Source organism: Rhea pennata, chromosome 2, assembly GCF_028389875.1.
Source record: "Rhea pennata isolate bPtePen1 chromosome 2, bPtePen1.pri, whole genome shotgun sequence".
Classification (NCBI taxonomy): Eukaryota; Metazoa; Chordata; class Aves; order Rheiformes; family Rheidae; genus Rhea; species Rhea pennata.
Window position 1 is genome coordinate 57,111,468 of NC_084664.1, and position 288,358 is coordinate 57,399,825.

At 40.2% G+C, this 288,358-nt stretch overlaps 1 protein-coding gene across 2 annotated transcripts; it reads right to left on the bottom strand.

Moving 5' to 3' along the window:
• Nucleotides 1–13,833: 13,833 nt before the first annotated feature.
• On the bottom strand, nucleotides 13,834–225,714 carry GLI3 (GLI family zinc finger 3). Of its 2 annotated transcripts, none has more exons than XM_062569587.1 (16): nucleotides 225,557–225,714; nucleotides 223,796–223,883; nucleotides 210,990–211,152; nucleotides 156,339–156,581; nucleotides 107,738–107,843; nucleotides 84,173–84,378; nucleotides 79,246–79,392; nucleotides 71,083–71,284; nucleotides 54,902–55,118; nucleotides 53,377–53,490; nucleotides 51,975–52,115; nucleotides 25,830–25,979; nucleotides 25,074–25,238; nucleotides 21,203–21,493; nucleotides 17,627–17,954; nucleotides 13,834–16,462 (listed from the first exon to the last, which is right to left on the bottom strand). In XM_062569587.1, exons 3-16 carry the CDS (start codon nucleotides 211,111–211,113, stop codon nucleotides 14,172–14,174), a joined length of 4,725 nt encoding a protein of 1,574 aa, XP_062425571.1. In that variant the 5' UTR covers nucleotides 211,114–211,152; nucleotides 223,796–223,883; nucleotides 225,557–225,714; the 3' UTR covers nucleotides 13,834–14,171. The 2 variants fall into 2 exon arrangements, with proteins under 2 accessions (XP_062425571.1, XP_062425570.1); XM_062569586.1 differs by having other exon boundaries at nucleotides 53,377–53,493.
• Nucleotides 225,715–288,358: the final 62,644 nt, after the last annotated feature.

The window sequence follows — 288,358 nt, forward strand, 5'->3', positions numbered from 1 at the left end:
CATCCCTGCCCTCTTCACTGGGGCTCGTGGAGCAGCTCTTTTAATTTTGGTGCACTGCCAATGTTTCTGCCTCAGCTGGGAGAAGCAGTGGATGGGGGTTGCAGTGAAGGTTGGGCAGAAGGTTTCCTCCAGCTCTGCTCACATTCAGCTCTTAACTGCAAACAGGACTTTTATGATAAGTGTCCAACAGCAATCAGGCTGAGACTGCTAACTCATTTTGTGCGGGTGACTCATATGCCAGCTAATAATAGCAACTGCTGCCCATGCCAGCACAATAACTGACCACGGAAAACTTCACACTTCTTCAGCCTGGAGGCCCATCAGTTTTAACAAGCTGAGTTGTCTGTGGCTGGTGGCTTTACTTCAAGGGGAGCGCTGCGAGGCTCTGAGTGGCTGCAGCGTTTTGGGGAGCAGTACTCCTCCTCTGACCACGAGCCCCCTGTGCCAGTGGCATGCCACTGCTGTGCTGGGCATGGGCGGGACGCTGATGGCTCCTTACACTGCTTTGCATAAGGCAGTTCCTATTAATCACTTCACATGCTAGCCCCTTCCAGGTCAGGTGATTACACACAGCCTAACACCTCCAGTAGGCTGAAGAAGAGCATCTACAAACCACTTCATAACTGCCAAAGTCCTCTTGGTGGTAACTCAACGCTTCTCCTACATCCACGAGGTAGCAGGAGGCTTGCTGGTGGTGCTTCATTCATTTGTTTGGGTGCTCCTTGTACAAGGAGTGAAGGTAATGCAAAATATGTCTCATGCCCCATTGCCAGCCTCCTGCACTGGCCAGACCTGTGCCCTGTGGCCTCCCTGGTTTACTCAATACAGCTTTTGAACAGACCTAAAGAAAGGCAGGGAGGTGGTGGTAGAGACTGGAGAGGGCTCACACGGCCAAGGCACTAGTGTGGGCTGCCCGCATCTCACCTGGGTGCAGACTGGGAGCGGTCGCTAGTCTTCATTATAACCCCAGTCAGCTGCTAAGGATCTCACATCTGGACTGCCAGGGAGTGTGGGGACAGTGCTCCACAGCAGCGCCTGCCCAGTGGGGCTGTGGCTTCTGGAGCTCAGAAGAGCTGCTCGCCTCCAGGACCTGACTGTACAGTAAACCCGTCCTCCCACGGAGTGGCAGCACTGAACCGCTCATAGCGTCAGGACACCAGTCTCCAAACATGGCTCTTTCTCCGCTGCTTTGAATTCATGAGTTTTACCTGGCCTTGGGCTGAACAAGCCTTTAGGAGCAAAGGAAGCTGCAAGCAGGGCGAGGAGCTGAGGCACACCAAAATAAATGTGTGTTCAACTCACCAGCAAGTTACCTCCTGTCTGACCGGGAATTACTGCTGAAGAGACCTGCTGTGGCTGATGCAGGTGGCTCGCGGCAGCTGTCTCTGCCAGCTGAGAGCATGAGCTGAGCTGAGACGGGGGGTGCAGTAGAGACCCCTCTCTGGGAGGTAGGATGGTGCTACGGGTGCAATGAGTTTTGAGGGGCTGCAGTGCTGCTTGCACAGGCACCCAGGGAGGGGGCAACAGAAGGACATGTCTGAGGAGATGGTGTGGACTTGGAGGTCAAACACGTATCTAGGGGGAAGTGGGGCCATTCCTGATCCTTTGAAGGTGAGCACGAAATACTGGAACAGGATTAATTCAAGCTGTAAAGGCAACATACAGTGAAGCCGAGGAGTTACGTGTATAAAGCAGTGAAATTTGGCAGCACAGCTAGCGTTACTCCATTGCACCAACCAGCCCCTGTGCCTGTTCCACTTGAGCCTCTGCTCTCAGTGGGGTGACGGGAAGGACCAGGCAAGGCCTCGCTCCAGGTGCAGAGGCAAAGCAGCTCCCACCCCTCGCCTGCCCCAAACCTACAGCCGCCATCGGGGCTGTGCATCGAGCCGTGACTGCCCCAGAGGAACCTTCTCCAGACCAGCCCTTCGCAGCCGTAAATGGAATTACTCCCCGAAAAGCTTCCACTGTCATTCATGGGCACGAAAGGGAGACCACTCAGGAAGTGTTTTCCTGGATGGGCCCTCTGCCCCCTTCACTGGTTTCCCTACTCCCCCCCTGCCCAAGTCCAGCCCCACCTTCCCAGCAGTCAGGACCACTGGACATGCTGTACCAGCACCCACGCAGCCCCCAGGGGAGTTTCTGGGACTGCCTGGAAGGCACCTGGGGCCACTTGCTCATCCTTTCAGTTTTGCTTTTTGTTTTCCATTCAGCAAGGTTTCCCTTTCATTCCTGTTCTGAAGGAAACTGGAGCCTGGTCTTTGGAGAAACCTGGGAGAAGAGTGGTCCTGGAGAACTTACTGCCCAGCAAGACCTGAAAAGCCTGAGTCCAAGTCCAACTATATGGGACGGGCAAGACACTCACCTCCTGCATGTGCAATATCACAAACTGGTTTTCTTGGAGTGCTCTGACAATGCAAAATTACTAAGTAGTCACTGGGCCAAGAGGAAGCAGCTGGCTCTAGGCACTAGCTGCCCTGATTTGAAACTGGGTTGCTGAATGTGACCCATTTATTGCTGAATACACTCTGATGGCTCTAGGATGACTAAATGCTGTCTTTCTGTTTGGTTGGTTTTTTCCCCCTCTTCTAAACCTGACATGTTGATGGTGGTAGAACAGCATTTACCAGTAAAAAGGCTTTAAACAAATATTCATGCCTAGCAAACATACCACAGTGGCATCAGTGAATTCCCCAAAATGTTAATTCTAGGGTATATTGCAAACAGCCTTTGGATTTTTGAAGCTCTCTGTTTTTAAGTGTAGGACAAGGCCATCCTCAGTCTTTGCTGACTTTCACCCTCTTGTTTGTGTCTGTTTTAAAAGGAAAAGAGTTGCATCCAAAACTGAGGGGAAACCCTGAAGTTTTCAGGAATGAGTGTTGACATAAAACTTATCACCTGGCGTAGGACCAGAGGGAAAGAGAACAGATGATAACTTGTCACTCTGCAGCCTTGCCTCTTTAAGGAAAATACTTCGTTGATAACACTCACAGAAAAAAGAGGAACAAGTTCATCAGTACACATATTGAAGTGGATAAATCAAAACTGTTACTGGTTGTCTTGGGACAATAGATATCATTTGTGACTGGTAGCTCCTACACAATGAAAAGTTCAAGGAGAAGTTCAAGTAATTTCCAGGGCTTTCTGGAAAATGTGGTCCTTTGCATCAGTGCTTCCAATTTAAAAGTCCAACAGAGACAGCTTGCACACAAACAGTCTAAATTAAGAGACATGGTAATGGCAGATGTGATTCTGGAGCAGGAGACACTCAGACTTGACTGGTGTTGCAAATGAGAGATTCAAAGATCTCAGTTGAAAATCCCAGTAAAAATGGACACCTTGAACCTTAAAAGAAGAAGCCCTGGCTTGGACATCAGCAGAGACATTCCCAGGCAGAGGAAGTTTCCTTACAGCATTTTGCTGGCTGATGCTCCAGCCTTGTCCTTCTCTGCCAATGCTCAAGCTGAGCAGGAGCCAGGCCTTCTCTTGCTCTCCAGGCCAAGCAAAGCTCAGACGAAGAGCTGCTTCAAAACCCAGCTCTTTATGCACATGAAGGTAAACAACTGCTGTACTGGTTCAAGATTACATGCCACTGGCTGAAAAGATGTTGCTGTTTCCCTAATTGGGTGTTTAGTCTTTCCACAGCTTCAAGCATTTTAGCTGCTTCTGTAATTTGGAGCAAACAGCAGCAATCTCCAAGGGACCAGCTGAAGAGAGAAAAACAACATGCAATATTTTTTTCCCTGTGTCCCAGCCCAGCCTTGAGAACAGGAGGAAAGGGTAGCAAAAGCAACCAGAGGCAGGAAAAGGAGTAAATGCGGACAAGGTGTAGGAGCTATGCCACCAAGTTTACTCTTAGTATGCCAGGTGGTCTGCAGCCAGCAGCAAGGCTGAAAGATGTGCACAGGATGGAGAAATTGCACTGTAAAATTCAAAATGACATGAATGGCTGGAATTCAGAAATAAAACAAAAACACATTTACCAGTACTGGTGCCCAAAGGAGAGACCTTCTCAGCTGGATCAGTAACAGGAGTCTGCCTGCTCCAAGGGCGATGCTAACAGCAGAGAGCAGCCCTGGCAATCTGGCCATGCTGCTTCTCCTGGGGTAGCTGTAAAGGAGACTATGGCATCTCCTGCTGCTGAGGGGAAATCAGCCCCAATCCCCACACGTGCTGCAACACACACTGCCATGTACTGTGACCATGACAACCTGCATCTTCTGCTACTCCATCCCATAGCCTCACCACAGGCTCCTGCACAGACAAGCAGCACTGCTGTCCTCCCTTCCTGCTGGTGCTGTGCCACTGTGGGGGGATGAGTGTAAGCGCCGCAGTGCCGGTGAGGAGGCCAAAATTCGTAGTCTGATGAAAAAGCATCTTGGGGTCAGAACAAGAAACCAGGATGTACTCCTTTTTTTGATCCGATTTTCTCTGGTCTTTGTACCTTGCCTGCATTGCCATTTTTCTCATGTCTTCATCAATACAGCTTGGCAAGTGTGCTGTGTGGGTTTGAACCTTCTCGCCTTGGCTGCTTTCTCTGTGGGTGGGTCCTGGCAGCATTGCATCTTTGCTTAAAGGAAGGTCACACAAACTCTGCCACATTTGTTGCCAAAGTGCAAGACGTGTGTAAAACAGCATGGCACGGCTCACCGTACCACCATGGCATGACCCACCATACCGCTACAGGTACGCTGCTTCCAGCCAGTGCAAGCGAAATCCTGATGGCAGCCACATCTTTTTGGAGCTGCAGAGGTGCCTATTCACAGCTGAGCTCCACAACTCTGAATATGCCCCCAGGATTCAGTGCCTAATCATGGCTTTCATAAAAAAAATGACCCTCTCTTTTAGCCCCGTGATGAGAGCTCAGCCTCATCTCCTGCAGAGGGATTATTGGAGGTGAGGATGCTTTTTTTTTTTTTTTTTTTTTTTTTTTCCTGTGAAGCTCCATCCAAAAGCCATGTACTGGCAATGCGTTGGGTCCCAGCTAGGAGGAGTAGACTGAAAGCAGCGCCCACCAGGCCAGCTAGGAGGTGAAGTGAGCAGCAATGCCAAGAATGTGACATATCTGCTCTTTCCCGGCAGCAGGCTGTTAAGCAGCTAAAGCATCAGACCAGCAAAAACGTTGCCGTGGCCCTTCGGCGCTGCGAGATGTGCTGTAGGCCTTCAGAGCAAAACTGCCTTAAGGTAATGTAGACAAATTGACATTTTCTTGTCCCTGGGGGCCTAGATCTAGACTAGGTCCTCATGACATGGAAATGGGAAGTCTTCCAGCAGAAAAGCTGCAGTGAGACTGGCGGATGGGAGGGAGGAGGCACGCGTTTCCCACGGTCCTCCCTCGGGTGTGACAGCCGGGCTGCCAGGCAGAAGAAGCTGCGCTAAGCAACAGCCCTCTGCCTGGGCCTGCAGGTGCCCCTGCATTAGGGCATTTAATCTAAGGGTCGCTGTAAATGTTAAAGTATTTCTGTGCCTCCAGGTCTGAGCAAGTCTCTGCTCTAGTTTCCCACCACTCGCAGAGGGCTCGTGGGCCTGGTTGCACTGGGGCTATGAGGATAGCGGAGGATGCTCAGGTACAGCAGGAATGGGGCCAGTTAGCTCTGCTAATTAACACTACTATTTCTATCCCTGGCCTTTTCTCAGCTCATATCCATCTGGGCCTCTTTTTGATCATTACAGAGCTTTCCACCCTCTTATTTTTTCACTTCCCTGCTCTGTCTTCCAGATTTTGCCACTGTTTTATGTTGCTGTCCAAGTTATTTGTCTCTTCTGCCTTGCTCCGGTCGTGGGAACATTAGTAATGTTTTTCTGTAGCGCAGGGTGGCTCAGAGACAGCCTCACAGACCTGACAGCGATCCTAGTGCTGCTGGCAAAGGCTGGAGCAACTCAGCCAGCCCTGGGAAACTATCCTGTTTATGGTTTATTGCCATCTGATCTACCCACTGCTTCTCCCTCCCGCCTGGGCCCAACTGCGCCATAGCTGTACTTGGCCTTGTAAAGCAAGGCGGAGAAATAGAGTCCAGCCCTCTTTTTCTCCGCTTTCCTGTCCCAGCTGCCCCATGCGTGCATGCGAAAGGAAGCGTGACTCACACATGCCTCCCACCCATGAGTAACAGTTTTGGTCTATCACGTCTCAGTGAACCACGGCAATTTGGAGGGAAGGCAGCTGCATCCCCCGTGAGGCGTGAGAGGTCACTCCTTCCCTGGGACACGGGTGAAACGGGGGACCATCCCTCACGAGGCACAGCAGCTGCACAGTGCCCCTTCACCTGGCCCTTTAGACATAGGGATTTTACCCCAAGCAGCATGCAATGGGGGCAAGAGACGTAACTGCGTGGAAGGACATTTGGAGGCTGAATGGTGTAGTATGTGTGCCAGCCGGCACTGGGTGCACAGGTCCTGGGCAGCACATGTACCCATTAAATGCTCCCATTGGTTCTTCCTTCTGCCCTGCCCCAACCTGCTCCTTTTTGCCTGGGAAAACCACTGGAATAGTTTAGGTTGGAGAGGAAAAATGAGAAGAGACAGTGGGAGCAACAGTAGTCAAAGCACAAACTGATTATGTGCTTCTCTTGGTGGAAAGAGGCCCAGGTTATTAAATAGCAGGCAATTTTAGCATGAGTTACTATTATTATTTGTTTGTACTGGGAAGTGGTGCCTAGAGGCTCCCATTGCACTAATCATGTAACAAAGCCCTGTCCCTGACACAAATAGCTTGTGTTTCAGCATGCAGAGAACAAGCAGTCTCCTTCCCAATAGCCCCCATTTAAAACCTGTACGAAGAATGCGAAGTCAAGTCCACCGAAACTGAGAATGGAAAAAACCTGCATTGGCCTGCTCTACAATGACGTTGCTTGCACATAGACATCCTGATAACCTCATTACCACCTTATCCCATGCTATTTCCTTCCAGTGTGACTGACCTATTTCATTCATTGCCTTGCCTGATCTGGTCTCAGTTATTTGTATTAGCACTATAACAATTTTGACCTTGTGTCTGGTATTTGGATGTGTTAATTTCATATAATCTTTTGAGGAAAGTGTTTTTTCCCTGCTGCGTTATTCTGCAATATACATAACTGTTGTATTTTTCAGGCTTTGCAAGCAGCAGTTATCTTAGGTACAGGCTCTTCTGAAGTAAGAAATGAATTTAATTGATTAAATCAATTAATTTACAGTTTTGGCAGTGAGGCACAGACTAAGTGAAAACCAATAGCATCTACTAATTTTGGACTTGAGCTTTATCGCATCAGATCACAGCTCTATCTGCCTCTGGCTGCAGCTTGGTGCACACAGGTCTCTTGTCAGCCAGAGCCCAAGTCAGACTGCATGCCCAGAAAAATGTTGTCCACCTCCTAAACCTTTCAGAGGTGAGGTAGCTCTCACCTTGGAAAAGTCTTGTGGTCAGGGTCCCTGACCTTGCATCATCTGACTGAGAAAGGGCTGCAGTCAATGTCTTCATCTGTACCTTCAACACAGCCAATTACTGGGGAAACAAGCAGGTCAGAAGCCCCACAGGCATCTGCTGCTCTCTTGATACTTATCCTGATGTAGATTGAGCTTGTGGAGGAAATTAAGCTAGAAAAAGAGCATGTGAGGGGGTGATTAAAGGCACTGGCATGCTTCAGCTGTGCAAGGAGCCTGGAGAGGAACTGGCAGTCAAGGTGCATGGTGCATTTGAGCAGGTTTGCAATGCCACTAACATTTGCTTAGCATGATGCTCTGTGCATGCACATTTGCCTTTGTGTGTCTTTACTATCTTAGAGTTTAAGAGGTGAGAGTCCCCCATCAGCCACTGAGTCAGCCCAAATTCATGAACACAGATGCTGTCTGCAAGGTTGGACCACTTTAGCCTACTGCACGAGCTTTGATTTGAGCAGCCGGAGTAACTGATAGTTGTAGTCAGGTGCTCTTCTATTCGTGGGCCAGCATGAGAAAGGGATGAATGATGCTTCACAAATAGCTGCTGACAGCAGGGCAGGGTAAGGCTCAGAAACACTGTGTTCACCACTAGGTCCCTGACAGATGTGCTTTGTAGTCAGCACAGATTCTGCTACTGATACCTCTTATTCCCACAGACCTGCTCATTTCTGCTCTGCTCCATTGTGTCCTGTCTGAGACTTGTCTCATCTCCATCACTGTCTTCCTGTCCCAGTTCTACCCATTCCCTGATGCAGCTCTGTGCTGCCAACAAGTCTTCCTCACCGCCATGTCCTTGGCCCACATGCAGCCCCGAGGTCTGCTGCTTCCTCACCATTGAGAAAGTGTCCTGGGCATGTTACGTCTCTCCTCTCTGTCCTTTTTGCATTCCCAATCTTTAAGCTCTGCACTAAACTACAAAAGCTTTATAATGGCTGAAGTGTGAACAAAACCCAATGTTAACATGAGCAAAAAAATGTAAGGTCACCTCCCTGGGCCTTTGAAATGGTTCTTTTTTGCCAGTGGCAGAGGTAAGGCCGATTCTGAGCTCTGAAAAGCTCAAAAGAGTGGCCCAGCTGTTACGGCATTACAAGCATTAAAAAAAGGTGTGGGGGGGACTTTGAGAACAGCTGGATCAGGTTAAAACTACCCCATTTGCCATGACTAACTTGACATCACTTGCTCTGAATGCACACAATGTACAAGCCCATGTGACTGCTCTACTCAACAGGACCGCTCAAGTTAGTCCAAAATTCCAGTTTTGAAGAAGCCTATGTCTAATTCTTCTGAAGACCAACCAGCCTGCCACCAGAATGAGCATACGGAGACTAACGTAGGTGGAGAAGTTTCTAATTCCAGTGTTTCTTCACGGGTGGCTGATTCTTTGCAAGAGACACCCAGCAAACAAGGTGCGAGAACGTAGTCCAAGGTCACAGAACAGAGTTTAACACAAGCTGGCCTTGACCTCTGAAATGACTTTTGCGGCAAGAGTTAAACACCATGGTCCCTCACCTCTTACACAATGCCAGCATTCCCTTTTATAAACTTTACCTGTGTAACATTTCAGTTTCATCTCTGACTCCATTCTGCACCCTCCAGCCCCATTTTTGCTTTAAAAGGAAGGCAGATGCCCTGTTTTGATTCTCCTTGTGTTTTTAAAATGTGAACAAAACGAAGCAATAGGCGAGGTAGGACAAACAGAAAAGCAAACATTAACAGAACCAATACATGCCTTGATTGCTACCAGGCATTCAGTAATATTAAAAAAAAAAACTGCCTCCCCCAAGGAGGTATTTTAAAAGCTCAAAGCTAAGAACATAAGTACAAAGGCTTTTGTGTTTTTATTGACATTGTAAGAAACATTTTTTCTTTGTTACAAAAGAGTTAAGTGGTTCTGAAAGCAGAAGTACAGTTTATATGTACACAGTGCCACAGACCCTTCAGATCAACCTAAGGCTCAAGAAACATCAGATCATAACTGCAGGTTTATCAAATGAAGACCACTAAGGCCGAACACTATTCCTACTGTACGTAAATGTATATACACATTAAAAAAAAAAAAGGATTACAAGCTTTATAAAAAACTAAAAAAAAGTGAAAAAATGAACACAGTTTTATCTTACACATCTGCAGGACTGACAACAGTAACTTTTCAATAGAAGACATTCTATTAATTCAAGGACAATAACACGTGAATACCAGAGGTTTACAAGACATCTGAGACACTATTAACAGTGGTATGTGCTATTAGCTGAAATGGTGAGTAGAACCTCATTGAGAAAAATCTGGCAATATATCTTGGTCCCTCTCTTTTACAGGATCAACACAAAATAAGGCACATACATTGCGAGAATATAAACACTGTTGTTCAGAAGGATAAGCCATTGTGTAACATGTGTGGACGAGCCAACTGCCTATTGCATCAACAGAAAGGGAGGGACAGAGTGGGAAGCGATGACTGGAAGCAAGGGAGCAAGCCAACGTTTTAACGCACGTACCACTTGGGACCATTCTCCAAGGAGAGAAAAACATCACCTGCCATTTGGATGTGCTAGGCCACAGTACTTAGCAGCAAACCCACTCTGGAAGTCTCTTATCTGCAAAAATACCTTTCACCCACGCAATTGTACCTTATAGATGAACCCTCACTGACAATTCCGACTTTGTGGGAAGAAAAAATGTCTGGAAAAATACGCATGTTTTATGCACATTGACCAAGGCACATGCACCCAAGGCCAACAGTAAAAGAACTGGAAGACTCCCTCCACCCTCCCTCCCCTCCACAAAGAGCCACTAAAAAAAAAGGTAGTTTAGACTGAGGCTGTGTCCACCTCAATGTTTTAAAAAATAGGAAAACCAATTCAGCATTTTCTGCTAGTCTAGGGTAAGTGGTGGGCTTCCAACTGCTCTTGCAATGCCAACTGATGTGCCAGATAAAGCAAAGCAAGCTTCAGCTGTGTAACTGGAAAAGCAGGAGTAGAGTAGTGCTAGTGCATCTGTGTGTAATGTTGGTGGGGCTTTCATGTTTTGAGAAGGAGGTTGAGAAGTTAAAGCTTTTGTGTCCAGCCTAACTGTGCCATGCCCAGAGAGTCCAGTCTACCTCCTTAGAAAAAAATATGGTTGGACTACTGTGTAGTGATACCTCCACAAGTACCAAAACAGATAGCTTCAACTTAAAAGCATGGGAAGATAATAAAAGCCAAAATGTGACATGTTTACATGCAGAAAATAGGCACGTGTTTAATGGTGAAAATGATTAACTATTTGCACAAACTCTCTGGGGACTTGATGGAGTCTTTGTTTCTTTGGCATCTCCAGATCAAAACTGGATGCCTTTTGGGAATATGCGGTTTAGGCCAAGACACATTGTTGGCCCAAGACAGAAGTAAATGAGTGACAAAGGTCTGTCAAGTCCAGGAAGGCAAATTTGCTCTTCCAACAGTCTCTTTTAGCCTTCAGCGATATGAATGCCTCCTTTCAAGCTCTGATGGGTCACATCTGTTAATAGCTTCCCAGCTTCAAACAGACCAGTAAATACAATCATGAACTAGAAAATTAAGTTTAAAAGGTCTTTTTTTTAAAATGTATTGGCTCTATAACAATAAAAGGCTTCTTTCCCAAAGCCACCTACTACCAAAGTACTTGTAAGTCTCCCTTTTGAAATTGTTTATAAACATGTAATTGATGGCTTAATACACACCCAGCTATTGGTTACTGAGAACTACTTGAAATACTTCCAGCTGATGAGTGTGCAGCCTTTCCTAACACATACACTGGTGTTTCTCAGCAGGGGTGTGAGCTGTCTCACAGTGCAGCAAAGTAAAGCATGACCATCTAAACACCTCCTCTAGCCCCTACCTGCAGGGCCTAAGGAGTTCCTCCTTTGCTGGGCAGCAAAGGAGAGACAGTGGCTGAGTAAAGGCAATGGGGCTTCACAGAGCTACTGCAGTTTTAAAAATTACCCGTAAGCCTGTTACAACCCTGAAGCGGCGGGGCTTTTTTATCTCCCCACTTTGCATTTGAGTTCCCCCAAGGGTTTTCTTTTGAACCCATGGAGCTGCTAATGCATGAATTGCATCTGCTCTAACTTCTTGTGAGAGGCGCACAGGGAGCCGGGCAGGCAGCAGTAAGGTGCTGCAACTGCTCCACGAGTGGGACATGAAAGTGGGAAGAGGTGTGCAGCCTCGATCAGCTTACAGCTAAATTGCCTGGGGAATGGGGCCACACAGCTGAGAGTGAGGGATGGTCTCCAGGCAATGACTGCATGGCTGGAAGAGGCAAGTCTTAGCCATGTTGTAATGGAAAAAACCAGCCATCTGCCACTGTATGTTGTGCCCAGTTCCCCATACCAGCTAGCAACCATCGTAGAAGTGTTGTCACATTTGGGTCACAAACAGGGAGGCTGAGAGGGGACCCATCAAAGAGCAGAGGTCGCAGAAGAGAGGGAATACCAGTGTGTAACACGAATCATGGAAGAAATGCTTACTAAGGACATGGTGAAAGACAGGAGCGGGACAATGATAAAAGCTGCAGGATATTGAGAAAAGCTTTTTCTCTGTTTGCATTTTCTTGATTTCTGACATTCCAGCTCACAGTGTAGCTAGTGAAAAATACCTAGCACATGCTGTAATAAGCCTGGTTATGGCCCCAGCATTGGATTTCTGTGATGCTTTTACATCTGTTTACATCTTCTTTCTCTGACTTTAACAGCTGTTGATAGAGCAATGTTATCAGACAGCTTCACTTAGGCTATATGCCTACATATTTCTCAATCCCCAAATCATCTGGTATTTTACCTCTTTTTACAGTTAAAAAAAAAACAAACAAACGAAAAAAAAAAACCCTACAGTCATCTAGGCTGTAGAATCACCTTCTGGTATTATTCATAATTCTGACTGGGCTAAAATGTATCGGTATGCCAAAATGGACCAAACTCCCCCTCCTCACCATATGTCCATGCCTACATTAGTTCCTTACAGATACCAAATCCGTAAGTCTAAGTGCCTGCACTATGTACATCCTGTCATAGCCCTTTAATATTAGGCCTTGGCTGAGAAGTCTGAGGCCTGGACTTGCATGCACCTTCCAAGAATGGGTGAATTTAGCCCTTGGTCTTGGAAATGTTCTCCAGCCCAGCCTGCATCGCCAGGAGCTCTGTGTGTTCAGGGGAGCAGACGCAGAGCCAAACAAAGGGGAGGGGAAACAGTGCCGTAATAGCTAGATGCTACAGAGCAAGTTCTGTTCATCTATACCAAGCATAACTTCACAAACACAACGGGATTAGTTACAACACCTGCTAATGTAACTAGGCCTAGACATTGGCCCACTTTGGGACACTGGCCCGTTGAATTTGCTTTGAAATGAAATGCAAACTAGTGTCAGCAAGTTTGGGGAGGTCCTTTTGTCCTTATTTTTTAAGAAATATTTGCCGTTCAGCTTGTTTCTTTGCCATTTTTAATGGCAATTTAATTAATTTTGTAGAGCTTGGATACCCTGATGATTATCAGATTACTTGCAATCACTTTGATTTGTTTGGCCGCTCTGAGAATGAAGCCATTCCTTTATTTTTTACTGGTTTTACATACCAACTCCATGATGCTTTTGAAGCTGTAAATGTGTTATGCTAATGGGCATTTATAGTCTTTAAAACATATAATCCATCTGTGAAGCTGTATTTGCTAGAAGGGGTCTACAAGCCAGTTCTGGCAAATAAATTATTACTGTGAATGAGAACTAATGGCTCAGCAACTTATACATCTCAATAATTTGCATTTAAACAAACAAACGAAAAAATCATTCCACACTATGGAATACTGGAATTTCATTGTGTGAAATACTCCACAATGAGACTCTGATCCTACCTCCAAGAATGTGTCATGCAGTGAAGGAATTACAGACTACCCAAATCACCAAACACGCGTATAATTGTGCTCTCCAGTCATTTAAAAAAGAGGGCTGAAGAAATGGAGTATCAAATTAAATGTGAATGTATGGTACTAAGAATATCTTTCTGGTCTCCCTTTCCCCTGAAATGGGTTAAACACACATATGACACAATTTTCGCATCATTATGCAAGGCAGTGATATCTGTGTATGTGTGCTTACAAAAACCTTAAACATTTGCTTGGGATCAAACAGCTGGTTGTTTTACATTCCTTATTTGATTGAACTTCATATTTCTTGTGTCCCACCACTCTGAAACTACTGCCTAGGGGTACTACAGCAGTGCATTCTAAATCAGTTGTCCACCACAATGCAATGTATCCAATGTATGAAGAAAGGATTTCTTCCATGTCCACTTCATTTTGTGCCTGGTTATTCTGTGCCTATGGATTTACGGGGGAAAACTGCAACAATTGTACAAGGTTGAGTTTCTTTTGAGTAACAGAAAATTGCAAAGTCATTTCATCAGACCTTTCTTTAAAAAAAAACAAAAAACAAAACAAAAACATGCACTTCACACGTTTACATTGGTTTACAATAAAAAACAGAAAAAGGAAGCATACAGACATTCAAAAAGGGAGCAAGAGAGAAGAGGGAGGGAGGGGGAATGGGTGTAGCAATACTGATTCAAAACTGAAATGGAAGACAGTTTCTCCCTAGAACACTTTAGGGTTTTCAGAGTCCTTATTCCATAAAAGGAATATACTTGAAACACATCCCATTTAGGTGAGATGAGATTGCTAAAATACATACACAACTAAAAAATATGAGTCTTTTTTTTCATCTGTTATCTCCTAAGCTTTTTTTTTTAATCATGTCTATTGCATAACAGCAAGAAACTTGCTTTCTTCTGCAAGTGAGGTCAACAAAGAACTCATGTCCCCAATAGCCATGTTGGTTGTGCTTACAGGCATAGCTGGGAATGTAAGAGACGCTCGGGGAGTGGTGAGGCGTGAGGAATTGCGTGAGAGATTCTGAATGATACTCGGACTCAGGGCTCCTGAAATTAAGCTGACATGGTCCCCATCATCTATGATAGCATCAAAATCAATCTGCACACCTTCTAGGCTGTTACTGTCAATGCTGTCAACTGTGCTCGTCACTTGGTTAGCCCCTGGGGAAAGAAGCTCGGATGAGTTTGCAGTACCAGTCCCCTGCAGCAGGCAGTTACCTTCCGAAACAAAGAAAGAACCTGTTTTCATAGCTTGATGGCTGAAGCCTGTGGTTTGGTCATATAACTGACCAGAGTAATTCTGCGCATTAGAGCAGAACTGCTGTGATTGACCTTGCATCTCCATCTTAATGGTGTTTACCCTGTACATCTGGTTGCCATCACTTATGTGTCCTTGCTGTTGTGCCAGGTTGTTTCTCAATGCATTTTGCCGCCTGTTGCCACTGTAATTAGCACACGGTTGGTAACCTTTGGCCACCAACAAACCTGACGGCTGGCTACCAATGTTGTGAGACACTAGTGGACAGCTCTGTGGCCCTTGGTACAGACTGCTTTGTGAGGTAGGACTAACCTGCCCTAATATCATATGACTGGATTGATTGACTCCCTGGTAATGAATGCCATCCCCAACTGGTTGATTTTGCAAATATTCCTGTTCTATCATATTTCCATTCTGCATTCCATTTGCCATGCTGGTGGCTTGATTGCTGGATGCCATGGGATGACCAAAATTTTGCTGGTCTCCATTCACTGGCATGTTGCTGTTTCTCAGCTTCTGCCCTTGAACTGCCATGGTACAGGAATTGTCCATTGCCCCAGAAATCATTGGTTGCCTGCTGATGCTTTCACCATAAGGTTTACTGGGCTGTATGTCGAAAGAATTACCAGTGCTGCTGCCAAGAACTGCATTTTGCTGTAAACTGTAGGAACTGTTGTTTTCCATCAGGTTCTGATAGCCATTTTGCTGGGCGGCATTGCTTCTCTCCAGGTTCTGCTGCTGAACCATCATATTGTTATACAGCCCAAAAGCTCGAGTCTGCTGCGCTGCTGAGCGCTGACCACATTTCAGTTTTGAAGGAGATAAGTCAGAACTTCCTGAGCTTACTTCATTCCACTGAATTGGCAAGTCGCTCTTGTTTGCCTCAGAGCCTGCCTGTTGATTGCTTGGCGGAGGGACTTGGTTGAAGTTGCTGGGGTTGTTGTTTCCTAACACTGAGCTGTGATGCATTTTGTTGTTGTCTAGGACATTGTTCAACAAATGGTCGTACATGCCCTGGTTCTGGGAATTCAAATACTGAACCACATCATCTGGCAGAAGATCCTCATCATTCAAACTGCCACCTGCTTCCATCGTAGCAGCCTCCAGAGCGACGTTCTCACTGATACTCGGAGGACAAGGGGAGCTGAAGCCACGGAAGACACTACCCTCAGAACGGGTGTAGTTCTGAAGAACAAAGTTGCGCTTTTCCAAGGATGGAGGCAAAGCAGGAGGATTAAAGCTATTAAGACTGTTGAAACGCTGGACTCTAGGGACAGAGAGGTTGTCGGAGACCATTCTTACCGGATCACTGGCTCTCCTTGTCCCGTTTCCTAGAGCATCGTGAGATAGAAAATGCCTCCTGCTGTAACCATTTGTCCCACCATCACTGCATCTTCGAGGGGCATTCACTGGAGGTAGCGGAGATACTCCAGACTCCCTGCAGTCACCCAAGAGTGCCATCCTTGTTTTGAGGCTCATCCTCTCCATGTTAGGCAGTGGAGTTGGTGGGGGTCCACCAGTAGCTGCTGCATATTTAGCTTTCAGCCTGTATTGCTGGGCTGGAGTGAGGCTGAGAAGACTTGGGAGGTCATCACACTGGCTTGCTTCACTGGAACGCCGGGAGGCATCTGTCGAGATGGGGTCATAGGAGTCTGCAACACTCACGTTTTGAGGTCTTCCCTCCACCTGGGAAGCATCGCTGGACCTCCGGCTGGAAAAGCAAGGTGAGATTCCAGAGGATCTGCGACTGCTCAAGTAGGCTGAACTGATTGTGCTAGTATTGCTGTCCCTCCTGTTCAGCATGTTTAACACGGTGATGTCCATACTTGAAAGTTCATTCCTGTTTGGTAGAATAGTCATGGATCCTCCTACACTGCAGCTGCTGTTTGACTGGGTACCTGGAGGTAAAAATCACAGATAAACAAACAGACATTGTCCAGAAACTGCTATAGAAAACACTCAGTAAGGAAGTAAGGGGCATATAAGGAAATGCCTGTATGATCACAGGAAATCATAACAGCACCATTTATTGAAAGAAGTAGGGATAAAAACTGTGTTCTTTGGTTAAAAGTTAATCTGGAAACTCAAAGGTTACATTTCAGCATGAACCCTACCACAGAATTTACAGGCCATAGCCACAAACTGTCATCAGCCGGTGTAGTACCCTGGCCCTCAGTGCAGCTGTGCTGACTGATGTGCCAGAAGAACACATTATAGGCAAAATACAATTGAACAGGCATTTGCATGGAATAGCTAACCAGACAATTTGGAGACTATTCAAGGTCGTTGCTAAGACTTCTTGAAATATTTTTGAAATAATCCCTAACAACTGCAAAACACCCTTGCTGGTTTCCTTGTTTTATTTTATAAGTAAATAAGCATTTCTTAATTTTACATAGCTTCTTTTGCTTAAATGTGTTTCAGAAAACATAAACAGCCACTGCTGGGTGGACAGCAGAAATCTACAGGTATACTGTAGATGATGAAGAGGCAGAGGGGATATATATTCGGCAATGAGCACCATCTTGTACAAAAATAGCTATGGATCCTCAGCACTGACTCTGTCTTGCTGCCATTCATAGATAATTGTATTCTGTAGCAGTAGTATCTGTACATACAGTTACTTGAATGTTTGGAAACATAGATCATCATGAAGTTTATTTAAAAAGGCAGCCTAACATATCTATGCAAAGGGTGACTTGTTAAGGCCTCACCTGAAAGACTCCCATACAATACAGTGCTAGGTATTCAACTCATCTGCCTAAAAAGTAGACAAGATTCTGTTGATCTTGGGTCCAAACATAGGGAGTATTTCAATTATGAAATACTTGGATGCCCTGCTGGCTCCATCGCTATAAGATAGGGATTATCAGACCTCTCTTGGGGTGGGTAGCAGGATTTGTAATGAGCAGATGAACAAATAGTGCTCACTTTAAGGACCATTCTTGCAGCTGCTGAATTTCGTAAGTTATGCTGCTCTTTTGTAAGGTTTGCAAGACTGAACTAGCAAGCAATGAGTTCAAGGACAAAAAGTGTTATCACTCCCATTATGCGTATCTCACCATTTCCTATGAGAGGTGGCAAGGTCGGGGCTTTAGAAGGTGGAACGGGGTTCAGTCTTGGAAGCATTCCATTAACTTGTTTCAACCTTTCTAATTTGACTTGCTCCATCCATTTGGTCCCTGTCATATTCCTCCTGGCCTGTAAGCCAAGTGCTGTGGTGGCTGTGGAAATGGTAGAGTCCATGATTGGGGTTTCATCGATGACACTGAGGTCTCCTACACTACCGCCACCGGTCAGAGTAAGCTCGATCCCATTGTTGGAATAGTTGCTGATGGGGGACTGTTCGCTGCTGCATGTAGACTGACCACCAGGGCTTGGCTGAGATGTCTATTGGAATGAAGTGAGAAACAAAGGACCGTTACAATTAAGCAAAAGAAAATGCTAACAAAGTACTTGCAACAAATGTGGATCTAAACAGAGTGAAAGGAAAACAATATAAAGAAAAGTTTAGCTTTACATGATGACAGTGATCACTCATTAAGAGGCTTTCTAGAATCTTGATTTTAATTACAATGAAAGCCACTGCAAACCTTAAAATGCACTTTAGTATCTTGCTGAGAGAATAAATTACAACTGTATCAATCATTTATTTCAGCTACCCTCAAAATTGCTTGTATCACTTCATACAGTTTGTGAGCATGTATGGATGGATATCCATATTTTGGGTATGTGCTGTTGCCAAGTAAAACTGCAGGTTGATAAACAAAATCAGAATGCAGCCACGTCAAAAGGCCTTATTTACAGTGCTAGGCTTGTAGCAAACAAACAAACAAGATTACGACAATACTGGAATTTGGTTTTTTTTTAATTAAACTTGTGTCTAAAGTAAGTATTTTCCAGGCTTTAGGCTCACTGTTACAAACAGCTGTTGGCCTGAAATGTTGGCATGAAGCAGAATAAGGACAAAGCATCAATGCAAAAATATTGTAACATATTATCAGTCTCCTGAAAGACCCTAGCAGTACAGTCTAACTTACCATCTCTGCACTGACTCAGGAAGATGATGATCTACTGGCTCAAATCCTTTGTTTCATTAGAATTTAAGAAATCTTCTAAGTATACAGCACAGCCTGCTAATCTATGGAGATATAAACCTGCCACAATATCATCTCCTTTCTTAACAGACAGTGTTCCCAGGTGTCTATTTTTTGTAGCAGAATTCTTGATGGGGGGAAATACAGGCTTAATTTATTTTATTACTCATAAGGCTCTCATAAAACAATGTGGAAATTCCTTTGACAAACTAAAACTCAGATAGACTGACAGACAAACAGATAGCAAGACAGACAGAAGTCTCTACAAGTAAAATCTTATTGTACATTTTATCAGTGTGATTAAAAATCTGTGGTCATCTGTGGGGCATGCAGTAGCATTCTGCTCTCAAGAACAGTTTCATATAAGTATTTTGCTTTTTGCGTTCTTTTTGCATTCTTTTCTGCCAGCCTGTGATTTTTATGCAAGTTCTTACTGATAAATGCTAACTGAAATTTCTGAGGCAGCAGTGGTGGCTCTCACTTTAAACATCAGTGAATGAAGATCCAGATTCATGGCAGTACTGTGGCTTTGTATGTCGCTGAGGAGTACCTTAAAGTTCAGTAACTTTTATTATTTCTAATCTGAATGATAATACTCAGAGTTTATGAGGCCTGACTAAGTTGATTTCCCAATCCCAGCCATGGCAGATTTGATGACAAGAATATAAGGAACCGTTATCGCAGGGACAAGAACTAGTGCTCGTGGACAATAGCTCCGTGCCAGATGGGAGAAGAGTGCTAATGGTCAGAAGCCTGTTCTTGTAGCCACATGGCAAGATCACACTAAGGTACGTTATAGAAGTATGGGAACATGTATCTCCAGGTGCGCAACACAAAAATAAATGGTATCTCATCTAGAGGGGAAGGTGCAGACATAACGGAAGACATTTCACGAAGGCAAACCAGATTTTGCACATGTCAAGCATTACAAAATACTCACAGCACACTACATTTGGGAATGAGTTTGATGGATTGCACGTTACTAAATAAAAGAATGATTGGATAACAGGCAGAAGGCTAAAATAAAGACAGAAATAATGTTGCAATAAGAAAAACAGCAGAGAAGTAAAAATTCCCTCACCTTATTACCCACTGTCCTTAGGAAGTTAAAACATGACATTTAAGAGCATCAGACAGAAGAGACATTGGATTAGTTGAAAAATAGTAGGTATATCTTAATTCACACAAGCAATGAAAAACAAGAAATACAGAAAATTAACTATTTTTAAAAAGATCTTCAGTGAGAAATATTATATATATGTAAGCAACCAAATTAACCAAATTAACGCTCCTCTCCTGCAAACTTTATTCATATTAAAACCAATTGTACTCAACAGCTCAACACAGCTCACTAACACTAAGGATTTACCTACCTAAGCAAGAGGGAGTAGGTGTTGTTCCTTTGTAATTTAAGGTAATTATTACCATAGACAGCAGAGGATCTACTTTAAACTTCAACAAAAGTTAACTTTAAGCCCTTGGAAGTTTATGAACTGAGGATTATTATTCTACAATTTGGAATAGGCACAATACGGCAATATGGCAGTTACTCATATTTCAATCAGCAGTCAGTTTGAAATTGCAGCATGAAGATTAACCTCATGAGCAGAATTTGGAGGGTTTATATTTGTAGTTCCCAAAAGCTGAGTTCAGATGAATTGTATTGCCTAGTTGTGGAAGAGGATGTTAAAACCTTGCTAGTTTTATCCCTTGAGGAGAGGATGATGAGATACAGGCATATGAAAGAAAAAACTTCTTTATTTAATATAGTAGGTCAAAAAATGGAATAAATATTACTAGGAAGTTCCAAGAGGAATAGGGAGCTTTCAGCATTAGAGGTTGTACTGATTTAATGCAATACATTGAGCTAAACCAGTGAAAAGGCCTTCAAAGACTTTTAATTAAGGTTAAATGGGAATGAACTTAACCAGGTTAAGCTGAATTAAGTATTTAATTAACCTAAAAAATCACTTCGCAATAGAGATCCAATGACTTAAGAGATATCCTCCTGCTACTGAAGTCAGGCACTTTATCATGCTTCAGTTTAATCTACTCTTTAAGTACAGATCTGCCAATCTCAAACTCCTGAAAACCAACAGTTTCCCCAAGTTTTCCTAAAATTATCACCAGAAATACCATCAACATACTATTTTGGACTCAGTTTTATTTGTATTCTGGTTTTGAGCCTGCAAGATTCAGTTTCTCTAACTTTTTACTGCAAAGAGGAGAGTGGAAAATTTTGCCTTTTTAAAAAATGAGATATCTTCTCATAATATGTCGATTCCAAAAAACGGAGTTTTAACAGAAACAATTATTGTGAGAATTGCCAACACTGCACTTACTGCATATTACACAGACTAGATATGTTTATTTGTAATTTCATATAGCTTTAAAAACATTTTATAATGTAAATGAAAAAGAAAACCTCACAAGACACAAACTTCTGAGCTAGAGTTTATGGGCTCGAGCATTTTATAAAGGGATTATTAACTGATGAGAATAAGAAAAAAGAAGAAGGGAATGGCACGGTATGTTGCATACCATTGGTTTTTCTGACTTGACCGCTTTCACTTGGAGGCATTCTTCACGCTTTGAGGTAGTGTTGCTGAGGTCCTTCTGCTCACCAACTGCACCCTGAGTCTGCTGGCCTGGTGATCGGGTCTGAGAATGGCTGCCTGGGTCTCTTGGTGGTGGAGGCCTCGGGTGGATATCTCCCCGCTGCTTCTTGGTGACATGTGCCTCTGGGCCATGCACAGTCTTCACATGTTTCCGAAGAGAACTGGGGTCTGTGTAGCGCTTAGTGCAGCCTGGTATCTTGCAAACATATGGTTTCTGTCAAGTCAGGATAAACACTTAAATCAGATTTAATTCCAGGCGGGACTTCTGAAGAACTCCTCAGAGTACAGCCACTAATACAGTTACATATTTTCACAATGAATTTGTTGTCTAATTTATACCTCTAGAATTAATGCTGCATAGGTAACAGAGGGTAGAGCCCCTCATGATGTGAACAGGCATAGCTTTGATTTATCATTGCAGTGGAGTCAACAGAGCTGTGGCAGTTTATGAAGACTGCACTGATTTTCTATGCTGCCCATCCCTGTCAGTAGTTTTACATCCTGTTTCTGATATACACTGTACCTGCTCCTTGAAGTTCCCCTTCAAAATATGCTGGGACATTCAACGGGAATATCCAAGGGAGACATCTTCTTCTGGCCTCTTCAGACCACTAGTTTAAATGCCAAAGCATAGGATTCAATTCTATAATCATTCTTTCCTTGCAGCAATATACAAACTAGTACTTTGCTACTGAACTATATGAACTAGTACAGTGCTATATACGTACTAGTATTATGCTACTACCACTAGCTTAACTACTCATTCGTTTTCTTTAAATCCAGCAGCCTTTGTCTATGAATCTCTCTACTTCACTGAGCAGCACAGAATGAAGTATTTATGCTACTGAGCCAAATTTACTACTTTATAATCTCATTAAGAGCTTGTTCTTATACTATGCTGGGATAGACAGGAACAGTTGAACAGTTCTTAAACACTAACTGTTCAGGAAATAAAGTATCATTCACTTCTACAACTAAACTGTTTCCAAAAAACAACCGTTTTTTTTTGTCTTATTTGGATCAAATGCACCCTCAGCAAGTTTGCAGACTATTCAAAACTGGGAGAAGTGGCTGATGTATCAGATGCTTATGTTGCCATTCAGAGGGACCTCAACAGGCTGGCGAGATGGGCAGAGAGGAACCGAGGAGATGAAGTTCAACAAAGGCAAATACAGAGTCCTGCACCTGCGGAGGAATAACTCCATGCACCTGTACAAGCTGGAGACTGATCTACTGGAAAGCAGCTCTGCAGAGAAGAACCTAGCTGTCCTGGTAGACAACAAGGTGACCATGCACCAGCAGTGTGCCCTCATCCATAGATGACCAATGGTATTGTGGGTTGCATTAGACAGAGCATTACCAGCAGATTGAAGGAAGGTGATCCTTCCCCTCTACTCAGCCCTGGTGAGGCCACATCGGGAGTGATGGGTCCAGTTCTGGGCTCCTCAGTACAAGAGAGACATGGATTTACTGGAGTGAGTACAGCAAAGGGCCACAAAGATGATTAAGGGATGGCAGCATCTGTCATACGAGAAGAAGCCGAGAGAGCTGGGATTGTTCAGTCTGGAAATGAGAAGGCTCTAGGGGGATCTTATAAATGTGTGTAAGTATCTAATGGGAGGGTATAAAGAAGACGGGGCCACTGGCACTCTTCCCAGTGGTGCTAGTGACAGGATGAGAGACAGTGGTACAAATTAAAATACAGGAAACTCCATCTGAACACAAGAACACAGTGCTTTACTATGAGGGTGGTTTGAACATTGGAACAGTTGCCCAGAGAGGTTGTGTAGTCTCCATCCTTGCAGATATTCAAAACTCAGCTGGATATGATCCTGGGTGACCTGCTCCAGCCAACTCTGCCTGAGCAGGGTGGACCTGAGCAAAGGTGTCTTCCAGCCCCAAATATTTTGTGATTTATACTAACCCTCAAGAAAAAAGAGCTCCTTTAGCACACTTCCTTAAAGTGGTTCTCTGTCTGTTTATATATGGCACTACAGAGCCTTTACAAATGTAGCTTGTTAATCTCTAAGGCCTAAGCCTGCTTCCAATGTCAATGGGTGAAAAAGAAAAAAAAACATTGACTTGAATGGGAGCAAAAATTACAATATTATTGCTGAGCTATTGAGGCAGGTTTTCTAAAGAAGCTATGGAAGTATATATCATGAGGTTTTTTTCTACATACATGTAGGACAGATCTGTATCATGCTATCTGATCTGTCTGCAAGTCTGTCTACTGGTTACCTGCTTGCAATCACAATGGCACCACAGGGAAGTGCTGATGGGGTTATGATGTTGTCCACAGCACTACATTAGTCTATGTTGGCTAAGAATATTAGTCCATTTCTTTGTGAAACAATAGTAAGGGGATTTTTTTCATTTGTCTTTGCCACTGCACCTACCAGAAATGATGTGTAGTAGATAACCTCTCTTGGACATGAAATCTGGATCTTAAACAACAAGGAGCACAGGTCTGCAGGTTCACGTGGATCTTATTTATCAGCTAGGTAACAACAAATTGGTTCAGAGAGTAAACAAAATAGAAGCTCAGTCAGCTATTGGCAAGTATTTAGTGAACCTCCTTCTACCTACTTTTGCTGACAATTCACAAAATTGCTCTTGGGCTTTAGTGTAGTGGTCAGTGTACTGAGAGCACACACTCCAGTGACTGAGTAAACTCAAGAGATGTGAAGCACTGTCTGCATCCCCTGTGGCTCAGAAATGCTGCATGGACCATGAGATGTGAAGAAGATAATGCCTCTAGGAGATTTTGTCAGCCCAAGCAAATGCTTGTGATGGACCTGACAGACAACTAGAGAAAGAGACAAGTCTTGTGGAAATGGGTATAGCTAGTGTGCTTCCAGTCCATGAAGTCAGCACGCACGCTGGTGTGTTCTGTTCTTCCAGTACTTTCTGGTTCAGGCTAGAGGAGACGGAATATAAACACAGGGCACAGGAGACAGCATGGGCTCCTCCAAGATATGCGATTATTAAAATGACCTAATGACCTATGCAACCTGAAATGGGGCAACAGAAAGAGGGACAGAGGATGAATAGGATGTGACTCCTGAAAGAGGGGAAGGCAGTAACATAAAATAGCAACAAAGAAACATTACACCGAGAGTTTCGGAGACAGCTGTGACTGCCACAGTTGGTTTATTCAAGAAAGATCAAATTCTCTCTACTGCAGCCTTACCTGGTGAGGTCTGTTCAGAATGGAAAGAAAGAATGAAACAGTACAGAGAAGACGGGAAAGGGAGACTTCAGATCTTCAAGGTGAACCCAAATTTTCCAATCTCTTGCTCTCAGAGTGCCTGGGCAGTCTTCACTCCTACTCTCTCAGATAGCAGGAGGTGTACAGCAGGGTGCACTCTCCTGCACTGAAGATGCAACTGTAACTCCACTCCTCCCTGAGTGAAAGCTGCTGCTTAGCAGCCAGCAGATGTCAGTACAGAACAACACAAGATTACTGTACTCCTCCAGGCTGAACAGGCCCCTCCATCTCTGAGTGAAAAAATTATCCCTGCATTTCAACTCAAATCTTTTCCCAGTTAACACACGTTTCCATTAGATCACTCCTTCAACTCTCCCTTTCTCTTGTGCTTAATAAAATGACCAAGAGCCTCTTTAGCCTCCACATGGCTCTAAAAAGACTGATTTTGCTGCTGAGAGATATTTAGAACTTATTCTTTCAGGTTGTTGAGGACTTCTCTGTCTATATTCCGTAATAAACTGTTAATGATTACATTGTAGCTCTGTGTGACTCTTTTTTTGGGGGGGAATCTGTGATTACTTACCTCGTTGGAATGAGTCCTGTTTTGGTGCTTGGCCCTGTCAGATGCATTGGAGAAAGCCTTGTTGCAGCCTTCATGTTCACACACATACGGTTTCTCTCCAGTGTGAGATCTCAAGTGCGTTTTCAAGTTTTCTAGTCTGGAGTAGGCCTTTGTACAACCTTCAAACTGCAGACAAGAATTAAATCTGGATTAATTTTTAATATTTGCACTTGCTAGAAGTGGTAAAGGTTGACTTGTGGAAGTTTAGAAAATTTCCAAGGTCTAGGTTCTAAGACCTTGCCTAATTTAATTTTGGTTTTATTTGCCGAATTTTTCATTTTACCCATCACAGTTCAAGTTAAAATGCTTCCAGCATTAGGCAAACCTCTTACAAGAAAGAACAGTATTTGTGTACTTCATCTAAGACAGAAATCCACTGCAAAGTCATAAGGATGCTGTGGCCAGCAATAATATCCAGATGCAACTCTGTAAGAGAGTGTTCTTAAATAATTAAACAAATTAAGCCCTATTTTATAATGCCTTTTGGGAAATCTTTGCACTTTAAACTTGAGGAAGAGGGCCAAATTATCCAGTGGCTCCCCTCTCCTAAAGTTCTTATCCTCTGGGCCAGCTGGATAAGAAAACAGTAAGGGTAGTCTTTTCCACAACAAATGTCTGATGGGCAAGAAATCAGGGAACACAGCATCTGTGCTGCTCTTTTCTCTGAGTAACCCCAGCTCCCCTGCCAAAGCCTGGAGTTCAGCCGCATTTACTCACAGTGCATTTGTGTGGCTTTTCCCCCGTATGTCTCCTCATGTGGACCACCAGCATATACTGGGCTTTGAATGGTTTCTGCTCGCGGGAACAATCCAGCCATCGGCACACAAACTCTTTCTTCTCGCCATGTATATGGTCATTATTTATATGCTGGTGAGGTAGAGAACAGATTACAGCTTAACACAAACTTAACGTCGTCATTAGCCTTACTGTTAATTTGCGCTGAAGCGCAGTACCAGAAGTTCAGCTGTGAACTAGAAACTTTTGGTACAAACAGAACAAGAAGACTGTCTGTGCTCCAAAGAGATTGCAGGTTTCAAACTGCAGATCTCTCAGAAATTCCACTAAGGCACGTGAGTTTGTTTCTACTGATACTGATAGGCTTTGGATCAGGCTTCAGGGATACAGAATGTTAAATGGATCCTGGACAAGCTCGTGCATGGTGCCACTTACACGATTCACACTGAGTAATGCTTTCTTGGACCAGAGAAGTCTCACTTATGCGCTACTCAATGTGAATAAGGTATACAAAACCAGGCCTTTAAAACACATCCTCCAACCTCAAAAATCAAAAATCGCTAAACACATCTTTTAACTCACTCCCCACTACCCATATTTTATTTCAGTAAATGTGTTAGGTTAGCACACACATTGTGTGGAACAAAACCTTACATACTCCAGTAACTAAAAACTCTGGGCACAGAAGCATCCATCAAGCCAGCTTTCGCCACTATGAAGCATGGCTTTCCTTGAGTTTTACTAAAAAGTCTCTAGGAACAACACCAGCCTAAGCCTGCTGACAGTCATGTCTGCGTGCACGCGCTACGGTACATACGCAATATGGTATCTGTGTGAGTGTATCCAGAGCCAGGCTAAGGCTGTGTCTTTTACTCTTCCAAAAGAGTAGCTTGCTCTGATCCCTTCAGCAAGATCCAGAGCAGCAGAGCATTTAAGCATGGATTTAAAACTCACTGACTGTGTTTCTGAGCAGAAATGGACAGTTGAATTAGGGCCAGCCTCAAGTTACATATTTTTTTTAAGGTTTAACTGTTTATATATTTTTGCACAGTTTCATAAAGAACCAAAAGCATCCTAAACTGGACTCTCAACGGTGCACGAAGGAGGGAATTTCAACAGGAACTGGTTGGTGAATTCTCTTGGACACTCTTCAAGAAATCCCAGCCTCAGTGACTTAACCATTACTCTACTTTCTATAGTAGTTTTTATTTCTGCCACTAGAGGGCCTCCTCTCTCAGAAAATGCAATTATTTCAATTAAGGTAATAAAACTCTTCCACAGTTTATACTTGATTGTAGCACAGAGACAAAAATCAGTATCTACTCCATAAGTAGCTCACAGAAAAGGTCAGGCATACAGAAAGTCAGTAGTTCATACCAGAACACAAGAAAAGATAATCCCAATCTTTTCAAAAGTCCTGAAAACAATCAGAAAACCAAAGAAAATCATTTATGTTCACAATTATACAGCATCCCCATGGCAAACAGATGTGGACTGCCTATAAAAGATGACTGCTCTTTTTCTGTTTTTGAAACTTTATTGTTTCTTAAAAGTTCTGATGGAGTATAGAGCATATGAACAGAACAGATGTGCTGGACAATACATAACATGTAATCTGTAGGAGTTTATGTTTCAAGTGCCTATCTCTGTAGTCCATTCGTATTACGTATGCTTGTACAGAAAGTGTACAGATGCCCAGTGTTTTGAAATCAGATCAGAACAAGACAATGAGGTTAACGTGCATTTTTATTTGCTGAAAGAAAAAGAAGTAACAGGACAAATGTCAATGCATTTAAGTAATTTTTGGCCCAGTCTTTCTAGAAATAATACAGACTGTGAACTGTTTGATTCAACTTATATGGCCCAGCAGGAAACAAAATAAAACTGGCTAGCCATTCTATTTGATTCTAGAATTTCAGGACTGGTTGGATCACTTCTTTGTTATGAAACAAAACTGCACCTCCTTTTACTCTTGCTGTCCTGCATGGACACTCAGGCATTGTGACATTCTTACAGAAGAATCCTCAGTAAGACCTTTTCCCTCTTTGTCCCTGCAGATGAGCTTTCTCCTTCTGCCTTCAGGATCTTGAGGATCTGTGTAAGCATCCTCTAACTAGCGCTTCTCACAGGCATAGCACTGCCTTCTCCACCTGCCTCCCCCATCCATGCTAATGGCAGCTGGGAAAAAAGCTTGCCCAGGATGGTGACTAGCTTATCCACCTCTGTAAGTCACTCCACTGGCTCATCTGTCAAGTATCTTGTGATCACCTTCAAGTCACTGCTTAACTCTCTCTCTTCTTACTCATCTGCCCTGCTCTCTTATTTTGTCACTCCTTTCCTATTCCCTCTGCTCTTCCTACAACCAAACTCCTCTTTGTACTGTTTCCCCACACTGCTCTGTTGTACCATGCAGCATCTGGGAGCCCACCTGTGAAGCCATCTTGTTCTCATTTAACTTGAGGATCCCTATCTTCACACAAAGCCCAGGAGAAATGATCTCATTACATCATCTAGTAATCTGGATAATTTACTTAGTTCTCAGATGAGCTACTCGCTTGCTGTGGGCAGAGGGATGATATTTTAGCAGATCTATAAACTTGCCTGAATACTCAAAGACTGATCTGGAAGACACTGCTACACATCAAATCAGCACAAGCAAGAGGACAATGACAGAATTCAGCAGTGCTCTTAGCTAATGAGGTTCACAGCTTTCCTCACCCCAGTCATGTAGTGTTAGATTCAGATACCCTCCCTCCCTTAAGTTGTGATCCAAAAATGGACCAGCCATCTGCCATGGACACCTAGACAGAACACCACAAATGAAGCACATACTAAACCTGTACTGGGATTCTTTGGCAGAAAACAATGTGCAATCATTTACAAAATGTTTCAAGGAAGAGAGTTTTTGCAATGCAAACAACGGCAATTAGATATGGCAGAAGTTTGCGAACTCTGGCATTAAGGTTCTTTGACTCAGATAATTACCTTTGGATTTTGCATGGTGTTTTTGACTCCTTGCTCTCTATTATAAGGGAGAATGAATAGTTTTGAGCTTGTAAAACAAAGAACAGTCTGGAATAAGAGTATTATGCAAAGCAGAAGCTTTGGTACAGTACAATAAGGATTTATAGGGTTTGAATTTATAATCTGTTTGTAACCTTATTACACCCATGAAATGTCACATTCCAGGGACTAGATCAGAGGGATTTTTTTTCCCAGTGAAATTGAATTTTGATGCAGTTTCAGGGTGTGAAAAGGCTTTTCTTTTAATTTTGTAGGCCCAAACCTGCAAGTTTTACTCATGTTGGTAATCCTTATTACAGTAAATAGACACATGAAGGCCAATGATACTACTCCCTGGTGTCAGGTTTGCTAACATAAGGCTCTGAAGCACTAGCTCTGTAGTATTAACAATTTCTGACCTGAAGAAAGGGAACCCTTAATAGCTGGAATTCTACTAGCTATCTCCCACTGCACACAGTTCTAAGAATCTGCTAAGCAAGGGTCATTTACAGAACACCAATGACTTTCATGCCATTTCAACGCTAACTACCAAACCTTCAATCTGTCCTGGCTCTTTTGGTTTTCTTTAGAGGTTTGCTACTAATGTTTGGCTCCAAAATACCCTAATATGAACTAAGGGAGCTGACCTAAATACTGGTTTTGGTGTCAAAATACTATGGCTTTGGAGAGAGGGAGCTCTAAGATAGCTTTCAATTCCAAAGCAAAAAAAGTCAGTCAGTCAACTGAAATCAAGGCTGAACTTGGCCTATCAAGTCTACCAGGAAAGCCCCAAAAATACAGGCAATCGGAAAATCCACAGTGTTCTGGACACATAAATGTTTATATGATATTAAATAGTATTTAGAAAGGTAACATCTTAAAAGGTACATGTTCTTATATAATCATTGCACACTGGGTGTGCAACTCCGTATTGTAATAGATGATTCAAGGTGACATTGGAGGTAGGTCCTGCCACAATCTTCATGTCTGATTTCCTCTTCAGCATGTTTTTCAGAAAAAAAAGAATGCACAAACAACTCAAACTGATTGCTTGGTGCCTATTAGTTATTGAATACATAAACAGAGCCCAAATGTGTTCTTGCAGTAGTCAAACAGTACCAGGAAAACCGACCTTCACAGCAGTGGAGTGAGGTGGAACAGAAAAAGAATGACTGTCAGCTATATTTGAGATTGGATCTGAAAGCAAAGTGTTATTGGGGAAGAAAGCAGAAAACATTGGGCAAAGTCACTAATTTTGCTTTTTACCCTAAACACACTATCCTAACATGCTAGGGGAAAACGGAGAAGAGACTGCACTGTATTGGTACAGTGCGGAAGTTAGTGACACCGTGGAAAGCATAATATCAGTACCACCGAAGAGTACTTTAATTTCAACTATACAATTTTAGACTTTTTTTTAGTTTCTCACAATTATTTGCCTGTATTTTAAGAGTTTAAAAAGTGGATGTTAAGCAACTCCTTGTGAAACCTCACTACTGACTTCAAACAGAACAAACACTGAAATCATCGCCTCCTAGCGCAAATCTCTCCCTTAACTGTATTGCTTCATAAATGCCCTCAAACCAGCATAGCTGCTGCAATTGCCATGTATGAGATGAAGAGCAAGCTGCGAAGAGGCACTGCAGAGGAATGGCTGCTAAACACAGCTTATCCTGCAGCTGCACGAGGGAGTTGGAGAGCCCACAAGCTGCACAGAGGAAACGTTCAGAGATTGTGTCCGGCAGTAACACACTGGATAGCTCTGAAGCTGGTTTGGAAGGCGATTAGTTGTCCCTGACCTGAAAGTCCAGCAGGGAGCACCCTTTTATTTAGGTGTTTTGCACAGGGGATATAGATTTGTCCCTAAGCCCATATGGAGTTAGATATTGGAAGGGAATTCCTGGTCAAGTCCATCCCTCGCTATGGTAAGCCTCACTACACGTAATCTCATGTTCATGAACAGAGTAAGCTTCATCTTCTAAGTACTTTGGTGTTCTGCTTTCTCTGTTCCCAGGGGAAGGCTATTCCAGGAACTCACTCCTCTGCTGGTTAACAACTGTTTAATTTCTAGCATCTATTTATTCACAGCCAATTTATACTCATTTGTTCTTGTGCCAACACTATCCTTCAGCTTAAATAGCTCTGTTTCCCTCCATAGCGTTTATTTCTCTTTTCCTCTTCCCTCTCACTGCCTAACTAATTTACAGCAACACTGTCCTCTCTGCCTTCTTTTGCTGGATTAAACAACCTAGTTCTTTCTAGTCTTCTGGAGGAAGACCAATTCCTCACATCCTTCTCTTAGTCCACTTTGGCTTGACGTGTGGAAGTTCCTACATCTGGGTCATGCCTATGATTTTGGCCCTAAGTTCCGCATAGCCACTCACAGGCCAATCTGCCTCAGTGGTCCTCTCAGCCCTTCTCTTCACCTGTTCTAATGTCACCTTCCTGACCACAATAATATGAAGTATCCAAGAGCTCACTAAATTTTGAGTAACAGAATTTGAACTTACCTAACCTTGCTAGGGTGTAATTACAGATCTCTTTCGCTTTTGATAGTTACTTGAGACCATTAGCAAAGCATCTGAGCATTTTATAGCTTGCTACTGTATCTCTCCTAACAACAAACCTTGGGAAATACCTTGGGAAATAATATCTACTACTATGGCCACATTAGAGATAGAGACTGAAAGTCCGGGAAAGCTAAGACTCATATTCACGGAAGTATTTAGGTCACTGATTCCCACTGAAATTTATCACCCATTCATGAGTAGTGTGCATACTTCTGAGGTCTTGACCCACATAGCTTCCTGAGACACCTAAGTGATTGACTGTATAAAGAATACCAGCATTCAGAAAAGTGACAGGGCAACACTTTAGCTAGTATCCATGCTTGTTTACTCCCCAGGGATGCAATCCATGGTTCATCACTGCTCCTCGCTACCATTTTAGGTAGTCAGGCAACTAAGAGATGACATCAGCCAGTCCTCCCTACCATCTCATTAACATCTTGATAAAGATTAACTCCAAGATCCATGGCTACATGGACAGACAAAAGCTCTGTAGATGAGCCAGGATATAAAGGATGGCCTGGTGAGGCAGGAAATACCCTCCAACAATAGAAATCCCACTGTGGCGAGGCAAAAACCCTGCATCTCTGTAGAGTGAAAACCCCAGCAGACTTTTCAGACACATTCCAATCACTGCAATTGAGTCTTTCTCTAACCTTTGCGACTCTCTGTTAGAACAACGCATGCATTTTAATTTACTCTCATCTGCTGGAAAGTAAGTATGGATCCCTTCTGTCCTTGCACTGCTAAAGACCATTTGCAGTTACAAACAGGTTAGACAACAAAATACTAACATCTCCTTCTTCTTGCATTAAGAAGAGCATGCATTTGACCTCGTGTCCTTAGGGTGGTATAAGTACTTTAAGCCATTTTCAGTTCCTAAGATGGAAGAAGCATTTAAGCTGCTTTAAACTCTTATGGTGGCATAAATGCTTAAGCTGCTTTCAGCTCCTAAAGCCAAACAGAAGCTATAGCTATACATTAAGAAGCTTGTATTTCTGTATAGTCACATGCCTGAGGAGAAACTGAGATAACTATCTCTGTTCCTGTTTCCTTTCCTTTGGATATAGTTATTGTTATTCTGTTACAGTTCTTGTTGCTGTCTTGCATACTTTATAGAAGATTTAAGAAATACTGTTGTGACAGATCTCTACTAATGCCGATTAGCAATATGACATTTTGTGCAATCCACAGATCTGGCCCAAAGCAGGTCAATGTCTCCACAGTTTTGACAGCTTTGCTGAAATTGAATATCCCCAGTTAAAATCAACTGGTCTTTAAAAGGACTGTATGGCAATTTCCTGTGTGTATAACAAATACAATAAATACTGTGTCTGTATACTGCACCCCTCACCCTATAGTTTTTGATCTTTATCATTCAATCTCAATACTTAGTTTTCAAAGTTTTCCACTATCGAAAGATTAAGCCCCCTTCAGCCCCCCAAATTTGGTCATGACTGTAAACCTAAATGAGGACTAGTGATACACGACATTTCAGTAATCAGATATTTTGGGGTTATATGTAAGAGAGAGGATTTTCACTTTTATAAGAGCATAAAAAATATACCACAAATGTCTGTAACTCCAATATGACTGGAAAGATTTTACTCATTCCATTACCAAAAAATAAAATCATTAAGTAAAGAAAGTTTCATTCAAAGTAATGGTTATTTCAGGAAGCAGTATGTGAAAAATAGGAAATTTAACTTAAACCATTTTAAAAACTTAACACATGAATTTTGTGTACCTAACTGTTAATGTTCAATTCTAAGACAAAAAAAAAAAAAAAAAAAAAAAAAAAAACACTTCCGCATGCTAGATGACTTCACACCTGAAGCTCATTAATTACTATACTGTTCTAGATTCCCATCTCTATTACTTAAGAAATTGGCAATAGCCATCAATGAAAAAAAAGAGAAAGGTCAAAATTAGAAGCCCAAGCCAACTGAAAAAAAAAAGATGATTTGTAACTTGAGAAAGCCCACAGGAGATGGAATGGAATGAAAGGCATGGACAACAGGGAAAGGCATGGAAACCAACAGCTGGAAGAAAAGGATAGAAACAATAAGAAAGGAGGAAGCCGGGACAGCCCATCAGGAACCTTGCCACTCTGACTGAGAAGCTTTTCCCCTGCCTTTCACCCACCACCGCCTTTTTGCACCATTTTGGAGAACAGTGCTTAGTTCACTCTGTTTCCTGAGTAGGAACACCGTTTGCAACACATGTATTCTGCCCCAGGAAATGATGTTGATCCTAAATGCTCTTGGCAGGAGGAAGCACAAAGTCCTCTGCCAAAAGAACTTCTCTATCCTCATTATTCCTCTGAAAGTCATTGCTTCTGCTCTCAGGTAAGGGGCGCACAGCAGATTCTGGATGCACTGAGGAACTAAAGAATTCTGCCCTGTAACAGCTCATCACCTTTTATTCGAGAGAAGCTGCTGCCCTTCCAGCATTACTGGCTCAAGAGTTTGTAAACGGCTCCCTCACTTGCCTCAGTGAGAATGGCTTGGACTAACCCAGCACCTTTTGACTGCAACATCCAAATGAGCTCTCTCCTGAGAGGTGCAGACTGAGCGGGACTGTAGTCTCGAGCAGATGTGATGAACAGCTACGGTCAACAGCTATCTTTGGCCAGCACAGCTGCCACTGGGAGAAGACCTGGGTCTACAGCCGTATTTAAAATCTGCATTAAATATCTGGAGTCAATACAACACACAGGAAGAGAAGTTCCTGTCTCATGAGACCAATAACTTTGGAAGCATGGAATGCAAAAAGGAGAGCAGTTGAACTAATAATAATTAATAAACATTTGCATTTTGTAGGTTTTTTGACCCACATACTGTTTAACCAAGCTACGGTGAATCAAAGGATTTCTTAAGGAAGGGTTTGGAGAAGTTTTGTTCTTGAAATGTGGAGCTGTATTACTGATAAAGAGGCATATGCTAATTCAAAGGCCACAACCCAGCAGGACTGTTTTCTTCTCACCTCCCCACTTCAGCTGAAAATATAGGTCTGGCTTTTTTTTGTTGTCTCTCAGTATCAACAACTAAAGTCTCAATCTGAAACTTTTTTTGAAAAAAAAGATGTTTTCTTTCTGCTTCTCCTTTTGTTCTCTCACAATAAATTCCGTAGTTGTCTTTGTTGCCTATCAATAAGTTAAACATATCCAACTTGTATGTTTAAATGCTAAAGACAGAGAAGTCCCCAAGGATATGTCAATCTCTGGCTTTTGTACAAAGAAAATACTATATTTTGCTCAGAAGAGCTCTCTATGGCAATTTAAACACAGTGAGACAGACACAATATCCTGGAGAGAGGAAAACCTGCCTTATTACATTCCTGACCCAAGAGAAAGGATCTGCCCTTAGGACATAAAGAGAATCAGTGGGGGGTGGGGGGAAAGAGAAAAGTTATCTAATCCTAAAAATAAAGACAGCTTTTCATAATACAGCATGACCTTTCTTTTAATCTCTGATACAGTAGTTATACAGTATGGGTATGATAAAATACCAAAGGAGCAAACACAGCTTGCTCTTCAGGCTGAGAACTGATTCCCTGTCAGGGATACTGCATCTATGTTTGCAGGTTTTGGACGGCTTTTTGTGAGGCTTTCGGATATTCTGTGAAGGGAATGGAAGTCACGGGATATTGCAAGGATTCTTTCTCAGTAAGATCACATCTTGTTCTTGTTTTATTTAATATATTTATAATCACACATACAGTATAGCTAAATCTGTTAGCAGCGAAATGTAGCTCCATCAGGACAATATTTTACAGCTCTCGCTTGATTTCCTGTGTAAAACCATACCTATAAAGCAATGGGCAGAAATTGCATCTTTACTTCCTTAAACTGAAAATTTAGTAAATGAGATTCTGCCAGAACATCAGCACAAAGTTGTGGGCATTAATCGTTCCACTTTTACATGGTATAAAATACACTTTGATGGTTCTCAGCTTTTCTTTTCTCTCTCATGCTCCCTCTATAACACAGTCTAAAATCAAGTGCCATCTCTTCCTTGAAAGATGAATTCTTACATTATTAGCTGGGAGGTTAATAGCCAAAACTAGCATGCTATAAGAGTTCAGGCTTTCTTTACTCTTTTTTGTTTGTTTGTTCAAACATATGGAAATAATTTTTCAATAGATGCTGCTGTGGTAACTAAACCCTGTCATGTCTTCCAAACGCTACTCCACCTCTCTCTCTTCAGTCACTTGAACCTGTGACTTGCCCAACAACAGAACTAACTGCATCTATGTGAGGGGACTGCAGTAGTGAAGTGATGAGAAGTGGAAACCACAAGGCAGACACTTAGCTGTTCTCAAAAAGTTTTTTTTTTTTTTGGCTTATGCCTCTGTCTTTCAAGGATATGCTCTGTACTCCTGAGAACTGCTGCTGAAGGGGAAAAGAAGTGACGGGGGGACCATGAGGATGACTGACTTATCGGGGTGCTGGGATGCAGAAGCCCATAGGGGAAGTGCCCCCCTCTCTGCTCCTACCTGGGGAGAAGGGCCTGCTGCAAGCTCACCACTCCTGGTGCTCTCCCCTCCAGTTTCTCCTACCCATCATCCCCATTATTTTTCTGCTTTAGCTGCACTCCCAGCTGCCTCTTGCTGCAGGGGACTCCAGTGCACAATTTCCTGCATTTGTATCACGTGCTTTACCCCTCCGTGAAGGTGCTGGTGACTTGTCCTCCACCTTCCACTTGCTTTGCATTTTTCTTGGTGATTCTTGCATCCTTTCTGGATGCATATTTGGCCCCACAGTTTGAGAGCTGCACTGAGCATATAGCTGCTAAGCTAACAATACCTAGGGGAAAAAAGGCCTTTTGCTGTAGGGTAATATTTTCCAACAGCCTAAGTTCCTCAGCAGTTGTAAGCCCTTTTGGAAAAAGAAACCTGACATATGTAACCCCATTATAACTGTCACCTTCACCAGAACTTCAGCTGTGTGCACAAATCACTTTCTTATATACTCATGTTTGGCGTAGTCTTACTTTGTATTTCCTACGCTCTTCACATTTAGGTCCCCAAATCATAGCCACATTTTCCAGTAATCTATCTTGTGTGTCAAGTTCACATTAAAAAAAAATATGGTAATTTGGCACCTGCAGCATGAAATGAAAGACCCAAGACAGACTAGAGAGGAAAAAAGGTGAGGGTGAAAGAAGCCAGGCAAAGTGTGTGCCAGTGAAGAAGAATTCCAAACTTGGCCTCAAGAGGACAGAGCTGGAGGAAAGACTGAAGAAAGGCCACTTGTTGAAGTTTTTAAGACCCACTGCTGACTAAGTGGTGAAACTGCGATGCTGGCCTTTCCATTGGAATAAAGACTGAAGGTGGTCTTTTCTCATGTCCTATACCCTTGCTCTGCACAGATGATCTAGACTTCAGCCTGTTCCACCTGGTTTCTTTCCTTCTTTCTCCATCTTGTACCTCCCATCACATACACACGTAGGCATTCACACTCTCCACACTGGCCTTCTGGGAGCTGGCTACAGATGGGAGTACCAGAGTGAGATGCAGGAACTATTCCTGCCGAAACGTAACAGCTCTGTGGTGTGACTGCGAGGAGGCACAAAGCCTTCTCCTGCTGTAAGCTTATGAGAGAAAAACTTCTCGTTACAAGGACTTCCACGCTCCCAGCAGATCTCAGTTCTTCTGTTACACATTTCTCTCTTTATCTAGTAAAAACAGTAGTGTAAAAAAGGGGTAGAGATTCCCCTACAGTTGGATAAGGAAGAGGATAAAGAATAGTCTGAAAACGAATGAGAGCCCTTCAGTAGCGCTGTCATCACCACTGAATGTTGCCCAGAAAAATGCACTGTCTGAGTCTTTCTAGGAGTGATTGAATATGGAAGAACAGAAAGCCATCTGAGGCTCAACTTCAGAATTTTCTGCCTCATGATCTTGGCATTTAGGGATAAAAATTGATTTTGTGTGCAAGTGCTAAAGAATTTCCAGGAAAACCAAGTTAAAACCCATTAAAACTCCCTAACAGGCAGTATCCAATGTGAACAATGGCTGACTTCCTTCTTTGCATTTATGAACTCTATACAGCTGTGTACAATCTTTAACAAAAACATATGGGAAAAACATGCCTTACACACACACCCACACACACACACACACACACACACAAAAGGTCCAAGCCCTGATCATCTAGGCTCTCAGCATTGCTGCAGATGTTAGTGTAACACACTTTAAAGTACATATTCTATTTTTTTCTACCTGGCATGGAAGTACCACAGAGAACTCCTGCCAGAGTATTTGAGAAGGAAGGCATCACAAATAGGCATTACAATAACGTACACATTTCGTTTTATTTGCAAATACTGTGAACAATGAAAATATCATCCTGGTTTTGTAAGAAACATACTAGCACACACTAGGTAGAAGAACCAAATACTTTGGATGTTTTCCCACACTGCTGCACAAGACAAAAATCTATAGGCCTCCTTCCTGCCACCATAACTCATTTGACTTCAATGGAAATCAGACCTGCTGTATATATTAAACTAGAAATTAACTATTCTCCCCCTACATTGTTTGGTTTTGATAAATCCCAGCTCTTGCTCCTAGCTGCAATGCACAGATCTTGACTCTGTGAGCTGTTCTGCATTCATGGGCTCTTATGGCAGCGCAGAGCCCATTAAACTCTATTGGGTCCAAACGCACTGAGCTCTCTGCAGGACTGAATCTTTAGCAGCTCTCACTGCTAGTTATTGTGCCTTGGGTTCAAACCAAACTAAAAGTAATAATATTTCCCTTTAAAATAGCTCATGTTCACAAGAAAATAAAATGGGAGGAGACTTCTAATTTTCACAACACAGACCAGGCAGAAATAAACTTACTTAGTAAAGATACATAAAGAGGGGGAAAAAAGGAAGTAAAAAGTACTCAGCAAAATATCCCAACTAGTATGGTGCGTGAAATGAATATATTAAGCCCGAATTATTTCATACAAACTATATGGCCTTAATGAAAAAAAATCTACTGAAATTTACATGCCTTTCAGTGCAAGGGTTTGGAAATAGCCTAAAAGCAGGTTAGTACCAACAGGCTCTCTGAGTTAAAATGTAACCATTTATCACAGCAGCTTTATATCATTTTATATTAGCAAAGACAAAACTGCTTAATCCTATGAGCTAGCTTATAAATCTAAGAAATGCTGTAGTAAGATAAGGAAACACTAAAAAGTAGCATTTTTAGTATGATTTTGAAGACTTCCAAACTCCCAGAAAAGTACAACGGGTCATTTATCTACACAGAGGATTAGCAAAATACTCAATTCCTTACTGTCTTATTTTACCAAAAATCCTATGCACCTAATAAGGGAAACTACTAAGGTAAATGTCAGATAATTGAACGGATCTGCTGTTCAAGGTATGTTAAACATATGGCTAGAAACACTAAGCATGCAGGCAGGACTTGCTGAGCAGTGTGCCTTTCCCTTAGTTCAACCTTCGACCAGATTCCGTAGAGGCATGCATTTTCCTCTGCTTTTAGTACTTTCTTAACGATTATGGCACAGCTAACACTGATCTTCTTAAAATGAAAGAAAAGCTACTCTTCAGATGGATTCTCCTGTGTTAAGTCAATCTGTAAGTCTTTTTATATTTTTTAAAGAGTGTGATGCTTACTATGTGAACACATTCAAATTGCCCATACACTAAAAATACCAATGCTTTGTCTGCAAAGGGAGACTGTTAAACAGCAGAATTTTTTTCAACAAGTGCACTTACTGTCTCTTTACAGATAATCTATGAGAGCTGCAGGTAAATTAAAGATAATACCTGATCCACTTTTTGCAATAAAATGCACAAAGAATATAAGAGAGCCATGAGGGTAGTGACTTGAAAACATGCAACACTTCTCATAGAATCTACAAAGACATAGGTAGTGATAAAACATTACAGAAATCTTTAGTAGATGATGTATGTTTTAATGTTTGTTTCATCACAGAGGAGATCCTAGCGGAATTAATATAATATCAAAGGGTGATTGAAAGAGCACTGTGTTACAGTCACGACATGACAACTGAACTGAAGAAGATATTTCAGGCCTTTCCTCTTTAACATTTCTGTGAAGCGTTTCTACAAACTTCAGCATGTGCAGCAATTTATTGCTGCTCTGAGACGCCTCTCTGGACTTTTTCTACTGGACATCCACTGGACAACTTCTCTCTTCAAATCCTTGCTAGGCTTGGTCACCCCAGCCACATCCCAGCAGAAGTCAGGATTAGTTAAGGTCTCTATCACGTTACAAGTTAGTTGCCCTTGATACTCCAGGAAGTGGCAGCAGAGACACCTTCTTTCATGTCTATCTTGCCATGGGATAATGTTTTTTTTTTTCACTCTTATATACCATAGACTTTCTTGCCTTGTAACCAGACTCCGGTAGTGTGTTTGGGCTACTGGAACGAAAGCAGTGTAGGATACAGGGAGAGTACCACTTAACACACTCAGGAAGAGCCAACACCAATTTTCTTTCTGCCCTGCACTCCATGCACCGATTTTCATTTACTCTCAGTGAAGTTAAAGGCTTCTGGTAACTAAACAATAATCCTAAATGATCTGGTTTATCTTCAAGAGTCATCTCTCCCCACCTTATTGCACCGTGGCACTACCTGAACTGGACAGGCTTGTGCTGTCAATCCCAGAAGCCTGCAGCAGGAAACCAAAGTGCCGTCTCAGTGACAAGCCTGCATCTTTGTAACTCTCCCTCATCCAGAAACTATTGGAGCTGGAGCCTGGCGCCTTCAGAATGTGATATAAAACACACTTCTTTGTTCAGGCTTTTTTACTAACGGTAAGTGTTGGAATCCCCTTGGCAATTAATTTCCTGGCTGGTAATCCCCTGGCTCTGATCCATGCAGAGAAAGCTGCTGCGCTGGAGGGAGGTGTGAAAGGCACACGCTCCTTTTTCACGAAATGATTTAAATGACAGTGGCCAAGTCTCAAAACTTTAAACTTGCCCTGCATAATGAAGTGAGCTCATTGTAAACTAATATAAGTAAACTCATTAAGCTGAGTGTAATGTGGCAAGTAGTGCAAATACTGCAGGTAGGATTTTCCCAATTATCTGTGGTAATATTTAAAGTGTTTTAAGTATAAGTATGCAAAGAGTATCCCATCTTATGGAGAAACAGAAATATACGTAGTATGTTAATTAGCAGTGATAATAAAGGATAAACCCTTATTCTATTGACTTCAAGAAAAATTAAGCTAACAACAACAACAAAAAATCACCATGTACCCATAATGTATCAGGCTGCTATGTTCCAAGCTCTTGCATAGGAGTACAAAACCATTCCAGAAATCCCACCTCATGCTGATAATTGGCAGAAAAATCAAGAGCTATTGCACTGCCTCTCCCTAACAGCCAGACCAGGTGGATTTGATCAGCTTTGACATACATTTTTTTTTTAGATTTTCTGAGACGAGAGGACAGAGAAGATGTGTGGGCTATAAACAACCAAACTCTGGAAGAAATCTGGACTGTTTCCTTTACTTTTAGACAAAATCTCCCACAAGAGGAAAAATGCTGGTACCATGCTCACATGTGCTGTGAAGATTGAGATAGCCTCTTTTTAATTATCCTAAACCAAGGCAGTCTTAACTATAGCACTCCAATTTTGGATTCATCAAATCAGGAAGCATCAGACCTAAAACAATATGGGAAATCCACCTGTCCATCACCCACCAGAATTTTTTTAAAAAAGAGAAGATCTCCCTGGTTGCATCTTCTTTCCACATGTTCCTGACATGGAGGGCCTACCAAAGGATCGTAAGTGATTCTGGTACCAAGGGAATAACAGAATAATCATAATAGTAATAAAAAAGAGCATTTAAGGGATGAATACCTGTGGAGCAAGATCTTGCTTTCACTGAAAACACCCTGAAAAATCTCCCTTAATTCGGGGGTACTGGATCAAGCCCGTGGCTGGCAAAAGTAACTGCTGGGGTAAGGTGCTAACTACAAAGAAAGGATGGACTTAGCTGTGCTGTGCTTCTCTGAAAATTTAGTGAGTCCCTACCTGCCGCTGTGCTGCTGCTGTTCTTTCTTTTAGTGCTTTCTTGACACATGCAGGAGAGGATAAAAGCCTAATGGGTGCGAGTGTCAGCACAATATAAATTACTGCAAGGGAAAACTTGATGCATGGCTTGGGATCTGAAAGAGGAATGTCCACCATTGTTTGTGATTATGGATCACATCACAATCTAATAGCAATTTTTATTTAATCAATAATTTCCATGCTGAACAGACAGCCCTGTTACAGAGAATCGACAAGCAGGTACTGATAGCGACAAGGCTTGTTATTAATCTTTACCCTGCCAACATATCAACCAAACTACTGTAAAAAAGCACCACCAAGATGGATTTAGAAGTAGAGCTTTTTTCTTCTTTCTTTCTTCCTGTCTTTTTCTTTCCTTCTCTCTTCTTTTTTCTTTCTCCTTCCCTCTCTTTGTATTTTTCTTTCTCTCACTTGCTCACTTTCTTTCTTTCTCTCTCTTCCTCTCTTCCCTTCCCTTTCTTTCTTTCCTTTTTCAGCTACCTAGCCCCAACCCTTTCCTCCCTTTCCAGGTATCTAATGTTTCATATACTTTATATCCTAAGTTTATTTGAAAAACCTGTGGTTTGAATTGCACAAAAAGGCAATTCATATTAAGCAATTTCACAAATCAGTGGGACCTAGCCCAGTGCTCAGTGTTAGCCATTATAGGCTAATAAATCATACTTTCTCTTTGAGATGTCAATCGCCAAAGTGCTTTGTAAAAATGTTGGCATCTGTAATTCAGCGAAGCCTTTTCATCTTGAAATAAGATGCTCCAGACTGATAACAAGAATAATCCTCTCCTGATCAAAAAAAAAATCTGCATTTTACCAATTAAAGCTGCTGCCAGAAGCCAAACGGAGCAGCACTGAGACTCCACTGTAGTTTATCTCTGCTAAACACAAGGAGGAATACAGTTAGAGCTTTGTTTCATTTTCAGCTTGACTACTTTATCTCACGAAGAACTGCAGCATCTCAGCCCCGCAATACACTTAAGAATGGTACACGGAGACCTCATACCTACAGTACAAGCCACCAAAGCTACCTACTCCCGACAAAAACACCACCCATTCATTTTATAGATTAGGCACCAGACATCTTGAAGACAAGTCACACTCAACAAAGTTTGAGCACTGGAACACTAAATTTAACCATATAAAAGACTCAGCTACTTTCTTCTATTAAGAGGTTACACAAACAAAGGAGGCAGAAAAAATGAATCCCCACAGCCCAGACCTCGAAAAAAAAAAACCTGCAGAAACTGAATCCCCGCTTAATACTTTGCAGAAGCAGTTTACCCACCCCTGCTTTCATTCATGCATGCAGAACTGCCATTTCTGTGAAAAAGCACTTGCACATGCAATAGCTGGGCCCACATTCACAGACTTATACTCTCCCAGGCACCAGGCTTCTATGGGCAAACTCTTCAGGCACAATTTGGGTGGCCAGCTGGGAAAAGATGGCACTTGTGACAAAGATACTGTAGATAAGATACTGAAGACTGGCTGCACCGTGGATAAAACCCTATTCACCTTGAGGAGACAAAAGCAGTGCAGAGACACAGCACACAACACAGGGGACTCCAGAAAGTTGGAGGTACAGCCTTCCACTGCTTCACTGCAATAAGCCAGGCTGTGTGACAGCAAACGACTGGGTCAGCCGCAGTACAGCAGAAAAACCCGCATGGAAATGCCAGCTTCGTCCAGCTGCATACGCTCTGTCCTGGCCCTTTGGACAGGACTGAATGTCCTTGCAGCCCTGAGGCAGAAAAGGGAGTAGGTCGAGCCTTCCATTTTCTCTGTTCTCCTAGAGATGCCAACAAGAGTCAGGAGCAGGAGAGCCAACTCCCACCGCAGCACTACTGCTGCCTCTGCCTTCAGTGTTCGGGCAGCAGTCTCCCTCGCAATTTGGCTGGCACCTTCTTATTTTACACTTTCTCCAAAAACTGGAAGCTATCTGTGAAACACAGCTAAAACCTGGAGGAGCTCACTAGGAACTGCAGAGCTAAATAAACACTTAAAAGAAATACGTATTTCCACAAATCAGCTGAATAGCGCTGTGTGATTAAAAGCACAGACAGACGCCAAACTCTGCTCACTGTCATGCACGGCCCTTTCAATTCAAATCCCCACTTGTTCCGATTTAAATCTAAAAGGTTGGAGTAACTTCTTAGGGTGTAGGAGGGGCACTGTTCAGTCCCTACCCGCAACAGTGAAAAGGAGGTGCTATTTAAACTACATTTGGTAGTTTAGCAATCTCTTTCAGGGCCACCAAGTCAGAGACAATGACTTTGGCAACTCATATGAACAGCAGCCATAGCAGCAGCGGCAGACTAACAACTTCTCCTGATGCTGCGAAAGAAATGCTAATTAGATGAATTAAAATAAAAAATGATTACATTTCGCTCTCCAAATCCCCTCTTAATACTTCACAGATTAGGATGGATTTATTTTTTTGTAAATGTTTTGCTATCAAAAAAAAAAAAATCCCACTTTACTTTTTTCCCTTCCGCTTCTGTGATTCACCGAAAGCCAGACTGCAGGTAGGGGAACTGCTGATGCATTTGTGGAGTGGAGTGCTTAAAAGGACCTGAGCCAAAGCACAGCTGGCCTTCAGGTCAGGCCCAGAGTGAATGTGATCTCTTCATGAGGCAGCAAGGCTGGTGCTAGATACTGCAGGAATGTGGAAAGCATCCTGGTGGCAGAGGCAGAGCAAAGAGATGTTAGGAAAGCAAACAGGGGCTGGGCCAGATCCCAAACGCTGCTGATGTCCCATGAAGCACACATAGAACAGCAGAGAGACTAGTCTGCGGTTACTTGACCTTAAAACCCAACAGCACTTACGTGGTTACCTTTGATAGGGGTTGAAGACTTTTTGCATGAAAACACATCTGTGTTAGGTACCCATATGGAAAGACAGGGAGAACAAACACGCTCTCTGGGGCATGAATCTGCATATTAGCTTTCACATGGCATACAGTGAATTGCCAGCCCATAAATGAGGCTACCATTCTGGCATATTTTAAAAATAGAGGTTTAATACTCTGTTCCATATAATTCAAAACAGTAAGGTGTTGTCTTAATTACAACTCAGCCTTTAAACAGGCAACAAGAAAGAGATCTCAAAATCTAAAAACTAAATATTCACCCAAAAGCTCTGGCCAGATGTTTTTCATGATTATTTGCTTTCTCTCTATAATCTCTCTTCCCTCTCTCTCCTCCCCCCTCTTCCCTCACAGCTACCAAGATCAGATATACTGAGTGGATGCATGAACTGAGAAACCCTGTCCATTGCTCTTGCCTCTAAAAGCGTCCCTCTGCCTTTCCCATGCTTTCCCCACCTTTAGCCCAAGCCCTGGGTTTGTATCACTTGAAGAACAATTTCTTTTGTACACAGCATTTCTTCTCCAAATTTGGATCAGGCTCCAGATTCGAGTAAAAAATAAAGTAAAATAAATAAAATAAATAGGTAAAACCACCAACAAAAACCCTTTGCTGTTGTACATAAACCACTTTCCTTTTGGCAGGAAAAGAAATGATTACTATAATGGATTGCATGTTCTTATCTATTCCTTACTCTTTTCAATTTAAAGGAAACATTTCTGAACATTTCAGGGCACTGGCTGTCATTGCCATGCACAATGAGCCTCCAAATGGGCTGAAGCCGCTCTCTGCTACTGCACTAGAATCAAATAAAATCATAAAGAAAATGCACTGAAAACAGCTTTTGCAAGTAAGAATAAAAATAAATAAATCCCTGCATGTATTACACACACATACAATCTAGGATGTGTAATTACACCCCTTCCGGACTGTGAAGGGCCTTGCTTCATGTAGCTGGGACTTTATCTGTGTCACAAACAGTTGCAAGCACACCTCCAGCTCCGAGAGAAAGGAAACCGCTAATGCACAGAGGATAAGCTGCCCTTTCGGACGGCTGTTTGTAATTGCCTGCTTACTCAGGCACAGATCCTTAGCCACACTGACATGACTAGCACCCTACCACCTTTGTCAGCCCCCGTTTGGTCATTGGACAGTTTTTCTTCTGGCAGACCAACTCGTGCACACCTGACTCACATAACCGTTTACAGCTTTGCCACTGCAACTATTACTCATGGGAATGGCTCTGATCTAAAAGACTGGCTTATCCCCTATTGCAGCTAGATGCCTTCTAAAGTAGAGAGATGAAGCTCTCTCCACTTCTTACCTATCACATCCTATTGGAGAAGAGCTGAGGTAGAAACCACGGACCAAACACAGTGTGGCAGCAGAGGGAGTAAAAGACTTTCAAAAGTCTACTGATTTGGGGTGCCTCTATTTCTGGGTGTCCAAAATTATCCACTCTGAAGGGGTCTAGTCCTTCAGGGAGAGGACGGGCTCTTCACCTGTAAATCAGATATGTTCTTAAGTGTTTCAAGCTCCACAGCATTGATTAAGGCACCCCAAATCACTACTGACACAGCAAAACTTGATCTGAAGTAGCCTCCAGACAACCTGGATTTTCTGTGGGTCTTCATGGATAACTGGACAACTTCTGCTATTCAGGGTGAAGCAGTGGAGGGTGAAAACCTTCAAAACTCAACTAAGGGAACTTTATGTACTGGTTCCTCTGAATATTGTTAGTACCTTATGATTATTAGTACCTTATGGTTATTAACAGCCAAACAATGGCTGGTACTTATGTATATAAGGGTACCAGAGAAACACAACGAACTTTCCTTTTGGCTTGCATGCAGTAACAGAGCCTGGTGTTATGCCCCTGGATACTGTTGGGGAAACTCTTCAGTCAAGGTGGCTTCTTAAAATAGACAGGAGGACTTCAGCAAACAAAATTCTGAATGTAAGACATCACTATTAGCTTAGGGCTTTTTGATCCCATCTAACCAAATGTTACAACGAGAGAATTTTTATTACTGTACAATTAAGGAGAACACACTAACAAAAAATAGTTCTGCAGTTCTTCAAGCACGTTTTTAAACAAAAATAATTATCATCACAGCTACACCGCAGGGGGATGAGAAACAGGCAGCACTGCATTTTTATGATTGCCATTGTATTAATATTTAACAACGTCAGTCATTTCCTTGAAGGATAATTTTCTTAAATAAACTTTTATCTTTATTGTCTAGCCCTTTTGCAGTATTTTATTCTTAAACTGATTTCTGCAAGAAAAAAAGACAAACAGCAACAAAAAGCAGATCTTTAAAGTATACAGTATCTTATTAGCTTCTGGGTGCTCAAATGCATTTATCACATATTTAAAACAAACTTGAGCTCAGCTAAGCCCAATTATAATATCTCGCTGGGCAGAGAAATTAATTAAACAGCTGAATGATAAAGACCCCAGCAGCAAACCGAGGCTCTAAAATAAATATGATTTTTTTTTCTTTTTTTAAATAAGAAGAGAAAGAAAGAAATCTATAACACACATGTTCAAACAGTAATGTAAGTAATCTTTTCAGGAGTGCAATGTGGTGTAAATAAGACTACCTGGCAGACGAACACAGCAGCGGCTCTAATGCTCTCTCCAACTTTGTGATTTGCTAATGTGAAACACACGCATCCCTTTTGCACCAAGTTCAAATAACCCTGGAATTCCAGCAGTGCAGCTCAGTGACTGAACCAGAACAAGGGCAGAACTTGTCAGGATTTAAGAGCTTTCAGCAAAACCCTTCAATTGCAGCCGGTACCCTATTCCATAGAAGGATATCAATTATAGATAGTGACTTGCTTTAGCAGGGCAGTCGGTACTGTCAGACACTAGATAGACAACCATGAAGAATCATGAATCTTTCTATTAACTGTAGGAGAGGGGAAAAAAGGATGGATAGGTGCTATAAATAAGGCAGAGCATCTGAATGGTTTAACACACTTCCTCTTGGTGTATGCGTCATGAAAATTTAACCATGCTGAAATGCTGAATTCTAAGTGGCACATAGCTCTTGAAAATAAGAGCTTCCGCACCAAAATCACTGCTGTGTCAAATCCTTCTGGGTGGGTCAATGACAATTTTTTTATGTAGCTTTTTAGTTATTTATTCATAACAGCCCAGGTTCTGATCATAAATTCAGAAAGAAAACATTGTCTCTTGGAACCTAAAAACACTTCCATTTGCACCCACATTTTGCACTAGCAATAACAGGACTTAGCTATGGAAAGTCAAGCAGAAAAATACCATCAAATACTAAGTATTGTGCCAAAGACTTCGATTTCTGCTGTAGAACAGTACCATACATACAGACACAGACACATTTAAATTTACCCTTTCACATATAAACATATATAGCTACATCACACACAGCTATTTAATTCAAATAGTCCTAGAATCTGACTTGTTTACTGTTGATTTCAGAGTAAATTAAGTCCCATCATGCGCTGAAAGGCAATAAAGCTATCTTCATGTGAGAGAGGGACCGGAAAGCATAATAATAAGCAAATATAAGCAAATAATAAGCAAAATAAGCAAATTTACATCTACCTCTATCCAAACACATACATCTGTGTTTGTGGACAAACATCCATACATGATGAAAGTAATGATATCCAACATGTGAACTGCATACATTGTGGAAAAATTCTCCTGAACTCCACTCTGCCTTGCTAGACTGGAATTTGCACTTACGCACCTCGCCTAGAGCTTACCGCAAAACTAGCAGCTAGAAAGACACTTCCATCTTTTCCCTAAATACTGCAGTTTCTCTAAAATTCCAGCAGTTTGTGATACAAGACTTGGACAATAGTCTGTTCTTGGCCAATAGATATTTTGGGTCTAATATGATACCTTACTAACATGCATGGCTATAAAAAATAGCTTTGTTTTCCTGAAGAAGGGGGAAAATACATCATTTTAAGTCTTACTGCTTGCTTGCATAGATCCTGGAAGATTCAGCCTTAGTAGGATGTACAGGAATCCTTTTCAGGTCTTCTTTTGAAATTCTGCATTTTACAGATTTTTCTCTTCCCAGATGAACTTGCAGAGCCCAGGGAACTGGTTTGGAAAGCTACAGTTGTACAGGTGCAGGGATATTCCAATTATTTCTAAGTCAAGCACACAAATGCATTTTCCTTTCTATTGCATATACGCTACATATCACATACTCAACGAAGTGAGCGATAGGAGTTTCTTGCAACTCTTTGTGAAGATCTACATAGTTGATTCTTAGTTTACTATGTAGTTCACTTCCTACTCCTAGTGTGGGCCAGTAGATATGTGTATACATTGTGATGTACTGCCTTATAAAGATATCTGCCCTACTTCTGAACACGTGACTGCAGCTCTCTGCTCATGCTAATTAGCCCTGCTAAGTGTAAGGGAATATAGGGACCCTGTGAGACATTACCTGAATGAGCCTAGGCAGTGCAATTTAAGCCTTTAGTGCCTGTATCTACGCCAGTTGCCCCTTCCTTGGAGATTACTATTCTGGAGTAGGGGTCAACAAAACAGGATGGTTATCTATATTTCTGCTCTTCTGGGTCACAGTCCAGCATCTTATTTCAACCATCCCCTTCAAGTTTGGCTGGAATGACTGAGGCCTCCAATCCATTCTGCTGGTGCTGGCAGAGGGTTGGGAATCACCTGCAGGGCTGCAGCGCTCAGCACAAGACGCAACACAGCAGAGCTCTGCAGCAAGATCTGAAGGTTGGTATCTACTACCCTACAGAGCCTTGAGCCTGTTGGGAAGCACAGCACCATCCCAGCGACAGTACTTCTTGCGTGCAAGCTAGCTCAGGTACTCCAGACAGCAGTGAGTGACTTGATGCAGACACATGCTGCTGCATGCAGCATCCAGCAGCATGGGATTCTGGGCTGACTGGGCCTCCAGCTGCAACTGCAGTGCAAATATTACACTGTAATGGATCTACTTACAACACTGAGACACATATTCTCTCTCTGCATAATTTGCGTGCACATATGCATACACCAAGTCAGAAACTCACCCAATGCAAAGTCACTGAGGTAAGTGTAGTACCTACTTGTACCTACTAAGATTTACCCACCAGTATTTGGGTATGAGTCATACATTAGCCGCATCAGTGAGGAATTTTTCAAAGGCCAAATTGCTATGTACAGACTTAAAACCTTCTTTCATAATCACACAACCAAACTAAACCGGGACAACTCTGCTGTGAAACCCTACTGAGATTCAGACTTCACTTTCCCAGTTGCTGCAGGTGGACATCAGAGGCCTGTGACAATCAAGGGCAGACAAAATACGAGAAGTAAACAGCGGCGAAGGGCCAGACTTTCAACAAAGGTCAATGTCTAAAGCTCTTCGCAATTCTGGACAGAAATAACTTGCTCAACTCCACACAGCAGGCCTCTGTCAGAGCAGCAGAAGAAATCACAAACTAGAACCCCATCGCTGAGTCACACTGACTCTTGCAGTTTGATTTGTGCTACTTAAATGTGATGGTTGCAATGATGATGATGGTGATGATGATGATCTTATTGTCTTCAGGATCTCAAGTCACGACTTGCTCCTCATAATCTTAAATGCTGTCAAAACACATCTGAATCTTGACCCTTGCCAAAAAGAACTCCTTGTATCACAGATTCCTTTCTCATCTGCCTGTTTTTATTGCTATAGAAATCCATTTGAGATGCTGCCATCATACAAAAGTATATGAAGTATGTTTTTTTCAGAGGAGTCTTGCTGCTGACTCTTACATTACAGCCAGATCCTCTAAAAAAATCATACCAGAAACAACAAATGTTCTTAAAAAAAAACAGAGAAAAAAGAACTATCACACCATCAATCTAATTCACCTAAAACTATAAAACATTAGCTAATAGGCACAGTGGAATTTAATTAGATTTTGTATCTGAAAGTTCAAAAAAATTCTCTTCCTTTTTTTTCAATACCAATGGCATCTTTATTCTGAATTTTTCTTTTATTTCTTATATTTTGGTGTAAATTACTTATCATCATCATTGGGATCATTTTTGAGTACTGAGAAAGGTTTTCCAGGCATTGTAAAGCTTCAATTTTACAATTATTAGCAGATATAAAGACTGCCTCTGCAGATTCCTAGATGATGTCAATCGGCCTGTTTGCATGGAATCAACTGCAAGACTGACACTTGATCTTTTAAATGCCTCCAATCCTTTGCAGCAGCCAGTCATATGGCTTTTCTTCCCCAAAAGATATTATGTCATTAAAAGACTCTCTCCTTACATTTCATTTTGGCCTATTAAAATGTTACATTGCATTTGGTGCAAAAATTGTCCACAGATGCTGCATAGAAAGTTGCATTAGAATTTTCAGTGTATCACAAAATTTCAATTTGTGATATTCTTTCATTTATTATTACTGTTACTACTGCTATTTAATTATAATAAGAATAATAACAAGGAATTAAAATACACCCTGAAGAACAATTGCCAGCACCACCAGACTCTCACACTCCAGCAAGTGCAAGCTGGCATTGCTTTACTGAAGTTAATTTTGTAGCATCATCTTGCCATAGTTGAGAATTTTGTGCATGGGGTTTGGAAATACATGTTTTTAATAATTTATAAATAATTTTATAAATAAATTTTTATATAAAATTATATAAAAATATATAAATATAAATTTAGATAAGTTTTATAAATAACTAGGGGGAAATACATTTTTCAACAAGCTATTTCAGTAAGACTGGCAAGATTACACAACGTATTTTACAGGATCCTCAGGAAGGTATTAAGTATTTTCTAGAAGAACACAATTCTGATGCACAAATCACTTCCTGAAGATGATCTTTTCTAATCTGGATACAAGGAATTCCTTTTTGTTTCAGAGTATTTAGATTAGTCCTATGCGACCCTGCCAGCTAAGGAGCTTGGAAATACAGGGAGATTGTACTTGCTAGGACACATTCCTGATTTTGATGATTCCTTTTCTATCTTATCATTATACCAAATAGCAAAAATAATTTATTTTGGGGAGGTGACAAATAAGAAGACAAAACAAGACAGATAAAACTAATGCTTGGTGTAGTGTAAATAATACTATATGGTTTGCTTTTGCTAAGTAACTCTGTCTCCATGAATCTTGCCAAATAATCCACTTCAGTTTGCACACAACAGTAAATTGATACATAAAAAACCCTGCAAATCCTTAGGGAAGAAGAAGAATCCCTCTCCTCTCCCATTTCTACAGTAACAGTCTCTTTTGGGGAAAAAAATCAAACTTGGGTAAAGGTTAATAATAATTCATGTCCAGCTTACTATTACTCAATAACTATCAAAGTCTCTAACTCAAAATAGCGTTTGCTGGCTTACAGGATCAGAGCCATTACAATCTCTATTGAAGACTTTATTGAATTTTACACTAAGCTTTAGCTGACTGAACAGGTCAAGCACTGTGGCTCAGAGTTTTCTTTATTCTCAGAAACTCATAAACCCCTCTCCAGTTTGCAACGCTGTTGGCTAAGAAACTTGACTCAGCACAGGGTCAGAGACCCTGACCCCCATGAAAAAGGTCACGTAGTTTTAAAACCCAGTTCCTGAATACTATTAACTTACATGCACTAGCTGTTCCTGTGTGTCAAACTCCCGGGAACAGCCTTCCCAATGGCAGTTTGTCTCGTAGACCACTTCAGGCTCCTGTTTGCTTTCATCTTTGTCCCCTTCCTCTTTTACAAGGGTCATTCCTTCTGGCTGTTCCTGGAGAGAGGAAAAAACAGGGTTAGGAGAGAGGAAATTCTGAAACAGAAGAGAAAGAAAAGTGAATTACTTCAGTATTAAAAGAAGGATGCGGGGGGAGAGAATATGTTATTCTCAGTTCTGTCTATTGCTCCGTTTTATAAAATACAAAAGCTCAAAACAGGCCTCGTAAGCCAAAAAGCACAAGCAGACTACATGTAAAATATATTTCTCCTCCCCAGAATTATTCAGGACAGAGAATTTCTGAAAGAATCCCTTCACACATCAGTTATAACCAGATCATAAAGGCTCAGCTTCCCTCTCTTCATATTTAAGCAGCTCATTATTTACACACTTGTCCCTTATCATACAGGGACATTACTCATGAATAAGGCACTAATCAATATAGTTAATTTAATCAGAATTTGATGTTAGTACTACAGACAAATATAAACTGGATCACCAATAATCCAATGAGTGTTTTCATTGTTGATCCAGTGACAGTTTTGTACACAAAAATCTTTCCAAAAATAGATTGATAATTTTCTGGCTAACTGTTAATCTATTCTCGTGTATAATGTCTGCAGAAGGAAAGGGAGTATTTAATTTTGGGTTTTGATTTTCCAGCTTCCGTTCCTCAAAGTACTTAATTCTTCCCAGTTTGCCGCTCAGGTTAAGAGTCATGTTAGAGTAAACATTCATTTCAGATTATGCACTCATGCTTTCTTTCCATTTCAGGATGGATCTAGACAGACTTTTTGTTTTCATGGATTCACTTGCAAGAGCAAGGCTCTAATTCTGATCTCCCCTAAGCTGTCACAAATCAGGACTAACTCTAGCAAAATTAGTTGTGTTAACTGGTATAGAAAATAGAGTAAACAAGATCAGAGTTCAATACCGAGGCTTCAATTCAGTTCAGTGCTAAATTCTGTTAAAAGTCAATGTGACCATTAATATTTTTGCTGAACAGAAATTTTTTCCTGAATAAAGACCTGAATGTCTTTCATTCACTTTTCCTTGGAGAACGGAGGGCTGGGCAGGTTCTGAACAGAGGCAACTCTCCTCTCATCCTGCAACAGACCCATGTAACAGAGCAAATCCTCACTCTTTATACCTAATTCTACAATCAGTCCCTTGCTATTATGAGTTGATGCCGCCTCTGTGTGTACTAGATGAAGGGCCATTAGAGGGCAGGAAGCCTTAACACATGTGCTATAGGTAAGGTGTATCTTCCCTCCAGCAGTGAGATGAAAGGCCTACTAACGTAACCTAAACGCCATACCTGCACGCTTCCTGCACTTGGGCTGGGGAGGTCCTCATCAGGTTTTATCTTGGAGCGCTTGTTGTGCATTGGATCTCCAGTGCTGCTCACTGCAGATTCGCTTGTGGGTTTATTCTGCTGCAGGCAGTTTTTTTCCCCAAAAAAGACAAAATTAGACTGTGATAAATATGTAGCTCCAAACAGAAATATGCAGCATCTGCTCAGTAACTTTATTTGGAGATGCTACACTGTTAATTATATTGGATATGCAATTACATTGTGCTTCAATTACATAGCATTAACTTGTGGAATAGCTGCATCACTCAACCTTGTATTGGAGTTGGGAGGGAACAGGAAGGAGCACATTTGATGTAATTCTTTATTACAGACCAATGCTGTTTTTGTCAAGACAGGGAGGGGTAGGAAGAACTTGATTTTCCACATAATGATGACTTCAGAGAGGCAATTTTGAAAAAGTGAAATCACTCTGCATTAGTTTGAATAAACACAAGATACGTTTTTAGATACCTGGAGGAGAGGTTTTCCTTTATATCTGCCTACCAAATTTTCAGCTGTTTCCTGAGTTTCCAGTTATAATAGTGGCTAGGAAGAAAAACTGAACTGAGCATGAAAATCTCAGCCAGAAAATCTAGATGAAATCCTGTACTTTCTAAAGTCAATAGCAGAACTACTGCTGACATAAACAGGCCAGGATCTTGTTTTATCTCATGCTGTGCTAGACTGAATACTGTTATCTATACCTGCAGATGGATCTTGCAGGAATCCAGAGATCTTTCAGAGATATCTGAACTTGAACGGACCCCACAAAAAATTAGCAGTTCCTACAGCAACATATGCTGTTTCTACATTTGTAAGAGCTAGACAGGAGATAACAGCTCTCAGACTGACAAATAACCTATCATAGGTCATTTGGAAACAAACAACATTAGTTAATAAGAAGTGTAATGCAAACTGCAATAAACTCCACATTATGGACCTGATTTACTGCTACACAGCTCTAGCTTTTGAGATCGTTATTGAAAAAATTAATGCAAACTCACTAAATCCAATTTTGCATAAATCAGAGAAGAAAGCCTCCCGACTTCTGCACAGTCTTGAGAGCTACTCTGTACTCACATATGTTCAGTAGGGCAAAATACGACTCTGTGTCTAGAGGTGCATTATAGTTACCCTAATTTGGAGGCGGAAGTTACTAACCTCTAACAGGTATTGTTTTAATGCATTTTTTGCCTTTCCTTGTTTCCCACCTATATTAAGTTGTCTAATCCAGGAGAGATGGTTTTGAATGAGAAGCTGCCAAAGCACACTGAAATATTTATGAGGGCTAAAAAGTATACTTCGAATCAGAAGTGCGCATACACTCTTGTGATTTATAATAGAGACTGCCAACGTTACAGCTGCAAGAAAATTGTTACTGAAGGTTCTCAGTGGCAGTTGTGATTAACTGCCAACAAGACAACATGATTTGTTTCATTTTCCATTTTTAAATTAACAAGGTGCAAAGATTCCTTTTGCTTTCTCTCACCTGTGTGGACTCAGAAGGCCCAGAGCTGACCTGGACAGGGTTCAGGACACTGGGGATGCCTGGGATGGGTCTCTGGGTAGGAAAAGTTGGAGCAGGATGAATGAGTGGAGGGCTGTGTCCAAAGGCTGAACCTAAGGTCTGCTGACGACTTATAATTTGCTGATGCATTTGTTGAAGGGATACTGGTGTAGGAGGGTATGTGAAACTCAGAGCAGGGCTGAATTCAGGAGAAAAAGGAGAGAAGAGGGAAGAAAAAGATAATGGTCATTACAATATGGAACTGTGCAGATCAAACCTTTAAAATATTTTTGATATATTGGCACTAATTGAAGTTAGATTCCTCCCCTTCCCCTCTTTCTTCATGCCCCAAAAGATGATAAACATTGCTTTTAAATCCAGAGTTGGCTTGGATTTACTATCAAGTGCAAAAATAACACCATAACAAAATGTAACATATTTTCCTAACATTTACCACAAAAACACAGAAAGCTGAGTGAAATAAAATTCAGAAAAACTGAAATAAAAGGCAAGCAGTTCAATAACAGCTGTTTATTGCAATAACAAACTTTATATAAAGAAAAAGAATGGGTGCCTACACGCTTTGTAGTACTTTTATTGATAATGCAGTTCCCCTATGTTCGTGTGTATGAAGCAATTCCTTTAATCTTGGCTCGTGCTACGCTCTTTCATATGTCTCTAGATCTTATTACAAGAGGAGAGAAAATCAATTGGTTAAATGTGTTCTGAACACCATGCTTGTCATATCACTCATTTGTTTGTAAAGATGGAAAGCTCAGTTCATCCAGAATGTCACCTAAAGAATTTCCATCAGTGCCGTTTGGTTACAGAAACTGATGGATTAACCTTTCCCCTCTGAAACTGGTGATCAATGTGTTCAATGTAGAAATATTCCAATGGGAAAGCATTTCTCCTTCTTCCAGTTAAACAACATTAAATGTCTATTAAAACCCATTATGCATGTTAGTATCTGTCATCACTTCATTACTTCACCGTATTTCTCAGACCACAGTGACTTTGGAGGAAATTACACTGCCATCTAAAGACCTATTTTGCAGGTAGTGCCAAAGCATTCTTTGTGTCATACTTGAGAAATAAATGGTACAGAACTACATCTCACACAAGAATATGAGATTCTCCTGCAAACATTTGCCAATAACTTACAATCATAACAAAAAAGGAAGAAAAATGGTATTCATTAATTTTTTATCTTCTAAAAAATCAGTTCAAAAAAGTCATGTAAATTTAAAATATTGAGGCTTAAAAACAAGGGTGTAAGCATAACACCTTCTAAGAATCAGGACTTCTTCTAGTATCAGAAAGGTGGACTTAATCCAAATTTAAAGTTTGGAGTCTTAATTGTTGTTACTGTTAAGTGCATTAACTGAAAATATTGTGATACAAAAAGAGCTAAAATCATTTCAACCATTTTAAGTAATAATTCTACAGAAATTCTGAGTTCATTAATCTGACTATACATTTTGTCTGTTTGACTAAAATCCATAAAGAGACAGCTTCAATGTGATTACATTACTATTATTCCTGGTGAGAACTCTGCATTACAATAGTTTGCCCATTTAGGACAGAATATCATTAAGAATACCCTGGGAGAATTTTACTGGCCTTTGAGGAACTCTCTTTTCATTTTGCATTGTATTCTTTTTAATAAAGGGAGGCAGAAATGTAGTGAAAACAGTAATTGTTCACAGCAAGAGTTAGGGAGAAATCAGTAATAATATTCAGTTATTGCAGCTCTATAGTCCCTGCTAGTGTTCCTGTAAGCAACCATGAATGATTACAGCACGACTTAGCTAAGGTAGCCACTATGGATGATTGATAGGACATTAATCAAAAGATGCATATCAGGCTCAGAATTTGTTCACAAGCTTTCTTCTAATAGCTGATTTCATGTTCACTGAGCTCTATGCCAGTTTGTTCAATTTATTCTTCAGTGTACAAGCCATTCATCAAAGAACACAATGATTTAACACCCCTTTTCCTTTTTAGTGAACAAACATTACTAAGTGTAACTACTCTGGTCTGTTCATTAAAAACCCATACAATTACAATGTCTTATATGAGACTGAAACAATGTATCCTTACTATACTCCTGCCTCCATGTTTCCATACATACTGTGAGCTAATCCCATGTCTTCAAACACAAAAAGGTACCTTCCCAGAGATGCTGTTCAATTCTCTGGGATCAACAAATACAACACAGAAACAAGTTGGATGAAGCATTTTATTTCTTTGTGTATAGTTAATAGCTAGGTCATTTTTATCCTTCCACTAAGGCAGTTTAAAAGAAAAATTAAGCGGACTGATTTCAGCAGGAGGTCCAAGTACATAGCACCCTTGGAAACACAGTCTTCCCCCCCCCCCCTTCTTTCTAGCTATTTAAGCATGCATGACAACACCTACCTTTGTTAAACCTAGGTTCAAAACTTTGGCAACATTCTTCAAAATCCACATGGCACAACACAAACTTATGATTCATCCACAAGACATGACTGATTTACGGAGAGTGCATATACCACCCATCTCTGCCCTGTGACTGCAGTTACTGGCTCACTTGCCTCTAACACTGTTTTTTTTAACCCATCCACCGCAAGCACTGGAAATGACTCCTAAACAATTCAGGAGGGTCAAAAAGGCAATGTTGTGCTCCAGATTTGCATCTGACTAGGAGGCTGTTAAGGTGCCAGTGACTAGAGACTCAGTAAGTTGGATGGTGAAGAGGAACCTTTTACCTGAAAGGTAAAAGGAAGACTAGCAAAAGCCCCAAGACATATACATAAAACTTGCACTTAGTGTAGCTCACTTACATTTACTTGAGTTCAGCAATAATTCTCCACTCAATCCCTCCAAAGATAGGAAAAGACTGCTGTGCCAATAGGATATTTCTAGTTGACTATCCTTGCTTCATACTCTCTACCTCATGTATTAGGGAGCAACAGAAAAAGATCTTGTCTTCACTGGTAGAATGCTTTTTTAACTAAAGGAAGAAAGCAGTTCTCCTTCATCAAATACGCAAGGTAGTTTCACTGGCCTATTCACTTGCAGTGGTATGCTTTATGCTAGTATGATGCAAGTGCTTACCAGTTAAGTAAGTAACACCATACAGAACCTCCAAAAGGAAGACGCACACCCACCTCTGGGCAGTTATAAATTATCCAGCATAAATATTACAAATGATTTACAAATGATTTATTCTGTCTTTTAAGGCTCTCAGTGTCTGTGCATTCTTCAAATACAAAGTATGGTCTGTTGATATTGCTCTTCCATAGCAATATATTTAAGTCAGGCATTGCTTGCTTTTTTCCAACTTGCAAGCAAGCAAACAAAGCAAAACAGCACAGGAGATGTACTCTTTCCCAGTGATTTAACTAGCGGCTTATACTGGAAAACGTTCTCCAGCAGCTGGGAAAAGGGCTGAAAAAAGGAGTAAGCCTCCTTTCTTTATTGCCTTTCTTTACCCAGGACCTAGTAGCAAGGTTTAGACTAAGACACTACGATTCTCCTGTGAAGACTGGCAACCTGCACTCCTCTCCCTCAGTCTCCAAAATCTGAACATCCTAAACCGAAACAAAATGGAGATCACAGGAGAACAGAGGAATAGGGTATCAGCTAGCCAGCACATCTAAGGGGGAGTACTAAAAAATGGCAACAACGGTTCAGCCACCAGGGTGATGTCTTAAATAGCTCAGATCGTTGCTTTCAAATAATGCTCCCCAACTGCTTCTGGAGAGCTCTTCATAGGGCAAGATGACCTGGCTGGGTTTAACATAACCTTCGCACAGGATGCTGTCATAGGGCAGCTTGTTTGATTTTTCTCATCTGAAAAGATCAGAAGGATCTTAAGAGAACAGAAGGTGGCAGGTCTTTCATAGCCTTTGAGAAAGCATTCAGGCTGCTCAACAATAAAGTTAATGTTGTAGGCCAAAAAGAAGAAAAAGAAATCAAAGCTCACAATATTGCTGGCACTGAGAGCTCTGTTGGGAAGGGGAGACCTGGATTCCTGCTCTCCTTTCCAAAGTTTTTAATGTGTAAAGAATCTCTATTGCCTAGAGTCTCCTCAGACCCCATGGTGATCCCTTTTACTTGACCAGCAGTTATACTTCCGTAAAGTCAAGTATAGTCAAGTTTACTTGACCAGCCCTCTTACTGTCCTCCACCTAGTTCACTTGCCTTTCTACTCGGTAGCCCAGATTCAGCAGGACGCAGGGACAGTGGCACTGTTCTAGCTTCACCCAGCTCTTCTGGCCAGGCTGGCTTGGAAAGGTGCACCTGTGTTTTCACTTAATAATTGTCTAAAATTCATACCCAGAGGTAGTTAAACACGACCTAAGAGTAATTATTTTGAGAGCCTGAAGTCCAGGATTAGTAAAAGCAACTAGAGTTTTCAAAAGCGATGTGCAGTTTCAGAGGCCTCAATTTGCATCACGCTTCTTTTAAAATAGCTCAAAGGGACTGCATTTCACACAAGAGGTGCTCAACGTTGCTTCAAAATCTAGATCCCAGAAGAACTCTAGCTCCCCAAGTCATTCACATGTTCCAAAATACTAGTCACTTCCAAAATATCTTGTGACTCACAAAAAATGTAAGTCAGTTGTGCATCTTTTTCTTCCATCTACTTACTCAAAAAAGGAAATCTATATCACTGGAAGGAATCTGATTTCTACTTTTGTTACAGACTGCATATTTTTGTTTTGTTTTTTCTTATTTTAAATCTGTGAAATTAGGAGAGGGAAAAAAAAAGGCAAAGAAAAATGCTTATAAAACCACTAATGAACTGCATGCAAATTATCTTTTTAGTTGTTGAATTTGGGGGGGTGTGTCAGGATTAGAAAAAATGTGTAGTAGTCCTACTTTAATATTCAATGATTCATATTTAATGACAGAAAAGCCCGTCAGTGACATCATTTATTTTTCCATACTGTGGGCTTTTGTGTGTGTCTGTCAGTCAGTCTGTCTCTTTCTTTCTCTACTCTGTAAAGTCTCAAACTCCCTTCACCAGAGGTAAAGCAGGGCAGTGAACTACATTGCAATTACACAAGCATATCAAATTTTAAGGAACTGACTTCAAGAAGAAGAAAAACAGACGTTATAATCAAAACCAAACTTTGTGGCTACTTTGTGGCTGTCCTCCTAACAAGGTCATCCAGTTTCTGGTCACAGCTGCAAAATTTACCACAAAACAGCTGTGAATTCAAAGTCAGGAAAAATTCCTTCTTCCTATACATTGCATAGGTGGACCTATGAGGACAGGCTGACACAAAAAAGCACAGGAGATCCCATTTTTGTGAAAACTGTGAGGACAGACCAAAATCTTCCTTGTATCACCAAATACACATAATTCTGTAAGATACGGTGCATATAATTGTTGCTAAAGTAACTGAGTGCTTTCCCCTTTGTGGTTGTGTTTTGCAGTATTTTAGGAAAAGAACTTTTTAAATGTATAAACTAGGGTGCACTCTATGAAACTTATATAAGTTTTTTTTAAAAAAAACATGAGACTTTTTCAAATAGACAAAAGAAAGCATTTCTTTATACAGTGGATGGTAGACTTCTGGAACTTACTGCCACAGGAGGCTGTTAAGGCAGACAGAAGCAGAAGGTTCAAACAGGACTAGAAAAATTCAAGGACAGTAGGTTCATAAAGAAATACTAAAAGGAACAGGCACGCATATACACTTTAACATCTCTAATCCAATGATTGTGGATGTTGGGGGAGCACAAAGGGAATGGATGACAAAAAATGGGCAGGTTTATGTGCTTCTTAAATAGCTTCTCCTGTCTCCATTGTCAGAGACAGACTATGTGGCTAGACAGCATTAACACCTCTAGTATGACCCAGTGAAACATTTCTCATGCTTCAGATTTTTTTTTTTTTTTTTTTAACATTCTGAAAACGATAGATTTGTTTATCTGGGATACTCGTTCACACAGAATCACAAAAAAAGTTATATTTGGTCTAGCTTCTTTTTCAAAGCCTCTAGTGCTGTGGGCTCCAGAGCTCCCAAAGACAATCCATTCTAGGGCACCATTATTTTTACCATATGAAATCATTCCTATCCTGTATCTTGAAGTTTTCTTGCTGCAATTAAAGGCCAGTACTTTGTTATTTTACACAACAGAAGCATCATTCTCCTTCCCCTTTGTATTTTCTTCCTCCTTTTCTCTTTCTTTCGTGTATTTGAAATTGCTATTGTACTCTCTTCCTGCTCAGTCTTCCTATCTCTACCTGGACAATCTTGGTCAAGTCTGCTTTTCCTCATAGGTCTAATTTTTCAGACCTCTAATCATTCTCCCTGCTTCTCCTTGTACTCCCTCCAACTGGCTAACATCTTCCATGAAATTAAATACACAAAATTGGTTGCAGTACCAGGAACATAAGCCATAAAGACTTAGTGGCTGCATCTACCCTACCACGCAGGAGAAGTCTTCAGGCTCATTCCTTTGATGTCCTGCTGGTGCACTTGACACACAAGCCACTCCTTCCATGAGGGAAGGCAAAACCTGCACTGCAGAGAGCAGTCAAGGGGGCATACACACCCTTCCTGATACGTGGACAAGCTGGCACTGTCTGAGTGCTCTGGTAGCCTCCATCTTTCCCATTTGTTTTAGCCATCAGCTAACTGACACTAGCATACCATATAATCAGGTCACTCAAAAAAAAAATCTCAGAAGGAAGAGGCAATTTGTAGGTGGACTGGGTTCACATTGAATAAAACTGATCATCAGGTGTTTGGGTAACACCATGGCTTCTTCTAACTTATGCTCAACTAGCTACAGATGTGGCTATTTTGTCCTACTCTTCCTCATGAGCTGCATGAAGCCTGTGGTCTAGCGAAATTTAGATAAGCAGGGTGCAGAAACCTACTGAAAAGATTGAATGAATGCTACGTCTCACTGAAGTCAAAGGCATTTTTATCCTTTCCTTCCAATAGGCCAGGATTTCACCCTTAGTCTCTGATTTGGATTTGTAGAGTCCTTTTTCCATTGTTTAGGAATGCTGCTAAGGGGCAAAAAAGCACCACTCCTGTATTAGGCATGCACCCAACTACCTCTTCAGTAAAGCACGTCTAACTGTGACAACATTTAAGGACTTTTCAAGAGTCTGACCTCAGCAAGTCCTTAAGTGCCATCCTAAACCTGGGCCACATAAACATTACAATCCTTGCTGAATTAAATAATAATATTAGGTCATAATTAGGTTACTCACCATTAAGTATTTGTTTTCACACGCTCAGATGCTGTTTTATATAAGGAGTGACATAAGAAACAGCTTTATTTATCCCACAGTAAATCAACAGGTAAGAGACACTACCCAAAACACAGGATATAAGTAAGGAGCTGAGCCATGGCAGCTGAGGGGATTTGGATGAGGGCTCAATTCAAACACAGAAGGCTACATAAATGATTTGACGGAACTACGCACATATGTGATATGCAGCCAGGAACATCACATGGTCAGAGATAGGCAGCTGAGGACAGCCGGCAAGACAGACTTGTACTCTAACCCCAAGAGAGATCCAGAACAGAGAAAGCCAACAAGTTTTCCTTGGAGAGAGAGCAATTAGAAGAAGAAGCCAGGAATATTATGTAACAAAATTGTCTCCTGTTGTTTCAGCCTCACTGAGTTCACAGAAACAGGAACTCATGTACATTCCTTGTAAACAAAAGAGCAAATAAAAAGAAGTTTCCAACTCTGTCATCAGTTTCTCCTTCTGATGGAAACAAGCTGCATGACCAACGATTGACAAATTGCTCAGGTCACTGGAGTGACAATGTACTCGGGGACCTTGTAGCCCTGAGAAGACCTGCAAAATTGTTACTGCTTGAACTAACTTAGATGCAAAATGAAAACCAAATGATGCTACAAGAAAGGGGACTTAAAAATTGCACTTCTATTTGGAACATTTTAACTACAATACACATACTTACTTTAGTATTAAACACAAGAAAGTAGAGTTTTGCTTCAAGATTTTTTTTCCCTTTTCTTTCTAACTGACACCATTGAGCATATAAAACTGTGACTGTTAAACTAGTCCTGTGGCATGAACTTAAAGGCAGGTATGAGATTTGAAATCCTATGAAAGTATTTTTCAAAACTGGCAAGGTTTCACGTTGAAAATAACTCTCTGCATCTGTAATATTGACACCTTTATTAAAAATTACTAATTTAGAGACAGGTCTTCTAACTTTCTTTGTATTAGAAGAGGCATCCTGCCTCTAATATTGTGTAGCATATATTCTGCTATTTTTTCCTATTTTAATGAGAAAATAGTGATCGTTTTATGATAGTATTTAACTCACATGCATCATGGCCTTTTTCTTACTTTTCCATTACCAGCTTAAAATTAACAGAGTCTGCGGTTTGTACTTCTCTTCTGCTGACTCTATTATCTATTCTGTTTTATCTGCTAGGCTAGGTGAAATTTTTCTTCATGAATATATTGCCATATATACAAAAAAGGGGCTCAGCTGAAGCAAAATGGAATAGATTCACTGAGAGCAACCGAACCACACTGATTAGCCTTATGTGTTAATAGAGCACTGACAGCTTCATCTTTCTCACTGTGATACTCCTGTTCAGGAATTCTTACCATCATAACTGGACTTTGTATTAATGGTAACATGCGTAATTCATCTGTGTTCCCTCCATGCAACTTCATGACATTTCTGGAAAACATTATTTTAAATTAAATTCACATTTTTTTGTTTCTAAAACAGGCATCATTAATTACATGGAAAGTGCTTGTTTTTAGGCTCTGAAGTGAGCTTTGTGTTCATCTTCAGTTCACTTCTCTTAACTCTAGAACTTTCCTGGAATTAATATTGCACTAGGCTCCAATTCTTCATTTAAAGAATTTTAATTCTCCCAGTAACACTGAACCCACCTAGAACAACTTGTTTTAAAGTGACTTCAATTGTAAGATCTATAACATATGCATCTATAGGCATACATAATCACGCTGGCACATATGTCTCTCTATACATGAAAACGTAAATGCAACATGCACCTGCATATTCTACACTTTTGTATGTTGCTGGACTTCTTATATTATAAACTTTTTGGAGATAGAGGTCTTGCCATTTAGTGTTTATGTGTATATGGTTTAGAAAAGGCCTGCCACTTTCCAATGCAAGATGAAGCTGATTTCCTAAACAGTCTCTCTGAATGTTACTTCCCCACAATCTATATAACCTTTCTATAGGAGGCTAGCTGCAGAAAGTCATTCCAACAGGGCTCAATTTAGATTAAACTTTCCACAATACTGAAGAATTTTATTTTATTCGCATCATTCTCTGTCATTCACACTTGTAGAAAGAGGATATAAAATGAAGCTATTCTGGCCTGAGAGCACTTTATACTCCCTTCCTTAAATACACTATATATGGTACAAGACCATGGAGAATAAAGCCCTGCACTGTACGTGTGTCACACGCGTCTACTTACAACAGAGTTTGTTTCAGTGTAATTACACCTGGTCTGAATCTGACTCAATCTGAACTGCAACTAAGTCTTCACTTACGATGTACTACATGCTATTAACTGGAGACCTTTCAGTGAGAGGAAAGGTTTCACTCTAAGTCAGTTTTAGGTCTCACTTAGACAGTGAGACAATAAAGAGTGATAATCAAACAGCAAAACATCTTTAATGCTCATAGAATTAATATACTTTTACATCCTATCATAGGAAACTTCTTGCAAAATATTACTGAATATATTCTGTTCTACTGGTTCTACTCCGAGCATGTCCTTTTTAAGATCCATTTCATTAAGAATAATTTGAATGTGTCCTTTCACACAGATTTAATTATATAAATATTCAAATTTAAAACTTTTAGTAGAAAACAGAATTCAAAAGGTGGAGTTAAGCAGCCATTTTTTTAGTAAAAGTTGAATATAAATTCTCAGATGGGATCTGTGTTTTTTCAGTGTAATAGTGAGCATTCTGGGAATGGAAATGAACAGTTAAGAAACAAAATCTGCATGTAACTAATTTTTTAGAGTAATACATTGATACGGAAGAAGAAAGCCTGAGCTACTTATACACTGGTTCTAAATTAATGGAGCCAACTTGTGAGAAGCACCTATTTGTCACAGTGCAGATTTCAATAGAGGAATGAAAATCCGGGCAAAATGAAGCTATGGTAAAAATATTTTAAGGCACACTGAATAGGATACAAAATACAGAAAACAATTGCCATGGTGCATCTAAATCACTGGTCCTCTTCTCGAATATTACTATATGTAATAGAGGGAGACTTTTTCAAAGAAGATCAACAGGAATGACAATGCAACAGCTCTCAAAAGGAGAGATCAAAACAAACCGTTTGCCTTAGAAATGAGATGAATAAGAGGAGGCAAAATAAGTATATATAAAATGCTGAATAAAGAAAGGAGACTGAGAACATGTGGCTTCCTGTCTTATAAGACATTTGGTTAAATTCAAAAATTGGTAATTTAAACCTGATAAAAAGGATTTTATACAGTGCATAATTAGAATGTCAGGCTTTCTGCTGGAGTTACTTTACCAAAGATTTTCACTTTCCTCTGAGAGGTCCTTATACTCTAATTTGTGTATCTTACTTGGTTTTTATTTCTCTCTTTGGCTTTCTGTTCTTGCAGAGGGAAACTGGTCTCAAGGTCTTTCATTGAGAGGTGGCCCATGGAGAAATTAATGCATGGTCACTTGTCTCTACATGTAAAGTACTTCAGAGAGCAGGGTACTGACTAATTACAGATACTGCTCTACACATTAGATAGTGCTCTACAAATGCTCTACTCAGGGAGTTTATATGAGATGAAAAAATCATTGGAAATCAATCAAATTCCTACTTGCAGAAGCACAGACCCAAGTCTCCCAGCTCATCCTAAGTTCCCCCTACAAACCTGGCTTCTCTTTTCAGGGCTCTTTGTGAATGTTCCCTCACTACCATTCCCATAATGTTTAGCTTGGGTTCAGCCCAGAGCAAAGCGGTACTAGCCAGATGGGCCATGAGCTGGCTATAGTTAACCAGAGTGTGTTGGGGGTTAGGTTTAGCTCAATTGGTTAGAGTGTGGTGCTAAAAATGCCAAGGTCACGGGTTCAAACCCCATATGGGCCACTCGTTTGAGGGTTGGACTAGATGATCTCCAGAGGTCCCTTCCAACCTTACCAATTCTATGATTCTATGAATTCACTTCCCTGTTCTAATGACATCAGGGAAGCAAGTAAGGGGGCGGGGGGAAGGTGCTGCTATGCTTTCCTAGTTTCTTTCAAACCTTGGAGTACATCTCAAAGGGCTCTCAAGCTCACATGAAACTCAATTTTAACATGTCCAACATGTCAATTTTAACATGACCAAGATGGGCAAGGTGTATGCTCAGTTATGCCTGCCTAGATCCAAAGAAAATTTCTTGTAGTAGGTTGAACTTCTGATTTAACACTTAGCAGCTAACAATAAAATCTGGCTTAAATTCTGAAAATTTATTTTGTAGTTTTGTATTGTAGGGCTGTTAAGGTACTGGAAAAATACAGAGGTTCTGGTTTTCATATCACATAACATGAATTCCCAACCTCTTCTCTTTACTAAGGACCAGCTAATCTTTTGTAAAAGATTTAAATTGGTACCTTTAATATCATGGGAAGTGATTACCCCCTCTATACTCACTCTAGGCCATTTGCCTCTCAAGAAGAAGTGCTAGTGAAGTGCAAAGTCTAATAATTGTCACAGGTAGAAGATATAACATATAAGTACATCCTGACAAAAGATTAATAGCAGGGGTGCTGCACTGCAGGACTGAGGCAGGTAACCAAATGAGTAAATGTCAAATGAAGGATTATCCTCATTTGATGCTATTTCATATGCCTCCTTTCTGCATAATCTTTCCCAGCTGAGACCTCAACCAGGTGTTTTTAAATGCACAAAGTAGAAGCTCTACCTGGTGTGCTAAAGGAGATCCACTATTAGCTGTCAGCAGGAGCAACATCTTCTTTTCAAGTACTCAGCCAGTAGTCAGGATACAGTATTACGCTGCCAGCTGACAATGACAAAGCACCCGCCAAGCCAAGCCCTATCTGGATTGTGCTAAAGTATTATTATTTATTATTCAAACCACAGTCGTGCCCGTGTTGAGGACCAGAACCCCTTTGTGCTTGGCTCTGTTCAAAGACAGAGCTACATGTGGCTCCTTTCATTTGACTTCATCCTCAACATCCCACAGTTCTCATACAGAGGGTCCTACGCTGAAAAGCTTTATGAAACAGGGAATGTAATATTTTAGCTAAAGCATTTATTTTTAGCCAAGAAAATCAAGTCCTAGAGACTCTTTCTTAATACAAGCAACACTCCTAAAAAATAGGTTAAAAGAGCATTGAGACTTGAAAATCAAGCATGCCAGAAATGTAGAATTTATACCTCATTCAGTGCACAGGATGGACAATACTGTTTAGTGAGAGAGTCTGATATTTTTCTTCTCTTTGTCCAGAGAATTGCCCACGGGCTTTCCTTCCACTGTATTTAAATCTTCTCTGAATATGTAATTACTGATACCCTCCTGAGTTTCTCCAGTCTGCTCATCACTGTAGATTCTAAGTGCTCTGCAAAACATTAATGCTCTCAGCCTCCCTCTGAGGTGAAGGAGGAGAACTTTCTTCTTTTGCATAGGCATGTGAACCAAAGACTAAAGGGAAAAATTCCATTCATGGCAGTTGCCTGATTTCGGAGATAGAGGCCTGATCTCCTGGGCTAATTAACAAGGCATAGCACATGAAATGTGAAAACAACTGTCAGCAGCTTGAAGTCATAGCCGTAAGCACTCAACTCCTCTGCAAACTGGACCTCTGCATGCACCTACTGGACACTTCTGACTAGTTCAGCTTGCCCAGCATTACACTGGGATCCTGTGGCAAGAACAGGGTCTGTTCTCAGACCCTGTCAAGCAGATAGGAGGCTTTCTCCTCTTTTCACAGTTGCCTGGGTCAGGTGAGACAGGGTCCTCAAGCTATGACTGATCCTGAGAGGATGTTCAGCCTGTGCATTGAAGCAGGTAAGGATCCAGTGAAAACATACCATGCAACCCTAAAATTAAAGATGGTATCAAAGCACAATCACAAGAGGGCAGTACCTTCATTCTTGTTAATGCCTGATATCTGAATACTTCAGTTTGTAGCTTTGAATCTCTTCTAGTGCAGCCTTATTTTGTGTTATATAAAACCGTATTTTGCCACTTGCTTAATCATGATGGCCCCTGGTATGGCTCCTCCCTCTTCTGAAGGCTGCTTTTTTTCTTCACATTCATGGAAGGCTGTTACGGCTGGACAGTTAGCTTTGCCTCCACAAGCTTCCCAGGAAGGCACCAGATTAGCTACAGCAACTGCTGCAGAGCAAGGTCCTCCTAACTGTCTGTGGGTCTTCGATTAGAACATGCTCAGTATGGATAAAATCTCCAGACCTGCTGAATCCTTAGGAATTCTATTCAGTACATGCTAACAGAAACCTCCTAAGGGCATATCACTTGGCTGAATGGTGTAGTTTCTCAAGAACCCCAAAGATCACATCTATGGCACCCAGGTAACATCCCTGGCAAATTTTAGCTTCTGAATGAAATGGTAGCAAGTGTTCTTCCACTTTGTATGGAAAAGTCTGTTTTTCCCTAACTTTATTCTGAGAAATGAGTAACTTTGCTGATGCTTTTCAGAAATATTCAGCCTTAAACAGGTATCTGCCATGAAAAAATGTTGCCGAGTGTAAACTACTGGGGCTAAGTTATTGGAAACAAGATCTTAAAAAGAAAGACTGTATAATATTAAGCATGGATAATGCTACTGGCTGCCTAAAACACAAACTCCTTTCTATCTGGGAACTCTATGTACTGGCCTGCCAAACTCTAACTCTTTCTTACGGCAACTCCTATGAGATTTAAGTGCAAGTTTCCAGAAGCTGGGAGTTTACATTAGGAAAAGTTTTTTCTTCATTTTGATCACTGCTGCAGACAGGATATTAAACAGGATGAATCAACGGTTTGATCCAGCACAGCAGCGCTTGTGCTAAATACGTTACTTACAAGACAGTGAATTGCAATAAATTAATTTCACTGATAGTCCTGTTGCTATTTAGTCTTGGAATTTATTAGAGTAATGAAATGTAGCTTGGGTCGAATATCTTATGTCACTATTTATTTTGGTGTAATTCTTTTATAAACAGGTTCACATGGGAGAAGTTAAAGGGCAGAGGTGAGTTGCAAAGTTTGAAAAAAGATCTAGAAATGTGCTCTTTAACGTATTATAGGATTTCAAGAGCTCTCTTCCTTCCTCTCCTTTCCATTGAAAAGAATGAAATTATATCGTTCCTACTTCTGATGTTGAAAATGCACACTCTTATTGAAAAGAAAAAGTGATTAATTCAAAATGGTGTAAAATTTTGGATTATACATGCCTGGAAAGTATCAACAGGAAGTGCTGAAAGCTTCAGCCAACCATAGACACACTCTCACAAATTTTTCTCTTCGGTGTCACCAGTTCACAAGACTCACGGTACCAATCATTAGGACTCTCACTTAATCTCTGTGGATAACTCATTCCAGTTCACAGTTGTACTCAACAAAACTATTAATCTGACAGTGATTTTGCAGGGGTGGCCTTATTTCCAGTTTTGGGGGGGAGAGCACAAAGGAAGGAAGACTTACTTCAGTGTAGAGCCTAAATATGCCAACTTTCACGCCCTATTTGCTTCAACAAAGTTATAAGCAATGGAAAAGGAGGTTAGTAATTGAAGTGCCATCCCATCTTAATGATAGTGGGGACAGTACACCTCTATAGTACATATATTTAACAGATGTGGTCCAAAACGGCTGCCAGCTCTTGATATAAATCATATTCTGAAGTTACGGTGCTTGGTAATTGGAACTGCAGTTACGTGGACTGTAGAGTTGTATTGCAGAGCTATGATATCATACCTGTGAAATACTATACATCTATTCAAGTGCATCAGAGCTATGAAATACAACTATTTAAAAAGAAGAGCTTAAAAAACCCAATAGCACTTGTGCTAATACCAAATATTTACAGTGCTGTCACTTTCAAAGCTTGGCAGGCTCGTGGTTTCTAACACACCACTTGCAGGCCCCATTTTCTCCAAAAGTGCAAATCCCTACAGCCAGTTTTTGAAGTTTTAAGTATGTCATTTTTGCTGGAAAGGCATGTTTGAGCCTTGCCAAAGAAATGGGTCTTTTAGATCTCAAGAAATTGCTGTGGGGACTTGCTCCTTTCCCTCACTGAAAATTGAAGGTAGAGGCTGCTTTTAAGCCAGGGACCAGCAACATTCTTTGTTTGAGTGCCATAAATGAAAAATCAGTATTTTCTAAGACTTTGGAGCAATGGACTTCTTCGAATACCAAAAGAACCTTACCCAGTTAACATACAGTCATGACACACAAACGTGTTTTTCAGCGGTTGCGTCTCCATTTTTTCTTCCATTCCCTTTGTACAGTACTCTTGCTTTTATTCCCTCTTCCTATGCTCTGTTTGCTTCCTTTTCTTGTGCAAGTTCTCCTTACCTCTTCCTTCATTACTCCGCTCTCCTACCATTTTTGACTATTTTGCTGCATGTATAAGTGAAGTGGCCAAATGAAATTCCCAGCATTTCTGATGATACTGGGAAATACCAGTACTTCTTTGGTAGAAAGAAAGATAATTTAGCCATAGAAAGTCTCATCTTTCAACACAAAAACTAGAATATTAAAAAATAGTCTAAGATGGGTATCAAGAGGTTCTAGATCAAGTATTTTAATTGAACAACACCAAGTAGCTGTGCTTTACTCTCTGATCACTGCAACGTAGGAATATTTCACAGTCTGTTGTCTCTATGGACCAAATGTACAGACATACACACAGTGCTATTGGTGGTTATATGGGGTATTGTCTCCAGTAGATAACACTATGCCAAAAATCCCCATTTGGTTATTTTCTGAGCAATAAAAAAATTGTTTTGTACTTTAAATTAAGCTCCAGTGAAAACATATATTAAAGAAATTGCAAACTACACATATAAACAAAACAGTTACTTAAACATGTAGGTATGCATGCATATTTCTGCATGTGTGTGCACATCCACTGAGATGTGTATCACATAAATGAAGATACAATAAAGGTAGCAAATGCTATTCTTACCTTATTGCACTTGCAGATAAATGGCCATAAGAACCACTGGCTGATGAACTGCTACGAGAATTATTGAGAATTGTGACCAAGGAATTTGGAGATGTCCGTATCATGGTCTGAAGGTCAAAGCTGTGATCAGACAGGGGCGATATGGACAACGTACGCTTTCTGCTTGGTCTAGCTGACAATCTTGGACTCGGAAACCTGGCGCCTGTTATGTAAACACAAATAATTATCCACCAGGGTACTTAATCGCATTTACTTTTTATCAGTGATGGGTAGAAGGAGTCGCAAGACATCAACATGCTTCGATAAGCCCACTCTCTCCACTTGGCTAAGACTGAGGAAAATTAGTATGAAAAATCTATCTTCCTGCGGCTTACCTCAGGGGAGCTCTGTTTATTAATGTGCAAGCAAAATGATAAATTGCTAAACAAAAGGAAAAGACTTTTATGAGTTATCCTTCTCATTTCTCATAACTTATGAATCTGATGTGTTCTTAGACATTCACATCATTAATTCAACCACAAGAAATGAGACAGTGGTTCAGCTATGGGCTACCACCAAACTCAAATCTGTATCACTTTAATGCACAGAGCCAACTAAACTTCTAAAACATAGCGTATTATAGTGAAGACCCAGCTTTTCCTTTGTGGATCATAATTCTGCCTGAGCAATATTTGATGCAAAACTAAAAAATGTGATAAAGGCCAGTTTTATCACCAGAAGTCATTAATTTGACACCACTGGACTAAGAAACAGCAGGCTTTATTTGACTTTATCAAGTATCCCATGATATTCTTGTGTCACGGTGTACTCAGGCCTATTATTGTCAAATTTCTTTAAAACCAGAGATTAATCTTTTCAAAGCAACAAAGAGGAGGCAACCATACAGCTACCATTTAAATAAATGCATAAAACATAGCTAAATCCTTTATGCTGTTTTGAAAATCTCTACCTGTTCTGGTTTATTTTACTGTGTCATCCCAACTGTTTGCAGTCCTAATGGAAGATACATCACCTGAGACTGAAAAAGAGTGAATTAGCTTCCCCACCATGTACTGAACTACCTCCTTTAAGAACAGTGCTGCTTCTACCTTCTTAATCCCTTTAACCTGCAGTAAAGGACTGAATTTTAGCAATCCTGACAGCCAGTGCCATGCAGGTCTTCGGTTTAATGCCTACTTTATAGCTACATTTTTCACATTCCTTGACATTCTCTGGAGCTTGCTAATAATTAACAACAGAGGGCCTCCATTTATGAGGCCTCCTTTACTCTTGCTTGTCTCTCGGTGCCCAAGACCGTTTTTCAGTAAGATATTTAAGCTTATGTGTATAATTTAACCAAGGGAGTGGGCCAACTGTCTCCAATTAGACTACTCTTAAAGATGCAGCTGGATTAGAGTCTTCCATTGTATTTTCCTTTCGCATCTGAGTAGGTTGCCCTTCTTTCCATGTATGTTATCCTGATTTTTATCTAGTATTAAAAGCTTATTAAAAGCCACTTTATTGCTGCTATGACTGTGTGATCAGATCTCTGTTTATAGTCCTTTTCCCAATTTGTGCTTAGTTTTGCCTCAAATGCCAACATGGATGTCAATTCTCTTTGGTATCTGGATAACATACTTTTTCCCTTTGTGCTCTGTCTCCGCAACAGGTCTTAGTTCACGCTGCTTCAGTCTTTCAGTAAGTATTCACAAACTTGATTCATCATTTAAAACTTAAGCATAGCCATTTATTCCCTCCTTAAGCTACTACACATTATTTTATGTAATATTTTTAACCTCCTTTTTTATGAGCTTGCTATTGTACTATGCCTTCCTGATATTTTATTAGCGCTGACCTTTGTAACTTTCAATGGCTGAGAAGTTTTATTTATGCTAAAATAAAAACCAATATTGATCAGCAGCTACAAAAAGCTGCAATGTGTTTAGTAGAGAAATACAAGATCCATGTCATGGTAAAACAAACAAAAGTAATGCTTTGCATTTACATCTTTCATCCACAACTCTCATCTACTGTATGCTCAGCCAATGTAAATTAGAACAACTCCACTGAAGTAAGCAGTAATGTAATTTGCCTCAGCTGAGGATATGACTTAAGCACTTACTTACGAGTGAATAAACTCTAATACCGCTGTTTTACAAGGGGCTAGCTGAAGTACAGGTGTTCCTGGTTAAGCAGCAAGCGAGCGGGACAAAGACAACCTCCTAGACATTGGCTGACCAGCAAAATGAGATGTTATTTAAGCACTGTTACCATAGTATGATTTGTTATTACTAATCATCCTTCTGGTGTGCTAGATATGACAGGTGAACATGTGAACATAACTATGAATCTTCTATTTTCCTCAGACTGATAGGAACAGACCTCATCACATTAGCAAAAAGGCAGCAGGTATGCTCAGAATGGGACAAGCACAGTTCCCTTCCTTTTGATAAGCATAGCCTAATTAAATCTCTGAATTTACAGCTGAGAGTCATTGTGCATTACTGACGGTAGTGGCTGAACAGCTTCGGGTATGATTTGCAGGATAAATACTGGTGAAAAATTACTTCTTACTGAATTCTGAATTCCTGCAAAGGATTTGCCACTTATTTGGTTTTAAGTAGTATCTCCTGCTAAACACAGACTAATGGCTACTGATGTGAATTAGAGAGTGGTGCAGGGATTTGATCCAAAATTGGAGCAGTTAATAAGAACACTAACATCTGAACGTCACTGGAACACACCTCTCACTTGAAGCTAGACTGCGCAATAAAATCAGGAGGCAACACTTGCGTTTTGCTTCTTCTGTGATCAGACACCATTTATTTTCAGCGCCAGAACTACCTAACTGGACATGTCAGTTCTTTAGCCTGTTTCTCAGAGAAGACCGAGCAAGTATTACTGACAACTGTATGAAGCTCTTAGGATCTTGAAGAGATCACCTTCAACAAATCACACAGAGCACAATTTATACTCACTGTGGTGCGCTGCAGATTCCCAGAAATGGCAACAACTCCCCTCTTTCTCCCTCCCCTTTCTGAACCGAGCCTGTCTCCTTTATTCCTTGCCTAAGTCACGCTACGGCTCTTGTAAGAGGCCTCTCTCCACCAAATGCTCATTAAACCTCCCCTTTCCCTCGCAACTGCTGTCAGCAGTCAGCCTGCTCTTCAGCACAGAGCCACTCCGGGCCCTGTGCCAGGGCATCCCTGTCGCCTACTCTGCTGGAGACGCATGAGATTTGTGGCCAGCAATGAAGAGAGAGATTCTTTCCAGCTGCGAAAGGAAGAGCAGAGTGAATTTACTGCACAGAATCTAGGCTTTTGCCACACCATTCAGCAGTCCCAGGCTCTCTGTTCTCCTTGAGGCAGTACACATTTCTGGCCCCACCTAGGTCTGGGAATTAGTCAGTCCCCTCCATCTACCGGGGACGGGGCCAATTTCCCAAGGGCTAACCGTTCCCTGTGTAAATGGAACATTTCTGGTTCACAGCGGGAGCTGACAGCTAAGGCCAAGCTAGAGCTCTACAGAATTTGACAATGGAAGAGGGGGATTCGCTTCAAGGGAGGCCGAGACTTTCAAAATTGAAAATACAATTAAATGGAATTACTGTTTTTTCAGACCTTCATGGTTTAATTAGGTTTTACATTCTTAAAAAGTCTTGAACATGAGATGACCATTCATTATGTTGCAGACTGTTTTCTAAACTATTCATTTAGTATAACACCCTTCTTAGTTAGTCTATTACTATAAAAAGAAATAGATCACAACTTGTAAGCATCACTGATTGCTAAAATAAACTTGTCATTTATTTTAAACACAAACACTTCAATATTTATTTAGCAATTTGACATGTTTATCTGCTCATACTATTCTCCCATACAAGCACTGCATTCCACACAAATATTTGAAAACAAAAAAATGCAGAATCAGTGATTCATTAAAAAAATCGTTTACCTTTGTGTAAGTGCTGAAAAAAATACCAGCTTTGGCAAAGCATGCAAATGGAAGCTGGCATTGAAAACTTGTTTAGGGATGTAATCTTTTTAGAGCAGATATTACAGTAAAAAATATCAAGGGTGACAGTAAAGACCTAAGTGTTCAGGCAAAAATTCCAGGAAGTGTCAGAAGCAAAGATCTTATTCCTGGGCTGAAGCTCAATTCTAAAATAACAGATATCTATCTTCATCATAAATTTCAAAAATGGAATATGCCATAAAGCAAATTTGCCCATGAATTTGATTTCTGAGTTGAAGTTTTTAGCATTGCTTAATCATTTATAAGGCAATTTTCAGACATGTATCATTTATTCCATTCCTTTAAATCAAACTTTTTCAAACCTGTCTAAGGCATTAGTTTTTGTTGAAGGCTGTGAACATGTAAGTTTGATTCTTTTCTTAATTAAAGCTTTCTGAAACCTTCTGGTTTCAGCTTACCATTCTCAGTGTAGAGAATTTTGCTTTCACTCCCTGAAAGTTTGTCCTAATTATCTTAATTTCCAAAACGGTAGGTCTCTCATCAATATGAAAGGAGAAGGAACAGCTCCACCATTCCACACTCACTCTTCACTTGTACTTGAAAATCAGAATCAAAAGCACAAACCCCAAATCCAGTAAGCCTTACAGAGCAAGATCTTTCAAAACTTCTTATACTAGCTCAACTCTTCAGGCAGCCCAGCAGCTTTGTGTCAACAGAGCTGCTTCCAGCATCCCCAACAGAAAAAAGAGCTAGGGCAGCACAGAATGGCTTTTGAAAAAAGAAAGAAATTCCCATTCGGAGTGAGCATAGGCAAAAGTTAATCAGACTGAGGCTATTAATACCTTTAGGGTGAAACAGTCTTGAAATCTTAAGGATCGTGTCTGCCTTGTACTAGTAGGTACTGTTTAAAAACAAAGTAAAGCATATTCCCTGAGTGAAAAATGCAGAACTCAAACCTAAAGGCTAGACAGTTTTGGCATACAGTTATCTTTCCAGTCATAACAATGAATCTCATTTGTTGCTGCTGTGGTACTGCCAATACTTTCCCCACTTATTCTCCTAGTCATTTTGATGCTAAAAGTAGCATATTTGACTGTTCAAGATGAAGCAAGAAAATGAGAAGACTTGGTCAGGGATTTTGGCCACCAAACCCACAGAAATAGCGGCAAAGAAAATTCTGGTTCACTTTTTATACCATACAGGTGAGGATGAGTAAGCAAGACATCAAGAATGCATAATCTTGGCCTTATTTTTTCATGACATATCAGAAAGTTCACAGAAAGTGAAGTTCAGAGTTTCAAGAAGTTTAACATCCTGATTAACTCTCCTCCTATCCACAGGCCACAGACTGTATATAATACATACTTTTGTACCCTACGCATGCTGTTGTTGGAATTATTATTTGTACTATGAGAGCCAAACTACTGTGCTAGATGCTGTATAAACATACAATTAGGAGACAGACTTGTTTCACAAAAAAGGAACAATGTCTTGACTGTACCTATTTGGCTGTTGTGTGGAATAAATGAGCTGCAGCCTTTGAGTGAGTTGAGTCAACCTGCTCAGAATGTGATAGTAAATAATGAGGGAAACTACCAATCTCTATTCTGTTTCCGTTGATGAGACTGGGTAAAGGTGAAAGAGTACTTTTAAGATCACTATACAGACCCTTAAGAAGAGAGCTCCAAACAAATGACATTGCTTTGCACTGATCACTCTACATAGCTATTAAATGCAAGCACGGGCATTCTTACTGTTAAAAAATACCCTTAATATTGTCTTCCTGCTAATTGTTTTGTTCTCTTCTCTAATCTAAAATTCTGACAAAGAAGAAAGGGGTTTTCTTTAGCATGATGAATGATAGGACATTCAGATTCCTACTTAATGACAATTAATTTACTGTATACCCATGCAAGTTAAGATAGTTTTAATTAGTTTTTACAAAGTAAAAGGGTAACTTCATACTCTATTTAGATAAAAGCAGCTATTGCCTGACTAAACACATTCTCATCAAATATAGAAGGTGAGCTGAATGACCTTACCAGGATTCACTCTTATTTTAATTCACTATTTACTGTTTAAAAATAACCAATTTGCATAATACTGCTACACATTTTTTCTCTTTAATTCTGAAATAATCTCTAATTGAAAAGTTGCTGCTATAATGAATCTCAAATGTGTGATCTTAATTTTAAAAAACAAACACAAAACAAACAAAAGAGTCAAAAGAGTACCTTTCAAAAATCTGGCAGCTAAAGCAGCTGACAAATATCCTTATTAGAGATAATATTTAGGTACATTTTGTGAATGGGCTGAAGTTATAGGCAAAGGTCAACACGCTTCCCTTTAAATAAGAAGTGATAATGTGCTTTGGATACCAAAGCTGTAATTCTTTATGGATTGTAGCATACACAGTTCTTTACTCACACATGGAGTTCCTTTATGCAGATATTGTTATTTGTATGAGTACTGTCAGGTTTTCTGTTTTTCTTAGGTCTTCTAGAATACATCTGGATATTTGTCTTCTTACAGGCTGAATAGGCCCATTCAGTCAAGTCTGCATCTAAGCATGTGTTTTGGAACTGCTACCTATAAGCATTCTGATACTCTCTCTCAAGAGAAACTTCCCAAGTATAAAATATCGCATTACTTCAATGGAGTCACGACCATTTACACAAGCTGAGGATTTGTCCTTGCAGCTGGAACACAGCATTAGACTTACATTAGCTGAACTAACCGTAACAGAGTTTCCATTCTGTAAGATATTATTAATATGCACCAAATGCATTAACATCAGTGTACCTCCTGTCTTCCTATTCGTCTCAAAATCCAAATGAGTATCATACTGTTAAGCTTACAAGCACTGAAGCCTGCACAGTAATTGTTGCTTTAAGTTCATACTATCTGTTTGGATTCACTATGTTCTTTCAAGTGGGCTCAAAGTATCTTGCCTTATTATAAAATCCCTCTATACACTACCAGAGCAATAGGTGACTGTTGACAGAAACTAAGTTAAAAAAAATCCTTTAGAACAAGCAAACTGAATGAAAATAGTTTGCCTGCCCAGTTCCAAAACTATCTGTCTTGCCTGATTCTTGTAGAGATTGTTGGTCAGTCAGCTATTTCACACTCACAAACACGCAGTCTCCAGGAGTAGCTATCTACACTCCCATGTGCTCTGGAGGTGAACCTTCCACCTCCTACACTTTATGTCAGCTCCCTGGGATCAGCAGCTATGGCACACTGCCAATGGTGGGATGCAGCCTAGAAGATACTGCACGCTAACAAGGATTTTAAAAAGCTGTGGAACAAAAAGGTGGTCTAATGCTGTTGCATTGCTCTGTATTACCAAGCAGAAGTCAAGAGTGCTTGATTTCTTGCCACCACATTTCATTTCCCTTGTTAGAGAAAACCAAGAGCATCCCAAAGAGCATGTTAGCATCTTCTGACTAGAAGGGAGTGCTTTGCATAACGCCTTTTGGCTGATTAAAAGAAGCAGCAGTGAGCAGTTTGGAACACAGTGCCCTCTATTCCTCCTTAACTAGAGGAAGGGAGACAAAGATGGCAGGTCTGAAAGATCTGTAAAGAAAGAAAATGTGGGCAAGGGAAGCTCTTAGTATTAGGGAAATCTGAGTCAGGATCCTTGGGAATTTGGCACCCTGCTTCACCTTAGTCAGAAGCAATCTCAAAGTCTATCCAAGTCTATGACACACAGTTTGTAAACATATCCAGCACTCTCTGAAAATGCCAATGGAAGAACAATTATTTGTACTACTACTATTAAAGAGGGGGGGGGAGGGGAACATACTCTCCTATTGGAAAAATGGATGTAAACCTTTTATTAACAGAGAACTCATCATAACGAATAGTCATCGTAATGATGAAAGGGAGTTACTGATTGTGACTAGAAAAAGACATTTTCGAAAGCATTCAAGCCCTGCTAGAAATAAAATTTATAACCTGTTTTCAGGAACAGTCATGTCCTCTCCCTACTTTCTTTCGAAGTTCACTTTCAGACTCTATGTAATCCTTATACTTCTAGCAAACAGTGCTTAGGCCCTCCAACCTCCAAAGCAGACTTATGTTTACTCCCACGTCCTCATCTGCATGGAGCCATACTAATGTCAACAGGCCTTTTGGTCAAGACCATGAATAACCCATGTGGTTCCCTTCGCAGGACTGTCTTTACTTCTAGAAAACATCACTTACTGTCCATGGCATGAAGATATTCCATATGAAGGGCACCGGCTCCAGCAGTGGCAGCTGAAGGAATGATGTCTGCATAAGGGCTGCGCTGGCCTGCCAAAAGAGCCATCTGATGATAATATTCAGCTGGACTGACGCCAGCATGTGGAGCTAAAAACACAACATAAAAAGCACTGTTAATGACGTAAGATAAACAAAAAGGGAAGTTTTATCACATCGTTGCTTCCTTTGGTTATTAAAACAGCTTGTTTATTTTTAATGTAATTCAACATCTGCCGTATGCTACTGCCAGTCAATGTATTTTGACCAATGACATTGCAAAGACACCATTCAAAAAACAGCAAAGTATAAAATATTAATTAACTCAATGATTTCATTTTTTTATATTTATTATTAAATGACTCAAAAAGTGACAGGCTGACGGCAATGGAAACTAGTATGATTTACTTAGTCATATAAAAAGCAGCAAAACCTTCCTAGAGCTTTCTTCCAATTCACCTCATCCCTGATGCAAAGGAGTCAGTCTCTTAAGAAAACAAAGTTAAAGTTTGATAATCATTCAAGTTTCTGGAATCTCTGCTCAGAGGACCAGGAGATTTTCACCTCACTATGGCAGTTTGTGTGTAAGTTTAGGACTAAAAAAGGGCAAAGCACATGTTCAGGACAAACGGCCATTGCACATGAACAACATGTGGGAGGTTTTTTGGAGGATGGACTGAAGCCAATGAATATGGCCATTCCATCCCACAGAATTCAAATACAAGTATATTCATGAGATGTGCTCTCATTAACTCAAGAACTCTATATATGTTAGCCCTTCTTTCCCTGTAAAAAGAATGTGTGATCTTTCTGTTCCCCTACAGTTTTGAAGTGTGCCGTTAACTCGTGGGCAACACTAGACAAACAGGAAAACTTAATATTTAATATAGCAGGCTTCACATGCTAGAGAAGGTAGAGGGTCATTGCACAGGCTTGTGTGAAAGCTACTTATCAAATAAGTTGGGCTCCACTCTTGATTCTGACCCAGTCTTACCATGTGACCTGAAGTTGAGTAGTCCTCCTCTCTGCTTTCTACTTGTTCCACAAGTTTATTGAGCAACAGCATTTCTAAAGCACAGTCTTTATTTTTACTCCCAAAAATGGAAGAAAGTGCTTTTAATGTTGTAATGTTAAATATAACAATGCAAAATATGTTTTATTATTTAAAAAACAAACTTTCAGAAAGGTTCAAAAATATAAAGGGACATTGAACAGGAATGGCATTAAGACCGAGCTCAGATAAATTAGAAGTTGTTGAGGTTTTTTTCCAGATTACAAACTGACCTCTAAATTAAATATAATCCATTTCAGCCACTGTCACTTTCTGTGAAGCATCAAGAAAAATATACAATCCAAATTTAAAAAAGAGTAACTCATCATACCGTATCCCCGATTTTAAAGTTCTTCAGTAATAGGCTACCACCGTATCTTTCCAGACACACTTAAAATACTTCCTAAGCTTTCTGACATAAGTGTCTGGGTTAACTAACAATAACATTGGCTGAAAACTTGAAAATGAACTGCTGCAGAAAACACACAGTGAGCACATAACTACATTACTAAATGTTCCATATGTGAGAAATGCTCTGGTGTTCTTTAAAGACCATTCCTTATTACCTTCTTCAAACATAAAAAATCAGCCAACTAAATGATGTATTGCATGAAGAGTAAATGAAGGGTAAACAGGGTATAGCTGTGATAATCACTGAATTTTATAGATACATACAGGGAGAGAAACACACATATAAAAACATACACGTGTCCACATGAATGGATGGAGGGCCGTCCAAATATATCAGGAAAAAAAAAAAGGTATTTAATAAAGGTAGTCATACACTTCAATTTACCAGTGGATATCTTAGGGACTGTATCAGGAAGAAGAGAACCACTTCCCTTTGCACTGAAACAAGTACTTTAGAGGAAGGCTGGCAATCTTGAATTTTCCCATTTATTTTGGGGTAGGTTCAGCTTTGCTCCTGTTTTTGCACAAGAGGAGAACTTCCTTATGCGCCTCTGCATTTGCAGGCACTGGTGAGCTTCATGTGAGCACTCTGCTCTACATATACCAAAAACAATGAGTTCAATCCTTCATCTTACCGCTGAGGCTGTGTGTTATTCAGAGGAATCCTTGGCCATAGGCAGGCCACTCATTCGGTTGGTAAAGTCGAGTGGTAAGATACAACACATTCCACCACTACTGCTGCTGTGGCAGTCATTAATTATAGCTGGCAAGACTTTTAGTGAACATGAAACTTTTCTTAGTTATGTTACAGATTGTTTTGGCTCCTGGCCATCCCCAGATCTGTGAGCCTACAGACTGAGCCCAATAGTACATTGACCTAATTATCTAACTGGCCTAAAGCAATTAGGGTAACCAGAGAAATCTCACTAGGACTTTCAGAAGAACAGTAACAACCTACAATTCTTCAAATTTCAAATGGTAACTTAATGTGTCTATTATGCCACTAGCACACTACATGCATGTCCTGCTTTAAATCACACTTTCTTATTATTTGCATTCTAATAACACCCAAAGCATGGTTTAGACTGTCATCACATGTGAGACATTGTGGTCTGATCCTAGGAACCTACATCTGAAGAAAAGTCATTTTATTGTATGCCTGACTGACAAACAAAACAAACTACTACTAAATTTGTTCAGAGAACAAATTTAACAGCTTTTCAATAAGCAAGTTGTTTTACTGAAACATCTCCATGGCTTTGGACACACAGCTAAGTTACTGTATACTCATCAATTGCTGCACAACACCTGGGCTGCAGTAACTGATCACAGATGAGCTGTGAGCCTAGAGAAAACATGAGGTAACACATATTTGTTTAAAACTCACTGAAGGAAGTTAAAGCTACTAAGTTTAGCTTGCATTTATGAAAGGCTAAGGCTGTGTATTTAGTCAGCCACCAAGGCTCTGGGGATGAGCAATTACTCATTAAGACAGAGCGTGCTCAGCTGTGTTGTCCACACGTAAGTGTCTAGCACCATCTGAGGGCCCTGAGCATCCAAGATATCTACATGAGGCTAGCAGATATGAGACAGGCCTTATAGAAGAAAACTGCCTTTCTGAGGCGGCAGCTGGAGTCAAGACATTTCATAGGCCTGAATTAACACCAAACTGTTAATATGTAGCAGATGAATCTTAACAGCACTGTAAGTATGACTGAGCTCCAGATTCAGATGGCAAAACATGGGTGCCCTACATTAGGGCAAACTGAATTATTCTCTAAGGCTCCACTGACTGCAATGACTAGATCTCTCCTGCCTATATGAGCAAAACAACATACGAAGGTCACAGGTAGATGTCTATACTGTAGACACCTAAATTTAAGTGTCTGAATCTGGAACTGAAAGTGAGAAATACCAGAGTTTCTGAGTTATTACTACTGGCTTGCCAAATATGGCAAAGAACCTCTCGGAGACCCATGTCTTCCTGGAGTGTTAGATGGATGCCAGGTCTGATACCACAGGGTATCTCAAACGGCCCTATATGCCTACTCTTATGAAAGTGAATTGAGCCTTGGGTAAATGAGACCAGGAACTTATACATGTTAATGTAAAAAGCCTATATTTATACTTCAAGAATTTTCGCAATATATGTAATAATACTATATCATGCTTATTTCATATCAAAACATTCCCTGAGTCAAAAGGTGCATTTCTGACCAGATTGTTCCTTAAAGATATTTATCATACTTTTTAAAAAACATTTTGACTAAAATAAAAAGGTGGAATTAGCTAGGATTCATACAACATCCAGAGTGCTGCTAGCAAAGTCCTATGTGCATGCCATATACCTTGACTGACAATAGGTTATTAAAATTTATTCTCATAAGAGTATGTGCCCATAACTAATGGATTAACTGTAAAGGTATATGTTCTTATAAGTGAGGATTAATTAGTTATCCATTTGGATAGGGTGCACTGCTCATTTTTCAAATTCAGCTAAAGACAGTTTGCCTCTGTTTTGTAAGTTCCTGCATACATTAGAAAGATCTTTCTTGCAGTTAAAACAATAGTTTAATATCTTCCCTACATACTTATTTGCTAATCTGCTATGTTTTGCCTTTTCAACAAATACTACAATTTTGAAATGTCAGACCACCGTGTCATTGAAAAACCTACCCATTTGCAACTCTATTCATTGCTCACTTAGGGAAAATTCCCACAGAAATGAATAGGAAATGTGCCAGAGTAACAGTAAGAGTTATTGCAGAGGTTAACTTGTTTTCAAATAACCTGGAAAGTAATAGTCATGGTCACATCAAGACCTGAAGTATCAGCTTCAAGTACTGCCTGTCATTTTAACTAAAAGGGCTAATCCCGATCACCAGCCACTTCTTTTACATTACTGTCATTTCATTTGGCCATATGATTGCATGGGATAAACTGAAATAGATCTATAAAACTTAAACGGAACTACTGACCAAATTTACAGAGTTAGTAGAAGCTTGCAGTACTTCAAAAATAGTATTTTAATTAAAAAGTCTTTCCCACATGAGGAACTCCATGGTATGACTGATTTACTCTCATGAGGAATCTGGTTTGAGTCAGTGCAGATACTGCTCATTTCCTAAAAGATCAGAATCACACCCAAAGATAGCTTCACAAACAAAAGATGTAGCACAAGACATATTCTACCCTTCCCGCTTAAATTCTGAATGAGCCAAGGCTTTTTTTCTCCCCCTAAGTTTCAACATTTGTGAAAGGTACAAATGAGCCATGATAAGCCGATGAAGTATTGAAACATTTATGACATAATGAATATGTCTGACAAACCTGCTGAAGCTGCTTTGAATGAGGGGGAAAAATGTTGACAAGATTAATATAACTTAAGTTGCTACAATGACAGAAAACAGGAAGCCTGTCTTAACCCACCGTCTGTTGGGCTGAGTCCGCGGGCTGCTGAGATCATGGACAGAGATGGGCTGCTGTGCAGTGACCGGATATAGTCCATGTACGGGTTAATGTAAGGATGAGGAGGGCTGAAGGGAGATTCTGATGTTGCAGCAGGGTTTCTGTGTGGGGAAATTCTAATGAACGGAAGATCTGAGTATGTCGGGCTACTAGATAAGGCAGAAGGCCTGGAAGAAAGAGAAAGAAAGAAAAACAAAAACAGAGAGGTTATTGATATGATTGAGATCACAACCACAGAAGGAAAAATAGTTTAAAGGTAACATACATTCATTTCTCAAAAAATAACAACTGGGTTGCACATGTAATAACTTCCACCAGCTTCAACTGCCTGGAGAGAAAATGAATAGGAAATGAATTCTTTCCTATACCCATTATAAGCAACATTTCTCTGACCAGTTTTAACATGAGCTTATTTTTGGTTTAAACTTTACATTCCTCAATACCCTTTCCCCATGGAGTTCAGCAGAAAATGACTTTAGTTAGTGTGAAATATGCACCTCGTACACCACATATTAATTATTGCTGCTGCTTTGGAATGCATACTGAAATGCTGAATGACTTATGACTTCAAAACCACATGACTACTGGAAAAAAAAAGCTGTGAGAGTTACGCTGTGCCTACTCCCCTGGTTGGCCAACTTACCCTTCCTGGAAGTGCAAGATTACATATTTATATGGAAATAATTTCAAAAAACCCGAAGTTTGTAAGCCATTTAGACAGCTAGGCCTTTTGAAGTTTTTTTTTGTTGATGTCTCTTCCCATGAAAGATACCAAAATCTTGGTGCAAAGGAACAAAGATTGCCCCATATGTTTGTTCATGGAGTGATTCCAGAGACCGATGCCTTCTGCAAGATCACAGTAATTACCTACAGCACTCTTAGAAAAGGAGAGCGCTCTGTTGCCTTCTCACACTACATATATGAAGCTGTGATGAACCAAGCCAGAAGCCTGAGTTCACTCACAGCTGATAAAGGACAAATAATCTGTTGCAACACCTCATCATCCCACCTGGATGATATGACAACGCCTGGGCCCCTGTGTGGAAAACCTTCTATCACAGTAGTCAGGCTCCAAAGGCATTGGAGAGTCCAAATTTCATCAGAAGGGGTTGGAGTGCCTGCCCTTGCCAACCTGCTCTTTGGCAAAAGACAATGATTAAGCCTGTCATGCATTTGCTGTAGTCCAACTGGTTGACCCAAACTAAATGCCTTTTTGTCCCTGTTTTTCCAAATAATTTAGCATATATGCAGCACAGACACAGGCAGCAGCTGTGAGAGCAGTGAGGGCAGCCTGTTCCTTTGATGCTGCTGGCTTACAAAGAATAATAAAACAAGAAATGTTTTTTTTTTCTTTTAACATACACATACCACAATCAATGGGGATAGTTGTCATCACCTAAAAGGCTAACAGAACATAATCTGATGTAAGAGCTAATTCTGCCCTGCTATCGGCTCGGAAACACTAATGTATGAGTAGGACAAAGATCAAAGTTATGCATTCCTAACAGGACACCAGCTTCCCTGGAACAAAATCCATGAGGCCTCATAAAATCTGGGGAATAAAGATTTTTCCAGCTATGCTTTTCTCCCTCTATTCCCCTCCCTTCCTTATTTGGCTTTAGTGTCTTTCTTGCCCTCATAAGGCTTTCTGCAAGGTAAGCCTGTTTAGCCTTACACATATGAAAATACCTCCTACTTTCAGAGTTTGTTACACAGCTGCATTCTGTGTGTGTTAACAACAGATGCTGGCAACAAAATCACCTCTTTGACACTCGAGCAAATTATCCACAAGAAACCTAGCCAGTTACCAATAAGCATTCAGTGTGTTTAAAATGCACTTAGAACCAGAAATCAGAAGTGGTTTTACATCACTGTGCAAAACAGGCATCTGCTTTCCTCAAAGCACCTTTACTCTTAGTGTTTTTGAAGCATCTTTGTTTTACAGCTGAAACAAAGTTTTATTCCTGTTGGCACTGTAAAACCTGAACAGCCACGAGGAATTAACTAGCCTTGCGGTTCCCTGTCAGACGAAGTGTGGAATGCAGAATCCTGAAAGCTTGTGGTGATGTAAGAAGCAAAAATACCACAGCTGGATATCACATTACAGGATAAATTTCCTATCCCCACAGTAAGAAAAATATACTAGTTTGATTGGTTAGATTGAGAAAATTTAATACATCAGTAATGAAGAAACTAAGTTTGGAAGCTCACAACATCATTTTACGAACTATTTTTTTCTAATGTAATCCCAGCTCAAAAACAGTTAGAAACCCAAACAGAATGGGGGCAAGAGCCCTGATATTATCCGGTGCATATCGAACAAAAAAATTAACAGATTTTGCAAGAAAGCTGAAAGTCTACATTATTCTCAATGATTCACTCTCCACCTGGCCAACAGCCAAATGCAGCAGCAGGAACAAGATTAAGAGCTAGGCTGTCAGCTTCTCCCTCCAGATCCAATGGGAGCCATTCAAGGACACTGGGACTCAACTGTTTCTCTTCCTCCCCAGTTTTGCTTCTTGCTCTCTCTCCACTCCTCTGAGGTCCTCACAGTTTTCTGAGGACAGTAAAGAAAGGACGCCAATCTGGGTAACATCAATCAACAGCAGGTATATAAGCAGTGTTATCTGAGGCAGAAATAAGAAGTCATCAGATTCCATATAAAATTCCCAGCTCTGCACTCTGATGTCTGCTAATCTCTCCAGTGCCTGATTTTAACAGGCTGCTAACTTCTCACTCACTTCCAGCCTGTACTTGCCTCATTACCCTGTTTCTGGACCCCCCTTTCACAGCAGTCCCATCTTCCCTCCTTCCTTCATCTGCTTTCAGTACCCACTGTCTGAGCTCTCCTGACTTATTCCAATAAATGTTGCATATTCTTCCCTTCTTTCCCTCCCATGAAAAATTTCACAAATGCATCTTTAGAATGTATTGTTTTGTATTCATATTTGTTTAACTCCCTTCTTTAGACAAAAAGTGACCTTTAGAAATGGCACAACCAAACACACTTACTATTAGCTGTTGTTTTCCAGCACTGTGTGCTTTGTGTAATAATAAAGGATGACTTTTGTCCTTTGTAAATAACAGATAAATAATAAAAAACAGGATCAGTTCTGCAGACACTTACTTAGTGATAATCAGACTACCAGAAAAGGGTGGCAATCCCCACCGGAATTTTGACCTCACACATACTTCATCGCTAGCCTTGGCACATGCTGCTCTGTATTGGGTCTGAGGCTACTTCATGGGACACAATGAGACTTCAGCAGAAGAAAAGGCAGGTATACTTTCAATGATATTGCTTGAAACTTTATGCTTCATTTGTAAACTCAGGACCAGTTACAGTTATTTTCAGCTTTGCCTTTCTTTGTCATTTGAGTGTGGAACTTGTTCTGCACCATCTCCTGTACACATACCAAAAACAGTGAGTTCAGTACTTTTCCTTGGGAAAAAAGTGCCCAGCTCATCATCTACTGAATCTGTTTCCCTGTAGCAAATCATTACTGCTGCATTTGGGCCATGACCCAGTGAAGTTCTGTAAGCGCTTAGTATCTCACACATGTGGCAATTCTATTCCCGTTCAACAATGTATTTAAAGTGCTATGGTTTACTTCAAAGAGGGAAGTGAGGAGATGCAAGTTCTTTTCTGAATCAAGACCTCTGTGTCTACCTCCAGAGATCCTGGCAACTCAAATTTAATACATAGCCTATTATACTTTCCGTAGTTCTTTGAAGTTGGACATGATCATAAGGCTGTGTTTTATCACTGCAACTTCTATAATGGCCCTGTAAGCTGATTTTATTATTCTCTTCAGTAACCTTGATTACATCTACACCTCTGATACAACAGAAACGCTGCAGACAACAGGCCTGTGAAGGTGCCTTCTCTCTCCTCTGGAAACCACCTGTAGACCGGTCTTGGGGAAAAAGAAGTTCTCTAATTAACTGCTAAAGATATAAAGAATCATTACTATAGCAGTGTTGTGCTTCCACTACGGAAGCACACTGTCCACCACATGCCCTCCTTTCTGTCCAGACCCCCTTCCTTGTTATCATTAAGGTGACAAAATACTGTAAATGAAAGGACTTACTACTACCTACCTCATCGCCAGTCTGCCAACCTCTCCCCCTCCAGACTCTCCACTCTGGAGCGTCTAAAGTATTCAGCAGAAGAATGGCACACATGTGCCAAGGCAGTGAGATCAGTATAAGGGCAAAAAACAAGTGCATTTTTGCCTATTAGTCATGACATTTTGCTTGATGAATGTTACAGAGGTGCCCAAACGCAGTACTCAAAATTCATGTAGTCTTATCAGTTCAGCAGCTGCAAATTCAACCATGGCAAATCAAAATACAGAAAGTTGCTGTTAAAGACTTTTTTTTTTTTTTTTTTTTTTTGCTACTACCGAACTACAGACGAGCTATGTGTAAGATTTCACTCACTACTGCTCTAAATGGTGTGCCACTTACTTAGTTGTATTGCTTACAATATTTAGTTGTATTGCTTACTGTTGCAATGGATAAACTCTTCATAAAGACAAGAATATCCAAAACAAGGCAAAGTAATGAACTATGTCCAAGGGCTCCAGTCAGGAGCAAAAGGTAACGTGGCCAGAGACAGGACTGGAGACAACACTACAACATGGGTCCAAAGTCCATCCAGGAGACAGCACCAAAGACAGGACCGCAACATCGATCTGATGAGCCCATCCAGGGGAGCAGCTATCAACTGCATAGGTCCACCCCAGGACCCATCTAGGGCCTATCTTATCAAGAGGCAGGGCTAGAGACAGATACACCTACAACACAGCTCAGACCAGGACTGAGCTTAAGTGAGTGTCCGGGGCAGAGGATGTGGGTGGAGGTCCCAGGTGAGGCTGGCCAGGGCAATTAAGGCTTGTTTCTGTCTCTCATGCAACTGAGAAAAGTATAGTGGGTCCAGAGACATAATGCTACCTCCACCCTTGTCAGAGAGCTCCTACAACAGCAGTGTTCTCTAAATTTAAAGCCAATTTAAAGCCACTCAGGACAGCTGCAAAGAGCTGTATCGTAGGAAAATCTGGATCAAAATTCTGAGGTTGATTTAGTGTCGGAGAAGTGATCTGTCATAAATGGCTTCCAAATCGCTGTAAGCTGTGCTTAGCCAAAAATCTCTTTTAAGCACAACCTATCTTTAAAAGAAAATCATGGTGATTTAAGCATTTCCTGATTTTAGCGGAAACTATAACTCCAGGACTAGAAATTTTAATGCCAAGTTTTGTCGTGATAAATTTTTAAATGGCTTTTTAATGAATCTGTTGAAAAATACATTTATATTGAAAACAGCAAGTGATCCTTAACTATAACATTGTAAATATGACACTGAGCTGAGGTTACAGATGGAACAATAATCTATCTCACAGAACAAAGCTTGTCAACGAAGTGGGATGAAAAATTGTAACGTAACCTAATTTATTATTGCCTTTTCATCCATCTTGGTATATTATGAAAGTGTCAAAGTTCAAACCTCGATATTTAATCATTTAACAGTACGTTATTCAATGCTGGAGCAAGCATTGATGGCATAACTCTCATACCAACGATATCCATGCTGTTTCTCTGATCTCTGTTCAATTCAGTGCTGCTTGGAGAATGTTAAGCTCATTAAACTGCTTTTCTTTTTTTCCTGGAATAATCTTCCGAAGGTTACCCTAAAAACATTAATGCTTTTATTTCTAGTATTCTATTTTATCTCTAGTAGATCCTGGAGGATGAACTAACAATAAGTACTTTCTTATTACTTAGACAGTCCTACTCCAAAGCATACAGCTGAATTCCTTTTGTAGTACCTCCCACGTTAAATGACTGTTTGCTTAATACTACAGTGGTGTGTATAGATTGACCCTTTGGCACAAGCAGTCAATAACTGGCTAATAAATGTTTTCTTATTAAGAGAACTCAATTCCAAGAAAGTAGAGTTTGATCATGAAAATACAAGTGAGAACAATTCTGATAGTTGTGATTAGCTGAAATGATCAAATTATTCCTCAGAGTTACAAGCAAATACATGGTTGCAGGTGTTTAAAACAGGATTAGGCAGCAATTTATACACCTGAACAATACAAGAAAATAACAAGTCAAATAATCATCCAGCTTCTCAAAATCTTTAGTAGCTATTTTAGGGCTCAGCCCTATATAACCTGGAATCAATGGCAAATTTTCCACCAATTTAACTGATAAAAGTCTTTAAGTGATCTTCATAAACATAAAATGCTGAGCTAATTCTAGTCTGTTGAGAGCCACCTGTAAAATTTCCATTCATTTTAATACAACGAGGGTTAGGCCAGCACCGACTGTTTTTAAAATGGTGTCCCACAGCTCTCACCTCCTTTTCTCTTTGCACATCTAGTTGAATTTGTAAACAATGAGAAACATAAATATATGAGAAATCTGTAATAGTAATACCTTTCCACATTTAAACTTTTTAAGAAATCATGTCCCAAAAGAAGCAGTCCATTCTCTTAATTAAAATTTTTCATTAAAAAAAATCACTCACTGCTTCAAAACTGTTCTGTTGCATTTCTGGAATCAGAAAAACTAAACAAATGATTTATAATGCTTTAAGAATTGCAATTAATTGAATACATGGAAATGTTAGAGCACTTCTCATGAGAAAGAGCTCCAAATGCTACAAAAGGTAAGCATTGTTATCTGTATTTCCTTAATGGGGTAAATGAAGAAGAGGGAAAACACGGTAAGTCATGTAAGTCCTAATATGAGAAAGAACCTTGATTTCCTATAGCCCTTTCCATGCTCTTAACAATTCATCGGTATTTTGCTTGCTTTTTCTCCAAAATTCATCCTAGAACTGTAGTCAATATAGGGAAGCAATTCAATAGCTTCAATCCAAGACAAAGTCGTAGAATCATATTTTGTAACTACCTTCCATTCAGTAGGTATATGTAGATAAATGAATGGGTCAGAGAATATGTAATTTACATATAAAAGGACCTAGATCAGGATTTAAGATACACAAGCTCTAACTCAGTTCCATCACTTATCTGCTGTGCAACCTTGGCCAAGTCTGTTGACTTCTTCTGCTGTATTCCCATCTGTAAAACTGTAGTAAAGCATTTTGGAAAAGTCAAACTAAGAGATATTATTCTAATAATATTTTCTTGTTGAGACAGCAATTATACCTTACAAAATGTGTGCACTTCTGGAATGCAAATTCATAAAATATACAAATAAGCTCACTTAAGAGTTAGAGTAAGGTGATTCTCCTTCATAAAGTTAAAACGTACCATTGAAGAGAAAAGGATACAAGTAACTGTATAAGGAATGTTCATGCTGCTGGAAATTATGCAAGATGATTAGCTGATTACCCACAGCAAAAGAATATTACTCTGGTTCACCTTTCCTTCTTTGGGAAGTGTTAACATCATGCAGTTACAGTTAAAAATTGGTTACATTAATCAGTGCACCAAATTCTTAGTCAGTGACTGTATTCCTATTTTTCAACTGATGAACTGCCTGAAAGCAGATCCAACTTCTTACATACTTTCTCTGCTGCTCCATAAAAATAGCCCAACCACAAATTTGTTGATTCATTTAAGAAGAGGTTACACTGTAATAAACAGTGAATATTTATTCATTATTTAATATTTTGGGCACACCAGGTCAGGTGTAACATGGTGAATTTCATCCCAAAGTAACACCTCTGCTCTGTATTGACTACAGTAGGCAACTGCTGCTTCAGATGCCACTGAGTCAAAATATAGTCATTTCTTAATTATACAAGTCTTGACTCAAAGTCTTGCCATGTGTTCCTTAAATAACATATGAAGATTTTTTTTTTTCTGGCACAACACATAGAAAACGATGTACTGTCTCTCAATATTTCTCCAAATCAAGATCAGGATTCTTACTTTCACCCTCTCATAATGGTGACACATAGTAACCATAATAACCTGCTTCTACTTTTTTTGTTCCTTACATTCTGCCAACAGCTTGTCACCTGCCTCCCAACACATCTCTGAAACACCTTCTAGTGGGCTTTCGCTTATAGGATGTCCCAGCTTGACAGGCCCTTCAGATCACTGCCTCTTCTTCTTTCAAATCCTTCTCAGCAATGCTGAAAAGAAACTAGCAACTAGGGGAAGGACTATATGGATTTACCTGACAATTTGTAACTGGTTGTAACTACTCCCTTCAATTGCCACTTGCCTTCTAGGCATCTAACAGACATCTTCTTGCAAATTTTGCAGGGGCTGTGAAGCTGATGCCCCTCTCAACAATTACTGTCCCCCTATAGCATAGGCAGCAGGTCTCTGCCTCTAACCATTTCAGGGCAAATTCTGACAGCCCAATTTGGACGAGCTGCAGCAGAGTTACCAAACTGTAAATAGGGCAAAGGAACACATTCTGACCCTGCTGAGGGACAACAGATAATCTTCAGAGAATGGCTGAGGAAAACAGTGGGAGCTGGTAACACCTAAAATCATCACAGCGAGATTCATCAGTGTTCATTTGCCAAAACAGTTTGATGTAAGCTTTTCCTGGAAGAGCTCCTTATATTTGCAAAGCACTCAACAGAGCTCTGATCCTAAACAGAGCTGTTAGACATTACAGTAAACAGTAAATAAAACTAATGCTATAAAAGAATATGTTGTGATTTCCATGGGTTGTTTCTGGTAGAGCCTTACTTCACTCAGTTCACAACGACTTCTATGAACTGCAGATAGATCCTATACCTACACAGCATATCCCAATATAAGTGCTGGTAAATTTTTCTTCCCCTCTCTTCAACTGGTTCCAAGACAATTGACTTGTTGTCATCAGTATATCAAGGATAATGCATCAATATTATATTTGATACACAACTCTTAATCATTAGTATAAATTATACTCATGCTAGAAGAAAATGTTGAATAAGCTCAGGAAAAGTGCTGCTACCCTTCAGCAGACAGAATGACATGGAGTCCCATATACCATTCCATCTTTAAACTATATTGTAGGACAAAATGCCACAGAAAAATCTAAAAGGTCTACAGCATACTAATTATCTGTTGTTATTAATAACAGTTTGGACAGTGAAATTACCATTCACATTCCTATAGCAAACTTCTGTGCTCTACAATCCTCTTTCAATGCTGTGGAGGTATTCCCTTTTGCTATTCAAATTTCAGCCTTCTCTTGGTTACAGGCAGGGTCTGCCATCTCTTGAAGTGTTTAACCACAGAGACACCATCATATGAATATGTGGACATACATAAATCCTGTCTGCATTCTGTTTCCCCTTTCTTCCTTCCCTTTCCCTTTCCTCTCCTCCTCCAAAAGAGCATGTCAAAGGAGTGTCACCAGCTTTCTCACACTTAATGCTGTTAAGTCAGCTAATTGAATAAACATTTGTTTAACATTTGCTCCTATTTCACTAATGCACTGTGAGAATGAGAAGAATTTTATTCCCCTTCTCCCCCATCCTCCCCCTTCCTCAGGAGTGCCACTAGCTGTTATCGCAGTGACTAATGTGCTGTATGTGGCCATTATAGTCTTCAACTCTGAAATTACACCCAGGATGAACGATAGGCTCTGCCTGTATGCTGATTGGAGTTGGATGATGATTGATTAGAAGAAAGTCAGACTACGTAGCCATGCAAAAAGAACTGCACTAAGCCACAAGCTTAAACACTAAAGAGCATTTCACCAGTGGCTTCAGAGCTATTAGATGTTTTCATATTAACAACATTTCTCACATCCAGGTTTGTGCATTTTATCTTTATTCTTTCAAATCCTGAAATTGCTTGGATAAGAGGGTTTTATACACACACACACACACACACACACACACATTTCTAAGAGTAGCCTGAACTTTTAGGGGAAATTGAAGAGGCTTTGTGTCAAGTACAGCTAAATCCAGCCTTTCTATATCAAACCCCTGCTAGAAAATTACTGTGCAGATGATAAGGCTGAAAGATATAATAAAAAGTGACTCTACTCAATTTACACTGCAATATTGGTATGACTGAATATTTTTCATTCAGGTGACTGATAAAATCACTAAACTGTATTGCAGATAAATAAAGGAGGCTTCTGTCAAGAATAAACACCATTAATCATGAAGTCTCATCCTCTGAGTGGCTCTGCTATGCAACTGCACAAATGCACCATCACAAGTGGCATGTGACCCAATGCCTGCTTTTTTTACCCTATCCTCTGGTGACACTATCTCCTTAGGAAACTTTTATTTTTCTAGTGTATTTACAAGGAAGTCCTGTAATATCTTTTGCATTCAAATTTACAGGCAATTGCATCTGAAATTTAAATTTCAGTGATTAGATGTTCAACTAAAAATCGATCCCACAGAACAAACTGAACCAATGCAGACCATGGTTACATTGGTGTAAATCCAGAGTTACAGCAGAAGTCTGTTTTTAAACTAGTAAGATGGGATCTTTGTGCCTATAAAGCTCAAACAACTAAGAATTTTATCTGTTCCCCAAACCCTCTGTTCTCTTTTCCCTCAAAATCACATTTTATGATAGGTTTATTTACCTGAGTCACTATTTCAAAACAGATGCTGGCAATCTTTTTGAACATACAAATACGAAATTGCTCAGTACTGAATATCTACCTTAAATAGAATTGATGGATTTTCTTTCAAACAGTGATTTTTATGCTAAAACTGGACATGTGCTTGAACACACTGACTGTTATCTGCCAAAAGCACAGTCATATGAAAAGAAAACCAGACAACTTAGGTAACCTTTCTGTAACCTGTTTTAGAGCAAGTGATGATTCAATAGTGGCCAGGTTATTAAGCTGGAATGAAGCAGTGCCCTACACACTAATGAGGTTAAAAAATGTAGTTAGGTCTTCATGTTAAAGGCACTTAGCAAGCAGTTTGCTTGGCAAAGACCAACTGTGTGTTGGAGCAGAGGACTAATCACACAGGCAGGAATCAAATCGACTGGAAGAATTAGGAGACTTGCGGCCCCGAGGAATGTAATTCATGCAGAAAAGCAGTTGTCAGAGTGAGGCCAGGGAACTGTGTGGGAAGAAAGCAAAATAAACAGCTCAACAAAGAAAACAAAGACGCTCAAATAGTGGCTTTTCTAATGGCTGAGTACACTGAAACTTCAGTGGGTGCATATGACAAACACCTCATCAGAGAAGACCTCTGCACAAGCAAACACACTGGTGAATGGTGCACTGGTTCAAAAACACTCAGAAAATGCCTGAAGGTATTTAAAAAATAACCTTGAAGTTGTTACGCACAGAAGAGAAAGTGCACATATATATACACATGTATTCATGAGTGGAAGAAGAAGAAAAACATCTAAATGGTACAAAGTTAAGAAGAAAGTTAAAATACTTTCTGCAATGACTTCTGGTTTATCTATTATTCTCAGATCAGAATAGGATGCAGCCTGCATGCAAAGAGCCACTTCTACTGATGTGCACCAGTATTCACTGCGGAAAAACTGGAATTTGCTTACTGGGATCAACTCCTGCAATGTGAGGACCAGATTACCATATCCACCATGGAGATCACTTGACCAGAAAGAGGAGGTTGACTCTGGTCCTAAATCTCAACCAATCTCATGTTATATTAATGCCAAGTTTTTCCCATGACAGGTATGATGGGTAGCAGCAAAATCAAACTTTGAAATCAACTGCTTGATATCTAAGTTTCCACAAATATTCTGTTTTCTTAAAAAACAAAATTTTCAATTAATGGACTACTACTAACCCTAATTTAATGTTTTGAAATTTTCAGAGAATTGTTTTTTTCTAGTACTTAAACAAGTATCTATCTCCTTATTTAGTTGTTTTGATCATTTTTATAAGCCCTCTCTATCCAGTACTTGAGAATGTTACGCTTACTATTGTTTCAACAAATTTGAGCTTCTCCTCTTCCCTTAACTCCTTCTGCTAAGGTAATAGTAAAGAAGGCATTCTTTATCCTAGCAAAGTACCTGAAAAGCCTCTCATGTTACCTGAAATGAACACTCTCTTCAATGTCTGTTCTGTGATGCCAAGAAACATTCTTTTTCCAAATTCAAAAATGAAACAAAACAAATCACTCACGTTTCATTTCAAACATCTACTTTAAGTCATATCTACAATATTATGGAACAGAGATTTGGGGAGAAAAAGGGGGAAAGAGAGAAAGCTTTGTTTCAATTCTGATTTTATATGCTAAAAAAAGATCTTGAGCTGTTTAAAATAAAAACAAGCTGGCAATAACAAGACAAATTCAGTAACTGAACACCTCTCATATTGCACTTGCTACTTAAATTTGGTTGTGAAGGGAATATTTGACTAAAATCTAACTTTAAAGGACTACAATCCTGACAGAAATGGCAACATGAAGGTTTAGTATTAATCATGTCTGCTGAAGTATGACTGGATTTGCTTCTCATCTCTATACTAACATTAGCAGATAGCCCAGAATTGATATTCACAAGAACTAGTGACTACCACTGAACAGGGAGAGTCTGAGCTAGAATTTCTCACCTAGAAGTATTACCTGCAGTAAAAAAATGTATACAGATGTACAGAAATTTATGTTTGTATAAAATACACAGGCTAGTTGCTGAACCTCCCACACCTGACACCACCACCTGGATCAATCCATGCACGTTAACTTTGGGAAGAAAAGCCAGTTTGAGAGTGGTTCTTATTAATACAACTCAGTGACTGTACCATGTGTATGTGTACTGTACCTAGCATTGCCATTCAAGAAGTGACCCTATGAAAACATAAATGTTTCCAGGCTTTCCAGAAGCACAGCTTATTGGAAAACTGGAGGATAACATTCTCTCATCCCCAAGCACCACTGCAAATAGCAGGCAAGGAAAAAAATTGTCATCAACAATTTTCCTGAGTGGCAGGATTCTCACCTGTATTGAGCACAACTTATATCAAAGGTGAACGCTGTTAAATGCAAATTAGGAGGGGGAAAGTAGATATTTCCACTGATAGTCACTTCCTCTATTTTCTCCAACAGTATCAAAGGTCCAGTTGGGGAGACTGGCCGACTGGAGTGCAACCAAATCAGAGTGGGAAAACACTGAGTTCTTATGTTAGGCTAAGAACTTTTCTCTCACACAGGCCAGTCTCCTTATTTGATCGTGCAGGCATTGAAAACCATTGTGATGCCACATAATCTGCAAGTCAGTTCTCACTACTGTTGAATATATAATGCCTGGAACACCATAGCCTTTGGGAGAGACAAGAGACAAAGGCTTCACACTACAGTTCTTGCAGTTCTTGCTTTATTTGTGCACAAAACTGGAGTTAAATAAGCCTTTGCTGGGCAAAGTTGTGCCTTTCTACAAGTACACCCCCAGAACCAGAAAGGGGTTGGGAACACTACTTCTAAAGTGGTTACAGGGGAAAGTATGTGAAAAACAAGCATTAAGTGCAATGTAAATGAATGTTCTGCCTACATATTTTTAGAGAAGCATGAAAAAAATTTTGAAGTCTTTGAATTAAAAGCATTGTTTAAATACTGGAATTATTATTAGTTCTCTAAAAAGAACACGTAACTATGGGTCCAGATAAAAACCTCAGAGGGAACAGACTGGTCAGCAAGGGACACAACTGTGAACAGCAGGATGGCCTACATATTTGCTCACCATCTTTGCTATTCATTTTTATCTAATGGCATGAGTATAAACGTAACTCCTAGAAGAGAGTCAAAATGGAAGTCTGATGTCCACAGTCCAGGTACAGCTAAACAGGACAGAGGTCAGCCACGAAAACTTGCCTGGTATTGCATTGATGATGTACATTGACAGTGATCTTTCACAGTGAACTAGAGAACATCTGATTACCCCTGGTCATTCGGTTCCTGCCCTCTCCGCCAAAACTGTCTAAAATGCAGTTAAATGGGGCTATTTGTGTTACTAGCCTCTATAAACTGGACTAGACTATCAATCTTCTCTTACACAGGCCAGTGAAAAAGCCACGATAAATCTAGGCTGAACTTCAACAGGAGATACAGGAGTGAAAGATGTGTATCTTTAAAGATATAGCCACTTAAATCTGATATGTTTATAAATTCTCCCTCATGTGAAATACTCCCTACTTTTCTGTTGATCCTTAACACCAACAGTCACAGCACCTCATAAATAATGCTTTCAAGAAGAAGATAGGTCAGTTCCTTCAGAAGCTTTGTATACCTCACTTATGGGCTTCAGGATGTTCTGCCTGTGTGTCTAACCCATGTGGGATCCCCTGAAGCTTAACAACACCTGTGAAAAACCTTACGAAAGTTATTATAAATGTAGTAATAATGAATCTGTAGGCTCAGACCTTCAGATTCAATGCTGGAAGGGACTAAACAACATATTCTTGCCTGGTTGTTAAGAGGAACCTCATAGGGCATAGCTTCAACAAAAAGTACATTCTAAAATAAGGTCTCAAATCCTTTTTTGGCCATATAAAGCATCCTGACAGCAAAAATCAAACAGTATAACATTTTCCTTTAAATCATTTCCTCCATGAATCAATATCATCTGTTACAAATGTAGGCCCAGTCTACCCTAAGGCACACGAATAAAATGCCCACTGTGCATTTTCCTTAGGGTGGAATTAGGACTTTTTTTTTTTCTCTAGTATGATATGATAAAGAACATGCAAGGAACAGCTAGTTAGTCTCTCGCATCTCAGAAGGACAGCTGACAGTAGCGCCAGAGCCTGTTCTCCACTACAGATATACGAATACATATATATACACACACATATATATGTATTCTACACACACACACACACACACACAAACGAATACTTGGTTGTGTGAGGGGAAATAAAAAGAGCAACAAGATACTACATACACTTTTGCTTTGTCTTCCTTGGGAAAAAATCAGAACTAAATTCAGTCTATACTCCAAGATTATAGGACATGATTCGTTTGTTAGGGGAGGAGAGGGTTTAAGTAGGGGAAAGATTGTGTGAGAATATGATGAAGATGCTCCCTGTTCCTACACTACAGATGCACACATTGCCTGTATCTCTCCCAGTTTATACCTACTCTCACTTGAGGGAGAACTTCCAATTCACAACACAGAAATCTCACCAATACACTTAAAAGGAAGAAAGAAAGAAAGAGAAAGAAAGAATGCTAAGACTGTAACATTTCAGATCTCTTTGAAGCAAGATTTAACATGAGTGGAAGAATTGTACTGAAAAAAAAAGGAGTCTGTCACAGTCCAGTACCTCACAGGCCACTGCAACAAGTTTGACAGCAGCCTCTATAGAGTTGGCTTGCTTCTGGTTCACTGCACGTGAATACCACAGTCAATATCTGCTCACTCGACTAATACTGCTGACTACAGCACAAAGAACACAGGAATTTTGTCCAAGAAACCACAGGCTAAGAGTCTCTGAATGTGCACTATATTTAGAGCTTGCATTCTTTGCAGTTGATAACAGAATGAGATAATAGATTACTCAAAGAGAAAACTACAACATTGTACTTATTCTATGTATTTTTGATTGTATGTTACATTAATATAATGATACATCAATGAAAATATGCTCAATGTTTTCATGTATGAATTATTTTTTTCTACTTGTTTTGTTCATATTTTCTAATTTTCAAACTTTTACAGACACTGGATAGATTCTTCCATCCGTCATAACTGTACATATCTAGAATAAATCAGTCCAAGTCCATGATAAATGCAGGCAAAGACATCCATCCTATTATACAAAGAGGATGCACGCAGTGCATGTATTATACAAAGGGGATGCAGACGAATATGCACACTCACACATAAACATCCGCACACACAGAGCACGCCAAACACTCGAAGTTATTCCTTGTTATTGTTCAAGTTTGCAGAAAAATGTTATGCGCGAGAAAGCATCCTGAGGCAGGACTTTGGTTGACATTTATTTTGATTCCATCATCTCTTAATTCACATTGGTCTGAAAGTCTGCCTTAGGGTATCACTTCTCGCTGGCAGCCTGAGTATTCATCTAAGTACTTTTAACTGCCCAGATGGGGTAAAGCAGCTAAGTGGCAGTGTTGCCCAATGGTAATACCTTAATACTGCTAAACCTAAAAGCTATTTCTCATCAACAACACAATCCATACAAACCACTTAAAGAATTAATTTCTTTGGATTTAAGCTCCACCAGAAGAATCAGTGCCAAACTGCCTCTCAGGTCTAGCTCAGACACTGAATTTCCTTTAGCACTAGCAGAGGAGCACTCCCAATGACTGCAGAAGGGTCTCCCCTCTCTTGCCTTCCTTTACGTCATCCCAGGAAGCTGTGCTGCAAGTTGTTGCTTTTACCAAGTGACTATGTCAGGAGTGGTGGCCAGTGAGTAGCCTGCTGATGGAAGCATACCTCTCTCGTCGAGGCTGAGGACTGCTGCTTCTTGAGTATTTTCAGTTCATTGTGTGACAGGAAGAAAGACAAAATGAACCCCACTTGCGCGTATGGCTTAGCAGGGCTTCCATGAGGCCACAAGACAGCCTCCAGGAACTTGTTATGACTCCAGGAAAAAGCATGGAGGAAGAAAAAAAAATGAGGCCTGTGTTTTCTTTTTCTAGACATCAAAATTTCATAGAAAATCTAGGGGAATATTTCTATAAAATATTTCCAACACAAATAAATCATTGCATTTTATAAGTTTTGTTTTCCCCATATACATTTAAAACCTCACCCCAGTTCTCCTCTTATTTCTACTGATGTAACTTCTCCAACCTTTCTGAAATCAATCGAGCTGTATGAGAAGAACAAAGGCCCTCTGCTAATGCAACACTTACCGGCTGCTATTGTTTCTCCTTTACAAATCTGTAGTTCCCTGGCATTACAATTAGCTACTCAAGAGAAAATGATTATGTCACAAAGTATTATCCGCAAGAGAAACAGATGAATGATGTGAACCAAATTTAATCTGGCGCAGTTAGAGGCAGTTCTGTTGACTTTCATGTAAATGCGCCTGCTTAAAGCAGGGTTGATTTTTAGCAGTGAATTCTTATTTGATCTAGAATTTATTTCCCAGCATAAACTAACTTTTAAGTAAGACACTCTTTTTCTCAATATTGACCGTTTCTCCTGAGTAGAAAGAGAGCAAATCTGTGAGAAATATGGGTTGAACTGAGTCTGTAGAAACGCTGAACTACAGTTAAAACTAAACGAATCAATCTAATGAACCTATATAAAAGAGCTATATTCAAAAATACTTACCTATTTCAGTTCAGAGGACATATTTTTTTCTTGCAATTGTCTCTCAGAATAAAAAATGCAAGAGAAGAACCCACACTTTTTTTTTCTGCAAATCAAGATATGCCACCAAACAGAATAATTTGCTTTTCTGAACTTTCCACTGAGTTTCAAAACTCCACTGAATTGAAAGAACATGGTCTCTTTCTGAACCTGCTTTGCAAGTGTTCTTGCAAAGGAGAATTTATGACCAGTAAGTCTTAAGGTAAATATTACTAAACAAGTAGCTACAGCTAAACAAAACACTGATTCACTATTCTTTATGATGCAACACTATACACTGAGTGAGAGATCACAGTCCTAGTCTAGACTCAAGCTTCCTCTTGCCCTGGTTTGTAAAAAGCCTTGCACCGAAGAAAAACTATGGAAAAACTTCTGCTGAAGTCTATGTGCAGGTTTCCAGCCTTGCTGCTTTACAGCTGTGAATTATCATCTGAGCACTGCTCTGTCACCAACAGAGAGAGGCAAACATGTTACCGACAGTGCATACAACACACATACCCATTGTAGCAAACATTGAACAACTTTTAACAAGTCACCACTTCATACCTCCTACCTTCTCAGATACTTGCTATAAAAATTTCGTAGACTATCAGCATCCGCTCATTACTGATGCTACACCTTCCCCACTTCCAGGGAAACGTTTCTTCAGCTGCAGCCTATTTAATATAAGATTTCGCTCTGCTTACAGAAAAGACTTTCATAAATGATTTTGGAAAGCTGTAACTACAGCCATCTTTTAATGTCCCAAGAGCTTCTCAGCCTTTCTTCTTCAATGGCTCCCGGCTAAACCATAAAACTTGTTCCAAGTCCTAAAGTAATGAAAGCCAATCTAACCAGTGTTGTTTTTCACACTGGGTGGGGCTCTCATTCCCACTGTGAAAGGATCAATGAATCCTCTAACAAGCTGAGGAACTCCTTGCCAAGTCTTTGGCTTAGAGGTACACCGAGGTAAAGCTGCTGGTAAACATTTAGAGGTTAAAAACATTGAGATTTTTAAAGGAAATAGGAGCTTAAGAATGAAAGAATTAAGGAAAAATCAGAATAGCGATGATGAGACTGAGAAAACCTAAATGTCCTATCAACAGTATGACAAGCGCTTCTTAATAATTAAGGATATTTTGTGGGGCCAATGCTTTAATCTTCTTGCATTTGGACATCCCCCATCATACTGAGTGGTCCAAAATCAGAGGCTGCTGAAAGCTGGAGTGTCTGGCCTGCCCTCTTTTCTTTCTCACCCTTGTGTAACAGATGTCTGTATAAATTAGGTATGAAGTAACATATCCAAGAATCTGACTCTCTTTTTATGAACTTGAACCTGACTCTGCAAACAGACACATGCTTTAGTGCTGGTTCATTCACACAGAATTCAAAATATCTGTTCATGGGGTCAATGTTGGGCATACGCAAAAGCATTTGCAGGTTCAGAGCTAAGACTGCCAAGCTCAGATCCCACCAGCCTCAAGGAGCAGTGGGAGGAAAGGGGCCTGGAGTCTTGCTCATTCTAAGAAGCTACAAGACAGTAAGTGTAGTTTGCAGCTTCCCCCTCGTAAGCGCCTTCTTCCCTGGCCATAAGCATATGGGTAACATCATGCTCTCTTACTCAGAGTCCTGGGCCAAATAAAATGAGATGGCAAGAGAACGGGAGATGATGACTAAATGGATACATGTTTTGGAACATACATGGTACATCTTGTTCAATGTTCAGCTCTGAAACTTCAACTTTCTACCAGCCTCCTATGAAATGTCCATTAACAGCCCTGAAGAAATACACTGGCCACCAATCTGTAGCCATTGCAGATGCTGCTGCTTTGCAGCTCCTCCCTGGCCTGCATCTGCTGGACTGTACTTCTGCCACAGCCAACGAACAACTCTCAGAACGCTTTTCAAAGGTCACCTTCAAAGGCCATCCATCCCAACCAGGTAATGAAGCAGATTGAGAGCTTTCACGCTACCTGTTAATGCAACTCATTAAAGGTACAGGAGTGAATGACCAAGTGCAGTAACTTCTTAAACCACTCAGTTGTATCTGTGAGTAGAAATTTGCTGCTACCTTGAGAGTCTTTTTTAATTAATATATAAAAACTTTTATGCTACCTAAGTCAGATTTTTAAAGTTATGGGACTATAAAGTTACAGGACTATAAAGTTACTCTCATTTATACCTGCTTTACCATAATCAGGATTTCACTATTCTTCCATTGCTCAGTCCTAACAATAACTCTCATTCCAACAAAAGCAATGTCAGCAAAGACATCAGACACTGTAAGAGCTAGCTGACAGTAAATTTTAAGTTGGTTCTTGCGGAGTATAAGAATCAGCATGTTCACAATAGTAATTTATGTTTAAATAAATACCCTCATTAGAAGCAAAATTTTGAATCACTGTACACTGACTGGAGAGGTGTTACTCTCTATTGGATGGCCTTGCAAACGTTAAGGACCAAAACAGTTTAGCTTTGGTTTCTGCTCTAGTACACTGCTTTAGAAATCAATTTTGAAAATTAACAAAGAGTCAAACCAAAGCAATAACAAAAAAACAAACAGGAGGACTATTAAAGCCATGTTTCTTTTGATATGTTTCAATCACATGACGTTTAACAAGTAATATAACTTGCTGTTTCAATGCAAAGCAGTAAAACTGAATTACAGTTTAGTAGAAATATTTTGAAAACTAAGATTCATGCCTTGAATTTGAAAAAAGGGAAAACATGCATTCCAGCTCCAATTATACTGTTCATATGTTGTCATTAAAGAACAACTTGAGTTTCATACATTTCCCCTGAAGTGTTAACTGAAGATGCACTGTAGAAATTCCAGGATAACTAACCAGTCCTAACAAACAGGTTTTGATAACACAAAGTGACACATTTCAGTACATATTCATAAGGGTTGGGGGTTATTATTGGGCTGTAATTGCAGTTGTTCTAACACCTAATAAGCCATGGTTGGAAAAACAAAGGCAGGTTAATTTGTGATTTCCTCTACTCATTCAGAGGCAAATTAAGTGTCAAACAGCTAATACAGAACATATTTCATTTTATGAGATTTTAATTTAATTCTGCACCATATCGTTGATGCCTTAATGTAGGGTGGTTTATCTAAGAAGAAGAGCAATTTATAAACCTCTTTCAATTGAAATCTTTAATGATAGGATACGATAGCATAATTACAGCAGTGCCTGCTAGTCCTACTACACATAAGCATCTGTCAGCAATTCCATCATAAACATAAACCCCTATTTTAGGGTTTATAACTCAGTTATAAAATTTGGCTCCAGGGTGAAATTTGGGATACAATAGTTCTGCCCATTAGCAATTAAACTACAAAAATCATATATATATAAAAAAATCTTTAGAGCTAGAACTACATACGAGGCTTGTAACACCTTAAGAATTCCCTGTAACACCTTAAAAATTCCTCATCTTTTTTATTCTACTTGGTCGTTATACAAAATTATGTGCATATGTTGTAGGTATCATGTGAACGAGTTCATTTCCACATTTTTTCTACAGTTGTATTATTACTAACTAATTCCACTAAGGCTTGACAGGTTCTGGAACATATTTCTATGAGCTTGGATATTTGGGAACATGCCAATTTTTGCCCTTTTTTTTAACATTTGAGGGTACTATGAAGCTGAAGGAGAAAATCACTCACACAATGAAGTCATTGATGAAGCTGAGGGTAAACATTTGTATCCCAACTGGTGTTCTACTCATTTTCTCTCAGAATTCTTGAATAACTTTGAATAGCAGATTCTCTCCTTTTTTTTCCTCTTTTTCATATTATTAGGACAGCAATACAAGTAATGGCTCCAAAAGATCCAAAACCTGACATTCCTAAGTAATATTTACATAAGGGTCTGTAAATCTTATAAGAAAACCATCGGTGTCTATCACGTATGTCCATTAAAGGGTATTCCTAAAAACTGCAAAAGCATGACAAACCTTAACACCTACAAAGAAGCTGTTAGAGTCTGACAGGCTTTTTTTTAGTCTCTAATTGCATATTTACATTTAATTACATAGATCATAATGGCTCTAAGGGTCTATTACAGTTCATCATTTCAGTAGTGACATAAAGTAAATGAGTGGAAGAATCTACACAGTTTATGGAAAAATAAACAGACAATATCAAGGAAATCTTCATTTTAGAGCTTGGATTCATATCAGAGAGTGTTTCTAAAGCAACTGCCTGCAGTCATATCACATCATGCTAAGATCTTCTTGTCTCTTACAAGCCTATGCAGGGCCTGGTTGACTCACTACTTCAGCGTAAGGCTGGAAGCAGGCGTGTTGCGACTCAGGAAGTGGCATCTTTCTTTAGAATGGACATTGATTTCAGTAACCGAGTGTGGTGTCAGAGGGGATTATTGCTAAATTCCAAATAAGATGTTAATCTGCCTTTCTCAACATCTTCTTTAGGTCTTAAAAAAATCCTGGCAGTTCTGTCAGTATAGGGTACTAGTCCCAATTTCCTATCTAAACTAGAGAATCGCATTCAGCCCACCTGCAAAACTTTGCTCTCAGTTGCACAGTGTAATCTTATAGCCTGGGGCCCATGGGGCTCAGGCTCCGGAGAGATCCCCGGGCAGTGCATATAGCAAGCCTGGGCCCCACACAGCATAGGAGAGAGAAGTCTCAGCGAATGCTTACAGATGGTGCCCAGAGCTTGAAGATGGTGCTCTGCTGATCCGAGTTAAAATATTTCAGTGATCCACTTCAGATCTAATTCACCACTTAATCAGTCTCAGTCCTGTCACCCTTGTTCTGGCAATTTGTGGAACTGGTACACTAGTTTATAGTATGCTTGGAAACCCCGGGAATTATTTGCTGGTGCTTCCTATCCCAGTCTTGCTCTCATGAAGGACAAATTTCCCATCAGCTTTGGAAGGAGCAGGATCATTTTCCAGAACTTCCAGTTGGAAGTTGTTTTCTTTTACTTTACAAAATAAGAGAAAAAGTCAAAAATTATCTAGTCAGAATATTCATATGCACTGCAAAATCTAGAATAAATGTGCTCAGTCTGTATGAGCCTGTCACCCTCAGCTTACATTTTTTTAGTAGCAAATTTAAATAAAAAATTGTTTGGTGTATTTGAATATATTTTATTATGTGGCTGACTGTGGTGTAAATACTGATGCATCAGAGGAACTCTGAGTAATAAATCACAAGTTTCTGTACTCTCTCTTTCTATAAATACTCACTTTTCCTCTAATGCCCAAGGAAGACTGAAACAGATTTATTACTTACCTCCAGGCAAATTTGCTCTGAAATTACAATTCAGTAAAAGAAGACTGATCCAAAAAACTGTTAGTAAAATATTGTGTGTGTACTTGGGCATGTAGTTAGGATTGTTAATATCAATTAATTCTGCTCACAGAGGAGGACTTGTTTTAAAACAACTTCATTTTTCTTCTGCATATATGTAATTACACAGCTGTAACTAATAGCCATAGCAAAGCAATCTGCCATCTAAACAACTAGCATTATTCTTCAAAATATGGCTTGTGCTTTTCTTCTTTTATTTTCTCAGTATGAGAGGTGATTAGCAGATATGATTAAATGTATATATCAAGCCTTTTAGAGAAGTACTAAGCCTTGCTTTGGGGCTTCATTTTTAATGGTATATAGCAGTTTTCTGGACACAACAACTGTTTTATTCTGTGAAGCTGGTATCTGTCTCCCCATATAGAATAAGATAATATTTATTTCTACAGGATCTCACCACTAGCACCTTTCTCTAATGCACGTTATCACTGGTATTCATTTCTTTTATCTTTGTGTAAACCATGTGCTCTATCACATTTGCCATTTTGTTTGGGTGACATTCCCATCAATCAACTGATTGCCTGTGTGTGCACACAACAGGGACTATAAAAATTTACCAAAAATTTCATTATGCGTCATAGCAATCACTAGAAAAAAAGCTTTGGCATGAGAGGAAATTTTAGCTGTGAAGAATCCCAAGCCTAATCCAAACAAAATACATGTTTTGCCTGGCAGTATTTCACAGAGATCAGTACTTTTTAATTTAGTATTTACAGAATGGCAGCAAACAGAATAGATGTCGGTAAAACACATAGGTAACACTTGCCAGCTACCTATCGTAAGAGGAATTCCTTAGGTACCAGCCTGGTTTTGCTTCACAGATAAACTTGATGCCTTCCAAAAGTAAATCTTGATCTTTGATTAGACTGGCAAAGTGCTCCAAATGCAGTTTCAAGTACATAAAGATTCAAATACTTGCCCATTCTAGGCACCACAGCCAGCCGAAGCGGGGAGAATACTTAATACTCACACATGCAGAGGAGGAATGGGAGATGGTTCATAATGGTAACGCCCCTCATGATGTCTTGCATCAATTGGTACAGGAGGGTGGAATGCTGGAAAAAGGTGAGGCGGATCTGAAAAAACAAGCAAGGTTCCCAAATCTGAGTATCTCAAATGTCTCTTTAACATTAAACAATGATGGAATAGGTATTGCAAAGTGTGTCAACAGCAATATGAATTAGGGGTCAAATTCTCCTTTCCTGTTGCAGTCAGTCAAGTTCTGCCTCAGAGGAGAGTTTGGCCCAGAGTATTTGCATGAATATGTATTTACTAATTTTAATATTCTCTTTTTATAGCTTAAATAGAAAGGGACGTAAAGAAGTCTTTAATAAATAATTACAGTGCCCATATGTGAAGTGTCAGATCAAAAGGACCATCAAGCCTTTCATAAGCATTCCTGATTTATTTATTTTTTATTAAAACAAGAAAATACATCCTGCAAAAAAAGGCTTTTGCAAAGAATACAATAAAATGAAGAAGTTTATCAGCAGAGATATACACGCAGCCAGACAACGGAAAGCAAAACTGAAGCAGCATGCTGAGAAATGACTATCTGGAGTAAATCAGACAATGAACTTAAAAGGGAAAGGCAATTGGGAAAGGCTGTACTGGAGATGCTTAACTGCATCGCACCAATGGAGGCTTCAGGAGGAATGTGCCTCAGGACAAGAGGATTAATTTCATACCGCCCTTAAAAAGGAATGGCGCTTTCTTTGCCACTGCAGCTGGAGGCCCACAGACCCACAGCTTCGATATACTCCCTGCCCCATCCGCTCCAAGGTGCTAGCGGGAAGGGTAGCTTGGCAGCAGCCACGACTCCTGTTTCCTGCTGCTTCCAGACAGACAGGGGAATGCGCCTCAGCTTCCCCTGCTCACCCCACATCCCATGGGCACTCTGCATGGAAGGGCCCAGCACAAGCCTGCTCCACATTTTCCGACCATTTTTGTAACAAAATCGCCTCCCGGTTTCGGATGACAGAATTTAAATAGACTACAAGTCTCCAAACAATACAGGGTGCACCTTTGCAATTTGTTTGCGTAAAGAATGTTTCTGTCTACACTCTGTTCACCGCTGCATCCCAAACGTGCAGAATTCAAATAGTTCCACAAATGAGAAATACTAAGTGTCTCCAATGGCACAAAACAAACAGATCCTTCCCAGTTATTACCTGATTGCCACTTTGTATGAAGTCATGTGTTTATCCGACACTAAAGACTGACAAGAACAGACATGAGGTCATGTTACGGATTTACTGAAATGCTCCTAGAAAATCCTTAATTACGCGCTCTCAGTAAAACCAAGGCTCTTTCAGTTTTGCTTGCTGACTCTTAAGGTATCTTCTCTTTGTATTTCCTGCCTTTCCTATTCAGAAAAACATAATCCTCTTCTTAGAATATGTTATCTATGAAAACAGTTGCCTCAACCAAATAGTGAGGGTAAGAAAATGGATTTTTTTCCCCCTTGGTATTTGTCAGAAGTTGAGTTGGTCTGTTACTATGTTTTGAAGCAGGAGTAAGGAACAGAGTAATAAAAAATCATGGCCCTCAGGAAATAAGTGGAGGAGACAAAGGGGAAATCATGTAAATTCTGCAGAAATATTTCCAGTAGTTCAGGAAAACATGGAAACACTTGAAACTGCCTGCCCAGTTTCACTGCTTCTTTTTGTGAAACATCAGCTAGTGTGTGATCAGCCACATTATATTTCTGCCATTTACTGACTCAGGGCTTAGCACCATAAGCGAAAAATAAATGTGGCTTACTAATGTGAGCCAGGAAACCAACCTCATGATAGCTTTAATTCAAATTCTGTTGTACAAACTGCACCTAAATACGCAATGCATAACAATGTGCTGGAGACAGGAAGCTTCTATGCCTGTGCTGAGCACTCCTTGATTTCAGTGGGATTAAAGGCATGTCAAAGATAACCAGATATCCCTGTGTGTTCATGGTTATTGTCTGAACGGAAGATATTTGTCTCTACCTCATGAAATGCATTCTTCGCCAACTACCAACATGGAGAAGGGGAAGAGAGACACAGGAGATATATTTTAGTGTATCTCCCTGTTCTGCGCTCTGTTCCCTCCCTCTCTGCTATCAACTGTAACAGTGTAAGCTGAAGCAAGCAGGTTTTAAAGCAGAAGTCTAGGCTTTTGAAATAGAAATTCTGCCATCATTTTTTTCCATGAATAAAGTACTCGCTCCCTTCCTTGGAGCTGTGTGGGCAAGTCCTCCTCTGCCCTACACTCCTCTGACGGGCAGGCCTGCGGAGCAAAGGTGAGACCACAAGGATTCTGCTACCCTTACTCATGCTTACCAGGACAGGCTGAACCGAGCCCTGGCAAGCAAGTTCGTTCAGGCCGCAGAGCCAACCTGCTGCCCCATGCTCATCCAGCCTGGGCATCGATGCGTGGAAGGCAATGCCAGCATGTACACAGAGAAGCATAGTTTAATTCTCCAGAGGACCAGCGCTGAAGTTGAATGTGATCATCTATCATTCCCTATCGGGGGAATGGAAAATGCATATTAAATGGCTTAAAAACGGGATTCCCCCCTGCGAGGCCTATGCAGTGCAGAGCACCAGCAAGTTCTATTTAACACACGGGATATAAATCTCCAAGAACACCTTTTTGAGTCCTCTCACATTAAGCTCCTTTGTGCATCTTGGTTGCATCTTGTTTGCCATTTCCATCTGGGAAGCAGACATACTCCATCACTGCACAGGGAGCTGTCTCAGTCAGCCCTGAACTGACTACAACAGAGCTGCATATCAAAACCCAACATAATTATGCATCTCACACTTTATTATTTACACATGAGCAATACAGCTGGTGAACATCATAACTCAAGTGTACATGTAATAAGTTACTACACTGTAGCCATCTCCTGTTGCAATCCTTAAAATATACCACATGATGACTTTTCCAAAGTCAGGCTAAAACTGCTGAAGCAGAATAAAGTGCCACTAAACCTGGCTACCTCCTATTTATCATATAATTTCCTGACTGATGGTTCCACAAACCAGCTGCTAAGTGCTGTGTACTCTACTGTCAGCAAACTAACATGCTAAATGGGAGACAGGGAGAATAATGTGCAGAACCAGTGGAATCAATTTTACGAAGGGAATTCAAATTCTGTCTTTTTTGGTAAGTCCTCAGCACAGAGGTAAGCAGTAAATTCTACATGCTTGGGGGTCCAAAACCACTTCTCATTGAAGAGTGTCGAATATTTAAATAAAAATACTCTTATATCAAGCAGAAACCTGCAAAACCACCCATCATCCAGGACTTCACTTGGAATACACTTGAAACAACATAAAATGTAATTGGATGACACGTATTTAAATGGAAATACATAGTAAGAAGTTTGCAAAGCAGTAATTTAGGCTTGTGCCAGTTTCCCACTGCTTTTTCTTATCCCACCAGTACCCATGTCATTAGAGGCACCACTAGAGTATTAGAGGCACATTCTGCTATTATTATTTATGCTATAGCTTAGTGAAGAACAAGGGAGATTAGTCACAGGGAATGACTGATTCTCATCTGATTCTGTTTGTGAGCAGTGCTCTACTTAGCCAGAAAAGTGAGGGGCAACTCAAGTCTAAAAGATAGGACACTTGCTCTAACTATAGTGGCATTTACATATTTCCTATTTGAAATGTGAGGAACAAAACTCTTATCCTTCGCAAGTAGGAACACCTCTCACCAAAATGTATCAACAAAATCTAACTTCAGCCTTCCTATTCCATTAGGGAAACAGTTTATTACCATTTGCAATTTGTTAAAAAATTCCAATTGAGATGAAAACTAGCACAGCCTATGCCAGGCAGTTTTCTTACATATATCCAAAGCCAACCATGAGTTCATGGGCAAATCCTTCAACAAACCCTTACATCCTTGCAGAGAATCTCTGAAGTGAGTGCACAGTATAGGAATTAATACAGATAGATGCTGACTGTGTATCTAGGGCTCTTGGCTCCAATTCAATGGAAGTACTGTGCTTAAATCTCACTATTTTCAAGAACTGTTAAGGGCATGCAAAGATATCGAAAATACATTTAAGGATACTCATCATGCATTGCTGAATTTAGTATGTGTTGCCTTCTCCTGACTCTCTGCTGGCTGTTCTTGTAAACAACCTGCAAGCTTCTGCTCTTCTGTCTCCTATGTAGTTAACAGAGTCTCTTCAAACAAAATGGGAGATATAACTGTCTGAAATGCTACAAACTCATTGATTTCAGCACTGTGAGATTTTCTAGAAGAGGTCAATTTTTGCTGACTTTTTGTTGTGTAGAATGTGCTTTTCATTTCTTCTTAAAGAATCCTTCTTATCCTCTCTAAGAAAGTGAAGAGGATCATCCCTCTCAAATTACAATCACTCCCATGCAGGAAAAAAGAAAAGACTACACTTGTTCTCTGGAAGTCAGTAACCTATGGCTCCTTTGCAGCATTAAGGGAAAGAAACTGGGAGAAATAACAGGTACGTTCCTTGCTGTCGAACAGAAAATCTGAACTGAAGTTTAATGAGGTGTAACAGCCAGCAGTGATTTACTGAAGGATTCGGCAGAAAGGTAGCTGATTCTAGCCGGCTCGGAGGTGCTGTGCAATGCCTTGAGACAACAGGAAAGAAGTTAGGAAGAAGAACAGAACTGTGAGGCTGCTCCAGTGTTCCCTGAAATTGAGGAGAACTTTTCTGTAGAGTCTGTGGTCTCTCTGAGCCGCCTTATTCAGTTCAGGGGATCATTAAATCTGGCAAGTTCAGCTTTGGTGGTAAGGCCAACAAAATAGACTCTGCCCTCAGCTAACTGATTTGCTCAAGCACCTTGTGATTCTTGCCAAACCCTTGAGCAAGGAGGCTGCTGAAATGACAAGCTCCATTTTTCAGCATGCTGAGAAAACATATGCTACTGTACAAAATGTCTGAATCAGCTTGAAAGCATTCAGTGAAGCCCCAATATCTACACCTGTGTTGCGAGACCATGGCACCAGCAAATACGGGATTCAAGCGCAACACAGGCAGCACTTGTATTTTAGCAGATTGTCATCAGAATGATCAGCTCACCAAATTCAATATAATAACTATGCCAGGTGCAGGACTCTATGAGCTATAACCTCATTTGAGGTGAAATCTTGTCCTCACTAAAATTAAATAGGGTTTTGATGCTGAACTCAGTGATACCAAGATTTCATGCCAGATGTTACAGAAACAATATTAGACAAAATATAGCCTCTCCGCTAATGTCTTTTCAATGCACAGAATAGTTCTGAAGAGTTTGCCAGCAAATTTCTACACTTCCTTCGGTTCATAAGCTGATCACCAGATGGGAATTTTCTAATATTCAGGTTTGCAGAGACCCTAAGGGCACCACGGTTTCTCCATGTACATTTGCTTCAACTGATCTGAACTTAACAGTATTGCTTACTTTTATGGTAAGAAAAGACCTTTTTTTTTTTTTTTTTAATTACAGTTTGCATTAGTGCTCAGTAAGAGCATGTCTTGTCTTCTGTGAAGAGGGGGACAGTTCTCTTTAAAAATAGGGCGAGTTATGTTCTCTGCTTTATATGGAGGCCTTTAAACAGGAAGAAAAAAAGACTGAGCCACAGCCAAACGTTAATGCACACACTTAAGTTCATGCACTTTGAAGAGTCTCCCTACAGCGACTGGGGTTGCTGCTTCAGTGTTGCTGGTGGCCATCTGACGCGCTGCTCATTTGCAGACTGATCCACAGATGTGCTACAACCAGTTATCTCCGGCGGCTCTTCTGTGTCCGTGTGTGCCTGTATGTGCGTGCATGCACGTGCATGCTTCCCAGGGGGCAACTGTAGTGTTGACATGAATGGGATTACTCACTCTCTGACTTTACAGAGAAGGAGTTTTTCAGCAGACAGTAAAAAAGCCCCACAGCGCCATGGCAGAAACAAAAAGCATATCAATGGATAAAGCATGGAAATGGACAGAGAGAGCTTTTTTAATTTATTAAGTTCTCTCCATTTCAGTAACACTAGATCTTAATTGTGATGAAATGCAGTAGGTATAACAGTTTCAGAGAAAAATGCAGTTTTCAGTCAGATCATGTTCCATCTATGCATCTGTGTTTATTAATGATGATCAGGTTTCCCTCCCTATCTTCTGCTTGTGTTTCCAGAGGCCATACATTGATATTTAAAATAGGCCACAGGAGTTCCAACCCAAACCTCAGGAAGGAGAACATAGCTCCAGCTCTGTGCCTCTTGTTATTGTTGAAAAATAATTTCTACCTTTGCAAAGCAGAAAATTAAGGCTGCAGGGCATCTGAGAGAGATCTCTACCATCCATTTTACCACTTTTTAGTTTGTAAACTTAAACACCTCGTAGGAACATGTTTTATTGTTTTTACTAATTCCACAACAAGCATCATGCCAAATTGTTGAAGGAAGAGCAGTTATCTGTATGCTGGAAGAAAAGTGGTTGGGAATTATTTCATTAGCTGGCACTGGTAAGTCTTTAACATGCCAAATTTGCTGCAGGTATTGGCTAAGTAACTGCTGGATTGATTTCAATTTGAATGCTTTATTATTCCTCCTAGTCACTGCAACTCTGCTGTCTGAGGAGTAGGACTGTCCTCTGGAACACTAACTAAACTTCGCCGAGTCCATTCAACTAACTTTGGCCTTCCCTGCAGTTTGCCCATTCCAAAAAAAAGAGAAAAGTAGTACGAGGCAGACACACAGGGTCATAAATACACTATATATATAAAATATATTGAATTCAAGAGCTTCAATGTCTTTAAGAATTCTTTAAGAACGTAATCTGTATTTCATCACAAGCCAGGGATTTACTCATAAACGACTACATCTACTGGGATGGACTCACCAGTAATCCAGGATTCCTTGTGCTGCCCTGCTCAGGCAGTGCAGCCAGAATTCACCCCCCGTGAATGGGGGTGTGTGCACTGCCAAACAAAATTGCAGCCCCAAACTCTCCCTATTACACACATTTCTGGAGTAGGAAAGCGAAGGCACCATGACAGTACAACTTCCTCAAGAACGATGATAGTACGATTTCCTAGCAAATTGGAGGAAATAAACCAGGAACATCCCACCTCAGTAGCTCCTTCCACCCAGTTAACGACACTGGCTGCTTTAGCATACAAGCAACCTTAGAAAACCCTTGTGAACACTAGAAACGGCTGCATATAGCCAACATCTGTACATTGGCCTATGCTTTCAGGAAGAGAATCTGACCAGACCTCTTGGCCTCATCACCATTTTTGGAGGGAAAATCGTTTCATCTAATGCAGCTGGCTTTTGGTACAGCACAGCTCATCTTTTTCATAACCTCTGGATCCCGTGCAGCATTTCTTAACAAACTTAATCATGTGGTCTCCATGAGAAAATGACAAATTGTCCTCTGCCAGGGAACTGACAAAAGAAATCCCTCCCTCCATTACCTCGAATGGACTTGCTGCAGTGAAAAAATAATTTATCTTCTGCCTTGCAACATGCTTTCTGTTTTGCTGTTGTTCCCCCTAACTTCTTGTGCCACTGGACATCAATGCATCCTCTGCAGCTAAAAATCACCACCCAAGGAATTACAGAAAAACAAAACAAGCAACCATGTTTAACTCTCAGCAACCCCAGACAAGTGGTTAATCCAGATGCTCTGGAATGCTTCCCACCTTTGATTACATGTGCCTAAGAACTGTAATATCCTCAGTTTTCTCTCCCCTAAGAGCAGCAAATAGTGAGATGCATAACCACACACACAAATATTTTTATACTTATGTATATGTATACATACATTTCTATAACACATATAAAATTCTAGCTGTTGAAGGTGATCCACAAAGCTGGAATTAAGCAAATGAAAATATTATAAAAAAAAAAAAACTCATCTTCACTGGAGAGAATTAGAGACAACTTAGAGCAAGACTCTGCAATGCATAACTCAAAACTACTCCTAAGCAGATGTTTAACACGGGCTTCCTAACCAGTGGGAATAGGAGCTGCCATACAACAGTTTGGTTATGTACAATTCAACACAGGCCAAGCAAAGTGTGCGAGCACCCTGCTATCACCAGTCACATGCCTTAACATTACAAATAAATACATGTAAGATGCAAACATTAATGTTGCCAAGAAGAGGCAACAGAAAGCTAAAACCTAGAAAAAATCTAGAAATATCCTTGTATGCTGATGATTTGGTATGGGAACAAATAAAAGAGACCTTAGGTAACTAAACAAACTTCAGTGACATTTTAAAAAGAAATAGCTGTGTATCAGTCTGAAAATGTTACTTGTTGACGACTCCTTGGTGATTTGCGTGCTCTTCTTTTGTGTAACAGAATCAAGTTTGAAAGCCATTTCAAAGACCGAATCTGAACTGCGGGATATCAGCACAGTATGCTGAAAATCACTGTAGCTGAACAGATTTCCAGCAGCTGAGGTTCTGGACCACAGGGTGAAAGATTTGGAAGTAAGTTATACTTGGCAGCTTTGATGAGTAATTTATGGCATGACAGGAATTAGAGAAGGAAAAGTATAATTAGATCAATTATGTCTATTTTTAGACATTAAAAACAGCTCAGATTCTATGGGATGCACAATCAGATGACCTCTCAGAGAGATTTCTTTTTCCCTGCTGTTCAACTTGATTTTTTAAATTTTCATTCAAATATTCATAATTATTTAGCTTCATTTTGTACCATCCTAAGCAATTACTCTCCTGTGGTATTTACACTCTTGAAGCTCTTACAGATGAGCAGATAGTTATTGCATGCACTTTCAGGCCACTCAATAATATGCATTTACTGCACTCTTTAATCTCGATGTCCATATTGTAAACTAATCACAATCACCTGCTGGTGCTCCCTGGATTCCCTGCAGCTTGGGAGAGATACATAGTTATCACCTCTGTGCTCCTGGGTATCAGGTCTTCATATGGGCTGATATGATGCCTTTCAGGAGGAAACAGCCTTGGAAATTCGTAATGTAAATAACCTACTTCTGAACATTTCTCTTTCCTTCTGAGGTATGTGTTTCTACATATATCCCAAGTACCATTAGCTTTCATTTTTGCACTGTAAGACAACGCTTTCATGGTGACCTACTCTAAGATTTCGACAGGACTGCTGCTGAAACTGGCATTGTTCTAGCCACCTCAACGCAGCAGGAATTAGCTTGTGGTTATTACTTCTTGACATCTCTAAATACCTGTTTCAGTTGTTTTCTTTCTTCTTACTTCCTAGTGTCCCCCTCCAGCTTCTCAGCCAGTGTCTCCCATAAATTTCCTTCTTATGCTGTGTACTTTTTGTTTCAGATCATTACTGAAGAGGGGAAGTTCCTTAGTTTGCTATATTGACAGTTAACCTAAGCGCTCATTTAGTCTGTTTTGGGGAATGTCATATTGTCAATATTCAAACCAATCTGAATTATTTTTTTCAAGACAGGTTTCACAATGTAAATATTTTAATGAAAAGGACCTTAGTCAAATTACTTCAACCTCTCTGTTTCTCTGTCTGGTCACTGTTAACATGGAGATATCCTTTATGAAACACCGAACTGTTCAATGAAAAGTCCTGATTAAGAGCTAGAATAACAGGATTTTATTTACTGTATTTTGTTCACCCTCTATTTCTCTAATTTCTTAAAAAAGTGATTCAGTTACCTAAAACCACTCATTCTTTATGAATCCCCTTTGGGTTTTGCTTGATCTTATTTTAGATTTGTTTTTCTTTACAGACAACTTCTTCTAATCACTTCCTATTACTCAAATAGAGTACGTAAGTTATTACCATACAGCTTTGGTAAAAAAAAAAAAAGCATACTCTGCTTTTTGTTGTTTTTTTAAGACAACTGTTAGAAGCCCTCTCATTTCCTCTTCCCCAGCATAAGGGTTTCTCTCTCTAAAATGTATGGAAGGTTCCTCATTAAGTCATACCACCAGCTTCACTCTCCTCCATTCTCCTGTTCTGTCTGCTGATGTGATGGCAGGATTTGGCCTATGATCCTGTTGCTTTTTGAACTAAGTGTCTCTTAGCAAAAGCAGGCCAAGCCTTTACTTAAGTGTCATTCGCTTACATGCAGCACCATTGCTGAGAAATAGGACTAAGTGTACTTACGTCTGAGACTCAGTGTGCTACTTCAAAAAATAAGAACAAAAAAGTTGCTTCAGTGAGGAGAAAAGCAAAGAACTGACAATCTTAACACAGCTTACTTAATGCTTGGAGTCCTTAGCCACTGTGAGGACAGCCCCGACTTAACAGTACAGTATGTCAAAACAGGATGCTGAACCTGGCTGCACCAGATCTACTCTGTATGGACACTCAACTATGGAGATCTTCTGGTTCCAGAATTAGCTCAGGGATCTTCTGAGCTCTCCCACATGCACTGTGCCTTACTCACACACAGGTCACTGCTGGGACTCAAGTGTCACATAATGCATGGTTAGGTCCAGTCTCACCAGAAGGGAAAGTCTGTCCCATTCGACAGAGAAAAGGAAAAATAGAAGAACCAGATATGAACAATCAGAGGCATACAAATATTGTAGCAGGAAAAGCAGCCCTCAACAATAGCAAAGAATTTTCTGCGTACAGACAGCACAAAAAAAAGTGCAAACTTTTCAGAGCAGAATCGACTTTACATCATGTGTGTACAGTACTTACCACAACAGGCCCCAGTCTCTGACTGAACTTTCTGGCACTAATATAGATGGGAGATCACAAGATGGTAAGGCTGGAAGGGACCTCTGGAGGTCATCTAGTCCAACCTTCAGCATAACCCTATGGGGACTGAACCCACGACCTTGGCATTAGCAGCACCATGCTCTAACCAACTGAGCTAAACCTGATGATTACAACAGCATTACCCTCTCCAACCTCCAGTCCAGGCTGACCAAAGACAAAGTTTCATTACTTGCCTGTGGGCAGTAGTGTTCTTCAACTTAGTTTTAAGGGACAAGATAGGAGAAACAGTAGAAGTAGGTGGAGAAGAATCCCACAAATACGAGAATAGCAAAGGACTGTTCTGCCCCCTTGACTAAAGAGAAGGACATTGCTCTTCATTCCTTTCTTTACATCTTAGAAGATAGGCAAATGATGCTACTAAAAGATAGTACGAACCAGCGGAGCAGGAAAGGTGGCTGAATGAGGTTGAGGCACATACCCCATTATTCCCTACCACACTGCCAATTGACACAGGGTGCTGTGGATAGCCTTGAGGGGAAAGTAGTCAAAGTCACAGAAGAGAAACGCAGTGAGGATCCAAATATGCAGACACCATTTATCACACAGGAAATTCTCGGACTGTATGACTGGATTTTGAGGGAATACTTCAGGGTAACAGGAGAAAAGATTTATGCCTGCCCTGTTCTTACTGTGTCTCCTGGGCATCCACTTTTAGTGGCTGTTAGGAAAGGATACAAGGGTACCTGGACCTTTGCTCTAAGCTAATACAGTCTGTCACATTTTGTGCACTCCTGTCATGTTCCAGGAGCACCAAGCTAAAAGGACTGCAAAATCCTTCCCTTTATATTCACCAGATGCATCACTAAACAGCAGTACCTGAGCTGTGGGATTCTGGCAAGCTACGTAACTGGTTCCTGAAGGCTGCAGGGGGACTGCAGGCTGTGAGCTGAACATCTCCATCCCTGAGGGCCTGTATAGCTCTAAGAGGCATGAGTAGGAAGACTTCTCAATCTTGTAAAAGTGTATCTTTTCATTCTGTGCTTGTGCAGCACGCTTCACAAAAGAGGGTCTTGGCCTATGGCTAAAGTCAAGCACATGGTGGTAATAAAAATAACTACTGAGAGGTCTGCCCTTTGCTCACCAAGAAACATTCTTCCTTTCTGCACTTTTGTGCAGAGTTCAGACACAATCTGGCTGCAGGAAAACATGCAGCTGCACATGGGATTTCATTTACTCTCCAACAGAAGAAGATGAGATAGTTCTAGTCTGTCACGCCCCTTGGCAATCCTGGAGTTTTTCCAAAACATTAAGCATCAATTTCCCACCAATGAAGTGTCTGATACTCTACTAAATGCAGTGGCATTTGGAGAGGTATAGTAACACTCCATATGGAAAAGCTGTCTGACACAAAGGTTGGAGGTCAAGAGTTTAAATGTTCGTGACAGAGAGGACAGCAGTCCTTTCCTGGTCAATAACATCAAAGGACTGCCAGTTCTTAATGCTACTATTGTTGCTTGTTTGAATCCTATTGTAACTCTAGCATATTTATGGCACTCTGGGAGTATAAGGACTTTTTGTTTGTTTTAATCTCTATGCTGAACTGAAGGCATCTAAAGCCTGGTGACTGTCCTTATTCCTGAGGAGAATGCATAGAGAAACAATGCCAGAGGATGCAACATTGTAGTCCCCACCAACTTTGAGCAGTCTTTTCCATCAAAAAGAAAAATACATATATATTTATATATATAAATGATGAATGGAAACATGTGGTCTCTACTGGATAGTGCTAAAAATCTCTGCTCCTGAGCTCCCCCCATTACTGGTTTTAATTGCTCTGTGCTGTGGCAGGGGGTGGGACGCCCTCCCTCCGGCGGCGATCTCGGTTCTGCCAGTCACTGTTGAGCAGCGCGCCGTACTAACAGCCTGGCAATCCTGTCAGACAGAACTGCGGCCGCCCGCCACAGCAGTGAGGTCCCGCGGGACGAACCGTAGTGCCCGAACCGCAGCAGTATCGCTTCTCGTAGCCCCTCTCTGCTCTCACAACTTCTGCTTGTGGTTAGGCAGAAACTTCATTACAAGATTTCTGTAGTGCATGTTCCAAGCACTGCCTCAGCCATTGATACCTAGCTGCTTGCCAGAAGTGCGATCCAAGTTCATTTGTTACTACCTTCCTCAGATTCCCACTCCCCTCTCCACAGTAAGGATTAGCAGTTCAAGCCGTGGTCCTAACCTCCATCTGGCGAGGCAGAAACAGATGTCTGCGTACTTGGGCACGATCTTATTTCAAAGCGGGGACTCTGGGTTACCAGGGACGTCATAAAGGCAATAGCATGTGCTGGCTCTCCACAGCCCATTGTCTAATTGGGATGGTTTTAATCAAACAGAAACGTACCCAAGTTTTCACAGCTAATGAATAAATCCCCCTTTTATATAATGACAGTAATTTAGAATTCCCCATCACGGCAACATCCTGAAGAATGCCTGCATGAGCAGCAGTTATCACAAAAGGCCTGTAAGAGCTTTCAGCAACATCCGCTTCAGCCCAGTTTATTATTTAAACAGTTCCTAACTACTCTTCCCAGAGGTAAGCTGCAGCCAAATTGTTTTCCTTCACTCCACAAACCAGATATGCATGGCTTATTTGAACAGCCCGAAAGTTTACTTTAGTCTCTGTTTAAATACCTTCTACCACATATTTCAAACAAACAGTTCACTTCATTAGAAAGGCAAACAGTTTCAAACAGTTTAGCCATAGAATACTAGCACTTGAGAAGAACCACACTGGGCAGAGATTTTCTCTGCCCCTGTGTAAACACTGCCTTGTCTTCAGCTCTAAGCAGCATCCATGTGGAACTTCACTTCAAAAGCCTTTTCACAAATACTTCACACGTCTGTTTGTAAGTAATTGATAACCCTGAAGAGATTATCTGCAGGGCTGAAAGCACTGATGATTATCACTGCTGCTGTATAGGCAAAGAAAGAAAACCCAAAATGTTCACTGCCAGACATCAGTGAGTTATGAAACAATAAAGTCAGTGGCAATCCAATAATATAAGCTAAACCTGTTAAACTGGAAAAGCAGTATTGCATTAGTAGTGTACTTTGGCGTATCTGGCTTCACAAAGGCAAGTAAATTTTACCCTTAGCAATGGAAAGAGCACCGCATCTCCATCATTATTTAACCGAGTTGTTAAACTGACACATAGCAGAGTTGTACAAAAGAGAGAGAAAGCTGCATAACTACAAAGCACTTCACTAGATAAACTAGTGAGCTAGTGCATGTGCAACACATGCAGGTAAGAATTCCTAAAAAGAAAAAAAGCAACACTGATCTCATGACACAGTCTCAAATCCAAGGAAGAAGTATGAAAGGACAAAGAAGTAAAAGACAACCAAAAGTGGACAAAAAAAGAGATCACAAAAGGTAGCCAAATGCTAGGAAGCCAAGCCTCCTCTCAACATGCCCACGTAACTTCTGCAGACATTTAGAGGACTCACACTCACCTTTTGAGAAGAGAAAACACCCTGAAGAGAGCAAAGAATTTCAGAAACAGAGTTTGCCATAACTACTAGCTGTTATTACTGTTTTCTGTCAGCTGCAAAGTTTTAATCAAAGTACTGGTACTTGCATGGTTGAGCAAAATGACACAAGATAGCTCATTGCAAGTAACTGCATTCTCACCCCATCAGTTACTAGTATCATCTTTGAACAATCACTGCAAGTTTAGAAGACAGAATTTCTTGGCCTCAGTCATGAAGCACAAGCCAATGGATATGCCCATAACTTTAACATAACATAGAAGAACAAAGCATCAACTACATATATTCTCTTAAATCCATTCTCAGACAAAAAGAAACAACTAAAAATCTAAAAATGTATCAGAAAGTTTGTAAGCAGCGACTGACTGCATATAGCTGTTAGTTAAGAGTGCACAAACTATAGAGATGTTAACGTTACTCAAAGGAACCATCATATAAAGAGGAGATGAACAGATAAATTTATTAAGTGAAATCAAGTATTTGAAAGTATGGAGAAGGTTAAGACACCTAAGCAAATGTAACTGTAACACTGCAGAAACATCAAATACAGTTTTTCAGTTACTTTCATATCTAGGGTGAAATCCAGCTCCCACTAAGTTAGTAGAAGTTTTACCATTAATTGCAGTGGAGTCAGTGTTGTCAGTTCGTGTGATTTTACCATGAATCATGATACTGTTTTTCTTTACACTGCTTTTTTAAAAGCCCCAGCTTTTACAGTCATGTCACTAAGTAAGAATCTCAGCTTTCTTTCTTTTCCTTTTTTTTTTTTAAGTTAAGTTTCCAGCTGTCATGGCTGCAAAGAAAAGCTGGAAAAAGGGAAAACTCCAGGTTTCAAACCCAGTAAGAAGATCTGATAAAAACAAACATAACCATGTATATGTGTACAAGATCTGTAAATAGGTATGTATGTGTTTATGAATGTTCTCATGCACCTAGTTATTACTTTGAACATGTAGATAATGTCAGTATGGCAGAACAGTATTTTACAAACGGTATTTGTTGGTACTAAAATCTGTGAGTTTTCACTGTGACCATTTTAAAGATTGTTTGAACAACTTCTGGCAGAGTATCAGAATTGCACATCACAAATCAATGATTTTTTACCTAATTACATACATGTTTCCTGTACAAAGAAATTATCTGTCCTCTGCCTTAACAGCTAGGCATTCCTCACTCCACGTTGTGCTTTAAGACTACAATCTGGGCTTAGAAGGACTGTTTATTACGAGGCGTGAGGTAGAAAAATGCTTTCTGAGGGTTTTAGTGGAAGGGTTGAATTTAGGTTTAAAGTGGAAATAAAAAGTTTTAGCATGAACTACAGAAAATAACAGTCTTATCCAGCTCTTTGAGGGGCTATGATAATACAAGCAATAAATTTACTATTATTATTACAACTGATAACACAAGCTGAGCTAATGGAACTAAAATATCTCCTAAACCAGTTCTTGGAGAGCTGATAATATTAACCTTTAGGTGCAGGAGCTGGGGATTTCCCAGCATACCAAGTTGTTTGACTTACTGATGCTAAAAATAGGATTCCAAACCCTGCTGCTCTTGTGGGTTACGTACAAACAATACAATTTTTTCAAGCAACTCTGATCCATTCAGAAGAGTTAAAAAAAAAAAAAAAAAAACTATTCCTTTCAAGATGTTTATGGCCTGAGGCTTTTTTAATACGAAAAGGGAGAAACAATTTATTTTTTATTATGCCACTCCCCAATCTTCAACTTGAAACAGACCACTTCTGTAGAACTTTTTTACAACATTTCATCTATTCATCTGTTGCAGTTTTTCATTTCCTAGCACATTCAGCTACTAGCTGAAATTTGCCTATCCATTATCTTTAAAGTATCCTTGATGCGAACAACCGTAAGGAACACAAGACGCAACAGATGACAGTAACATTGTCAATTCCCTTTCTCATGTACTTATTTCCCATACCATTAATAACAGCAAAATAAGCATACCTTCCATGTAACAAGCCTCACTTGTAATTTCTGTTAAAACAGCTGAAACAAGGAAGAAAATACATTGGTTTAACCGTGTATTTAGCTAACTCCTCCTGAATTTTATTTCTTAGGGTTTCTTTGCTCAGCTTCCACAAGAAGTTGTGCATACCCAAATAACACATGGTTTTGTTGGGCTGGTACACGAGGCTAGAGTTAAGCTAAGATGCATCTCAGGCAGGAGCCAAGAGCCTACAGCTTTGCTCCAAATTCAGTACATCCTCTTGATGCAAAAAGATAAGCTCCACGGAAGAGTCAGCTCAGAGATAGGGAAATCCCTCATCCTCTGAATCACAAATATGAAGAAAAGAGTGCTCAGAACATAAGAGAAGTGTTGTCCCATCTTTCTTTACAAGTGCCACCTCCACTACTTTCCTTACTTCAACAGTTTGCAGTCAGTTTATTTCATCTACCCACACTGCAACAACAAAAACTTCAAATGCGGTAAAGAGATAAACTGGTGTAGACTTCTTAGGAATGCAATTTCTAGAGTGAAATACATGAAAAGCATTCACTGAACAAATCCAGGTCTCTATTTTAGCTCCACAAGAGATCACTATGGCTTGTCTTTCCCAAGTGTTTAACTTGGGGTGACATCTCTTTGGAAAAAATGACCTCTCACTTGATGCCCAAGCCCAGGGTCATCCTCAAGAGGCTCTCAATCACGCTTGAGTTCAGCAGCCTTCTTGATAGTGGAATGTGAACAAGCAGCATCAACAATAGCCTGTGCTCTTAGATTTCTCTTGGTGACACATTCCCATTAGTCAAAATGAGATGGCAACACTTTGCTGATGTTTACAATAATGGTAGCACAAGCTGCCTTTCAGTGCAGACGAAAAGCAAATAAGAGGGGTTTGCCCCTTTCTCATGTACAAACACCATTAAGGCCATAAAGCTGCAACAAGTATATTTAGCATTTTCTTCAGTTCATTACAATGGAAGTCCAGAACTTGTTCAACAGCCCAGAATTGTTAAAGTAGGTGAAAACTGGAAATCTGTTTTTAGTAGGCATACAGATTTGTTAGCACATTATGGTTAGGACTTGGAAGGAATCAACTATAGAGAAAATCAACAACAACAGACGTTAAATTGCAAAGCAGTGAACAATCCTATAATGAGTTACAGTGGCAGTGGAGACCCAGATGATGTTTCAAGAAGAGGGGCAACTACCAGGTTCTCTTTCACATGCAAGGTTGGCTTGTTCCAGTGGAAATCTAAGAATCTACTTTTTGCAGTACTCAGGCTCAGACATGGCATGTAAATCCTTAGGACAAGATGTACATGGCTTTTCCTCCCTCTTGCCTGAAAGATTTGGGAAGGTCAAAGCGAGGTAGCTATACACACTGAAGTTCAGAGAAAATACCTGAACACCAGGTAGGCCCTCTTCTACGACGCAGGGAGAGGGCTGAACCATTGTGCCAAGTGCATGTACCTTTTGGCCAGGTGGGAAATCAGTTTTCAACATGAAAAGCTGTCTCTGGCAGCTTTATGCTTTTGGCTTTCATTCCTATTTCTATCTGATTACAAATTTGGCATAGAATTTGCTGTTTGAAAAAAAAAAATATGAGGAAAAGTCTCTTTTTCAGACACAGGCTTAGAAAGAAAGCAAGTCTTGAATGCCCTTCTCTCCCCCTTCCCAAAAAGCACAAAATGTGCACGTGGAAGGGGAAGGGAGATGCAAGCAAAACCTCTGTAAACAATCTGCAAATAGGTTCTTTCTTAACTGAAATACTTGGCTTAGAGTGTTTTTCCTGAGCACCTGAGTACAGCAAAGAGAAACCTCCTCTGGCTCAAAGCTCTGCGTCTTGAGTGCAGGGAAACTCCTTGCTGTGTGGTAGTGAACTCGCAGGTGAGGAGCAGGAAGACAAGGCTGTAAGAAGTGGTACATTAAATGGACATACATAACTCATAAGTTGTACCAATCGCCAGCTGTATGTACTGCTGTGTGTATTGTAAGACTTCAATGAACCTGATTCAGAACCCAATTTACTCCTCTCATACAAACTCAGGAGAGCACACAATAGATTCTAGATGCAATTTGCTTTCCGGGGGCCTGATAGAGGCAGTGAAAGAGCAAGAACCTTGACAAGGCTGCTTTGGTTAGTTAATCACTACTTTGTATATTTAGTTCTTTGAGTTAAGCAGTTCTACCAGGACCAGATCTCTTCAGTACAGAGAGGGAGCAGCTCCACTCAGGCTTTGTCTTCGTGACTCCAGAAGGTGTGACCAGTATGTACAGATGCCAAAGGACAATGAATACCCCATGAGAACCAGAAGCTGAGTCTCACATCAGGAGGACCTGGTATGCTCTCATTGCTCAAAAATGGCAAGGACAGTAAAGCAGTCTCAGGGACTACCCACTGCAGCCACAGGGAGAGGCCACAGCCTCCTTCCTCTGGCCCTCTCAGACCAATTTAACCCTCCTCTCCCGTTCCCTAGTCATTGCAGCAGCCTTCATATTCCTAGCACATTGCAGGAACGTAGGAGAGGGATGAGAAGCATGGAGCCTATCCCTCATGAGTAAAGCCATTCTTGGACCATATCTGTCCAGTCTGGCTAACGAGGCACCTGTAACGACAGCACCACGCTAACACAAACTTCAGCATCAGAACAACAACGCTGGCCTTTTCACAGAGGCAGTGAGCCCAGAGCCTGTGCAGCCTGCGCGCTGACCTCTGCATCAGCCCAGCACTGGAGCTAGGCAAAAATGAGCCACAAGCACCTGCACCTGCACCTGAGCACACCTCTGACTGCAAGGGAGGCCCAGGCTCTTCTCTGTGCTTACCCTTGGCCTAAGGATATGGGAAAACAAGTTTTGGCAGTAGTCTAAACTAATGCTCTAATTACAACTCTTAAACGTGTCCAGGGCTGTCATGAGTAGAACCAGCACCCAGACCAGAACACTGTTGCGCTAGGCATTCTTCGACATATACGGACACATTCAACCTCCTATAGAGGCTCATACCTTACCATCACTTAACAGTCTGAAGACTAAAGCAGAAGAAGGGCCAGGGAGTTTCCAGCCAATCAAATAAAATATAGAGGTGTCTGCTGGGAAGAGCTTTTCCAGCCAATGTTCTCTATTTAATATCCTTGTGCCTCTTAATACAGTGTTAACCCCCAATATGGAAAAAAATAAAAAAGGACTTTGGACATGATCCAAAATCCACATTCCCAAAGCAGCTGAGAATCACTATGGGGACAATTCAGTACACACTGTTTTTCATTTGACAGCTTCAGACTCAAACCCACAGGCACTGGCACAGATGTATGTTGAACTATGTGTTTAAATCCTGCCACACTTCTCTAGCTACAGCATCTGGAGTGGCTGCTGCAGCCACTGCCGCCATAACAGGTATTACTTTTGCTGCCAAACCAGCTGGGGAAGAGGTATTGGCAAAGATCTAGCCTACGGATGTGTGCGAGGGCTTTTGAACCTTTTTTTTTTTTTTTTTTCTTTTTTCACTTGTTGGCAGCAGGCAATGCCAATGCAGACACTTTGAAATGACAGAGAAGAACACGGAGAAAGTTGAAGGAGAATCAGGAAATAAAGTAACAGCTAAAAAATCCCAAATAACCCAGATGCATTCATAAATACAGATTTTTGGAAGTACAGGAAAGCAGAAGCCGTATGGATAATGAGCAATACTAGAGACCTTTCTGAGAGGGCTTGATAGAGCTCATTTGTTGCTGCACTAGGTACAAATCTGGCAGGCAGCAACAGCAAGGAGGAGTAAGAAAGGAGAATGGGAAAAGAGATCGGAGTTTGGCTCACAGATGAGGAGAGAGAGGGAAGCTGGCTTCCTGCCAGTTTTTTTGTGAATGGGTGGGTGTACTATCCATTTCCTCAGAGTTCCAGGGGGGAAAAAACAACAAGAGGGTAGGGAAATGCTTAGAGTGATATGTTACTTGGTCATGCTTCAAAAATGTGCAACTACTGTCACATAATTTGATATTTTCCTACTATTATGGGTATTTTCTAGCAGCCTGATTTCTTCATTCGTAACAACGGTATTTTCCATTGGGTGCTGAATGTTTTCCACATATATACTAAGTGTCTGTTCATAAAGAATGCAAGCCCTTTAAGTGAAAAATTCTGAATTTATAAGTAGAAAAGACTTCACTGTACCTTAACTGTCTTAAATTCTCATGTTGCTTTCTGCAAAACTGGCATTTTAATCCGGCATAACAGGGTAACAAGGGATGTTACTTCACAGGTACTGCAAAAATCACAGTTTCTCCAAAATACATTTGAATACTGCATTGCTGGCAAGATGAGTTAGGAAGAGGAAGAAGCTATGACGAAAAGAATGAACTCAACAGATGAAAAGAATCAGAGCTCTAATATGGTGAGGTTTGGATTGTTTCTGGCTTTGCCCTAGATGTATGATCAAGCCCAATCCTTGTCTTTCATTGTTTTGATCTAGTTTTTCATTACAAATGTTTAATTATAAAGCACGTGAATTGTGTGGTAAAGATATTCTAAGTTGAAATAATAATATAACATAAAACAGATTACTGCAATTTAAAAGTTAGCTGCAAAACAAAGCAAGTAAAACTCTTCAAAGTACTTCGCCAAAATTCAATGAGTGACCAAATTCAAGACAAAGCATTATACAATAGTCATAGCTACGACAGAAAGAAAAGTGCCTAAAATTAGGTTCCTCTGCAGGGATTCAAGTAGGGATTTAATCATAGATTCCTGAAGTCAACATTTGTAGATGTGCATAGGAGAGGGGGGAGGCTGTCTCTGACTTCAAGAGGTGTAAATTTGTACCTCTAATTTTCAAATGTATTTATGACTCAGACACTATCTAACCCAAACATCACCTTTATTGACAGCTTATTTTGCTTACTTCGTAACACAAGCTTTCAGAAACTGTGCTGTTTTCAGTGCTAAAATTCTAAAATAGGAAATTGGAATAAGAGAATGGCATTTACTCAGGGCAAACATCAAATATGAAATATAACTTAGTCCTGGCCCCTGGAATGAAAGAGCTTTAAGTTTCCTCCAACCTGCAGAAAAGCTGCAGGGTTGCCCTGTGGGGACCCCAAGAGCTGCTCATTTAGTTCTTACGTTGACAGCTTCATAAAGGAGTTTGTGAATGAGTGGCCCTCAGTAATCACAGATAACAGTGGCCTTCTGCTTGCCAACCAATAACCCCCAGAGCAAACCAACCTACTCGAGACTGTTTCTGCGATGCAAAGAAAGAGCAGAGATCAGGCAGAGCAGAAACTCCATTTGTAACTCTTCTCCAGTTCAGCTCTCTGGCAGGATTTAAGTAAGACAGAGGGCTTTGAGGCTTGCCTATAACAGAGAGTGGCCTCCAGCTTTGCATGCCTGAAAAGTGTTTTGAAGATGTAAAGAGGAGTCTGTCACTAAATATAGTATGAGTATTAAACAACGATAACCATTTAACATTTCAGCAGAGCCTTTTGAGTCAACAACTTATCACCTTAGGCTTGGCTGACAGAACCCTACAACTGCCACGCAAAGCAAACCTTAAATTCTCCTTGTATCTCTGCAATTTCTCTTTCAGGGTTTGATTTTTTTTAGAAATTATATTTTTCTTCAAATATCCTGCCTTCAGAATAGATTATATATTTTGTTGCTGCCCTGCTACTTCCTGTGAAACAATTTTTTATTTAAGTGAGAGTAAAGACATAGGAAAGATAAAACAAAAAATTCCTTACAGAAAGCTTACTTAAAAAGAAATATATGTTCAGGTCCTGATGGCTACTGAATGGTAAGGCAATTTTTTTTTTATTTTTAATCATTACTACCATTATTACAGATTAACATGGTAATGCTCTGTATACATAACTAGGGTATAGTGTACATGCTGTCCATCATTCAGCAATAAAAGGATTCTAACTAACTTTCAGTTCAGCATACATTTTTTTCATCTCAACCAGCAGGATTTGATTTTCCATACCAAATGGATATATCATAATATATTCTAAATGGTGTTGTCAGCTAGTCTGGGAAAACTCCATGCCTCTGAAATTAAACTGGTATTTTATTGAGAAAACTGTCTATAAGGAGGCTAGGCCTACAGATACCGCTATTACTTCAAGGATGTTCATAAAAACTGGTTTCTTAGTGCATCCACCAAACCTTTCCTTACTGAAACCTCTGCTCTCATCACCAAGTTTAATGGTGGTTTCTTTTGACAACTTTTCTTTTTTAAACAGTTCCTTATTGTTCCTGTATCTTTCCCACACAATTTACTGACCAAGTGGGACTGGTATGCAATATGGCTTTTACCAAATTCCTATTGCATCCTGTTAATCTTCCTCCCTCTCTGTCTGTGTTAATATTTTCAGTCAGAGATGTTGCCATTCTGTGGCAGTCTTCACTATGGAAGAATTCTCAGTGTTCATGTGTGACGCTGATGTACCACTTTCTTCCAGTCTTAGAACAGGAGGGGCAGGTGCTGAGTCTTCTGCTTGGTCCTCTTTCTCTTTGGTGTCCAAATGTGTCACAGACTTCTACAAAGCTAATTTGCTCTTTGTCTGCTTACTATCATGAACCTATAACTTATTCATATGAATTCTGCTGGGATAGTGTTTAGGTTATGCCATGCTCGTTCCCATGGTGCTTTGTTACTTTTTTGTCTGATGCATGTAGACTAATGCCTAGTGGCATGAAGAAGTCCTTGGGTTCCTTGAAGTCTTCTTCACATTCTCTCACCCACTTCTGTGTGCTGTCCATCATTCCCCTGGCATTCCCTGCAGCACTCCTCACTGCAAATACAGACCAGATTCTCCAAATTTTCATTCACTGTTCAGGGATTCTCTCTTGTTATCTAGAGGCTTTTGAGAGAGTGTCACTTCTGCTTATTCTGCCTTTGCTACCAGTTTTGTGGGAGGTTTTAAACATCTTTCCTGACAATTCCTGTTGTTTCAAAGGTATCCAGGAGAAATGCATTGTGTTCAAATTCCTAGCTGGAAATGAATTATCTGAACTCTGCTTTATAGCACCACGGCTTTTTTTTTTTTTTTTTTTTTGAGAACAGACTATCAGGTGTGCTACAGGCACCAAAATGGACCTTCAATTTCCTGACTAGGTTAACTATTGTTGGGTCAGAAGAACTGGGTTTGTTTCACAGCTGAAGGTTGAGTGCGCAAGTACACAACTGTACTACAGAAATGTAAAGACTACTGAAACTAAAGAAACTTCTGAAAGTTATCACTTGCTATAAAAAAATCCTAAAGTAAAAAGCTTTAAATTAATTTCTTACTGTTTTGAGACAGATGAGTTAACATCTGCATCGTTTGTGCAGTTTTGTGGGGCCTACAGAATATATCATTTGAGATCAGATTCCAGTAGGGCTCAAAAGCTCCAGAAACATCCTACGATTCATACTTACAAAAAAACAGTGACAATTTGCCATTTTGTCTGTAGACTAGACCAGACCAGACTAGAATTCAAGTTCTAGAGAGAAAATAAAGCAATCATAAATATAGCAAGGGTAGCAAGCCTCAGATGTGTTGAGACTAGCAAAAGCAATCCTCCAAGAAGGAGTTCGCAAAATGCCTAAAGCATGACCCTGCATCAGGAATCATGGTTGTAAGCACGGTGGAAGCAGAGACATAGCAATGTCCTGCCTGCAGACAAAAATTAGATGATTTTTAAGAAATTTTGCTAAAAGCTGCAGAAAAGGATGAAAAAAAGGAGATGTCCAGAACAATGCAGAAGAGTTCGTTTGTGCAAAGACTTTAAAAGATAGCTACATCCATCTACTGAGTAATAAAATCCTGAACACTGGTGGAAACCCTCATTACCTACAGGCAAATTGGAAATAGATATCTGAAATGTTCCACAAGAAAACTTAAGTCATGTAAGGTGTGGACCACAAATTAGGAGCACAGCTTATATATGCTGGGCAACTGAGAGTCAGGTGGCCCAATTTCCACCTAAAGCTCTGACATGCTTTCACCCCTAGGGTGAGTATTCTGCTTCTTGAATGCTATTTAACATCTGCTTTACAGATTATATTCTTGGATGAGTGAGAAAACTAACACATATATTTACATGTCCGGAAGTTTGGTATTTAGTCTAAGGTGTTTTTTCCTATGTTGCCAGAAAAGTCAAAGATCCAAGTACCTGCAGCAACAGATTCGCTTCATTTTAATAGAAGTGTCTAAGTACTATGGGCTGCTCTCCGGACATTTCTAACTCTAACCGATGGAAAACCCCTACACCAGTCACACAGCTTTATTGCTTCTGATTTTGTCCATCTTAATTCTTAGCACTGATCTTTCATTTATACCTTGCTCAAGAAGGACAGATCACAAAGAAAAAGGAACAAATAAGGGACACATACTGAAAGCTTTGCGACCCAGGACATATCTGTACAGGTATAGAGCAACAAAACAAAAACAGAGGAGGTATCCCCACTGAAGAAGTTGGTTCTGACTAACCACAGGTAGAGCCACAAAAAACTCACAGGATATCTTCAGCTTCTTCCACAAAAAGATGGGGGAGCAACATATGGATTCTGGAGCATGGAGAGCACAGAAATATCAAGAAGTCACATGTAGTAAAACCTATGGGGTACTGTGGAGACCAAATCTGAAAGCAACTGCTTGATCACCAGAGCAAGATACATGAGTTCTTTGACCTAAAGTTTGTTGGTTTACCCACCGTTAAACTAAAGACTCATTGTAGCCAGGTGTTCTGGCTCAGGATTCCCATTAATCAGCATCAAGGTATGCTGCAGAGACATCGTATAAAAAGAGAAGGAAAAAAGTCTGACAGAAATAAATCACAATGTGGGCAAAAGCCAAAAAAAAAAAAAAAAAAAAAAAAAAAAACAGATAGGAATAGAAGCAATCCAAGTGTGTAACAGTTGGAAACTGGAACTGACTTTGACGTTCCTCGTTCTTCCACAATCAGCAAGACATTTTCATTTCTTTTCAGAGGGCCTGTGTATCTTCCCCTGCTTCCAGCTATTCCATAACACAATTCAATTAGGCAGTGTGGCCTAACTTGTGGGAAGCCCAAATATGCTGTAAATCCAAGGCAGCCTCAATGTGGTTCCATTAATGCATTTTCTGTTTTTCCTTATTTACTTAAACATTTATACACACATAGAGAGAGGTACTTAAAAATAAGGGACTATTAAGTCAAATTCACTCCTCTGACTTCTCAGGCACTTGATCTTAAAATATTTGATGATATGGAACCGGACAGCTCATCAGAATAGAGACTTTTCCACAGAGATATTCTGAAAGCCACCATCAGCTGACCTACTGATGTTTTGCTGACCAACACTGACTTCTATGGAAGGCTTCAGTGGGTCATTAGCCCCTTTTCAGAGTTAGGCCATAATCATTAGGGGGATGACATTTATGACAGAACAGGCTTTATCTCCCTTACTACTCCCTTACTTTCTATTTCAGTTTTCCAATACTTACTGCTTTCTTCAACATTAGGAAAATAATGGAACTTATGAAGGTTCTATGCTCACATATACTACTAGATTTAAAAATAAATATATACATCTTTATCTACAAAAAATGACGGATAAGGATATAATAAAGACTTCCGGGGCATTTTCAGCTGAAATAACAGGTTAATTCCGCGCAACAAAACTAGTGAATGACTTAAATCATTACTCTATGAAGGCGAAGGCAGAACAGATCTGCACTGAACACATTACATGTTTTTTCTATAGAACTATGATTGCCTACATAATATTTTGTTCATCTTGCAGCTGAATGACATATTTTGATTTTATCAGGAGAATTTAAGAAAAAAATTTCCTTTAAAACAGTTCAGAGCTTTTAAACATCTCCTATTTATTAGTGCCATCTATACAATTAAGAAGAGCCATTAGTCAAAGGAAAACTAAACGCATATTCTTAAATATCCTCTTAAATGGAAACTTTAAATCTATATAAAACATTAAGTGAACCAAGATGCACTGAGGCATGCCACACTCTTCAGCTTGCCCCACTCTATCCTGAGTCCAAGGCAGAGGTGGGAGCTGAAACAGACAATTCTGAACTAAAGCCTATGCACTGCAAAGGAATCATGACACTCTGTTTCCAAAAGAAAAGGGGGGTTATTCTTCATTTAAACAGAATGACAAACGAACAGTACTCACAGCAGAAATCATAGCTCATACTTCAGACACACTGCACGGAAATTTTACTATCATTTCCTCCCAAAACACACACCTTTTCTAGGCTACACAAATGGGTCTTTCTTCCAGTAACTTTTTTTTCATTGCTGTATGTTAGGATGGTTAAAACTGGGTTATGCTGGCTGTTTCCCCTTACAAATAACAATCATAAAAATTTCTATGATGAGGTACACAGTATGGGAAGCTTCATACAAAAAGACGACCAATAATCACCTCATTTCCCTTTGACAATACATAGTCGTAACCAAATCCTTCACCAGCCCTGCCTCAGTGATGCTTCTGTGATAAACAGCATGCGCTTTTACATGAGCTCAACAAAAATGGTTATACAAAAAAAAAAATCTTTATATTTCTGAATTTACCCTAGCACCAGGTTTTCATTCCAGTATTATGTGAGTTTCAATTGGCATGCAAAGGAGTATGACAGAATCATCCACACGACAGGCCATTTTACATGTAACAGCAACTGTGAACATCAAGCAGCTAATGTACCAGTTTTGAGAATAAAGCTTCCTTACTGACAACTAGTCACTCACGCTAATTGAAGTCCTACACTTGGTTACTGTAAATGACAAACATCTCAGGATCTTACGAGAGAAAGCTTTCCTTTGATACATCTGCAAGCTTGTCATGCTTTTTTGACTTACTGTAAAATAGGCATGGGGCAGGAGGCTTTTGAGACTCCAAAAACATAAAAAAAATAATGGAACTCATTACTGAAAACAGTTTTGACTTGTTTGAGGTCTGCTTTTGCTAGTGAATGGAACAAATGATGTTACTGGGTAGAAAGCTGCCAAGTTTCATTAGAGTACTTCTGTGAAAGTGTATGATCTCAGAGGCTATACATGTTAATTTACAGTAGAGTTTAGATTAAAGTGATGAATGTGTATCTAGTGTACATTTAAATGCAATTTTAAAAGAAAACCAAGCTGGGGCCTTCCTGTTCAACATGCCACTGCAGATTCTCTAGCGTAAAAACAGAACACCTCAAGCATTATTACAGTCTCTATTGGCAGGACGACACTGTATTTAATTAAATGTCCACTGTAAGTGTAAAGTTCATTTCCTAACACTGGGTTCAGCTATCAGAATATAAATAGTTTGAACAGTGTTTCATATCTGCTTGATGGGCAAAAGCTGTCAGAAGGTCCTGTCAAACATGAAGCAGGGTAAAAGATAAGATGAATTTCCCAGGAAATTCAGTTGCGTCCTTTTTTCCTTTAGCGCAAGATGCCAGTTACCATTTTGCTGTTTTCCTTCACAGTGAATAGTGCTAACAAGGCAAGCCTAGCACTCTCCCATCCTGAAACCATTTTAGTATTTTTCTATTCTTTTTATTCACAAGATTAGACACTGATCCAGGTGCAAGATGAGAACGTATTTCATCCCCGCTTTTACAAAATGCACTCAGAAGACAGCTAAACTTACAAAATTAGGAACTGCAGTATTGCTCGAATTTTGTCCTTATTTTAAGTGAGTATAAGAACTGATCTTAGGCTTCCTCGTCATGTCTGATGTATTTCCTTTGAATGGGATATGCAGTGTCAGGCCAATGGGGCCTGTCTGAGGCTCTGTATGTTACCCTTGAAGAGTAAAATACTATACCCAAAGAGTCTCCAAGTCAAAAATCTTACCTGTTCATACCTTACTGTCAATACAGAGCAGTGCACAGAACTTCCCAGGAGATAAGGCTTTGGGTGTGAATACCAAGCATCCCACAACCCCAGCCAGAAATTCACAGGAGCAGTCTTTGTGCTGCATTGACACCTTTGGTTTCTTACAGCTGGTCTGGGCAGCAGGTTGTGTGCTACTCAAATGGCACTGCTTTAGCAACCAGCACACCTCATGGCAAGTAGCTGCACGCATTTTGAGAAAATTTCACTTTTTTCTTTTTTTTTTTTTAATCAGGTCTCATTAAACTGAAATTCAACATTGTGCTTGTAGAAACAGGACCTACCAGCTTCTGCTGATAGCTATGCTGATACAAGCACAGCTTTGCTTTAGTGTGTGACATAGGAAACGGGAACAAATTCTTTTCATTACATGACTGCAGTTCTGCTGATTTCAACTCTTGTATCTGTGATTTACACAAATATAGCAGAAAGAGAACCAGACCCAGAGACGCAGACAAACATCAGTCTAAAAGAGCTGTAATTTTGTTTCACGGAAAGTGGAGTCTGGAATTCTCTGCTGATCTCCATAAGCTAAGTAATATCCTTGTGCATTTAGGTGAGTGCAGTATATAGAAAGCACATATGCATTTTTAAATATCCAGGGAGATTTCAGAGGATAAGAGAATGGGTCGGAGCTAAGTAGTAAGGCATCAGAACGACACTTGCTTTTACTATATAAACCCTCAAGTTAAAAACAAAAGCCAGTAAAATATGAAGTTCTGTTTACTGGGTCCCTAGACTTGCCATGTTATACAGCTATTCATCAACATACGGCATGCTTTTCGCATGACATGCGTGTCTTGTTCAATCAATGGAAAGCTGCAAAAAATCTCCTAAATATCCTATTCTAAACAACACTTTGTGGCTACAACCAGAGTCTGATTTTGATTTATTGAATAATTTGACCAGAGAACACCTTAAGTCACAACAACATTAAGCGCAATAACTTTTCATTCCTTTGCTGAACACCATACGAAATTTACCAAAATAAAAATTGACAGCACAAAGTTATCCTGAATCCATTCCAGATGGATTAAGTTAACTGTATGTATTAAATGGAGATTTTAGCTTGGGTTTGACATCACATTTCACTGACTCCCAAAAACAAATCAAAAATAACCCAGGATGTGTTACCAATTCCATTTTAAATCTAAATATTTCTGATACTAATTAGGGAGCAAAGGGAAAGACATTTTGACTTTAACAGCCCTGCCACTCTGATTAAAAAATATCAGCTTTACATCTGCAAGAAATTTATAAAGTGGACTCTTTACAAATTGTTATGGAGCAATTTGTGCACAGTTAGTTCTTTGTTTAATCAAGAAATCTGCCCAAACCCTGATTGTGTGCTTATTTCCCTAAGGCTGGGAGTGAAGGTTATTTCATTATGCCTTTTGGGAGCAGCAATCTATCTAATATGTTCCTGAATTATTCCAGACTGAGCTGAAGCTGAACATGAGAACAAAGCCCTGCTTCCACAGCAAAAAGACTAGCCTAACTCCCAGCTGGGAAGATTTAGGCAGAGATTTATAAGTACAAACACTGAAGAAATTTGCAAGTAATTGCATGTATTTACTCTCTGTTGTGGTATGCAGTAAACTAGTATTTATTAAAACATATCAGCAAAGTACTGCTCATTATACCCATCTCAGATTCTTCTTACAGGGTTGCAATGAAGGTTTATTCTGTTTTTCCCTTTATTCTGTCAGAGCAAGAGGGCTAACAAAAGACAGCAAGAAAATTTGGATCACTGCTTGATGCTTGATGTTTATGGAGGCTGTAATATACACAAACTCTAACACTGTAATTAAGTATAATACTGTAATCGCTGCCAATGAGCAGACAGGAAATACAGTACTCCTACCTGCTCTAATTATCAAGAATAAAAATCTCCTGGAGTGCCTGCATTTTCACTAACCATAACCTTTGGAAAGTAACCATGAGATACTCAACCCTAGCATGACCTACTTTTTGTCTTTCTTGCTACATACATAAATACCCATTTATTTCATTAGTGCCTACACACTCCAGAGGCAAAAGTTTTGCAACAACATTCAGTTTATGTACCGCTGCAGTTTTAAATGCACTTTATTCAATGTGTGGGAATATGGCACTAAAGTTAATGGTGTTACTTGTAACAGGAGAACCTTCATTTAATTACAACACAGGTGGGTTTTTTGGAAGGGAGGCATCTTCTTTCAGGGAATTTGCTTCTTCAACAGTTTTACCAAAGCTCAAATTTGAGCTAAACTTAAATCACCTTGGAAGACATTTGTTCCCAAAAGATTTCCTAATGAAGAGAACCCCTGGAAAAGGCAGCAATATCTGATTTTGGAGAATGCCAGAAAGATTTATTCTACCAGATGCTGGTCCAGACTGTCTATTCCAAATACGATTTGGTTCAAAAGTTTGTTTACTGTTGCTAAGTGACAGGAACATACCTAATACATCACTTCCAAAACTTTAGCAGTTTAAAAGCAAAGAAATGAGTGGCTATTGACATCATAAATCCAATTCTGCCCATGTAATGAATATAAACATTATCCTCGTCACATATAAAGGAAGATACCTTCTCCATAGACTGAAACATTAACATTGAGACCTCAACTGATGAGATTTTATGATTGTGTTATATCATATGTTATCAAACTGTCTTAAGAGGACATACTATCCACTTCATAAGTTTATTTTAAAAGAAATATTTTTGTTCAGCACTTAAGATGTTCAAAAAAGACTTTCCACCAATGCCATATAGAGAGTTCAAAAGGAAATGTTTGTAATATAGACTTCTGGTAAAAATTTAATGTATAATTATTGACTTGTACTTGGAAGTTTTAAATAATGCATCATTAATAAGTACTTAGCATAACACACTAGGTATATTACTCTTTCAGGAAAAGATTTTTGTGTAGTTTTTAGTATTTTGACATTACAGCTGAGAGAAGAGAGCCTGGGATTTTCAAATCAATACTTAAAATTTACCTTGTCTTCTTTTATACTAAAATGAAAATTTCAACGAGTAATTACTTGGAGTTTGAATTAATGCAGTTTAAAGTTAGTAAGAATAATGTGCTTATTTACTATGTGAGAAGTATAAGATTTATGACAGCCTTAACTATTAATTTTCATGTTTATAAATGCTTGGATTGTGAAACCATGAGACAGGTAACTTCACTGCTTTCACTTAGCAACCGTAACTGGCTGTTAAAATGAGTGTTTTTCTTTTGGGAATTTCCCACGAGGTCCTTGCATTCCTCAACAGCCCTTCCACACAAGTTTCTTCTGACTTTTGTGGGATACCCAAAGTTTTGGCCTTCTCAGGGACAACAACTAAGCAGATGCTTAACTTCAGGTACCTATTTATAACAATCTGCAATTTGTGGAATATAATGACATGAGTAAATGCTGTCCCAATGGCAACAAGTTTACAAGAGGATTTTTTTAAAAACATTTTTCAATAAATGGGAATGGGTCATCGTGTTAAAATACAGGCATGAGTAGAGTTAGCCAGGCTGATAATTGCTCCTCTGAGACCTGCCACATTCACTGCACACCTGACAACACCTGCACTTTGATTATGTAGCAAAATTAACCACAGCCTATTTTCACCTTGAATATTGGCAAAATACACACAAAGAAGATATTCTAAATCAGGACTAGAAATTGGGGCCAAGATTTTCAGAAATCAGAACACAAAGTCATGCTCAGAGAGTGGGGTCTTCAAAAATATTCACCTTACTCGGAATTCAAAACCTGATTAAGTTAGAAAAGGCACTCTTCATTTTCAAATTATCAAGCATTCAACAGCTTCCAAAAGAACTGCCCAGTTCTCAGCACTTATAAAAATCCAGTCATTTATTTAGGTAGCTGCATCAAATTGTAGTTTGACTCCTCATGATTCCTAAAGCAATGCTTACAGCTTAAACACTAAGTAACAATCAAGTCAACAACCGAATCTCAACTCTTAATCTGCGTCATTTGAAAAAAATGTGGCCAATAAAAATGCTTTGAAAGAGTCTCTATAAAATGAAGAGTTAAAAAAAAGATACCCAAATTGAAAACTAGGCTGGGAACAGAGATTTGAATCCACTTTCGTGAAAGTCTTTCTAGTTAACTGGTCAGGCATGGGTTCAGCACATTAGACAAAGATTTTTATTTGTGGCTCTGCCACAAAGTTCCTTGGAGACCTCCAATGATTCTCAACCTCTGTGCTTGTCATTGCTACAAACGGGAAACGGGTACATGCCTCTTTAGGAGAAAAATAGCACTGAATACAGAATATATGGCATGGAGCCTCTTTAATCAACTCCTGGAGTTTTGTTTCATTTTTTTGAAAAACAGTGTGGGTCAATGATGAAAATATTCTCCATCAATAGCTGCTCTATATTGCCTTTATTTATGAAGACTCATGTCTAACAAGTCCTTTAATATCTTACTGTGATTGTTTCTGAAAACTGCTTTCTAGAGCAAATGACTATATTTACTTTCTTTCTTTTTCCCCAAATTACACCATGTAAAAGCAAGGTGTACAGCAAGAAGCCTTAAAACAGACAGTAGACCAATATATCAAAAAGGAATCATTTTTAATCTAATTATTTTGAAAGCACGTTGCCCACGTTCTTATTTTTAGAACACTATGAGATTTAATCCTGAAAGTATTTACAAGGCTTCAGCTGTTTGCAGTGGGAGGGAGAAGAGGGTTCATCACTAACAAGTCTAAAAGCAGTCTGTATGTTTTACAGGAGGAGACCCTCAGCTTTTCCAGATAAGCTACATCAGCCTGTGTAGCCGAGGCCACAACCATGACCCCAGTTTCATCACGGAAAACCTCTGCTAACCACCTTACATCAAAGATCTGTGTATCTGTTCAAGCTCCAGTCCCGTGCTCAGATACAAACTATAGAACTGTGGTCCTTGCTATGTCTTTAGATGTATGTTTATACCACCTTTCCCAATCTGGTAAATTTTGCAACATGTCTAAGCTCTCAACAGAATCTAATAGGTCTGAGTGAATAGAAGTAACCTACATTTTGAAGCTTTTCTTCTACTAAGGCAACCAGCAACCATGAATGTAAGTAAAAGAAGTAAACCTCACGCGGCTGTAACTTTGAAAGACGAGAGGCCAGGAAGACAGTACAGAGAGAGGTTAAGAAAAGGGATGGCCCTGTGGAAATTCAAGCATGGATAAAACCAAACCTGAAAGGAAAGAGAGTGTAGATAAGATCTCATAGAAAATAAGAAGAAAAGTTTGGAAGATCTTGATGGAAAGAGAAGACCAAAGAAAGAGGAGTTGTCTTTCTATGAGAAGACTCTAGAAAGTTCTGAAGTTGTCTTTTTTTTTCCTAATCAAACTCTTGGTTAATATAATTTGGAGCTATACCAAGTGTTTAACACAGAGTTAGCAAATAGATTTCACTGTAGCAATTTAACTGGGATGAATTCTTATAGTTTTCACACATCTCATTATATTTAATAGACATACTGAGTATAAATTCCTTGCAGGATTGGCATCTACAATTCTATGGCCAGTTTTAAAAGAAATCATATCTGTAACAACAACATTGCACAGCTGTATGGCATATATGCATTTAAATACATTGTAATTCCACACACATACATATAAAACTTATTTTCTTTTGTTTGCCTTTTCAGAGTGCTAAGTATTTTCTAAAATCAAACAAAGATAATCTGTGTGTAAATATCAGATTTACTTCCAACAACTCTCAGGCAGTTTCACACTGGTTAATCCAAGATCTGTTCTGATTACATTTTCGTTCCTTCCTAACAAAAAATAATAAGCTATTACTGCACATACAAAATGCAGAATTTATTGCCACTGAAAACTTTTAGACTAATCAGAAGTGCTCACATATATATATGTGTGTGTGTGTGTATACATATATACATATATATAAACACACACACATGCTACAGCAGATACTACCAAACAGAAATACACACACATGCATATATGGTACATGTATTTGGTAGTACCTACTGCAGCAGATTTATACCAGGATTTACAAGACCCTGTTTTTAGCTGATTATAACTTTCTGGAAACTTCAATTTTGGGAGTGACATTTTCCACGCTTGTTCTCCTTTTGAACAAAATCTATTACCATATTTTTGGTTTATATAACAGTGAAAAAATACAAGTTTTCATTTTGATATATTGTTTTGCTCTCACAATGAAAGAATGGCTGAACTTTATAGTTTGAACTTCCAGGATGGCTGATCCTCACTGATTACTACGTACTTTTGTTATTTGGAAAATACTGTTAGTAATATTTGTACATATACCATGGTAACATTTACTAATAGTGCAAGAGCTGGCCATTTTACTTCCTTTTCTCCAAGAGAAAGTGTTTTCTGTGGCCTGGGAAAAGACTGGCGAAGAAATTAGCTCTATGGCCCAGAAGGCAGCGCTTCTGCCTCTTGCCTTGCCACAGACTACACAGACAGATTTCTGCACAGGAGTACCATAATCCTGCCAAGCTGTCTGAAAAGCAGTGTCTGCCCCTGCCCCATCCAGCCCACCTTCATATAGAATGGGTCACAATTTCACTCTGCGTAGCTGAGCACATTTTTCCACATGCAATATACCTAACAACCTGTGTGCTGTATTATAAGTCCCTGTTAAACTGCAGTGTTGACTTTAGATTTTAAAAGAGACTCCATAATGGCACCTTAAAGTAAAATTACACAATAGTTATTAAATTCAATTAAACACTTACCCCTGGCAATCCACGTGCATTTGTCAACACATGGAAGAAAAAAAGCACTCTCACATTCCCTGTATTTTATCAAGTTAGAGTTACACCAGCAACTTCCAAAATATTACTGTAAAAGTCTAAACTGCTGACAACTAGCTCTGATGTGAAATTAAAGAAAGGAACATAAATTTAACATCATGCTATTCAAACTATTTGTATCTTAGAGACAGTAAATATAGATTATTCTATTTAAATACATATTCAATATATGCATTAAGGCTATGAATACAGCACTTGAGTGCATGTGTATATATAAATCAGACAGGTGTGTCTCTGTGTATAAAGTTAGGCTGCCAAGAATTTCCCTGTGTTTCTTCAGAAGACAGGTCTTCTTGAAGGGATCTACAGCACCTCACATCATGACATATTTTATTATCTTTATTTTAATCTTTTTTTTTTCCTTTACTCAGTTTCTGTTTCTCCCATCCTCCCACCATTTCAGAATTAGCTAGCAGGGAAACAGTTTGTATGGGCAGATTTTAATGACTTCCAAAAATACAGTAAAAATTAAATACATGCATTACTCTTAAATTATGTGCAGTTTGGAAATGTAAGAGCGTATGAATGTCACAGCCATATGTATAATAATAATGGCACCATAGAATTTTATATTGCCAGAATTACCTATAGGTTTTCTATAATACTTTTATATATAAAGAAAACCAGTATGCTATACATGCATTACGTGCACATTTCAACATACCACATAACTTCCAAATAGAACATTTAGAAAACAAACTAGAATGCTTGTGAAACTTTAAGTAAAATCACCACATAACTATTTACCACATACTTCCTAGGCAACAACAACGCACACCTCTTTATTTTACCTCAAAAGCATTCAACTGGTAGCTATTGCTGAGATTTCAGAGTAGAAATCTTTTTCTTTTTTTTAATAAAACACAAAACCACATCTCATAATAATTTGACCTGAGACCAGCAAGATATTTAATAGGGGTTCAGAAGGCCTAAACTTAAGGACTTTTGCTGTGAGACAAATAGCTCAAGCTATTCATTGCCCTCAGAGCAGTAAGTTTAGTTCTACTTCTCTATCAAGGCCACTGATACTATTTTCACTTACCCAACATCAATGTTCATCTTATTTTTATCCCAATCACCATCTTAAAGTTGTAACATCAGAATGACTCTGCAATATTTTGTTTCGTTAGGCAAACAAACAATACTGAAGAGAAAATGAAGTTCAGAATAATATGTTATTTTGAAATCAAGTCTGCATGCCTTTTTTCCATCTTCAAGATGTAGATACATAATAAAGAGTCACAAAGAAACTGAACCAACAGCAAAACATATCATGGTGCTTGAAATACATGCTTCCTATTGGATCAAAAACTACAGGACAGGATTCCACATTTGTTATTGCTGCATTCTGCCTGCTGCTATTTCACTGGAAGCAGGTTTTGTCCCTTAAAGAAAATGGTACATGTTTTTCATAAACAAACCCTTATAAGTGCAGATGAGTCTATCTTCATAAATTAAGACATTCCTGTATCCTGAGCTCTTCTCCCAGAGCAGAACAGCATTAATGTAAAATCCATAACTGTGGGCACACAAATAAAACAGCAACGGGATGATTCTGAAACCTAACATCATCACTTCCCTCCTTTAGAGAGGGAAAAGGGGGGGGGGGGGGCAAAGAAGAAGAGAAAAAGAAAAACTGCCAAGCCCAGCAGGCTAAGTAGAGTAACCGGAAGCTGACAATTTACTACTAACGGTTCAATGTCTGCAAAGGACTGCTCAAGCTGTGCTCAACAAAAACTCAGTAATAGCCAAAGAGAGAAGCAAAAAAGGCAAGATGTTTGGTTTTAGCTTTCTGTCAAATACTGTTAAATATGAGCCACTTAAAAAAATAGAATGAAAGAATGCAATTACGCTTTGTACAGGTGGTACCAGGGTCCCTGGCTGGGCGTTCAGACAAAACCATTCCCATGTAAACCTTAAAGAGGATTAATCCTCAAGGACCACTGTAATGAGACCTTAAAAGGCTGAACAACAGCAGCCTATCACTGAGGGAAGCAGTAGCCTGCTCCCAGAAGTCTTCTCTAGCAGAGTTACATCAAAGCAAACTGGGACCAGATAGCAGGATTCGGCAAGAATCTCTTATCTCAGCGCTGGCGGATGCTTCTCCTCTGATTGTCTTGAACTGCCACCTGTCCCAGGCATCTTTGAAGGCAACGCTAAGCCTGTGATGGATCTGACCTCCTTGAGCTGAGATTCTTTTATGTCTTTCTTCATTTTCTGCTCTGTTACATTCTTTCCCTGCAACGCACACTACATGAAACAAAGGGAGTTCTCACTCCTTGACTTACTGTCCCCAGCTATTTGAAAGCAAAAAAACAATGTGAAGGATTATACTCCACCCGCAATATGGAACTGTCCTCAGGAGACAAGCCTCTTATTTTTGAGAGTTATAACTAGATGGCTTTTACACGAAGGGACTTTACAATGGGGTTCAGCATTGCTGGGAGCCAAGATATGAAAGCTGCATATCAGAGATAGCTTAAAAAACAAAAAGCTTCATAATACAGAACTATATGAAAAAACACATTACAAAAATAAGCAGGAAAATAACCAGGAATCAACAAGCCTAAGAGAAAACATTCAATTATTGTAGTGTATGCATGCATCCTGCATGGAAGGCAAACATCCTGTGATACCACTGTCCAGCATTCTGTAACAACACTGAGTTATCCTAGATGGAAAGGAAAAAAAGAGTTGGCCATTTCCACTGATGTAGCAGCCCTGCTACCTTAGGTATTTGCATACACAGGCATAAAGTAGAGACCTAACCTAGCATATGCGCACACACGCACACAGATATATGGCTTTACCATTAAAGTCATGTATCGGGGTTTCAGTTTGCAGTGATATATGCTGGTAAACATGCTCCTCCTGCTTGGTAGTATGTACTTCCAATAGGCATCAACCAGAGTTACAGAGCCTGGAAGATGGGTGCAGGGGGTTGTTAACAGATTTTATTCTGATGGCTACACACCGTAATATACAAATCACCAGGGTACGTAAAAAGCCAGAGAGAGGAGGAATTCTGCTACAGTTCCCACCCCTGCTCTGTCATTCTTACACTCAGTTCAGTACTACATCAGTTTTTAAGTCCTTCTCAACTACATGCATGCTACTGTCAGAGGGAGAGGAAGGAAGGTATCAATTGGGCTGAACGGGACGTTGCCCTCAGCACTACTCAGTTCTCTGCACTGACAAAATGAAAGGGTGTCACTAGTCGGAGTCAGAAGGGGCTCATGGAAGTATTATAAAGAGAGATGGAAGCTAGAAAGAAAAAGTACTTTTTGTACTTACAGCTTCCTGGAAAATCACACCTGGAAGAATTTACAATCATGTAAACAGAGAAATTCTGCAGCATGCTGAGCTGGATATCGTATTTCTCATTATTATGGACAGATAAGCAAAGACTGCAGCAAACAACAAGCACAGGGCATGAATGTTAATTAAGAAAGGTATTACATGGAAAACACTGAGTGGACCCACAACATTTTCTAAAACCAAGACTTACTGCTTAGGTTCCCAAATTAGCTTGGTCTAGAGGCACACTGCAATGCACTTTTAGAAGGGACGTAGAGTTGAAGAAAATCTTCCTGTCACTGTGACAATTCCCACAATAAGGAATCGTGCTTCGGGACCACAAAACAATGGGAGGCAGCCTCCCTAAGAAAATACAATAGTCACTTTTCTCCTCAACAGCTAGCGTTTCATGTGATGGTTTCACGGTTTCTTGTGACTACGTCTTTGGGGCCTTATGGAATCATTCTTCCTTGCAGAACTGTGCCAGCAGCCTGAGTAGCCTTGAAAAGCCTTTTCCATAGCTACATCATCTCTCAAAGGCAGCCGTGAGGCCACCTCCTCAAGGTAAGGCATGGTAATTTTCCGTTTTGCCAGCTTTCAAGTATGGCCTCAGCAGCAACTAGACTTCACCTCTCTGAGCCAGCAGGACCCTGCGTTCCCAGCCAAGCCCTGTGCGTTAGCACAACGCTGGCAGCACACAAACAGGTTGTCTCGGAGCAAATCCCAGGGACAGGGGCTGGCCAAGATGCAGACACAGAGTGTACTCACCCTCCCTGCACAGGCCACTCTGAAAGCATCACATGCACAACTACGTCTCTAGGAGGTACCACTAAGGCAGCATATGTCCTCAACCTGCCTCTCTGGTTTAAAATCCATAAGGATAAAGGCACACTACTAAACGTAGGATTTGTGTTACAATCTGTGAGGCAGATGGAAAACAGCTATCTTTGTTTGAAGAGATGTGCAGTTTCTCCACATGAACCGAGAAACACTTTCACAGGCCAATACTTTGGGTTTGGTCCAATCTTAGTAATTTTTTCCCTGGGCACAAAGGCAGATCAGGCCTTTGGTCTTTTTTCACAAAGGACTTCTTTATTTGCATATTAACTTGTTGAGATTATCTGCACTTAAATTGGAAAACACAGAAGAAAATTAGATCTGTACAAGTGAAAACAACCATAGACCATGGTCACTGTCAGTGTCAGGTAAAGTAGAGGCATACATGACCAGGCCATACATCAGACATTTCCCAAGTCAAACAGCCTGAATACCTGGCAGCTCAGCGATTAGCCTGTAAGACATGACTGCTACTCCTTTTCTCTATTCTAGCAAAAAGAAAAAAAAAATCCACTCCTATCACTGCAGCAACAGACCTTTTCAATGTCTGGCAGCACCTTTACTGTTAAAAGTGCCGTAGCTCATTATTATTGATGCTAACCCAAATATCAGCTGGTATGAAACACAGCAACGATGCCAATAGCTTTCTGTCACTATACCATGCTGCTGTGTCACAGCAAAGTGAGCAACGCATGTTTATACATAACACATGCCTTGATCCAACAAACCTCATTCATGTAAATAGTCTGATTTCTTTTCAACAATGACTTCTCTTCTTAAGTCAAGGCCAAAGCTGCAGGCTTTCAAGAGTGGTATCTGTAGTCAAGTTGGTAAAAAAAAACATATAAATCAAATGAACCACCTTTTTATACTACTGAGTGTGACATGCTGGAATGAAATTTATTTCACCACTTTCTACCTCCTCAGTTGTTTGTTTCAACACCTGGTATGGTGTTACACTCAGCTGTTACCGTAATCAGACATTTATTCCAAAGTATGTCATATGCCAGTACTTTTGGCTTGTTATCATAAGCTACTTCAACAGGGGACTGTAGATACAGGAAGAACAATGTTCAGCTCTTCATTTGTGAAATGGTAACATGGATCCTTGGGAATTATGATTTTAAATTACAACCAGTATGTGGCGCAGGTAAGATGAAAGACTAGAATATAAGGCAACTGGGGATTACTGCAGAGTTCACTGAAGCCAGCAGCTGTTGATTCACTGGATTCACTGGGTTCTGGATCAGCTCCATTTGGTTGTTTTGAAAAAGAGATGGCTCAGGACAGCACAGAAATGTGGACGGAAGAACAGAATGAAAAACGGGGGACCCTCTCCTTTACCTTATTTAGTGTGAAACAGGAGACATGAGTAATTGAGATTATAATGCAGCTCTGTTAACTGGGGAGTATTGTGCTGAACTCCAAATCCTCAGTAAGATAAATTCTGAACAACAATATAAAACATCTTTTTATTATTTTTTAAAGTGATATTTCTAAAGTGAAGTAAGAAGATGGTGTACAAACCTGAGCATACCCAAATATCCCCGTGCATGAACTATCTTTTCTCTTGCTGCGGATAGCACCACCACAACACATGCTGATAATCACAAGGCATTACAGCAGCTATACTCTGAAATACAGCCACAAATACATCAGTGCTTTATACAGTATTGGTTTCCTACACAGGTGATTGCTGTACTAAATTGTAAATTAACTGTAAATTATGCGATCAAAAATGAAAAAAGGTAGCCAGTGCAACTGTAGTTAAAAGTGGGAATGTTCCTCAAGTATCTCCAAATTAAGACGTGATCCACTGAACAAACTCAGGAGTCCCACTCCTAAGTAATTTGAGCACTGTTTTAATAAGGAGTTAAAAGTTAGTGTGTAAAACGTCCAACAGCCAAGTCAAGAGGAAGCTAATTGGGTTGCTAGGTGTGAATAAAAGGAAGCAGAGGATATGACTAAGAGGCTCTCCTCCTAAGTACTGAACTCAATCAATAGGAATAAAGCTGAATCCACTAGCAATCATGAAAATGGTTCAAAAACCAAAGCATTTAAACTGTTCTAATAGTAAGGGTCTGTTCAATCTTAGACTCCAACAGGAGATCATACCTGGTGCTGAGAGAATTCCATAGGACAACTTTTAAACTATACTGTTCCAACAGGAACCACACCACCTTTCAGAAACTCCCAAGCTGAGTTTATGCCCTGGGGAGAGTAGCTGCATGGTGCCCCCACGCTCCTGGCACCCCCACTGCCCAGCTGGAGGGATCCTCTGAAATTCAACACGCTCCTTCCATGTCACCACATTTCCGCTTGCCCCATGAGTGCAGCAGCAAGGAAGGTAGTAGTGCACATCCAGATCTCACCTTGACAGGAACCAAGGAGATAACAAAATTAACAGTAGGGAACCACAAAAGAAGACAGATGCGTTCTACAGGGCACCTCCACAATGTAATTACTGCCACAGATTTCTTCACAAGAGCTGGAAGATGGCAGCAGAGATGGCAAAAAAAGGGGGGGGGGGGGGGAAGGAACTGAACATCAAAGTATATTTTCTGCCTTTGACTATTGTGATTTAAATGCTCAATTACAACACCAGTGAGCAGTCTTTTAGCCACAGTCATAAGGGTTGGGATTCAGCTGTCTAAATAGAGACACATTTTAGATCCTTAAGTTATCTGACACATTCATACATTCTACAGATATGACACGGGATGTACTGGACTTAGCACCTTTCCAGAGTGGCAGACACAAACCACTAGGATCCTCCCAGACATTAAAAGGGCACTTGAAACCTCTGCCTAGCCAATTAAATTCTTCTCTTTTACTGACCAGACATAGGAAGACCAATACAACAGAACCATCTCCTTGGTGATGTAAAGCACTGCACAGCAACTAAGCTCATACTCAGGTCAAGAAAATCTGTTGCAGTACTTCATGAAAATTGTGATCACTCAACCAGCCAGGAATTCTAATCATGAACCATCACCTCACTACACTGGGTGCTACACAAATGCAAAATAAAGAGGCAGTAAAGAGTGGAGGTGCTCATGCTTTGCCACAAAGACTTGAGTTGTTGCAGCTGCAAAGCTCCTCACAGATACGGTAACATATCTGGCATTTCAGAAGTAACCAAAAGCCCCATGGGACTATTTCCTGGATAATCCTTTTGAAAGCTCCAAACAGCCACACCAAGTAGGCAGCTTTTCAAATCCTGTGTCTTTTGCCAGAAAATGCTTGCAAGACAAAACGTGACTGAGACAGACAACAACCTCAGGTATTATGTGAGGTTTCACATTTTGCAATAAATGATGTTTTATTTGCCACTAGTTCTGTACATACCTGTCATACTTGGCTAACCCCTTGCACGATGCATCTTCAACAACAGCACAGCGAAGATGACTACGATAACTAGTAGCGAAGACAAAATTAATGATCTCGCCTGTTGCTATGACTGTAATGAATGAGCACAATGGTGACATGTTAGGCCTTGGTTTTGTTTCCAAAGAACACAGCAATGGGAAGTACCATAGCTCCAGCATGCTGACAAATCTCTCTGAGGTAAGAAGAAATTTTAACAAAAGAAAATTTTCAACTCAGAATTTCAGGGAACCTAAATGTTTTTTTTCCAACTTTCAGCTGCTGATGCTGCAGCAGTTACCACATAGAGCCCCAAGATGATTCTGAAATAGCTATAGGTGTTGCGACAAGACTCTTAAAGACAGAAATGCCAATATATCGGGGAGATGGCAACTTTTAAGAAGCCTTCTCTCCTCATTTAGTGATAGCTGATCTACCTTGAGGCTGAAGAGATGGATTAGATTATTTCTTGGTTTTTTTTTAGTGTTCTTGACTATGAATCTATGGCTCTGAGCAATGCATTCTGTCTCCTTCTATGAAGAAGTTATACAGCAAATACATACTGTAATACATCTAAAAACACTATGACGAAACAAATAAAATCTGTGAAAGAGATCAGTATTCTTGCATTTGTTCTCTGACTTACCTCCCCCGTCCCCATGTTGCTACTTATATGAACTTAAAAGGAGATTAAAAGAACCTGTTTGCTTTCCAGAAGGCTCCATACCCAGTAGTTCCCAGTAGATAAATTCTCTTAAGTGCCACAGAGGGACAAAAATTCTTTTGAAAATTTGATTCTCAGGACATTTTAAAAAGTTTGAAGTCCAACAGAATTATAGGGCCGTTAGAGATCTCAAAAATGTCCTGCTGTAGTCTCCTGCACAAATAGGATCTATCCTCTCCATATCATTGCCCAGTTTCCAGCGGAAATTAACTCTATTGTAACGACAAAAAAAAAAACGAAGATCAGGATTCAAAGACCTACACTTAAAATCAAAACAAAGGAAAAAAAATCACCAAGAAGAAAGATCACCTTTCCTCTTCTCAACTACACTACATTACAAGGCCTCTCAGGCTTTAACAGTTCTACAGTTTGTCTCATGCTGAGGAGAAAGAAAATCAAGTAGAAGAAAGGACGTCTTTATGTGCCATTTCTAGCTGTAAATCTGTCGGTACAACTGTTACTTCCAAATGAGAAGTCCAAGCAGGGGCAGCAATTCTAGTGCTCTAAAGAGATCCTGCTTATTCCACAGGACATCAGAGAAATGGGTAAGAATACCTGTAGTGGGTAAAACATCCCAAATACCACCACGGATGTTTGGGGGGCATCTTAGAGAATTGTTTTCCATTTATAAGCAGCTGTTAAATTAAAGAAGCTTGCTGTTCCTTCAAAAATTTCAAACCAAAGTTGCCTCTAACTCTAAGCTTGACTTTGAGAGTAGTAATCTTTTTCTGTTGGAGGCCATTGAAGGAGACTTTATTTTTTTTTCATAAAAAATTTTTGTAAACATAGAATTTAAGGAGTAGCACCTAGATTTTTATAGGTATTTAAGAGACCAAACTCACTTTGAAATTGAAGAGACCCCAAACAGCTTTAAAGACTCTGCCCCTAAATCTCTACAGGATTCCTCACCGGCACTCTGCTACTGCCCTCCAACTGCGCAGGGGTAAAATCCTCTGTAAGGAGGCATCCCTGCCTCACCCCCATCCTGTGACACTGGGAATCCAAGGCAGCTAGAGGATGGCAAACCAAAGTGTCTACTTTGGGACTGTCTGCAAGGGCCCCTGTTATCCCTCTTGGCAGCCCCATGCTGTGCCAACAATGTGCCAGGGAAAGGACAAAGGAGGCCACTGGCTGCCACCGGGGAGCCCCTCCGTAAGCTCGTCTGCTGGCACTGCCCTGGACTGCTCTTATTGTCCAACATACCGCATAAGGCTGACCATCACCGTTCAAGCAACATCGCCAAGAAAAGACATTGCTTTTTCACTATTGTATTTTAAGGCAGAGCCTCCAGTTATCAGTTTGCATTTGCAGAAGCAGAATCTAATTTTCTCTTTTTATTTCTTTTCTCTTCTATGGAGAGGTGAAGGAAAGGGAATTCTTGTCAATAGAAATTAAAACCTAGTAAATGAACAAGTGCAGCTAGTGAACTACCACTGCTTTTTCCTTGCTGTGTGCTTTTGTTTGCCTTGTAAATTGATTTTGAGATGACGCTGTAACACTGGGAAAGCTAATTGGGGCACTTACAAGGGGCGCAATCCTTAGAAAGCACAAGTCCACACACAGTCAGTGGGAACTGAGGGCGATCAATACCTCAGAGGGTTAATTCTATGAAATGTGCAATAAGCAGTTCCCCCTTCCCCAAACAGTCACCGAAGCTCCAACCCCATGCAAAACAGATCTGTTTTGGAAAAAAAAAAAAGAAGAAGAAAGAAAAAAGCAGGGTGAATTCCTGCTCTCAGTTACACGCAGTGCAACCTCTTTGAGCTGTAGCAGAAGGAATTCTGCCTGGGTCATTCCTGTATATAGGAATTCTCAGATCAGAGCCAACCGTGCTGTCACTGCTTCTTACTTAAGATAACTCTTTGGGCTTTACTAATTAGGAGCTAACAATTCTTTCAGATGAGCTGCGAAACTCAAGGAAAAATACCAGCAGTATGTTTTAAATCAAAGTGTTTACATCAGGAATGATTCATTTTTTCCATGAGGAATGACTTGTGAGACAGGCAGACTTAGCACTGCCATAAATCTGCATGGGAATTAAAATTGGGGAGAGAGTAACAAAAGGAAGTTCCTATCCCCACCTCTCTGCCTCAGCCCCTTCTCTAGAGATAGAATCTATGTTAACAAGGGGCTCAAACTACCTCCGCAATCAGTGCTTGAGAAACTGTGTTTCTTAAATCCTTTCAGAAACACCACAAAAATCTGTGGTTAAACTCAAAAACTCTGCTCTTCTCAATAAAGAAAAGGTGTAGTCCACGAAGGGAAACTCTAGCAATTTTGTCAACTGCCCCAAAGCTTTCTAAAAAGAAAAGAAAAGGAAAAAAAAAAGAACTTTGTGACCAGTACTTAAGAAGTCTGTAACAACAACAAAAAGACAAAAGAAAAAAATTTCTCTGTTTTAAGCCTGGAAGTATTTCCGTTTTTTCTTGTGCAGGACAGAGAATCTGAGGCCGAGCATGAGGCCATTCTCTCATTCTCAATCATTAAATAGTCTTCGGCAGTAGAGAAGGGCTGTCAGCTCCAGAGCGTGTTTCATCCCAGCTGCTTGGTCCGCTTGAAACACAACCATAGTCCCCACCCACTCTCCACAGGAGAGCGAACTCCCCCTCAATGAGGTATTTATTCCACGTATATGGTAACTATTATTTCCAACATCAATCTTTTTAATTAGGAAAAAAATTATAACAACAAAAAGCCCTGCAACGCATACACAGGCACACGCATATTCGCATGTAGAAATGCAAAGCATTCAAGTTGTTTCTAATAACTGCAGCTCCTGGAGCGGACACGCGTTCCACACACAATTGACTTAAATGCTCTTTTTCTTTTCTTGCCATAAAAATATACAGATGTCCTTCTTCAAAAAAATTATTTTCCCTTTTCCTGTGTTACAGGAAGCCTGCCCACATTTTTAAATACAAAGTGGGTATATATAGAAGCACAAATTAGGCATCTTGAAGTCTATATTTTACAACCGCAGGGAAACTAAGGAATTACTCTGAGTGTTTACATACCCAACTATGTTGAATTAAAACAGTATTTTCTATCCATATGCCTAAGCAAAACTGGCAAGAAAGTAAGGAAAAACTGACAGTCCAGCTAGTTCTTCACCTGTTGCTCCGCTGGGACTGGGATATGATTACATTACTCAGCCTTCCTCCTATGGACTGCTATAAGTGTCAACCTGAATACAGTCATCACTTTGATGAAAGCATGTCTTACATATATAAATGATAAAACTCCTATGAAAATTTTACTCTGCCTGTCTGATTTCCTATAAATTTAACTAGATATTTCTCTCTTTAGTTGTCCTTCTGTATCACATCTATTACAGGTAAATAAAAGCACAGTGGCTTTTTATATATTAATAACTTAAGTGATTTTATAAACCAACAAGTAGAACTGTACAATTCACTATAGCAGCAATGAAGTAGGTCTGTGCGTGTGATGTCTTCTGGCTTAGACTTCTGCTTTAAGATCTTGTTGTTCGTTTAAAATGAACTGATCTCTTGCTTCCCTGTTGCTCTATGCAGGACACCGTATGCTTTTCTCTCAACTTCTGGCATCAATGCTTTTCCGATAGCCCACACAGCCTAGCTAGCTAGTGCTATTGATCAAAATGTACACATATTAGCTACATTAAACATTCACAACTCTACTCAAAAGAGAAATTCAGTAGAAGAAAACAAAATAGAAGATCAGTCTGACTGGATGGCCCTTATTCTTCAGTCTGTATCTTTAGTGGTACCAACAGCACTTTGATCCAGATTTAAAGGGTGAGTTAGCAGCTGGTCTGGTGTTCAAAATGGCAGTCGTCACCACTAAATTCAGCACACGGTTTTGTGTTTGTTTGTTTGTTTGTTTTTTGGTTTGGTTTCTTCACATCTTCCCTCTCCCCAGCTGTACTGCCTACCCACAGAAGCTTGCCCAATAGGATTTTTTTTTTCCATCAGATTTTGGGTTTGCATTAATACACAAAACTGTAAGCTGCAAATGATACCATCAACCCACAAGCTAGTATTTTTGTGGGTCAGTGCTTGTGATAAGTAGTTTTCTCTGTACATTCACCTGCAGACAAGTCTGTCACTAATATAGTGCATATTCCTCTCAGTAAAAAGATGAATAACTTCCTTAAAGGGTTCAAACAGGATTTTGTGCAGAAAGAGAATTTGAGAATTTGCAGAAACAGAAACTGAGTGAGAGAAGGAGGGTGTACAGAAATCAATTATGTATGTTGGAAGAGACCTGAAAAGCTTCACTGCCAACTTTTCCCCTACAAACCAATCTAAACTATAAAGACAACAAGTGTTCATTTTCTTATACTGCCTTCATCTTTATTAACAATCAGGCTCTTTTTTTTAAAAGAGGTGGTTGCTGAGAGTTAAGGTTGTGTGAGACATACTTTGATCTGCACCCTGATGAGCGAACATTCCCCTTTGCTGCTAGCCCAACTAATGAAGGGATAAAATTAGCTTTTATCCCTGGCACTTTCTTTAGCAAAAAAATATGCACTAATCAGCTGTCCTCACTAATCAGTCGTCTGGCTAATGACCTTTTGCCTTAAAACACTAAAATTTCTGAATGATGTGGAAAAAAAAACCGAACACAGACTGGCCCCTCTTTGTGGGTCTTAAGCCTATCATCTGGAACTGGGGACTGGAAGGTTAAATGGCAAATCTGTATCCTGACTAGGTGATAAATCTATAATCAAAAAGCACAAGCCTTGACACCTCAAGATGTACTTCATTACTGCAAAACTAAATGATTTTTTTCTTTTTCTTCTTTTTTTTTTTTTTTTTTTTTTGAACTAGAAGCAGATGAAAAAAAAAGTTGCTTAACTCCCTCATATTTTGCCTTTGGAGAAATCGATTCCACATCTGTGCTTAAGTGTTAGTTAATTTCTTTTTTATTAATGCCTGAGCAGGAATTCAGAAGTTGAAACCATTTGCTTCCCACCCCCCCCCCAACAACTCCAGGGAACTGTAGCTGGGGAAGAAAATGACAAACAACCCCATCACCTCACACACAAGTGAATCCCCGAAAGAAAGAAAGGCCATAGCAATAAACCTTCCAATCCTTCCACAGATGCTCATTGTACAAGGTATAGTCCTCCTTCCTCCTAATACTATACTTTGACATTGTTTTAAAAGAGGGATTTTTAGGCCCGTTTCATTTTCCTTCTCTGCTTTCTATAATGAGGCTTTTTTCTTCATGCATGGAGATGGAATAAATATAACACTGGATGGTTGAGGAGGATTAGCAACAGATGATATACTCTGTGGAAGCTTGCTTTGCAGAGGCCTGTGATATTTCAAGCTGCAATGCAACTGCTCCCTACATTTTTCCTTCAAAGACAGAAAAAATCATATTTAACCCACACACAGGCAAAGTGACTTTTGCCAGGGACAATGCAAAGTGACTAATAAAATTACATTAAATGTGACAGCCTCAATAACCTTCCAACTTCCACAAATGAATGCACAATAAATACTACTCACGGTAATGAGGATCCATGTAACCATTTCTGGGGTCCATAGTAAACAATGTCCCACGATAAGGTACAGAAGGTTCAGGAAGGTGCGATATAGATCCATGGATCTCCTTCTTTATTAATGAGGCCCTTTCCTCGCTAGATGTTGAAGGCTCTTCACTGATCTTACTGAGGCCTTGCCCACCTTGTGGCTGCATGGTGACTGCGTTCCTTCTCTCTCTGTGATAGGTCTGTCCAGGACTTTCATCCTCTAGAAAAAAAATAAGAAAGAAAAAGAGAGAGAGGGAGGTAAAGAGAGAGGGAGAGGGGGAGCGGGGGAGAGAGAGAGAGAGAGAGAGAGAGAGACTTTTAGCCCTTTTACAGCAAATACAATAAAGAAGTTGCTCCCCCGCCTCCTTTTCACCATTTTCAAAGCCACAGTGTAAGTTTGTGACAGTAGGTGCATGTGTGGTTATGAGACATGTTCTCAGATACACGTTGAAAAAACCAGACCATTCAGATCAAGTGGCAGTTGAGCGGTAGATCATCACCACCCATTCACTGATGCATTTACCAGTGGGGCTATTAATCGTACAAGAATGGACACAGACTTGCTGTTTTCTTGCCTCTGGGACAAGCAGACTGGAAGTTTTGGCTGCCTGACTGGGAGGAAAAAACAATTTGTCACTAACAGCAGAAGATGAACCCTGCTAGCTGAGGCTAAATCAAGCCTAGCCACCCACTGCTGCTGTTCTGTGCTGCTCCAATCCTTAAAAGATTTGCTTTTGTGAGAGGCTGGAGCCTTAAAGAAAGGTCCTTAGTGATTAAAAGTAAGGTTGGCAACAGTAAAATGTGTAAAATTGTTCAAGATACAGCACCAGTAGCATAAGGCATGAGCGAGGCCACCTGCTCTAACAGTGTGACCACATGGACATGTAAGGAGAGCAGTGGAGTGCATACACCCACCCTTCCCTTTTTCTCTCAGACTCACACATAGACCCCCAAAATTCTGAATGATCCAGAGGGTTGGGGAAGTAAAAAATGATTAAAGTCAAATGGCTTAGGCTTATTTTATCTCTTGTGACCACTTCTGTGTGCAAAAAGCTGCAATAGTTCTTTAGGCCTCCTGCCATTCTGCCCATACACAGGGCCAGTTGGTCTGCGGCTCTTCAGCTGCTCATCCTCAAGTCACACTCTCAAATCTCTATTCCTGCTATGAAAGGGTCTGTGGGATTTCTGATGATTGCGCCACTGACATCCCTTGCACTTTCCCGCAACAGTAGATTTCACAAACCTTCTACTCCTGCACACATTTTAACGCCTGTGGACCATATGCATCCTTTGAAAAACCAGACGAGTGGTTCTGTTCTTCAAAAGTCAGATGCATATTCTCAGGTACATTTCACACGGGTCATGTGGCTGAAGAGTTTTGTTAGCTATACAAATATCTCCTGTAAATGCCCTCCTAAAGTTATATTACCGCTTTTATAAAATATAGAGAGACTTTTTGCTAAGTAATTCCATAATTCCTGGCTGGAATTCTAGCCAATATCTACATTCCAAATAAAGCCCTGAATTCCTGTTTTAATAAACCATATTGCAAATGCAGGCATACACAAATATGTCCTCAAGTATTAATAAATATGCTTAATTTCAAAAGTTGTTTAGCAGTTCTAAAAGTACATGAAGAGTTTCAGAAGAAAAAACATTGGACGTAAAGCCGGTAACTAGGAGGTAAATGAAAATACACTTAGAAAATAAAAAATGCTAAGGTACACTTATTCTACAATCCATATGCCAATAAGAATGGTTTAGAACAGTGCTAAGATTTGACTTCAGTTTTCAGAGGCCAGAATATTCAAGGTAAGGGCTAAATTTTTACTTTTAACTTGCCCTGGTGTGCTCATTCAAACAGCAAAAGCATCCGCAAGCAATGAGACTACTTGAACGAAGTTTGACACTAGCATAACTTAACCTATTTGCCTTCATTTAAGTTAGATTAGAAACAGGCTTCATACATTTAGATACCTGGGGTTGAATTCTGCCGTTTTCTGCATAAAGTGGCTACAAGAGAGCTTTTAATGTATTGCTGTCTCTGCGCTTCCCTCCCCCTCTTCTCCAAAGCAGCAACAACAACCATACGCATCAGTGTAGGCTACTGAGCACTTAATTATTTTTGTATTTCCAAGTATAACTGCAACTAGGGTCTGCCAACTTATTGGCACCTTCCAGGGACAGCTTCTTTTTACAGTCAGCAGTAATTCTAAATGCTGGGCAATTCCAAGATCGGGTCTGGGGAGGAAGAGTTAACAGAAACGGACAACAACATCATACAACTTAAACCCGTTGCCCTTTTCTACTTTTTATTAATATGCACAGGCACTAGTCCCTGCTCTGGATTAGCACAGTTTAAGGTTTCAATTTTTTACACTGAAGCTGTTTTTAGTTAGAGAATTGCAAAGGGGAGTCTAAAACTTTAAAACTTATATTGGGTTTTTAGAAAATTGCCTGTATAATCAAAAAAAAAAAAAAATTAAACAGCCAAAGTAATATTTTCCATCACGTTTCTCCTTGGCTGGAGTCTATTACGCTAAATTTCAACCCAGAGTGAACTTTCACTGATGAGATGTAAACTCTTGTAAAAATAGGGGATTACACTCCGTTTGAAATCCTGACAGACCCTTAAGCGGAACAAGCTAACCTGTGTTACCACGCTATGGAAAGAAGCAAGCTGAAGTGATTTGTGTGGCTGTATAATCAATCTGAGGAGCAGACAGGATTTCAGTTCTTTTACTCTTCCATATAAAGATAATATTTGTTAAAACTGCCATCCTGGAATACAACAAGAAGCTAATGCCTGTCTGCAGGCTTCCGTTTTATTCTTTCCTTCTCAAAACATGTGTGTGTCATGAATCAAGGTACCAGTGATTGGTATGGAGTGAGTTGATTCCTTCAACTGCAAAATGAAATTCAAAACCTACTTTCAGTAACTTTGAAACTTAAGGAAAATAAGGGTTTTTTTAATCGTCTTTCCTCTCCCTTTTTTTTTTTTTTTTTTTTTTTGGCGGGGGGGGGGATCCTCAGGAAACAAAAAGGAAAGAAAACAAAAGAAAAGCAGTAACTTCCCTCAGCATCAACCATTTCTGTCTCCCCATTATGAAAATAAAGCCACATACTGTTAAAAGTCATTCAAACATTTTTGTACACTGTTTGCTGTACAGAAATTCAGCCAGAAATATTTTTTCCCAGTAAATATGATAGCATTTTTGCAATAATAAGGAATTTCAAAGGACAAACATTTTGTTAAGTGTTTACTTCATGCTCTGTACCACAGAGCTGCTTTTGATAGGGGGCAGATGAAAAACTTGACAGTACACGCACTCCGGAATACAAATAGCTGAGTGCTTTGAAAGAACTCTCTATACACTGAAAGGGAAACTTTTTTTGCAATAATTCTGCCTAGTCTTACAATGGCAGTAAAACCACTTCAGTGAGCCAAAAGGCGAAAGCTGTCTAATCTTGTTCTGTTTCAGCTGAATTGTTCAATAAAGTTTAAGAGTAAGTGCAGACAAGCTGCGCCAGGCCAAATTATTGACAGAAACATACTGTCCACCATGGCAACAAGTGGGACTCTATAGCAAAAATGTAAGCAAACAACCCACTTCTCCGGCAGCATCTGCCAAAGGATTCTTACAGCCAAATACACGACAACCGTTACTGTTCTTCTTACGTTTTAGAAGTAGCCCGCTCTAGGGGCCAAAGAAACATCCGATTTACCAAAAGTGGCTGAAATGAGTAACAATGTCCAAGGGTTGGATTCTCCCCTCAATTCCACCTGCTTTTCACTGGTAAAACTCCACAGACTTCAGCACAGTTTATCCTGTCTTTTGCAGGTATAAGAGATGGAGGGGGGGGAGAGGAATCAGGATCTGCAACAAGCTTCTCTTTATTCATGTGTGCCCCGCTCTGACTAAACAAGTTGGTAGCCAAAGACACGTGTTACAAGCACCCAGTCTGGAAGGATCAAATTAATCCAAGATTCTCCTATCCACTGCAAAATACTCGATTTAGTGTTATTCTTTAAGCATTTTTTATCAAACATGTTTAGCACCAAGGAACACCTCACTTAATCAACAAGCATTTTCAAAAAAGCTCACACTGAACAGTATGATTGAACAAATGCACATTTAATTATCTGGCTAATTTACCCAGTAAATTAAAAATGAGGTCAAAGCAAAATCAAATACAAAAATCCATTAAACTTTCTTTCTCTGAACTTTTCTTGCTCATTTTCTTCAGACCTCAAGCCACAAAGTAGGAGCTTTTCATTTTAAAGTCAGCGATCGAAAAAATTAAAGTTGAAATCTATTGCTCTGCCACACTAAAAATCGCTCCCAATGCCATTTAGAGATACCCCTGTCTAAACGAGAAGACAGCGGTCTAGTTAAATCTGTTTATGCATTAAGTTTTATAATCATATTTCCACATGCAACTTGCAGCTAGTATTAACTGTCTCACAAGCTATCCGACGACACACTTCAACGGCATAAGAGAAGAGACTACGTACTTACAACTCAGTCCAAAAGACCCTGGCTTACACTCTGTCCAAGCTCTTCTCTTGACCAAAATTCTCTAGCTACCGGTGCGTGGACATTCCTCTCTCTCTTTTTCTCTCTCTTTCCCTCCCTCCCTGTCTCCCTCCCTCTCTCTCAGAGGCAGTGCTTCTCCCATTAGAGGAATTAAAAGTGGTTGGTGCCATGCTAAATTTAACAAGCTCATTAGTATTCTTCCTGTGTGCTTCCTAGTGAACTCTCCCTATTCAAGCAGCTCTCTCTAGCTGAGGGGTCAGGCGGCTAATCATTAAATCAAACTAATGTCACCCTATCACAATCGGCCTAAGAGAAGGAGGGTTTATTATTTCAGTTTATGCTAAATAAACGGTTTCACAAATGGTCTCCAAGCAAGGTCAACAGCAGCTTCAATTACAAGACAAACTTAACAAGAGTTGCTATAAACCAAGTGCTCCATATTGACCTAAGCACAAACCCGGCTCCGCATATTGCCATTAGCAGGATTGTACAGGAATGCATATTGTAAAATAAAGGAAAGGGTAATCTTTTCTTTGCCAGAATTTGTGACTGCACAGAGACTGCTCATTCACCTCTCCCCAACCAGCTTGCTGCTCAGCTCAATTCACCCCACACAAAGGCTGAAGACCAGACCTCAATGGACCGAGTGAAACATGTTCAAAACTAGGCTCTCTATTGTGACTGAATTTCTTAACATCTTTTCAAAAAGCGGAGAATGCCTTGAGGCTAAAGGAAGAAACAGGCTAATGGTGAATTGGGAATACTGAGCAAATTTCAGAGCCCTTTCCTCCTAGCTTTTGAGGTTGAAAGCAAGCTCTTTCCTTTCAAGTTTCAAAGTCCTTTTTCCTCCCGCAGTGTCACAGAAGGATTTGAAAAGAAGGTAATTGTGCTCACAGTCCCCCTGATCAGAGCTTACGTCCTATTTCTGGTATTTCGGAATACTTCTTGCAATAATGGTGCATATAGCTCAATCCCTTAACCGTCCTGCACTCTGCAATTGCTCATTAAATGAACAATTGCTGGTATAAAATGCCTTTTATGTTCAAGGTCTGGATATAAGATAAGCATTCTAGTACTCTAAATTTGGTTTACTAAGGAAATTCTCCATCATTAAATTACAAAACTGAAGTCAGAATATCAGTCTTTCCCAGAAAAGTAGCATTTTAGGGTGCTGTGAACCAGAATGAGGGGGGAAAATGTAAAAAAGATTGACTACTTAGATTCTTAATAGAATAGATATCTAGTAAGAAAGCAATTTCCCTCACGTTTAAGAAGGTCTTCATTTTTGAGACCTGCTATTTTCTTCCTTGGAATGACAGACCAGAGCAATTGCCAAGCTCATTAGGACATACGTATCAGTGGTTTCTTGCGTATGTACATTGATCACAACTCTCTGGCCACCTTAAGAGCAAACTGGGAGGAAATACGTCTGTAGAATGTGCCCACCTTTAAAAACAGTGTGTGTGGTAACCAAAGCTTTGTTTAGGGTGGGTACAATAGTTTAAATTGGGCACTCTTGTTCCCAAGTTTGTTATTTTCCTGCATCTGGAGCAACTGCACATGAAATAAGTACTTTGGAAACACTAGCACAGATATGAAGCACAATGCTCATAATCATTTTTAAAAATAGAGACCAACCATATGAGTGGCTACAAAATCTGTTAGATAACAAGTACAGTACTTACTCTATTTGCATCGCCTAAACATACTTTATACAAGACTTTTGTGCTTATAAATAGCATACATTATCTGAGCTCACCACTGAAAATGTATAGATTTATATTCCTGCTTGTAATGGCTTTTCATCTTAGTTATTCTCCCATTAACATATGCATAGTATTTTCCAGGAACTGATCTGTGACTTTCGGAACACAAATATACAGTTCTTTTCTCCGTTTTTGTTTGTTTTGAGTAACCTGTTATATCCTTCTGTCTGTCTTCTTTAACTTTTACTGAAAGTAAAAGAATTTACTAGCAAGACAGAAAGAGAAACTGCCCGTGGACCCAGTCCTCAGAATACTTACATAATATTCAATCCCCTCCTCATTATTTTCTACCAATAATACACATGTTCATTTTAGCTACACATGCTGCACAACTCAATTCAATCCTTTGTTTTGAAAGCACAGAAGAAGCTAGAACACGGTGCAGCAGTACCATTTCTGGGTTTTCCACCACCAAGTTAGCGATGCATTTCTGTCAGCAGAACATGGCTCACAGCCTTTTCCAGCTGTGCACATAACTCTCCCCATGATTGCTGGGGAACCTGTGAATGGTAAGCAGCAGCTTAGAATTCATGTAAATGCTCTCAAACATCCAGATCAGAGAGAAGCTTGTTAGTGGTGACATCTTCAGCTCAACTCCACAATTACTGGGATGAATTTGCACTGCTTCTTGCCTCCCCAACTGCTCTCAAATAAAATCAGGTGGCTAAAGTTAAATAGACAAATATGAAATTATGTAAAATATCACCATCTTTGGAGGTTTATGCAAACAAACACCTATTGGATTTAACTGGGAACCTGCTTTTACAAACTCTAGTTTCACACCTATAGCAAGACGTTAAATCTCATTTAAGCTGAAAAATCTTACTTAGGGAACACAAAAAGTAGCTGCTGGCTACACTACGGAAAGGCACAGGGTACTGTGGAAACCTCCTTTTCTTGCCCTCGAAAGGCAGGCAAGGGCAGGAAGCAGGGCTAGACTGGGCTACCTTGCACCTGATCCCGTATCGCAACAATCAAGGCAAGAGTATTTTGCAGGACGTGGGGAAAAAAGGAGCAACATTTGGGTATGTCTGAAGTCACTGACCTGACACTTGAGCCATTCCACTGACTTCAATGACTTTGGATCAAGCTGCTGAAGTTCTTTGCTGTGAATCAGACTCCCGTGGTATCCTGTTATTCAAGTTTGCCTGAAGTTGTTCAGGTGACTAGACAACCAGTTGATACGTAGAGTTCAAGCCTATGAAATGCCAAATGCCAGTCGGCTAGGCTGCAACTCCCTGTGAAGCTAATGAAGGCACCAGCTCTCAGTAGCTTCCAGTATCAGACTCCAAAGAAATGGAAACCTCATTTTTGAGAGAGCTGTCTCCCAGTCTATTTCCACACAAACTTTAAAATAACAAACAATTTAAATCAAAACAGCTGAAAACCATTTTCTCCCTTCCCAAGGTCAGGGCTACGTGTTTCTCCCATTATAGACAGTGGATTATTGCAGTGATACTTAACACCATTCAGTGAGCGCAGCCCCCATGCTCTGGTTTAGGTGTTAGTGACGACATTGGCTGCTGTGCAAGTAATACTAAACCCTGCATCCAGGTATCGAGCCGGTGGTGAGCTTTTAAGTTCACCTTTCGGGGGCCTACAAGGCCCAAATCCTGCTTGCTTTACTCACACAGTAATCCAAAGATTCAGTGAAACTACTCAATCAAGTACAGAAAGAGGGATTCACATGCAGCATCACAAAAGCTTGGGCTATTAGGTGAAAATTGTCGATGAATGCTAAAATACACTGGAGGTATTTGTTAATATGTGGAAATGCTGTATCATTAGCTTGATGAGAAAGAGACTCTTAATAGTAGACATGCTTTGTAGTTCCAATGGACTAGAGAAAAGAAAATCTTAATGCAGAAGTGGAAGGCATTTGAAGGTAGAGTTAATTGGCAAAATAACATATAGTTGTATGATTTCTCCTTTTAAATTTACAGGACCAGAAGGCAGGCAAAAGCATTTTCCTTTCTTAGTATAGTAAATTTAATGTTTTGATTTTACTACTTGAGAATTGAGAAACTCACCAGAAAAAAAAATTACAAAAACAATCTTACTTTTTCATTTCCTCTTTTAAAAAGTGTTCCATCTCACAAAACTCTGCAAGAACAGCAAGTTACTGTGTGATAGCCTCAGTAAACTGTTTGCTCTAAGTCTGCTGATCGAGGCTAAAATCAAACTTAGCACTTCCAGAATATCTCCAGGATTATTGCTCTCCTCCAACATTTAACCTCTTCAAAGAGCCAGGATTCTCAAATATAACTTCGAGAAAAATGACCACAGACATCATGATCTGACTGTTGGCAACCATTTCTCAGAAGAGAAGCTCCTAAGCTTCTTGCAAGATATTCAAAGAATACTGATTTGAAAACATTATGAAGTTCCTTCCATTAGCCAGTTATTAGACTGTTAGCCACTGCTTACTTTGAGTGGGCTAATTAGTTACATCAAAGGCACTACAGTAAATTCCCAGGAGGGCTTTAGGGGGAAAAAATGTATTTCTCAACCATCTAATAGCGCATTTATGCCTATCTGAGGGTAACTACCTCATTTCACGCATAGACACTGGGGGACATATTCTGTGGTGCTGTCACTTTCTACCAAGCCAGCAGCAACACTGGTCCTTAAAGCTGTTTTACAAAGCTGTTTGTAGCCTGACATAAATTACATTAGCCATGCTTAAAGCCACCAAACAGCCAAAGAGTAAAAGAGGAGTTGTAACTCCTTTGGTGCACCATCTCTATTTGTGATATACACTGCCCATACATCTTGGTCTTGACAGAATGAAAAAGTTACTGTAATTAGTGTTTTATATACAAAGTTAGTATTTCTTTCCTTTTTTTCTCCAGTGGAGAAACAGCTATATATGTAATCATCAGCCAATCACTAAGCAGTTTAAAACAACTGAGAAACACAGCAATCCTTCAATATGGATGGCAGATTACACCTATTTCATTGCAAAACACATCTATTGCTGCATCCTTTTGCAGTTTTTTTTTTTTTTTTTTTTTTACAGTTGCCGTAAGAGCCAGCGTTTCCATTATAACTCTGTATTTCAGGCCTCTGAGGTATACCAGCTGTTTAAAAATATGTTACGGGTTATTCTGCCCTGATTTACAGTAGTTGCAATCTTAGCTGAAAACAATGATTTCACAAGGTCTCAGGGCAATATCTGAATGCTGTAAAAATTGGGTATTAACATGTGTGTGTGATATAGGTATACATGTACACACACATTATATACATATATACACAGACACACACACACACACAAGTTCTGCCCCATTCTACATTCCACAAAATCTAACAGATCTCAGATGAGGTCTGCATGATTATGTACACACACATGTTGGAATACCTGAACACAGAAACGAGTCTTGTCACATTCATCACCAAAAGCCTAAAGATTCAGGAGGAGAAGTATACTGCCAAATGAATGTAAGAATTACAGCTAAGGGTACTTTAAAACAAAGAAAGAACTTCCCAGGAAACTCTCAAATAGATTCTGATTTGATGCTGGTCCATTAGATAAAAGCTGCAGAGCAACTAATCCATACAAATTGTAAAATAGTCTTTTTATCAAGCCTTTTTCTCCCCCAAGAACTTAATATTCACAGAGAAGTCCACACCTGAAGGCATTGCTTTATCTATCAAATAGATGCAGTAGGTTTGAAAGTTCAGAGACTGTCTTCCCTGCCTACTCTATGAAGATGGCATATGCCTTATGCCTCCTTGCGCCTTAGAAAGTGCTTGACCTTCCCAGAGACCAACCTCTTCTTTCTCCTCTGTCATATCTCTTATCAGTTTTCTCCACTAAGGAAGAGGCACATGTGCCTGGCACAAACGCAAACTGCTGTACTACCTCACATAGTTGCACTTGTTCAACTCCAGTCAGCCAAAATACTATCAGCAGCAAGCAAATGCCACACTGGTTCCCAGGGACTGGAGCATGTGAGTGAGCCAAGGGAGAAGGAAAGTGGAGAGTCTGGAAGGAAGGTAAGAAGCAAACTTGACCTCACTTTGCACCGCCACAAGTTCAGAGTCCAGAAAGGAGAATGACACAGATTCACCACGTTACTCCCCAGTCAGAGATGCGGCCTGCTGAAATCCAACAGTCCCCACTCCCTTCACCTGGGCAAGAAATGCTCTCAAAAGCTTTGGACAGAAGGTTTATGACACCTCAAGCCGGAGAATTAAGATGCTTTCACACAGCTCAGAAGGCCCTGGGGGTCTCCTTCCCAGAAAGGTGCCAGTGCACCTCTCCTCCCTGGGACGCTTCTGCCGGGGCCAGCCAGCCTCCCCTACTGCATTTCAGAAGAGAGAAAAACAAGCCTGAAGTACACCAGCATTTTCTGGCTTCTCAGTGCTGCCACATAACAGGAGGGACCGCATGCCAACCAGATCAGCTTTACTGGTTAAAAAACAAGTTAATTGTACATGTCTTCTCTTGAGTGCTACGGATGAACAAAATTGTTTTGAGTCTTCACTGTTTTGTCTATGTTTGTCTTTCTAACCTTAATGTGCTATAACAAATTTTAAAGGACATCGGAACATTGCCACAAGCTTGTAACAACAACATTAGGCTAAATATATGGTAATTTAAGTAGTTGTAAATATCTTAAGCAATATTGTATATTTCCATTTATTATTACACAATGGACATGTGAGATCAGAAAGATAGCTAAGTTAGAATAATATTCATATTTCCAAAAGAATATTTCTGAACAATTTCATTAAAACACCACTCTCTCTTCCTACTATACTAGCTGAGACAAGTTAAAAAAAGAATTTTAAACTCTTTAATCATGTTTTGGTGGCTACATCCATTCACAATCTGGCAAAAGGAGATTTCAGTGTTTCCTTATTATTTTTGTCTAGCTAGATTTACAGGCAACATTTGCTTCATGCAAAAATTAACAAACTACTTTTATCCCCCAAAAAGTGAAATAAACCTGATTTTTATGTGAAGGGGACTGGAGGAGAAGGGATCCAGTTGAAGACTAATTTATTTAGACTATTTGCAAACAAATTGGAAAAAAAAATAAAAAAAACCTCACTGCATGCTGCCCAGGACTATAATCCACTTCTGTGTACTGAAAAAGAATGCAGAACTCCAGCCAATAAAGAAAAATTCATTCTAAACAGGAAAGTATTCCAACAACAAAAGAGCATTATCAATTTTTACTGAATGTAAGGAGCCTATTTATAAAAAACAAAGGTAGGGCTGCCTCTTAAATTCACCACTAAGAATCATAACTATTTCTAAATATGCCATGGACTTTCCCGTTATGGCAGTATCAAAACTAACATGCATTTAGTTTCTGTTAATAATAAGTTGTGTGTAGTAAAAAGAATGCAGCACTGAACAAAAAGAAGCAAGGTAAAAAGAAACAAAGCTAATATTACAAAGGGTGCCTTCTTCTAAAAAATAAAAAGAAAGACCTAGAACATTTTTTAAAGGAAAATGCAATCTCTGCAAGCATTTTACATGCAACTGTCAGAAGGGACTGAACCTGCAGGTTCTTGCACAAGTAAAATTCTTATGGAAGAATTCATACTGGACTCTGTGGAGTTGAAGATTTCTTTCTGCTGCCCAAATCTCTCCCTGGTCTTCCTTAAATCACTTTATTTTTCACAACTTTGTTTTCTTCACTCACCAAATGGATAACATATTGATGACTGATTTTGTAAAAGAACAAGTATTTTTATGTAGCAAATAATGATAATAAAGATGGAAAGGTATCAAGTCTATTTGATTTTAAATACAGAAATAGCCAGTCAGATCTGAAGGCACATATGTTGAACAGTCAACCCAAAGCTGCCCTACAAATCACCCTGTATATAAATGTTCCAAATCTGCAAAATGTAGCATGTTTCTCATTTCTGTTATGTAAAATGGTTGTCCACAACCTGTCCACAAATATATAACCACTGACTAATAAGTATTAACCATGTCCCTTTGCAGAGAGAGAAAAAACTATGAAAAAAGCATAAAATCAGAAGAAAACAAAGAAATCAACCTTTGAAGTGTTCTTGCCCTGAATTCATGATGCCTAATACTATCCAACTCTCCTGCCTACATCATTAGCAGAGAAATCTCATTCAAAACACACTTTTTCCCCTCTTCACATCTGAACTACCTCAAGTTCTACATGTTGGCTTTTAATAAGCTTCCTGAAAAACTGAATAACAGCAGAAGGCTTGACCTACAGTGTCCTCCACAGACTGTTAAATATCTTAAGCATTTTTTTTTCCAAATGGTGGACATGTTTTTGTATGTAGAATCTTCCTCAATGTCGGACTTAAAAGTCCATCTTGCTGGCATCAACGAGAAATCATTTTTTGTCCAACCCTAGTCTTTTGGAACTGTAATACAGATATATTTCACATCAAACTGCCAAATCTTTCAGATTAAGAATAGTATTTGTATTTTTATTTTAATCTCATTGTTTGGACCATTTCTACTAGAAGTCTTGTAAATTGTGAAAAACAGCGAAAGATAACCTATAACCTGAACATCTTGTGCTACTTCTACCGTTACTCATGATAGTTTTGTCAATTGTGACACAACTGAATGTTGTATAAAGACAGATAAACTTGCAGAGAAGATGAGATTTAACACATTTGTCCCATAAAATGCAATTAGGGTTTTTAGATGTATCAGAATCGTATCATCAAAACCTGCTAGATGTAAAGAAGAAATTTCCATTAGAAAATGCTGTTTTTTCATGGCAGAAAGATTGATAGTCTTCTCACAGCAAAATACATATTGGGCTTGCTTGTTGCAACTCCTTTCTTAAGATTTTTTTTAAAAAAAGTCTTTTCCAGAGCAGTAAGGTTACTACTGTCAGCTTCACTGAACTACATACTTCCTTTTCTTTTGGGTCTTATCTTCAAAAATCATGGAAACAAAGATGTAAACTTGGACATTAAAGAATGTTAACATCAAAGTACATGCACTACTTTTGATATTAGCCAAAGCCTTGAACCAGCAATCTAACTGGCACAAATCAGTGGTGTCTATATAATTTCAGAAACAGTTGAACTGAGCTCTCCGCTGTGGCTTGCATGTGCTCACTGACTTTTCAAAGCACAGGATCAGTGTATGTTTTTATAACTAAATGCTGATAAAGCAAGCAGTAGGAATTTGAATTCACTTCTTGCTGTCTACACAATACATCCTTCCAAATTTCTAAACACCTAGAACCTTTTCTTTTCTGTGATTTTTTAAATCTTTTAACTCCACAAGCAGGGTAATTGCCTTGCACTACAGCAGACAACTGGTTCTATTATGTCACTACACTTTGGTTGACATAGAAATCAGTGTATGCCACCTCAAATATTTTATTCAGAGATCTTAGACCTTTATTCAGGACTGTTCCACCACAAACCCCCCATGATGCATTCTGTAACTCACTAGTGTAATTACAGAACCCACTGGGTCCAATAAAAATTAGAGCTCTGTGAAAAAGCATTCAGCATGAAACCAGAAACCCTGAGAAGCTTTCAGGCTTTGTTTCCATCCTGAGACTCAACTCACGATCAGCGAGAGGCTTGCAGAGGTTAGTGAAACTTATGAGCCAACAGGGCCCACTTTCAAGTGAGCCTGAGATAATTTATGATTGTATGTCAAAACAAGGTGAAACTTGCCATTTTACTAGGAAGTTAAGAGAAATCAAGTTGTGAAAGATTTTCTCCGAGACAAAGCTTGCTAAAGCCTCAAATTAAGTGGAAAAAAGAATATACAAGTACATAAAGAACTAAGCCAATAGTATTATATTTCATCCTTAGGTTTCTGACAGTAGAGATGCAAATGCATATCACAACAGTACTTCAAATACTCTCCTTGGAGAAGTCATCCACTTTAATCATAAACTGAAGATGACAAGTTCAGGAAGATAAAGTATTTATTCTCTCTTAATTTTCACCATTTCTCGTGAAGATCTGGAATTTTTTGCAGCATTCAACTCCCTTACTCTCCCTGAGAGTTCCAATATCATCTTCATAATTTTAATTCAGATTTGTCTAGACTTGAATTTAAAGGTATGACCTCACAACACACTAGCTAACAAGCTCAAGCTAACGTAACTCTTACAGAAAAGGCAGCACAGAAAACACACTTGGATGCCTGGACAACCCTTTGATTTTTCTTTCCCCTATGCTTTAATTTGCCAGCTCAGTTCATATTAAAGTCTACACTTGTCTGCAAAGTCTATGCATAGACTCATAAAATGCCATGTAACTTTAGTCAAGATAACACATTAGGGCTTCAACCAGTGTAGTTTAAGCACCTCTGGTTAGAAGTATAACCTCAAGGGTAAATGGAAGGAATAAAATGGAGCACAGAGAGGGACTTGAATCTGGATTCCTATAATCTTTGGAACCACATTAACTCTATGTATTAATAGGGTAAAACTCAGGAAGCAGTGAAACACTGAGGAACCCACTCTAGTCCACAGCTGTACTCGGAGAGATCATTCTCCTCTCATACCACACCCTTTTCTAGCCTAATTTCCTGAGGAAACAAGGCTACATAACAACACTGTCATGGGAAAGCAGGAGAGCATTCACTATCTACTTTCCATAGCTTTCAAACCCACTGATTGAATTCAACCTATTTTGTCTATGAGGTGGGAGTTTCCATACTAGAGCCCCACAAGAAAAAGGCAGACAGGTGGAAGAGGTGCTCTGATACTAGCTCCCACCCCTGCCCAAAGCCAAGGCTGCAGGGTGATTTCTCTTTACTAGGCATGAAAGTATCCAAGGAGCGAGCTACAATTAAGGCCCCACTAGAAAAAGTCTTTGCTCAGAACTAGACAACAGACAGTGTATTAGACAACACAGAATCAAACAAGATAGAAAGCCTAGAGGAAAATTTCCTAGACAAAAATGACAGTAATGCCCATTCCTATTGCAAGCAGCCTTGTTTCTACAGGAGAAATTTACACTCAGTGATTGAGTAGAGATTTGACAGAGAACAAACTTCTGGTACAAATCTTAAAACTTGCAGTTCCAGAATGCAACAGATTCCTAGGCTCTTTTTAGGTACTACAGCACTATTTGAACGATTAAGAAACACATACTATTTGCAAGTAATAAAGTATTCTTCTAAGGACCAGACAGTTATCTTCCACAGTCCCCTTTAGCCACTGAGAAAGCGAATACACGGGAGTGCTTTCACATACCTGAACTGACTCGTCAACTACTTGCGAAACTATTTGCAGACAGGAAGATTGGAGACTGACTATATGGTTTGTTTTTCCAGGCTGACCATAAAATCTACCAAAAACTGGAAATAAGGAAAATTATACATGCAAGGTTTTAATAAAGGCTAGCAATTAAAAATGTGACCCAGGAGTGACCACAGTCATCTTTGTAGAAACCTACATCTTTAATATGGGGAGCATGATTGTAGAAATGGTAGATTTTTACACCATGAAATTGGGTTTACTGGCAAAAGGGCCTTCTTGTAGACTCCTCTGCAAGACAAACCCACTAATTTACCTTGATGGAAATTACAACCAGGAAACAATGGCCGGAGTATGTCCAAAGGAACTTGGGAACAAATTGCACCTTTAATCAATAAAATGCCTATGCCCAGCAAGTTGTCTCATTACTGAGAAGGAATCAGTGATTCAGATTTTAACTGAATGAGAGCAGGACTTTAAATCATTAGGCAACATACATAGACTGTCAACAATATGACTGAACAGCGGGATACTACTGCTCTGGGGGACAGACAAAATCTACTGGCTCTGCTTAATCATCTAGAACTTAGTCCTGCAAGCACTTATCTGTGGAGTACTATTCAGGAAACTCAGTCAAACAAATGCAACTACCTACCCTTGTAGCAGTGGGCCCTCAACTTATCCCCTCTCTTCGCAAATTGTAATGCTTTTCTTGTAAGAGTACATACACATTTTCACCACAAGTGTGTGTAAAACTAAACTATTATAGTGTTTATCAAGCATAATACACATACACACACACGACTATTTAAACACGAATAATGCAGTAAGAAAGAGCATAAATTGGAACATAGCATCAAGCCCACAGAGGTAAGGTATGGCAGAATTAAGGTTGCCTATGCACCATCAGTTACGACCTCATGGATGTAATTAACATCTATCCCAAGACGCGTACAAAGTTGCATGTCATTTTCTTCTGCAGGACCCCTGCCTCGTTCAGTGCACAGAACGGACAGCACTTGTTTAATGAGCAGCTTGTTGCTATCCGCTTCTCTTCTCAGAGTTCAACGTGTGGCCCCTCTCCTTCATTTACTGCACTTCACTGAAACGCAGCTCTGAAGACAGAATTATTAATTTCCTCCTGGGCTTTCTCTGGCACTCATCACAATAGTATCCGAGCACTTCATGAATATTAACAAATGTATTTTACAGCAGTTGTGTGAGGTGAAGAGATGGTACTATCCTCAACCTGCACAGATACCCATTTAGTGTCCCTAACTGCAGGTGCCTAATTTAAGAGCCCGAAAACTTTAGTCTTCAGAGTATTTAGCTTTAGATCTATTTTATATACTTTATGTTTCCGGGACTTTTCTCTGACTGAATTTCTCAACATGTATGAATGCTCACCCTTTTTGGAAACCAAGTGCAAGTCAGATACTAAGAAAGCAAGAAACACACCATCTGTTGGTAGTGTTGGCTTGCCCTACATTATCAAGAAACTCAAGAACGCTGTCACTAAGTTTTCTGCAGGAGAGCACCTGAACTCTGGTAGCCTCCTGCCTGTTTCTGCAAGCTTCTGCCTCATTCACTGCAAAACTTCTAGCTTTCCAATGTGATTTAACAACAAGAATTTCACTTTCGTACAACCCAGATTCTTCTTTGCAATGCTTGAACACCGAACAAAACAGAAACGTACAGAAACACGGGATCTGTTGGAGAGGTGAACAATGACCACAGAATTTCCTGTAGATTTGCACTCTTGTGTTAGTATGTTTTAAAAGGTGGGAACTGCAACTGAAGATTTTCTCATTTCTGGGGCATTTATAAGGTGTTTCGCTCCTGAGCAGGTATTTTAGTATCTAAAAGAAGGTGAATTAAATCTGCAACTTCTTCTATGACAGCACAGATACATAGCCAAGTAGAAGACCGTGTATTTTAATTAAATATACAGGAATTTATATACTATTGAGACCTCCACCTCTCTGTCACGTAGCAGAAATCAGCAGAAGGGACAAGCATATATGATCATGTAATTAAAGACTGCATTGTAATGCACAGGCACAGAAATCTCCATGCTGGCATTCATGATTTTGTGATATAAGCAATATTCCTTGAATATAATGTTTTGTATGTAACTTCAAACTTCATTAAAAAGCAACAATGAAAAAAGCAGAATAGAAGCCAGAATACCATACCAACCATAAGAAATGGATGGTTTTGATTCAATTCACTGAACCCTTTGAAACTTAAGCTAACAAAATACCTTGTAATAGTGTTAAGTTATCATCCCATAAGAGATCCAGGACAGAAAAAGATAGACATGTTGTCAAGGATTCATGGACATTTGCTGGTAACAGCAAATTATGCATGTTGAATTCCACTCCAGGCTTTGAAGAGAAAGATGGTTCTAATGAGAATAGATTTCCTGCTTTTTCCACTGAAATATACCTCTGCTGCTTCATCTTTTACCCTATTCTTGTTAAAATGCTATGATCTTTCCCACAAATGTCTCCTCAGTCCTATTTGTTATATAGACTCTGCATTCCACAAACTTCTTACCTAAGACCCATTCTTTCTGGCCAAGAAATGTTAGCCTCAAAATCTCAACTCTTCATCTTATTCCTTTTGGTAAGAGTCTCCATTCACAGTCATGTCTACCTTCTCTCTTAGTTTGTCTCTCTTGGTCTTCAGTCACACAGGCACCAACAGTGTGTCCCATTCCTGATGATTTCTGATCCCTGCCTCCAGGTTTCGCATCTCAGTGTACTTCGCCTGAGATGAGATCTTTTATCTCTCGCCACTTTCTACCTTCTGACAGCACTCCCACTCTAAATCCTATCTTCAATTAATCACAGAGTTTTCTTCATCATTCTCAGCACCAGACTCTGAACTAGCATAGAAATACAGAGGGAAAGGATCTTCATATGCTTCCTGCTTTTTTCATATGATATTTAGAACACTGGGATCCTGGCTAACTGCTTTCAGTAGGTTCTTCTGTTTGCTCTCACATCTTCTTTACATTGTTAACATTCTCTTTTCTATACTATAACTGCTCCTGGCTTATACCAATGACCTAAGATCCCTTACATTCTTTAGAGCGAGAGAGGAAGAAAATACCTCAGGAGTAATTGCCTCCACAAATTTAATAGATATGTTAAGTCAAGTCTATGGAAGTAGGGGAATAATAGTTCATACGATCAGAACAATAAAACAGGATCCATCTCACCTAACTCTTTCTTCTAATACAATCTAATTGTCTAGGCTCCTTCTGTCACTAGTAGAGAGGAAATGGTGATTCAAGCTGTCCATCTTGGAATGGAAGGAATCATCCTTTGAAGGTACTCCACTGACTACAGATCACTCAGATGATTAATATAGGTTAGACATCTACCTTTCAGAAAGACAAAGATGGGTGAGATGAATCCTTTACAACTTTTAGGAACACAGGGGTTGTTAAGTTTTTCTTCAAAGTTTTCTGTAGAAGATACGAGATGTTTTACCATCTAGTAATAACAGCAACACTAGAACAGCACCCAAACAGTATCATTCCTAGAAGAGAGTATGTCTACTCATCTTGATTGCTTATTTTAATCAAGTATGTTATCACCCTGTTTGCAATAAAACACTATTAGTTATGATGGCAAAAGTCAAAATAACACAACCAAGTCAATACAGTCATGATATTTTTCTAACATCTAAGAAGAACACCTAACACTTCCAACTTCATAACCAGTAAGACTATTGCATAAGATCAACAGATGGCCTCATTCTCAGAAGTGTCCTCTGGCTTGGATGCTTCACTTCAGAGGAACCTTACTTTAGACATTCTGGGTACCTGAGGTGCAAAGGATCACAAGATCCATTTACATTAGTGAAGCATTCAGAAACCTTCCGAACATCCAAACCATCCGAACCTTCGGACATCCAAAAGTCAAGGCCTGAAAAAACATGGATAGTAGCATCACTAAGTGATGGTTTTCATGATTTACTCATCTATACTGTCTTCAGCAACTATATCTCAAACCCAGTTTGCCCTAGTGCATAACTAAAATCAGTCTCTGTGGTTGAGCAGAAAGTACTGGAGAAGCAAAAGACTAAGTAGTTCACAAGTGTTGTGGAGCCAGTTACTTCTCTCTTTCTTTACCTGTATTTGTTTTGACTATTTGGACTAAAAACTCTCCCAGGCAGGAACTATCTATTTCTAAATAATCAGCAGTCAGCAACATTAGGCCCTGTCACAACAGGTCTTTCAAATGCAGAACAGAAACATTTTTCAGATTGTTCAATTTCAGTTCCTCAAAAGTCAAACTCAGTGCCTAAATTTAAACATTAGGTAACTGATATACATACAGCTCCCTTCGCAAAAAAGTGGTGCCCAGTAAGTGTAAATGCAGTGAGGTCTCAGTCATGGCAGAATCTCACAAAAGAAGCTCAAGAATTTTTCCTTTTGTTGTCATGTTTAACTGGCATCATCAATTTTTTACCAAATTAATCTCTTGGAAGCCACATTCAAAATATTCATCCTTTCCATCTGTGTTTTACATTTGTTGAAACTGTGCCTTCCCTCACTGCTGCAAAGGTAATTTTCCTGGACATGAAAAGGTTGTAACCTGTTAAGAATTTCCCTCTACTTCCATCATTGTCACCTCCAATAATGATCAGGAAACATCACCAGAGTCGGGAGCTGTCTGGAACTACTGGTCCTCTGATCATCTGGAGAAGGGAAAGCACATACACACTATCTTGCCAAGACAACCTTTATTTTTTTTAATTCAAGATCAGTAAAAGATTGATGAACTGTACAGTACAATTAATTGCCAGTGTTCCCAGATGAGTTATTAAAGCTGCGGAATAATTAAATCACATCGCGTCTTTCTTCTAGCACAGTCAGGACAATCTCCATGGTAGAGAAACACAGGTAGAAATGAGAAGCAGGAGAAAAACTCTGTACTCTTTCATTTGCAGACCTTGACTTAGGACACCTTTGAAACAGCTCATTGCTGGCAGACAAAAATTGTGGAAGAACAATTGTGAATTGTTCTTGTGAATATTGTGAATGAGTACATGTGAGTGTAAATAAGACAAAGTGTAGCCTTAGTAATTCATGAAAAATGCCTAGGTATTTACATGTAGCTGGTATATGTTTAGACTTCATCTTTTTATTTTAGTTTGCATTGCCAAAATGTTTCATTACAAACTTGGTGGAGGCTATTTACCATTGTGGGATAGTAAGTTTTAAAGATCTGTTACCATCTCTTAACAGCTAACAAATCTGGAGAGAAAATCAAGCACAAAGCAAAATCGGGATAAGGGAGTTGTTAACAAAAAAAATACTTCTCCCTTCAGCTCTACAAAGAGATCACAGAACAGCTCTTTACTCAAACCAGATTTTAGATGCTTCCTTCCGTGCACAGTACATATGGCTTGAATCTATTTTTTCTTTAAAACAAAGCTACATTTCTTCATGTTAGTAAACATATCAAGTATTCTATGAGACCTAACAACAACAAAACAAAACTTCTCCTGCTTTTAATGTAGATTGAATATATGTATTTTAAATAGGAAATCATTTCTCTAACCGTATGTGTAAGTAGAATGGCTTCATAAGAACTAAATAACAGGTAAAAACAGCTTAACATAAACTTGTGAAACTTCATTCATTTTTATGTGCAACGAACATTTGAGGAACTCCGTGTCTAGCACACAAAAGTACTTTGACAAAGACTGTAACTTTAAGTTGAGAATACCTGCATTACCATTTCCTTCCAAGCTTCTTCCTGCTTCTTCCTTCAAGCTGCTTCTCTCCTTATTCCACTTTCTCTTTTATACATCATCCCTTTCTTAACTGCCATTCTTTCCTTTTCAAAAAGTAACTACTGAGTAAAATACAAAAAGCTAGGATGACAGCACATAATTAATTCCCACTGCCCTACAACTCCTTCCTCTTGCATCTTGAAGGCAATAGAGCAGTTCAGAAAATACAAGTTGGTAACAATTTTAAGCAATGCTAACAAACGAAGTAATATAGTTCTTCATGAGTCAAGCTTCCAAAGTAGCACAGCATTACCCAGCTACTCTGACAACTAGCTCTAAAGGATTTTATTTCCCTCCCAACTTTCCCAGCTTAATTGCAAGTACAATACCAAATTTAACTGTAAATTTAAGTGGCTATGCAAAAGTCCAGATCGTAGAATCACAGAATTGGTAAGGTTGGAAGGGACTTCTGGAGATCATCTAGTCCAACTCTCAAACAAGTGGCCCATATGGGGACTGAACCCACAACCCTGGCATTATTAGCACTACGCTCTAACCAACTGAGCTAAACTTAACCCAAAGAAATGATGTTTGGGCCCAATTTCATGCCTTAAATCAAGGTAATCATAGAATCATAGAATTGGTGAGGTTGGAAGGGACCTCTGGAGATCATCTAGTCCAACCCTCAAACAAGTGGCCCATACAGGAATTGAACCTGCAACCTTGGCATTATTAGCACCACACTCTAACCAACTGAGCTAAGTGTGTCCATTTAGATACTAGTAATACTACATATCCATTTTGCACACAGGTTAAAAAAAAAAGAAATCTGTGTAGCAAAATGTACAGAAACTGATTCAGCAATTGCACTGTGTGAACATTAAGTATAAATATGATTGACATAAATCCAATAGCGAACAAAAGCATACCTGAGATGCACAGAGATGAAAGTATTTGGGGACAGCTTATCCAATATAGGCCAAGAAAGGCTATAAACTGTAAGAAAACAAGATGGGAGTACGTGGGCATAGAGTGAAAAAGAGATCCTGGTTGATTACATGGACTACCAAGTTTTGTATGTGGAACTGGTCTTTATTGGCAGTATAAGTCAGAAATAAAACATAAAAAGAGTGCTGGAGAAGACAAATCTATAAAAGAGCTGGTGTTAAAATGCGCTACAAATAAACTCCAAAAACTATGCACACAAGAGAAAAATGTGCCACAGTGATGAAGTGATGGCATTCAGCATTATCTTGATGACAACTACATACATACAGAGCAATGAGCTTGGTGAAGGACAAAACAACTACAAGCCAATAGTTTTAGTACATAGGTCTAATGTATCCACTCAACTCTGACTGACCAGTTATCCGATACTAATTGGGCTCTGCTAACAGCATGGCAAGAAGAGGCTCTACTGTGGGACTACGGACAGCAGTGATTTATCTGATCTTAACATAGACTCTTGTTATCATAGCTTAGCACCAATATTGCACTGTTTGAAAGCCTCCCACTCTGGTATTTCTACAGTTGCTATTACAGTAATCATAATGACTTTCTCTGAAGCTTTCAATTTTCCCAGCAAAAGCCATGTTCTTAAGCAAGGACAAGCTTAAAGTTGTCTCATTAACATCTCCCCTTTTCATCTATCTATCCAGTAGAGATAAGAGCATGTAGCATGTTTTTCCAATCTTTGGCGTATCTCCTCTTCCCATGGCCAAGCTGCCCATACACCACTGCACACAGAAGCACACAGTACCCTTGTTTTCATGGGTACCATACATGTTTTGGCAGAGTATAGACCATAATTATGTTTCTTCCTTCTCAGAAGAGATGCAAATAAACAAGATCACTGTTTTACCAGGCTTGCACACAACTATACACCACCAGTATTACCATCATTGACATTTTACTTTCAGCCTTGTACAATAAGTAAACTTCTGTCAAAACAGATAACCACAAGTATCTGTGGTGGTAACAGAAGCAACTGAGCTATGTCTACAGAGTAAACCATCTGAAAGTGGCCAGACTGCTTGTGCTTTTCTAAAACTGAAGTCTGGAAGTATCTGGGTAGCTATCTCAGGGCTCCTTAGTACAAGACAAGTGAAAGCAGACCTCTATGATAACACATCCTGATATATCTCACTGCAGGAACTGGCTGAGAGAACTGGCCAAACCAGACAGAGGGATGGTTATGGGAGTCCATCATAATAAAAGCACTGCTATCAAGTACCAAGAACATAGATCAATGCAGTTCTTAAGCTGCTGCCAGAGGAAAGACTTGATTAGCTCCCAGGATCTAAACCACATCACTGCTTATAAACTCTTGCTAGAAGTTGTAACTTAGATGTCAAAAGAGAAAGGAGGCAGGGTTCGATGGAGGGCCTCGTTAAAGCCCATGACAGCTCTCCCTCATTAGCAGAGATGAACATTTCTCAGAATCAAAAAGATCAAATTTGAGGATAAAGGGAGAGCAAGTTTAGTGTCACTGTATCCACAAGGACATCACTTTGAAGTGTTGTTTCTTTGAAGTATGAGCAGTAACCGCAAAAAATGTGAAATTCTTGTGAATGAAATTGAAAAACAAAGAAAGAAAAATCCCAGAACACTCTTACCATTCCTGAAGGATGTCAATAAGCAAGATGCCATGACTAGGCTAGAGTAACTGTGCTCTCATGTTGGATACTGCAGCACTCAAACCAAAATGTGAACAGCACTTAGAAAGGGTTTAATTTTTACTACTCTGTAAATTCCCTTTTTACTTCTTCTTCCTCCTTTATCTTCTTTCACTTCCCAGCATGCAAAGAGGGAAAGCAAAACAGCAATCTAGAGGTTGTGATTTGCTGTAGGGATTTTGTCAGCAGCAGGCTAAGTTTCCAAAAGAGTAAGTCACATAGTTTTGAATATAAAAAGTTCAAAAAATATTAAAGCTCATCATAATGGTAAGGGATAAAAATTCACACTTTCTACAGCAAAAGCACAGCACTGAGGATCCATCACCAGTGGCACTATATTTTGCAAGACCTGTAAACCTCTAGATCTTCCCAGATGGTGGTGGTGACCAACCCCAGGGGTGCCTTTGAGGGACATCTGCAACATTAGTCAGTCCTCAGAACTCAGATTTCAGAGTAGTGCTTACTGACACATAGAGGTTACACTGCTGGTGGCAGAGTCTGAATCATACCACAGCACTTGCAGTTTGCCAGAACCTCTCTCAAGCCACTGAACATCTTCTTCAAAGAAGAATCTATGCAGTCAACAAATCTTCCACTTCATTGTGGTAGTAGAAGTAATACCAAGCTAGTCCCACGCTCTTTGGCAAGCTAAATAGCAAAAACATCTTGGTCCAAAAGCAATGCTTTAAGATCACTGTTCACTCTCTGTGACCTTTGTTTGATTCTCTGACACACACTAGCTTGGTATATTGGGTCAATATTAGTTTAGAACAGTCTAGGTTTTATGTCAGCTGTTCTTGTCTCATTTTTTATCAAGTCTGGAGCTGACTATCCAAAATCCAAATGTTTTGTTTTATACCTTTTCTGTACAAATTGTTAAGGGCTTTGTACTGTTAAGCATCTGGCAAAAGTTGATTACACACCATTTAATCTCTTCTTGCACAGAAGCATAAGTGGGTTCAGGGCAGCTATTAACATATGCCAAGGTAAAACAGCATCATCCAATGAGATCTCCATTTGAAAGAACATCTTAAACATTTAAAAACAAAACAAAACACATATCTTTATCTGCTCAGTATTATACCTCTTCATTTAACATCTTCATTTAACATCTGTGCTGTTATTCTTTCACTTATGGAACTTTCCTGCCTTCTTGAGTGAAAACGGTGAAGACAAATCTGGGACCTGATCCTTAGAAACAGGAAGCTTTCACCAAGTTTTGTACTTGATACAGTAAGCACCCTTTACGCCTCAGCTAAGAAACATACACTGCATTTATACAAGGCAAAGAGTTGCCGCTGAGTATTAAAAAACATAAATGTATTCACATCCCCAGAAATTACTTGTTTCAAAGAAAAACACAGCAGATTTCTTTTGGGGTTGGTCAGAGCTTAATCAACAGATTGGCTTAGAATCAAACATTCTTAATTCTTATATAAAATACTACGATAACAACTACAAAAAATAACTTGTCCAGAAAAGAACAATTACAGGTATCTTTTAGCTGTTTTTAATGCATCTTAGCAGCTTGAAGAAAATAGAAACTGCTATTATATGACCACTCAATAAAGCAGCAGTAAGCACACAGCTGGGCAGCTGTGGTGCACCAACTTCTCACTGAGACAATCTGGTACAGACTAGCAAAATATTTATGGACCTGCCGATTTAAATGCAGCTGACCAGGCACACTCAAGCTGCCACTTACTTACTACTTTCTCCATACTACCAGAGTTTCCTAGAGGACAACACGTAATTCCACATCTGCTGTAGGCTTCATCGCGGAGTATCTGTGTTAGGAGTACAGTGAGGCAACGCAAGATGCAAACTATAAATATGATTCAATCTATACAAGTTTATGAAATATTTTGAAATATTAAGCTACAGGATTTCCAGGGATTCCACTGAACTCATTTCTTTAGTTTCTCTGCCTCCTAAAAGCAGTCTAACAAGTACAAGTAGCCACACATATCAAAGTCACACTAGGAGAGCATATTGTGTTACACATGCATCATTCCTTCATTTTTTACCCTGAGATCCAAGTGTTGAGTGTCTTCCCCACACTCAACCCACCCAGGCCGCAAGGGGTAACTGTGGGAAGAACTTAAAATTCCAAGAACACTGGTTTCTTCTTTGTTTTGTGAATTCATGATCTTATCAAGCTGAAACAGGAATAACTGTCTCTGTCTCTGAAAGTACTCCAAACACCTACAGTAGAGCACAAGCTCTCCATAAATATTACAATTTCAACTGGAAGAAACTGTCTCCATGTTTTATTTTTAGGTCATAGTAAGGACCAGCCTTCTTCTCTGGGTTTGTTCTCCATCTTTTCTAGAAATACGAGAACACAAATCTTGTAGTTTTTTACTACAGAAAAAAAAACACATTTAGACTCACATACTTTTTAGTCAATTGCATTGCATTCATCATCATGTTCAAGGAAACTGATAATAACAGCTGATAAATCTCAGCATATTTGTTCTGTATCATTTCTGTTTATAAATCATACAGACCCTGTCATTATTACTGATTCTACACAGAAGGCACTCAACAACTACAGCCCTGTACAGTAACATAAAATCCTACATGCATTAGTCATTTTGGCTTTCACATAGCTCTTTTATGTGCCCCTCATCATTGCTGTACCTGTAGACAACTCTTACTGTAGTGACACGTCAGTAAGATGAACTGCTCTCTATGTCATACTTCTATCTCAGACAATTTTCTTAGAGTTAACAGCTTCCTTGTTGACTTAGCCTGTACCGGTCTTCAGAATGACAGCAGGAGAGAGAAAAGCTGTTCCACACCTGGGTGTGGACTTAGAGGAAATATTCACGTTATTTTGGGGGCATTTCTGTTAACTTTTCCCAACTCTTAATAGGCAGGACACTTTTGGGAAAGGAATTAAAAACCTTCCTGTCAGCTACATCTGAAAAATAGCAACTAATTAGCACATTGAAGTAAATGACAATGAGGATAGAACAGCAGGCAGAGTATAGGTGAGGGAAATGACAATTACAAGATAATCTTTCATTGTGCCTTTAAATATATTTTGTACATTTGCCCAACTTTGTAGCATCTTTACCACATGTCAGAGTGTAGCCATTTCAAAATTACCTCAGAAGATGTCAGAATCACTGACCAGTATTTACAGGACTAATCAAATTCTAGTAAACCTTGACAGAAGACTTGGATTTTAAATGGATTTAAGAAATCCACTAATCTTAATAACAATAATTGACACTGAAGTAAGTGTACATAAAGAGAAATCATTTTATTTGGGCACATACACTACCAATAAATGAGTTCAAGGTATCGATATATATAGTGTGCTTACTGCAAACCTAGCAGCAATACAACCTATAATAGCACATTCATTTCTAAACTGCATCTGAAGCTATACCATGCCCGCAGCTTGTAAACATCAAGTACCTATGAAGAATTACAGTGCCAATATCTATAACCATTTCTGCAACCTGATTCACATATTTTGTGTATGTGTTTGTGTACGTTGGCATATCTTGAGGGCATGCTCAGTCTAGTACGCTGCATGTTCTTCATTAAATAGAAAGACTATTTAAAAAAATAAATACAGCTTTTCATCAGAGCCCTGAGGCATCCATTCATCAACAATTATTTAACACAGACATATAATAAAGGAGTTCTCATTTTGCCAATTGCATAAAGAATTTGGGGGTGGAGAATGAACAGAAGGAAAGTCTGATGTACGTACTTCCATCTTTTTTTATTAATACACGGCAATGTTCCTCATTTGATTCTCTCCGTCTCACACAGTAACTGCAGTCACTTCGTGAATTCAGCCTTCAATATTCTCACTGGAAACTGAAGTATCATTACCTAGCTAACCATTACAAAGCAAAAAGGGGAATCTTTGATACATCCTTAACCAACATGAGGAAAACTGGAATTAGCACTTAAACAAATATGACAGAGCTGGAGTACTCTAGAAATACGATTGTTTCTTCTCACTTCCTACAAAAAATAGTAAATGCTGCTTCAATTAGATCGAGTATATAGTATCAACCAAAGACAGGTACTGCTGAAAACCTAATAAAGTTAAGCTGTCAAAGCAACAACCTAAGACGAGCAGCCAGGCTGAGGGATACAGGGAAAATCTTACAGGACAAACCAAAAAGACAACACTGGTTTAGGAGGGAGTAAAGACAGGGAAGACAACAAAACATATACTCATTTCAGAACTGCAGGGTGGAGTTTTAAGCAGGGTAAACTGGAAAAGTAAAAATGAAGAGAAATGAGAGGAAGTGGAAAAATAGCAACAAAACAGATGAGAAAGAAAAAAATTAAGACAAAGAGAGTAAACAAGAAAGAAGTGGAAACAACAGGAAGCTGACAAAGAGAATACAAAGCTAGGAGATCAGAAGATGAAGGACAAAAGGCTAATATGAGAAAAATGCTAAGAAAACAAAACTGAAGAACAGGTAAAGGCAGGAGAAGAAATTGGGAAGGCCAGACATGCCACAGCCTACCTTATCATTCACAAGCAGAAACAGTTAGTGGGAAGAACCAGAAGTACCACACCTAAACCAGAAAAAGTACCACATCTGAACTGCTGTGTGAAAAGAAATCTAAAGAACTATATTCAACTCAAAGAAAAAAAGAGTGGCAACACGAACACATCATTTTTAACATTCAGTCAATGCGCTCTCCTAGAAATTAGGGTTCCAAATTCCAGCAAATTCAGTATCTCTTCCTTTTGTTTTTCCCTTTCCTCCGATTTACACAGCCTTATCTCCTCTCCCTGCAGCATGACATAGTTTGGTACTAGTTACATCTTCTATGGTTTTCTGCCGGGCAATTCCACTGGGAACTCTGCCACCAAAAAACCAATGTCAGTTGATTTATGCTATTTGTGTAAATGTTGCTGTACTTCCATGTTTACCACTACACACTACACCAATCATCACTTGTAGACTTACGATAATGAGAACCCTAGTGACTCTCAAAATACTTGCAAAATGAGGTTTCCTGTCATTAAAGTCATTGGTTGGGGCCTGCCCGAAGATCCTCATAAAAAAATTTGGGACAGAGGTTATTTTTGTTTCAGGTTTGTTTGGCTTCCTTAAGAAAACTGCAGGCCACTTGTCATGCATGAAATTGCTCCAGCAGAATGTCTGCATTTCAACTCAAGCTGTGATCTCATCACCTCTTACAACACTCATACAGAATATTTTTGTAACTCTCCTCATCCTAACCAAAACATGTGACATCACTTTTTCTATAGGTGTAAAAATGCTGTCTTGCTTTTCCACACACTGTATTAAATTACTTCATTAATCAGACAGAAACAAACTCAGTGAGTTTGAGAAGCAGGAACAGTAAGAGTAGAAGTCGAGGTTTAATATTTTACATAGTATGCTGGTTTGTTTGTGTTTAAGTTCTGCCTGTTTTTTTCTCTTATTCCTTTTTGTTCACACATAGGTCTCTCTTTCTAATGTTACTACTTAGGCGACAATTTTCTGTTTATTTCCCTCTAACATTAGTTCAGTTATTCTATTCTTTTGCATTCTGCCCATGATTCACCACGGATGTTCTCTTTCTCAAGGAACTGCTGACATGCTCACCCTTCTTTGTTTTCCTTGTGAGCTTAGATCCATCTCCCCCAAACAGTTTGCTCTTTTTCCTTGAAATTTCCTCCCCAACTGATTTCTAGCTTGTATTCACCTGTTTTACCTTTTGTACAGGACTAGTTTCAAAACATTTCCCCTTCACTTTTTTCTGATTCAGCCTTCATTTCCCTTATCCTATACTCCAGAGTTCCAAGTTTCTTCACCACTCTTTTTTATCACTCTAGAAACTCCTGCAACCCCGTACTCCAGTTTGGGACACAGTCATGCCTCTAGCAGAAACTCTAAAGGGCAGTCAGAGGAACAGGAACCAAACTAGGTAGTGAGTAACATTTCCACCAATATTCCCCACCTCAGAACTGGGTTAGTGCCCTGTACTGCCCCTGACTCCTGAGCTCCCAGGTAGCCAGCTGGCTCACTGGAATCCATTCTGAAATATGGGAGCACCTGCCTGGATGTTGAAGGATGCTGAACTTGGGAGTCAAAGCAGTGGGGCACCCTTGCCCTTGCTACCTTTGCTATCTTAGGACAGCATAGGATCTACCTCTTTCTTCCTCTGCCACTCTTAATACATAATAGGTGCCTTACTGTTTCTTCTCTCTTGTTGGCTGAAGGAACATCCACAACAGCAGGTCAGTCCTGTTCTCAGAGTAAGGTTCATTTGATCTATGCTGCCTTCTTTGCCAAGACTTCCATCTACACTACCTGCCGCCTCTTACCACAGAGACAACAAACAGTGGAAGCCAAAACGCCTGCGAGGTGAGAGAGTAACAGGAGTTCAAATTGGCTTTTCACGGGGACACATTCTGACACTCTGTGCCTGCTGCTCCTGCCCTTCCAGACAGAGTGACTGAGGTCCTAAAAAGCATCTCCTTCTTGTACAGGATTAGGGAAAACTGCTTCAAATTCTTTTGTTGTCCTGATTCCTCTCTCCTTCTTTTTGGAAGGCTGGATAAGGAAAGAAAAATCTCAGATTTTTTTAGCAAAGTGAAGCAGTCTGATAAATGGCTTCCAAGTAAAAGCAAAGTCCTTTAGGAAGTAGGACAGCATATCAACAGAACACATATAGGTCAAGGAACCATCTTAAACATGCATATGAAACAATCCTGTGACATTCTTCCTAAACATAAGACTATCAAGAGGTGTGGAGGCTGTTGGATATATAAGTCCTCCCTTTACAGATGAAAATAACAAGACTAGAAAAAAAAATGTCTAAATACATACCTAGTTGATTGGATTCACATTTCAAGTGTTTCAGTCCCCAATTTTTGCTACCTAGGAAACAAAGCTGCCTCATTTAAACCATAAAAAAAACATAATATTTAAAAGTGATTTTTAAAAAAGAGTTAGCTAGTGTAAGAGTTTCTTTTAGTGCTCAGAACTACCTAAGAAGCAGCATTTACAGGCTCTATAAAGCTGTGCTCAGTGTCTGAGAGGCTGGGAGGAGCTGATTACAGCCAGAGCAAATCGCATTTGCTTTTAAAGAGTTTAAGCATCCCAAATCATGCTCAAATAATCCCATGGAAGTTCCCAAAAGGCATTTCCAAACGGTCCACCAAGCAAAAAACTATGACCTAAACATTGAAAACTTGTTTCCAATCTCACTTAAAACCAACATAGATCAGGAGTCATCATTCAATGAAGTAACAGTGAGACAAAACTGATCCAAGAAAGGAGCCAGAATCTTAAGAATCAGAATTCTGGGGCAGGAGTTTCCTCCTCTCTTTGGCTGGGTTAAGATCAATGAATGCCCTTAAGCTCTTGACTTCTGACTTTAGTGATTCTTCTCATGAAGTTTCGTGAACAAAAATTACTTTCTCTATAATAAAGTTTTTCCAGGACATGCATTCACATATTATTTAGATGCTAACCTAATCTTAACTAGTCAGCTAATGCCAGAAATTCAGTATTAGCATCCAATCTGACCTTTATTGTACATACACAGTGGCTCTTACCATACCTTTAAATAACAGCACTTCCTACTTATTTTCACCTCTCACAGGTTACTGCTTGCTTTTTTGTTTTCAGGTCTCAAGACCAATTACTTGTTATGAAACTAAGAAAACATCATTAAAAATATCATTAAAAATATTTTGTCACTGACAAATGGAGCTGTAGCTGCACTGTAATAAACTAAATGGAAGAAGTTCACCCCATACTTTCAGTGAAATTCTCAATGAAATGGAGCAAGCCACCACCAAACTGCATGTCGTTTGACTAGAACACGTATTCTCCCAAAATCTCAGAAAGCATTGCGATAAAATAAAATCTGAAAGCCACTGTGATGAGCTGTTCATTTTGTACAGCCTGTTTGTTCATTTTTATTAAAGAGGTCTTTTCTGGATAAAGTAGGCCAACATACCATGGACTCATTTCTCCTGATACTCTGGTGATTCCTGCAGAAATGAAAATGGGACTAGCTTTCTGCAAAATACAAAATTGGAATGCTTGACATTATATTCATTTTAATTTGCCTGTATAATACCATGTGATACTATGAGATTGACATGCTATGATTTTCTAAAATGGAACACTGTAATCCCACCATTCCCAAAGGAGTCAAGTTTGAACCCTGAATGCTTTGAGGTGTGTTCCACAATAAATTATAATGATGCAGTCTGCCTTTTAAACTTAAACATTCATCTTGGTTTTCATTTGCACAATAGCATCCACCTACTGCAGAACAGACTGGGGCAGCTGGAAAGAAGAGAGCATTACGTTCAGGAAAGCAGCACAATAAACAGATAAAGTTTGGGAAGGTATCAAAACTATTCATTATCAAGTCCTCTTGATAATCTTTTGTCTTGTTTTGTTAGAAAGAAGGAAAAAATAGTATGTTGTAAGTACTTCCAGCGCAGTGGTCACTCCAGACTTTGAAGAGAAGGATCGTCAGGCCATACGCACTGACCTAGTTCGGTTCATGCTGAAGAAAACTTTGCTTGATTTCTACGGAAGCTCAGTTTAGGCAGCACAAAGCGGAATCCCATACAAAATGCCTGCCGGTGCAAGAATGCTGAACAACTTCCTTGCTTCTCTCATTCTCAGCCCAAAACTCTGCTCTGGACTTCACTGGAAGTGGGCTCTATGCCCTTAATCTCTCATTGCCATTCCAGGATAGATTGAATCCTGACCTCTTTCATTATCTTAAAAAAATAAAATTGATATACCAGAAATACAACTGAAGTAAAGCCTTAAAGCTCATTCCTGGATTGTGAAGTCTAACATTTTGTGGAAATCTCACTTTAACCACTGTAATATTACAAGGTTCCTATCATTATGGCTTTTATCAAGCCACAGAAAATGAAAGTAATCAAGAAAATAATCCAGAAAGAAAAATCTATCAAAAAAAATCATTCTTTAAACTAAATATGATTGCTGTGAAATAATTAATAACCTTGGACCTAATTCTGTTCCATTACACTAGAGGAAATCAGCTTAGGCTTATTATGATAGGATGTGAGTAAGAACAAAATTTAATTGCTACGCTTCTTTATTCAAAAAGTTAGCAACATTTTAGAAAATGATTTATTAAGTAACAAAATTACTTGATTATTTAAGTCCTGATCCTATGAACACCGAATGCATATACTCAGATTTACACACTTAATACTCCAGTTCCTATCAGTAAGTCTGTGTGCTTCAAGACATGCTTAACCTTAAATGTTACAGTATTTTGGTTCTCACACTACAAATCAAACCCCAAAGAATCCGTTTAACTGTGAACCGTGCAGCTGTCCCTAGTGGTTGAGAATTACTATGATCAATGGTAACAGAGGCCCAGGCCTCCACAAATGTCACAAACTTGCTCCGCAAAGAAACTTACCTAGTACAGATTGTTAAAATTGTTGTTTTCTTTTCAGAAAAGCAGGACAAATGGAGAAAAGGGAATAATAAGGGAAATAAGATTAAGGGGAATAAGGGAATAAAGTTTACTATTCAGTCTGTCAAATACAATATACTACATTTCTCTATCAGCAGTCCGCTAGAAACATAACAAAGGTAGATTATCAATGATGGAAAGCACAGATCAGCTCCTCAAATATTAACTAAAATAATTCCTTACCACTCTTCTGGGAAAAAAAAAAAAGCAAGAGAAATGGGAGGGAGAGAAAGAGAGAGAGAAAGTGTGTGTGTGAGTAAGGAATGTGGGCTCAATATACAACAGCACTAAATATTTTATCTTCCAACCAAGGTGCTACAAAAGAGTCCTGATTAACACTTCATTGCAAAAGATGCACCACTATAGTAAAGGCCTTTAAAAAATCTACATTTAAATGGAATACAGAAGAAAGTGTTATACAAAAGCATCCTCTAGGCATTCCCTTTTAAAAGCAGTAGGTTAAAGGTTTGATTTATATAGACTTTAAAGAGGTTATACATTGCCTTTGTCACAGCACAGTTTAACAGTGTAGTTTCACCTCAGCTTCACATTTATGAACTGGATGAAGACAATACAATTTCTGAAGTGCAAATCCAGAATTTGGAGTTTTTTTGTCTGTTAAAAATTTTCTTTGGTACAAATAAATGCTAACATCTAGCCTTTGAGGTGTTTTTTACTCTTCTTGGTTTTTTATCCATTTCCCTGAAAAACTAATATATACTACAGGTTTTAATTTCATTTTATAGTAAACAGCACATGAAAGTGGCTGCAGGAATATTTATTAGATTCATCTGTTATCCTTTTGTTACATGATCTACAGAGCAGAAAAAATATACTCAAATACAGTTAGGCAGAAAACCATGGTTGGTGTACCATAACTGCAATACGGACTGGTTGATCTTTGCTGGACCTTCAGTTTACTACAAATGAAAAATCATTGGCTTTTCCATGTTCAATGTATTAAGTGTTCACACACGCCATGTTGTTTGCATTATCTGAAGTCTCTGCTGTGCATCATCTGTAGACTAGTAATTCTCCCTCCATGCAAAACCAACCAAGCTAAATGCAAGCACTAAAGATAAAATTTAACACTTTCTAATCAGCGGTTTCATAGCTAAAAAGGCACAGAAGGGGCTCACAAGGCAGCCAGTTTCTGTGGAATGCCAAAGTATTCCAACTGGAGGCCCATCTTCTCTTTCTAATCCCCAGTGTTTACACAACGAATTGGTGAGACACACTAAGCAAAGACACTAAGCCACAGGAGAGCAGCAACATTTAATAAATGCAAAACACATCACAACCTAAATACGTTAGCCTAAATGTTGAATTACTCCTAATTATTTGTTTTTAACAGTCATTAAAAGTCACGTGTTTTCCCACTGATTCCCTCAGTGGAGAAGAGGCAAGCGTGAAAAATGGGTTAGCATCCATTCTATGGGCCAACTGCTCCTATTCTCCTAGGGGCTGAATCAAAGCCCATGAAAAAAACACACAAGACCTCAATACACTGTGAATCAAGCCCTAAGTCCAACAGAAGTCCTCCAGCTTCCAAAGAGTTTATGTTCCACCTGGTTTTACAGGCAGAAGGAGAAGACATGGCAGCTTCACACTACAGCTTTTTCTCCCAGAAGACTTTTAAGCTTCCCACTAAATGCAGTCAGAAGTTAAACAGTGTATAATCACTAGCTTCCCTCCCACAGTCTTGTGAAGTGATGGCCACATTTTGTGCAAAACAAGTTAAGGGCAGAGTCATGCACTTCTGCATGAACCCAAACTAGTGACAGGTGTCCCCAGCACTAACGCTACTGTAGTAGTCATTTGCACCCAAAAATGCTGCACAGTTGTGTCCCCCAAGAAGGTAACAATGATCTGATGTAAAGAGGGCATTTCTAAAACATTCTCCAGCACTCAGACAAAACTGTACTGCAATCTTATGTCTTATGCATTCTATCTCATATCATACCTATGTTATGTTCAGAAAGCCCTCTACTCTTCTCCCAGAAGGGAGACCTATGCAGACAAAATACAGGCTATATAAAAGCTACCAACTAAAATAGCTCCAGACATTTTCAGCTGAACTCCCTCCCCCATCCTCCTCCCTTAACCAAAGAAAAAGTCTAAACAAAAATTTGGTGATGCCAATTGGCATATGCCTTCTTTGATGGTGCTGAAGATACTAAAGGAAAAACATTTTGCAAGCTGTTTGTGAGACATTAGAGAGCCAAATGCTTAAGGTTTTATAAATAGATGATCTGGAAAGACATAGAGCTGCCCCAAAACATCTTCTGTGATTGCAGCTACTTCCCACAAGCTCATACTCACAATACTTCTAGAAGCCTGTGAATTTGTACTGTAGGATGCTTGATGACGTAGCAAATAATTCTTCCACAGATGTAGCAGCAGCAGCTCTCAAAAACAACTCTGGCATTTATTCCCTAAGAAGTAAATATTGACTTAATACCAATTCCCAGGGCACATGCAGAAACCCATATGACAGAACACTTCTGCCAGTGCAGACTCACACATTTAAAATGACACCTGCTACTTCATTCTAATTTACTGAACATTGTAAGTCAAGAGAGAGAGAACTACCTTTTCAATCTGCAATGAAAAGAATCAAAAAGATCCTCCTCCTAAGTTTCCCCTACTCGTAACTCTGTTCTTACACAGGCATTTCATATGCAGCAATCCAGTCCTGCCAACATATATCCGCATAAACTATTCGAGGATAGAAGCCTGTACAAGCAATACCACACACCTATCCACGAGTGTCCAAAGAGAACTTTACATTATGCGGATTCGGGATTTTTAGGTCAGGGCACTATCTTCAAGCAATCACTGTTTCAAGTTAATTTTACAGTGAAAGGCTGGATTAGTGACAGTTCAAAACATCCAACACAACAAAATGTTCTCCACGCAATTAAACAGGTCTCAGACAAAGAACAAAAGGGCCTGTTACGGAGACAGCAAGGAATTAAGATACCATAGTGACTGCTATATAGCCCTGTGAGCTCAGCTGTGCCCTCTCAGCTCACTGACCACTGTCATTATCCAGCCTGCTTCTCAACCTCCTCCTTCCTGCTGCCCTCAACATATCTATTCCATAGTAGATCTCTGTAACTCTGCCAGGATAATATCCTTCTTTGCTCTGCATGAAAGGACCTTCATGGTAAACGCCTCTAAGGATCATAAATACTTTCCTATAGCAGGTAATTTTTACAGGTAATTTATGCAGCATAAAATGTATTGTCCTTGTTGCTCAAAGCCTCACAGGAGCCTGCAAGGCATTCCAGCTCTCAATAAACACTGTAAAATGCAAGTAGCTGGCACCAGCAGACTTATTACCAGTTGCAAGGGTTTACTGCCAAGCTGACAGAAATTCTTAACATAAAATTAGACCAGCAGATAATGAAGATAGATTGCTACCTACTGGTACAGGCTTATGAGAGCATGACTTCATGGTTCTTCCTTAAGTAACCCCCCAAAAAAGATGTGGTGGTAAACTGGAGGACATGCAGGTGTATCCAACGTGCAGCCATTTACAGGTTCCACTGAATGTATGCACATTTGTACAAGAAAGGGTCTGCCTCCACAGGTAGTCATGTCCCAGTGCTCATGCCAGGACAAAGACAGACCCTTGAAAGCCCAGTCTGCAATGTCATCTCATATGCCCAATGGCAAATTTATAATACTGCTATCAGAAGACTGAAAATCTCAGACATTTTCTTCTGACATGAATATATCCAAGAGGGGTAAGGACAAGACCTCAAATCCCATCTTAACTGCAGCACAGCTGAGGTTTCAACACACATCTGCAGAGATAAAATAACCAGCATATAGACAAGTTGTGATTCTGTGAAACTCAGTAAAAAGGTGGTACAAGGAAGTCACTTGCACATCCTTAATTATACTGGCTTTGCAAGAATTTGCTTTAATTATCACTTAGGCAATCCCAAAAACATGGCAGTTGCAAAATAATTTATAACTCAGCCATAAATGCCTATCTTGACTAATGTATATTATACGTTATTTTCAGATGATAACAACGCAGAGAATGGTTGCACCCTGATTTTGGCAAAGGTCCCTAATGACTGTCTTTCCCCTGGAAAGGAGAAACACAGCCATCACCACCACCACTCATCAACTTCTGGCATTCCAGAGCTAAAGGGAACATAGGGATACTCATCTTGATATAACATGTTACAAAATAGTATTCCCCAGAGGATATGGGCAAGCTTATATAGGCAGCAGTGAAACTGGGCAACATTCCAGTGTATTTATCCAAGTGCCTGCAGTCTCCCATTTCAAGGTAGCTGAAATAGAGAACACTGAATAAGGTCATTTGATCCATATCCCTTGCATTTTTGTAAAGAATTGAAAGGAACAGACATTTATTCGTGTTTTCTAATTTTTATTTCCTGGAACACTGAAATGTAAAACATCCTTCTCCTCTGTCCTGCCCACAAAGTCCCCTTTTTGTTTTAAATCACTAGCAGCACTGAAACAAAAACAAATAAATGTTTATGAACAGGAGTTCTCTGAGAATATATTTAAAAAACAAAAATGTTGTACTTTCTACCATTTAAGAAAAAGCAAAGGGTAATTAAAAAAAAAAAAAGGTTTTAAGGGAGCATTGTAAGCTCTGCCGTGAGGTAGTAGCCACGTGAGGCAATCGCTCATTCTTCACTAACCTCTAACAGGAATTTTAGACTGTTTGGACCTACCTAGGAAAAGGTAACATACGAAGGAATAATGTTACCATGTTGCCTACAGCATCTACACATTTTTATTTTAGGGCTTACTTTTCACATTGGAAACTGGTTCTCTCTGACCTCAAGTACCAGTGAAAGGAAAGTGTACAACTTAGAAGTACAGAAAGCCGGGCAGCAGAGATGCTCAATGATATCTTTTCATACCTCTTTATGGCTCGTATTTACGTTAGTTAATATCTGCCTAACTCCAGGAACTACTTAATTTGAAGAAGAATTAACTGTTGCTAAATTCTGAATGTTCTCCATTTCAATTACAGTTTGATAGCTTGAGGTATTTACACTGCTACCTTCCACAGTTTCTCCAGCAAAAACAAAGAAAATCAAATTCACTATTCATCATATTGCTAAGACAAAAAAAAAACCCAACCAAATAAAGACTAATACTTCACCCTCCCTAAATTTCTCATTGTTTAAGTACATTCCATATTAAAAGATGTCTAATCCTGGAAGATGGGGGCTCTTAAAATCAAAGTTTTCCTGAAAACACAGAAGCATCTGTCTTAGAGGCAGTAGTAAGTAGTAAAGGGCAATACCGCATCCAGCCAAACCACATGCATATGAGGGATGCCCATCACATCTCTCATGAGTATATGCTCATGCTGACCCCTGTCTCACTTACACAGAGGTCTGGCCAGTGAGCCTGATTTATCTGTAGCTGCAAAAAACCACCAGTCAACACTGTGCCCAAGTCCTTGAAATTTTCTCTGTTATTGCACTAAGTCAAGATTGCACCTTCACTTCCCAAAAGTCTACACATCTTAGAAGGTAAGCAATAACACAGTATGCTTGGCCAAATGCAAACATGGAAGCAGCAACCTGAGTTCAGACACTTAGGTAAAAGGCTACTTGTCCTCTCTCTTCATGTCTAACATTTACATATTACTGCAGTTATATAAGTCCCAGGTGACCCTTTTCCCCATAATTAAGTTGTCTGAAATCCAAATGTTCTCTGAGATTCATCTACTAGGAAAATTCACATCGAGTTATCCTGCATCAACTAGTCTATGATAACTGCCTACATACAAGCTCTTACACCTCAGCAATTAAAGTATCAGTCCCACGAATAACAATGACTTCTGTCTAACAATGCTGAACTACTGGTTTTTTTGAAAGGTTCTCCGTTTAACCAGGGTAACTAAAAAAATCTGTTCAAATGAGAGTACCAGAGAGGAGCAAAGAGCTCTTTCTTTCTTTTGTTCTTTTTCTCTTCTTTCTTATTTTTTCCGCCCCTTGGAAAACACCTGGCTGCCAGAATTTTTGAGATCTTTGCTCAAGGGTCTTTTACACACACACACACGGAGGGTTTAAACAAGAAGGCTTCATTTTAGCATCTGTTTTGAGACTTGAAAATAAATACAGCAATAAAACACAAGTGCCTTAAAATATTTTTATTATCTGAGATGTGTTTATCCTTCATACTGAGGTTGAGGTTACTGAGGTTGTTTCTTCGAGAAAAAAAAAAGAATTGTTTTTGCAGTGCAAAGATAATTGCGTACAGCTTTAGTTTTGATTTAAGTTGGATAGCTAGAGAAAAAGGCCTTTGAAAATTTAAAAAGCAAAACTAACTTTCCTCTCCCTATCATCTGATCAAACAAAAAAGTATTCAAAACTAAGAACCAAACTTTTAAATTGCTCCGACTCTTATACATGCAATACGAACCTCTATCGTGCCATCAAATGAAGCAGTGTCTTAGAACACATATTCTAAGCTCAGGGAAACCATCAGAAGAAAATGCTGATCCACACCAAATTGAAAATATTAAATAAAACCTATTATAAGTATTTTTCCTAGACCAATATTTAAAAAACACAGCACTGATTTAGATTTGAATAAATGTTGGGAATAGAATTGGGGAAAAGACTCTTGAGGGATTCCAGTTTCATAAATAAAATTATATGAGCAGTTGTTTTGGCAGAGGTACTGTGATCCTGTACCCTTCACTATATTTGAAAGATACCAGCATCCATTCATTCTAACTCTTCAACTACAAATCCCTGAAAGGAAGAAATAATTCAGCATATGCACATTCAGAAAAAAAGATAATAATAATTTTCAGGTAGCAGCTCAGAATTCTGGTATTTTGCTAAGTAAAATGATAGTCCTTTCCATTCTGCCTTCTAGTGGGAGACATGATCCATCAGGAAGGTACTGAAGATGCCTGTGAAAAAGAGATGAGTTTTACAGCATTTTGTGATTGAATATTAAAGTATTAATTAAAAGAAAAAAAAATCTTCTAGAGTTTACTTCTGCCATCAGTCAGGTTTCTGCTGCTCACCTGGAAGTCAACAGTAGTTGTGTTGCTGACTTCAGAATAAAAGCAAAGCTTTCATCCTACCAAATCCTTGAAATCTAGAGTAGTTCAAATTGCAATGAATCATTCTTCAGTATTACAATAGAATGGTAATGAATTCATAAATTTAATTTTTGTTGGTTTTGTCATCATACAGAAAAGATTTCAAATGGGAGGTCTGCAAAAAAAGTATTTGCAGGATTAGGTCCTACGTAAGAGATTAAAGCTATATTCGGTGATGAGGAGTGTCAGGAACCCAAAACTTTCACTGAGGGCAACTGCATAAAAGACAATGGCTTGGGTAAAATTAAGTATCTGAAGCCTAAACCAGTAAAAGTTCCTGAAAGTCCTTACATTTTTTCTGCAACTTTTAGATTGGGGTCTGAAATTAAACAAAATTTAGTCTTAAAACTAAAGAATGTATTAAATTATGACTATAAATGCTCTACAACACCTAGCTATGATTTCTACAGGATTCATTTCTCTCATCCCTATGTCATTTGGGATTCTGCAATTCGTATTTCCTGTTTTGAACTGGAACTTCAAAAACGGCTGTACCTTAATCTCTGAAAGTGAGAAGGACTGCTTCCTCAGGACAGCCCCACAAATACCAAACTCTAAGAAAAACTGCTTTGGTCATTTTGCTGCTTCATGCCTCCGGACAGTCCGGCAAAGTAAAACTTACTGAATTTACATCATCAAATTTCAGTTTCTTTCCATATGGATAATTTTCTACAGAAAGAGTTTGGAAAAAAAAAAAAAAAAAAAAAAAAAAAGGTGTTGAACAGAAAAAAGGTTAGCACAAGGAACTGAAAGAGATGCATCAAAGATAACCGGAAAGATGCACAAGGCAAAATCCTGTAAGATTTCAGAACCATAGAAAAGGAGCAAGCACACGTACTCCTGAAACAAGGAAACCACAACTAACACATAAACAAAACAGCCTAGAAGACAGAAAAACAAAACAAAATAACTTAGGTGGGAAAAGGAGATAAAGCTGCTAAGAAACAAGCCTTCCCTCTAACTTCCACTAGCCAAGATTGCATCAGAAGGTCTCCTTTTGGATGCTCTTCCCTTGAACACTGACCAGAATACTCAATTTCCCAGCTACCTGTGAATTTGTTTCCTCCCACTAGGTCTTCTTATTAGGAGCACACTCTCACTTTTCCACAGTGGTTCAGAGAGGAAGAAATGCTACATTACGAACTTTAAAACCTTGATAAATTCCCCTCCTGAGAATGGAGGAAGATTAGAGAGAAGAGCTAAAGCGGGACACGCAGAGACTCGTGGCCTCTCTCTTCTCTGCCCGTGACTGGGATGAGAGCAGTGGGCCCAATCTTGCAGAGTCGGGGCCACCTTCCCACTCCGCCCTGCCTGCCCCTCTAGATCACCTCGAGCCCAGGGGATCCTGGATGCAGAATGGGACTCACATCAGTTTCCCTGCCTTTCCTGTGCTCTGAGACCCTTCAATCGGGCCTCAACAGACCACAACTTAACATTGCTGTGACAAGTGGCAACTTCCCAAGCACTTAAAAGTTAGAAAATTCATAGAATTCAGAGGGAAATGGGCCACACAGTGCAACTGCTTTCTAAACCTGCTCTGCACTGCTACACCTTACAGTCAGCAGTGAAGAGAGCCTGGGATTAAGGGTTTAATCATTAAAGGTGCTGAGCACCTCCTGGGGGACTCAGAACAACTCAAGAGTAAAGCCTTAACTTTCCTCTTCTCTAACAGAGAGATATTTTAATAGAAATTTGAAAATAAAAGCAGGAAGACAGTTTATAAAGAACATTTCATTTGAATTAAGTTTGGAGTGGGCTGTGAACTCCTCTGGGACATCTAGTTTTACATAGTTTGGATGAAACTGTAAATTGAACATTAAACCAACATTTTATCAAATCATATTTCTTCCAGGGAAGGCTGAGGACTGACTGTTTATTTTTTTTAATCTGATCCACTATGTTTACAAGTAGTAGGAAAGCTGATTATATCAAACGCTCCATCTTTCTAGTTCTATTCGAGTGACTTTGATTTTGTTTTTCTAACACTGTTAAGAAAACTAGAATGCAAAAAAACCCTATAATCTGTGAAAGACTCTCTGAAATCCATCAACCAAGTTTTATCCATAATTGCTTCACTGGCTTATCAAAAAAAGGCTCATTTGCATTATCTGTTATCTTTAGATACCCATCCTGGTCTATAAACAGAGTTATCAATCCCGTTCAGAGGCCAGTCCACAAATTGAAGTTTTCTATAGAGGGAATTAGCTATAAACAAGCCCGAGGCAATTTTCTTTGACAGCCAATGGTAAACCATAGGAAGTAACTTTAATAGTGATTTACAGTTCTTCTCTGGTTTCCATCCAACTTTTCCTTCTTGTGCTTCTGTTCCATCCAAAAAGGAATTTTTCAGATGTTCTAATTTCCTATTCAAGATGCAATCAATCCCAACTCTAGGTGTGTCTAATCCAATTTTTACGGTATGTTCATGGGCCAGCACCAGAAAAAAAAGAACTCTCTTTTTATTTTCTTTCAATTGCCTCTGCTGCAATCACAAGACTTGTCATCTCCTGGTGTGAAATGCACAACAGTAGAAAAGAGAGCGAAGGAGAATTTACAGAGAGAGAGAGAGAAATGAACCAACTTATTGAAAAGAAAGGGCAAAAGAGATATATAAAAGTAACATTAACATTTTTGAATTATCCTACACAAAGAAAGCTTGAATTTACCAGAATAATTAACTCAAGATTTTTTACGGACTGTGCAGAGTTTTTGATTTCACCATTTAAATAACAATATGCTGTTTAAAGTAGGATTTTTAAGGACAGACTCCAGCTTTACACCATCCCTTTTCCTCATTTATACTACAGTGAAGTCGGATTCAAGTCCTTGCATCAGTTGCTCATATGCACAACCCTTACTTACATGAGTAAAATGTATTTTCTGACCTTTCACACTACTGAGAGTCCGAGGACCATCCTTCCCTTATGAATGAAAGAGCTTTTCTTTTAAATAGCTTAACAGGCATTCTGTCTAATTCTGAACTTCCAAGAGATGTACATTTAAAAAACTTATTTTTTTAATCCCCACTTAAAAACATCTCTAAGCAACTGACACACATGCATTGCAGGCACAGCAGGGAAAAATAAAGTAAGTATATGCATCAACTCTGGATAAACCATAAAAAATGAAGGTAAAGCAGCTGAAAACTCACTCATGACACAGACCTACTTAGATTTAAATCTGTGAGAGCAGGTGCAGAAGAGCAAAGGAGAATTAGGCCCAAGAGTTTAGCAGTTAGTAAATATCCCCTGTATCAACACAAAAGATTAAAAACTGTTTCCTTTTACATAAAAGAAAAAATATATTTAAAACTTGGAGGAAACGTGAACACCATCAGATGTACCGTTCTTTTTCTCCATATGTATATCATATATGGAGGCGAGCGGGGTCGCATCTATATATATTTATATACATATATATATATACACATACGAATGTTTTTCTTCCCTGATTGAGAGCTACCCTAATGGGTAGGCACTAATGGATTTGAAGTGATAAGGAAAAGGCGGACACGCAAACTGCTCCAGAACTTCTGTTCCTAATCAATCACCAGAGATCAGTGACATCATTAAAGCCTTTGATCAGAGCTCCTCTTTCAAGCTTAAAAAGGGGGAGAGATTGACCCACACTAGCAGAGAGACTGAAGAAACACCTAGGATACAATTCACAGCGAAATATGAGAAGTCACTGGCATCCCTCTTCAGAAAAACTATCCCTTCCCACCTTCCTCAAGGAATACAGCACGCATTCCAGAGCGACCAAGCACAAACAACAGATTTATCTCTTTCCCTAATAATTAGAAAACAACTGGGGAAACAACACATCACAAAATCCTTTCAGGTTTTATTCTCCATGCGTGTGCACTCATTTTATCCCAAGCATGCAATCTATCACGTTCAGGTGCATTTAAAAATCTTTTTAAATCTATTAGTAAAAAAAAAGGGGGGGGGAGAGAACTTATTTTTTCAAAATGCCTGAGCAGTTTTATCAACTAAATGATGGCATTCATATTTAAAGAACAAATAATTTTCCGGAGGACCAGCCTCACGGCTAGCGCTCGCTATACGAAGCACCGTTCTTTGTATGTGTCAGTGCATTCAGAGAGTTCAGATCGCTAATCCCACTTCAGGGAAAATTGAGCTCCATTGTTTCGGAGTTCATCTGAGTTTCCATGGCATTTATTATGACACAGTGCTATTTACTTAGTGCAATTTGTTAAAGACAAAAACCAATAACTAAGTCTTTGCATTATTATCAGTCTTTTTTTTTCCTTCTTACTTTGAATAAACTCAAGATCCACTCACTATTTTACAATGTAAGAAACATCTAAAAATCTTCAGCAAAAACAAATTTGTAAGTAGACCTTAAAATTTTCATTTCATTTTTTTGTTTTGGTTTTCCACCTTCTGTATTTTTAAAGAATCTAATTAAGCTTCCTGAACAGCAGCAAAATGTAGTTTATTATCTCCCTCATCAGGTGATCAATGATTTCATTAATAAGACAGATAACAAAACTGTCATATCATCGACACAGTTATGAAAGATGATCTTAGCTTCTTGCTCCATTTTCCAAGGTCTGGGATTCTCTGTGGCAGCTCCAAGTCCATTCAATATTTTCCACAGACAGAGAAAAGTGAAAATCCATTTTGAAACCAATTTCAATTAGGATCCAGAAGCTGTTATCACAGGTGTCGCAGAATGGGCCCGTAAGTGGAAATGTCGCCTATCCATTCTGAAATGAAACCTTATCAGGGTCTACGAAGATGGCTGAGGACAGCCTATCTGTAAATTACTTTTCGTCCTGTGTTAACTCAACCCTAGTTCTGTCATATGGAATTCTTTCCATCCTCTCGTAATAATCTAATGACTAACTAGACACTGCACCAAAACGGCTTTTATTCTGCTCGGGCTTCCCCTGCCGAACGTGGTTACAAATGCTAATAACCACAGGCTGCCAGACAAGCCAGCTTATTTAGTAATATCATTTAAAGCTCTCATAGTTTATTATGGGGACGTAACAGGCTTGCATTCTGAAGTCTGTCTCCACCCATTACATTCCTGGTGATTTTTCAATTGCAAACTCTAAGGCCCAGTTATTTCATTAATTCAGCACCCAAGTAGCGAGGCTTTTCTCTCACATCTTTCAGTCTCCTTTTAGCAAATTATCCCATGACGGAGGATTTATTCAGTCAAAGACCTCGGACTTTGAGAGGCAACAAAAGAATCAAGAGACTTTCTGGTCCACCTGCCTGGCGAATGATGAGGCAGGGTAAAGCCTCCCCTAGAGAAACCAATCAAACCATTGTGTGGCACAGTCAGACCTTTTCAACTGTCAAGCCAGGAGAGCAGGAAAAGAGATGAAAGAACTCAGGATGAAGCTACCATTTACAGAACCATGTGGGAATGGTCTCCAAAGATTTAATAATTGGGATGGAACTCAACTTTCTAAAACTAAAAGAAAAAAGAAAAAAGAGAAGAGAAGAGAAAGGAGAGAAAGAAGGAAAGAGAAAGAGAGAGCCTGAGAGGAGGGAAAAACAGTACTAGTCAGGCCCAGAAGGAACTTTTCTACAAAATCCCCCGTTGTTATGTATGAACCCCTGTGCTGGAAAAGAAGAGAAAAGCAAGCAGACAACAGAGAGAGAAAGAGCACACCGTTCATAATACTAGCTAAGTTTTAGCAATTTATCATCTTATATCACAAAAGACTCCATGGATATAAACCTGCTCTATTAAGTAAAATGAAAAAATACATTTAGTTGGACATATCTAAACATAGTTTCAAAGTACTGCACTGCATGGGACTCAAGTTTTTGCATATACACAGCTGAAAGTGTGATTTTTTTCTGAATACACAAAAAGCCATATTAAATGAATGGAAACTAGTATATTTTAAGTAGTTGGCATGTGCAAAGAATATGCATCCACAGTTTCTGGGTAGCAAGACTTCAGCTGACTGCAGGCATAAGATTACAAACTACTTTTTGAAAATCTGCCCGTGAAGTCAAATCTGTTCCTTACAGGTCATATCTTAAAATCATCCAAACAAAACCCAGTATTGCCTGCGTACTTCTCTTCTCAAAGTGCCTGTATGCACACTGAAATGTGCAGTTTTCCACTCATCGGTAGGTCCACACTACATATACAGAGTCTACAAGTAAATCAACATTTTTCTGAATTGCCACTCTTACAAAGAAAGAACAGAATCTGTAAATTAAATTGTGATCACTTGCAGTACACATCAAAGCTAAAGACTTCTAATGGATAATAAGAAAAAAACAAAGCAATAAAAAACATCTCATTCCCTCGTAGCTGGGATGGCAAAAGAATGCATTTCCCTCCCTCTTCTTCCCCCCGTCCAAAACAGTGATATATGACTCAGAAAGAATATAGAGAATGTAATTTTAATACAGTACCTTCTTTTCATAGTCACACATCATACCCTAAGCACACTTCTGTATGCTGCACATACATATTTAATAACAATCGCGCAGAAGTTGAGAAGTTGAGTGAGAAAAAAGTAAATAGAAACAAACAGAGCAGGAATATATTCAAATACAACACTGATGCTTCATTAATTCCTTTTAACTGGAGACAGATATGAAACAGAAATCATCCAGAAGAGAAAAGATGAATGCCACTTAAAAATCTGTTAAGTAATTTAATTACTTCAACTGCCTTAATTTACACAGCTTCAAATTGTAAAGCCAAATGCTGTGCCTGGCAGAGGGTTTGCATAGTTTAAAGCCAATTAGAAGGATTTTTTTTAATTCTCTTTATTTACTTTATATATATATATATAAATCTGTTCCACATAGCTCCTTTACTTGCAGATGTCCAACTTTGACCTCTTTCAGAACTCAGGAAAACTCTTGAACGGCAAAAGAGTATTGACTGCCCTGCCAATCCTCCCCAACCACCCAGCACCCACGTGGCTGTCGACACTTGTTTCCAGCGGCCAGGAGAGAACTGCCACCGTCCTCCGCAGCAGTGCAGCTACAGAGCCTTGCCATGCTGCCATACAGCCTTCCTACTTTGGTTGCATATGCTGGCTCAGTGGCACAAGGTCATTAGGAAGCCCTTTCTCTCTTAGGTTATCTTCCCCAGAGACACGGCAGCAAGCCCTTTTCTGGAATGTTAACAGTATCATTGAAGCTTCAGCTGCCAACATCCTTTTCCCTGCTAGAAATCAAACCTCACAGTTGTTTCTCCCCTTCCCAGTACTACAGGCTGTAATGCCTGATTTTTTTGAAGTTTGGTTTATGACATTGGACTCTTGCAAAGCACTAGCTACGGAGTATATAGCATTTACCATACTGCAGACACTCATTTTAAATCTTTTTATTATTTTTTTTATTCTATTTCACTACCTAGATGCAACTGTGACAGAACTGTTTGGGGGATCTGAGAGCTTTCTCTGTATACAATTCATTAAATTTAACCTCCACCTTGTTCAGGTGGCAAGATACTGATGCTAACTAATGTTTTCTCTTGATTCCACCTTGTGTTATCTAGCAGGATGTTAAGTCATTACTTACTGATTACAGTGATTGCAGGGTTAAGCCACTCAATCATCTCTTTCTGGAACTTGCAAAGGGATACAGCAGGATTGACATTTAATATCCCTTATGCTATTAACCACCATAGAGAGGGGAGAGAAGGGAAAAAAAAAAAAGAGGGAAATCTCTGCAGAATTAATGAAGCAATCCTGTACTGTACTTGCTGATCATTTGGTTTAGAGCAGGGTAAGGGTCGGCTTGGCTCACTGAGGAACAACACTAGAAAATAGTATCAGGCAAAGTGAGTTACACTCTACCATAAACCCTAACTTGATGACTGAAATTTTATTAGTAAACACAAAGTACTATGGATGCATTATTCCAAATGAATACGCATTTATCAGCTACTCACATCATATTACAATATACCACAAGCCATAATGTCCATACTCTATTACAATCTCCCCTAGTTTTGGTTCCAATACTTTTAAGAATCAGTACAGCTAGTCTTCCTAGCCTCCCCAAGCCTAGGTACTTTCTTTTAGTTTTTCTTGTAGGACCAGGCCAGAATTTTTGGAAGCTAAGGCTTCACAAAATCTTGAAAGATCAGGTCGTTATGCATATTCTTCCATAGTACCATATGTGACCATTATATTCATCTTGCTTAAAAAAAGAAAAAATATATATAATGACCTATACATGGAAGGTTGTCACTTCCAATATCTAAACTACAGGATGTTGCTTCCTCCTTGACCTGAAATGAAAACTGAGTAGTGCTCTCCATTCCCTTTGACTTCAGTAGAGGAGGAGGCGATCTCCTGATCACTCTGCAGAATCAGGTCTCATATAATCAATTATGGACTCAATTTGCAGGCCGCTAAAATAGTGCAGGCAATGTTTCTTGATAGCTAACAACCTCTTTTGAACCCTGACCTCTCAACAGGACCCTGAACACATCAGTCCAACCAGGGGGCCAGGAATGAGTATTATGATTAACACCTATTTTATGGCGAGCTTGAAAGCAAGCAGCAGGACTAGTAACCAACTGACAGTTTAAACAGGAAATATGATTCTTATGGAGTTGCAGACTGCTAAATACTTTCCTCATTCAATCCCGAAATAACTGCTAGGGAAAAAAAAAAAAAGAGACCTAGATGAAGCTGGCTCTTCTTCTGAAAGCATCAAAGTGTACGAATGAACTTCCTCTCATTCATCTATCAAGCTTGGTCTCAAGTTACATCATCATTAAGATAATAATTCCTGCTTTCTATCACTTTAGAGTATGTTCTCAACAACTATCTGATTCTGATAAAGGTAGTCAAGTTCACAACCTACATACGTTTATAATTAGCTTTTTTTAAGGCCGAGTAATAGGTTAATAAGAAATATCAGATTACACTGGAACGAGCTCGTGGGTCAAAAACTAGACAAAACACATCAAACTGAAAATAAGTGCTTGCCTGTTAGACACTGAAGGAGTCGCTATACAATAACTGCATTGTTTTAACGCAACATTAAAAAAGAAGTTTAGAGCCAAAATGTGCAAAAGAGGAAAATATTTTAGTCACCAACAAAGCTCACAAGCCAAATAGTAAATACATCAAGGCTGAACACAGTATTATAATCTCCTAATGTAGGCCAAGCAACATTGCAGACTGAAATACTTTTGAAAGTATTAATTCAGCCTAGACACAAATTTCCTGTACTTTTTGAAGTTACAACTTGAATACATTCATGCTATAGATTTCGTGGAAAAAAAGAAGTGAATTGTGTATAGCTAAGGGCTGGGCTGGCTTTGTGTGGGGTTTTTTGGTCAATACTTCTTAGGAAGTATTCTAACAATAAATCTGATTTACCTACAAAGCAGAATACGTTGTCAAAGCGCCCAGCCTGGCAAAGTGCTAAGGCAATTGCCTAATTGTAAGCATGCGCTAGAGCCAATGGAGCTATTCATGTCCCTAAAGAGAAGCACTTGGTTGAGTTCTTGCTAGAGCTCCACACTTCACCGCAACGCTCCCCGGAAGGGTTCTGCCTTGGGAGTGACAGTGATTCCTGCCAGAGGGATGCACAAGGGCACTGTCCCAGCTGCCCGCCCCAGCCCTCAGGCAGAACAGAAGCGGAGTCGGGCGAGGGAGTCTTGCGTTTCTGCTGCAGCGCTCAGCCGGACACGTGCACGTAGCATGCTGCTGATTTCAGAGCTAGCTAACGCACCAGGCTGGGAGATGAGGCGGCAGAGGAGCGGCTTGCTCTGCCAGCCCCACTAGGACTGGCACTCACAGCAAAGCAACGGTACAGACGGTACAGACTGCAGGGGGAATCATCTCTCACGCTAAAGCGCTCACCAGAGACAGCCCACTGCAAGAGCAGGTCTCTGGCTCTACTATCAATTTCTCCCATCCACACTCTCACCAACTCCACACATATGAAGGGTTTCATAAACATGCAGCATGAAACATGCAGCCAAGAGTAAACCTGCATGTCTGCATTCATCACATTTTAGCAAGGCCGGTTATCATACAGATTCCTGCAATATTTAAAGCATTTACCTGAGGATTTCCTTTTAATCCTTGGATTATTTAGAATTATAGGAGGTACCATATTATCTAACAAAGCAAGACTGACTTCATGACCTGAAATAATTAGGTGAAGACTCTCCAAGAGCAGCAAAGAACTACTTTTAACTAGTTTATTAATAGATTCCTCACTTCAGAAAGCCATTCCATGCACAACTTGATTGAAACCTGTGTTTTATGCATGGTGTAACAATCCAGATGATGGCATAATCCATGCACAGACTTAGCAGGGAATGGGGTCTTGCTGCTGTTTCCAGTTCTACAAGACTGTAACTGCAACATGGCAGGCATGTGCCTATGAGGAGAGAAGGCCTGGCAATGCAGCACCAAAGTACCAAGGTGGGCTGAGACATAGGCTCCTTTACTCCAACGTAATACCAGTGACATGGTCATGACATGAAAATTGTATTTATTCATTGTTGCTAATACTTTGCCATAGCAGATCAAGTTGAGGCTATCAAATCACAAAACACATAATAGTAAGCATATTTTATACCCTGGTATTATGGCAAAAAAATTATTTATGCAGCTTTCTGTGAATGAGCATCTCCATGAGCAGTGCTCTTCAGCAATTTTAATCCTAACATTAATCTAGCAGTAAATATAACAGTAAACAAAGAAAGAGCAAGAGGAACAATCTGCAAGGAAATGTACCATAGCAAACTACATGCAGTTTGATCGAGATACACAAATCAAACACAAAGGAGAAAAGATCAAAAGCCTGCAAAAATGAATTCAAAAGAAGTTGAGAGGTTCCAAATTACAAAGTCCTACTGAGCATCAAAGTTCACTGAAGTTTTTTGTTAGTTATTACAATTTATGATTTTTTTAAATTTTTTTGAACACATGTATTTTAAAGAAGTTTTAATTTGCTCCAGTACTAAGACTTTCCCCACATGTTTCAGCCTGGAGCACATTTTAATGGCTGAGTTATAAATCCCTGAAATTAGGGGTTTATAATGGAAACGCTGGCAGGCCCTTATCAAACACTGTGCAAGCATCTTAGCAATATATTAAGAGTTTGTGGTTAGGTGAGTGCAGCAGGAATCTTTTTGTATTAAGTAATCACAGTAACTCAGCAGAAGTGGCTAACATCTGAACTACAGCCCACAATGCTTATTGTTTGAGTCTATGCTTTCAAGAGGCAGACACAAGTTTGGGCCCTGCAACTTCCATTGCGTAGCCTGACTTAAGACATGAGCTGTCCTTCCACTTCATCTTCTCTAATTTCTCTGTCCTGCACACAGGTCTGCACCAGGCTCTTTAAAAAATATTTTGCACATCATAAGTTTTAAAAGAATTCCACACTCGATGTTCACTTTAACATAGCTTCTGCTGTTGAGTGCATTATTCTCTTTTGGGGAACTGCTGAAATAATGGTGGGATTTTTTGTTTCTTCATTATTGTAAGCTTTGCATAAAACTCCTAACAGCTTTCAATCCATTTATGACCCACGTTCTAGCAACCTCACAGAAGACAGCAAAGCTACTAAGGAAATGCTGGTTTCCATAGCACCCCTCAGACAGCTGTCACTCAACTATATGTTACTCTGCAAACTTTGCTAATTAATGTGTTGTTCATAAAGGAGTACACTGATATCAGACATGTTTACGAGGTGACATTGGTATGACAGGCAGATGTTGATATGCACTGATAGCAGAGTTCACTGACGAACACAACAAGGATCATTCCGCCTTTTCGTTAATTTTAAAGGTATCTTACCTTGTTTAACAAAGGATTCAAATGCAAATCACAACCATTTAACACTACTATGGCCCTCTGCAAAAAGAGGCAATGAACAAACAAAAACTGCCTATTTTGTAGGAGTGGTGTCTTATATCAACTGGTGATGTTCATGTATTAATACTCAGTTCAGCATTAAAGAACAAAAGATGCAAATACAATGTAAGCCTGAGCTTTCATGCAAATGGTCCTTTGTAACCAAAATTCATTAACATGGCAGTCACATCTGCAAGAAGCAAACTCTAAAATCTTACAACAGATTTCACTATGATTAAATTCCTGAAGTTTGGGTATTGGTATTTGTTTCTGTACATGCTCCCTGGAGTACACAGAATAGCAAAAATTTTCATATCCAGGATGAAATGCAGTTTTTATCCCTTTGAGCCATCTCTGGAAAGTTGTTTGCATAGTTATATATAAAGGTAGATTAGAAATCTAAATCCTGGAAATCCTAGTGACCCTAGCAAGGCCAAACCTTATCCATTGAAAATAAAGGTAACTCACATTACCTCAAACAAATGCAGCCTCAGTCCCCAGGATATGTACTACATTAGCATCTCATTCCATTAATGCGAGAAAAATACACTAACAAAAATTTCTGGTCACTCTTTAGACTTAGAAATCATTTCAACTCTTCGGAGTTTCATGCCCCTGACATGCAGTAATACACCACCTAGATGCAGCAAGTAGTTAAGTACCAAAACTCCTATTAAACTGACAGCAGCTTAGAAAAGACAAAGGAAGTGATTTAACTCAAGGGTTTTAGTAAATCAGTGTCAGAATTAGGGATAGACATGTTGAAGGCTTTATTCTCAGCAATCTAATCTAAATATTTGATAATACTGTTAAAGCCAGCCCAAAACAGTCAGAGATATGCGCCAATATTGGGTTTGAGACAAACCCCTGATATATCAAAGAATATACCTATGTGTATGCATCTGTTTGAAAAGCTGGGCCAATGTGGAAAATCCTATTATTGGAAACAAAAATACAATGGGGGAGCACTTCAGCTAACGTACAGCACTGTAATTCTAACGACAGCAATGGATCTGTGCTGACTTATACTAGCTGAGGATCTAGTATTACATACTTCAGAAAACTGCTGCAACTTTTTCCAGAGCTGCCAAAGGGTTTCTATGTTCTCAGGGAGAACAACTCCAACTACCAGGTCAGCAGATGCTGATTTTGTTTTGAATCTAAATCTAGTCACAGAGAAGGATGCTGGGATATGTCATCTAATTTTTACTGACTCAAAGATATCCCCCTCAAGTATGGCTGCAGGATTCACATATTTTCTGCCTGGAAATAAATGTTTATTTGAGGAAGCACAAACTTTTGTTCAAGTTATTGAAGTCAGAAACTGACCTGGATCAAAAGACTAGATGAGCATGACAGAAGCAAAAAGGATGGACAGAAAGGTTTTCGCCAGGGGCAGACCAGGATTCCAGAACATGCAGAAAAAGATAGCAGTTTTCCCTTTGTAAAGCTTACTACAACGATTTGTGCTTTATCATTCTAAGACCGGTGCTTAATCTTCTAACCAAAATCCACAGTGCCAAACTCTGCCCACACCTTTTCAAACAATTTTTTTCCCTAGGCTGTAAAGGGAGCTTTGCCTTAGCAGGGACCAATACACTCAGCCCTCTTCAGCTGAACAATGAGAGGGCGAAGGTTGAGATTACACACTCTCTGGAGAGGCAGAGAATATGTAAAATTGTCAAGTGAGGTAATCTCAGGGGAGAATTAAACTACTCCATTTTTGCAAATCTACAAGCTATGCATTCACAACTTGGAGATGTGAGGATACACTTGATGTTTTGAGGCCAGTCATTAAAGAACTTAAAGGAGGTGGGGGGGTAGCCCTTTTGCAAGGACAAGGTTATTTATAAAAGAAGAAAAAAAATACTTTGCCACTAATTCTGACAGAGCTAATTCTGTCGCATTTGTAATAACCAATTATCTCACTAGTGTAAGAGATATCAATGGCAAAATGCAAAGCATTTGCAAGCCCTGCCAAGCTAATCAAGACAATTTCCCAAACTTCAAAACAGGAACTTCCTATACTAAGTAACTTTGCACATTTACATCTCAAATTAGAACATCTGGAAGAAAAAGACTTACTATATCCCACCATTTTCAACCACCACCCCCTCTTTGTTTGTTTTCTTTAGGCTTTCCTTAGAACAAACACTGATCCAGGTGCAAATGCTCAATTCACAAGGAATGCAGTGAACATAAAATTACTGTAGGTTTGGCTGCTAGTAAATCCCTGCTGTTACTCACCATTGGAAGTTGTGCTGGAGGCAACAGCTTTCTCACTGACATCTGTTCGACTGGAGCATTTCACTATGGAATTCTCCACTTTTTTCTTCTCAGTCGTAGTAGAGCTATGGGACTGCGCCTCCATGATCACTTCTCATTACTTCAGCTCTTCTTGTACTAATACCTGAATGAAACAATAATAGTCATAAACTTTAAATACTATTAAAAAGCTTAGTCCAAAATTTGTCACATCTCTCACCTAAGAAGAGACCGCAGCATAACTGTATTAGCACTCCACAGGCCATTTGTGGAACCCACCAAATCAGGTTTGCATGCACGAACTCCCGAGGAATTTAAGGAAATGCTAATACTAAAGACAAGCATGTTTGCCTTTAAAGAGAATCAGCATCACAAACTATTACGCAATTTGACGAGTAGGTCCCTTTTTCAAGTCTGGAAGGTTTTAATAGACCCCAGGGGAAAAAAAGCCAGTATTTTTTTCCTATGTCTAGAGCAGTTTGGAACAATGCAAAAGAAATCACTGACCTTTATGTTGACTACAGAAGCCAAATATTTAAATTTCAACATTCACACTATCCGAACACACTGCAACAGAATTACGCTGTCTATGTCTACATCTTGTCCAACTCATGTAAACATCTCTCATTTTGTTTGTTCAGAAATCTAACTCAAACAAAAGAACACTGGAGCAACACCCTGAAAACCACAGGGAAAGGCAAATATTATTGCTAGGGACAGATAATGAGTTCATTTTCTTTTGCATGAGAACTCTGAAAATGGAAAACTCTACAGAGGTATCTGTCTTGTTATTTTGTCTTTCTTTACTATTTTTAGCATCATCTACAGATTTTATAACCCTCGGATGACTGCACCTTATCCTCAGAGCTTTCACATTTCTGACATAAATCTAAGAATCCCACAAAACTTCCAAAGAGGTGAAATTCTTAGTGCTGTACTCACTTCAAGGTACTGAGATCACCGCAATCTTTGGCTGTAAAGAAAACTGGTTTTTCAAAGTTGCACTCTGCAGCTTGACACGTGCCAGTCTGTCCAAGTAAGCTTTATACAAATAATAAATACTCAGTATATATCATGCTTAGAACCAAAGTACCTGAGTACTTTGGTGCTCTGAATGTGAATCTGTGCAACAACAACAAAATAGTAATAAATGAAGAGAATGCTTTCAACTCTGAGTGTCACTGCAGTCATTAGCTAAACGGCCTGAAAAGGAAGCACACCGCACTACTGTTCTAGAACATTTAAATGAATTTGAGAAACAAAGGCTTCAAAACAAGCCACAAAGTAAATTATAATGAAATTAATTACATTAGCAACCGGTTTCCTCAATTTTGACAGTCAAAAAAAATCTACAAAGCCAATTCACCACAAACACAGCTGTCTAGCAAACTTTCTCTTTCCCACCTCCCTAGTAGGAGTTCTCTTTAATAGCACAATAAACCACTCCAAAGCCTCACTGTTATACGGTAGGAATCAAAGAAAAGCCAAATCATGAAATGAATCATTATTTATGTAGGTAGCATAGCCAGGGAATCGGACTACATATCAGAGACTCTCTGCCACTGATATACTGATGTAACCTCAGGCAAGGTATCTTTCCTCCCTCAAGTTTCTCTGCTGCTAAAAACAGGAAAAATAAAGTTTTGCCTGCCATGACAGAAGATGTAAGATTTTAAGCTCTACCTGGGAAAGTGCTACAAATACTGTTGTGATCTGTGAAATGACTTCCTACCAGAAGCTGAAAGGAAGTTAGGTGTCTTCAAATACAAAGCAGTCGAGATCTCCCACTACTCTACATCCCTCACTTGTACCGACCAATACACAAATCTTGAGGAGAGCTCTCATGCAAGCTTTGTAAACAGAACCTTTCATAGCTTTTCATGTGGTATCTTCCTCTTTCCTCTCGCAGCTTTCGGTAGGAGCACCCATGGCTTTGGTTAATTACCATACACATCAGCCTTTTCAGTCCAATCTGTGGGCAGCAACCGGAAAGGAAGTGGGCACTGTTCCCCAAACTGTTCACCCACACTGACCAGAGCATGCTCATTTTGTCTGTACAGCTCTAGTCAAACAAGTGGCTAGTCAAAACACAAGTAAAGCAGTGCTTCTGTCCATCCCCCAGCCACTGCATGAGCTAGTCCATCGTGTACTCTCCTGTGCTCTGATTATCCTCATTTGAGTTATTTAATGGTCTCAAAGAAGATTAATTTTCATGCCATTTCTGAAGGAGTGAACAAAGCTATACATTTTCAGTTGTGGTTATTTTTCCTGTCTTTCGCTTTCTAAGAGCCAAGTCTTCTGTTCAGGCAGCGATTTCATTTGCATCAAAGAGCTTGTGTCAGAGCTTGGAGGAGGAGGGTAGAATTTGTCCCCTGTTTTCTTCCGTCCTCATTTCACAAGTCTGTTTCTTTTGGCTGTAAGTCATGAAAGGAAACAATTATACTCTCTAGCCAGCTAGAAAGGAAGAAGCCATATACTTCATCCCCTCTTCACAAGTCCAGCAGAGTGGCATGGAACATTTGGGCAAAGGTCATGAAAACGATGACAGGTATCTACAGCAGTTCCACCAACTCCCGCCACACAGATCTCTCTGCAGATTCGAGCAAGGAGCCCTCACTCCCCTCCACCTCCTCCATCCCCTCTCTACCTTGGTAGGCCAGTACCTTCATTACAATCTGATCCTAGCCCTGCCCAGAAAAGCAGGGAGACAAAGGTACTCTTAAGGAGTTAATTCCATTTTAATCTTCTAAAAAGGCTTCTTTGGATGATCTGCAATTCAAGAGCAACACGTGGCTGCTCAGACTGGTGTCCATCCATTCTCTTTTCTCTCCCTGATCTTTTCTGGGATGTTTTGGGTTTTCTTTAATGGAGAGAAGATTAGGGGACATAATCCCACATTTCTTATCACTGCTTTTTCTATCACTTTGCTGCTTTATGCTACTGGCTGTGGACAATGGTACAGAACAGAGGCCTAAAGTAGCATCTTAAAAGTGAATTTCTGGTCAGAAAATCGTAGAATTGGCAATGAGCTAATATAAACATCTAATCTTGGTACCTGTTCTGGTTCATGTCTATTTAGTTTACATATAGAAGCCTGTTTTTATTACTGTCAGTACTGAGGAGGCCACATTGCAAAAGTAAACCTTCTTATTCAGTTCAGTGTGCTGCATCGTTATCTGACCACCCCAGCTCTGCAGCCTTTACCTCCTGTGCCTTCCTTCCTCCTCTCCCAACAAACACACGTTCCCAGGAAGCCTGTAAGAATTCTGCAGCTCCAGGACTTCACTTTGCAATTCAACTCCAGTGGGGTATTAACTATGTTGTGAAACATGTGGCAGAAGAAGTTAGAGAGACTGAAAGACTAACAACTAAAGGTACATATTTTGGTACGTTGTTGTCAACTATGTCTGATATGGAGGCAGTCAACTGGTAGTCAAAATGGTGCCCCCAAAATCTTGTTTTTACAAGCACAAACTTTTAACAAACCCACTTAAGCCTGAGCTGAGAGACTAAACTCAGTTTGTCTAGAATCATTCTACTTAATTTTGGCTGCAACTTTTATTTTCTCTCAGAAATTGTATTGAAATGAGAATTGCAAACTATCAAAAAAAAATAAATCCAGGATAACACGAAGATTTATTTCTACTGGGTGCTAATCCCCATCAAAAAGCATTCTGAAAATCAGCCAGTCTGATACGATTTTCACATTAAAATACGATGTGGTTTATTTTATAGTGTACATGGCTCTCCCAGGCATGTGGGTCAGTTGCTTCCCTGTTCCTGCCCCCAGGCCTGCAACAATACGTATCTATTCTACAGGAACAAGCTCTGCCTACAAAAAATCAGAAAGTGAATTTGTCGGCTGTCCAGTTTCTCTATGTGCATATGAATGGCAAGAAAACGCTGTAAGAGTATATAGGCAAAAGCCTGAACTTTCATAGGTAAATAGAGGGATAAACATTCCTTCCTGAAAGCAAACATTCATGGCTTTTTCCCATTCAGCCATGCTTGAACCTTTTGTAATTTTCCCTGAAGCCTGAACCCAGCACAATTAATTCCAGATCCCCTTTTTAAATCTAATCCCTCTCAAAACAGCAACCTGCCTGCAGGTGTGTCTCTTCTTTTTAAAGCATAAACAAACTTTCACCAATTGCATAATAAATTGGAGAATTTTTAGGAACAAGCTGCTGGAATAAGCTAGTTAAATGAGGAAAACTGTTCCTTTTAATTGGAATGTCAATAAATGGCAAGAAAGTATTTCTAAAATACAAAAAAACTTTTTTTAAGCCATTTGAAATTATATAATCCCTTCTAGTTCCTGTGTATGCTGATTATAAAAAATGTGCTTCACAACAGTGGAAAGTAATCATACTTATATACACGCATGTGGGTGTGGGTTTGTGTGTGTGTGTGGGGGGGGAACGACTGGAATCTCTGTTCATTTTCTCACACCACCACCACCAAACTGAAATTAGCAGGGCAGCCCTCTCCCTAGAACAGCAGGAAATTTGACCCTTTCTGAACATATACTTTTAATTTTCCACAAAATCTTCAGCTTTATGTTCCTTTCCTCTTCTTTTTAAACTAAGATTTATTAATTAGATTTTTAATTAAGATTTTTAAATTATTGTATTTATATTGAATCAGGTAGTTTTAAAAGCCAGATCATGCAAATCTTTACTCATGCCAATAGTCTCACTGACTTCAACAGGACTACTTGCTTCGGTATAAGCTGGTAGAAATCAGTAACTCAAATTTTCGTTCTGCACGTTAGCCTGTTTTATGTTTCTTGCAAACTTAAATCTTCTTCTGCCTTCATTTCTTCTGTTTTTGAGGAGATATCTTTTAATGTGTTAGCTTTTTTAAAAAAAAATTGCCTGTTTTACTTGATGCTGCTGTAGTTGCATTCGATTCATTAACAAGTGGTTTGCATCCACTGAGAAGAGCTGTCTGAAATAGCAGTGTCACAGCATTCATCATCATTACATCAGCAGTAGGGAAGTTCATACTGATTGCTATCAGCAACCAGAGTGCCCCAATCAGACTGCAAGCAAACATAGCATGTTTAATTTTTCAGAAATGACTCTGGGTATTTGGGGTGTTCGTAGGCACCACTTTGATCCACACCACTGGATGTAGTCTTTGGGGATATAATACATCTTAAACAGCCCAACTGTATGAAAGTGAAAAACACAAGGGGAGGCATGAAGAACAATCAGGAAATTACAGTCTCTCTCAAGCATAAAGAACCCTTTATCAGTTTTATCAAAACTGGTTACACTGTTCTTTAGGATTATTTAAGGATAAAAAAAATCCATGTTGTTCAGATACATTCAAATGCAAAATTTGCATGAAACTATTTTATGCTATTATATGAGAGCTATTTCACATTGATTTATATAAGCTTGATACAGATAGTTTACTTCAAAAACCCACGTAGATTTCAGCATTGCTTTTCATCAAACATGCTGGCAAAGGTGCATTCAAAAAGTTACCCATGATAGTTCCTGCTGAAATACACCCAAGAGCTCAGGTATTTCAATAAATAACTTCCAGCGGCAACATTAACCCGCTGGTATACCTCACCATTCTTGTAACAGCTATAGGAATTAGTTTAAATATCTTTTTTTCATTGGTTTTATCTTTTTTTCAGTTCTTTGTGAGCTAAGCCAGAATTCCGAAACCTCCATTAACTGCTGCCAGGCAAATTTTGGTCAGATTCTTCGCTGTTGACCCAACTGGTCATAGCGAATACATCTGATATAAACTGAGTAAAAAATTGTATTAGACCCACTACATACAACAGAATACAATAAAATCCAACTTGTAAGTTGCTAGAAAAAAAAGAAAGAAAATCTTAATACTTCACAATACTTATCTTTGTTTAATGTACATCCATGATCTATAAAGGTGCTAGCTGCAACCAATATATTTCTTACAAATCTGTTTTGAAATGCAAAGTAAATTTTTTTTAAAAAAGAGCTAGAATCAGATAGGAAGATTTGTGGCCTGAAATTAAAAAAAATACCCCAAGTTATAGGGCACAAATGTATTAATGCAGTCTTTCCAAATTCATCACTATCTGCTGTCTTTTCCTGTATGTTACTTTCCTTTGATTTATTCCTCCTATAAAGATGGAAAAACAACTAAACCTAAAGCCTGGTTAATGATGATCTGATCTGCTCCTGATAGGTTAAATAGCTTGTGGCAACAATAATGCAGGATCACAAACATAAAGGCAATCAGCTAGGCAAAGCAGTACTAATATCATCCCCATGATTAAGATCCTAAGTGAGAAATGATTCTATGGAATACACTGAACTACTGCTCAAGTGTAATAAATGCTAGACTCCAGAGGAATCATATTTGTTTTACATCTTTCTGATAAACTAAAAGTTCTATAAATATTTTAAAACATGCACATATCATAGGATCAATAAAGATCAGAGTAACACTTTCTACTAAAGCAGTACCTCAGTTCCTTTCAATACACGTCACCCATATATCCTTACAAGTAGATTATCTCTACTTCTGCTACAGGATTTAGAAAGCTGTTAAGTAAAACTCCAATTAAATGTTTTTACTATTACTTCAACAGATTAAACCCTATATCTAAATAAAACAGCTTTCTACAGGGAAATAAGTGATTCTTAGTTTCTTATCCAGCAAACAGAATTTAATGAATAAAATTTAATGGATTCAGGTCAAACTGTCTTATTTCCTTAAAGCCTTGTTCTCTATCCTTAACAGAACTAACTATTTGGGAACAAGTATTACAAAGCTGAGGGTCACAGGGCCAGAACTTACAACATATTTTAGAAGCTTTAAATTTCAGATATTATGCATTTTCTGAGGTAAAAACTTATAGTCCATTCAGCATTTTCAATCATATGGTCTTGTACTCCTTCTGTCTTAACTTTGACCTATCTAAATCTAAATATAGACAATGCAAAGAATTTTTTTTTAAGGTATGAGCCCATAACTGTTTTTTCTTTTTTAATAAAAAGATTACATATTTTTAAGTCTCTACATTGCAAATATATTGGAGGGGGGTTAAAAATAGTAATGCACTTACCCTTTATAAATCAGAACTCCTGTCCAATTAAACTGTCTAATATTGCCAGAAAATTCAGAATATGCTGTGTTAGTGCTTGTTTTGTAGTCCTACAAGTACGTAATGCTTCAAACCATAGAGCAGGAAAAACTCTTAATTATTTTGTCAAAGTAAGATTAGCTGAAAATGAATTACCATGGGGGAGGGGAGGTAACTTCTGTGGACTTTACTGTTTATAGCAGTAAGTTAAAATAAATGGAGAAACTTTAAACTTCCCTACCAAATCTGCATTCACTTTTTGCCTATACCTGTCTTCATGAATTCAGTAGTACTAAATCCAGAACAAAATTAAACAACAAGCATAGTAACTTCCTCCTATAAAACACTTGTTTTATGAAACCTGATTTTGAGTATTCATGATGTGGATTTGAAAGAATGGGAATACACCACAAAAAAAGACAATCAGTAAGTCTTGCTGTGTTGATAACAAACCCTATGACTTCCTCTGCTGATACTGTTATTAGCACTAATAACACTTTGGTGAGGATATAGCATGTTTGTTTGTTTTTTTTTTTTTTTTCCCTTTCCCTTTTCCTTCTTGCCAGTTTTTTCCACAAACAGCTTGGTAGAACAAATTGCAAGTACCTCTGATGGGTGTGTTTTATATTATGACTTACTTATCAAATAACAAATCACAACAACTGTCATAGAAAAATGCAGAAATACTCTAATTTAGAGCATTAACACTAAATGCGACTTCAAATGGTATGATCATTTTCTTCAGACTTTTGCTTTATCTCATTAATCCCAACAGATGAAAGTCTCCTTAGAATCAAAACTAGATCTATGTATCAATACAGGCACTAAGCTCAAGCAAGACTATATTGAATGCACATCTATTGCAAAAATGCATCTTCTGATTCCAAAACCTTTCTGTTTTATGATATGCAAATTAAAGAAAAGACCGACTTCCACATTTGACAATTAGCATTAAAAAAAAAAGATTAAAGGAATCAAATAGAGTGTTTCTGGAAGTGCCATTTTTTGATCACAGTTCCTATTCCCGGAACCCTATTTACCTACTCAGCATACTTTAAGGTTAAGGGATGCCTTGATCCAGAATTTCACGTTCTAACCCAACACAGATGTTTTAACAACTGAAAAAGCTAGGAAAGCTCTATGTATCCAAGAAGAACTTCAAGTGTGAAAGGTACTTTATAAAACTTTATCTTCAGCCTTTAAAGTTTATTTTAGGTTTTACACCTGTCTCATAGTAGCAGTAAAACAGCACCAAGATTCCGTCAAGTTACAGAAACTTGACAAAATAAAACAGGACAATGCTGAACTGCTGCACTATAAATTACCTCACAGCCCAGTGTCCCTGTTCAAACAGTATCATCAAAGAATTACACAGCTGTCTTATTTTCCAAGAAAAAAACAGACATACTGAATTGAAATGCCAAGACAAACCACACCAAACCACATGTCCTGTTATTTAAGAATCTGTAGTGCTAGGATTTCATTTTAATATACATAGTTCAGAGTAGCAGACATTGTATTGAAGTGACACTAGCTTGATCTTTGTTTCTGACTATTCGATTTAAGGTATTCATACGTCTTATTTAATGAAGGCTTCATTCTCTCGGCAGCTGGATGAAATACTCCACATGCAGTTGAGTTTCTTGACATTAACAGATTTGTATACAAAGAAAACAGAAATCTATACAAAATAGCAAACACAGCTGGGGGAACGTTCAGCTCCAACCCATCAAAAGGTTAGTTAAGACTTTTAGCCCCAATCTAAAAAGCAGATATTCTATCATAAAAATACAGCAGTATTTTGAACATCATTAAAAAAATATTCCTCCTGGTAATCACCGCAAAGAGAACTGACAGTACAGTGGAATCTTCAGCTATCAAAATCATTCAAACAGATCTCTTGATACTGGATTCTGATCATATCAATTCCAGCAACTATTTAGAGAAAAATGTATTCTGTCTCAATTAGTCAGTCCCTTGTTGTAATCTAAATAAAATGCCAGTATCTGTAAAGATCAATGTATTATCGTGTTTCTTGTTTTGTTCTTAAAAAGAAAGACAAACCAGCTCTTCTGATCAGCAGCCAATTTAATACACTTTCAATGTAATGCAGGTACAATTTATATGTATAGCGTATACCACAACAAACCCACAGTATGATGCCAGTGCAACCTTTAAGAAAGTTTTCCCCTAAATCTCTGCAGAAAGCAGCCTTAAAAGAAACTAGGGATTAGCGTGAGCTGGAAGGTAGGGAGGAGACTTACCTCAAAACTAGCCAAGCAGAAATCAGAGCAGTAATTCTACAAGTCTGCGGAGTACACTTTTAGAGCTATAATGGTGTGAAGAAGTGCTGGGCAGCATTGCCTGAAGGCAGCACTAATACACTGATGACTAATGACTGGGCCACGCAGACAATGAATTTGGGGGTTGAAAACTAACAGAAACCGTGCAATACCTTGACAAATGGGCTTTCAAAATTTCATTCATTGAATAACCTTTAAGCACAAAATTGGCTCAAGTTCTCTTGGGAATAACATAACACGTTGTTGGACAGTAAGTATTTTCCTTTTAATTAAAACTATTACACCAAATACATAAACATGATTACAGTGAATAAAATATAAGAATTAACTATTTAACAGATAGAACAGAACTTAAGACCCAGAATTTGAGGTGTAACACCACTCATTCATAAGGGTCAACAAATCCCAGGGTTAACTGCCCGATTCACTTTTGAAATTCACCCTTAGCAGAATACATTTTCCCTCCTCTGCCACTTAAAGGAGAATGAGAACTTCAAACGTATGTTTAATGAGCTGCTACAAATACAATTGGTTAAAGAGGCTCAGAAATTATGCACTAAAAGCTATATTGTGCTTAGAATTACAGCTGAGAAAGTTTCATTTTAAAGAGCCTAGTCAAAGTCAAGCTCCCATAAAACAAATCAAGCCCCATATAAACTTCGTAACCTTGTGTACTGACAAACACATTAAAACAACAGAATCACTCTTTAAGGGGCCTTTTTTCAGTGTAAGCCGACTTCCAATTTGAAAATAGCAAATTTGGCTACTTTTACAGACAGAATGAAATATCTAAAGTGTCTCTAAATTAACAAGTACCACTTGCCCTAGACAGCATCGCCTTTAGCAGCTCCTAAAAACTTCAGAAAAGGATCTTAAAACAGGAAGCTTAGTGAGCTCATAAAACTGTTGTTGGAGCCAGGAACACATAGCATATTTAATCTGCAAACTGTGAGAGTCTACAATGATTTCAGCAAGATCTGAGGCATGCCCTCAAGGTTTGCTGGGATCTGGGATTAGGGAGTTGATAAGAACCCTCTACTGCCCATGGACATGTTTTTCTTCTGCAGTTAAACACAAATGCATAGAGACGTTTGACTGCTGCTTGGCGTTACTGCTCAAGTTATATAAAAGCTTTGCAGCTCCTTTTGCTGTCAATATATCAAAGTTAAAAAAAATCATCAAAGTGTGAAATTTCATTTAAAGTCTTTGCCAGTCTACAGCTCTATTTCACAGACCTATCAAATAAAAGTAAAGATGAAAAATATACTGAAAGAACTTGAAAAGTTTGCAGCAGCACCCATGCCCTATTTTTGTTTATTCTGTCTCATTTTATTTGATTTTAAAGTATAACAAATCAATTCCCTTATAAAAATGACAAAGTCTAAAGGGAGGATGTCTATAAAACCATGGTTAAAAGACAACTTGAAATCATTATTACAGCTGAACCTTTTGTTGAATAAAAAGCTTCCTCTGTAGCCATTTTAGCATTTTAATTGCCTAACTGCAAGTTGGCAGAAAATTTCTTGAATCTTCCAAAACAATCAGAATGACTACAGAATATGAGTGCCAGAAAAACTAAAGCCTTCTTCAAAGTATTCTTTAGCTAGGGATTTACAACAATTGCATGAAGAAGAAAAGTCTGACTTTTAAGATAATCTACTATAGTCTAAAAGCATTAACATTCCATTACTAAGGTTTTCCTGAGGATTTCATGACTCATTGATTCACTTTTCCTTCAAGTCTGCTTTTTCTTTGTACACTACTGTCTCCATATAGTTGAGCGCATGCAACCCTGATCATTAAACTGTTTCCTTCCATAACTCCAAATAAATCCTGCTTTAATAACCATCAGATTCTTTATCAGGAAAAGATGACTAACTTTTCACGACACTCAAACAAAAAAATATGCCATTCCTTGCTCGAATTCACAGCGTGAAATTCAAACACACTGCAGAGTGCAGGTAATGAAACAGCTTTCCCAAAAATGAGGCAGGAAGCGTAACAGAAACTTTTAGAGGTTAGTATCAAACGTACCTATTTTTTTTGATAAGCAATTTGCAAAATGGCCAAATTATACTGATATTTCAAAGCACAGAGCTTTAATATTTTGGTTTCTGTAACACCAATTCCAAAATAAATGGAAATGATTTATAAAAATCAGTACTTTAATTTTTTAGTTACAAAAACACAAGTTGTGTTTGAAAATATGCATCTTTCACAAATGAAGGCTACTTATTGCAGTAGATGCTGCCTTTGCAGCCACGGCATATATTTTCAAGCCAAAAATATTACTCCATTTAGGCAGGAAAATGCAGGTGATGTCTTTGTTTTCTAATACTTCCGCGGAAATGCTTTGGAAAACAGAACTTAATACTGAGAAACACGTGCAATCATCTGAATGCAATAGTGCATACATTCATATACCTTAAACCATAGTTTTACTTCCATTTCTGCTTAAAAAAAAAGACTATCTAGGACTGAGAATGTCCTTTTCCTACTTGTTCTTCTTACTCACTCAAAATCACATAATCTTCCATTTAATAGAAATAATCTTCTTCTTTAAAGCAGACTTCTCTGATAGCCACTATTATTTATGTTTTAATGGGGCTATACACCAAACTGAAAGTATTTACATACTAGCTAGTTAAACCCAAACCTTCATTATATAAACAAACTCTCAGGAGGCTGACTACAGTTTACATTGTGAAACTCATTCACCATTACTTTTAATATATATTTCCTCAACTGAAACACTATGGTGTGGACAGGGCAATTTTTACATTTTAAGGTTACTTTACTTTTAAAACACAGCATTCGTCTTCCTTCAAAATAATCGTGACATATGTAATTAAGAAACTGCCAGATCATTATTAATTATTAATAAAGGACCTAAATGAAATAATTATAGGAATCAATCAGTGAGGCACCTTTCCAAATTACAATGCAACTGCACAAATACTCAAACTACTTAAGGCCAATTCTTTAAGATTTCAATCCATAACCTCTCTGAATCCCGAATCAAAAATGATTCTGTAACACAGAGAAACCAAGAGCTTTCTCACTATTCCACTAACTTAAATAGTTTCAAAATAGGTATCAACACCACACTCAGAGAGACAGGCAGTAATGCCCTCTTAAAAATGTTCGTTAATTAGCCAAATATTTCAAAGCCTTTGAATTCTGCTTCTAAGTTTTTTCTACAGCACACACAAAAGAATGAAGTATGCATGCTGAAGCTTAAAAATCATGGTAATTAAGCCTTGAAAATCAAGTGGAAAGTAGCAGAGGCATGATGGTGCTGAATATTTTGCTATGGATTGCTACCTAATACTCCTTTAGTTAAGCACCCTCTAAAACATGACACTGTATATCAAGTGGACAGCTATCCGTACCTTTGACTAAAAGGGTCTTTGAGATCCGTACAGTCCATCATTTCAAACTGAAGTGGCAGCTGGAAAATGTGGAACAGCTGGCAAGGAGCTGGGAGAAAACGTTTTACATAAATATATCTACATACAAACTGGCAGAAGGCCACAAACACTGTACCCACAGGACCGGATCAGAACTATACACCAGAGGGTTAAAAAAAAAATCGGGCGCTGGCGGGGCGGGGGGGAATTTCCTTTTACCTTTTCTCTTCACGTGGTGAGAGGATTTGGGAGCTGGGCACTGCCGAGCGCCAGCGAGCTCGTTTGGAGGCACACGGATTGTGTAAACAACTCGCGTTTACGGGCTAATTAAAATAACAGAGTATCCACTTTCCCCAAACCTTTCAAAGTTAGGCGCTGCGAAAATCCGCCGAGGCCCGAGCGCGGGCCGCTGCCGGGGAGCCGCGCTGCCCGCCTCGCAGGCTCCCCCACAGCCCGGGCGGCGCGCCGGCCCGCGGGGGGCCGGCCCGCTCCCCCCCGGCCCGGCCCGGCCCGGCCCGGCCCGCTGCCCGGCGCGGGCTCCGCACCGCCCAAACTTGACCAAGTGCCAAAGGCGGCAGGAGCGAGAGGCGGCAGCGCCGGCGCGGGGTGGGAAGAGGAGGCGGCCACCGCTCCCCCACACGCGGGACGCAACTTTCCGCCGGCCCCGCGGCCCGCCGCGCCGGGCCGCCCTAACGGCCAACGGCCGCCCTAACGGCCGCCCCCCCACCCCTCCCGCGCGCGCCCGCGGCCGCCCGCCGCATCCCCCCTGCGGGGCGCCCCGTGCCGGGGCCGCCTCCGCGCCCGCTCTCGCCTCCCCCCCCCCCCAAAGTTTTTTGCCGCTCTCCGCGCCCGGGCGCGCAACGCCCCGGAGTTTCTCCGCGGGCGAGGAGGGGAAAAGCAGCGGCTGCGGCGGGACGCGGCGGGCGGGCGGCGCGTGCGGGGCGGCCGGCGGCAGGGGAAGCGCCGCGCCGCTCCGCTCCCACTCGCGCACTCCCTGACAGCCATTTTCGGGGTGAGATCTCCCCTCTCCCTCCTGCCCTCGCCCGCGAGCTGCGGCGGCGGGGCGAGGGAGGGCGGCAGGGCGCGGGGCTCGGCCGATGCAAAAACAACAAAAAAAAAAAAGTGCCGAGGCGCGGGGCAGCGCCCCGCGAACAAAGAACTTCTCGGCCAACTCGGTACCTACCTGCCGCCGCTGCGGCCGCGGCCCCGCACTGCCATGGGCCGGGGCCGCCGCCGCCGCCCCGCCGCCGCGGCTAGCGGGGCCGACCCCCGCCGCGGGCAGCGGGCATGGAGCCCCGTGGCGGGCGGGCTCGGGGTGGGTGCCGGGGCCGGCGGCGGCGGAGGCGGCGGTATCCCTGCCCTCCTCCCGCGGGGAGCGGTCCGTGGTGTGTGTGTGTGTGTGTGTGTGTGTGCGCGGATCCGACATCAGTTTCAGTGATCTTGTAATCTGATCCCTTCTGACTCACTCGCACTGACTGACATTTCTGATTTGGTTCAACCAAAAGGAGAAAGAAAAAAAGAAAAAAAAAAAAAGAAGAAGGAGCGGGGCGGCGGCGGAGAAAAAGAAAAAAAAAAAAAAAAAAAAAGGAAAAGGGGGAGATCCACCGCCTCGTGTCAAACAGCTTTTCGGGGGGACCCTGCGCCCCGTCCCCTCTAACGGCGCCGCCGCCGGCGGCCGGCTTTGTTTTGGCTCCGCACAGCCACCGAAGGAGGGAAATAAAAACATTGCGCCGCGATACTCACGTGTTGGAAAAGTTGTCCCTTTCTGCTTTCCTCCCTCTCTCACACACTCAACTCCTCTCCTCCTCCTCGTCCAAGTTTTACAGATGTTGCAGGGCGCCTCTCCGCCACCGCCCCCTCTTTCAAGCGCTGCCCTCTAGATCAGAGCAGGGGAAAGGCTCTTTAGGGATAATTTCTAATTCAAACACCCTCCGCTAAACTTCCCTCCCTCCCCTCTTTCTCCCCCGCTGCCTCCAAGCGGTGATGGGGCTGGAAGGGCTTTTTCTCTCCCCTCCCTCCTCGCCCCCTTCCCGCGTCGCGCTGCAGCCCCCGCTCCTTCCTGCGCGGGGGCGAGGGTCCCCCCGGCCCGCTGGGAAGTGGGTGATTGCTGCACTGGGGAAACGCGGGAGGAGGAGGAGGAAGAGGAGGAGGAGGGCGGAGGGCTGCGCCCCGCCGTGTGGGTCCGGCCGGGGGCCTGGCGGGCTGCGACCCGAGCTAGGCGCGCTCTCGGCATGACACCCCGCTCCCGGCCCTCCTCCTCCTCCTCCTCCTCCACCCCCGGCCCCTCTTCCTCCCTCCCTCCGTCCTGGCCCGGCCCGGCCCGGCCCGGCCCGGAGGCGGCGACACCCCGCCCACAGCCGGGAGGCAGCGCGGGGGGACGCCGCGCCCTGCCCCAAACCGCTCCCCGCCGCGCCTGGTCCTTCCTCCCTCTCCTCTTCCTCCTCGCCTTCCCCGGCCGGCTCGCCCCGGCACCGCTCTCGTTTGACCCCGTCTCTCCCGCCCGGAGGGGTCGTTGCCTCCTCCTGCCCCAAATGCAGGGCTTTTATTATTATTATTATTATTTTTTGGCGGGGGGAGGACGCGCCAGCCGGGCGGTTTTCCGCCGTGCGCCCCGGCTGAGGACGCCGCCGGCTCCGCAGGCGGCCGCGGGACGCGAAGGAAAGTTTCAGCTAAGCCATGTGACCGAGGGGAAGAAACGGCGCTTTTTTTCGGGAAAACAGGCGCGCTTCTGCAGAGGGATGGGCGAGAGCGGGGCCTTCCCCGCACGCCCGGCTCCCCTCAACATCCCCCCCTGCCCCCGAAATCCCCCCCCTCCCGGACCCCCGTCCTCCCGCTGCGCTGCGCACGCACGCACCGGGATTCGGGAACAACAGGAACTGGGAAGCCGAGAGAGCACGCAACTTTTTTGCTCCGATATTTCTGCCCTTCAGGAAACGACCCATCGTGAGGGGACACCTTGCCTTTTCCCCCTTCTGCAGATTGCTCCCCTGGCACTGCAATAGTCTGAGAAAATAGAAATGAACATTACCACGGCCGTTTTCTGTCAAGGCAGGCGGTGGGGCTGGCTCGCAGGAAAAGCATACACGTTTAAGTTGTTGCCGTCACAAAGTCAAACATTTCATACGCATGTTCGTTCGTAACCTGGCTCGCAAGAGAGCCAAGGACAGGTCTGTTACTGATGTAGGTGATTCAGCAAGGTGCATAAGCTGTGACCACCCTAAGCATTTGAGGAGTCCCACAAAAATCAATGGTACTTGAAGGCAGGCGTGTTTGCTGATGTAAATGAGAGACTAGCCTTTGATGCTACGCATTTCAGAAAGCTTCCCTAAATCTTGTCATTGAAAATGCTCATCATTTTATTACAAAATAAAGCTGTAGGTAATTTGTGCTTTTTTCTTAAAAGCCCTAAGCACTAAAATCAAAAGCCTACTGCATAATCCACCCTTTCTTCTTTTTATTATTGCTTTTAGGTCTAATAAAACCTTCACAGTGCAGAAGGAAGTTTAAGTATGAAGTAAATGTCAAGCTTAAAAACAAACAGAAGACTCTAACACTTAGAATTGAAGTTTGAATACCATATTTTTAAGGTATATTCATCATTTACAGGGTTGTGGTTTATGTTTTTTTTAGAAGCACAGGGACAGCAATTTCATCTGACCCTAACACCACTATATATCCAAATTTCCTCAGTCTCATTCTTTTTCTTCACCTGGAAATCTTCTCTGGGCACAAAAGATAACTTCGGGGAGATAGCTGTAATTTTGGGATGTCCCATGCATGGTTATATCAATTGCATTGCCAGTTCCAGGCCTGCTGATCTGCGCGTGCACGTAAGGATGTCGCAGCACAAACGCGGTGCACCTGGTGGCCCCTGACTCTCGAGAAACGCACTGTAGTTGGAGGCTTGCGTGGCACGTGAGACGGGCACATCACCCAGTGCGCGCACGCGGGCCGGCGGATCCCAGGCACGTCCGACTCCCTTGCACAGCAGGGAATTCGAGGGAAGCGCTCCGACCCCACGGAAAGGACAGCGATATGCGAAGCTGGCACCACGACCCTGTAGCCGACCACTTCGCTGCATACGGGCAGGCAAACCATACCCCTGCTCAGAGGGAGCAGCACTTCGCTGCCCAGCCAATACTGCTGACAGACTACGTGGGGAGGAGTGGTGCTATTCAGAGCGAACACAGATATCAATCCCGATATTCTTCCACCTTTTACATCATTCACAGCTTCCTTTTTGAGCCCTAGGAAAACGTCAGCTGCCTCATGACAATTCAGTAATAGTGATATGGTACAGTGGTTATTTTGCTTTAGATATAAAAACATAAACACAGGGGGGCTCAGAATATTTAGCTAAACCTCTAGTCAACATAGAGATTGTTTTAAGAGCCATCGGTCCTTCAGATGTTACAGGTGCCTTCTCTTTTTCTCTGCCTGTTATCTACTCATTTGTATTTTTATGATCATTTTTTTCTTAAACTTTTTTTTTGTTTGCATAATGAAATTTTGTTGCATTTTTTTGTTTGTTTGCAGAAGAGATTTGGGGGGAATTACCAAGTAGCATTTTGTTTGTTGGTTAAAAGAAACAAATTAATGCGGAAAAATCCTGTTTATCTAAGTTTTACAGTTTTGGTAAGCTTAACAAAAGGCAAAAAATGTGTCCATACAGGGACATGATTTTAAGTTTGAGAATGGCCCTTCAAATCAGTATTCCTCTCAGCCTTTTGAACAAAGAAATTCCTATTTTCTGAAAGTTTGAATATCTTCTCGTGCCATAAAACTAAATTTCATATTTTATTATTATGATTCACATCAGTTCTGTTCAAGGCACATATTTGTAATAAAAAAAACTTTCAATACACTCAAATCCCACCAAAATCAAGACAGCCAAAACAATCCTAAAATCTGAAAAGCAGTTAGAATGCTTTGAGTTGTGCTTAGGGCTTAGGGAAAGGGAAAAAAAAAAGGGGAAAAAAAAGAAAAAAAAGACTTCTGACGCATTTCTGAGTGGTGGAAATTTCGAGAGAAGAGAAACACAAAAACAATGAGCAAGGTTTCTGCCTATGCCTGTCTGCTGAGTGGTCAGGCCAAGCAGAAGATGAAAAATGAAGGAGAGTGGGTGACATGTGCCATTTGAAATGTATTGTAAATGTTTCAACACCTCAACAATGAAATGCGTAACAGAAGCTTAGAGCGTCCAAGACCCTTCAGCTAAACAAAATGAAAATGGGCAGATCTGTTTACGGATCTGTTTTCTCAAAATCTTCTATGTCTGCTTTAGAAGAATCGTACTTTAAAGAAATAATAGCAAGACAAAAACTGCATATTAGTAAAATCTAATGATCCTTCCACACATCTGGATTATCTCTCCAAGAGAAACCATACTATGAGACTTGCCTATAATGTTTCCCTACCAATAGGAATTTTTGCTTATAGAAGATCTGTTGGTCAATGCCAAAACCCACCTCTCTTGACAGAAGGTAAGTCAACCATAGCATGTTTCTGCCAAAACTCGTATTACGCACGATACTCATACATTTCATCAGCCTACCTTATGTCCTCACTTCTTCTCTGCCTGTGTCTTGAAAATTACAGGCCCCTGGCATGTGTGCTCATATTCCCGTTTTTGCTGCACCGGTTGCTCCAGGAAAGCACAATTCACAGGAGCCAGTGCTCTGCTGACATAGGCTGCAATGCAAAACACCTGGTATTAAGTCACACCAAGAGTCACTCTTCTTACCACTCCCATTTTCACCACCCTCCACTTTCTTTCCAGTCCCAGCAAATACTCAGCCCCTGGAGACTGCTGTCTCCTAATGCCTCCAGCACTCCTAATACTCACCACCTTTAGGGATTGCCACCCACTCACACACTTGCTCTTTAGAGCATCAGCACGCATCTCCCCATCGGTAGCTGGACATCCCCTCGAACCACCCAAAAGCAGCCAAAGCTATCAAAGTACTAATGTACTTGCCAAAAACTAAATACCTTATTGGAATAATTTCCATGACATGGGTGTACCTATGCAGAACTAGGCTTCCTAGGATTCTCACTGGGACAACCTGAAGGACCGCAGGTGGAGCAGTAAAATATGGAGCAACAGCATTGCTTTCTGGTTGTTTCAGCAGTATCCGTGAAGCAATATTCATCACCGTTGGAGAACTTGGCCAGTCTGTCTCACTCCCTCCCATGCAACCCCCTTGTTGCATGGTTGTCTACTACAGCAGAGAGGTCTCAAGATATAGCTGGTGGAAGAAATGAAGTGGTACCATGTGAAAGTCCTCAAAGTCTGCAGAAAGAACAGGGAAAGACGTGTGGCCTAAGGTGGGATGCAGAACTGATATGTGTCAGTCACCAGATCTCGAAAGGATAAAAATCCTCCCAAATTTTATCCAGTCAGGACAAAAACATAATGGCAGAAGTAGCAGGGAGTTGATGTAGAGAAGCCAAATAGGTAGATGGTGCCTGGGCAGGGAAAGAACTGATTAGTTGGAAGACTCTTTTAGTTTTGAGGGAAACTATAAACTGCTGTATCACTACAGACTGCATAACTCCATCTAATTTAGGTCTTTGGTGAGAACAAAATCACCCTTACTTTCCTGTGACAAAGGCAGTCAGTAGCTGTTATATTCCTGGAGGAAGACTGGAAAACTGACTACAGAAATTATTAAAAAATCTAGAGTCCATATCATGAATTTTCCTGCAGCCTGCTTCTAACTTTTTACTCTTCTAGATTAGCAATTATATCCGATAGCACTGTCATAATACTGTTCACATAACTGTATAAAAATATTGTGTTCTCAGGTGTTTTTATTATCACCTCAGACCCTGAAATCTTGTCATTAATTGAGTATCACAACTTGCACTCAAGCAAAGAGAAATCTTCAACTTCAGAATAGCAAATAAAAGTTCATCAGGAGCTCAAAACCACATATGGAAGGAATTCCCCTTTTAGCATTTAAGAAACAAAAATCTCATGATACCCAAGACGATCACCTAGTAATTTTTCTTTGGATTCAGGTTTTTGAACCCCTGCATCTGGCAGCATTATAAAATTGAGTCATACTGTGGAACTTTATTAAAATTACGTAAATGTTAAAGACCTGAATTATTAGTCAGGGAAGTATGTTATTTACTTACTCATTTTAACTATTTGCATTTCATTTATCTCATAAGGCTAGACTAGTCTCACAAACGTTGCTATCAATTTCCATTTCAGAATTTATTTCATTGAAACATTTCAGTTTACAGCATTGCACAGAATTTTTGTTTTGCTTTATCTTCATTTCTTTATTTGGTTTTTTTGATCATATAATGCCATTGAAAAAAATCTGTGAAAGTTTCAGCATATATTCAGATTTTTCAGAATAACAGCTTTCATTCAAGAGTCTGAATTTTCTAAGGATGCTCACTCTGCTCCTTCACAGACATTAAAATGCATCATTCTTTTTGGTGGTCCTTAGCAAGGAACCTCTGTGTCTTTCTACTTTTTCTAATAACATTTAGGTTCTTCTTAGACTTCAGTGCAAAAAAAGACAGATCCTTAGCGATCAGGATTATCTTTCTGTTCTAGCACATCATCTCTTATCTACCATCGTCTTCCTTTGTCTAATCTAACTAATCTAGCTAGCTATTTATACCATATTCATCATTTGGTTATCTGAATGCTTTACAATAAAACAAAACAGATCACAGCCTGGAGGGTTTTTTTCCTTTACATCTTAACATATAGAAGGATATCATTTGTGCATGTGTTTTAACTTTGCTGTAATTGTGGAAGGAAGGCCAAGGCAAAGAGCTGTTTTTTCACCCGTGGACAAAGAGCGCATTCGTTTCTGCAGGAACGGCTGAGTGGCCATGGACGGCTCTGTAGTCTCTCTATAGAGAGAGCCTGACTTCTCCAGCTCTTACACATAAACTTTTGTTCAAGATACCTTTACCCTCTCTAATTTCAAATATCTAGTTATGTTAAAACAATTCTGTTGTTACGAACATCATTTTCTTAAGAAGAATGTTTTCTTCTTACAAGGAATTTAAACTGCTTTTTTGTGATATTTTGATATATGACCATCAACATATGACACAAACAGCAGAGTGAGTTTCCTTTGTGTGCTGTTTAAAAGCATGCCACTCACATTAATTATCACCATAGTTTTGATTTGGCAGGGAACATACAGGAAAAAACATGGCGTATCTAACAAGCTTCATCCAATAAAAGCACCAAAATCATAAAATTCCATACAGAACAGGCATAAATATTCTGTTTATCTTCTTTTTGCAATGCTGTAATAACTAATTACTAACAGTACTGATAGTTAAGTTGTTATGATTAGATAAATCATCGTTAACATCCCCTTTAAATGATCTAGGGCACTTTCAAACTCTCTCAAGAGAATTGTCTCAGCATCTCTCCTCACTGAGCTTTTGGACTACATTTATAAAGGTTTGGCAATACTTTGCAGGGTATAGTCACAAACCCTTCTACAGGTGCTGGAGTTTATGTAGAGTCTTCTGTTAGTAGAATTTAGACCAGTTCCTTGAACGAAATAATACCAGGAAAAAAACAGAAATAATACTAGAAAAAAGAACAGTTTTTCTAGCGTATCTAATCCTACTTTAATATCAACTAGTATAATTGCATCAGTCATGGGTGGGAAATACCATATATATTAAGGATCCATTAAAACATCTTTTTTTCAGTTGTTGGTGCAGTGAATGGGAAATAGATATTCTGAGGTGAAATATGGCATTCAGGCATTCTCCCAGGAAATGACTAGGTTTCTTCCTCAGGTCTTAAACTATTGGCCCTTATTTTAAAGTTACCATGGAAAGTCTTCAGACTTTTCTTCGCTCTCTTAAGTAATTATTTTAATAGTTAGTGGATGTCCATTATATCATAGTTCAAATGCACAGAAAAGAGATTTGTTGCTTGTTTTTAAATGACAACAAGAGAAATAGGTAAACAGCAACTACAAATTTCAGCTTCGCACTGCATATCTATAATGAGTGAGTTGAAAACGCTCACCAAATGTTCTTTCTCACAAAGCTTTAATGCTATACTGCTACATTAGTATCCCTAGCTAAAGTTTTCCCAGGTAAATTGTGACAATAGTGTTTGTAAATTAAATAGCATTCTGTATGCTTTAAGAAGTCCCTGAGAAATGCTTGTTTATTGTCTCTGGCCACCTGGGTACAAACTCAAATCTAGTCAGGAATCTAAACAATTTAGTGGCCTTAATCTGTCCTTTGTGGACATTTGTCCTAATAGTAAGACACAGCTCAACATATTTGATGGTATCTAGCCAGGAGACATCTGGGATTAGTGAATCTAAAGCATGCATTTCTCATCCACCAAAACCTCCTGTGAGGTATCTATGTCTACCTCTCTTAATCTTTCAGTCTCACATCTATCCGTCTGTACCAGTAGCCAGCTTAGTCCTGTTGTGAATGGGGCGGAGAGCTGTGCACCCACCAACTGGATCATATAAAATGCGTATACTGCACCAGATGATATTACAGGAGAGATTAGGGTGACTTTGCTCCCACCCTTAACCCTGCCATGACACCCTAAATCAGACTACGGTTCAAAAATACAATCAATCTAGCTTTAGATCTCCTAGTACTAGATCAAAAATGTCACAACAATTCAATATAAAGCTATCCTGTTGGTAGAAAATTAATACCTCAAAGCATACTAACAAACTTTAACAGTGAGGATTTATATCAGATGATACATTTTCTGTCCCCCTGCAGCCAGAGTCAAACCAGCACAAACTCTGTATCATACGTTCTGGTTAATTCAACAAGAACATGGTTATGTACTCATGGCAGTTTAAGTTAGCACTGGGATGTGATCTGGCAGCATGCACAGCTCTCATTAATGACAGCAGGACACCGGACACGTGAATACAGACATACATGGATAGATGTACATGTGCGCATCCAAAAATGCTTTTATACCATCTCATTTTCTCTGTAGTTATTTTTTCCTTATCTCATTTACATCAGACTACTTGGGGCCAGGCTTTTCTTCTTCTCTAATGGAAAACCTTTTCAAGAGCCTGGGAGGAACTGATTAGCAAGAGACTTGCAATGTTTCATGAAGGAACAACCTCCAATTTTGTTCCCCCGTCTGGGGAATACCTCCATTCCTCAGACTGGAGGTAGGGGAAATGCTTCACTGGGAGCTGGGAAGAGACCTGCAGCTTACGTTCATGCAACATTGTTCAAAGGGAAACAAAGACCTCATACTTCAGAAATAAAAAAACAAAAATGCATTGTTGTTCTATGGTCCTTTTATCAGAGCTTACTGCTACACCCTTGCCTATGTACCTTTAGCAAAACAAGGCAACAAAACATGGGATCTCAGAATCACAACAGATCCTGAAATACCACTCCCCCTGTTAAAAATATGGTCATATTTATTTCCTTGAAATCACTTCTTAAATTTATCAGTCACAAAATTGAGAAAGATAAAATACAGTAAAGTTGAACTCCCTCTGTCCGAATTTAACACCCTGGACTTAAAGACTAAGCAGATAGTCCTCAAATTATACCTCATTAGTTATCCAAAGTCAGATAACTAAGCTTTGTTTCATCCCAGGTCCCAGAGACGGTAAACTAGAGGGCAACTATAGGCCAGTCAGCCTCACCTCCATCCCTGGAAAGGTGATGGAACAGCTCATTCTGGGTGTCATCTCCTGGCATACGGAGGAAAAGAAGGTGATCAGGAGTAGCCAGTATGGATTCACCAAGGGGAAATCCTGCTTAACCAATCTTATAGCCTTCTCTGATGGAATGACTGGCTGGGTAGATGAGGGGAGAGCAGTGGACGTTGCGTACCTTGACTTCAGCAAGGCTTTTGACACTGTCTCCCATAACATCCTCCTAGAGAAGCTCAGCAAGTGAGGGTTAGACGAGTGGACAGTGAGGTGGATTGAGAACTGGCTGAATGGCAGAGCTCAGAGGGTCGTCATCAGTGGCGTGGAGTCTAGTTGGAGGCCTGTGGCTAGTGGAGTCCCCCAGGGCTCAGTACTGGGTCCCATCCTGCTCAACTTCTTCATCAATGACTTGGATGAGGGGACAGAGTGCCTCCTCAGCAAGTTTGCTGAGGATACCAAGCTGGGAGGAGTGGCTGACACACCTGAGGGCTGTGCTGCCATTCAGAGAGACTTGGACAGGCTGGAGAGTTTGCGTGGAGAGGAACCTCCTGAGGTTCAACAAGGGCAAGTGCCGAGTCCTGCACCTAGGGAAAAATAACCCTAGGCACCAGTACAAGCTGGGGGCTGACCTTCTGGAGAGCAGCTCTGCAGAGAAGGACCTGGGAGTGCTGGTGGATGACAAGTTGACCATGAGCCAGCAATGTGCCCTAGTGGCCAAGAAGGCCAATGGTTTCCTGGGGTGCATTAGGAAGAGTGCTGCCAGCAGGTCGAGGAAGGTGATCGTCCCTCTCTACTCGGCCCTGGTGAGGCCACATCTAGAGTACTGTGTCCAGTTCTGGGCTCCCCAGTACAAGAGAGACATGGAGCTACTGGAGAGAGGCCAGCATAGGGCTGCGAAGATGATCAGAGGTCTGGAGCACCTGCCCTATGAGGAACGGCTGCGAGAGCTGGGCCTCTTCAGCCTGGGGAAGAGAAGCCTGAGGGGGGATCTTATCAGTGTGTAGAAGTACCTGAAGGGAGGGTGTCAAGGGGACGGGGACAAACTCTTTTCAGTGGTGCCATGCAACAGGACAAGAGACAATGGGCAGAAACTGAACCTCAGGAAGTTTCACCTGAACATGAGGGGGAATTTCTTCCCTGTGAGAGTGACAGAGCACTGGACCAGGATGCCCAGAGAGGTTGTGGGGTCTCCTTCTCTGGAGATCTTCAAGGCCTGCCTGGATGCAACCCTGTCTAACGTGCTCTAGGTGCCCCTGCTGAGTGGGGAGGTTGAACTAGATGATCTCCAGAGGTCCCGTCCAACCTTACTGATTCTATGATTCCCACCTTTCACCAGCCATGTTCGCAGAAGCCCTTCGTGGAAGTTTGGAGAAGAGCCCTGTGGAACAAAACCAGCCATTTCCAGCACCAGTCTGGCTGCAGTCCCCACTGCTAGCAGCTTGAAGTCGAACATAATGTCAGGTGGTAGCTGAATTTACTAGCATTTTTCAGTGTCCTTCGGCAACCTGAGACATCCAGAGACCTGAAAATCTTAAATGAAAACAGATACTATATTTTGACTTAGCAAAAATGTTTGTCATCAAATACTGGTCTTGCCTCCTAGGTCAGCCTCAAGGTTTTTGGACTTCACCCTGTAGTACTGAAGTTGGTGAAATTTTTGCAAAGGACTTTAATGAGCATAAGGTACATAACTAATTCTGCTGAATTCGCTGGAATTGCCCACATACTTAAAGTAAATCGCAATTGTATGTTTGCAGGACTTGGTCCTAAGAAACATATTTGGAAAATAAGGAATAGAAGAGCATTTTCCTCATGAAATTATCAAGCTTTGTCAACATGCCTTCAATCTGTGAACGGTTTGGCAAGAAGATCTAAAAAAGCCTTAATAAATTGCATAAAAAGTCTCTCTCCTGCACTGCTGAAGCAAACAAGAAAGTCTGTGAAATTTTACTTGAATAAACATTGCAGGCTGGTGCTAACTTGTTATTGGTACTGACACAGCGCAGCAACTGGCCAACCAAGAAAACACCAGACAAGGAAAACAATGTAAGAGGCATTATCATATATAGTCCTGCCTTTAGGGCCAGCAAGACAAAACCAAGCACAAGTTTTGAAAGGAATCACAAGGATAACAGAGACATTAGACAGCAGATACCACTTCAAAATGTGTACATTTTTCCAGCACAGTAAGACTAATACCCCATCAAAGGCATGAGAAAACTTTACAATGGAGACGGTCCACAGTTCATGATTATCATCATCAGTTCAAGGGGGAAAAGTAACCAGCACAAATAGCTACAGATAAAAAGCAAAATACCTCAAAGTGAAAGAAGTAAGCTATTAAAAATAAGACAAACAAACTATAAAAAAAAAACTCAAGACAGAAAGAATGGTTCCAGGTACTCATTTCACATATATTCTATCTGAAGCAAACAAAGCAGTTTTGCCCAATCCATAAGAACACCAAATGCCATAAATATTCATCTATACTATATTCACTGAAAGCTGACAACTTTTGCCTTTCCAAAGCACAGCCACGCTGCAGATAGATGATTCCTTTCTCTCTTTCTTTAAATATTATTTTACCCTCTTGAATTTATTCTGTTCTTATTTTTCTATTTCAATTATTAATTGAGTTAGAGGAACTTTTAAGCTAGATTTTGAATTTAGATTCCGCCTGCTTTTCAAATTGTTCGTTACTATGAGCACAAATGGAATCTTAAACACTAATTTTTATACAGCTTTCTGAATGTGATCTGTAAATGATGCACATGATAGGACATAATCACAATAGAGGCAGTAACAGAGTGTTCAAAACTGGTGAGTTTGGCTCTCACGTCATGAGATGGGCTTATAAGCAGGAGATTAAAAGGAAACAAATACAACCAAATCTTTTCATTTCCTTTTGGTTTTTCAGTTTGCTAAGATTCTCTAGGAATGAGTATGCTATAGAAACAGAAACTGCCCTAGGCTTGCAAGATTTGCTCTGCAGCTCTAATGGCAGCGAAGACATTTTTAAAGTAGAGTGATAGCTGGGCGCACACATGATTTCTGGTTCTGGAGTTTTAAGAGAGGAAAACACACACACCCAACACACACACATAAACCCCATGATATAGTGTGAACAGCATCACAGAAAGGTTGAGGTTGGAAGGGCCCTCTGGAGATCATCTAGTCCAACGCTGCTCAAGAAGGGTCACCTAAAGCACATTGCACAAGACCACATCCAGGTGGGTTTTGAGTATCTCCAGAGAAGGAGACTCCACAACCTCTCTGGGCAACCTGGTCCAGGGCTTTGTCAGCTTCACAGTCCTTATATTTTTCCTTATATTCAGGAACTTCTAGTGTTTCAGTTTGTGCTGGTTGCCTCTTGTCCTGTTGCATGGCACCACTGAAAAGAGTTTGTCCCCGTCCCCTTGACACCCTCCCTTCAGATACTTCTACACATTGATAAGATCCCCCTTCAGTCTTCCCCAGGCTGAAGAGGCCCAGCTCTCGCAGCCGTTCCTCATAGGGCAGATGCTCCAGTCCTCTAATCATTTTCATAGCCCTTGGCTGGACTCGCTCCAGTAGCTCCATGTCTCTCTTGTACTGGGGAGCCCAGAACTGGACACAGTACTCTAGATGTGGCCTCACCAGGGCCGAGTAGAGAGGGACGATCACCTTCCTCGACCTGCTGGCAGCACTCTTCCTAATGCACCCCAGGAAACCATTGGCCTTCTTGGCCACTAGGGCACATTGCTGGCTCATCGAAAAGCTAAAAGTCAGAAGTCTGAGAACACTGCAGAAGTGAATTTAACAAGGCTGACAGAAAACAAGGGAAGATGCTTTTCATCCACCTAAATGGATAAAATAGAATAAATTCATAATCAGAAGATAGTGACATGATCACAAGATGATAGAGAGCTCCACTCATCCTTCACTATTCACAATAGTATAGTACCCACACTATAGATAGAATTGGCTAATGGATGGAAAATAGAAGAGTAAAGAAAAAAAGATAGAAACAATGCCAGTGAGCAAATGAGATCTTTATGAAGAGTTTGAAGCCATGATACTATCACCTTTTCCTAAATATATATACATATATACAAATATATATATATATATATACAGACAGTTGGTCAGTGCACTCCACTATTCAGAAGAGCTTCTTCGTCATTCACACTGAACAGAATTCATCTCAACTCCATTTAACAGCCTAACAGCTTGTCATCCAGTTTGAACTTCTCATCTGGACACCCTTGACAGTCTTTGCACTGTGATTCATCCCTCCTAAAATAGATGACTAAGACAGGATAGATGAATCAGTTTCTGGAGCTCCAGAAGCTGATTCATCTCACCAACTGCAAGGAAGTCACAGGAGGAGATTAGGGGTAGACATCCAGCTGCCGGAGCCCTGCCTGGTGAGAGGAATCCCACCTGGCTCTGACCCTGAACAGTGCTTTCTTCCATCTCCGGTTCCTTCCTGACAGCCTGTGACCTTGTCTCTGACTTCTACGTTTGCTCTCTTCACCTTTGGCTGATTAAAGTTCCCTATACAATACTTCTGCTATAATAAAATAATAATAAAAACTCTGCTCACAAAATCATCTCAACAACACAGACTACTGCAAGTGCATCAGGCTTATCCTCTGTCCTCTATACTGGCTTCCCAAAGAATCTCAAAGAATGAGACTCCTCTACTTAGCATAAATAGAAAAACTGCCTAATGCTTAGCAGTGATAACCACAATAATAAGTAATTCCTCAGACACACTGGAGCTTATTCCAGAGTGAACCTTGTTTGTATAAGAAACTGAGGTAAAGCAAGACTAAGAAATAATCTTTACCGTCTTCTGTTCCACTTGCAAAGCTATGAGCATCTACCTGCTGTCTCCAACACAGGGAAGAGAAGCACAGACAATTAAAAACAAGCAGAAAGCCTCCAGACATCAAGGCAGACATCCAAAATTAATGTTCAGTAAGACAACAAACAGGATGTACTGAGCTCCATGGAGCTTGGAAAAGGTAGGATTTATGAGCAATATGGGGGAGGAATCATTCTGAGGTGAAGCAGAGGAGAGCTCAGTTTATAGTAATGCCCGCAAAATCCTGTTTAGCAGGCTAAAACATGATTAGTTCATTCTGCCGTTTTGGATTGTATAAGGTGGTGTACAGAGCCCTAATACCTGAGCACTCTAATATAACTCACTATATCAAACCATTAAAACTGATTTCCAGAACTCAGCCTACTCGAAGATGTTATAGACAGCTAGCAATCAAGGTTTGGTACATGATCTTGGATGAAAATGTATCACTCCTATCTATTCACAAAGAACAGAAGCAATGGCCAGAGAACATATACTTTATTAAAAATTTCTTTCTCATACATAAATTCTTTCAGTATTGATATTCTGTATATACCACACAAAGAGCAGCATCTTAGATGTGCTACATATTATACATACTATTCCAGTGAGCTTTTTTACAAGTCCAGGCATCAAATAGTGACAGATTGCTGTGTTCTGCTCCTTTTGCCTGGGCTAAGAGCAATGGGCCATATTCTGCAGTCCTTAACCATTTGCCTCTCTAATTTTTTATTGCTTGAGTCTGGGAGACAGCATGAGAAAGCTGTCTTCAGCAAGAAAAGCTGAATAAAGACTTCAAAAACTAGTCCTGTATTTAGTCCTCTCTCTTTTGAAAATCTGTTTAGATTTTTGTTAAAAAAAATAAATAAAAAAAAGAGAATGTAGCTTCTCCAGACCCTGACTTTTGAACAGCACAGGTCAAAATACAGTGGCAAATCAACAACTCTTCCCACATAGCAGTGTCTATTTCAAACAGCAAAAAATTAAAGCAGGAGAAGAACTATTATACGGAGAACAATGAGGACTCCTTGCACCTCTTCCAAGAGTGTAAAGAGATGAACTTTACAACGTGGCCTGCAGGCAACAAACCTGAGACCCCCAGGGACTGGAAGGAATACAAGGTGCTCTTACCAAGGGGCCTTGCTACCACAGGCTCTGCCAGCGGCTGCCTGTCTTGCACAGAGGGAGTGGCAGCAGGAATGCTTCTGCTGATGCTGAACAGCTGCTTGGCAGAGGATAACAGTCATCCTCACAGGTAGGCCAGCCTCAGGACATTGTGGGTTTTACATATCAAAGCCAATGTATATGCCCAGAGCAAGGCAGCCCAAGAGCAAGCAGGTCTCTGCATTTTGAGCTGGCTTCCAAATGCATCTGAGATGAGGCCTTGATGGAGATGGGTGAGGAAGTGGTGAGTTTGAAGGTGATAAAGGCATGAATTACAGGAATGAGGTCTGCTTTAGGGAAAAGGCAAACAGAAATGTAAGGAAAAGTGTCCTTCTCAATTAGCCTTGGAGTCCAATTATCCAGTAAATAGTGGAATGGAAAAGTTGGAAAATGGAAAGCTAACTAAATGGAAAGCTGTGAAAATGAGTAATAAATAGCAGGTCCACACCCTTCCAAAGCAGCAGATATTATCCTTGCCATAACTTCTGATTGTTTTCCTCAAGTTATTAACAGCAACGCTCTCTTATCTTGATGGTACCACAGCCAGATGGCTCTCCTCCATGCCCCAACCTCGTGCGCTGGAGGAGGCAAGCAGCCCTTCCAACTAAGTCAGGCAAGACAAAAACACAACTGTGTTTTATCTGCAAAACTGAAAACACTCAGCAACCCATGCATCCCCACTAACTGCCTGATCTACACAGGTCTCTTCGAGTGGGTCTGGCAGCTCCAAAAGTAAATGAGAAGCCATGCATTTAGTGTTGGGAGAGGAAAAGGACCTCAAGGTCCTGCCCACAGAGAAGCTGAAGGGAGCTGAAGGGCACATGCATGGACAGCTCTGCCTTCAGCAGGTTCCCTTGCACTTATTCTGCATTCATTTGTGCAGCTACTTCTACTCAGATATTGTTCCATTTCAGGGACTATGAAATATGTCCTTTCTACAGGACATAAACCCCCTTTTTTGTGGAATATTAAAGGTGCTTGTACAACAGACCTGCAGTGATTGTCATAATCTTGGCCGAAATATAGTAAATGCCAATTTTTTCCTGATAAAGGATGCAGAATTATGAGACTCATATAACAAAATCTATTTTTTTTTTTTTACTTCTGGAGTGTACAACTGAGACCAGAGTACTACTCTGCTAGACACAGTAGTACTGAAGCTAAAAGACAACCCTCACTACATCAAGCTTATATCATTTAGTCTATTTCAACACCAATTTTACTTTGACTTACCTTTCAAAAAGCTGAAGATTTCACAAATCGTTTCTCTTAACCAAAATAAATAAATAAATAAAAGATTTCCACCAAAGCAGCCCTCATAGCAACCAAGAGGCTGCCATGAAAAGTAAAATAAATATGTATTTCTCTGAAATGATGTTATCCTTCCCCACAATACTGACCTCTGAGACAAGGATTGCTTTGAAAGCATCATCTCCCTCACACTATTTAAAGAAGGGGTAGAGAAAAGCTTTTCAAACTGTGTCAAGCTGGACATGGTCCACCTTTCATCATATTTCAAATAGAATGCCTTTGAAATGCAGGTAGAGGAAACCACCTGACTGACACCCACCTTCTCTCATCATTTGTTAAGGTTTTTCTTATCATATAGAAATGTTACAACTGTTACTGAAGATTCAAAGATACAAAGCTATACAGACCCATATTTGCACACATACAATTATACAGTATTTCCATTCCAAGAACTGGCTCTAAGATGATACTAAGATGACTCTGAATGTATTCGTGGGCAGGCTAGGGCCTAAATTTAGGGAAAAAAATTAAAAAGTTTTTAAAGAGCCAAAATTTTCAAAGCTAGAGGGAGTATTTACACCAAAAAGTACTGCTTTATCTATTGGAAAGTTAACGTATAAATACTCAAGTTAGCTTTGAGAATCTCAGCCTTAATCTCTGTGTGAATAAGTTTATCTATTTCTTTCCTCATCTGAGTGAAAAAAGCCTAAACTCTTCTTTACAGTGCTCAGAGCTTTTACTTGGCAGAATTGTATTAATGCATCCAAACTAGGAGAACCTCAATATAAATAGGCTGCTCTGATTTCACTTTCCAAGAAAAGTGACATACAAAGAGATCAATTTTAATTCTCCTAAGTGCTGGGATTAAGAAAGAATTCTTCAAAAACATATATGCTTGCTTTTCATCTCACACTACAGCATATTCAGGGCAATTCTAGTGAACTCATTGAAATTATCTCAGTGTAAATCTGGTTTCAGTGAGAAGAAGAGATTGGAACTAAAATAAATATGTATTTCTGACTGGTCATTGTCAAGTTAATGTTTTTCGTAAGTAAACTCGGAGGGACAGATTTGCAACCAATTTCAATGTCATTGCACCTGCTCACATTAGCAGTATTTTGGCTCAGAATCTTTTCAAGTGGTGTGTTCACCAGACCATAGATCAATAAACAAAAAAGATAAACAAATGTCTTCTTGAAAATTGTGCAAGCATGTCTACAGTGGAAGGAGTATGACTGGCAGATGTTCTTTAATATATAAACACCTCATTATTCAGATATCTAATTCCTCTCTTAGACTGAACAATAATAAAGAAAAACAAACACTTTAAAAATGGAGTTAACATTCTTCAACTTATCAAACAATATTATTTTTTTCAAGGCAAGGAAATTCTATTTGCATTCACGTTCCCTCATTACCTTGGGATTTATATTTCACATCAAGCGATCCTCAGGATGTCATGCCAAAACTGAGTATCCTCAAATCTCATTTTCCAAGATCCACATCTTGGAAGAATGATCAAGTTGGCCACTCATTTAGCACCACTAGTTATTTCCAGATTCAGCCAACGGTTATGCAGTTAATCTATCTGAGGGATAGGTGTACACCCATAGGCAAAATGCAGTGACATGAATTGTCCAAATTGCTCTTTCTACATTTCTAAAAGATGCTTTTAAAAATATTTTTGCTTACTTATGAGTATTTTAATAGGTGTGATGCAATTCTGCTCAAAATACCCACATAGGACAATCAATAGGAATCTGCTCAGTGCTTATAGAAAACCCACCTCCATTAAGCAATTGATTTCTGCCAGTCTCACAGGTGCTCACCATAAGCAAGTTCCCTGGACCTGTTCACGCTGCCTAGCCCTTTCCTTCCTCCCACCATCTGCAGCACCACTGATACTCCTGGAGCACCTGAACCCATTTACTTCCCACCATCTGGCTGCTTACTGCACTACAGCAGGCTCTGCACGCTCACTTACAACAGGAAAAGCTCTGAAAACCTTTTGGGGAAGTATCAGGGCAAGACAAGAGATTTCAGCAGTCTCAGGAGCTCCACATTGCTCCCAGGAAACGGGAGGGATTCCTTAGGGACTGATGGGAGGTATAAGAGGTTGAAGGAGGAGAGAGGGCATAGGAGTGGGAGGGAGTTATATATCGTGATTGGAAAACTCAGGTAATGGTACAATAGAAAAAGGGAGGTTAGAAATACATTACTGCAGGACTGGCCCACTTTCAGGAGTCTGTCACAGCTGTAGGATGAATTTGGGGTGGAGAGGCAGACTAATGCATGAAGAACTAGAAGACTTTGATACTAAAATAAAAAAAGCATATGCAATGGAAATTATATATATATATATATATATATATATATATATATATTTTTTTTTTTTTTTTTTTTTCTGGCAGACCTGGCAGGGAATCATCCTGCCAGGAGCACCTCACCGTGCTACTGCTCTCAGGTTGCACTAGTCCCATTTCCAGCCGCAACCTGGCTCAGAGGCGCTGCCGAACCAACAGGAAGGGGTTCCCGGTGCACAGGCAGGACTGCAAACACCGATGATGCTGGCAATTGAAGTGCATAGGTGAAACACGTGTTTTCTGCAAACAGAAACCACTTTCCTGAGCTTTCTGCCACGCTTTGTGCCGCACGAGGAGGCAGCCGTGGCATCCAGCCACTACAGACCCTGCTGAAGAGCCCTTTTATTAGGCACGTAAGAGCATGACCTGTGTTTTCCTGGCCTCCCAGCTGCTACATAGACCTTTACAGGAAGAAAACATTACTTTTAGCATTTCTGTAAATGCTACAATTCCAAGTTTTAGGAACTCTCATTTTTACTCTTTTTTCTTCCTTTAGCTATTTAATGTTCCTTCTTTCCCCCTGTATATTTGGATGTTGTCCAAAGAAATTAATTAAACTTCAAGGACATGATACTTATTTCTTGTTTCAACCTCTTTCCCAGATTCCTGCTGCTGGGCGTTGCCCTTAATTAACAGCATTTTTGTTTGAAATCACATACTTAATGATCTCCATGGTCTCACTCTTTTGTTTGGTTTAGATTTTTCTTATTTCCTTCTGTTTCCTTTTTGTTGTTTTAGTTCAAAAACTTAAGTTTATTTACTTGCAAAGATTATACTGTTTATCCGAGTGAATAGTATCTGTAAGTGGAAAAAGAAAAGCCAGGCCAATTTCACTGCTACTCTCCTGTCTCAGCTTAATAGCTCTGTGGTTTCTAATTTTTTTCTTTTTGTGTGTGTTTCTAATTCCAGCTGTGCAACACACATCAAGCCAGTCTGTGGTAATACTTCTTCATAAACTATGCTGCTTAACATTTAATTTAAAAAACAATTAGTCTTTCTTCCCCCCGCAAGAAAACAAAATGAAACTACAATAATATTCTTCCAGTTATAGCCACAGATACTAGATAATTGATTTCCGCTGTATATTAAAGAGCATTGTTCTGTTCTGTTGGGGAAAACATATATTTCTAATTAATGTTTCAAAAGGTAAACTGATTTAATTAGGATAACTTCCTAATAGTGATAGTGAGATATAAAAAGAAAACTTTTTTTGAAGTTGTAGCAAGTTTCAAAGTTGGATCTAGTGCGACTTTGCTGTGCAAGGAAAGCAGCCCAGTTTACATCAGTCGAGTTTCATCACTATTTGGAGGAAAAAATGAGGCCTTGTGGAATCACTCTGGAGCTGAGCTTCTTGCAAAAGTATTTTATCTCCCATGGTAATTATTAAAAAAGTTCTTTATAGAAAGATGATTTTTTCCATAACAAGTTTTATCAGACAACAAACAAAACATTCCTCTGAAAAATATTTGGCAAACTCTTTAGGGGTGCAAAATCAATAGGAGTTCTTGCAGTAGAGAGTTACATGACTGCTGTATAAAATGTTTAGGGATGGACTATGCCTTCAACAGAAAATAATGTTATGCTGCAGTCTAGGGAGTTTTCTTACTCAGAGCCACCTTTGCTCTAGGTGGACAATAACATGCTGCGGATCTGCATCACTAACCACTTCTGCTAGCACCTATGCAAGGTGACCTACAGAGGCTAGTAACTGGATGGTAAAGCCAATGCACCCTTCACACTCCTCCTCACCAATCCACTCAGCAGATACAGCTGAAAGATAGTTATTATTTTTTTAGTCTGTATGAGGATGTACGGTGGCTTCACACACTTCCCTGAATGATATATCCGTAGCAGTCTACAGCTGAGTGAAGAAAGTGTGAGGAGAACCAGCAAATTCTGGCAATGCAAGCTGAGGACTCAGGTCTGAGTCTGAAAGAGTCCAGGACTAACATATACCCGCTTTAAAGCCCCTTCTCACTTCAATAGTTTACAAGAGCCACAACACTGCTTTACGTGGCTCAAAAAACATCCTCTCTTTCTCATTAAGAGTGAGACAATTTTGCCCTGAAACCAACAGAAAATAGTAATTCTATTTACAAAGTTCAAAGAGAGTCAGTTTTTAAGTACAGTTTTTTTATATAGTCACTAATGGATCCCCCAAACACCGGAAAATCTTTTCCAAGGCTTTGGGCCACATGCCGTAGCTGCCTTTCGCTTGCATGCATGTGACCCCACTGATACAGCATTTGGTGTGACTGACATGAGGATGAAAACCAGTGTGCAGCCCCTTTTGTGCTGGGTATCACCAGTGGACAGCATTTTGGTCCAAAGCTATAAAGGGCTTAAAAAGCAGCCCCCTGCATGTCTCCTCCTCCACGTCCAAACCTCCCACAGATGCCAATGTGCAAGGACAGGTAGGAAATGCAGGATATGTTGCTTGTTCTCTTGAATAGAGGTTATAGCATCTCTTTCAAAAAATGTTATTTAATCATCAGGAATGGCATCTGATTATCTTTGGTGAAGACAACTATAGCCAGATAAAGGAAGATGAGGAAATGACCTCCCTTTGTCACCTCTAAAATGACTAGGTAATCATTTGTCTTTCTTCTAAAGCTGGAGTCATATACTTTAAGATAAGAATGAAATGCAAAAAAACCCACCAGCTATCCTCCAGAAGACCACACAAGTCAAACAGATGCCAGCACTGAAGCAGCCTAGCTTAGGTAGACTCAGAAACAAACTACTGAAAAGAACTTTTCCAGAATTCAGCTCCTCCGGTTGTGCAACAGAGAATTACAAAGTCCCTGAGAACGTGAGCTGGGGAGGAGCACGTACAACACTCAGAAATGCCTAAGTAGCAAAAGCTAAAGGACTGGGTTTTACGGAGTGGTCAGCCAAAGATCATTTGTGTTGATGATGTAATATTTGTAACTTGATAATCTGTTGGAGAAATGTGATGAAGAAGTAGTTCCTGGAACTATTTTAAACTGCCTTGGAGCTTGCAAGTGTATTTGCAGCTGAACAGTTAAATAAATCCATGTTAGAAAAACACCACTGCTTTCCTTAGGTGAGCTGGATGCGTAGTACAAAGCCCTTTTATACTAGCATCTCTCCCAGCAAGCTCAACAGTTTGGTAAACAGGCCAGACAGTGCTGTCGACAATACAAATTACTGACTAGTTCCTTTCACACACCTTGACAGGGCGATAAGATAAAACCAGATGCAGTACAGGTGTTTACACCAGTGTGCTACCTTGGTATCCCAGGCTGTACCGTGTCTTACCATCAGTTCGTCTGCTGACAACTGCCGTTTGCTTTGAGAAGTCCCTGACAAAGTACAAGCAGCACCAGCAGCAGGAGGGGAGGAGGACCACTCCTCACACACGGTAGTGTTGCCCAGGGTTTGGAGGCCACTTTTACAGAAGCCTGAGAAATTTTAGTTTTCCAGAGAAATGCCCTACTCGCTGGAGTATGAGACAGTGTAAGGTAGATCACTCTTCACTTCTCCTCTTGAGGCCTGGGCCACGGTGGCTAAGGAGTCAGAGGTGAAGACAGGACAGAGGGAAGAATTAAGCAAAGCAACACTGCCCTACATTAGTTTGGAAAATGGGGACATTTCCCTGTTCCTAGACATGTTTAGATATATGGGTCAATAATCCAGATGGAAATGTTTAGTTTGTCCTTGAGGCAGGAAGTGGGACTCACTCACCCTGTGTTGGGGCAAGCCCCCTCCAGCCACTGTGCTTTCCATCTCGATCTTGTGAGCTGCTAATCAGACTCACAAACGCCAATCATAAGAGGGATTTACAACTTGGTATTGCAGAAAACACTCTATTAGCAAGTTAACAAGTGAAGCAAGTGCACAGTCAACTTCCCTCCCCCTCAAATTCTCTCTGCAGACAGATGTTCAAAGCTCCCCCTTCCACTATATCCATTCTTGTATCTCATTTAGCTTGCGCATGATATGGAGTGAGGGTAGTTATAGTCCTGGTAAGAAGATCACGTACTCAGTACGTCTCATGACATTCCATATAAGGCTTTACCAACATGTTTTCAAAAGGTAGAAGGAAGGTGCAAACACAATAGAAATAATAATCAAGCAACCTTAAGGAGTGGGGGAAGGAAATGAGCTAATTCCCCACATTCAGTGTCCAGTCAGAGACTGAGGGCAGGTAAACAGGAAAAGGGAGGAAGGAGGAGGCCATCAACACCTTTGGCTAGAGAAGCCTCTCTGGGCAGTTGTTTGGAGTGGCTGCTGTACTCATCTTCAAGAAATGAGAAAAGCCGTAGGTCCAAGGACTGTCCAAGGCATGTTACTCTTTGGCTGGGTTACAGAGACCAAATAGCCAGCCATACAAACTGGAGTGCAATAACTTATTATTGTCGCATGTATAGTCTTATTAATGCATTTTTGTTACTATAAATTTCTGTCACTTTTCCATTACTGCAAATCTACATTTTTAATAATTATCTTTATATTATAAGTAAAAATGCATTTATCCTCGAGTCTTAGCTAGTGATAAAGTTGATTCGTAGCAATCTGACACACAAAACGCTCACAGGAAGATGCTGAACTGACCCCTTCCCCCCTCCCCCCCCCAAGTCTCTGTCTTGTGCTTCATGCCATTTCTTTTCCTTTGTCTGACTAGTGGGGGCTGAAACCTGGAAAAACGTTAGGCCAGATCTGTCAAAGTGGCTAGACTCACTCTGGGTTCAGCATAATTTGCAAGAATAGAAACTCGTAGAGAATTCACCAGAAGGGAGTGTTGCCGCATCGAGGTTCAGGGGGAGCCTTTTCTTCGTACGGAGGTCACCGTTGAGTTGCCGGGGGCACGTTCCACAAAGAGATTTTGGTTTTGTTGTGCTCAGCCACGCAATGGCCAAGTCAGGCAGCGCAATCAGAGAGGCTTTGCGGGTCATGATCTAGGGCAGAGTCATCATGCTTCCCTGCATAATGTGTCCTGGGGGGGGGAAAGCTGAGCCTGCTGAGGACATCAGGACACCTCCACAGGTCTGCACGGGCCTTTGTGAATTGCCTGGCAACACTTAGGCACCTGAAAAGCCCTTAAGTCTCTTTATGGATCTTCCCTTAAGCCCTAGAAAGGTAGGAGGGTCAGCCAGGGAATCTGAAGAATTTGTTCATTAAGTGACTTCCATCAGTGGGAATTCTGCTGGGTCCCAGCCTCAGCTGTCCCCTGGCGGGAACTGTGGAGGTAGGGCACCGATGAAAGCGAGGCTGGTCTTCCCTCGTGGCTCAAAGATAGGCAGGCACAAAGTGTAATTAAAATCCCCCTCCTCCTGTTTCAGGGAACCCATGTCTATATCTTTGATTTTTCATTTAATTCTCCCTTTTTTCTTTGCTGCTTGTATTATTCTGTCCTTATCCCAATAATCCAAAAAGTGTTATTTTCCCTCTAATGTGTTCCCACAGATGACAGCATAGGCGATTTGAAAACAGAAGTCAGAGACCTTGGGAGTATAATGAAAATGAAATCATGTGCCTCCAGATTAAAAAGAGGAAATGTATTAAACCTTTAAAAATACAGATTAATCAATTATGTATGCAAAAGAGGACACAAGAATTACAGTCATGAAAAGCAGAAGGAAATTCAGAAGTACAGTATATACCTCTGGGATCCTCTTGACTCAAATCCAGCACAGGGATGTACTTTCCCTCCATGCATGCCCATAAATCCCATGAATGTCAAAGGGACACTGCTAATTTAGAATAGGCCCAAAATTTAGGTTTAGAGCAAAAGGAGAAGAGAGGTTTTAACAAACATTATCATAACAGCAACAGCTTTTAAAATTTTAAGCATATTTCGGTGACCATGGTGGAGGGGGTGGTAAAAAAGAGGGAGCTGAACAACTTCTCCGGTGCTGTTGCAGTTCCCACAGCAGACAGTGCAATTTGCAGACACCACTGTAGTGGCTTTCACCACGTATTACACCAGTGGAAGAGGCCTGTGGCAGTCCAAAATGGATGCACTGAGGAACAATACAGAGAAGCATCTTCCAAAAGGCTACCTCATGCAGAAATCTGCAGGCCTGGCCAGCCAGTGATGCTGTAGGAAAGAGCAGGATCGAGACACTGTCATCTAAGGACATGTCAGTATTTTGCTGTTGCACTCTGGGGAGGCATTCAGGTTGCCTTCTATATAAGATCAAAAAGAAGGACTTAAGGATTTAAGTGCCCACTTGTATTTTTGTGCTCAGATGGCCAAATTTTGTCCCTACCACATTATCTGAAACAATAAGCTAATTATTAAAAGTTACATAAAAAGTGACTCCTCAAAATGCAGTGCTTTTCCCTAGCATTCTTCTCTTCCATTATTTTGACTAGTTTTCATGAAATAAGTCTTTTGCCAAGAGGAATGATTACCTGAGTGTTGTGTAGGCAAATTACATTACCGTAACTTGATTTATTTTATATAGAAACATGGACTGATGGAGCTCTTTTAGTCATTCAAGTCAAAATTCCTATGGTCTCAATCAACCAGCAACATCAGTTGAACACATTTTAATAGGTATCAAAACAAAACAAAACAACTAAATAAATTCTCTAGTCCCTCTTCCTGAACTTTTCTGGCTTCATCATAGCTCTGCCTGGGTTACTTGCCCTTCAAAGACTCTTTCATGAGTGCTATTCTAGAACTTCGCTACTCTGATGGTTCAAATTCTCTGTTTTTAAATATAGATTTATTCTTGGCCAACTGCTTTCCTTTGTTTTTGCATCCACATTGGCTTGAATTATGAAGAAATACTGCTTTCCCCACCTGCTCTTTATCATCCCTGCCCCATAGAATTACATACTTCTCCTAGACTTTGCTTTGCCAATCCATTTTGCTTTCATCTCGTCCATCAGACTTGCCACTCCTGGCTCATCCTAGCAGCCCTTTTTTGTACCTGTTCTAGTTTCAGTTACTGTTTCCCAATATGGGAGGGCACAACTACATACTCAGTAATTCTAGCTGGCTCTTACTCATACCTGACACAACACCATTACAAGCTCCCTACCTCTACTGGAAATGTCTTACCTGGTGCCTCCTAGGAGGGCATATTATTGTTGATTACAGCACACGTGGCCACGTATCCATCAGCCTTTTTCCACAGTTGCCCCCAAGTCAGGAGCTCTTGGGCTAGGGCAGAAATGCTAGTTGTTAGTCCCAGAAGGAACATTTTGTACTGTTAAGTTTCATCCCATTACTGCTATCTCCCTTCTCAAAATCATTTGTGCAGTTCTTCCAGTGGGGTATACTGGTCCTCCTACATACTGCTGATGCCTTCCAAATTGGAAGGTCTAGTAAACTTTGTTAATGCAAGCCTAACTATGGCATTCACTAAGAAAAATACTAAATAAAGGCCTGAGTTGACCATTGATGAACTCTCCTAGCTGCAGCTTAGAAAACACTAAAAGTTTTGATTTAATTGGTGTAAAATAATGCTGCTTCCATTGCTGAAGAGATAACCACATTTGTCACACTCAATCCTGGAAGTAGAAGCTGAAGATTAACACAGAATCTCTGTAAGTTGTGAAAGAGAATTATCTCTTCTTGCCAAGGTATTTTTCCTTCCATAGTGTGAGAACTGCCCATATTTTATAGTTCATATTTTATTCCATACAAAAAAACGTTGTTGACATTATGGAAGCTTTTCCTTAAAGCTGCAGACGTGCACATATAGTATAATAAATAGTTATGATTATCCTATGCAGGTGTTGCTGCAGGTCACCAAGATCTCTACAGAGTCTGCGTCGCTTTACAGCAGATTGGCACTTGGTCCAGTCAGTTTTACCATAGGTTATGTCGCAGCTTGCTTTTCATCGCAAAAGCGTACGTTATGTTTTCAGTTTGTTCTTACATTCTTTAACATCCATATCAGGTTTTAATGATAAGCAGCAACTTCATGATATAAAAATAATTAACTCATGCTACAGAAGCAACATTTCTTTGAAATCAATGGGAACAGTTAACACAATCCAGCACACAATTTTACCCAGTAACTTTAGCTCTCTCTTATTTAACTTACATACGATTTACTTTTCCTCTAACACCACATGTATTGGCACATTCTTCCTACCAGTTATTTCCTGTTTACCAGCTCGTGGGATATTAATCTCCAGAAGAGGGATCTGGAATTTTTCGTCCATGTCCATATTCCTGTCTTGATTTTTTTTTCCATTTCATTTTCTCATCTTCTCTTGGCCTCTTTCCTGACTTCCTGAATCCACTTACAAGCAGTTATCCTATTTGGAGAAATAAAACAAGTTAGTTAATTCTATCAAGTATAGAAAAAATACAAAAGATATAGGTAGGTAAATACTATCCCAGTGTAGATTTCTGAGGCAAATATCATACATTTATATTTTCAGAAGAATCAAATGCTGTGGTTTTCTGAAAGGAAGCAAAACATAATAGAAGAATTATCTATACTGCAACTTTGGAAGTTTTGGCTTCAGTGGAGAATGAAAAAAAAGAGCTTTATTGCACAGTGATGTCAATCTGGAATAAATACTGTATTTTGCTGTTCTGCTCTTTCATTCACAAATATACACATCAACTTTACAAGGCAACTTTAAAAAGACGTTCAGCCACTGTAGTGACTATCATGAAGGAAGCAGAAATGAGTATTTGGGGCAAGGTCCTATTATGTTAGGTGCTCCCTCATTTGCAGCAGGTTGCAGATGGATAATAGGTAGTACACTGATTTTCATGCAGTAAATAGAGGTGCTAGGAAGAGATGCTGCATGTTCTCTGTGGTTCTCAAGCTGTTTCCATGTCCATGATGTTGCCCTTCCAATGACCTCCTTCTTTCAACATTTATTTCAAAAACTGAAGTAGCCTTTCCAGCCTATTTTGAAATTGGTTTCTTTTAGGATCTGAGCATACTAGCTAACCTTAAAAAAGAATAGAAATTTATAGCATGTAATCTTCTTCTGTTAGTTTTCCCCAGTTTCAGAGCTAGAAGTTAATATAGCCACTCAACCTTTTTTGTCCTGCGTGCACTCAACTCATAAGCAACCAATGTTATGATTTTGTATAGTGAATACTTGAATATGTACTATAGGATATTGTCCCATTAGCTTATTCTTATAGCACCCTTTGGTCACTTGACATAGAGGTCAGCACACTAACGGTGACCATCACATGATGCTCTTACTCTGTAGGAGAGGTCTAATACAGCAGTCTAACCTATCTGTGTTTACAGGACTGGTGTCAATGTCTGTTCTTGAAATCCTCCCAATTTGGCTATCTCAGTGAAGTTTTCTTTACTTTGTTGCCAGTAAGCCTTTTTTTCCATATCTTGTCTAATGTAGTTTAGACAGCAAGTATTCTCTTTAAAAGTATCATGTGTTATAAGGCCATATAGGAAAATGTGATCGATGAAGATAGACTAACAAGTTGCTTTTTCAATTGGCGTACTTGTCCTGAGCATCCAGTACATCCACAAATCCAACTACAAAATCCAGAAATCCAGTATCTGTGACATTCCCTGAAAAGCACTACTAATACCAAATTATACATTCTCCTCATCTCAAACAGCAGCTAATTTTCTTCTGCTTCATATAACACAGACAACGTTTATTTAGTATTGCAGCACAAACACAACTCAGTGGAAGCTTTAACATGAATTTAACATATTCATTAATTTACTGAAATTTTTCCCAAAATGCACACATTTAACAGTGTGCAAGAAAAACTTGTGCATTTCATACCATTTCTTAACAACTGAAAGGCATGTGTTAGTTTTTGGCTTCTGTGTGTAGCATTTACACTGGTTGAAAGCTGGTATTCGTGTTCCACAGGATATTCCGAAGTGGTGGGGAAGACAGGAGAAAAAAAATAATTCATTTCACTTTTAAATAAACATCAGAAGTATCCCAAAGAAGGAAAAGAAAACTATTCAAAGGTATCTGAAACAGTTCATTTCAAACCTAGATGAAATCTGAAAGGTTAAACCCTGAGTCTTTTGCCTCACTTTCAGCATAGAAATGCTCTCATAGAGCAAGAGATCCTGGAGACTTGGCTGCCTGGGCAGCCACTCATGCAAGATGTTTAGAAAATAGGCAAGATTTCATCAGGGTGTCATTTGTCCTTTTTTTATTATTATTTTTTGAGATACTTGGGCTTCTTGAAAATATTTTCTTTTCAAAATACCAGCTTTTTCTGATGAATTTTCTGAAATTTTCTGCTGAAACAAGTTGTAGAAGTAGTTCAATAGGGTCCTTCTTCAAGGAATAAGCAGATCATGATGTGCTTGAGATTTTAAAATCCAAAATATGATGACACGTATTACTGAGGAATGTAATACACCATGAACAAAATGTGGCCCCAAGTAGCATTCTGATGAAAAATGAATCCACTCATTTATGGTTCTGTACTTTTCAGTGGTCTTCTACCTTTGAAGTTGGTCAGCGAACACTCAGAAACCCATATGCCTCCAAAACTTCTCTACAGTCTTCCATTTTCAAAGTATCTTATATTTTTATTCACAGATGTCCTGTTTTGGAAACTTGTACTGAAAATTGAGCTGTTTCAATTAGCACATCTTATTTGTATTTCTGTTTCTTGACTTCATGTGCTTAGGTCTTCAAAGCAGATCTTCAGGGCAAATTCTTGTGGATATTTAATTCCCATATGCATTTCCCACAAATAGACTGTAAGTTATTTCAAAAAATCAGATACTTTGTTTAACATTCTTTTTAGCTGACCCTTCACTTGTCACAGTGACCTCGTCTTCCCCTTTCTTCTAGTCTCAGTGTTTCCTCTTATCTTCTCCCTTCTTCTTTCCATCGCCTTTCATTCTCGTTTGGTTCTTCTCCCTCCACACACTGCACTATGCCTTATTTCCTCTCCTGCCTACACCTCCCAACTTTCATGTCACATCGATATTTTCTAGCCCATCTCTCTCTTCTCTGTAGACACACTGAAGATGTTCTCTAGACCTTATAATCTCCAGTCTGCTCTCTTGCTCTTCCTTTGTAGAGACCATTATGGCATTCCTCTGGTTAAATTTCAGCAGTTCTACTCCAACCTCACCCTGCTGGACCTGTCACTTACCATCAACGCTAATAAGTGGACTCTTCTTACACTGTCACCTTTTCTTGATTTCCAGCATTCCCTTTCTCTCAGCTCTCTCTTTCCTCAGAGGAGCCTCCTTTTTCCTACTTTCTGTAGGCATTCCACAATATTCTCCTTCCCTTCCTTTTCTGTACATTGTCTGTGGATAATCTCATACACAAATGTAAATAAATTAACTTTCATAACACAGATTCAGAAATCTAGTCCATACCAGTCTATTCTAGACATGCCTCTTATCCAGACTAAAGTCTTGGCCAGTCTGTTCTTCTAGATTTTGTGCTTAGGGTGATTAAAATAGAGCTCTTAATGTTCATAAGTCACCTTATCTTCATCTTTGATCATGGTCAGCAACACACTATCCTAACACTTCAAGCTTGGATCTTCTCATGCAGAAACATGAGATCCTGTCTTCATGCTGCATCTCCCATCTGTATTCTGATTAAGTTCGCATCATATTTCCACACACTATTGCTAAACAAGAGTCATTATTGTCTCTACTTACTGCTAAAGCTCTTGTCCTGCAGCTCATCTTGATTAGTGCAATGCCCTTTTCTCTAGCCTTGACAAAAGCACTCCTGCCCTCCTCATTTCAGACCCCTGCTATATAAATCATTTCCTGGCCTATTGTTCTGACTACACACATTATCTTTGAACTCTCTCAATGATTCCTTTTTCCTCTGGGACATCAAGCTTATTGTGACTCTCTTAACTTTCAAAGCTCTTCATGGCTTACTCCCAACTTGTCACTTTTTATTCGCTATCAAAATATAAATGCCTAGCATCAGTCAGCCCCAGATGCCAGCTTCAATTGATCAATTTGTTAAATTTTCCAACAAGCATCTTTTGTGCTTTTTCCCTTGCTGCCCCTCAGGCTTGAGAAGAGCCTGCATGTGCATTCATAAAACCAACTGTTATCCTCCTTTGAATTCCTTATTAAAATTCTCCTTTGCCAAAAACTTGAAAATGGTTAGCTTATAGGCACATGGAAAAAAAAAAAAACTCTAGCACGAGCTTGTTATTTTCTTATCCTTATCCATATGTGGTCACTTGTCTTATATTATTATTAAAAGCCTTTTGGGACAGAGGCTGGTTGGCTTTTTTATGTCTCTGCAGTGCTGGGTGCACAGTAGTTCGAGACCACAGTTTGGACTAAGGTGCTGTGGTAACACAAACAAGAAAAAAGTAAATATAAAGAAAGCTGAGTGAACAAGTCCGCTGTTTATCTCCAAAAAGGAGGCAAGCAAGCAGTGCAGCATGATTTCTTTTAACATTTTGAATGAACATTTGCAAGAAACTTCCTGCAGGCTTCCTTCAGTGAGGCAAGGAAGACTAGGCTGCCTGTTTGCGCTTGGACAGCTAGGCTCAGGCTCAGGAACATGGTAGACTAATAACACATGAGTAAAGACCTTTACATATTCATGGCGAGAAGTTAAACACAGACTGTATTTTCTAGGAACATGGCTTTGGAAACCCTCACAGAGCCAGGTCAGTTACAGCAAACAGAGTATTAGACAGCTTAAGTTGGATTGCGCTTCCTGTGAATAAAAAAATAGACACTTTCTTTCTCCAGGTTTCTCAGGTATTTTTTCAAAATGGGACTGGAATTGAGAAACATTTCAAACTAGCCAGTGATTCAACGATAATCTGTTATTTGCCTGCTGTTCTCAAACAGCCATCTCACTAGCGATGTTAAGTTGACCAGCCATTGAGCAGCTCAGATACTCACAGCACTCACTCTGCGCGCTTTGGGGGACTGTCCAGAGCACTCCTGCCCTTCCTTCACTTTAAAGAGATGACTGGTAGAAAAAGTACTCCCTACAGTATGTCCAAAATTTTAAACTAACCACAATGAGCCCTCTTATAATTAAACCACTCCCCTCTTTTCAGTTGCTTTCTAAGTTCACTCTAACCAAAATTGCAGTGTCCACAGTGAAGGAATTCAGGAGCTTTATTCTCTTTCATTATAGCTAGACTTTTGCTACATCCATGATTTGTAAAGGAAGGATTGTTAGTGGTAGTGTTCTCTCTAGCTCCAAACAATAGCACCTATTCCTACATCTGCACGCATGGCTCATCAGCCCGGCAGGGCGGGTGCTGCCTGCGACACCGCGGTTCTCCTGCTCGGGGTTGCCTTCGCAGGACATCTGTTTGCCTCATGCACCTTAGGCCTGCGCTCTGTAGGGGCTTCAGTGTCTCCCCTTTGGAGGCAGGGGCAAGTGCTGCAGGAACAGAGCCCACTCAACAGAGCTAGAGTGGTAGATGTTTGCATCTAGCAGTAGACTGGAGAAAATGAAGGAGGAGAGGATTGGCCACGTGAAATGCTTTGATGTTGCTTTGACTTAAATTAATTCAATTATGCTTAAAAAGTTAAGTTTCAAGGAGGAGAAATAAGTAAATTTACATAGAGATTAGGCAATAAAAGGTCTGTTACACTGCATTCTCATTGGATATCGTAGCTTGCACTCCAAGTCAGGATTGTATAGGTGTCTTACATTCCTTTTTCATTTACTTGCTTTTAAACCTCACCAAAGAGCTTACCTCCTCCGCCTGGCAAGTCAGAGAGCTGTATGCATACAGACTCCTTATTGCTGTGCTTTTAAACTGCTATGCCCTACAGGCTCCCCCTCCCTCTGCCTCGTATCCTATTTGAAGGCCTTAATGAAAGGGCCTGCTTCCAGAATCACAGCAGCTTGCCGGCACAGCCAAATTCCATCTCCTAATGAGTTCCTCTAAATCTGCCATCAGGTGACTTTATTGACTCTATGATCGTAATGAGGTAGCAGTTCACTTTCTGCAGTTTTGCTGGTTTCTAGTCTTAAGTTCTTCTCTGCTCCCGGACTTCAGCTGATCTTTAATGATCAGGAATCAAGCAGGGTTTTAATGTCTGCAAGAAATGTCCCTGAAGTGCAAAAAGCCCCAGACAGCAGTCTTGAAACTTTCCAGAGCCATATGACTCTCTAATGGTACACTAACAAACAGGAAATCAGCCCATCAGTAGCTAATTGACATATCTGAAGGTTTAATTGCTTCCCTATTAGAGAAGGTGATGCAGCATTCAAGGTGCCATTAAAACAAACACATTCTTTAATACATGGGGATTTATCTGAAATACATATCCCTCAGTTTCTCTACCTAATCTCCAAATCCTTTGTGATTTAGTTTGCGACCGTGCATCTCCCAACATCATTTTGCCCTTTCATTCTGGTGTAATTGGAACATTATCCCGTGACATGTGAATAGGTACAAGCTGTTCAGAAAAAAAAATGCAGTCTGTAATGAGTGCTGTACAGGCCATCCAGACACACATATGGAGACCCATTACCCTCAGGAGTCTAAGAGAAATTTAGGTTAGAGACAGCATCTTCCTATGTGGCTGTAAAGCATCAGGCACACTTTTGTTCCCATATAGCTAATAATAAGAGGGAAGTGCGGAATATGAAAGTGAAGAGGCCACCGGCCTCTGACTAATTTGTCAGGATTTTCTTTAACTTTTTCACCTGTAATCTTTAAATAGTTTTCATTTGTTCCTTAGCTATGAAAAATGGATGAGGAGATTTTGATTAAATTTGGATTTTTAGATTCCACTCCATCCTGAACTCACCTAGAATTTGAGCAAATCTCATTCAGGGCTTGGAAATGTTTCTTCACTTCACTGCCATTCTTTTGTTTCCATTTTTGGTCCCTGTTTCACTTGGCATTGGAACTGGAAGTGTCCAAGCACCAGAAAGACGCCTGTTCTTGATGTAATTCTGTTTCATGTCCTATAAGAAACCTCAAGAGCTTTGCAATATTCAGCCTGGTTTTGCAGATTGGATAGAAACTTTTAGATAAACAATCAGCTTTTCTAATCCATAAAATGAACAGAACTGAACTTCAGGTTCAGATCTTCTCTCTGCTAATTTTAAGAAGCACCAAGAAATGTTCAGGATTGTTTTGGAAATCTGAGGCACTTGGCTAGGGAACCTAAGTCTTTACATTTCTGCTTTAAACCTAAAGAGAGACATTTTTACAATTACATTTTCACTGATCCAGTGTTTTTCACTTTTTCCCCTCCAGGCTTATAGAATTCTCACATTGTTAGGGGGAAAGTGTATGTATGTGTGTGTGCATGTGCATGTGTGTGTGTAACATATAGTTAGTGTAATCCTTTAGGTATTAGGTCAGGACTGTTCCCAATAATATCCTCTCATAAATAGCACCTTTTAGCAGAACATCTGGAACCAGTATTGATGCTACTACACTTTCCCTGTATGGTCTTTACATTTGTTCTGTGCCACTGACACAAGAAAGAGAATTTGATTGTAACTATATTACTTTCTGCTCCCAAGTTTTATCCCAATACCTTAAAAAGCATTCAGCTAGATACTGGTAACCTTATGTATTATAACCATGGGATAGCATTCACTGGCTCTCACCACAACTTATTAAAAAACTCATGAACAGGGCTGAAATGGCCAACAGGAGAAGAGTCAGTCTTGCCATCAGCAATGGAAACAGGGAACAGAAACAGAAGAGCAAGTGAGAAGTTAAAGGGTAAGATGGTCAAGGGTGAATTTAAACAATGGTCTTGAAAATAAGTATCTCCAGAGAACACTTTCAAAAGTGAGCTCCTAAAACAGGAATTGCCAACAGAGATAGCCCTGAGCCCAACTAACTCAGACCAGATGACCTCAGGCATTCAAGCATGTACACATGCAGTATATCCCAGTTTAGCTGCACTGTAAGACTGGATTCATGCAGGCAAGGCTTAACCTGGTCTCAGTCTGCCTGTGACACAGGTCAAGTATTTGCTGCACCTGCAGGGTCTCCCTGGGTATGCACAAGGCAGCTGACTGGAGTCCACTCAGAGGCACGGCTGCGAGGACTCGGGATCGGCATTTCACAGTCCCGGGCTTCGTCCCAGTGCTGAATTCAAGTGGGAACTTGAGCAGAGAGCTGTGGCCGCTGACCCCAGCCCGCACCCAGTGACAGCTGCCTTGAAGGTGTGCAATGGGGATTACACTATTGCTCAAACACCGCATGCCCGAATTTCAGGTTTCATGAAATTAATCTAAACTTACTTATCACTTTCATCAATATTAGAGGGAAGAGATTGCCAAATCAACTGTTCTGGTTCCAGACAGAAATTGATATCTATCTTCTACCACTGCAGTAGCACCCCAGCTCAAAACCTTAAGTTATTCAGCTAAAGGTGAAGAAGGCTTGAATATCCTCCACTATGTTATAACAGAAAAGGCTGGCACTTTCACGGCCATAGCCGTACTGATATGTATTTCACAGAACTGTCTCTTAAACCCCTTCAGTGATGGTCTGTGAGCCATCCCTGGACCCACAAGCACTTCCTCACTTTTATGTTGAGTAACATAATGTAGTTGAGATTCAGCCAACTTTTTCTTGTGGATGCTGTCAAGCATTCAGGGAGCAAAAGAGAATCGACAATATGAGGAAGTTTTTCCTGTATTAGTGGAGTTTCTGACCCAAACAGCAATAGACAGGCTTTCAGATCATTGCTTGAGGGCTTTTAAAAATATTATTTTTTTTTTCAGAATACTATAAACAGTGCTATTTAAAAAGCCACACTTAAATCCCTTTAGTGTTCTTAACAGACTAAAACTGACACCACATCCACTTGTCTTGTTTTTTTGCCAGTATGAAATTTTACAGCCTGGGAGAGCAATGGTCATTCTTGCTTTGGCCTACACGAGCTCGAACCAACTGAGAGCTTGGAGCATCAGAAGAGGATTTCAGAGTCCTGTGGGACCAGGAATTACATTCATTTGGAATAGAGCAACTATTTTTTGTTTGATTTTTCAAAATAGTATTTCATCTGGTCAATTGCAGTTAAGCAAGACTCTGTCTGTCACAGAAGCCCTGATATGACTGGTGCAGAGAGACAAGCAAGAAGTGATTCTCCCAGTTCATGAGCACTGCTTTTGTCTAAAATACTCCAGGTCAGAGTTACACACTCAAGAGACAGACATTTTTACATGAAGCTCTTTGGTCCTCTGGTTATAGAGAAAAGTTCCTGAATAAGGGACCAAAGCACCAAGGTTTCCTACAAACTGCAAACCCTGTCGGCTCCATGTGTCTAAAATGCCTATGGCATGCATGCAGCAAGGCATTTCCTTGCACTTTACCCTGCAGAAATTCAAGTAAGGGCTGTCCGACCTCTAATAGAGGCTTGATAAGAACAGTGGTGCCCTACTACATCCTTCTTGGTGCAATTTCAAATCAAGAAAATGTCTTGTTTTTTCTCTTGTGATCATAGGAAACAATCAGGGGACGTGCTTTACATTTAGTCAGCAGCAGAGAGGACTGCATAGCAAAACACAACAAAAAGCCATGGAAAGGTCAGCCAGGACTTGGCCCAGGCCTGGTCAAGAGACTTCCAACTTAAGAGAAACCCAACCACAATCTGGAGAGCTCAGGCACTGTTATATACAGTTTATACCTAGGGTAGGCACTTTCCTAAGCTTTGCAGCCTACAGCTCCAAGCCTTTTCTACCCTATTGCAGAAACAATTTTCAGACAATCATCTAATCCATATGGGTCCTTTCTATGTAGGTGTTACTGGGGTCCCTTTATAAGGGCTTTCTTCCAACTTTCATCTACCTAGCTAGCTGTGGGCCAGGCAAAGGCAGGATGGAGACTAGTCATTAAATATTTCCATTAGCTTTAAAGGACAGTGTCAGCTTTAACCAGCTTTGCCTAAGCAACTGGGTTTATGAGGCCATCATGGCAGTGCCTATCACACCACAGAACTTAACACGACCAAAAAGTCAAACAGAGGAAGGAGGTGAGGCTGGGAAGTGGTGGTGTGAGCTCTGTAGAAAATAAAGGTTATTATGCTTTAAACCTATTTAAACCTTTTAAACCTATTTAAATCTTTTAAACCTTCTAATCCTTCCAAAACTCCCAAGTAAATGACTCCAGCTCTGAAAGGCGTAGGGCCAGGTAAGGCTTGAAAGCACGTTCAGTCAGTGAGCGACGGCTAACCCAGCTGTGCGTTGTGACATCTCCATGGCAATTGTGGTATCTGCCATATGATGGCACCACCACTCTCCGACCAGCATTCAGATACCTTCTCTGGGCTGGCCTTTTCCGTATACATTTTTGTGTACAGAGAGACAGAGAGATGAAGTTTCAACAACAGACCCAAGTGCAGCAGTATCTTGAATATTGCTGCTGCCTGAGGAGTTCCTGGGAGTGTTTAATTCTTGTCGGGATAGTTCACTGGGCACAGACACATTTGGAAACACTTTAAAAATAATGGTCCAAACTCACCTCTAGTACAACCCCACTGAATTAAGGCACTGAGTTTAGCCTGGGGAATTAGTTTTATTGCTTCAGTGATAGCTTTGACCTCAAATGATTTTTCCTTAGTCTGCTTTAGACTGGGAAAACTGACTTTAGGAGTATTTCATTGTTCTCCTGTTCATCTCTGCATGGTGGTGATTCCATTTATATAAATATATAAATGTGGTCCACAGCAATCTTGTTGATTGCATAAGGCTTAAACAAACAGAATATACGATTTGGATTTTTTTGTAATCACTAAGGTGATTGTCTATATAGCAATTAGGAATTATTACTTTTACTTGTAATATCCAAAGGCCATAGTTGGACTGAATTAAATTCTCTGAATTTATTCCTAGTATTCAGAAAGGAGGATCCTTCTCCTCAGACAAATATGGGAGGCTAATATATAAAGACACACACAGGGACAAATAGGTATGGATTATACTAAGTACATGTATTATAGCGTTAAAGCTTTCTTTGTTTTTTGTTAAGGTTAAAGTCAAGGAAGATGTGTCCAAAGAATGGAGAAAGAAAGGACAGAAGTGTCAACACTGGTATGTCTATGGCCAGTAGGTTACATCTGGCTAGCATAAGCCAGTCATAAGCCTCAAGAAAGGAAGTGAAGAAAGAGAAGTTTCATACTTGTTCCCGACAGGGATAATGGGATAGCATGGAAAAAAAGCACAAAGCATTTTAAAGGAGAAGACAGTGTGGTGGAGTGAAAAGGACTCTTGATGTCCTCATAAAAGACCACTGAGGCTGTTACAAAAGGTCTTAGAAGCAAGACTGTGTGCACAGAAAGATTGCCTTTCCCTTCAGATTACTTCTCTCTGTGTTGGGTATGTTGCTGTGAACCCCAGAGTGAAAAAAATATAAAACCGTGAAGAGTCTTTTCTCTCTCCTGCTCTCACATCATCAGCTGAATGGCTGGTTACATCGCATTCACAGGCAGAAAACGCAACAGGGAAAGAGAGCTTGGCTTGATCTTAGATCTCAGCTCGTGGTTGCAGCGCTAGCAACTGAGGGAGGGCGGAGATTGTTATATTTCAGCTTTCGCTAATTCTAGCAATGTAAGAGAAATCAAACTTCTCCCTCAAAATAATTTAGATTAAAGCCAAATTCTTCACATTGCTTTTGTGATGTCTTCCTGGATAGCACTTTCCTTTAGCACAAACAAAATTAATTAGATTTGGAGTAATGAAACTGGTAGATAGAAGAATGAACCCAATGGACATTCATCTTTTGTCTGAGCAGGTCAAAGGATTTGTCCAACACCTTAGGCATCCCTGTTTTTTGGTGTTCTTGGAGATGAATAATTAAAGGCTATAGGGCCTGAAGTCTACCACAGACTGTTGGCTACTGGGAACCAGCCTCTGTGTGTGTGTTATTAAAATTCTGCTTAAATTATTGGTAGCGCTGCATTATCAGTAAGAACAAACTGATCTGCATCATGCAGGGTCATTTGTTCCTCCCCACTCCTGCTTACTAATTAATTCTGGCTGCAGTCGTGCATTAGGGGAGGTGCTGGAGGCATACAGATGCTGTGATATATTCAAGTCATACATCAAAGGAGGTTACTGAACTATTAGCCTTGAAGAAAGGATCTCTGGCATGATTATTAACATTCATGCTTCTTTGCTCTGGATTCCTTCTTTTGTTTGGCTGTACACCAAGAGTTTCTTGTGTACACCTAGCTTTTCCTGTGCTGCCCTTTGTGCTGGCAAACTGGCAACTTCCATGAGATACAGAGGCGATAAGCACCGTGTTTTCCTTGTGCAGTTCTGGCTATATGAAGCTAATATTTTAGTACATTAGTCTTACATGAGCTTTGCGTTATGCTCATAGTGCTCTCTTTCTCCAGGGTTATTTGCCTGTTAGGATCACCATGAAAGCAATGTTTGTATTGCTAACACTTTGGAAGTATTTGCTTCATCTTCCCCATTATTTCCCATGTCTAATGTCATTTGCTGGTCTGAATCTTACTATTATTTGGAAGCCTGGTTCTCATCTATACTGCTTAGCTAGACAATGCTGTGAAGCTATAATGCTTCAGTCCGGGAGGGGGGGTGAAATGTAATTTTTGCCATGATTTACATTCCTTATGCCTTGAATATAATATTTTATGTGACTACATCAATGTAAAAAGATTAGGTTCTAGCTCCTTACTTCTCTAAAAGCTTTAAGCTGAAGCAACTGAGACATGAATGAATTCAAGGTTGAGAGAAATACAGCAGAAGCCGAGAAGAGGATCTGAAAGAGAAACTATCAATAGGCAGTCAGAAGCCCCAGGGAAGTATCAAACGGAGAGTACGATCAGCTGCGGTCTGCGGATGAGCACTACAGAATCAGGAACTGGAGGATAGTAAAACTTCAAAGCCTGGGAGCCGGAGGAACAGGGAGATTTAGCACACAACCTGACTGAACCGAGGCAGGACGATAAAGAGAACCAAGGGAAGACTTTGGAGGGTGTGAATTGCAACAATATGTGCTGTTGTGTCCAGATTTAGCTTCAGGGAGTAAAGGGTTCCTTCTTTCTCAAGACACAGGGGAGAGCACAGTTAAAGCTGTATATTTGCAGAACCCCTGGTGTGTTACAAGAGTGAAAAAACTCTTAGCTTGGAGTTCTGTTTGGAAATGGGAAGAGAATTGCAGGTAAAAGTAAAGTTCAACAGAAAGGTACAGTATTCACTGTAGACATTTGGTTTTACTGAGAAAGGCTATGAGAGTGCCAAGACAAAGCCTTTAATCCAGAAGAGCTCGCTCTACATTCTCATCCCGAGCATCTTGAAAATGTGAACTTTAAAAAGTATGGGCTGGTAGGAATTTAGAAAACTTTTTCATTAATGAACACAAATTCATTAATTTGTGAATCATAATCATAATCAATGATTCGTGAACACAAATCCCAAAGTTTTATGGGAAAAGATCATCTATGACCACTACTCATTTTGACAAATTTTTAAAATAAGTTTTGAAGTAATCAAAATACTGTATTTTACATTTTTAAAGGAAAACTGCCTTTTATAGTGATTTTTAATTTCAAAATATACACTAATTTGATATTAGTCTATCTGATATATAATTTTGCTGATTTGAACATTCTGAGTGGTCAAATATATTTTTTGAGATTTTTCATCTCAGTTTGATTTGAGAATATTTTTCGGAATCTCAGAAAATTGCAGAGGACAAGAAATTTTTTCTAACCCATTCACAGTGTTCAGCATCAGGCAATGTACATATCTATCCCACATGTGCATTTGCTGATTTGAGCCAATTCCAGCTGTTTGAACAATTTTCCAAACATCCAATACCATGGACTAACAAGTGAAAATACGTGCCCTTTACCTTTCTCTCTTAAATATCACCAGTAACAAAACTTATGAAGCAGAAGCATCATGATTCAGAGCTACACAGCAGACAAGAATGAAAAAGGAGCCACCCTCCGGGACATCTCCAAACAATACTCAAAGAGCAAGTCACAAATAAATCTCAATCCATTTGTAAGTGCTTAACTTTGCTTTCTTATTAAACAATAAAGCAGGGAAGTGTTTCTCAACTATTTTTAATTGAAAACCTCATGAGCTTTTTGAATTAATACATTGCCCCCTCAACCTTTGAAAAAGTTCCTCAATCAACTGTAAAAGTTTGTAGTTGGAACCAGGCAAAGATTTGGCTATGTTCTGAATATTTTTTATTTATTTGCTCTTACTTTGTTTTTCTGTTTACTACCACATGTGAACATCTGGGAACAGTCAGGTCATTTTGGAGGAAGTGAGAACTACTGATTATTTCGTGGACTATCATCTAATTGCCATTGGTCCATGGCCTGGAATCAAGTGTTTATATATTTTTTACACTTTGGAGCAAATAAGCAATCACTAAAGCTAACCACCAGCAAAATATATGTCGATATTACGGAGCTCACTGAGCTCTCTACCAGTCTTCAAGTGAAAAGTTACTTAGCACTGGTGGTTTTATAATCATGCACTGAGAAAATCTATAGAGTTTAGTAGCTCTTGTATACATCAGCCTGAGTAAGCTCTAATGGTTTTGCTTAGGATTATAATGCAAACCATACTGGCCAGATGCATGGCTCCAGATCCTAGCTATGGAAGGGTCTGTTTTCTCCAGGATACATGAATATAAATTGGCACTAGCACTTTCGTGATGTTTCCATGGGATCAACATTCTTTATCTAATCACTGTCACGCACTGTTTAAAACAAAGATCCTCCTTTTCGAATGAGACCGTTTTCCAAAACATGCCAGTCAATCAGCTCCTTTAGGCTAATTCCTGGAGAAGGATTGCTTGTGTTGTACCGACAAGGTCCAGCACACGTCCCCCCTCCCCTCTGTCCCAGGCTGACTGCCTGGGTGTCAGCAGCAGAAGTCTGCAACCTGGAGTTCAAGCATCACCAGCAAGGGTGGAGCAATCCCCACCGCCGGACTAAGGGGTTGCAAACTCACGGGAAGACCACGCTGACCTGAACGCATGCAGCAAGAGGTGCGGTTTAACAACAGCTGACACCGTCCTTAAATTAGTACCCGGGGCCTTAAATTAGTAAACTATTATAATCAATCAAATTACAGCAGTGATTAAATAAAGCCTCTATTCCTCCCTACACATGGTGGGGTGAGGGTATTCCCGGCAAAGCAGCAGGTTAGCTCGGCAGGAGCCAACGCCAGGCGAGAACTTGCCACGCTGAACTGAGCTGCAAACCGTGTTTCGAGGCAGCTGCCTCGCTCGCCGGCTGCAAACGCCGCTGCAGCGGTCACGTAGGCACGTTTCTGTCTGTCACGTAGGCCAGGCTGCAGAGAGCAGGCGGAGCGGTGAAGCACTGGTGGGGAATCCTGAATTACCCAGTGCCGGGGACACACAGCGAGAGTTTAGGCTCTAGCAAAGATAGCTCAGGAGCCTTCCCCAGCTCTGAACTCGCTTGGAGAAGCATATGGATCCTGCAGTGCTACTTTCCATCCTCAGGCTGCAGATTCCCACCCTAGTGCCTGCTCTGAGCAGTGTTTAAAATAATTTCCCCCCTCTCCCTGAGCAATGCTTCCCTTTGCCCTATGATTTCCAGCTGCAGATTCCCACCCAGTCCCTGTTTTGAGTTACAGTTTAATAAATATACTTGCAATTGAAATCATCTTTCCTTTTTGTCCTCCCCATGCTACAGATTCCCACACTGACCCCTCCTTCAAGCCACAATTAATACATAATTTATGTCTGAAATAAAAATCATCTCCTCCTCCTGCCTTACCCTTTCCAGCTGCAGTTTCCCATTGCCATCCCTGCTTTGAGCCATGATTAATACATATGTTTAAAATAAAATAATAAAAAAGTAATCTCTACCCTCTGCTCCCCAGCTGCAGGCTTCCATTACTATCTTATCCTCCATTTCCAGCCTCCTGAGCTCTCCCAGCGCTACCTCCCAGACGCCGAGGAAGCTCCCCCCCCTCGCAGCAGCAACAGGCTCCAAGGCTTCAGGGGTTGCTTCCATCCCCTTCAAGGATCAAACCCCACAGCATGTCAGGTTTGTACAACCTCATCTTATACCTTTGATGTTTTCAGGAAAAATAAAAATGGAAGGGAAGGGAAGGGAAGGGGAAAAGGGAAAGGGGAAAGGAAGAGAAAAAAAGAAGAGAAGAGAAGAGAAGAGAAGAGAAGAGAAGAGAAGAGAAGAGAAGAGAAGAGAGAAGAGAAGGAATACAAGTATGTTAACAGTCTCCAAAACAGTGACCTACTGGGGAGGGACACATCCAGGATTTTCTGTTGTCACCTTTACTGGGTTTGCTGTGATGTACACTGATATCAAATTAAGCTTCTGTCTCAGTATTGCCTATGCAAAGATTTCCAATTGAATAATACTGAGTTTGACTGATTGGATAACCCAGGTTGACATCTGGCCTTACTGGGTAAGCCATAGCACTAGTTTTAGTGACTGGACGACGCTCTCAGGGGAACCGACAGGGACAAGGATGCTAAGCAGTAATCAACTCCCAGCCCCTTCTCCCACCACAAACACAATAGATAATATACCAAAATATTTTCTGTATCCATTTATTTACCCAAAAGTCCTTTCATTGGGGAAACTTCTCAAAAGTGTACCAATGTGATTGCAATGAAAAAAAATAGTTTTTCTTTGCACTCCCCCTTCAGCGAATGAACCTTTGATACTCTCCAGGGGGATGGGAAAAGGCTGCCACTGATGCTGGCAAGAAGAGAGGATATTCTGAAAGTCTTCCATCACCTTCAGTCTTAAAAGAGCAGTTGACAGGGATGGCTTTCAGAGTGTAAGTTTTTCTCCAGTCCCTATTCAGATGGGATCAGGGATTGAAGCTGGTCTCCCAGTTGTTTTGGCATTTATCTTACTTGACACATGAAAAACCCTCACACTACCTGCATCTTCAGGCTTTTCCCTACCACCCTGAGCAGTCATTAAAAATACTTTTTCAGTGTGAAAGGTGAGGGCTCAGGAAGAAGAGAAGGGCAAGAAAAGGCCTGCTCTGGCTTTCCAGGGATTTTGAATTACAAAAGAGAGATCAGGTATCTGAGATACTATAGTCCTGCAATCCCAGCCAGTGCTTCACCGTCTCCCCACCTCTCTTCCTCAGCTGGTCTTGCTGCGAAAGCTAGTGCAAGGCTTACGAAGAGCTTTGCTCAGGACAGAGAGGTTTCCAGGTCAGTAAGCCTTGCTGCAGTGCTCGCCCCATCTTAGCATCTGTTCTTCTGAGCGACTCTCGCAGAAAGGGCAGGACATGAGGCCCTCCCACCCCGATCCTTCAGCATCCAGCACATGGGCATCCCCAGGCTTATTGGTTCTTACTATGGATATTCAACTAACTTATTTCTGTTAGGTTAATGGTTTTCATATGGTGCAGTTACTGGTAATAATAGCTTGCTCATTGCAAGCAAGCATCTTCCTGAGAGGTGAAGCAGTGTGAGTCAGTGGGTGGACTGCTAGCTAGGTGGCCCAGCCCTGTCTTCTACATGATGTATAACCTTCTGCTCCCTTTACCTCGATATGAGTTGGGGACCTAGAGGTATTGCAACTGTTCAAACTCACAGGAATTTGCAATTTTGTTTGTTTTGCTGATTAAAACAAATATTCTAAAACATTATGGCAAAATTTTAAATCCATGTATCAGTTGGCTCCTCTGCCAAGGAACTTTTTTTTTGTATACAAATAATCTTGAAAGGATCATGGTAGTAGCATGTTTGCTTTCTGTTTTGGATACGTTTCATTACTGGTCTTCAAACAGGAATCAGCTTTTCATTTCCTAAAGCTAACCCCAGAAAAATCTAATCCTCTCTCCTGCTTCCCTCAGTGGAGTATGAAGCCCCTTCCAGGAATGGAAGAACATCGACAGTCTTGTCCTGCAAGCATCGTGAAGTGCTCTTCTCCATGAAAACAACAGAGAGGAAGAATGGAGAGGCAGCAAGAAGTGATGAGAAGAGTTTACAAGAACTCAAGAGATATGCACTATTTTTCTTAACTCATTAATATTGCTTTTTGAGATCTATTCATGAAAAGTACTGCAGAAAAAGTAGGCATGGTTAATTAAACTTTTGTATCTTTTTTACTCAGTAAGAGTTGAAATGCTGCTGTATTTCAATGTTTGCTGTCCTGCTAGCTGCAAAGATGTTGGTCCATCACTCTGGTGATGGATCTGCTGCTAGCTATCCTACTTCTCAGTCATGCTGATGTCCAGTTTGTATTTCCATATTCTGGATTGAAACATTTCTGTGGTGCTTGTTTTAAATAACATCGCTTGTCTGAGAGCAGCCATGGGGATGACAGAGGAATGTCACGGTTTGTAGATCTGATGAAGTATATCCAGTCAGTGACCCATCGCACAAACCTCTCAAGTTTCTCCTGCCCTGTCTCATTTGCCAGGCAATACGGCTGATGGCTCCCGCTCCAGATGCTGGGCACAACCGGCCGTTGTGACCTGAGCTCTGCGCATCCAGCTGGGCCTGAGCAAGGAGCTGGAGAGACGTGCTGCTGTGGCACTGTGGTGGGGGGAGCACGAGCTCCCTCGGAGGGGCCGTGCTCAAAGCGGTCTCGCCAGAAGGCACATTTCCCACCTGCTCCCTTTTGCTCCCCCTGCTTCCCTGCCACGGGACCCTGTAGATACCTGCACCTATTGCCTCTTGAACTAACACACAGCACTGCGGGCACTGAGGCAAGAGAAATCCTGCTCGAAAGAATGTGACATATTCAGCCACATCGGGGTGCTGAGGACCAAGCAAATGGAGATGGCTTCTGCCTTGGTGGAAGGTACATTAACAACAAGAGGTGCCAGGAAGCATGCAGAACCCCTACAGCTCTGAGGACTGAGACATCGGCTACAGCTCATACAGAATGTCATTAGTGCAATGAGCTATGTTAATAATCACTCAGTGATAACGATCGGTCATCTTAAATATTTAAATTTCAACTGTGTATGAAATAAGGGGGAAAGAAAAACCAATGTTACGAATTAATAGCTGTTTTGCAGATTTTGAAACATTTGTGAACACTTTATGGATGATGGATAGTTCCACAAATATGACTTTCCAGAAGAAAATCAGTCTATTTTGCTGCTGTAATGAGTTGTGATATATAGTAGTCCAAATACTGCTTGCCAGCCAGCTACCTTAAGACAAGATGCTAAGGGAATATTTTTCTTGATTAGATAATGGGCTGATTGAAATTCCTTCAGCTTTAGTGAAACAGAAGTTAGCAATTTCAGACATATCAGATGATGCATCAATTTTCTGTAAACAGAAGACTGTGCAACCCACTTTATTGAAAAGCCCTTTATACTGTGCTAGATTTAATCTCTCAATTTGAGAAGCAGCCCCATGAAATAAGATGTTTGCATGCAAAATCTCCCAGATTTCCAATGGAAATATAAAACAAAGAGGAGCATGTTCCCTTGGGGACTGCACCTATCTCGGATTAGATTTTCTCTGATGTTTTTGCATCATATTACCAATGGCTTCAGGGAAGTGAAACAGCAGTTTTCTTTCTTGAGAACAAAGGCTTGCAGAGTTAAAAAAAAATGTTAATATATTTAAAGCACTTTTGCCCACTGTTCTTTTTATTACGCTGAGAATTCTAGAGAAAAAAGGTATCTTATTGTATTATTTTATCATCTATGTGAATGAAATTTGCATTTAAGGCTACAACTTGAGAATTCTATAAAAGAAAACTACTTCTAAATGAGCACTTTCTCCTTCCCATGCATCATGTTTTAACTACTAGTAGTGTTGCAATCACACAGAACATGCTCCACAGCCCACTGGAATCACTAAAAAGGCTATTTTCAAATTCTGTGGATTTTGGAAAGGATTCACTGGCCACACATACAATATTCATGAACTTTGTAGAAAGTTTTGAAGATCTGAAAGCCAAGTTGTATTCAAATCCTAGGCTTCAGTTCTGGTATCTTTCCCTCACTGCATAAGTAATTTTTCTGTTGTTAGCTGTAACTAGTATTAAATCTGTTGTAAAGAGCTCTCAGTTCTACAGGTTTTGTTCTTATGGCTTGTCCCACTGAGTGCAACGGATAAGCATAGCTTAATACAGAACAATATTAAGCACAAAAGTTTCCAGATTTCTGATTATGAATATCTAAAGTCAAAACAGGAGTTTGGTAAGGATGTAACTATCATTCTTCTGGTCACAAAGCAACAGTTAATTCTTTCATTTAAGTAAACTCCCCCAGGTTATTCTGCAGGCAATCTCGGAAGCCTTGTCTTCATCTTCTCGGCTGTGCCAGAAAATGCTAAATTAACATGTTTACTAGCTCTACAAAAATCTTGTATTTTTATGTTATTTATAGCTCAGCACTAACTGGAGAGGCTTTCTCATATTCTCTCAAGTTATTCTAAATTAAACAAATCAGATATTGTAAACACACAGCTAGGAAATACCCTCCAAAAAGCTAGTATGAAATGTCTTCTGGGAAGTCATATGGAACCTTCTTGATTTTCTTACAAGGGTTTAACAGACAGCAGAGCTGTAATAACTTTTATATCTCAGCCCAAGGGAGATAACTTGGGAATGAAAAGGAGTCAGAAACTGAAGCACTGAGAACTTGAAGGTAGCACTTAGACTGGCACGGCACAAGGTAATTGCTGAGGATACAGCAACATGTTTATTTCTCTTTAAGTTGTACTTAGTTGACTGTAACTTAACAACCTATTGCTAAGTTAGAGTCACAAGTACACCAACATTGTCTTTGAGGCATGCCAGCACCATCACTTCTACCTCCAGTTCCACCTCCACGCTAGCTAGGAGAGCTGAGAGGAGCAGGAGAGGGAAACGAACACTCACTTCCTCAGCCCAAGAGGTTATTAGGTAGGATATGCCTCCTCAGATGTGCCAGCTCATTGGCAGTATAACAGGAAGCATCAGCCTGCTACTGTCCATTTTGCTCCTTCCCTTTTTTCCTTATCAACAGATAAATTGCAATTAGGACAACAGATTAATTGTAGGAACTCACTCAACTGCCAGGTTGTGTAAGACAGGAGTGTGCATGGCCCACTTCAGCAAGAGGCCATGTTTGCTAGAAAACAAGAACAAGCAACCGAGAAACTAAGTAAGAATGCCACGGCAAAGCAGCACTATCTGCATTTCTACTGCCTGAAAGTTGAAGAGATTTAAATTTCACAAGGTCTCGGAATTCAATCCAGCCTAGTGCAGAAAGTAAATGACATGACAGAAAGTAACTGAGTAACACTTCCTTTGCTTGTGTCTTTGGAAAAAAATAGCATCTTCTTAGACCTCTGGACATGGACAGAAATGCCTGCAGTATGTATCAAGAAATCAGATAATCTACTGGTAAGTTACTCAATTAGTTGTCCACAACCTCTGTGGGCAATTATTTGAGTGAAATCCCTGTTGCAAAGCAAATCAAGAAAGAAGGAGCAGAATTAAATTTGATTTATGACATGTAAAAAACACCACCACCTCTAAGTGCTAAGGCACTAGAAATATTTGTACGTAACAATTGAGAAATGCAGCCATTCTATGGCTGTGCAGGCATTCCTAGATTTATACCCAGTAAGTTCTTGAAACTAGTCAGTGGTAAAGATCTGTTTTCCCAAATGGTTAACATGAAACTCTACCTACTCCTTATAAAATCCTTTTGAAGAACATCTAAAGTTCAATTTAAGATCAGCACAGTTCTGCTCTGCATTAGTTGCTCTTCATTTTCTCAGAAATGCCTTTATGTTTCTCTGTGCATATACAAAATTGTATGGATGGCTGCAAAATCTCTGTATGTGCATGTATTTGTATCTAATAATAACAACAAAAATGTGATACACACTGATATGTATTTATAGATTAACACAACTCTGCTACCTACATCTAATATTATACCCCCAAAACTGTTTAGAAAGAATTAGAGTCTTCATTAACATAAGCCTCACTAACATAAGAGCCCTGGAGGAGTTCATCTCGGCCAACCTGGGATCTCAGCTTTGAGGTCCTTACTCCTTTTGTAGTCCAGACATGCATCCTTCGTCTCCTTCTAAGGCAAGCATCTTACACAGACCAGATGAACTCTTCTTCCTTAGAAGATCCCATCTCTGTCTAAGTTATCTGCAGAGTCCAGACAAGGACATCGAAGATGCTACCAGTCTGAGTAGTCACGGTGCACACCTAGGTAGGACAAGACAAAGTCTACAAGGGGTCATGTGAGCAGAGGACTGAGCTTCCACAGCAGGAAGAGAAATAAACCAGAGATCAGCACTAAATATTTAAACTTTCACAGGTTGCAAAATGCTCTCAGAGCTCAGTGTTCCAAATTAGTAGATGCCTTTGATGTTTTTTTAATCCCTGTCTTCCTTTCCTCATATGTAAAAATGGAGTACCAGTGCATCTCATGTTTTGAAGATCAGTCTCTTAACCTTTATGAAATGTTCACCCAACCCTTGCTCTTGTAACAAGAAAGCCTACACGGAAATCAACAACTCTGTATTCACTGCAGGTCTGATGATGCGTATTAAACAAAGCCTGAGGCCCCATGTCACTTTGGAGAAGAAAAATAAATAATGGATGCTTCTCTGAACTGTAAGAAATCACAGAGGAGTGACATCAACAGAAGACTACAGACATACAAATTTACCGCTTAAAATCCGGTGTTAAGCACAGTGCGCTGCACCTAATATACACTTTCTATCTTCTTCTAGACTGTATCATGGCATTTACAATGCAGACTAAATAGGAAAAGCATGAGAGGAATTTTATCTAAGAAAGTCGCTACAAGCAAATACAGAAGTAACTGCTACCAGGAACAAAACACTATCCATATTCATGCTCCTAAAAGAGCGTGGAAAGGGGGGTCGTTGATTTGGGGTTTGCTATTAGGTTTTGGTTTTTCAACAGTGGTATGGGGATGTACTACTTTGTGGGAGTGTGTTTACTTACAGAACCTAGCACATTCCTATGACGTAAGACACCATGAAAAAATACATGGAAGCAGTATAACTCTCTGCCTTAGTAACTAGATAAACATGGAAAGCCAGAGCAAAAATCAGGACTGATATGATCAAAATTTTCATACGTGCTGGTATGCACTCTTCTCCCCTTCTCCCTGAGTCACCTTCTCTTAAGTTCAGGCTCAGGATAAAGCTGATTTGCATGCTTAACTCTGGGTATCTGTATCTTAGGCCCTTTGGAAGAGAAGATTTTTCTGTAACTGAGTTTCATCTCTGCTGTGAGGACTGTGAATCTCACTTCAAACTCAACATGACCCTCTAAGGCATACTGGACTGCACACCATCAGGCCTCACTAGGTTATCTGAGCTCCTTTGCACCATTTTTCCCTTTGAATCATATACTATAAGATAAAAATAAATGAAACATGTTAAAAAAGCACACTGCTAAGTTGAAGGGACAAAAATGTATGAGATCATGCAGGATTTTTGAAAGGATGACTGAAAGAGAACTCTTTTCATGCATCTGGCTGCTATGATAAAAAGCAAGTTCTCCCTGTCCATTTGCTATGGATATGATCTCATCTCAGGTGGTTTAAGAAATCTTCTCTGAAATGTAATTAGGTTAGAAAAACATGCACACTCAAATCTAGAGGTTTTAGAAGCACGTCTTGAAATTTCCGGAGAAGCGCACTTGGAAAATATAGGAGCAATATCACATTTCTCATCTGGTGACGTGGAGGTGCCTTCAGATACATCCAGGCTGGAAGTGCAGCCTGGGATCTGAGAAGCTGTAAGCGCTCAGTGACTGCAGCCCCTGCCTGGTGCCTATGAGGATGAGTCCCTCAGGGACAACTCTCAGAACACCTTTTTCATGTCCTGTCTATCCATACTTCCTGTATTTCTAACTCACCCACAATGTTCCCAAAACCAACTGAAATCCAAGTCACAACTCAAAGGACACTGAACAACAAAACCAGAGACCTCCAGAGGTGGACCTCTGTTTTTGGCCAGCCAAGTCCTACTGGCTTGACTAGGACTTCAGGCTATGAAAACAACTGATTTTCCAGTGCAAAGTACTTTGAAAAACAAGGTCCTTCAGGTTGTATCTCAAAACCTTGACATGCTCTTACCAGTACGCCCATTAGGGTGGCTGACTCTTTTCCAAGCTGGAAGTTGTCCTTAGGTAGGCCCTGAAAACCTGTTTCCAGCTTCTGGCTCTGCATAGCTGCCCATACATATGTGCAATAGAAGACAACTTCCTTTTGGGCTTCTTTCAGCAACTTCCTGTAATCTCCTCCAGGATTCTAGCAGAAAAGTGCTACAGAAAATATCCAATCTAACCTCCATTATTCTATCATTAATATTAGAAACTACATTTGGACTACACTGTCCTAGGACGTCAGAAAAGCCTTGGAGATAACGGAGCTCAGAAGAAACACTTCAGATATTAAGATCACAATATATACAGCTCTGCCTGAGTACACTTGTCAAGGTGACTAGGGTCTTAACACCAAAACTGAAATGCTGATGGAAGAAATTGCTGATAGAGAAGGATACTGCACATTACAAGCGCTGTAGAACGTACAGACAGAAATGCAGGATGTGTTTAAAAGCAGCACTGACATAGCACTCTGAGGCTTCTTCTCCTTCTTATTTTGTGTTCTAACACTTATGCTTGCAAACAACATAAAACACAAGGTTTAATGCTTCATTGTGCAAGAAAAGTTCTCATAGACATCAGAAAATATTTCCCGTCAGAAAACAATAATAATTATCCATACCTAAAGATTTGTATATCTTATATAAATGTCCAATAATCAGTTACCCTTGCTATACTTAGGCTTTGTCTACTCTATGGAAACCTCTTATGTTGATATGTAATCACCTTTAGTAGTGTGGCTCTTGCAGGGAAGAGGACTGGATGCTTAATTTAGCCAAATATAAAATTTAAAGCATAGTTGAACTTTAAAGAAATTCAGTTCTCAGCTGCATAAACTCAGATCATCTATGATGACCAAGTTCTGTTGCATCTGGAAGAAGATTAATTCTCTGACACTGAAACCTGAATTTCTGTTTTGTTGAACTTATAACTGTTTAAAGAATCTTTCTAATATAAACTTGAGATTGGCATATGAGCACTGTGGATTACTGTGTAAAGTCCCAGCTGGAGCAAGTCTCTGTGTATTGTGCAACTGACTCACACAGGAAGAAAAGGAGAACCTGCTAAAAGACTTCATTCATTTATAAAATATGAACTAAATACTTGCCTCTACCAGTGAGCACCACCAATTCAGTCAGTTACATAGGTATAATTGAAAGGAATATTTGGCCACTTGTAGAAACAATAAATCTAGAAAGAGTCTATTTGATTTATAATCTTTTAGCAAGACAAAAAGTAAAGGAACCTTGCATGTTTTTGTAACTACAGATCTCATTGCCATTGTCTTTAAAGAGCAAGAAATACAGCAAACAACGAGTCAAGCCTGCCTATAAAAAACTGAATAAAGGGTAATTGCTTTTTCTTCTTAATAATTTTGGGGCTTGTGTGTTAGTCTTTTAACCACATCCACCTGATTAAACAAAAAAAAGGGGGGGGGAGGGAAGCTACCAACACAGAAACAAAGCAGTCAAAATTAAAAAGGTATTTCTGTCTCCTGCCCTACTTAGAGACATATGATCCATCAGATATAAAACAATGTAATTCCACTGAGCCAAAATAATCCAGATAATTTCCTTTTAAATGGGCAACATTGTGAAGCATGACACATGCTGTAGTAATAAAGTTCACCATGGTGGTGTTTTTCAGATCCCTACTGGACAACTAGTTTGTGATCTGCTGATCTCTCTGTACCCCAGAGGTCAATACTGGGTCCAATTCCATTCAACTTATTCATCAATGACTTGGACGAAGGGACAGAGTGCCTCCTCAGCAAATTGCTGATGATACAAAACTGGGATGAGTGGCTGATACACCTGAGGGCTGTGCTGCCATTCAGAGAGACCCGGACAGGCTGGAGGGATGGTCAGAGAGGAACTTCATGAAGTTCAGGAAGAATAACCCCATGCACCAGTACAGCCTTGGGACTGGCCTGCTGGAAAGCAGCTCTGCAGAGAAGGACCTGAGGGACAACAAGTTGACCATGAGCCAAAACTGTGCACTCGTGGCCAAGAAGGTCAATGCTGTCCTGGGGTGCATTAGGCAGAGCACTGCCAGCAGGTTGAGGGAGGTGATCCTCCCCCTCTACTCAGCCCTGCTGAGGCTACATCTGGAGCACTGTGTCCATTTCTGGGCTCCCCAGTACAAGAGAGACATAGCATTACTGGAGAAAGTCCAGTGATGGGCCAAAAGATGATTAAGGGGCTGGAACACCTCTCATATGAGGAAAGGCTGAGAGAGCTGGGACTGTTCAGCCTGGGGAAGAGAAGACTGAGGGCAGATCTTATCAATGTGTATAAGTATCTGAAGGGATGATGTAAAAAGGCTGGGGCCAGACTCCTTCCAGTGGTGCCCAGCAACAGGTTGAGAGGCAATGGGCACAAACCAAAACACAGGAAGGTCCATCTGAACATGATGAAGAACTTCTTTCCTGTGAGGGTGACAGAGCACTGGAACAGGTTGCCCAAGGAGGTTGTGGAGTTTCCATCGTGGGTGATATTCCAAAGCTGTCTTGACATGGTCCTGGGCAACCTGCTGTAGGTGATCCTGCATGAACAGGGGGGTTAGACTAGATGATCTCCTGACCTTCCAACCTCTACCCTTCTGTGAGTGTGTGATCTTGAGATCAATGAAACAGTTTAAACAGCATATGAATATGCTGAGTTTTTCTTGGTCAGTATAGAAACCCCATGCAAACCACAGTACTTACTGAGAACTGAGACTAACCACCAAGAGCTACTGAAGGTGCAAGTCAGCAGGAAAAGATTATAGCTACTTGTGTTTTCTTCTTTTCAACAGACGTTTTTGATAGAGGCCATGGGCTCTTTCAAAGGGTGTTACTGCCAAAGAGAGCCCCTTACACGAATCAGTTGTTCAGGCCTAGCAGCATTCAACTGCTAGTGGCTCTGCTCCAGGTGTCAGAGATAATTTTAAAGTTATGAGGTAACTTGGCTCCCTTAGGGATTCCCCCAAAATAAAGATAAGGACTTCAGTGTTGCTGTGATACAACAGTCTCATTCAATCCAATAGAGTTCTGGAGTTTTTACATATATACATGCACATGCACACGATCCTGCATATGCATATGTGTGTAGACACACACCCACACCCACATACACACACCCCTGCAGGTACTCATGCCAGATCTGAATTTATGAAGAATTTTCATCATTGGAAGACATTTGTGGTGCACCAAAAAACCCCTTCATTATCTTCCACAGTGACAATGGTATGGAGCCCAACTATGAGATGATGCCACAGGTACTACAGGTTACTTGACATGATAAAGCTTTTGCGTTTCCCTTGTACCAAACAAAAAAATATTTCAGGAAATGCACCAAAAGACAGCAGTCCATTCACAGAATACTCTGTTGTCCATTCAGTTCTTGTTAACTATTTTAAATCTGATATTCATTTAGTAGCTCTTTGAGATATTTTACTTCTCAGTTCACTAGCCAAAATCAACATCCTTGTGAGCCAGTGCTCCAGCCATCCCCATGCCTACAGCAAACATCACCTCATCCAGATGTTCCCTGCCAAGGGGAGGTATAATGAGTGTGGGATAGGGGGTACATGATGTATTTACCTTCATTTATTAATTAGTTTTCTGGACGATAGTGACCACATCTCAAGCATTAACAGCCTCCATTGTCTGATCACAGTATCAATCACAGCTGCTCCATAATGAATCTCATAAAAACATTCAATCAGTGATGGAAAGGGCCTTTGAGATGCACAGAATGAGTTTCAGATGTTTGCAGAGTACTCGGAGTTAGGCTGCAGCTCACACAAGGGAAAGTCTACCAGGTGTTCGCAGTTTCATGCCTGCTGCATAAGTAATGTAACCCATAAAAAGGATACCCCCCCCCACCAAGCAGCTCAGCCAGGAGAAGCAGAACAAATAAGACAAAGAAGCACTTCTAGACATGGAAGTCTTGACCAATAAGGGTGAAATTCACCTTAGTATCATAGCATCTGATAGGGAAAGGCTAAAAGACGTATTTTTTGGTTTGGGAAGACTGGAAACATTTCTGAATAAGAGGTACAATGAATGCATGAATATAGAGTCTGAATGCTGAAAAATATAATGTATCTGGCTTTGTGACTGAAATAATCACAGGCACTTTCAGCAAGTTTTGTGGAATATTTTCTCTTACCTGTCTTACAGGAATATGTTAACTGTAAATAATTACATCTAACCTTCCATCTTGTCCAGCCAGGCTGGACTTCATATTACTGGTTTCCCCTAAAATGTACCCTTTTATTGAATTGAAATACAGTGTACAGAAACCCGAATACTGATCTACAGCGCACAGTGGAGCAACTGGCTGAGTCAGAGACAGAAACGTGGGGTAACTGTTGGTCCTCTATAATACCATATACAGGGTGAGTAGCTTTCAAGGCATGGTGATACATGGATCCAGGAAGCTTCAGAGTTGGTTTCACATATCTTCCCTTCCAGAAAATGCAACTACATCTACTAAAAGGAAGACATGTTGGTGGTCTATGCTCTTAATGTCAAGTTTCAGAGATTGCTTTCAGGTCATATGTGATCACATGGTTCCCTTCTATAGGCCTTCCTTCCCTAAATGCTTCTTTTCCTGCAATTATTCCACTGCTCTGACATGGGATTTTATTCCTTTGTCTCTGTATATGTATATCGGTGTAGGACTAGGATACATCTAATTTGCACTTACAAGTGTGACAACTGGTATAACTTACCAGTTATCTCATTCCTTTTATCTGTGAAATGATGCAGCAGTCCCACTTGCATGAAAGCTGCGTATGAGTTGTCCCAGTACTCACAAGAGGGGGCAGGAAAAAAACCCAAAACACAGGAGAGCCAAAATCCTGAAAGGAAAATCCCATGAGAGAATCTTTCTTATTAAAGTTTTTGATGGTAAACCAGAGATACCTCAAGAACAGCTTTATATGATAAGCGAATATATCTAGTTCCAGAGAACTTCTTACAGGTGAGGATGTAAAAATGTAACAGATCAGGAGGAAAAAAAAAAAAAGAAAAGAAAAAAGTTGAATGACATTTCTGAGCTTCAAAATGCTTGCAAAAATACAGCTGGACAGTGCAGACTTCTGCTGCATCCAAATCTGCACATCCTGAGCTAAATAGAGAGGCTTCGGTGGAGTGGCGGTAGTGGAGGACAGTCGGGGCGTCAGTCGGATGCCATCCTTTGATTCTCTGCCCAGTTCCAGCACAGCCTACAGCACTTGGAGGCCTGGGGATAGCTTTAATTTGTGGCAGCTGGACGCAGCGATCGAGGCACCATATGGCAGCTGGGAGAAGCCAAATCTGGCTGTGGCCTTCCCCTGCCCTGAGATACCCTTTGCAGTGCCGTAAGAGAAGCTTCGGCCCCACGCGGATGCCTGCAAAGCCCTGCGCAGTCCCAGCACCCGGCCCTGTGAGATGCCTTTTGTGGACTGCAAAGGGTTTAGGATAAATCTGCCTCCAAACCTTCATCCAAGCGTATCTTTCAATACCTGGAGTTACCACAGCCTCAAACTTATCTGGAAAAGTCTCCTCTCCGAGTCAGAGGACCTGCTCACCTCCTTACCACTGTTAACTCAGCCCACAGAGTTAAACACTCTTATGATTTATGCCCCAAATGAGACCTTAGCACCAAGCCCGCCGTTTCCATGCTGCTGTGGTTGCAGCTGCTGGACCGCCCTTCTGTAACTCGCAGGGGTGGTGTCTGAGAGGAAGCACCACAGATCTGGGAGCTAAATGCTGGCAAGGCAACTGGTTTCAATTGAAATGGAAACCGGGCCAAGTTTGGTCTGCACAAGTTTCTTCCAGGTACAGCACCGACGTCTTATCTCTGCAGCATCTCGCCTCTTCCATTCCCTTGCATTAAAAGTCAAATAAATAAGTGCACGCATTTTCAGCTTATGTGGCAATCTGCTTAAAAGATGTTAATGTAATACCTTAATAAATGAGCCTGTAAGAACACTAAATGCAAAAATGATGGGGGACAATAAATCACAATACATCATTCTGAAAATCCGTTAGGCTCTCTTTTGCTTGTATTGAAGGATCCAGAGGGTTTGGGGCTTTTTATTTTGTTTTCATTTGAAAAATTCTTTCTCTAACCTAAGACAACAGCAGTAAAAGAAAAAGGAGAAATGTCCATCCAAATCTCACATGTGGAAACAAGTTTTGCTATAGTTTAGTCTAAAAAACAAGCCAGTCTACCTTTCCAAAAGGGTGAGACATAAAAACAACTTTATCTGTGGCTTCACACATATTTAGTAATGCTCTGAATCAGTTCTAACCATTAGGTAATGCAAGATTCAAAAACCATTACCTCTTTCATAAACCCAAATCATAAACTTTCAATTGAAGTTTCACTTTCACTGAATTGTGATTTCATGTATTTCACGGGTGCAGAACCCCCAAAATAAAAAATTAATAAATTCTTATACTAAATGAATGGGTTACAATATGCATCTTCTCTTTGGGATTACAGTCCACACACAACTAGCAATGCAGACCGAATGCAAAGTGCAAGGGCTATTTTCATCCATTTCCTGCCTTCCTCCGCAAAAGCCATTTGGATCACGAACAGAATGAGCCTAGTTAACTTTTTTTCTTTTCTTTTCTTTTCTTTCTTTTCTTTTTTCTTTTTCTTTTTTTTTCAATTGTTCAGCTCATTCCTTTTGTTGGCCTGCTAGTGTTATAAGTCTCACTGAGCTAATTTTATGGAACTTTAAAGAACAGCATTTCTGATCCATTATGGCTTGTCCTCTGATACTCATACATTTTGCTAAGTGAAGTAAGTCCACCATGAGATATCAGAGATTCAATAAAACTTGCAGGCAAGGGTTAGAAATCCCTTAGCTTCTCAGTGTCATCAGGTTTACACTTGCACTTCTGGTCTCAGAGAAGGAGGTAGCTCCCTCTCAGGAGAGGACAGTCTCAGGCATGCTGGCCCAGGAGATTTTCCTTCCAGTGTTTTCCCAGTTATGGTACCACAACGACCCAAGGCTCCTTGCAGGCAGAGAAAGTTTTCCTATGAGGTGCAAGATATTCTGCTGCAGGCTTTTGCTTTCGCAGAGGCTGGCACACAGCTTGGATATGGCCTGTAACAATATATTTATTGTCAAAGATGTTCTGCCACCGAAGAGCAGCCCAATCCGTTTCTGTCCGAGTCGCCAGGCTGTCCGTATCCTGTGGTCTGAAGCTCCAAGAGCAGCTGCTAAACCTGTAGCTGCGGTGACATGAAGCTTCACGTGTTACTCAGCACCAAGAGCTACCTGAACACAAGCTAAGAGCAGTGTCTGCACCGTGCCCAACCCAAAAACCTGATGGAGGGATTAACCCTTGCTTCCCTCCTCTCTCCAGCTGGAGTCACAAACTCACCAGAATTAGGCATGGGACTATGGGGACCCCCTGCCGCTCCCCGTCCCCAAGTGGCCACTGGGTGCCTGAGACCATCCAGCCCTAACTGGGGACTCATCAAACAGCAGTATGAAAAAAGGTAGCAGGATCCAGGAAAAAGTTCTGGGAGCAAAACGATGTGGGGCAAGGAGAGGCTTGCCTTGGCAGCACAGTGAAAGACTTATCGTTTATATCGTAATGAGATTTTGTTGACAGATTAGTTCGGTGCCGTCGAACCTTGGGCACTCTCTGTCACACGCTCTCTCTCTCTCTTTCTTGTGCTTTTTATTTATTGTTTTCCTTTCTGAGGTTTCCCTTCTGGGGGCTGGGGCAGAGGCAGGGAGCAGAGGCGGAGGGCAGTCTGCCATGTCTGTCCTTCGTTAACAGCAGCATCGTCAGAGGATGGCTCTGGTCGAGGAACCTGGGATCCTGGCAGGTCTGGGAATCCCTGTGGTGCACAGAGGACACCAAGACTGCAGCTGAAAAATCACCGAGTTGCTAAGCCTCTTTGGGAACTGTGCCGAATTAGACCAGCCAACCCACCACCCATCATGAAGAATATTCCTCTGCCTCAAGGGTCAGGTGCTGCTGTGATTTGCACCCGTGCAAACTACGGCCACGCCGTGACAATCGAGTGGCAGCACTCTGAACTTCTAGTGGTGCACCTCCGGTCAGGGGGCGACCTAAAGGTCTGAAAAGGGCAGGAGGGGAAAAATAGTGAACGTGGCAGTATGCGACAGCAGAAATGCAGTGTTTCTAAACAAAAAGGGATTAGAGGAAATCTTTGCCATGATAATTTATCAGCAACTTTAGAAATAGTAAAGTGGAAATGGTTAAATTAAATTATGTTTTAGTGCTGTTTCTGGCCTGCTTGAGTATCATGAATATTATAATCAAGAGATTGATAATTTGGATATCTTAGCAGAACAGAACTACACAGTCCCCCAAAAAGTGTTAGATTGTATCAGCGTGGAAATCCCACTAACGTGAAATTTCAAAGATCTCCAGACAGATCCTTAACTGCTTCTGTGGCACAGTTACGGTGCTCTCTTCTTCAAGATTACGGTTGGTTATTTAATTCTTTAAAAATATCTCCGCTAATAATTAACAAAGACTCGTATCTGAGAAAATGATCTCCTCTGCCGGTTAGGTAGGAGGAGATCAGAACTTTGCGCAGCAGCAATCTCAGGGGACAAAGGGTGGCAGCTCCCGCGCCCCGCGGGACGCTCGTCCGGCCGCTTCCCGGTGTCCCGGGCAGCGGGAGCCGCCGGCGCTAACTACAGCCTCTATTAGACATTTTGCGACTGAGGCTGTTCGCAGCAGATTTTCCTCAGCAGCAGCGCAGAGGATGAGAGTTGACAAACATAGTATTCAAAATGACTGCTGTTTAACTAAACCAAGCAATTAATTCAACAACTGGCTCAGAGCTCATCGAAATGGCTAAAAGCAAAGACACTGTTAGGCTGCTTGCATGTCTTTCTTTTACACTAGCTGTTACTGCTCTGCCAGAGGTAGAGTTCCCATTATTGCTGTAAACAGTAAGTAGATACAGGAAGACTTTCAGAATTTCACCCATAAGCATTAATAATGATACAGCTAGTGAGACAGAGCATAGTGAGGGGGGAGTCTTCAAAATAAACCCTTTTTCCAAGTCACAAATGGCAGTGCAGCTTTCATTGTCCCTGGACTTTTAGTAAGAATTCAAAGTCAAACTGCCAGCGCTGCAGTTGCAAATTTCTGCTAAATTTCTTGTGCAAATTTTACTCAATTTTTAGTCTATCAACAATCATGTTCACCTCAGTCAGAGCTTTACTGGCATAGGAAGTAAATGAAAAACCTGAGCAAGGGCTTTGGAATGCGGCTGAGATATTATATGTCTTTGCATGAGTGTTTATTCATTTTTAAACATTATTATTTATACCCTCTGGAAGCAAGAGAAAAAAAATCAGGGGATGTACTATAGGTTAGTTTAACAAAACAACAATGATTTGCATTGCTACTGACAACTATCTTCACTCTCCAGCCCTGAGAACTGCCAGATGGCGAATTTGGAACGGTTAGCAGCAGAAAATGTGACCATCCCAGGTTCAGGGAGTCTCTGAAAGGAGGATTTGGAAAGTGGAACTCCACATAAGGATACAATCCAGAGGCAGATTTCAGTTTAATTGAAGAGGTGGTTGTGGGTAGCATGCAGTGCATTAAAAGTGCTTTAAGGTCTCCGTTCTCTTATTTGTCTGGATTCAGCTTCTGGAAAGAGGGAGGAAAAACCTCTTCTGAATACGTATAGAGAGAGGATTATGAAGGAGATAATGACTTAACAGAGAAGTCAGCTTAATAAATAGCACCACATACAGGAACCTTGACAAGAGTTCAATATATTGTTTTCATGCAACAACTCAGTGAGTTACATATCTGCGGTCATATTTTCCATGGTTGCAAAGCCTTCAGGTACTATCTGATACTCCCAACTCGTCTCTTGTCAGTGCATGGGTGCTGAGAGGTAAATATGTTTTGGGAGCTGCTTCCCATTGCGAGAATTAAAGTCTACCTGCAAACGCTTGTACTCTGCACCTTCTGCAGTTACTCACACCAGTGAGTGCGACATGCTGCCAAAACAAGCATTTTCTACTGATCAGTACTACCTGGGAGGATTTCACACCTATTCATCTTAACAGCAAGGAGTAAAGGAGCATCACACAAGCAGCTCAGCTGGCTAGTCAGAGAGGGTCTCCAAGACCAGCTGGGACTCACATGGGACTTTAAACCTGCTGCAGCTGGTGCAGCTACAGCAGGAGGCAATGTACAGGCCTGGCCTGACATGCAGATCCCTGTTTCATTCTCCTCTCCATACAGATTCGACAGGGTTAGAAGGCAAAAGAGACAGCATGTGGTGTGCATGTCACATAAGTTTGTGGTGTTTGTGTCATATAACCTTGGGTATCTAGCTAACCTAGGAGCCCTGTATTTCCCCAAATGGTGAGTGACAGACATACAAACTGTGAGGGTCACTCCCATCTTGATGTATGTTTAAGATGCACTGGGTAAATCCCTCTTTTTAGGGTAAATGTCTTCCTTAACTACACTGAGTGCTTGAACACCTAGGTTTTAGGCCAGTAAGGGGAGATTCAATGCCTAAACATGGATACGTCACATTATTTTAGGCACCTAGGGTGTCCCACTCGGCCTCTTACTGCCACTCCAGCAAGGCACAGGTCTCCTGTGGATCATATGTTCTAGGTTATATCTTATAAAAGATGATTTATGTCATATTTGCCAGTCTTGAATACCCCCAGGGAGCTACAGTCATGCCAGGTATCTGAATTGCTCCCTTGATGCCGAATAAAATCAAATCTGTTATTAAAAACATTTTTTTGCATTCCAAGAAAGACAGTAAGACACAGTGCATTGGACCAAAGGTCCATCGAGCCCATTACACCACTCTCTCCAACCGTGGTCATTAAATAGATACTTAGAAAAGACTAAGGATGTGACAAATATATATGAAACTTCCCCTTGATAATCTCCAGCTTTCCAGCTATTTTCAACTCAGGACTTCCTGATTAAGATGAGGTGCCTATGTGCTTAATAATCCCCACTGGGTTTCTCTTCCAAGGACTCGTTCAATTTGCTCTTGGACTCATATTGACTTTTACCAAAAACAAGCAAAAAAAAAAAAAAAAGGAAAATATCTTCCCTTCCCCAATACCCACCAACATAGAAACGTATCCAAAACCAGAAAAAGTCTTTAAAGACCATGTAGACACTGACAACGTTGATCATTGGTGGATTAGTGAAAGCCAAAGTGACAGAGCAGAAACAATTTCAAAACATTTTCTGCTAAAAATGATACGACATAGATGTTACAGCTAAAGCTCCTAAACATCCATTGATTCCCAAGATGACTCCATGTAGGCAGAAGAAGAATGCCTAAGAGTACTCCAGTACATCATCAGGAAAATATTGGCCATTTATTAAATTCTGAAGATCTGCAAGGAATTACATGAAGTTATTCTCTACCCACATTAAGCAATGAAAAAGGGCTATTGCACCAAAGATGGAAAATCAGATTCCTTAAACATTCTCTATGCCTCTCTAATAATCCTTTGGTAAAAGAGCCTGCCTTCAAACTCAGTTTTTAACTAAGGCTGGCCTCTACAAGAGTACATTCTGCCTGTCTTCATTTCTCCTGTTGATTACTAAACTCAAAATGCATTCTTTTACCCCTCATCCATGACCATAAAGTTTACAGGTGTATTTATATCTCCTTCTTGTTACAGATGTTCACCCAATTAAGATGCCAAAACATTTGGGCAATAATCATACCTTTTGTAGAACAGAAATGTTTATCTGTAAAAACAGAAATGTAAACACTAAGACAAGTAAACACATTGATACAGAAATCCTAGACAGAAAGTACGTTTGATTGAAGGGCAAGAGAACAAGTCAGTAGTGTAGGGTAAAATATATTACAGGAATGGTAATTATTTCAATACTATGTGTAATACACTCAGGAAATTCACAGTGAGTATTAAACGTAAAAGAAATGGAACACGCGATGGAAAAGTGCAGAGGTAGAGGAATCAAACAGCCTTAGCTCTGTCCAACAACAGTATCAGATGACTACACACTCAATATTTTTGTCTCTTGTTTTTCCTCTTTTTAAGGAAACCAAAGGGCAGAGTTAACGTTGTCAGGGATATAAATAATTAAGACAGAACATGGTAGATGAATTGCTTGGACAGAAAAAGTAACACAGGAGTCCTGGTAAGGAACTGAAATCTAGCTGTTGCCTTACAGTTGCAGATACAAAAGGCCTATAGCAAATGACAGCACCTCTCCTGAGGTTACTAGTGTTCATAATATCAGAAACTTTTTTCAAATGTTATCCGGTTAG

Coding starts and splice junctions, on each gene's coding strand:
- GLI3 (XM_062569586.1), bottom strand. CDS start 211,113: ATGGAGGCGCAGTCCCATAGCTCTACTACGACTGAGAAGAAAAAAGTG. Junction 71,285..79,245: donor ATATCTTCATGCCATGGACA/GTAAGTGATGTT, acceptor TTTACATAACAG/GCGCCAGGTTTCCGAGTCCA. Junction 17,955..21,202: donor TCAAGTCAGAAAAACCAATG/GTATGCAACATA, acceptor TCATTCCAATAG/ACATCTCAGCCAAGCCCTGG.